The 288,358-nt window shown below is 33.4% G+C and overlaps 3 protein-coding genes across 3 annotated transcripts; 1 reads left to right on the plus strand and 2 right to left on the minus strand.

Moving 5' to 3' along the window:
• Positions 1–417: 417 nt before the first annotated feature.
• On the plus strand, positions 418–186,040 carry LOC147078289 (serine/threonine-protein kinase NIM1). The gene is made up of 10 exons (XM_085958254.1): positions 418–583; positions 100,513–100,629; positions 178,769–178,927; positions 179,942–180,021; positions 181,169–181,268; positions 182,178–182,289; positions 182,579–182,735; positions 183,536–183,644; positions 184,003–184,245; positions 184,636–186,040. Exons 3-10 carry the CDS (start codon positions 178,903–178,905, stop codon positions 185,451–185,453), a joined length of 1,644 nt encoding a protein of 547 aa, XP_085814380.1. The 5' UTR covers positions 418–583; positions 100,513–100,629; positions 178,769–178,902; the 3' UTR covers positions 185,454–186,040.
• Positions 186,041–194,697: 8,657 nt separating this feature from the next.
• Mlc-c (Myosin light chain cytoplasmic) lies at positions 194,698–204,894 on the minus strand. Its single transcript, XM_085960522.1, has 5 exons — positions 204,806–204,894; positions 204,682–204,709; positions 200,313–200,494; positions 198,001–198,147; positions 194,698–195,386 (listed from the first exon to the last, which is right to left on the minus strand). The coding sequence occupies exons 1-5, from the start codon at positions 204,806–204,808 to the stop codon at positions 195,303–195,305; spliced, it is 444 nt and encodes a 147-aa protein (XP_085816648.1). The 5' UTR covers positions 204,809–204,894; the 3' UTR covers positions 194,698–195,302.
• A 6,245-nt stretch (positions 204,895–211,139) lies between these two features.
• On the minus strand, positions 211,140–220,909 carry Stlk (Ste20-like kinase). Its single transcript, XM_085958182.1, has 7 exons — positions 220,624–220,909; positions 218,469–218,701; positions 216,073–216,253; positions 214,979–215,174; positions 213,232–213,346; positions 212,422–212,543; positions 211,140–211,372 (listed from the first exon to the last, which is right to left on the minus strand). Exons 1-7 carry the CDS (start codon positions 220,786–220,788, stop codon positions 211,296–211,298), a joined length of 1,089 nt encoding a protein of 362 aa, XP_085814308.1. The 5' UTR covers positions 220,789–220,909; the 3' UTR covers positions 211,140–211,295.
• Positions 220,910–288,358: the final 67,449 nt, after the last annotated feature.

Below are 288,358 nucleotides of genomic sequence, written 5' to 3' on the forward strand. Positions count from 1 at the left end.
CGCACTCTCGCGAATCTCGTTCGCCTCGAACGACATATTCCGTTCGCCGGGCAGCGTATCCTTCGCACCCACGTTTCTTCCTATACTGCGCGCGCACTCTCGCGAATCTCGTTCGCCTCGAACGATATATTCCGTTCGCCGGGCAGCGTATCCTTCGCACCCACGTTTCTTACTATACTGCGCGCGCACTCTCGCGAATCTCGTTCGCCTCGAACGATATATTCCGTTCGCCGGGCAGCGTATCCTTCGCACCCACGTTTCTTCCTATACTGCGCGCGCACTCTCGCGAATCTCGTTCGCCTCGAACGACATAAGCGCCACGTGACTCGGGACCGATTTGTTCGCTGGCTAAAGATTAGTTTTAAAAGATACGTTCGTTCGAGAACGACGCATGTCTAGTTTGCCGAAAATTTTGACAGTTCTCTTGATATTGCGGGGTAGAGTGCGCGTCTCCTGTTAGTGTACTCTTTCGGTTGATCTTTGATACTCACTTTTCATTGTGTATTTTATGTGACAGATTGAGATAAATCTCGAAAATACTTAAGACTTTTTCAAAGATTTCGAGAAGCCGTCTAATAAAAAGGTATGTTTCATACATCAATTCATATTTCTTTAAATAAACACACAAAGAAATTCATGTTTGGCTTTCATATTTTATTGTTATGTTGTGTCCGACGAAACATTTTCGCAAACATTAAGTTGTTGTTTAGTGTGATAATGATATGTAAATTTAAACTGCTTGTTATGTCATTCGCCTGTAGGGACATTATTATATTTTGTCAAATATTTTTTAAATAAAAATTAAGTATGTACCCACCTTCCGCGTTGGTACTTACTACTGGGAGAAAAATCTGTAGTAGGTGTACTCTACGTAAATACGTACCCTTTTTAGCAATTTTCTCCATCAATTAATAATTATTGCAGTTTTGATAATAATATAGGTACCATGACAGTTAATTGTATGTATAAGTTAGTGATAATATAAATCTTTATACGAGGTAGGTAATATGTCGACTAATAAATTAGGTGAGTATCTGATTAGAAGATTAGATAATTTTTGTTTATAATTAAGTAAGCATGTGATTAAGTAAACTATTATATTATACAACATTACTTTGGTATAAATCTATTTGAATATAACTGAATGTATTCTGAGTTGATAGCTATTTCGGTTTACCCCAGTGTCGTCTCTGGATAAACTTCAACCCTTTTCATTTGTAGCCTAAAATTGTTTGTAAATTTAATAACTAGGTACCTAGTAGGGATTCTAATCCCGGGATCCCGAACTATTTTCGGTACTGTTCGGTTATACGGAATACAGCGGAACCTAACCAAACTTAACCTAACCTAACCTAACTTAACCGAACCTAACCTAACCTAAACTAACCCAAACTAACAAATAATCCAGTTTATCGGCTATTTTCAAAATGCGTTTTCCGCTGTATTCCGTATAACCGAACAGTACCCTATTTTCGATACCCATGAATCCCGGGATTGGTAAATATGATCCCGAAAATTTTGGGATTGATTTTTTCATCAATTTTTATGGAAGATAAACCATAAACGAAAATATAACAGAAAAAATACTTTGTATAACATATAACTACATTAGAAATAAACTGAGTTTGACTGAAGTTTAATTTATTACCAATTGTTATGTGTTTGCCAATTCATTTTATTTTTCACATATATTGAATTAAATTAAATAGTCTAAATTTAATTATATTATACTAGATTTATTTTTGACCGATTTTATCAATGCTTTTTGTATACATAAAATTTTTATATTAACTATCGAAAAAATGCCAATCCCGGGATCAAAAATTTGGCTCGGGATTCGATTCCCTAGTACCTAGGTACTGTACTCTTAAAAATATTATATTTCATTTCTTAACTAGTACCCTTGGTGGACTCGTTTGTAATGCAGCCGTATCTGGTTGGGTATAAGACATGTTGATTTTTTGATGCAATAATATATAATACTTATATAAAGACATAGACAGGTCAAAGACATAGCTTATAATCAGTATCTTTAGAATTATCTTCAAATGTGGTAATCTTGCCCATTTTTTGAATAATAAAATGCCTAATTCTTGTCAAATTTGGTATCACAGAGATTATAAATATAATTTTTTATCGTCAATATTTCACTATAATAATGTCAACATAAATTTTACTAATGGTTTTATAAATGCGTTTAAAAATTAATAAATCTATAAAATTACCACTGCATATGGATATACTGAAATATGACCATATTCTAAATTATTAGATCGAGAGGTTTAAAAGAATACTATTTTATGTAATAAAAATACTTGATAATAAGGCTTCAAAATTATATAAATAGATTATCTACAACCAAGGAACTCAGAAATAATTGGAACTGAAATACATAACGGGTAAGGCGATAGCAGGTAATCGACTCGAGTAAGGAAGCATCCGGGCTATCTTTCACACGTGTCAATAATACGTTTTACGTCGAATACTGAAAGCTGCTCTCGGTTTATGCATTTACGCTCATTTAATGATGGTGTATTACACACACCATTGCACGTGCATAATGCGTGCTTCATTTTCGTAGGACACTCACACATTCAAAATCCTGCTTCACCATGCGGCATATTGAATATGGCCTATCGGTATTCTATTTATTATCTGTTCTGTGTCTACAACGTTTAAGGAATGTTCAGGCTAATGCTTTGAAAATACCATAAAAGCTCCATTTTGACCTTCGTTGGACATGTGGGCCCTTAATGTAACTAAAATTATAAATGAGCCCTTTGCTCGGTACTTTGCGTCATCGTATTGGGCTAAGGCTTCCCGATAAAGCCCTTCCCGTACAATGTTGTCGCTTCTCTGGCTAATACTCTATGGGTTCCTAGCGTCTACAGTTAATTTTAATCTTCTGACTGCATTCAAATACCCCCCGTGTCAAATTTCTCCAAAGACATTTGAATACGACTGGTAGGATCGTGACGTATCAAATCATCCTTTTCGCGTTGCCCCCCGTTATCGTAGTTGATTTTTGGGTTTCCACCGTGTGTCCTTCTTCATACCGTAATAATATACCGTAACTAGCACGAAGGTTTTAATCTGCTAGTGTCAAGAGCTGTCTGTTCAAAATTTTCTATGAAAAAATTCGCAACCACGGGAGACAAAGGAGACCCCATAGCGACACCTTCGGTTTGTTCAACCTGAAAGCTAAAGTAGCTTGACGTCAGACAATGCTTGAAAAGTCCAGTCATTTCTGCGGAGAAAACTTCACCTATTAATTTTAGGGTATCATCTAGGGTACACCTGATCTTCAAATGTGTTAATCTTGCCCATTTTTTGAATAATAAAATGCCTAATTCTTGTAAAATTTGGGTTTCACAGAGATTATAAATATAATTTTTTATCGTAAATATTTCACTATAATAATGTCGATATAAATTATACTGATGGTTTTATAAATGCGTTTAAAAATTAATACATGTAAAAAATCTTATCACCACTGCACAGTTATGTACTGAAATATGACTATATTCTAAAACATTAGAGCGAGAGATTTAAAAGAATACTATTTTATCTAATAAAAATACTTTATGCAGTCATCAAATGTTTAAAATAAATATAAAGGGTAAAAAGGCTTCAAAATTATATAAATAGATTATCTACAACATTTAAGGTATGTCCAGGATCATGCTTTGAAAATAGAAAAAAGCTCCATTTTGACCCACGCTGAGCATGTCCGCCCTTAAGTCGAATTCGCGTAAGTCGGGGTATAACTTTGCATTTTCTTTCTTATCATGTCCGATCCTAGTAAGATCATATTTGTATTAGCAGATTTCTGTTTTTTACGAGAAATAGATGTTAGCCACTTGTTGAACCTATTAGGTCCATACTCTCACTCAACACACAAATTGAAAAACAATATTTGCACGACCCAGCATTCGAACCTAGGACCCACGATGTTATGGGCCGACGCTAAAGCCGCGCAGCCATCTTGGGCGACAACTTTGCATATAAATACATATAAATTTTGTTTAATTGGGACCAAGGACTAACAAATACACTAGTTTATATTATGAAAAATGTTGCAAATTGGTTAAAAATTGCACTTATTTGTATATAATACGCAAAATATTAAAAAAATAAATGAGTTACATAAAAAAAATATTTAGATGTCGATGGCTTCATGAAATCTAACAAAAATGATAACACAATGCCTTCTTTTTTTCATGCAGAATTTCTTTATTCTGATATCAAAATCCTTGATAATGTTAAGTTTACATTCCAAAGATATCGTTTTTCTTTTCTTACTAGGTCCAGGAGAATCAGATTCACTTCGTTTGGACGACATAGTTTTTTAAGGGTCCAATTTGTATTAAAACAAGAGAAACACTGAAGATAGCAGACGGCAGTGTTGCCAAACGATAAAATCAAGAACCGCGTAACTCCGAGTTCGCGTAAGTCGGGGTATTACTGTATAATAATTGTATAAGATAATCGGTTACTAATGCTGCGGTCAGGATTTCAATGGATCGCCGTATTTTAGTCAAACGTATACATAACCTAGTAATTAATAAGTCATGACTACATGAATACACTTATCTACTTAAATTCAATTGTATTTTGATATAAAAATACCGATTATTTAATTGTCTGAATAACGCGATTGACCGCAATATAATTGTTAGTTGGTGTCAAAAACTACAATTTTAGATATTATAATATTGTTCATAATGTATTATGATAATATGAAGTATATTTATTTATCTTATATCTACCTTCTTATCTCGTAAGTGCATAATGAGAACGTTTATCAGACATATAAATAACGGGTCGTCACTCGTTCATATATGACATCAAACATTAAAGAGGGGCTGATAACATAATGTGTTAATTTTGACGAAGGGTTTATTATAAAAAATGTGATCTCACATAACCATCAAAATATAAACTCAATTTTAACGAATTGGGGAATAAAATAAATGCGTGGGTAATTTTTGTGTTGAAGTGTGACGATTTTTGCACAAACCCATGTACTTAACAAAATATTAGGTACTTATACCTTACCTATCTTTTTTCCACACCATCCCTACAAGCAAAAGTCACCCACATATTGCAAAATATTAGTATAATACTCGTATTATGCATATCATTGTATCCGGATTCCACTGTTACAATCGCGTAACTATAGTATAGAATATAGATAGATAGATATAAAAAAATTGTCACACAGATGGTTTTTTTTATCTTCACTTGATCTCTGTTGACACTGGAGTAGCACGATAGTATGGAACCGTCTATTTTTAGCTCAATACAAATCTTTATGTAGTAGCCCACTTTATTTCGCGCATTACTGTTTGTCAGTTGAGGTCAACCGGTCGATCGCGTACATTTAAATTAAAAATTATTAAAATATATTATGAACATGCTATTTTATAGATCATCACTATCAACAACCGGGATTGATCTGCTGCTGTATAAACACATCCGTACAGCTACATTCAATTCCCTCGGAGTTTAGAATTTAACTACCTAAGTATTTCTGCTGAAATTATTATACATACTATGGATTATAAACAAATCATTAATATTCTGTTTTTGCTATATTATGGTAATTATGATAAAACTATTATACTACTGCAATGAGTATAAAAGTATAAAAGCAACTCTCACCTGTAAAGGTAACGTGTAAACGTTGGTTAATAATTATTTTACCTTAAATTGTATCAACATTTCATTATGAAGTTTCTTCAAGGTGGAAGAACATGAAACTTAAAAGAAATACTAACAAATTTATGTTTTATTATTATATTCAAATGAATAATACAAATTGTGTAAGACTGCAGCATTCTTTATCGAATATAGCTATTTACATGATTTTTTTATATTTGTACCGAGCAGGACTTGAATCTGCATCTTACGCAATCCGAACAGCGGATTTTAGCAGTCAACCGACCGGCAATCATACTAATCATGACAAAATTTCATTAAAATATACCATTGAGGTACCTAGATATTGGTTTAAATTCCGTCCGTATTACTTATACAATTTTGCAATTGTATAATCAACCTTTGGTTTCTTCTTTTGTCATATTTTGACTTGTTACATTGTTTATTAATTTATAGGTACCTATAGGTATTGCCCTTTTAACGCCTACGGTGACCGCGCGTCTTAAGCGTTGGACTATCACGCCGTGGGTCCCAGGTTCGAACCCTGGGTCTGGCAAGTACACATATTGTTTTTCAATTTGTGTGTGAGTCAGGGTATGGACCTAATAGGTTGAGCAAGTGGCTGACATCCATTTCACGTAAAAAACAAAATCTGTTAATACAAACCTCTACTCTGTGGAGGCCCATATGATCCTGTTAGGATCGGTCATGGTCGGAATAGGTATACATTTTAACTTTCAAGAATTGGCTCGTATTAATTGAACTCAAATTGTGTACTTACGGTTTTTGACAACTGTGGGTGACATCGATTTGAAATGTTTTAGTACTCGGCCGTAGTGGTTTGGCGAGCGCGGCGGCATCTTGCAAAACTCAAACGTATAACCGTGTGTATTATGCCACAAAAAGACACTGTCCACGAACATTTCACACACGGTTATACGTTTGAGTTTCGCAAGACGCCGCCGCGCCTAGCCCGCCAAATCACTACGGCCTAGCACTTACAAATGCATCGGTAATGCGAAATACAGTTTATGTAAAATACAGTTTATTGAATCATAGGTCTTCAGATTCAAATTCGGCTTCGTCTATATAGGAAAGGTTTTCTTTGACATGCATAGTCATTTTTTATATTATTTTCCAAGCAACTTCACAGCAGTAAGACTTTTTCGTAGTACATGAAATAAGTAAAACACAAGTCCGATAAGGTTGGACACCCATGCCGCATCGGATTAAGTGCAAGGACGTCTCATAGGTATGACATTTTTCTCTTGAGTTTATTTTGGAATTTGTCAAGGTATGCGGGCGCCATGATTGCATTTAGCTTTTTTTTACATTTGGCGATGATTACCTTTTTGTACTTAATTAAATCGATTTAACCTTAGAATTTTTACTAGAAATTAGCGCGTTCGTAATAAACTAGGTAGGTACTTGGTTTGATGGGTACATGATACATAAATGTAAATATGATACGCACCTTATTTACCGATGTATTGTCAGTCCCACGACAGGTGTAGGTACTTGTCAAAGCTGCCAATAATTATTGTGCATTCGTAAATATGTACTTAGTTTGAGAAGTTCATACACAAGTGAATAATTACTGTTTCTACGACTGGTATATTTGGAAAATATTAAGTCCTTTGACATGCACAGATAACCAATCCGAGGGGAAATATATTTGTCAAGTAGGTACCTCAGTACACAGTATTTACTATTTATTTAGTAATTTATGTATGTACTTAGATATATTTAATAATTATAATTCGACACTATCCCTCCATCTTGTTTGAGGTCTACCTTAGATTATAGAAAAAAAGGTCTACCTAGTTTTTGTTTGCCTTCCGGCTTCCCGAATATCAGTTTCTTTGTCTAGCGTGTCTCGTCCATCCCGTGTACCTACATGGGTCAGCATTAGCCGGCTCTCACATCAAAACTCGTCTCGTGTGCCGAACAAACCTTCCGAGAACTGAGATCCAGCGTTGCTTGTGAATACCGCGCACATCTACCTAGCGACAGTCGCCCGTAGTCTTCGAAACGTATAGAAAAGTATAGATATTTGAATGCGGTAATCTGTGAGCCGGTATAGGAATGACCAATTCGTTGGTGTTTGCATGTGACTTCGACCCTTCGACTCGGAGCCCGAGAAGGATGCAACTTGACGATTGCAACAGCCAGATGTTTTTTTCAAACGAAACAGTCACATTCGACCAATCTGCGGTGCACCATTTGGCAACGTGTGTTTTGTTATTTGTGTTGAATAACGATGACGTCACATCGACATATTCGACACGTTTTAAGGCGAGACGAGTTTTGATGTGAGAGCCGGCTAAGGGGGCTGTACAATGTGCGGGCACCCCGTACAAAGCAAACAGTTTGTAGTTGTATGTATAGGTCTGTTACCGAAAGTTGAAGCGATCGTAGATACGAAAGATTGTGTAGTGATGAATTTCTGAAGAATACAGAATTCTTTTACAGGCTGTTCCTTTTTTGATTAAGTACTTCGATTTTTTTTCGCAAATCTAAATAAAGAATCTCCTTTTTTAAAAGTCATTTTAAACATTTGAAACATCGTCTTTGTAAACAATGCGTCTGTGTGAGTATTCTGGCCGCCTCAACTCTTGTTTTGCTACCTTTACGTCTCCACCCGAACTGTGTGTCGTTCTGTCATTGATGGATCCGAAGATACAACGAAGTACGCTCCGCTCAACTGAGCCCAACACTCTTTCCAGGTGAACGTTGATAATGATGTTAATGTCATCATTCATTATGAATGTACCGGCAATCGTACAGTTGCGTTAGAGAATAATCTTTCAGCGAGTAATAAACAATTTTAAGTAACGGTAAAATTGTTTATTAATTTTTAGTTCTTAACCCGAAGTAGTACCTAATCGACTCATAAAAAATGTTTAAATCTACAATAATTATCATCGATGATTAATGATGACACATTTAGTTTGGATTATTTCTTGGTATTTGAATATTCGATTCAACTTCGCCCTTTGAACGTCGTTTTTTTGTGTAATGTGAAACTTAAAACTATGTCAATGGTTGTCGGTCAATCACGATTTTGTAATTAGGTATATAGTCAACATTTAGTATACACTTTACTGCAGCGATTTCCAAACTGGGAGGCGCGGAGTGTTACAAAGGGAGGCACGAAAAGTGTAACACAAATGTAGCCACGGGTTTGCAGTTTGCAAATGCATAGTTTACAAAACGGCCGCTAGTTATAAAAAGTCATATAAAAGGTTGTTTGCAAACCTGTCTGAAGATATGAAGACTAATTTTATAATACCTCACTTCTATCCTATTGTGAAGCGCGCTGGCTATCTCGTGAACAAAATGAAATAAAAGGGTCAAATCATAAAATTGAAATTTGAGGCAAATTTGATTAGGAACGATAACTTTGTTGTTAAACTTGTCTATTTGGTTGAAATTTGCAAATAAATTGAGTGAATAAATCAATGCAAGGACCACTAATGAATGCATTCACTGATTTAAAAAGACAAAGTGAAGGCATTCATAAAAAATGGAGCTTTGGAAATCAAGATTACAAAAAAAATAAGTTCGTCAGATGTATCTATAGTCTATGGTTCGTCATGTTTCCACTTTTACATGATTTATGGGCCAGATATATTGAAGCAAACAAAAATCTATTTACTGAATACTGAACTTAAGATAGTTTGCTAATGCACTTTTCACATTATTTATTTAAATAAAAGATCTCGATTTTACAAAGTTCGTGTGGATATAGAATCGTGTTTATTTTTATATTTTTTTTTTTCATTTTTATATTAGTACATTTTTGACTATTTAAAAAGGGGAAGAGGCGCCAGGATTAGATTTTTTTAAAGGGAGGCGTAGCAATATAAAGTTTGGAAACCACTGCTTTACTGTGTGTTTAATTCAAAAAATATAATCATTGATTGTAGAGTATTGGAAAATCTAGCTATCAAAATAATACGAGATCAGATAAAGCATTTCTTACCTACTTATAACGTACACAACTGATATAACTTCCATTTTAATATCTTAATGTCAAGGAGTTTAGGTATGTTGGTACGTAATTTTTCATTTAATAGATTAAAGGCCTTAATAAAAACGAATCATACGTGCGATTGAGTAAGCATTCGGCACGCTTATATCTCCGCACTATGCGTTAGAGTAAGATAGAATTTCTACGGCTGAATTAAATATTTTTTGTAGAGGTAGCCGGCAAATATGGATTTGACTGATTACATTCATTTTAAAACTGCGAGCTCTTGTTGCTGAAATTTATTGTCTTTGTGTTAAATATAAAGTTAGTGGTAATTATTTTTAGTTATTTTAGTAGAACATATGGTTAACTAAGTTGTGTTTAAATTTGGTAGCCGTAATCAGAAGCAACACGATGGTATAACGTTTCATAGTTAAGTTGATAATAATAAAACCGAGGTTCTACTGTGCATTATACATAAGAAACACGGCTTCATTTTGCCTCTCTATATAATCATTACTCTGAGCTCAGCTGTATTTATTGTCATTCAATGAAATGTAACTTTTTATTCGGCGTGCATTACACGTATGTAGGTATAAATACATAGATAATAGTATATTCAAATATATGTGGTTTTTATTAATATATGGTTGGGCCAATTATGGCGGCCCTAATACAACATAAAAGTCCTACCCATCTGACACAATTATCTTTGCCAGGCCTACTATTAACAGGTAGTCATTCTGCAACCACCCGTAAACACCTATAACCTATGAAACATTAAGACGTCGTTTACGTGCACTGGTTATGACCGCACATGGTGACTCAATAATCAGTCGCGAGTGAGTGACAACCAAACAATGGAGCCGGCCTCATTATTATTAAATGTCAGTGCCTGGCGTCTTTGATATAAGCCCCCCTCCCAGCATCCGAATCATTCAGTCATATTACAGTCCACCGAAAAGAAAATATATTATAATTTGGCTAACGTAGTAGTGCATCAGTAATGGATATAAATTAATTACAATGGTCGGGAATAAATTTTACATAATATACCTGTTTTGTATTAGAGAAATTTCACAAAAAAATCAGTAGGTATGTACGCACAGTGGAAAAGCATCATCTATATACGTAAAAGTTTTCTTTAACATCTTGGTATTAAGCGTTTTATCTGTATACAACTCTATCAATCAAATGAAACTCTCATTTTATCCCCTATAAGTTGGGTAAAATATTGGATTAACCAATACATAATATTATAATATATATGGCGCAGTAAAAACTCAACACTGTACAAAAAGTATCGATCCACTCTGCATACATTTGCATTAAATCAACTGCTCAAAACATGGGTTGTTTGTTACTTCACTGTAACGAATTCCCACTTATTGTGTGCCGAGACATTTCCCTAATTGAATTCAGCAAGGATTTGTAACAATAATTTTCCCTGTCAGCTGCCTAAGCTAACTTGTGAGATAAGTCATGTTTAAATCCCATTCCCCAACGATTCATCTTACTTTACAAACGTTCTAAGTTAGTAATATTGTTTATGATATATTTAATTTATCACATGTAGATTTGATTTTATATTTGTCTTTTACAGCCTAAAGGAACGGAAGAGCTCACATGAAATTGATATCGATTTCTAGTACCGTCCCTTATCGGGAATCAGCCACCATCAGAGAGATGTTGACTGTATCGTCTATTACTATTAATATTTTGGTGTCAGAAAGCTTTTACAGAAATTAAACAACCAGTGCATAGTAGGTGGCGACGACTATTACTGAACTGTAAATTCTGTAGTTTTTATTCCTTCTTCTATTGTTGCTACAAAATTTCCTCTATTAAATAAAATTCTCACTAAGTTGGTACTTCTTTTACGCGATATCTATAACCAAGCTAATTTTTCAAAGTACTGTTTTACTCAGTTATCAAAAAGTTTATTCGAATTTGAACCCTGGCACCGCTTGCGGAGACCCAGAGTTCAGCGGAACTCCGGTTGGGAATCACTTAGCAGTCTAAACTTACTGCTATAAAATATCCGTATCCTGCGTTATTGTTTGTTGCAGTTTTAAGGTAGAGTAATGTATATAGATGGGGTTGCACGTTAATGGTCAAAATAAATTATTAAATATACATAATTTTGAAAACACTTATGAGAAAATATATCATAACTAATAGAAAAAATCTTTTTGAAAAAAGTAAGACATCCCACAGGAATCGAACCTGGATCTCTCGGGTTTCTCGCCCACGCACATATACCACTATGCTAAAGGTAACATACTTACTTAATTACTTTTTTTCTATAGATTATAATATATTTTCTCAGAAGTGTTTTCAAAATTATGTATGTTCGATAATTAGAATGTTACATTCTTAAATCTTGTGAATTATTAGTTGAATAAAAAAATAATTAATTATAAATTATTAAGTTTTACATGGGTGCAATATTCATGTGCATATTTCAATATGTAATTAGTATATGAAGCATTGTCCGCGACGTCAATATTTTGGGTACACATTCGAAATTTGAATAAACTTATCAATCATTATTCGAGATAAGTCAGATGTTATAATATATTATAAATTATAACCTTTTCAACTTAAGTGTATACTTCCACTTCATTCACTATACGGAATCTGTTTGTCTTTTCACAAGTTTGTTGAGAATTTCGGTTCAAAGTTGGCGGAGCTATTTATAAATGTCAACTGTGACAGATTCTTCGTGACTCCGCGCCGCTATTAGATTATATTTTGTTTGGAGACTGTAAGCATACATAATGACATTATATTTATAGTCTATTTTGTATATACGTTGTGTATTACAAGTATAGTGTGTATTTTAATCAAATCATAACACTGTGTTTGTATTTTTGTACACAGCTGAAAATGACGTGAATAATACAATCATATTATATCGTCTTATTAATATAAGAGCAATACAAACGTATATAATATTATATTTTTTCGTGTTTGTATCAGTTTTCAATTCATATATATATATATATATATATATACCTATGTATTGTAGATAGGGAACATTGTACGTGTGTAAATAAACAAAACATAATACTTTGATAACGAATGAATATCCAGTGGAAATAGAAATTCTCACGAAGCCGAACGTTGTAAAATTACTATGCTACTTGTATTATATTTCGCCCGATTTTCATAGTTTTGTTTAAGAGCGTACTTCAGTGAAACGGCAAATAATTTTCAACAGTATGTGCGACGAAATTTCGCACTCGTCGCCAGTCGGAGACCGACAGTCGAAGTGTGCGCACGTCGATTTGTTTTATCATGGCGTCGGATGAATGTATTCTTAAATCGTGTGAAGATGACTAAAAAAAATTATGTATATACTTGAAAAAGAAATCATGTCAATGAATATACTATTATTTTAATAATATAACAATAAACATAACATTAAATGGACGCATGTTGAATTATTATGACAAATTGCTTTTTCGTTCGGCACGCGTCATTTGCACAATCCGCGCATCGCCTAGCCACGATCTTTTTAGACCATGCCTCAACTGAAGTATAGCCTTAATCATAATAGGTATATAATATACACTAAACAATCTATGTATACACATGAATTTATTTGTATTTTTGAACAGTGTCCCAAATAAAATTAGTTACACGAACTGATTGATTTTCGAAATCAAACAAAAAAAAACTTATTAGTCTCACAGTAAAGTTCTGTTCAAACTGTGATATTAGAGAGAAGTAGGGATTCCAATCCCGGGATCCCGAATCCCGGGATCCCGAGCTATTTTCGATACCTATGAATCCCGGGATTGATAAACCTAATCCCGGGATTTCGGGATTGATTTTTTTATCAATTTTTATGGAAAATAAAATAAAAGCGAAAATATAACAGGAAAAATACTTTTAATAAAAAATAACTACATTAGAAATAAACTGAGTTTGAATGAAGTTTGATTTATACCCATGTGTAGGTTGCCGATTCATATTATTTTTTTCACATAAATTATTAATAATGAGAAAGATTGGAAAAAACAATGCTTCGCACTTTTAACAAAGTAATTCCACCATGATATCATACGTTTTACGGCAGTTTCATATTTGGCTGACTAATTAGATTTATGAAGCGGAAAGGCCATAAGTACGCCATGATTATTTGCTTTACTATTTTAAATCTCGCTAATCCATTCATTATGTCTTTACTACCAGAAACAGCAATCTCATATTAAATTCACATTATTATTTATATTACAATATTATTTACTCCATTAAACTTATGTACGTCCAAGATTGAACGTATAAAATATTAACAATAAATGTCTTAAATAGTATAAATTATACTAGATTTATTTTTGACCGATTTTATCAATGTTATTTGTAAATATAAAAATTTTATATTAACAATGGAAAAAAATGTCAATCCCGGGACCAGTCCCGGGATCCCGGGATTGTCAAATTGTAATCCCGAAATCCCGGGATCAGAATTTTGGCTCGGGATTGGATTCCCTAGAGAGAAGCGTTGTACACAGTGTGAAAAAAAATATAGCCAATCAATCTTAATTCAATACACTGATGCATGGTCATGACTCATGAGCCATGACACACATGTCTACGATGATAGATGCATATAACTAGGTGTGTATTTTCTTCATAATACAAAGTCCGAGTGGAGAAGAAACTTAACGAGTTTGTTGAATTTTTACAACTATTTTATTAGCTCGTATTCTTGTTTGTCCGGTGGTTGTTTATCCAGTACAAATCTTGCAATCGATTTTTAACTAACTTCCCGACTAGCTAGACATTTGAAACTATTAGAATATATCAGAACACGATGCCAATGCATTCTTTTAATGCGTTTAGCCATCTTTAAGCAGAATTGAATTCATTTTCAGTTAATTCTGTTTTGCGTGGAAGTTATTTTAGAAAAATCCGTAAAAAGTAAAAGACTATTATTGGTTGCTAAAGGGGTGGTCCTAGTAACTACATTATTAATATATACGTGCGTTACTACGGAAATCAAAATGAAATGACAAAATGACATTTCAGTATTCCAAATTTGTTTGTTTGTTTTTTTATTTATTTATTTCATATCAAGTACAAGTTTGAGCATATTGAGCATAATAATTCAACAGAAAATTTAGAAACGTTGTATTTAAAAAGTTCTTTTTATCTTGTAATTAGGTACTTATAGTAAGTTCGTGGTGGTGGGCATGATTTTTTTTTATAAAATATATATTATAGTGTATGCTGTCTCTCTTAAGTGAGTCTTTCATAAAATTAATATTCTCCTACATATTTGGACCGTTAGTGTCCGTTTGTGTTGTCCGCGCCTTGCTGTGTCGTGTTGCCAAACACGCCGCTTTAATGTTTCTTTATTATCTCCGAGGATCCACCTTGTCTGCGTGCCTGTTGACTGCGATTCAATGCAAAACGGAGGAATACGAAATTATTTGTTTTTAAATGTTCGTAACGAGGACACGGCAATAATATTGATGTCACGACATTATCCTTTTATCAATTCGGTATTAATTTTACTACAATGAAACTTATAGTAGAGTGGACGTCTAAATTAAAAACGAGTTTAATTATATGTGGATATCTCACTCACTGTTTTGAATCATTGATTGAAATTTACAATAAATTGGGTACATTACTTTGATTAAGTATCAATATTATTATTGTTTTGTAATTAATATTATCATTATAGACTACTATTTTATACGTAAAACAAATCGATAGTGAGTCTTGTTAAAATGTGATTTTGGTATAGATAATTAAAATACGTGTATGTATTCATGTATATATCAGTGGCGAAGGGTGGAGGTAAGCGATTAAGGTACGACATTGATTGTGCATACTGAACTTTGTCAGTCAAACGTATTTGTTTTCATTGAATTAAGACTACAATGTAAAGAAAGTGTTTGTTAGTTTTTAAAATTCAATTACATTTTACGTAATTCATGCCATGGAAGATAATGGTCAAAAATTATTCGTTTATCTATAAAATATCTAAAATTTTGCCATTAAACCATATGTAATTTTAGATATTGATAGAGAAAAGAATTTTTTTTATCGATTATGGATTGGTTAGGCAGGGCTTAATGAATTTAAAAAAAAAACTAACTTAACACCATCTGTAATATGTGTTCTTAATTCAACGAAAACCAATAAGTATGACTGAAAAGGTGTGCACCATTTTTGTTCAATCTTCCATATCATACCTAAACTATTATTGTTTGGCGAGGCAGGGTTTAATTTAATTTTAAAAACTAACCAGCACTATCAGCTGAAAATTGTATTCTTAGTAGTTAGTGAAAACAAATAGATATGACTGAACAAGTTTAGTATGCACTATTTATCCTGAATCTTAACAGCCTACCCTTCGCCACTGATATATATATATGTATATATATATATATATATATAAACACACATACACACATATATATAATATATGTAGATCGTTTATGGCGTTTACGCGATAGAACTCTTTTTTATGATAATTCTGATTACAGAACAGATTAATAAGTGGAATTAAGATAAGCTGTACACCAATACACTACATTTTGAAACAGGTGTTTGAATGTGTGAATATCCTACAAAAATGAAGCACATATTATAGACATGCAATAGTGTGTGCTGCAACCTTCAAATACACCAATATTGAATGAGCGTCAGTGCATAATCCGAGAGCAGTTGTCAGAAGAAGGACAACCCTATAATAACGTATTCTTGACACGTGTTTAACTTTATCCCAATTTTCCACACTCGGGATCGGTTGCCTGTTACTCCACACCCGTATGGCATTTCACTTCCCATTAATTCTGTGTTCCCTGATTCTGATGGTATATTACATTTTAAGATAATAAGAAAACAATTATTTTATTTGAAGGTCCCGGTTTAAAAAAATATCAGTTTTCAAAAACTAACATTTGTCGAAGACCAAGAAAGCAAGCAGAAAGTTCAAAGTTTTTAAGACAAGATGGATTTTTATTCAATAATTATTGAATAGATATGTCGATCGATGCAATTAGTTTTTTTAGAATAAATTAAATCAAAATTAAGATAATATTTAAATATAACCTCATATGTCGGATTTTTTAGTAGGTGGGTATATATCACGGAAAATATTGAGGCTTTCGAGATGTGGTTGTATAGACGCATCCTCAAAATTCCTTTGACTGACCAGGTGACAATAACGTTGACGTTCTCAATCGATTGAAGTTCTGCGAAGTAACTTCGGCCACATTACGAGAGGACAAAAGTACAGCATTCTCCAACTTGTCATCCAAGGAAAGGTCGATGGTAAACGTATCACTGAACTATTCCGGTAGCAGATGAAAGCTAAGATCGCCATGATAGTGGCCAACTTCCACGAGGGGATGGCACGGCACGGCAAGAAGAAAATATATAAAATAGTTTACATTATAAATCAATGATAAACCTCCTGTAAATACGCCATCAAAGTATATGAAAATGTATTTCTCATCATTGCATACTAAATATGTCACATAATTATATTAAATTTCTAATTTTTTATAGATTTCTTATTTTAGCACAGTTGATTTTCACTGAATTACTTGATTTTTACAAGATATCTACGTAGTTCGTTCATATTGTAGACTTTATCGGGTACCTACAAATACTAACTATCTGTGTTTGAGTGGGATAATGAAAGTGAAGACGTCATACGTTGTGAATAATATTAATTTAAAAAATATCAAGAATTACCTACTACTAAATGAATGTTGAATTCATTTCAATTTAAGTTAGCTGTCAAACGTATTTGTATCATCACTTATCAGAATGGCGGTATTGCAAAATGTTCTACTGTCAAATGCACTGATAACAGATTATTAACTTCGAATGAACGTTTACTATTTAACGTTGTGAATTTGTCAACAAGAGATGTCGTTACTGGGTGCCGGACGAAATCCCGAAGGCCGAAATCCCGAAGGCCGAAATCCCGAATGCCGAAATCCCGAATGGACGAAATCCCGAACGGCCGAAATCCCGAATGGCCGAAATCCCGAATGGCCGGAATCCCGAAGGCCGAAATCCCGAAAAATAAAAAAATATAAACAATAATAATTTTCAACCAGCGGTACGCAAATAGGCGGCGCTTTTTCGAGAGTGTGTAATTTTACAAGATAATAAAAATAGTTTTATAAAAACTATTATTAATTATGGATTGAAGCATAAAAATAATTTTCAACCAGCGGTACCCAAATAGGCGGCTCTTTTTCTTGCGTGTGTAATTTACCATGATAATAAAAATAGTTTTATAAAAACTATTATTAATTATGGATTGAAGCATAAAAATAATTTTAAACCAGCGGTACCCAAATAGGCGGCTCTTTTTCTTGCGTGTGTAATTTACCGAGATAACAAAAGCAGTTTTATAAAAACTATTATTAATTATGGAATGAAGCACAAAAAAAATTTTCAACCAGCGGTACCCAAATAGGCGGCGCTTTTTCTTGCGTGTGTAATTTACCAAGATAATAAAAATAGTTTTATATATAAACTATTATTAATTATGGAATGAAGGAAATTTTCAACCAGCGGTATCCAAATAGGTGGCACTTTTTCTTGAGTGTGTAATTTACCAAGATAATAAAAAAAGTTTTATAAAAACTATTATTTATTATGGATTGAAGCATAAAAATAATTTTCAACCAGCAGTACCCAAAAAAGCGGCGCTTTTTCTTGCGTGTGTAATTTACCAAGATAATAAAAATAGTTTTATAAAAACTATTATTAATTATGGATTGAAGCATAAAAATAATTTTAAACCAGCGGTACCCAAACAGGCGGCTCTTTTTCTTGCGTGTGTAATTTACCAAAATAATAAAAATAGTTTTATAAAAACTATTATTAATTATGGATTGAAGCATAAAAATAATTTTCAACCAGCGGTACCCAAATAGGCGGCTCTTTTTCTTGCATGTGTAATTTACCAAGATAATAAAAATAGTTTTATAAAAACTATTATTAATTATGGTATGAAGCATAAAAATAATTTTCAACCAGTGGTACCCAAATAGGCGGCGCTTTTTCTTGAGTGTGTAATTTACCATGATAATAAAAATAGTTTTATAAAAACTATTATTATTTATGGATTGAAGCATAACAATAATTTTCAACCAGCGGTACCCAAATAGGCGGCTCTTTTTCTTGCATGTGTAACTTACCACGATAGTAAAAATAGTTTTATAAAAACTATTATTAATTATGGTATGAAGCATAAAAATAATTTTCAACCAGCGGTACCCAAATAGGCGGCGCTTTTTCTTGAGTGTGTAATTTACCATGATAATAAAAATAGTTTTATAAAAACTATTATTAATTATGGATTGAAGCATAAAAATAATTTTAAGCCAGCGGTACCCAAATAGGCGGCTCTTTTTCTTGCGTGTGTAATTTACCGAGATAATAAAAACAGTTTTATAAAAACTAATATTATTTATGGAATGAAGCACAAAAATAATTTTCAACCAGCGGGGTATCCAAATAGGCGGCGCTTTTTCTTGAGTGTGTAATTTACCAAGATAATAAAAACAGTTTTATAAAAACTATTATTAATTATGGAATGAAGCACAAAAATAATTTTCAACCAGCGGTATCCAAATAGGCGGCGCTTTTTCTTGAGTGTGTAATTTACCAAGATAATAAAAATAGTTTTATAAAAACTATTATTAATTATGGTATGAAGCATAAAAATAATTTTCAACCAGCGGTACCCAAATAGGCGGCGCTTTTTCTTGAGTGTGCAATTTTACAAGATAATAAAAATAGTTTTATAAAAACTATTATTAATTATGGATTAAAGCATAGAAATAATTTTCAACCAGCGGTACCCAAATAGGCGGCGCTTTTTCTTGAGTGTTAAATTTACCAAGATAATAAAAATAGTTTTATAAAAACTATTATTAATTATGGAATGAAGCACAAAAATAATTTTAAACCAGCGGTACCCAAATATGCGGCTCTTTTTCTTGCGTGTGTAATTTACCGAGATAACAAAAGCAGTTTTATAAAAACTATTATTAATTATGGAATGAAGCACAAAAATAATTTTCAACCAGCGGTACCCAAATAGGCGGCGCTTTTTCTTGCGTGTGTAATTTACCATGATAATAAAAATAGTTTTATAAAAACTATTATTAATTATGGATTGAAGCATAAAAATAATTTTAAACCAGCGGTACCCAAACAGGCGGCTCTTTTTCTTGCGCGTGTAATTTACCAAAATAATAAGAATAGTTTTATAAAAACTATTATTAATTATGGATTGAAGCATAAAAATAATTTTCAACCAGCGGTACCCAAATAGGCGGCTCTTTTTCTTGCATGTGTAATTTACCAAGATAATAAAAATAGTTTTATAAAAACTATTATTAATTATGGAATGAAGCACAAAAATAATTTTCAACCAGCGGTATCCAAATAGGCGGCGATTTTTCTTGAGTGTGTTATTTACCAAGATAATAAAAACAGTTTTATAAAAACTATTATTAATTATGGAATGAAGCACAAAAATAATTTTCAACCAGCGGTATCCAAATAGGCGGCGCTTTTTCTTGAGTGTGTAATTTACCAAGATAATAAAAATAGTTTTATAAAAACTATTATTAATTATGGAATGAAGCATAAAAATAATTTTCAACCAGCGGTATCCAAATAGGCGGCGCTTTTTCTTGAGTGTGTAATTTACCAAGATAATAAAAATAGTTTTATAAAAACTATTATTTATTATGGTATGAAGCATAAAAATAATTTTCAACCAGCGGTACCCAAATAGGCGGCGCTTTTTCTTGAGTGTGCAATTTTACAAGATAATAAAAATAGTTTTATAAAAACTATTATAAATTATGGATTGAAGCATAAAAATAATTTTAAACCAGCGGTACCCAAATAGGCGGCTCTTTTTCTTGCGTGTGTCATTTACCAAAATAATAAAAATAGTTTTATAAAAACTATTATTATTTATGGATTGAAGCATAAAAATAATTTTCAACCAGCGGTACCCAAATAGGCGGCTCTTTTTCTTGCATGTGTAATTTACCAAGATAATAAAAATAGTTTTATAAAAACTATTATTAATTATGGTATGAAGCATGAAAATAATTTTCAAAAAGCGGTACCCAAATAGGCGGCGCTTTTTCTTGAGTGTGTAATTTACCATGATAATAAAAATAGTTTTATAAAAACTATTATTAATTATGGATTGAAGCATAAAAATAATTTTAAGCCAGCGGTACCCAAATAGGCGGCTCTTTTTCTTGCGTGTGTAATTTACCGAGATAATAAAAACAGTTTTATAAAAACTATTATTAATTATGGAATGAAGCACAAAAATAATTTTCAACCAGCGGTATCCAAATAGGCGGCGCTTTTTCTTGAGTGTTAAATTTACCAAGATAATAAAAATAGTTTTATAAAAACTATTATTAATTATGGAATGAAGGAAATTTTCAACCAGCTGTATCCAAATAGGCGGCGCTATTTCTTGAGTGTGTAATTTACTAAGATAATAAAAAAAGTTTTATAAAAACTATTATTTATTATGGATTGAAGCATAAAAATAATTTTCAACCAGCGGTACCCAAAAAAGCGGCGCTTTTTCTTGCGTGTGTAATTTACCATGATAATAAAAATAGTTTTATAAAAACTATTATTAATTATGGATTGAAGCATAAAAATAATTTTAAGCCAGCGGTACCCAAATAGGCGGCTCTTTTTCTTGCGTGTGTAATTTACCGAGATAATAAAAACAGTTTTATAAAAACTATTATTATTTATGGAATGAAGCACAAAAATAATTTTCAACCAGCGGGGTATCCAAATAGGCGGCGCTTTTTCTTGAGTGTGTAATTTACCAAGATAATAAAAACAGTTTTATAAAAACTATTATTAATTATGGAATGAAGCACAAAAATAATTTTCAACCAGCGGTATCCAAATAGGCGGCGCTTTTTCTTGAGTGTGTAATTTACCAAGATAATAAAAATAGTTTTATAAAAACTATTATTAATTATGGTATAAAGCATAAAAATAATTTTCAACCAGCGGTACCCAAATAGGCGGCGCTTTTTCTTGAGTGTGCAATTTTACAAGATAATAAAAATAGTTTTATAAAAACTATTATTAATTATGGATTAAAGCATAGAAATAATTTTCAACCAGCGGTACCCAAATAGGCGGCGCTTTTTCTTGAGTGTGTAATTTTACAAGATAATAAAAATAGTTTTATAAAAACTATTATTAATTATGGATTGAAGCATAAAAACAATTTTAAACCAGCGGTACCCAAATAGGCGGCTCTTTTTCTTGCGTGTGTAATTTACCAAAATAATAAAAATAGTTTTATAAAAACTATTATTATTTATGGATTGAAGCATAAAAATAATTTTCAACCAGCGGTACCCAAATAGGCGGCTCTTTTTCTTGCATGTGTAATTTACCAAGATAATAAAAATAGTTTTATAAAAACTATTATTAATTATGGTATGAAGCATGAAAATAATTTTCAACCAGCGGTACCCAAATAGGCGGCGCTTTTTCTTGAGTGTGTAATTTACCATGATAATAAAAATGGTTTTATAAAAACTATTATTAATTATGGATTGAAGCATAAAAATAATTTTAAACCAGCGGTACCCAAATAGGCGGCTCTTTTTCTTGCGTGTGTAATTTACCGAGATATTAAAAACAGTTTTATAAAAACTATTATTAATTATGGAATGAAGCACAAAAATAATTTTAAACCAGCGGTACCCAAATATGCGGCTCTTTTTCTTGCGTGTGTAATTTACCGAGATAACAAAAGCAGTTTTATAAAAACTATTATTAATTATGGAATGAAGCACAAAAATAATTTTCAACCAGCGGTACCCAAATAGGCGGCGCTTTTTCTTGCGTGTGTAATTTACCATGATAATAAAAATAGTTTTATAAAAACTATTATTAATTATGGATTGAAGCATAAAAATAATTTTAAACCAGCGGTACCCAAACAGGCGGCTCTTTTTCTTGCGTGTGTAATTTACCAAAATAATAAGAATAGTTTTATAAAAACTATTATTAATTATGGATTGAAGCATAAAAATAATTTTCAACCAGCGGTACCCAAATAGGCGGCTCTTTTTCTTGCATGTGTAATTTACCAAGATAATAAAAATAGTTTTATAAAAACTATTATTAATTATGGATTGAAGCATAAAAATAATTTTCAACCAGCGGTACCCAAATAGGCGGCTCTTTTTCTTGCCTGTGTAATTTACTAAGAAAATAAAAACAGTTTTATAAAAACTATTATTAATTATGGAATGAAGCACAAAAATAATTTTCAATCAGCGGTATCCAAATAGGCGGCGCTTTTTCTTGAGTGTTAAATTTACCAAGATAATAAAAATAGTTTTATATAAACTATTATTAATTATGGAATGAAGGAAATTTTCAACCAGCGGTATCCAAATAGGTGGCACATTTTCTTGAGTGTGTAATTTACCAAGATAATATAAAAAGTTTTATAAAAACTATTATTTATTATGGATTGAAGCATAAAAATAATTTTCAACCAGCGGTACCCAAAAAAGCGGCGCTTTTTCTTGCGTGTGTAATTTACCAAGATAATAAAAATAGTTTTATAAAAACTATCATTAATTATGGATTGAAGCATAAAAATAATTTTAAACCAGCAGTACCCAAATAGGCGGCTCTTTTTCTTGCGTGTGTAATTTACCAAGATAATAAAAATAGTTTTATAAAAACTATTATTAATTATGGATTGAAGCACAAAAATAATTTTAAACCAGCGGTACCCAAATAGGCGGCTCTTTTTCTTGCGTGTGTAATTTACCGAGATAATAAAAACAGTTTTATAAAAACTATTATTAATTATGGAATGAAGCACAAAAATAATTTTCAACCAGCGGTATCCAAATAGGCGGCGCTTTTTTTTGAGTGTTAAATTTACCAAGATAATAAAAATAGTTTTATAAAAACTATTATTAATTATGGAATGAAGGAAATTTTCAACCAGCGGTATCCAAATAGGCGGCGCTTTTTTTTGAGTGTGTAATTTACCAAGATAATAAAAAAAGTTTTATAAAAACTATTATTTATTATGGATTGAAGCATAAAAATAATTTTCAACCAGCGGTACCCAAATAGGCGGCTCTTTTTCTTGCGTGTGTAATTTACCATGATAATAAAAATAGTTTTATAAAAACTATTATTAATTATGGATTGAAGCACAAAAATAATTTTAAACCAGCGGTACCCAAATAAGCGGCGCTTTTTCTTGAGTGTGTAATTTACCAAGATAATAAAAATAGTTTGATAAAAACTATTAATATTTATGGATTGAAGCATAAAAATAATTTTCAATCAGCGGTACCCAAATAGGCGGCTCTTTTTCTTGCGTGTGTAATTTACCAAGAAAATAAAAACAGTTTTATAAAAACTATTATTAATTATGGAATAAAGTAAGAAAATAATTTCCTATCTCAATACACATAATTTTTTTAAATGTCCCGGAAAAAAACATTCCCAGAAGAGCTAAAAAGGCTCTCAACTTTCATTCATCTGAATAAAAGTTGGCAACCCTTCATACAATTTATCATACTAAATATCGAATAAACAAAATAATTAATGGATACATATAATTAAATCCTTATGAAGCACATTTTTAGATTATGTTTATAACCAAAAACTTTGGTAGGGCCATGGAATAGTGATTCCAAACGGGTATCGGAAACGATTAAGAAATGTACTGCAGAATTTCATTCTATTTTCTTTATAAATCATAGAAATTCTGACAAAAAGTAAAAATAAACTTTTCCCACATTTTTTTTATACTACTGGTATGGTAAAGTAAAGATGTTGCTTGTGGCGCAATTTTATTTGGTATTAAAAAAACTGTAGTGTGAAAAATATGTACGCCATAGCATATTATATTTTCGATGAATGTTTATCATTTTTTAGCATTTTCTCCCTGGTGAATTATCTTTTATGTTGAAAGTTCACTGTTTTTTGTGGAATATAGCAGCACTGGCTTTGCATATTATGAGGCTGTTAATTTCAAAGTTGGTAACCTGCATATTCCACCATTTTGAGACACTCGCAAACAACAGCTGTCAAGCACATTTAGGACTACAAACATATTAATGATCAATTAAGAAAAGCGAGTAGTAAAATAAAATATCCTTAACGTCATAAGAATTAATAAAAAATCATGTATAGAGTTGATATATATAAAAAATGGAGCCTGATGAATGTATTCAACTTTGCACTCGATTTCCTGTTTTATTATATTTAACTAACAATCGGAGCTGGATTTGATATTTTATGAAAATACATATGTACGATGGAATTGTACTCACAGAAATTGAGTCAAGAACAATATAAATAAAAGTATTTATGAAGGTTACCGACTTTAAAACTAATAACCTAATATTATTTATGTTGATTGAATTATTTCAAAAAAATGCAATTAACAGTGTGACATAATAAGTCACTAAAGGTAATGATTATAAGAAAGAGTTTATATTTGCTATCATTCAGAATAATTTTTATGGCTACCAATTCAATAAAATCAATGTGAAATCGCTATTATATGATACATATAAAAATGTCCCTCTAGTAATCTAGTTGGTCAAAACTCTGATGTGGTTAAATTAATTATTAAATTAAAAAATGGATAAAAAACGATAATTTGAAAGTCCGAATGAAGTTATATGTCAACCAACATGTTAAGTATTTTTCAATGTACTGCGAAAATATTATAATTTGAAAAGTGTGCCGTGACATGAAAAAGGTTTGGAATCACTGCGATAAAATTAAATTTTCTTCAACGTTTTTGTACATAATTATATTTATTTCATATCATTACTAGTCCAAGTCGACCCTGGGTCTCGAAAAGGTCGCCAGTGTTAAGCTAGATTTGATATAAATAAAAGAGATTTCACGATTTTCAAAAATGAAATATAGAAAGTATGATTTATTCAAAATAATTTTTATTAAATTCAACAAATTTATCACACTACATTTTAGTGATAAAAATACCGATAAAATCTGATACCTATAATAATCAAAGACGGGTGTTGAACGAGCCCACATTTTACGACGGTTTTTTTAAATTGTGAGTTTTAAGAAACGTACATATTGATTAGTTAAAATACAAAAAAATGTTATTTAATTGGATGCTAGGTTTTAGAGTGGTGAAGGGTGGAAATGAGCTGTTAGGATCTGACATAAATGATGCATATTAACTTTGTCAGTTACACGTATTTGTTTTTATTGAACTAAGACTATTCCCACAATGACCGCGTGGCTTAAGCGTCGGCCTATAGCTTTGTGGGTCCCAGGTTTGAATCCTGGGTCTGTGCAAGTACACATATTGCCTTTTCAATTTGTGTATGAGTCAGAGTATGGACCTAATGAGTTGAGGAAATGGCTGACATCCATTTCTCGTAAAAAAAATAAACCTGGATCGGACATGGTTGAAAAAAGAAAGAAAACTTACAGATTGAGTTTGGAACATGACTAAGTATTAACAAAGCTAATGAAAATGTTATGTATACCTGATAATTATTAATAAAAGACAGCTTTATCACTTTCGTTCTCAGATAAGACCACATTGAACTGTCCATCATCAGAAATCAAATTCCGATAAAACCTACAATCAATATACAAGTCTTGTATTACAAGCGCATTTGATAATTATGATTAGGTTATTACCCATCTAAAATGATATTTAAAATGAAAATTATTTTTGGGCTTCATTCCATAATTAATAATAGTTTTATAAAACTGTTTTTATTATCTCGGTAAATTACACACGCAAGAAAAAGAGCCGCCTATTTGGGTACCGCTGGTTGAAAAATAATTTTATGCTTCAATCCATAATAAATAATAGTTTTTATAAAACTATTTTTATTATCATGGTAAATTACACACGCAAGAAAAAGAGCCGCCTATTTGGGTACCGCTGGTTGAAAATTATTTTTATGCTTCAATCCATAATTAATAATAGTTTTTATAAAACTATTTTTATTATTTTGGTAAATTACACACTCAAGAAAAAGCGCCGCCTATTTGGGTACCGCTGGTTGAAAATTATTTTTATGCTTCAATCCATAATTAATAATAGTTTTTATAAAACTATTTTTACCATCATGGTAAATTACACACGCAAGAAAAAGAGCCGCCTATTTGGGTACCGCTGGTTGAAAATTATTTTTATGCTTCAATCCATTATTAATAATAGTTTTTTTAAAACTATTTTTATTATTTTGGTAAATTACACACTCAAGAAAAAGCGCCGCCTATTTGGGTACCGCTGGTTGAAAATTATTTTTATGGTTGATTCCATAATTAATAATAGTTTTTTTAAAACTATTTTTATTATCATGGTAAATTACACACGCAAGAAAAAGAGCCGCCTATTTGGGTACCGCTGGTTGAAAATTATTTTTGGGCTTCATTCCATAATTAATAATAGTTTTATAAAACTGTTTTTATTATCTCGGTAAATTACACACGCAAGAAAAAGAGCCGCCTATTTGGGTACCGCTGGTTGAAAAATAATTTTATGCTTCAATCCATAATTAATAATAGTTTTTATAAAACTATTTTTATTATCATGGTAAATTACACACGCAAGAAAAAGAGCCGCCTATTTGGGTACCGCTGGTTGAAAATTATTTTTATGCTTCAATCCATTATTAATAATAGTTTTTATAAAACAATTTTTAATATTTTGGTAAATTACACACTCAAGAAAAAGCGCCGCCTATTTGGGTACCGCTGGTTGAAAATTATTTTTATGGTTGATTCCATAATTAATAATAGTTTTTATAAAACTATTTTTATTATCATGGTAAATTACACAAGCAAGAAAAAGAGCCGCCTATTTGGGTACCGCTGGTTGAAAAATAATTTTATGCTTCAACCCATAAATAATAATTGTTTTTATAAAACTATTTTTATTATTTTGGTAAATTACACACTCAAGAAAAAGCGCCGCCTATTTGGGTACCACTGGTTGAAAATTATTTTTATGGTTGATTCCATAATTAATAATAGATTTTATAAAACTATTTTTACTATCATGGTAAATTACACACGCAAGAAAAAGAGCCGCCTATTTGGGTACCGCTGGTTGAAAATTATTTTTATGCTTCAATTCATAATTAATAATAGTTTTTATAAAACTATTTTTATTATTTTGGTAAATTACACACTCAAGAAAAAGCGCCGCCTATTTGGGTACCGCTGGTTGAAAATTATTTTTATGGTTGATTCCATAATTAATAATAGTTTTTATAAAACTTTTTTTACTATCTCGGTAAATTACACACGTAAGTTAAAGAGCCGCCTATTTGGGTATCGCTGGTTGAAAATTATTATTGTTTACATTTTTTTATTTTTCGGGATTTCGGCCTTCGGGATTCCGGCCATTCGGGATTTCGGCCATTCGGGATTTCGGCCGTTCGGGATTTCGGCCATTCGGGATTTCGGCATTCGGGATTTCGGCCTTCGGGATTTTGGCCTTCGGTATTTCGACCCAAACCCGTCGTTACTGTCTTTTTACAAACACTTGTAGAACGCATTCAGTGACACATCTACTCCTATACATATGCGTATTACGGCGCATTTATTTTGTTGGAAAAATTCAAACATATTCATACGAAACTTTCTGTCTAGCCACACGAGACAATAACACGCTATTATAATATATATACTTACATGTATTTAACCTTACGTTGCTTTCAGATAACAGTTAGTTACCATCCTATCTGTACATAAGAGCCAGATTATTTTAAGTTCAATGAGAACACTTTCAGGAAAACGCGTTTTAAGATTCTTCATACCCTTAGGCCTTCCGCTCACGAGAATACTCATAAAAGACGCGATTGGAACTAAAATTCCAGCCAATATCTAGCTAATGTATTTCAATGGCGGCTCGCTGACGGCAACACTGGAATGTTTCAGTTTCAAAACGTACGCGACCGAAACCGAAGAGACGCGACATGCTAGTCTCCCGGTCTCAGTTTCAACTTACCCATAAAACAGCGGTACCAATATCAGTAGATTCGATGAAAAATCATATTTTATTACCAAAATTGGTAACACTGAACTGAACTGAAAAAGCAATAACAAGTCAAGGCGTCAAAAGATAAAGATGGGCGAACAGATTTTTAATTTAAAATACCTGTGTGGCAGATGTTGTGAAATACTCTTGCCTGTATAATTACAGGCTGCCAGAATATTCCCGTGAATATATTACAGAAAAGCTTAGAATGTAATAGGAAAGATAATGGGTTTGACAGTTTGAGGTTATGAGATTATTATTGTAAGTGAGTTTCAGTAGCGCCGTGTACGAACCATCAGTCATTGGCATTGGCTAGTTTATGAGTTCCATCAGCAACCAGTTTGTCGGATTTTAGTTTCTCCGTGAGCGAAGGGCCTTATTCTGTTTTTTAGAATACTGGGTTTCATCAACATTTTCAGCAGAATCTAAATTGAGACACACTAACTCTGAGGTACCTACAGAACTCGTATTATTGCCATAGTTTCAGCAAATTTTCAAATTGCAAAATTGCAAATTCAGCCTGCAATTCAAATTAAATAAGTCAGTCACAGTGGTATGTTTAGCTGTTATATTTTATTATTATTGTCTTTTTTCATGCATGATTGATGAGATATTCTTGCTAGATTGCCAGATAACATTATCAAAATGCAGTAAGCATCTAGGTCGTAGACTCTCGGTTTTTTAATGCCTACTTGTGATTGGACATAACGAAAATTGAATAAGATATCAATAAAGCATAGATTTTCATCCTTTTATTGTGCCACATTGAGTGAAAAACAACTCTCTTGAACCGCACGTTTTTTAAGGTCTTTCCACAATCAAAGGTCCAGTTTTTTCTTTCTCTTCAAAAAAATAAACTTATAGGTACTTATATTCTTCAGTACGATCAGCTTTTCTGCCTAAAATTTTAAATTTCGTCAAGAATTTAAAAGTCGATGGCGAATTTAAAATTAATGAGAGACATTAAAAATTAGAAGCCGCGTCACTTAACAACGTTTTTATTAGATCGAATTCTTATTTGTCCCGGTGGTTGTTTGTCCGGTACAAATCTTACAATCGAATTTTAACTAACTTCCCGACTAGCTAGATATTTGAAACTTTTAGAATCTATCAGAACACGATGCCAATGTATTTTTTAAATACTTTTAGCCATGTTTAGGTAGAATTAAATTCATTTTCAGTTAATTATTTTTTGTATGAACAGTTTTTTCGGAAGAAATCAGTAATCCAATCCACTATTATTGGTTGCTAGGGTCCTAACAACTAAATTATTAATATATGCGTGCGTTACTATGGAAATCAATATGAGTGTCAAAATGACATTTCAGTATTATGTATATCAAATACATTTTTTTTGATCGTTTAAGCTAGTCAAGTCAAGTTTATATGATTCAACAGAAAATTTAAAAACGTTGTATATTAAAAGTTCTTTTTATCTTGTAATTATTCGTTGTTAATTTAATCGCCGAAATTCGGGCGTCCTTGTGCAATGCACATTCTGTACGTATGAACGTGGTGGGTCTGCTGCTAAAGAGAACAACTAATACCCCGTTTACACGTGCATGGATTTACCGCTGACAGTATCTACGTGTTATCGCGGCCATAAAAAGGAAATGCACGTGTAAACACGTATTATTGTGCAAGTTGCAAGATTGCATGCATGAATCAAATAAAATCAGCTGGATTTTCACAAGACAGTTGGAATTTGTGAAATATCTGCGCATGCGTAGTATAACGATAGTGGCGAACTTGCCGGAAAAAATACGAATTACACCGTGCAAAGCATTTTGACATTTTTACGACCATTCATGATGTATAAAATGATGATGAGGTTAGCGAGACAGTCAGCACTTGTACGTGTAAACAGTTATTATTGCGATAGTTGAATTTACACACTATTGGTGCCAGTAAATCCGTACACATTACAGGCGCTATTAATCTTTAAACTGCGCAGATTGCAATGTCTTCTACGGTGCATAGATTACATAGGGTAAATTTAATTATTGCTACCGTTGTTATTTTCGACTTCTGTTACACGACGCCTATTGTTTCATTTTCTCTCGCTCGGCGTCGCTCTAACTACGTCATATTTTCTGTAAAAACTATCGAACTTCACGCTTACGTGGTACGTTTATGTTAGTCTAAATATATGGATTATCTACCTTCATTTTGTTTACGTGTTCATTTCGATCGTTTACCTGCAATTAATTAAGTGCGTACATGTCTTGTTTTGTCTCCAATTGGAAGTTCATACTACTTCTCAGTAATTAATGATTAATTGGTTAAAAGTAGGTAAGTAGGCATCGAATCGTAAACAATTTAACATGTAAATACTTTGGAAATCTTTTGTTTTGTTACGGTTACACTATAGACTATACGAACGGATCTTATAGTTTTACGGTCGGTAGTACGTGTTTCTGACAATTTATTCATGCGTAAATTAATTGTTCTTAATTGTATCTAACATGTGTATTCAACTATTTATTATGTAATTGTTTAGGATGCGTTTTTTCATTAATTAACTTTGTTGCAAAATAAGAATGTTTATTTATACATCTTTAAATCATGGATTTCCTTTATTTATTCAGAAAAAAATATAGCATATTGACGGAGGTTCTTTTTGTCCTTCATATTAGAGGGCAGTCATTTATTGGGGCTTAATATCCTTTCGATTTATTTTATTTGTAAACCCATGTTTGTTCTTTATTTTGAAAACTGTACATACTTAATTTTAGCCGATCCATAAAAAAACTCCATTAACTTTCAGTTGGCGAGAAGACCCAAAGAAACTGAAGTCAAATCTGGATCATAGAAAGTAAAGAGTAAAAATTACATGATGATAATACATTGTATTGCCTACCGCGATCTTAATAGGATTTGCCATTTGATCATCGGATATTGGATTTTGGTGAAGAAGCTAAAAACCATGATTTAAAAAAAAAACGTTTCCATTCCCTCCTATTATTATAGCAATGTTCGTCATTAGCTAAACCAAATCCTTTCCGACAAACAGTAAGTACAATCAATTTACAGCATTATCTCTTGAGAATTGTTTCGATAACGAGCTCAAAACTTTGCGGAAAGAAGGAAGAAGAAAGCACGATGACAGCCCAAAATCAACCGTGATATTTGAAAGTTCTGTTTTTTTTTTTTTAAATTGCCGCGTGATGTTTGTATCCATTTCTCGTAAAAACAAAAATCTGTTAATACAAACCTCTACTCTGTGGAGGCCCATATTATCATATTAGGATCGGACATGATCAAAGAAAAATAAAGAAGATCTACTGTATCAACTATATACCACTGAAATTCACTGTACAACGTGTTACCGTTATTTTCGTTTATCAATTGTTCATCTCCAGGCTCCAAAAAAGTAGCAGTATTATGTATGCAAAAATCCTTATTCTATGTGAAGTTTTCTATGTTTTCGCGACATGTAGTCCATACGCGTAAATCTGATATTTCACATACGAAGGCGGACTTAAATTAGTTTATTATAGTGAATTAATAATGTTATCACGTCAGGAAATATTGGCAATATTCCAAATTGATGTGATAATAGCAAATTGCACACAATGGGCATAGATTAATTATCTTCTTTGGGAACCTATCTATTTACTGGCGAACATACAAAGAATCACTACAAATTAGGGAAAGTCACAACAATAGAAAGATATATTTTCTTTACTATGAAAATGATCTCAACATTCACAAAGAATGCGTTGAATGAAAAAAGGCCTTGCTACAAATGAATCTGCAATGTAACATGATTTATATTGTATAATGTATAGCTAAGTTAGGGCCGCTATGCTTAGTCATAGGTATTTAAGTTAGCAGGTTCTGGGTATGTAGCCAATTTTCGATTCAATAACATTATAATATATTGCATATAATCACGTATAGAGTTGGGTTTCGGGAATTCTCGAGATATTTTCGAGATTTTCCATCCCGAATCTCGAGAATTGAAATTTTTAACATTTCGAGAATTCCCGGATCTCGAGAATCTTTTTCTCAGAATTCGAGATTTCTTTATTATCAAATATTAATTAAAAAAAACGATTTTCTATATGAAAAAGTGGACAGAAAACACAAAACGTTCAAAGACTAATCGGGGTATTTAACATAATTAAGCCAACATCGACTCAAAATGAGCGCAATTTTTGCAACATCAGGGAATTTTGTATCTCAAAAAGCGTACGCGATTGTTAGATGCAGCGATTGACAGTCTGTGTTTTTTGAAACTCCATTTTAATAAGTAATGTTTTGAATTATTTTTGTTTTCCTACTTGTATTTTGTTTGTCTTCTTACGTAAATAAAGAAAATCATATTTTTTTCGAATTTATTTGTTTTTACACTGATTTTAGGAATTTTACAAGTTTTTTTTTCAATTCCTCGATATTTCGAGAATTTTTGAGAATTCTTTTCTGGAAATCCCGAATCTCGAGATTGAGATTTTCTCGGGAAATACCCAACTCTAATCACGTGATATAATACGAGGATGTCAAATAAATACGTAATGTAAACATAAATTGAAGATCTTGGCATAAAAACATCAAATGTCCACTTTTTTCCATTTTCATTTTATTGCATTTCTATATTCCCTGTGTATGATTACATACAAATGTGCAAAGATATATTTTTTAAAAAAATCATAAGTCCCTCAAATCTGCTCTCCAAAATATGCCACTTTTCTAAAAACAGCAATAGTCCAGGCATTTTTGTGTAAAAACAGCAAAGGTCCAGTAGTTCTACACTTTTATCACCAGGCGGCGTTAATAATGTTAGTATACATTCCATACAATTTAGTGTCTGAGCTGTCAAATTATCCTTGATTCTTTTAATTATTGCTTTTAAAAACGTTTTCTTATGATTTTTTTAATATTTTATCATGGATATTACTAGCATAGACATCTGAAACGTCTCGAAAGAGAAAAATTAACAACACCAAGCAACGTTTTTGCCAAAACGGTGACTTTCATTATTGTTTAGTTGATAGTTCAGATCAGTTGAATAGGGTGGTATTGGATGCAATAAGGAAAATTCTAGGCCCTTCATTATAAAATCTAAAAATACCGGAAAAGAGATTTTTTTAATATCAAATATAGGTTAAAACTTTGGCATTTTTCGGTAAAAATTTGTAGGCTAGTTATAATGTACAGAATAGATCAGGATAGTAAGGGAGAAGTGCTTTGCGAACATTTCAGTTTCTCTCTGGGCTGTGGGATAGATTTAATGTAGTGAAGAAAAATCAAATGCAAGTCACGATTGCATTTAAAACAACACAATGGTGGATTAATTCCATTGAAAGGAGCTAAAAAAAACATATTATTAGTATTATGAGCTAAATATTTACAAAACCCAATAAATGCATCGTTTAATTTGCTGATAGTGAAGGTGTCAGACGAAGCTAATTGGTTTTCTTTTATCGTGTTAACATCAATTCATGGTGGAAATCCATTGTGTTAATGATTTAATTTAATAAAACACATTTTTTTAGTACTTATTCCACTTTTAATAAATAAATCTGGATAGGTTTCGTCCGCCTTAGAGGGACATTTTCAAGTGTTGAAAACAGTTGGCAGAAAAACAGAGGCGGACGAAACCGGTCCACATTTATTTATTTAAAGTGGAATAAGTAGATAATAAAAAATGTATTTTATTAAAATAAATCAATAATAATAATATGAAGCTAATCATTATTAACCCGCACATAATTAAAACATTTTTTTAAATATTTAATTCTTGAGTTTTTACATACATTGAAATCGTTTGTTAATAGGTAAATAATATGTTCAAACCTTATTAAAAGTTGTATTATGATTAAAAAATAACAGAAATATATATTCTTTATTTTATTTAATAAAATTATAGTTTTAGTCATACTATTTACATTTCGATCTTTTCAATTTTGCAATAAAAACAACAAATGTCCATAAATTGTGTAAAAACAGCAAATGTCACACTCATTCTTTTTTAAATATCTATTTAACCAAAATAAATTTAATATATTTTTTACATTCATATAGTGCATATAAGGTTTCTCTATTATTCCTCATTGTTCAATTAATAAAATTTCTATTGACAACCAAGATATTATGTTTTTACCCTCTCCTGAAAAAAAAGTGTTTTGTGACATTTGCTGTTTTTATGCCAAGATCTTCAATTATATGCCGTTTACTCGTTTTAGACAAATCCGATTATATACGCAAATATGAAAATCAAACAGTATGAAAAGTCTTATTATAGGATTCAAACTTACAATCATTCAAGTAGTAGGTACATATAGTTTAAAATTTAAATGCTAGGGATACTGTATCCGCGATGCGTGTATTTATGGAAAAAAAAACATTCATATTTATATAATTATTCAAATTTATATTGTGCAGTTTTCATGATTTTATAAAAATGTGTAGGTCAATTAAAAAATATCCTAATAATTTATGAAAAATCATAATTTAAAAAAAATGGGTGCAATTTCGGTTACCGAAAGCGGAATTGCCATATCATTTATTGTTTTGGTAAACTGCCAACTATGCATACGGTTAATAATTTACTAAGTAGGTACTTACCTGGTTAGTTTTACATAACTTCGATATCTGCATATTGGTAACATGTAAATAATTTATATTACATTTCGACGTATCACAGTTCACCGCGAGCTGTTGTACCGAAAAGCGATGGTCGTATAGCATTGATATAAAAAATGACGCCTTTGTGACGTGTAGTATTTATTGCAAACAGTAGGTAATATTTCATTTTTTAGATTCAAATAAACATTAATTTGATATTGATTGGTATCAAATATATTATAACAATGCTGTCAATATTATCAAATATTTCATAGGTGAGCACATACTTGTGAATCAATCAGTTTTTTTTATAAATACATATAGGTATTATACGATATGATGTAATTCTAATTTACTTATCAATTTACCTACACATTTTTTTCTGTTACACACGAATTTGATCTCAATGCTATACGGTCATTGGTTTCCAATAAAATAGCTCACAGTAATCTGTGATACGGTCAACCGCGTACGTACAATTTTCCAGATAAACTATTATGTCAACGCTGGGGAATGTGTCGTGCGATGCTTGCATTTATGAAAATAATTCTATGCTAAAACAATCACTAATATATATATATATATATATATATATATATATATATATATATATATATATATTATACTACAATTTATATTAACTATTCAATTTATATAATGTAGTTGTCGTGCTTTTATCATTGTATGTAAATTTAAAAAATATTCTAAAAATTTATGAAAAATCGGTATTTTGAAAATGCTTGCACTCTCGATGTCCGAAAGTGTCGTTACCATGTTCTGTTATATATTATTGTTTTGATAAACTCTCAACTTAGGTCTTGTCCACATGGCGCGTGTCTCGCCGCGAGTGCATGCGGACACCTCAATGATGTCACCTGTACATCTACCGCGCGCGACAGTTGTCACGGCGCGAGTGTGTGTGTGGACGGCTCAATGACGTCACATGTACCTGGAATGCGCCATGTGGACAATGCCTTATGCATTAATTATGCATCATTTCATAATAAAATCACTTAGTTTTTGCTGGTGACCAAATTGTAGTCGTATCATAACTTTCGTGATAGGTATATAAAAATACGAACTGCATATGATAAGGTTTTCATTAACATCGCGTACCTGTTATATTTTTATTATCAGTTCGCAAAAAGACAAGTGCATTTCATTTATCGACAGTTGTCGAGTAGCTATCTGGCACACGGTCATCGCAACGTCGCTGATTAACTGTTGAAGATGGCCGGAAGTCGAGACAAGTGGTAAACAGCTGACTTCCGGCGTCAAAGACTGCGCTTGTTAAAGTCTAAACCTTTGTTGTTTCGTTATTTGTTGCTGATCGTCAAAAGGTATAGATTGATAAGATAATCAAATAAGGTCTTTCGATACATTGGTCCGTGTTTCGCCGGGTATCCATTAGAGATTGCAGTACCAGACTGAAATAGATGAAAACATTGGTGAAATTTTGCAAACAAATTCTGTATGGCATTTGATATACTATTTACATATTTTTTCTGATGAAAAAAACAATAAAAATATTTAAAATTTGCTAATGTGTTGTCATAATGATTTACCACATTAAGTTATTTAGTTATATCAAAGTTCTAATAATTGACAATCGGTTTTAGCACCCCGGTGGCACCTGTCGACATCTTTTGGTTCTATGTATATCTACATTCTACATAAATATGAGAGTTTATTACTGTTCACTAAATTAATATAAACATTATTATAAAAATAATACTATCGACCAAGGAAAGTTACTTGTTTTTTTTTACTTGAAATATTAAACAATTGTTTTTATACCCGATCCTTTACTCAGGTAATAATTAATAGTTATATGTTTCAAAATATTTAATCGAAAAATAATACATACATTATACCTAAAACATTATTTAGAAGTTTTCCTATTTTTAATACAATTTGTAAACGATAGTAATCTATTTATAATGTGTTAAGTTCACTATAATGTAAAATAGATAAATTTAAATACTTATCGGTATATTTTTTTTTTAAATAGGTAAGTATATGTTTGCAGGTAAAAAAATAATTATCTCTTATTATTGTTAAATTACCTGTAAAATAACGAAAAATATAATGCGAAAAAATAATGAAAGGCAATCCAATTAAAATTAAGTAAATGTATAATAACTTCATTATTATAATGCAAAGTGTGTAGACGTAATTCTATAAGCTTTTTTATGATATTTTCCAGCAAAACGTAAAAGTTTTATAAAATTATGATTCTACGAATTACGAAAGAAAAGAAATGAAAAATATTTCCAGTAAAAAACATTTCTCTAATATTTATAACATATTACTGGAGCTTTCGAGTGTGCCTCTTTGAAATTACCCAATAATAAAAATAAGTACCCAATATTTTCGAGCTTTCTCTCACAAAGGCTCTCCACATAATAATAACAGCTAAGTAAAGTTATGCCTCCTACGTAACTTGTTATGAAATCGAGCCTTAAAATCTGACCTTGCGGATGTCTTTACTGCACGAGGAAAGTGTGGGTTTTCACTGAAAAATAAGTCACAAACGAAGGCATTTAAAAAGAAAATCTTTTACTTGAAAACTTCTTCTCGTACCTAGCTACCTACTACTTTTTTTTAATATTTTTAATTCTGCCATAATAGGTCTTTGAAAATGTTGCAAGATTCCAAATTATTCCTTTTACGAATTTCATAGTTCTTGCCTATTCTTAGTCTATCTCCGCAGACATTTTGAGTTTTGACCACACATACCATGGCAATATTTAGTAGAAAGGGTAGATTCAATACGTATTCTACACAACTAAAACGTAATGGGGTAACACTAAAAATATACGTATTTATTGATTTATATGGCTTATTATCTGTAAATGTTTTTACCACTATGAATGTCGTGTTAAATTTCAGGAATCCTACGACTAATTTTGTATATATGCATTATTATATCATCATCATCAGCAGCCGGGGTCAATCTACTGCTGGGTGAAGACCTCCACTAGCTCTCTCCACTCTTCTCGGTCCCTAGTTCTTTGCTGCTACGTTCATACACCGAACTTTATGAGCTTGTCTATCCAGCGGGTTTTAGGGCGGGCTTAGTGCCCTTTGGGTACCACTGTATAACGGCATTTGTCCAGCTGCTGTCTACTAACTCGCCTAGCGACATTGCCATTTCACCTGCTTTGCGACCTCTAACATATCGCGTAGTCTGCTGCCTTATCATTATCGCTGAACAGATAATAAATAGAATTCCGATAAGCTATATTCAATACGCTACATTTTGATGCAAGGTTTTGAATGTGTGAGTGTCCTACGAAAATGAAACACGCATTATGCACGTGCAATAGTGTGTTGTAATACACCAATATTAAAGGAGCGTCAATGCATAAACTGAGAGCAGTTGTCAGTATTCGACGTATGACATATTCTTGACACGTGTTTAAGTTTATCCCGGATTCTTCCTTACTCGAGATCGGTTACTATCTACTCCTTACCCGTTAGGTATTTCAGTTCCCACTATTTTTGAGTTCCCTGTGCTTCTTTTGTGATTTTTCCATGCAATTTTTGGATTTTTCTTACATTAAGAAACCACGTTTCACATGCATCCGTGAGCGTTGGTAGTACATACATAATGGTTGTACAATTTACATACCTAATGGTTGTACAATTTACGCTTAAGACACAATGGGAGGTCACTTTTGAAGAAACTATTCAGGCGTCCAAATGCACTCACACACATACCAGTTTGGTTCTCCGTCCCATGCGTACCATGTCCTTGCTTTTTCATAATAGATGGTTGTTAGTAATTTTGAACAATCACAAACACCACGGCTTTGAGAAAAACACATGAATATTGTGTCCTGACCGGGAATCGAACCCAGAACTCTCGGGTGGAAGGCAAGCGCCTTACCCACTGCACCACGAGTGTCGCCCACATATCATATTATAATTAGAGATTCCAATCCCGGGATCCCGTGATCCGGAGCTATTTTCGATACCTATGAATCCCGGAATTGATAAACATAATCCGGAAACTTTCGGGATCGATTTTTATCAATTTTTATGGAAAATAAAATAAAAACGAATATATAACAAAAATACTTTTAATAACAAATGACTACATTAGAAATAAACTGAGTTTGAATGAAGTTTGATTTATACCCATGTGTAAGTTGCCGATTAATTTAATTTTTTCACAATTTTTTTTTTCGCACTTTTTTTTTTTTTGCTTCGCACTATTAACAAAGTGATTCCACCATACTCTCATACGTTTTACGGCAGTTTCATATTTGGCTGACTAAGCGAAATGGTCATAAGTACACCATGATCTGTTTTATTATTTTAAATCTCGCTAACCCAATTCATTAAGTCTTTACTATCAGAAACATCAATCTCATAATAAATTCACATTATTATTTATAATACAATATTATTTACTCCATTAAACTTATGTATTTCCAAGATTGAACGTATATAATATTAACAATAAATGTCTTAAATAGTATTTATTATAAATTATACTAGATTTATTTTTGACCGATTTTATCAATGTTATTTGTAAATATAAAAATTTAATATTAACAATGGAAAAAAATGCCAGTCCCGGGATTGTCAAATTGTAATCCCGAAATTCCGGGATCAGAATTTTGGCTCGGGATTGGATTCCCTAATTATAATTACAAAGAAAAGATAAAGTTTTTGCAAACATGATAAATTCAAAGACAGTCATCTAAAATTTAAGACTGTCTTCTATATTAAAGGACTTCTGACCACTGTACCGCACCCATTTATTTAAAAAAAGAAAAAAAAACTTATAACTTATGTACAACTATATTATGCATATTTTTGCTGCGTCGTATCGTTTCTCTGCATATTATATATTATATTGCCTCACAGTTTCATATTATATTGAGTATTGGTTTTCCGACTGTCTTTTGTAGGTTCGCTATTGCTTTTGATCTGCGATAGTAAATTGTTTTCCACTCTGTAAGCACACCAAAAGCTGCGGCGAAAGGGAATTTTGATAGGGCTATTAATAAATTTGTCCTAGAGGAAAGCCTAAATTGATTTTATATAATAAATAAATAGATACTTACATCATATATATATCTTCTTGCTATATATAATATTGATAAGCTTTTATATTTTACGATCAAGTGACACGAATAGCTAAAAATAGCATATTACGAAGAGATATGAGGAAACGGGCAATTTTTAATGTCATATAATAGGGGTAGGTACCCAAATCAGTATATAGCCATCGTAATCAATTATTTAAAAAAATAAGGTACAGTTCGGTTATGATGAATACAGCGGAAAACACATTTTGAAAATATGCGATATACTGGATTATTTGTTAGGTTAACCTAACAAAACCTAACCCAACCTAAACTAACCTAAACTAACCCAAACTAACAAATAATCCAGTATATCGGGTATTTTCAAAATGTGTTTTCCGCTGTATTCCTCATAACCGAACTGTTCCAAAAATAAACAAAGTATAAAGATACCTAACTTGGCGGCTTATAACGTTATAAAGAAGTAGTCATGGTAACAATTGAGGACTTGTTGACTTTAGCTGTCGGCACACGATGACCACGCATCTCAGCAGCTTTCTCCCCTCAGTACATCGCACAACGCAGACTCCACCGTCTGACTCGGCGGAAGGGTCGACAGGCGTGCTGGGGGGGATGTCAAATGCAACGATTCTGAGGAAAAGCTCAGCTTTGACCAGCGTGTGCGAACGCCACATACAAACAGTATGAAAAAAGCAGTCCGCAGTATGTAGTTACCACCGGTGATGGTAGTTGGCGGCTATGTTTTTTGCGTAAAATTCGGCGTGATCCAGCAGTAGATCGACCCCGGCTAATGATTATGATGATGATATAATTAAGTCATAAAATATTTGGCATGGAAATTCACAAGAAACTTTATTTAAAAAAAAATGTACACTTATTCTGTTGTGTGAAGTGAAGAGGAATTCTATTAATAATAAAAATATGTACCTATCTTCTGTAATAATGAAAAAAAACTTGAATATACGCTATCTCTAAATACTCTTTTATTTACAAATTCGCCGGATTTTTTTCAATGAAAGCCTTTTTCCGTAGTACGTGTAGCTACGTAGGCAGAGAGAAGTACTTTTTCTACTTTTACAAGAGAGCTTTCTTCTTTTTTATATTTTCCTCCTCTTTCTTAAAATAGAAATAGCACGTAGCTACCCACCTTTCCGATCGATGCAGGATTACCTCTCTTGGGACACTCTGGGAAAATATTATTTTTTATTCTCCCACGAAAACATGCGTACGAAAATAACGTAACATGAATCATATTATCAACTTTCTAAAACTATCGCAGTTTGCGACTTTTCCGTTGTAAGCTTTGTTTTTTACTGCCTGGGGAATTTTAATACTGAACAAAATTTCCTATTTTTGTGGAAATATCTAATACGATAAAAAAGTTGTGCACTATTTAGTAGTTATATAGTTATAGCTATAGTTATATTTAGGTATAAGTTCTGTTTTTTTATCACCTTCAGTCCAGTGATTTCCAACCACTGTACCGCAGCACACCAGTATGCCTCAGGATTTCAATCCAGTGACGTCCCGTGGGGGTAGGCAGATTGAGCGTCGCTTGGGGGCGGCAGTTAGTCGAAGGGCGGCAAATCGAAGAGAATCATTTGGGATATAAAATTATTTTGTTTACACCTTGTACTTAAAATACTCGTAATAGCATAGTAAAAATAGTGTTGTAATAATAAATCTGTGTATTGCTAAATGGTACAAACCAAATGTGTCAGAATATCAACCATATATAACCTCAGACTCTGATAATTTGGATATATTTATTCGCTTTTTATAACTAAATTTAATTTTGTATATTTTAGTGGTATAATATTTTGATAGTAATGTATCCATACACATTTATTAGATATTGGAGTCGTGAAAGGATGATAAAAAATACTGTATAAAAATAGGGTGGCATTTTGGCGCTGCCTAGGAGCGGCATTTTGTCTAGGGACGTCACTGTTTCAATCCTATTCAAATTCAATTCAAATTTATTTAATTTTACATACCGTGAACATTCCAAATTATAAATTTAAGACGTTCACAATATGACATTTAAAAACAAAGAAACAGTGAAAATAAGAAATAAATATATGCAGTATCACGAAAACAGTATGAAAAGTAATGTAAAAATTATAAAGCATGGAAGCACACCGAATGTAGTCATCCTCACGTAGGTGGAATATATCAACATCCAAAGCGATTTGGTTGCCCTCCCAATCAAGAATGGCTGAGTTTTCATTTACACCACGTTTAAGTAGAAAAAATACGTGGCCAAATATTGACACATGACATGGTGAAGTAGTAGTGGTTATTAATAATTATTATTAATTTATTATATTTATTATAAAAATATAGTACCTATAACTTTAAATAATCATGACTTTTAAGCCTCACCGAAAAAGCTCCATTGTATTCCGCAACCTCGACTGTGCACGGCAAAAATATTAATTACATCCTACGCTTTATTATTCTGTTATAACAAAAAGCTTTCAGTGGACTACCTAATCCCGGAAGCTCGTTAGGCTTCATAAAAGAGAAACTGTAATGACAGAGAAGACCAGAGCTTTCGGATTTTACGTACCTACCCACACATATATTAATTACCAACTACTAGGGTTTCTGCAAATGCGTACCACTGCTTGGTTTGCGATTATTATCAATATTTTGATATTTGATTTATTGTTAATATACCTACCAAAAATAGAGAAACTGCGATTAGGACTCATATTTTGATTTTTTGAATACGTCCTTTTAGCGGCCGCCGTAATGGAAATACTGGTTTCTCATAGCAGAGGTTCCTCGTTTGATTCCCAGTGAGGTCACAATACATCTATGCGATTTTCTCAAGTCTGATTGTTTCTGTTATACCTATGTTCCGTTACTATAATTAGTGTAATTGGTTTCTTGTGACAAATAATGTTAAAAAAGCAATCTTATTGTAAGTAAAATTTAAGTACACGGAGTGATTTTTTAAATACATTTGGATACTTATGTTATGTAGGAGGTTGGGTGAGTATTTTACAGTGGCGAAGGGTGGAGGTACGCTGTTAAAATCCGCCATAAATAATGCACACTAAACTTTGTCAGTCATACGTACCTATTTGTTTTCATAGAAATACGACTACACTTTACACATGGTGATGGTTAGTTTTTAAAATTCAATTAAACCCTGCGAAACCAAGCCATAATAGATAATAATCAAAAAATACTTAAATAATTTTTGCAATTAAATCATACATAACTTTAGTTATTTTATAGATACAATAATATTTTTATCTATTATAGTTTGGTTAGGAAGGGCTTAATGATTGATTGAATTGAACCAACAATGATTGTAATATATATTTTTACTCCAAGGAAAACAAATAAGTATGAATGAAAAAGTGTGCACAATTTTATATCGCACAAGGTACACCAAAACTATTGTGGATTGGTTCAGGCAGGGTTTTATTGATTTTTAAAAACTAACCAACACCATCTGCAAAGTGTAGTCTTAGTTCAATAAAAACGAATACGTATGACTAATAAAGTTTAATATGCACTATTTATTGCGGATCTTAACAGCCTGCCTCCACCCTTCGCCACTGGTATTTTATAAACCCAAATGAAATTGACGGATACTTTGGCACGGATAGTTCCCAATTACCGTACCTATAGTTTTTTTTCCGACCATGTCCGATCCTAATAGGATCATATTATGGACCTCCACATAGTAGAGGTTTGTATTAACAGATTTTGTTTTTTACGAGAAATGGATGTCAGCCACTTGCTCAACCTATTAGGTCCATACCCTGACTCACACACAAATTGAAAAACAATATGTGTACTTGCCAGACCCAGGATGACCCTCGGCGATGACCTGAGACCCACGGCGTGATAGTCCAACGCTTAAGCCGCGCGGCCACCGTGGGTAGTACTAGATACCTATGGTGGAAGTATGGGTATGAAAAAAGCGATTCTCAGTTGTATTGATAATTATTGCTACTAGCATTGTAATTGGCATTGTAAAAAATAGTAGGTACTAACGTACATGCGAATCCCCGATGGCGCATCTATCTAATGATTTATCTATAGGTAGGTACCTACCTCATATGGCGATAGTAAAAAAATTAAATATTTAATTTAAAAAGATAAATAAACCAATTGACTACACGATGTGGTCCGTGGTCTGAAGTTCACCACACTCGCAAAATGGTGACTTTCAAGCCTCACTTATGTATTATATAAGCAAATCTTTTGAAATACACCAGACATGCATTATATTTGCGTGGATGTCTAAAATTTGAATCTGGCACAATCTGATAAAAATCGACACAATCACAGATAAAATCATTTTTAAATCGCGTTTTATATCCGTCACCATACATTTTCGCGTCTTGCTGTTCATCTACTGCAAATTAAGTCAGGAAGCACATTCACCTGACCTACAATTAGACGTGAGTTTCCCATGCCCGATGATAGACAGTGTCGCCAATCATCCTCCTGCTTGCTCTTAGTCTGAAACAGTTCTTCTTCTGCAATCCAGAAAGGATTCATCGAGAAAAGACTCTTTTCTGTACGGATAGTACCCAATCACGACATTCATTGTAGAATTGTATTATTTGGTCATTAAACAAACATTTCTTTCTCGTTTTCTGGTTAAGTCAGGGAAAAGATATTGTACATATCTGTGATTTTTAGCACATTAACATAATATTATGCATTATAATATAATATTACCTTTTTAAATGGTTACTAGTGTGTTCCGGTGGTGAAAGGTTTTGACAATGGTTGTGTTGCCGTTACCATGGGACGCTTGCTTGCAATAAATGTGTTTGTGTTAGAGTGGCAAACTTCGTAGAGGCTCCTTTCATGTGTCTTTGTTACCTACCTAAGTAATTAGTAACTTCACAAATCTTTATATCAAACTTTGTAAAGTTGTAAGGCGTGTGTTTGGCTAGTCATTTCATGAAACATTGTCATATTTTTCGTTATAATAATACATGCCCTGATATCACATACCAAAGGGTACCTATTACTAGTCTAAGAAAAAAATTTCAATAGGATTTCAAAAATAAATACAATACATACATATAATTTTATTGTTCATCAAAGTGCGCATTTATATTATAAACATAGCAGAAATAATTGCTTTAAAGATGAAAGTCAAAATATATTTCAGAGAAGCATTCATACAGAAAGTATATCCTGCGGGGTGTCGTACTTTTTTCAAAAATATTTTCAAAATTATGTACTTATGTATTACTTATATTCTTTTTTAACACTACACCAGGCCATGAGACCCAATGACACTAGTGTAGTGAAACAGCAGTGTAATAAGTAATAGGTATAAGTGAAACAATCACAAATACTTTGTGACCTCACCGAATCGAATCCGGAGCCCCCAGACGAAAGGCCAGCGCCTCGCGCACTGGGCTACAAGGGCTGTTATGATCCCGAAACCGCTTTATGTTTTGTATTATAAGTTTACACATTTCAAATTAAATAATACCGGTATTCTTTTGAGGTACTAGGTACAAAAGGGGTGTGCCGCATCTGTATTGGTTAAACTCTGGAAATATCTTAAGATATTTTACAACGTTTTTATTAGGTTGTTTATCCGGTACAAATCTTGCGATCGATTTTTAACTAACTTCTCGACTAGCTAGACATTTGAAACTTTTAGAATATATCAGAACACAATGCCCATGCATTTTTTTAGATACTTTTAGCCATCTTTAAGTAGAATTGAATTCATTTTCAGTTAATTCTGTTTTGTATGAAAAGTTATTTCGGAAGAAATCCGTAATCCAATCCACTATTATTAGTTGCTAGGAGGGGTCTGGGGCCTAGCAACTAAATTATTAATATATACATGCGTTACTATGGAAATCAATATGAATGTCAAAATGACATTTCAGTATTATTTCTATCAAGTACAATTTTTTTTGATCGTTTAAGCTAGTCAAGTCAAGTTTATATGATTCAAAAGAAAATTTAAAAACGTTGCATATAAAAAGTTCTTTTTATCTTGTAATTATTTATAGTCAAAATATAAATACAATCTTACGAAACGCGCGCAACCTTGCACATAACTATTACAATATTGTATTATCGCCCTGAAAATTCGCGCCAACCCCGAGCCCCTTCCCCCCCCCGCCTCCCGCGCAAGTTGTCAGATAATTTGCATAATTACGCCGTCAAAGAAGGCGGAGATTGCCGCGAGATTAAAAATATTTTTCGGCCGTCTCGCTCGCGAAAGCCTGCCGAGAGGAAAATTGCGACTGAGGCGTCGCTCGTAATGTTATTGTGGACGCCGCTTTTCCGGAAAATCGACCGCGGCGTCTTGTATCGGAGAATCTCCGTCCGAAATACCGCTTTTCGTGTAGGTATCAGTTGTTGCGAGCAATATTTAAGTTTTAAAATGTTTTTTTTTTGTATACATTATACGATTGTACTTATATTATTATACTAATTATAACAATATTGGTAGCGCTTATCGCAAGTGGACTGTAATTTTAAAAATGATGTGGATTCCGGATATGGGTAGGGGCGATTTAATAGAATGCCAGACACTGATCTTTATGATGATTTATGATGGCTCCGTGGTTTGGTTACACTATCACTTGACGGTACACTTTTGACGGATGATATAATATGGGGTGGATGAATGATGATGAGTTGTATGATTGATGAGGAGGTATGTCTGTAGGATTGCATTAATCAATAAACTCTGGCTTAGCGATAACAGGCCAACACACACCAGTGTCTTGAACTAACTTTTGAATCACTCGGTAGTTAACGACGGCTAGGCTTTTAACAGGCCCGCAACACGACCATTTTCTTGATGTCTCTCGAGCTGACCACGTGCGACGGCTGTCTTAAAATGACTCTTGAGTCACGCAGTAGGTAGACAAGCGACGGTAAAGTATAACAACTTGCCCACGTCCGCTTGCTGCATATCACTTGAGCTAACTGAATGTTATTTGCATCACGGTCTATCATGACCCGTGACTGCCGGTCACTTGGTCTAGTGACAATAATACTGGGATTTGAGGGAGGTGGGAAGAAAGGATGACGGCCACCACAAATTGGCGCAACCAAATATATAACATGGCATTGTTGATATTGTACATCAACTATTTTTTTTATTCTACGAATAATTGACAAAATTTAAGAATATAACATACACAATTTGAAAACACCCCAGAGAAATATATAACCACTAGAAAAAAAACTTTTTGAAAACGTACGACTTTACAAGATTTAATAATTTAACATTCTTTTATTGAAAACTAAATAATTTGAAACCGGTTAGTAATCGAGATAATATTATTCTCTTCTTGGTTGTCCTCGTGGCTGAGGATCGTGGTCACCTTTGAATTTTGCTATCCTTTGAGCGACCAAGACTTTTGCTCGATCTTCCGCTTCTCTCCGGGCAGAATGAATAATTGTACCCTCAGTCAGCTTAATCTTCACTTGGTCGCTCCAGCGCGTCGACGCTCTTCCTCTGCTTCACCTTCCCTGGAGACTACCCAAAACCACAGGTCTCTCCAGGTTGTCCGGTCCGCGCCGGACAAAAAAAGCAATTTACAAAGCACTTCAGCGCATCTATTCTATACACAAGACTGCTATTGGCCGCTATCGGCGGTTATCGAGGGTAGGTTATCATACGTTTGTATTGAGATATTATAATTGTTACAATAAGTTAGCCGTATAAACAGTCAAAACTGTCTATCTCGCTCTAAAAGTTAGCGCAGCTAAGAGAGGTGCTGTTAAAACATGGCACTTATTGTATCAATTACAACTAACATATTGCAAAAATTATAATAATTGAATACAAAAATATGAGAATATATCCGTGATAGCTGCCGATAGAGTCTTGTGTATAGAATAGATGCGCTGCGAATATTTAAAAAAAAATACTAGTTAATCTTGTTGCAATTAGACGTACATATATTAGTTGGCAGAGCACATTGGTGCGGATTTGAATACAGGGCAACGGATTTGAAACTGTCGGAGTGAAAAGATTTTTTCTAGATGTTATAGGTACATATATAGTTTTTCTGAGGTGTTTTAAAATTATGTATGTTAAATAATAACAATGTCGCGTGTCGAATTGTTCCATTCTTGCATAGGAAATTATATCCGAGGTAGTGAGGTAAATGGACATAAAACCTTAGTTATTAATAGTTATTAATAGTAACATAGTTATTAATTTTAACTCAAACTAAGATAATTTGGAAAATATAATAGGGGTAGAAAAAAACAAGTGGTGGAAATAATACAATAGGTAGGAAAATCGAAAAATAGATGATCGCTGAATTAATCACATAATCCTGTTGTACCCAAGATTTATATTAAAATACATAAAAGGGCGAGCAAGAGTCCTGTGGATTATGGATTCCAATCCCGAGCCAAAATTGATACTGGGAATTCGGGATTACAATTTGACGATCCCGGGATCCCGAAATTTGCGTTTTTTTCTGATAGCTAATATTTTTTTTATTTATTATATACATAATATATAATAGCATTAATAAAATCGGTGAAAAATGTATAGTATACTCTTGACATTTAATGTTAATATTGTGTACGTTCAATCTTGAAATATATGGAATTAATGGAGTAAATAGTATTGTAATATAGATAATAATGTGAAATTAAAATTTTTTTAAATTTATTTAAGAAAAGATAACATTCATAAAATTCGGAACATAAATTCGAAACAAGTGCCTGCCTCCACGTACGTGGCGCTGGCGGTTAGACGCCGTTCGCGTGCCAGAACGTCAGTGGCGGTCTAACTGGTTAAATGAACGAATTTACTATTTTTCTGATGTTATTACGATTGCGTATGACAACAAAATTGATTATTTATTATCCGTGAGCATCCGGCGATTCTCCCTGTGACATACACTTCACTTATATCATTTTGTACACATACTAATGTGATTGATAAATCTCGATCTCGAAGGTTTCGGTTATGTTTAATAATCCCGGGATTGGATTCTCTACTGTGGATCGCTGTGATTATCAAATTTGGCAGAAGTTCGTGGATACAAAATACAGAGACTTCGAAGAAAGGTCAAAGACCCAGCAGTGGATCGAGGTCATGTATGTACGACTGATTCGAGACATGTAAGTCCTAGGCTGCCTGTGAAATAGTCGTATACCAGCTTTTATGCGCATGCGACTGATTCAGGTGTCATAGTTTAAAAAATACGTTTCCAATCAACCAACGCTCTGGAGATAGCGGCGAGCCATAGGGTACTTCGTGAACGCAGAAGTTAGGTTGCTCTCCGTAAATTTGTTTGATGAATAAAAAAAATATTCGTGACTCCAATGATCTAATCAGTAAGAACGAGACATGAAATGTAAATGACCCGAAGACTTATGTTCAAATATAAGTGACTCTTTCCCATAATCAATATACACGAAGGGTTGAATATAATATACTCGTACGATACTTGGAAAAGCTTGAGCTTAAAAATCTGGAGCAATCCCTCACGTTATCTATTAACGAATTTTAGTAATAACCTTGAATTAAATTACATTTGACTACACTCACTTACGTGTGTATTATGAATTATCCGCGAGAAGGATGTAACTTTTTAAGTAAAATATAATGTCATCACCGAAACTAAGTAAATAGTTAGGTACAAATGAAAGATTTTTTTCCTTATTTATTCCAAAATAATATATAGAAACGTTATATATTATTTCTTAGTTAATATTTATGTGTGAAAATAAATTCTTCCATATTATTAAAAAGGTTTATAACCCATTTTAGGTTCGTATCCGGAAACTTGTACGTATGCAGTTCGCCGTATTACACTTCGCCGTGAAATTTTCTATCGGAAATATATGGCCGTCTATTAAAGACCATCTCTTTGGGTCGTATAGTACTGACATAAAATTCATGTCTAAATAAAACTCGGTTCTTGTCCGTTTACAGGTTTACACTTTACAGGAAGCCAACAGAAAACGATTTTTTTAAAATAGCCGATATACTGAATTATTTGCTGAGTTAGGTTAGGTTAGGTTTTCATTCTTGAATTCATGAATTTTGCCAAAATCAGCTATGAAAAATGAATTAATGTTCATATTATTGATATTAATCTAATAAAATTGGAGACCGTATAGTCTTTCCGATATAAAACTCATGGCGAACTGTGCCACAGTGAAATGTTTTACGTACAATTTACATGTAACCTTGTAGGTTTGCCTAACAATCCTAGGTTATTTAAGTTTTTCCATTATGCTTATTGTACAAACTAGTTAATTGCCATGCCTATAGAAAAGGCGGTAGCCCACAAAGTTTTGGTGTTATTATTGTTATCACCTTTTCGCCGAACACAGTCAATATCCGTTCGAACTTTATCACATAAAATATATACTATCTCAATATCTATAAAGATATAGCGTTTTCTTATCGCTCCGTTATTAGTATAATGCTAAGCGGATATAGCATCTATTGAATGTTGCCCGAGAGGGTAATTTGGCGTGTTGTGATGGCCTCCGAAAAGCGAGCTGGCCTTCCGCTATACCGCAGACGTGTAGTTGTTGCTAATGGATTCTCCGTGTTATCATCCCTTTGCATTAGAGAGGTCGTTATTCGATGTTTTCACACTTTATACTAACGAAATGTTCTCAAAGTGTAGAAGCCGCGTAGGATTGCTGGTTTGCGGGTAAAGCGTTCTCAAAGTTTGGCATAATTTAATTGAAGATTGTTTGTTTGGGGGGTAGCTTAGTAACAATACGGCCTTAATTTAAATGAGTACTCTAAGATCACTTTCATAATGAATACGAATCCTTCATCGTTTCTGTGTTTGCGGGGTAAAAGTGCCTAATTCACGTTTTGACGAAATTGAGATTTTAATGCAAATGTGTGTATAGAATTGTGCCCTTCTTTGTATCACATGTTAGCAAAAACAGATATTTTAACTTACTTATAGATAATTACAAGATAAAAAGAACTTTTCATATACAACGTTTTTAAATTTTCTGTTGAATCATATAAACTTGACTTGACTAGCTTAAACGATCAAAAAAATTTGTACGTGATAGAAATAATACTGAAATGTCATTTTGACATTCATATTGATTTCCATAGTAACGCACGTATATATTAATAATTTAGTTGCTAGGACCCCAGACCCTTAGCAACCAATAATAGTGGATTGGATTACGGATTTCTTCCGAAATAACTTTTCCTACAAAACAGAATTAATTGAAAATGAATTCAATTCTAAAATTCTTAAAAGTATTAAAAGAATGCATTGGCATCGTGTTCTGATATATTCTAAAAGTTTCAAATGTCTAGCTAGTCGGGAAGTTAGTTAAAAATCGATTGCAAGATTTGTACCGGATAAACAACCACTGGACAAATAAGAATACGACCTAATAAAAACGTTGTAAAATAGCTTAAATTGAGAACATCGTTTTTTAACTCCGAGTATAGTTATTACTTAACTTTGAATATTTAACAATATCAAAAATTTAATCATGTTTAACCCAAAAGCTAGAGTTTTTTTTAAACTACTATTTAATTTAAATGCGTTTATCTCAGTTGCCATCAAACTGGCGTAAGAACTGTTACCCTGAAATCACATGTTTATGTATATTATATTTCTTGGAACTTTTGAATAGTTAGTTAATAATATGTCTGAAGGTATTTATTTCACTTTAATTCTATTCACTGATAATTTCTTCGATGGAAAGATTTTGTATTACTTGGAAATAGAATACATAATACCTATAATATATCAACTGACGTCTTGCTTAGCAGATGAAACCGTGGAATTATGTAAAATAAGCATTTTTGTATATTGTATCTTATTTTAATCAATTATAAAGCGATAATAAAGTTTGGGAACCGCTACGTCATAGGTTATGTATTTATGGGGTAATCTTTGCAGGAAAATTAATATTTTATGGTGGAATAGCGTTTTAAACAATCTTTCACTGAGCGCACATTAATGTTGCAGTGTTTTTTTTAATGGAACATTCTAATATGAATTTATTGACATTGGCGTAAGCTTTATAGATGCGTCAATATTTATCAAAATAACAACAACACTTCATGAAATATAGCCTCTTTTTCTTTTAATGTCGCCCTCTTCTGTTAATTGTATAACATATCCATTATTCACATCACACTATAGAAAATAGATCTACCAGTAAAAGTTGTCCGCTGAGCGAGGGTGCCATAATAATAATGCTAGTAAGCCAGTAGCAGTTGACATAACATTTAATACTTGTTATACCGTGATGAGTGGATGACCATTGTTCTAAATTCGAACACCTGACCATTTATGATAATATGATGGTATATCTTTAGAAGGGCGTAGGCCGTAGAGACTATTATAGTATGCAACCTTTTTACAGCGCACCTATTAAAGTTTTATAATGTTACAATCGGTAATTATAGAATTAATATCATGATTCTCAATTGTCATTAGAGCTGATACACACAATGTTGGGCATATAATGTACCTACACAACATGAAGGGTATATGAATGAATACGAAATTGAATCACAATATGTATTAGTCAATGTGAGATAAAAGGTGTAATAGAGTTCGCTAAAGACCTAAAATAGAAATGGGCTGGCACATAGCTCGAAGAAGGGACAATCGTTGGACAAATCTAGTCATCCAGTGTACCCAAGAGGTACAAAACGTCCGCAAGGTAGAGCTAGAGGCCGCTGGATCGATGAAACGGTAAAGTTCTGCGGAAGTACGTGGTAACGTAATGCACATGACAGTAGTCATCCAGTGTACCCAAGAGGTACAAAACGTCCGCAAGGTAGAGCTAGAGGCCGCTGGATCGATGAAACGGTAAAGTTCTGCGGAAGTACGTGGTAACGTAATGCACATGACAGAGAGAAGTGGAATCAGCTTGGAGAGGCCTTCATCCAGCGGTGGATAGATTCAGGCAAATGATGATGAAATACCTACTTAAATGCAGTTTTATTCAGAACGATTTAATTATTAATTAGATACACGCGTCTACTGGAATGCAATATTTTGTTATTTTTAATATAATAAGATCAATGAATAGTATTTTTTTTTTAATATGAATACCTGGTCAACTTTTAAATGATTAAAAAAATATGTGTTTATCGCGCTTTGAATTTGCAACACAGGTTTTAGAAAAATGTTTAATTACCGATAATTTGGTTTAAGGAAGACAGCCATAAAAGTCTCATTGAGCAAACAGTCATTTATATTGATGTATATTAGAGGTGAGTTGAATATACTGTCACCAGTTTGTGTATTCGAGTTTCGGATAAAATTACCCATACTCGGTATGTGTGGCCCAATAAACTTATTCTAAAAAACTTGTTATGATACCATCGCGAGTCGCTGTTCTGTGCACTTGCCAGTTGGTAGACTTTCATTACTATTGACAGTAAATGCGTGCGAACGAGATAGCGCTTGAATATATGTATATTTTAATTTATTAGTCTATTGCGTTCGAATGTATGAATAATAGGTCATAGATTTTGTGTTGCAGCACAGTGGTGAGATGACGCGCAGGCTTAAGCTTGTTATATGACCGCTCAAAACATATTTAATATTTTAAAAAAATCACTGTTATTCTTTTTTGTTAACAAGAATATTATAACCTAACAGAAAAACAACTCATAAGTTTAAAATGTGTTTAAAATTTTATATAATAAATGGGACTTTTCGACAAGCCGAACTCAGCGTATTTTTAGCGATTCTATTGAAGCCGATAGACAGTCTGAGTTCCCTGAGCCGATACGTATTTCAAATACTAATATGGAGTTGGTTTTAGTATCAGTTGAGTATGAAACTTTTGTCGCATACGCACGCCAAACGCTCTATATAGTATTCCAAATACTAGTAAGTATTTTGGAACAAGTTTCTATACTAAGTATTTTTTTATACTGGTAGTAAGTATACTTAGTCTTCAAAATCGACCAGTTTTCCCATCTCTAATGTATATACTATACATAGTTATTTTTAAAGATTAAAATAGTTTATAAATATTACTAAGTATTTTTTACACTCTCTATCTGAAGGCAGTCAGATCGTTCCAAAGCTAAGCAAATATAGTGGAGGATATTGTAAAAGTTTTTTTTAGAAAGACTATTTTCTAACCTATCGGTTAATCTACTGGGTTTTTCTACAAGATTTAATCAAAAAATTAAAAAATCCAGGCACACGTGAACTTGAACCTTATGCCGGGTCCACACCGAAAACAAGTCGCGCGACAACTCGTTAAATTTTACGATAAGCATGATAATTATCGTAAAATTTCTTAAGCAATTATGATAATTATCGTAAAATTTAACGAGTTGTCGCGCGACTTGTTGCCGGTGTGGACCAGGCATTAGGTTCGCACAATTAGGTATACTACGGCTTTGGAGACGTACGTTTTGCCTGTTATATTATTGTATTAAACTCATTAAATTTTAAATATTTTTCTTATTTCCTAATGGAAAATAGCAGAGAGGATCGATTTCCTACACACGCATCGCTTAACCCTTTCATGAAGCCCTATCTTTAAAAAAACTTTCTTTCGTAACTATCCGAGCTTAAGGTCAATGTTTTCCATTTTCCCGCTGCAGTACAAGTCACGCGATCCAAATTACCTCTCCGTTGTGTTGTGTTGTTATCATCGCGAAGGGGTTACATAAATATAAAAAAATATTATAATATAAACGAAGTATTTGTGAGGAAGCCGTAAGCATTTTCATTCTGAATAAGCTCTTCCGTGTTCAACGAAGCTTGCGTTCAGGGACTGCAATCCCGGATAAAATGTCTAATTCCATTTAAAATAACAAAGTAATCTTTCAATTCCATGTTATCAGAATTACTGAAGAAAATGCCATATGAAGGAAGTTTTCTTATATTTTATGTCATGGTAAAACAATTTTTTGTTGAGAAAATCACTAGGTACCTAGCATATTTTCTTTTGTCATGTTTTTGTGAACTACCGATACGAATATACCGAACTATGATATAAATAAAAAGGATTTCAAGTTATACACATTTATATTTTTTATAAAAATCGATGTTTTTTAAAATAGACATAAAAAATATTAAAACTATGAATTAGTCAAAAATCGTTTAGGCGATGCTTAGAAAACTTAATAAACTAAATTTTAATAATAAATATGACCATAAAATATATGTAATAATAGGGTGCGGTCCGATTCAACAAATTCACATTTTATTACATTTTTTACAATTGTAAGTTTATTTTTGACTTAAAAAATATTTTTCTTCTTAATGTTTTCAGATACATATTTATTAATTAATACAGTTGAAATTGTAAATTATCAAAAAAAATCTCAAATTGCAAACTTCATATTTTTCCGCTAGATGCCACTTTAAAAAAGGCTCAGTAAAGACTTCACCTTAACTATCAATTCGTGGTAAAAAGACATTGTATTATTTGAAGTAAAACACAACTTATTCGACATAGTTGAATAGTCATCAGGACAATATTGACAATGTCTTATTGAAGCGGACAAAACCGATCCAAATGATTACTAAAATATTTCGATTAAATACTACATAAATTGTGTTTTATTTTAATTTACAATTAAGCATAAAAGTCAGTATTTAAATAACATGTTGCATTATAGAAGAGAGCGGTTTCCCTTTCAAATTAGTAGACATGGTGTTTACTTCATTTTCATAAGTTAAGGCCCCTTATCTATAGAATATCGTTTTTTCATCATCTTTGGGTATGCATAAGATTTTGCCGATCTTCTAATTCCGATGAAAGTGATTACGTCGTATTTCGGATGCAAGATTTTCTATCAAAAAGTGTATTTAGTACCTATATCAAAACAATATTACAACACTAGTGTTCACGTTATTAATATTATGTAAACTAGTAATATCTGCAATGTTTTACTTATATATAGATAATATTAATTTGAATAAACATCTCGGTAATTATTAAAAAATAATTACAAGATAAAAAGAACTTTTTATATACAACGTTTTTAAATTTCGGGGGGACATGCTCGTCGAAGGTCAAAATTGAGTTTTTATTGTATTTTCAAACCATGATTCTGGACACTCCTTAAACGTTGTAGATAATATATTTATATAATTTTGAAGCCTTATTATCCTTTATAGTTATTTTAAACATTTGATGACTGCATAAAGTATTTTTGTTACATAAAATAGTATTCTTTTAAACCTCTCGCTCTAATGTTTTAGAATATAGTCATATTTCGGTACATAACTGTGCAGTGGTGTTAAGATTTTTTACACTTATTAATTTGTAAACGCATTTATAAAACCATTAGTATAATTTATTACGAGATATTTTTTGTAAAATATTCACGATAAAAAATTATATTGATAATCTCTGTGATCCCAAATTTGACAAGAATTAGGCATTTTATTATTCAAAAAATCGGCAAGATTAACACATTTGAAGATGATTCTAAAGATACTTATTATAAGCTATGTCTTTGACCATTCAAGTGTGATAAACATCTTATGAATAATGATTGCTTTATAATAATTATTGACCTAAGAATAAGGTAGTGTTTTTTTGAAATACGCCATTTTTTTTGTCATTCCCTCGTGGTTAGGCTACAACATACGGCCGTAGCCATAAATTGACAAACTATAATTAAAGTAGGGAGTATAATTATGTTATCGCGCGTGTTTGAACATGTACCTAACCGAATTTTTTTTTATTTTTTTTAAACGGTACATGTTCAAACACGCGCGTCAATATCATTTTACTCCCTACTTCAATTATAGTTTGTCAATTTATGGCTACGGCCGTATGTTGTAGCTTACCCACTGGGGAATGACAAAAGAAATGGCGTATTTCAAAAAAACACTACCTTATTCTTAGGTCAATAATTATTATAAAGCAATCATTATTCATAAGATGTTTATTACACTTGAATGGTCAAAGACATAGCTTATAATAAATATCTTTAGAATCATCTTCAAATGTGTTAATCTTGCCGATTTTTTGAATAATAAAATGCCTAATTCTTGTCAAATTTGGGATCACAGAGATTATCAATATAATTTTTTATCGTGAATATTTTACAAAAATTATCCCATAATAAATTATGCTAATGGTTTTATAAATGCGTTTAAAAATTAATAAACGTGAAAAATCTTAACACCACTGCACAGTTATGTACCGAAATATGACTATATTCTAAAACATTAGAGCGAGAGGTTTAAAAGAATACTATTTTATGTAACAAAAATACTTTCTGCAGTCATCAAATGTTTAAAATAACTATAAAGGATAATAAGGCTTCAAAATTATATAAATAGATTATCTACAACATTTAAGGAGTGTCCAGGATCATGGTTTGAAAATACAATAAAAACTCAATTTTGACCTTCGACGAGCATGTCCCCCCTTATGTATTTGATAGAAATAATGCTGAAATGTCATTTTGACATTCACATTGTTTAATTGTTCTAGCAACCAATAATAGTGGATTGGATTACGGATTTCTTCCGAAATAACTTTTCATACAAAACAGAATTAACTGAAAATGAATTCAATTCTATTTAAAGATGGCTAAAAGTATTTAAAAAATGCATTGGCATCGTGTTCTGATATATTCGAAAAGTTTCAAATGTCTAGATAGTCGGGAAGTTAGTTAAAAATCGTTTGAAAAATTTGTACTGGATAAACAACCACCGGATAAATAAGAATACGAGCTAATAAAAACGTTGTAAAATAAGAAAATTGGTGTATTAATTTATGACATATTCCCTAATTAATTTTTTTTTGTTTTTTATGTTATTCCTACTTATTTTTTGCTTTAAAAAATACGTTCTCTGGGTGAAACGTCGCGTTAAATCTAATCCCGTGATCTTCGCACTTTCGATCCCGGATTTATCTGTATCAAGAAATTTAACGGTATCACGGCATTGAAAACCCTAGCCGGTGTAATTTTACGTGGCGTAGTTAAATTATTGCGCGAACGTTAATGGTCTTTGGTCTTGCCATTCTCATCAATGTAATAATTGAGTTATGAACTGAAGCCGTTTTAAAATGGTTGACACGTTTATTCATCATATGATAGGGAATAGTGCGACTTCTATATAGTGACCGATTCGTTGTCATCATGGCCTTTTTTTAACCTCAAAATTCCACCCCCAACTTCGTTGTATATTTTTCTGATTTTTTACACTGACTACAGCGATCTGACGCATTGAACGCTGTATCGACATCGTCCTCTACGTCTAACTTAATTTGAAGATTTTAGATTTCTGTAGATTTTTTAAAGAATTCGGAATATAGCTATCAGTTACGGAATACAAAATTAATGGGAACTGGCTTACCCTACTGCGTATGGTAGGTATAACAGGATACGGATCTCGAGTGTCGAAAATTAATAAATTCTCACATTTGAATTATTTTGCAGAAGAGTTTTTTGAAATAGCCTACTTCAGTTATTTATTATTTATATAGACAAGTGTATGCACCATTATTTTCATCAATACCTGATCCTTCTAAAATATGATTTTTTTTATCCATAAAAATAATAAATAATTTTATTAAGTTGTTTCAAAGAACTATCTCGTAAAAATTTTCAAATATAAGTTAGAATAGTTCTGCATTAAAGCAAACTTAAACACGTGTTAAAGAATATATTTTATTTTCAATAGTTACGCCTGTCTCATAATATGCATGAAAATTTATCACGTGAACGAAACGCGCATTCACAATTTGTAGCCAGTCGATGCGCTTTGTTTCCCTTGGTTTTACGACCTAAAGTAATAAAGCGAACCCTGTTTTAAACCCTTGGTTCATGGCGACGTCTTCTGACTTATTCTGTTGTGTCAATTTTGGTAAACATGAAACTGCAATATGGAATAAAGTAGGTAACATATTTTTCCGCTTATTTTCACATATAAAAGCTTTTTTATGTAATGCATAAGAGTATAATCTTTTGAAGGGATTCAACATTAACAGCAATGTTTTTTTAAAACCCTAATAATTGCTACCCAATCCTTACAATTTCCCGTTAAAAATGATCACTCCCTCTACTTCATTGTAACTTGGAAATTTTATCAGCTGTGTCTTTCACACTTATATGATTGGTTCCCTATCTACTCCGACAACACAGTATCAATTATAGTAAATTAAAATATTTCATTAAATCAAATGTAAATTTTGGTACCTACTCACACTTTACAAAATGATAATATGCATAATATAAAATAAGATAAATTCCATATTTTTTAAAAATAGTTTATAGATATTTCAGTTGTCACACCATTAGCACGGCGAATGAGTATTAATAATATTGTGGCGACTGACTAATAGCAATCGACAAATAGGTATATCAATCTGTTGAATTTAGCGTAAATTATATAAGTAAACATTATCATTTTATAGAACGGAATTCTATCAAGTAAAATGATCATATAACAATAGCTCTCATACTCGATAAAGCTCACCATTTGAGTGAAACATGTTGTATAATATTTTTTTATAATGTAGTGAATATCAAGTGACCAAGTGACAGGAGAGAGGCAGAGGCTAGAAGCTTTTGAATTATGTTGGAGGTGGACGTTTATAATCTCGTCGATAGCAAAACGTACCAACAAAGATTATATTATAATAATACATAATTTTGAAAACACTTCTGAGAAAATGTGTTAAACCATTAAAAAAAATCTTTTTGTAAAAAGTAAGACACCCCGCAGGATCGCACCTGCATCTATTGAGTTTTGCGCCCGTGCACATTGACCATAATGCTAAAGGCGCCGTACTTAATTGCATATTCAGTGATTCGAGAGAGACTCTCCTTGGTTCACCTTCATCGAATTCTTCATTTTTTGGTTATATAGCCCGCAGAAAAGATGACAATCTGCAAAAATTTGTAATGTTGGGCCGGGTAAAAGGTTGGTGGGGGTTGGACAGACCAAATCAAGAGTGCCACAGGTTTCGAATCGGCGTGGGCCCAGAAGGATGGAGCAATAGCCGTCGAGAAGACTGTCAGATGGCCACGATCACTCATGGGTCACGATTCTCAGTCATGAGGTCCTGATGAATAATAAATAATAACCAAGCGATTGATACTTTTTATAAAGAAGAAGAGTTTTCTTCGTTCTTCCCAGTCCTTATGATTAAATCCTTATCCACATGCATAATATATACAGTGATATTTTACTCGTATGAAGCTATTAAATTAAATTGATTCACTTATGAATTACCTAATATTTTGTTACATATATTATTTTCCTAACATAATTTTATATACACCCTTATTATTTCACGTCAATTCTTTGCCATCCCATTAAGTTGATTGAGTGAGACATTAAGCTCCATTCAAATAACTTTTGAATGGGCTTAGTTGTACGTTATAATATCATTTGAGGCAAGTCTTGCGTAAATAATGAGAAACAGTAGTAGAACTGTCAAAAGAGTAAATGCTAAACATTTTAGTGCCACTACACTGCGCTCAACACTGCGTACAACAACAAAACCCTCGACGGTAAACCTATGGCACGCGAGATGATTTTGCATGGCACGCGAATGCTTTATGTTGAGAGAAAAAAATAGATATAATATTTTAAAAACAATTTTTTCTTACAAAAAAGTTTTAAAAAGAAATATATCATATTTTATATTATAATATTAAAAATAATCACGACATATCCATGCGCATTTTCTTCGGTTTGTAATAATATTTTTACCAATAATATTTACGAATCGATGCCCAAGCGGGAACGACGAAATTCATGCATGAATGACAGATCGCATTGTATAAAAAATAACAGGCAAATACTCTTCAAGAATAAGCATTATGTATAATTAAGCATAAATTTCATAAGTCGGTCCTTAGGTTTTATGCGTCACACATAATATTATCGCACTGACCTCATAAGGCGGCGGGGAGAGCCGCGCCACGAACCTATGATAATACCACTGTAGCGAGAGAATGCCTCATCTGATTGGATACTTCTGGCGTCAACTTGTGCGCAATGAACCAAACTAAGTAATACTCAAGAACTCGATTATAATTTTTGAACTTTTTTAATAAAATACTTACAACTATTTTTTCATTTTTTCCTACTCGGCACGTCAGACAGTCAAAAATATTATTTGGGAAATTTTGGCATGCGTACGTAAATAGGTTTGTCAACGCTGAACTAGACTAATTCGTGCATGTTGATCTACGTAACACACCTTGAACGATTTAAATTTACAGTCCCACTAGTTTCCGTTAGAATTTATCCATACAAACATGACACGATGCGGCCAACTACTATGACAGTTTATTATGCATATGAATAACACTTGGTATAACTGAACAAAGTTGTGGATATGAGACATATTATTATATCTCATATTTACGGGCGAAAAGATCACATGCCAAATGAAAATGGAGACTGCGCTGGATCGGCCACATTCATATAATGCCGGAGGAGTTACCAGCAAACACGGATATATACACATTTCCTGAGTTCAAGAAAAGATCAGGATGGCCAAAACTGAGATGGCTGACCTTCACCACTGTAAATTTAAGAATGTTTGGCCAAAGCAATTGGAAAGCGTCGGTGCTGTACGTCTCTTACGCGCCGATATCTAACTCTGCTTCCGTGATTTTATCTCAAATTCCGTTAACATTCGCTGCCATTTTTGTGATATTTAATAAAGTATTTACAGTAGTTGCTTACCATGGTTCCTAGATGGCGTTAGGACTCAGGATCTCTCTACATGAAGCGCCTAGTTTCAAAAGCCCCTAAAACGGCTTCTGAAAATTTTTGAGTTAGATATGTATTTAGATGGATATTTTTTTTACCTATATGATGGCCAAAGATTGGACTCTAAAAAACGCCTAAAACCGTAATACGTATGATCAAAAATTAGTGTAAATTTCAAAACCCGCTAAAATGGTTGGGTGTGCTTTCCAAATACCTCTAAAATTAATAAGCCAAAATATTCTTTAGAATGTACGAATTAAACAATAAATACATAAAGTTCACAGATTTAATAGATATGAGTTTTCTCATTTTTCTCAAAACTACCTAAAATCGTTTTGCTCATTTTTCTCAGAACTACCTACAATCGTTTTAGAGGGTTTTGAAACTAGGCGCTTCATGTACGTCAAAATAAAATACCTGTGTTTTATTTTACAGATGGCCTAAATTATTGCTAAAAAAGTTGGTCCGATGTATGCAAGATCGAGTGCCGTTCGATAAAATATTTTTTCTTATACCTAAGTAGTGTTTAATAGGATTCGAAATTTTAAATGCAGTGCGCTTTATTTTTTTTTCAATTAAGTAGGTATTCAGAAAAATCACCCTTTTCTTACTCTATAGTCTATACTCTTTAGTATGTTTCATATCGTGACATAGCCTACAATACACTCCCATAGTTGCACGTGTGGACTCCGCGTGAATGGATGTCATCAAGAGTGTGGCAATTATATTTCCATCAAAAGATAATTTCCGGCTTTTCCTTCGCAGCGATAACTCGTGACGAATTGTTTCCGTTTTTTGACATCTTGTAAAATGAGCTCAAGTAACAGTTCCATTTTCCATTGCGATGTAAGTAATGACTCTAATGAGTACACCCCTACTTTTCAGTATTTTCTACATAATATATATATATTATTTATTAGAGATATATTTGTCGGATCACAATGTGATAAAAACGCCTTGCATTAATGTTGGAGTAGGTATATTTGTATATTTATATATCGGTAGCAAGTGTATAATAAAATATTATACGAGTACAATAAAAACATTGCTTTTTAATTTTTTTATAAAATGATAAGTATTTTAAATGTATCATTTCAACTGATCGGGGTAGAGGGGAGTTGACCAAATTTATACTACTTATACAAAAGAACGACTGGCCTGCAAGCATCAAAGCTGGTCGCCATTTTCTCTGTAATTTACAGTACTGCCAACGGAGAGTATATTTTTTTCTGCAGTTACTAGTTTAACCATAATGCAATAAAATATTGTAATACCTACAAAAAGTATATTTTCGTTATAGTCTACGCTCTGCATATTAAATTTATATGTATTGTTTAACCTGTTAAATCAATGTTATAGCCCCATTGTTTTGCGCCTGTTTTTTTATTAATCTGTCCACTACTCTTATACCAAGTATTAGGCAAACGCACACCGAACTACCTAATGCATTTGATAATGTTTGCTTAATCACCCCATTATTTCACGGTTTATTCCTTATTTTATTAGGTATATTTATATATCTGCTTTTCTTGTCAACCTAACGTCTGAGAATGCTATGCTTAATTTTATTAATTAAGGTTTATTTTATATACCTAATCATCGTAGCCTCTTGAAGCATCGACTGCATTCAACCACTCTAATCAATTAGATTATTAACGAGTTATTGTTCAACACCTAATCCATTATACATTATTACCAAGTTATCATATATTACATTCTAATAAACCCAGTTAAAATATAAATACGTGTTTATAGTCCAGGATCCCATAGACTTTTCGTATACATAATATGCGGAACGTATTCTGACAATAAATTGGAATATGTTCTAGGGGTCACAAAGATATATCGTCGGTCCCTATTAAAAAAGTCGGATCTTCAAAATGCTATTTTTCAGTACGAGCAATCAAAGCTGTTTCATCAAATATTCTTTGTGGCCTATTGCTTGCCATAATGAATAAAAATACGGGTTATAGAAACTTTTCTAAACGTTTGTAAAAATATCCGTCTGTCCGGTGAACATAGCAGCAACTTTACTGTCGGATCCGACGCATCTTGCTCACCCACGCCCAGCCAACAATGTCGGTTGGTAAGAACCGACATTGTCTTTCGGACACTCTCGGTAGATCCGTCATTTTTAACTTGAATATCTCGAAATTTTTCAAACAAACAAAAAAAACTGTGATTGTGGTATAAATGTATAAAGTGTTTAAATAACTTTTACGTAATAATCCGAAAATGACAAAATTTCAGATCCGACCTTTTTTAATAGGGACCGACGATATAATGTCAATGTTGCCAGGCGATATTAGTGGAAAATTTTTTTAATTGAGGTTTTAATTTTTTTTCTTATAACCCACCAAAAAAATTTCTGAGGTCTTTAATAAAACCAAAACCGAATCAGGGATTGCTTGAAAATGCAATAATTGTACCATCCTATCGACATGGTCGTTGAACGATTCGTCCCATCTGAAAAAAATAAAAATAGCGGGTAGTGCAATTGGTTCAAAATTATCGATTCTTCTGGCAACATCGACATTATATATCTTTGCGACCCCTAGAACCTATCCCAATTGTCAGAATGCGTTCCGCATAATATTATGTATACGAAAAGTCTATGGGATCCTGTATTATTACATGAAGTTGATCCCGCCGTTACATAAGACCAAAAAACGATTCAAATGTAAACGTAGGTACAATAAATTAGAATTAAAATTAAAATTCCATAAGTATGTACCCGATAGCATTAATTTATTACATACTTATTTTATTCTTTGCGATCTCATCTACAATTTTAAAGTTTGGTGAATTTAATATTTCACTCGTGTTTGAAATAAATATGTCATAAACGGCCTACTGCAATTTAATTCGGTAATGTCATGCGAAACTTCTGCGCGGTTATTTTTAATTTAGCAATGCGAGGGGGATACCTATAATTTATTTGAAATCATAAAAAAATCGCATATTTTTTTACACAACTCCGAGTTTTTAATATATTGGAAGCTTTCTATACATTTTTTACATAATATTATATTAAAAATATTGTGCTCTGTGATCCCTAACTTCAATATTAATTATTTTATAATAAAGACTAGGGGTAGTTAACCTTTTTATACCTACCGCCCACTTTTGTATATTATCTGTTAGAAGTAAAATTTTCTAACCGCCCACGGGTTCCACAGTAATGGTGATTTATAAAGTAGGGAAGTTACTTTACTTTATAAATTAAAGCATATAATAATAATTACTTACCAAATACTTTATGTCAGACTTTCTCTAAGTTTGGCGGAATAAATCTTTATAAAATAACTAACTGTAGTTAAATCTATCTTTTTATTTATACTTTGCATACATAGAAGCATGAAGTCTGATGAAATTACATTTAATTAATTATATTATGAAAATGTTTTTAAAACCCCTACCGCCCACCATGAAAGCTGTAACGCCCACTAGTAGGCGGTAGGGACCAGGTTGACTACCCCTGATAGACTAACAAATTGAATTTTATTATTTACAGTGTCATAAAGAAATATAAAATGTATTATTTATGATACAATTATTTTATTAGTCTTTTATTAATAATTATATCATGTATTAATAAAATCACTTTCTTTTTTTCAGGTAAGCAATATGTGCCCGTACCTACATAACTGATCAACTGTGCAAATCTTGGGTTTGTATTATTTCCAATACTATGAGTTAAAAGAGCGTACATAAGTGAAACGGCAAATAATTTTCAACACTATGTGGAACGAAATTATGGCCCCGTTGCCATTCGGAGAGGATAGTCGACCTGTTCGCACGTCAATTTCTTTTGTGATGGAGTCGGATGAATATATTCTTAAATCGTGTAAACATGACTTAAAAACGTTCCGCATGTAGGTACTTGAAAAAGAAAACATGTCGATGAATATACTATTATTATTACGAATATAATAATAAACATAACATAAAAAGGACGCATGTTGAATTTTTATGACAAATTATATTTCGTTCGGTTCGCGTCATTTGCACCCGCAATCCGCGCATCGCCTAGTCACCATCTTTTTAGACCATGCCTCAGCTGAGGTATAGCCATAGAGCCGCATGCAGAATCTAAGAAATCGTTCCTAAGGATAAGTCGCCGAAAAGGATGACTTAACTATTATAGACAATCCTGAGTATAGAGTTAAGGAATCCTTAACCATAGACTACTTTTGTTATGAACACGCCCCCTTCCGTATTACGCATGAGTGCAGGACCGTAACAAAAATATCGATATTTTGAAGTATCAATACTTTATGAAAGATACATCGATATTTTGCTATTGATAATTTCTTTCGATAACGATGGATATATAATAAAATTATAAATAATCCTTCGCAAACAACCATAATTTGACAACGATATTTACAAACATGTCCCCTGCAAGGCGGGGGGCTAACAGGGCTCTAGCCTGGGGGTCAATCAGATAAGTGAGATAAACACACATCACAAATTTGCTCTAATACTAAAAAAAGTCGCCTGCGCACTATTTATTTCAACGATTTTAACAATAGTAGTACGATGCATTTTTTTATTATCGTGTGTCGCGATACTTGACAACTCCGCAATTCAAATAGATATAAATTCTAATGGTTTTAAGTTTTGTACTATTCCATTTGAATCGTTTTTTCGACACGGGTATCGCCTTTCGGCATCTTCGGGCACTATGCACACTCACCATTGGTAAATACAATTGACACACCGACCCGGGTCGTATAAAAATGACCCATTCACTGCGTCCAACGCAACTGGTGCATTGCCCGTCAGGTGGACATTAGATATAATTAGCATGCCATTTAAATGTGATAATTACATATTAATTAAATGGTCCGCAGTGAATGGGGACTGCGGACCTTTTAATATAGAGATATATTAAAAAATACACAAAATCACTAAAAATACAGTGAATATCCTTCATTTTACCTCGAACACCATTTGAATGCTGTGTTTCGAAAACGTTGCTTGACACATTTTAAAAAACAGTGACATAAGTTGCAAAAATCTTCATATTACCTAAATACACAAATGTTAGTAGTTTTTTAGACAACGGTTAACATTTGCTATAAAATAATATATTTTACATCTACCTACCTATTTATTTTTATACCTATAGGATTGTTTTCACTATTTTGACTAAAATACAAAAGTGACTTGTTACGTTTTCAAAATACAGCATTCATTTTGAAAACGCCAATATTGAGCGTCACATTGCTTTTAACCCTAAGTAAACTTAAAAATCCTGGCCTGGGGAGTGGGGGCCCGGTTCAGGTTGTGTGGGCCATCATTTCCTTAAAGGACGACACTTTCTTTCGATACGATACCCATTCCATGTATCGATACTTTTTCAATGGATAGACAGGCCTATTCTCCCCCTCTCTACTTATGTTCGCCTGATACCGCGCAAAAAACAAGAGTGTTACCATGTTAAAAAAATATCTTGCGGTGCCTGTAGATAACAGGGGAGGGCAAACCGGGTATTTTTTGCGGCCCACCATCAATAATTTTACTTCTGATTACGAATAACTTTTTATAGTTTTTAAAAAAATATTGACAAAGACAAAAGATTAAGAATTTGTTGTTTCGTAAATGTATTAATCAGTACGCCTTCCTAATGTCTCGTCTCACACTATGTAACCACTATTTTCTACGTTGAACATCGATTTCAATAGATATTGACAACTTGAGATTATTGATCTGCAATGTGACACTGATTTAAGAGAATTGCATCGTCGTGAAAAAATCTCCAAATTTTACAATACCCTTAATTCAGACAAATTCGACCAACTTAAAGATTATGCAAGAAAAATGTTCGTTATTTTTGGATCAACTTATATATGTGAACAAACATTTTCGACCATGAACCTCAATAAAAATTCTTTACGATCAAATATCTCCGATGGCCATTTACAAGCAGTTTTGAGAATATCAACTACAAAATTAACACCTGAATTTAAAAAAATGTACAACAGTTTCATTCTTCTCATTATTTTTTTGTAATGTTTATTTTTCGTGATAATAAATAGTGTATATCTAAAAATGGTATTTTACTTGCGGCCCGGCTCATTTTGAATTTTTGACCTGCTCGGATATTTGAACTGCTCAATAATACTTCATATAAACATAGGCTCAAAGAGCGGGGCTATAACATTATTAAATTCACTTACCTTACCTACGAATATTAAAAATAATAACAGGTGGCTAAGGTATGTTCACATCATTCTGTTTAATTATTGTGTTTTTTCTTTCTTATGATAATGATAATAAAATGAATTTTCCTACTAGTTTTCTTCTGGGTATGCTATCAATGCAATCATTGTCCACCCGAAGAGTGATTGCTCTTTTAAAGCATTTCTTTTTACTTCTTCGTGGGTTCATATACAATCCGGACATACTGGCAAATATTAATTTTTATGTTCCCACCAATATCACTCGTAACTCTACGGTCTTCATGATACCCGTCGCAGGACGAATGTGATGTTTCATGATGCTGTGTATCGTGCGATTAACTTATTTGATGGCACCATAAAGGTTGATTTATTTTTTATTAACCATGTATATCATGTTTGTGGACGTGTTAAATAGGTTAAATTTATAATTTTATTTATCATTTTACTTTAATATCTACATAAGCACATACTTTATTGTTATATTGGTTGTTATTTGTAATTAAGTCATTTTTATAATTTGTATTTATTATGTATTATGGCGCATTGGCCAATAACTGTAATGCCATAATACTCTTTTCTAAATAAATAAATATGATTATTTTTGATTTATCTAAGTATTTCACGCTAACATTATTATTATTAGTAACGAATCCAGATAGATATGTCGTAGTTTAAAAAAATCTAAAATAATAAATATCATTCATAAAAAAGTATTAAACATTTCATTGATCATTACTTAAGTCTCAAAAACATCAGTCTGTCATCTCCCTAATACATTCAGAGTAGTGACCAACTTGTGTTATTTTTCTGTATGTAGATCGTAGCTATACGGGAAAGACTATTACGACATGTAGATCGATGAATGAACAGAATATACAATACACACTCTTAGAAAAAAATAATTGACTCTCCCGATTGACTCCTTTGTCTGACCCAATCTATTTGTGTTCAGCACACTTTGTTTTCTTTTGACGCTCGCTATCTCCCCACAGTCTTGCGCAAGATATGTTTTTTTTATCGTGGCTATCAAATTAGATACTCTTGTAGAATGTTCATACGAGATATTGCGTTAACTTAAATTATGTACGGTTATGCGTCAGTTGCGTGTTGGACATTGGCAAGTAGGTACTGAGGTAATATATCCCGAGAAGGGTATGTGTTCATATAATATTCATCACATACTGAATTACAGGCCCACCCTGTACATCATATGTGCATATTATGTATTACAAGAGGGCGGACAAATATTTTCCCATTTGCCATTTTCAAAAACCACTGTAAAAACTTTAAAAGCACGAAAATCACTCCATGTAACATGTGTTTTAGCCTAACTATTTGGTAGTAAAAAATATATAATATTGCTTCTTCTTACTCGGCACTATATAAAATCCCAGGGTGAGATTCGGCCTCCTTTACAAGTGTCGTCCACTGGCTCTTATCTTTCTCCAATACTTTCCATATTCCTGGATTTCACAACCTGCTTTAATTCTCATCCGTACTGTCAACTCACCGTATTCTTGATTTATTTCTTGTAACCGCGGAAGCGACCACTCATTCATCTTGTCAGGATCTTTCGTGCTCGGTTGCATAATACATAAGTTCACATCTCTCGGGAAGTATGCGATCCTTCTTATTTTTATTTCTCTGAATATTTATTTGGTCTTTTTGATCTTCGCAATCACCTCTACATTTGTAACTGTGTTTTTCCTGCTATGTCTATGCCTAAAGACATAGCATCAAACCATTCTCATTCTGGGTCCCAGGTGTAGTCATGACTACATGTTATATTCGTATAAAGTCGTATAAAAGCACACTTTCTCGGCGCGACATTTCAGTTCAATGGTACTTTCCTAGTAAGTTGTCATCCAGATTCCAGAGTGCAACCCAAGTATACAATGGAATGTGCTCTCTGCAAAGGAACTCCAACGTCATCTATCAGGTACTTACTTATACTCAAATTTCTGTATGCTAATTCTTTATTAGTTTGACAATATTGTAGGGCAGTGGTAAATTTAGCTTTAACAATAAATAGACTATCCCTAAGTCATTTGTACACGATTCTTGTCTAGTTGTTCTTAGGTTATCGAGTCCAACGAAGATCCAATCACATTCTTAATTGCAGGTGTTCTTCCTGTTTTACCGTCTACGCTGCCAATCGTGGTCAGTATCTCCGAGCAAATAAATGAAGAATTTCTTGTGACACAGTTGGTTAAAATGATTTATGAGAACACATGTAACTAAGGATTGACAATACTCAAAACCCTCTAATTTTACTCCGGCCCGTCTTCTATAGAAGTCCTCAACTGCATTCGCAACCAAAATAATTACATTATTACAACATGCATCAGTTACTACAATTTACGTAGGTACAAATCGTGTTGCTAGTTTTTTTTAACAATTTTTAAATTAAAATGTAAGGAATTTCAAAACATTGTATGAATTATTCATGTAATATTTACCATTGCGCGTCAATCTTTTTAGAATTCATAATATTGCTTTTTAAACTCTAGGTAACAGTTTACTGGCGTTAATTTCACTTAGTGTTTGTTAGTTGTAATTTATATAAGATTTTATATTTGGGTCAATTCGTGGCAGATTATGCTGATATACTGATTTCGCATACTAATATTAGGTTTAGGTAATAAATACATGGTTAACTAATATGTAGCCTGACGTAACTGCGTACTTTTCTCGTAGATTATTTAGTAATCTATTATAAATTTAACTATCACGTTGTAAACAAGGTTCGATGGTTTCGGTAAGTAAAGAGCGTAGAGGCGAGCGAGACAACCTGATACGGCAAGAGCCATGGCCCATGACAATACTCTCTTCGATGGCCATAATAATATACAATACAGATTAACCCAGCCCGATTTTTGCGCATGGAAAAATTTGTATATTATGCGCATTGGCGTGCTCTTTTAAATCCTAATGAGTATGTAATGTAAATTTTTCAAAACGAATGATTTTAGTGTTGCTATCATTGGTTCCTCATTAAACTATAAGTATGTACATTTACATTGGTGTCTTAAACTAATGGAAAACTGTTTGCTAAGCATGAAAGAGATACTGTCACACCATACCATATTTACTCCCATAGGGAGAAGTACCGTGCCAAGTAGTATGTCATTAAATTTAATCATTGGTTTTACTATCATATCATCATCAGCCGGGGTCAATCCACTGCTGGATGAAGGCCTCCCCAAGCTTCTTCCTACTCTCTCTGTCCTATGTCATTCGCTGCCACGTATTTCCGCCGAACTTTACCAGTTCGTCAATCCAGCGACTTTTAGGGCGACCTTGTGGCCGTTTCGTGCCCCTTGGGTACCACTGGATGACAGCATTTGTCTAGCGGCCGTCCTTTCGGCGAGCAATGTGCCCCGCCCATCTCCATTTCAGCTGTTTGGAAACGTCTATTACATCGCGTACTCCTGTCTGCTTCCTAACCCATTCATTTCTCTTACGGTCCTTTCGCGTGATGCCCAACATACACCTCTCCATGCCTCGCTGTTCGACTCTTCATATGAATGGCTTGAAATAGTAATGGCGTGCGCTGCATCCATAGCATGTATCGTACGACACTGATGCGCACTTTACATTTTCTATCGCAACCTGCGGCTAGAATTTAATCAATAAGGGATGCTGATGTTATGTTTTAACTTTTTGTGATGTGTGTCATGATTCGACACCGTAAAAATATGGAGAAAACCAATGATTGCACAAGCATCATTTTCGGGGCGATTGCAATTCCCGGATCCTTCCATATAGTGGTAGGCCGTGTCTGTGCAGGTTTCGTATAACTCTACAACTGTCATGTTATCTGTGGTTATTGATAGACCACAGACAACAACGCAACGGAAATCAAGCAGTTGTTTTACGACCTAGCTACAATGTAGTCGATACGCCCCGCTCATCCGCGTCTCCTTTTAAATTCAAAATTCAATATACTTTAATCAACCCCAATATAAATGTGATAATCATTCCATAATGCCGTGTATAATCAAACAATATAAACCATAAAATATCAACACCGTATATTATTCAACTCTGCGCGAACATATCATGTCACTCACACTCCAGCAACCTACGACGATCAAACATAACAACGGAGGTGATAACAACACTCCTTTCATCCCCCCGATATTTCATCGCATTTTTCGCAATCTGTGTGCCTTTTTTATTTCTGCATCACATCCGCTTTTTCCACTAATGTTCGCAAATAAATGGAATCAGTCTATTTCTTTATTCGGTTTACCTGCCTACTGATTACTACTGTATTTCACGTGGACGAAGTCGTACCGTTCTAGCCAACATTTTGATCCCGGGATTTCGGGATTACAATTTAACGATCCCGGGACTGGTCCCTGGATTGGCGTTTTTTGTTATAGTTAATATTATTTTTTTTATTTATGCAGATAGCATTGTTAAATTGGTCAAAAATGTCTAGTATAATTTATACTATTTAAGACATTTAATGTTAATATTATTGTGTACGTTCAATCTTGGAAATACATGGGTTTAATGGAGTTATGAATATTTTAATATAGATAATAATGTGAGAGTAAATCAGTTTTTTTATTTATTTAAGAAAAGATAACGTTCATAAAATGCGGCGTGGAAATAGGTGCCTGCCTGCACGTCCATGGCACTGGCGGCTAGACGCCGTTCGCGTGCCAGAACGTCAGTGGCGTCTAGTGGTTAAATGAACGATTTAATTATTTTTATGATATTCTTATGATTGCGTATGACAACAAAAAATGGTTCCGTGAGCCACCGACGATTCCCCTTGTGACATGTGCAGGTACATACACTTCACTAATGTACTTTGATAATATTGATTGTGATTGATAAAAAAAATCAATCCCGATGGTTTCGGGATTATGTTTACTAATTCCGGGATTCATAGGTATCGAAAATTGTTCGGGATCCAAGGATTGGATTCCCTAATCGCTACAATAAAATAATATTCTTTCAGGTCGTGGTTCATCCACGCCGTGAACTCTTTCGTTTGTTTAATTTGCACCGTAACCTTTGTCTTGCTTTTAGTATGCAAATAGTACAAAGGATTCGTGGCAAATAATTTGTAGATGGCGCCCGTGCGGAATTTCGTTGGAATAATAAATCTGATTTGCACTTTTCACACACCGCACGCGACTCGAGCGAATTTTGTACACTTTATTCATGTGCAAACTATGTAGTTGTACTTATTTGCTGACAGTGTTTCCCAACTTTTTTTGTTTAGCGAAATATTTTGTAAAATGTTGGAGAACTCTTGCCTCGGGAAACGATCCGTAATATGTTTCTATCGTATTCTTTGGTTCTATGGAGGATAGGTAATGCAGATGAAAGACGGTAGTATTTGTTCGTGACAATGGAGGAAACAAACTAAACGTCAATTTGTATAGATATTACGATATAAGTAGTAAGTACCTGAGTATAAAAGAAAATGTGATCTTTTATTAAAAAATTTGATACACTCTTTGTATATTTCGTTTGACACAATATAATGTAGTTAAAAAAAATACTGAACGTTTGGTACAAAACGAAAATTTAAATAAATGTTTTGTTTCTATTCATTAAACGTTTTGCTGAGCGTGAAGCACACTGCCGTATTCATAGACCAGTATTCGTCGCCATTTTGGTTGTTGTTTTCTGTACTCACATCTTTCGGTGGTGGTACCACAAGCAATCGGCTAGCTTAATTTTCAAAATACTTTAAACCATATACCTAAGGGCGTTGTATAGAAGAAACAAATATCAATACTTTTTTGACGTCCCTGCTCGTGACTCGCCGTACCCAAAGATTGCGCGAAACTCTGGTTGGGAACCACTATGCTAGGCACTAAGTGCTTTGGGAGGGTAATTTACGGGCCACGAAACTCGATACAATCTGATCGTAATTTCACCCGTAAAATAATAAATATTGCTTGTCTTTCGCTATAAATTTATCGACAGTCATAAGCCGGTCATGTCCACTAATGACGTCGGTTTCTTAGTACGATGTAAGTAAAAGGTCAAGAAATATTACACATATTTTGAATTTTACATACGTCAGATCTTCAGATTTTTGATGATTTTTCTACCTATGTAAATCAACCTTTTATATATGTGGGGTTCGATGTGGGTCATCAATGTGTGGTCGATTTGAGTTACCACTGTGGGATTCGTCGACGTGTCGTAGGTCATGGTGTTGAGGATGAGGATGAAGAAGTCGAAGATGGATGCAGGAGCGAGTTTTATTTGCGGCGTAACGTTCGGTACAGTAGTATGTTACAGTAGTTATGTTACAATACTTATGATACGGTTCCGAGGTCCAAATCTCGGTAGGATAAGATGTTTTGCGGAGCGATATAGAGAGTGAGATTCTAACAGGCCGGGAACTTATATTCGTGTGACATTTCCGATGAATTATTATTCGCTATTTATACAATCAAAATAATATTCTTTTTATTGAAATAATCGAGACAGCTATTATCCGGCGTTTGCGTCAATGGATGACTGACTGGAAAATGGATACACAGAATTTATTATTGCGGTCAGTTCCTTACCGAGTTTGCTATAATTTGACATTATGAAAAATAGATATTTAATTTGTTATTCTATATCTATATATATCTACGACTTGGATAGTGAATGAAAGAGAAACGCTTTTTTGTCATAGTATATTATAATTTATAATATATCAGAGAAGTCAAACGATCTCGTAGGCGGGTCAAATGTAGCAGAATAAATAGATAAATACACAATAAAGTGACGGAAAAATAAACTCTAGCCGCATTGTAAAAAGGGGTCAATTTCCAAATTGCGTTAATTTGTATACGTCAATTTATTGTTGGTGATTCTTACAGATTTTGTCAGAAGTACATATTATACAACCTTTTCTGGAAAAGTTACGCATTTTTCTGTTCAGAAATTGTATGGAATAGTGTATCCCAGTGGCGAAGGGTGGTGGTAGGCTGTTAAGATCCGCCATAAATAGTGCACACTAAACTTTGTCAGTCATACGTATTTGTTTTCATTGTAATAAGACTACAATGTATATATAGTGTTTGTTGGTTTTTAAAATTCAATTGAGCCCTCCAAAAATCAAGACATAATAGATAATAGTCAAAAAATACTCGTCTATCCATAAATCATCTAATATTATGCAATTAAATCATACATAACTAGTTTGGTTTATGCAGGGCTTAATGATTTTAAAGAAATGAACCAACAACATGCGTAGGTACCTAATATGTATTCTTAATCCAACGAAAACAAATAAATATGAATAAAAAAGTGTGCACAATTTTGTCGTATCGCCAAAAATAAGTACCTATACCAAAATTATTATGGTTTGGTTTAATTGATTTTTAAAAACTAACCAATACCATCTGTAAATTGTAGTCTTAGTTCAATAAAACCAAATACGTATGATTAACAAAGTTTAATGTGCAATATTTATGGCGAATCTTAACAGTCTACCTCCACCCTTCGCCACCGGTGTATCCTGTAGAATTGTAGGTATATCAATGGTTTGGATGTCCATATATCCTTATCATTCGTAAAGGGTAAACATTCATATAAATAATGTGTTCTTAGTATGGATTAGGCCTAGGGCCTAGGCGTTACAAAATAATATGGCCTTATTAAATCTGCCTTAAAAAACTTCTGCTTTAGTTATATCTCTCCAACGATCCCTGAATTTTGCCGTTTAAATAGCTGCAGGAAGCGAAATTAAAAATCCAGCCAACGAAGAATAAACTACCCTTTGAACGCTTTCTTCTTGATATATTGTCGCTTATGGGTAATTTTCATGGTTACATGTAAATTGTTCGTATTAGATTTCATCGTAGCACAGGTAAATGAAATAATTACGCGTTATTCGTGGAACATTGCAAACAATAATATTCCAATTTTATTAGATCCTAACCTAACCTTACTTAACAAATAATCCAGTATATCGGCTATTATTAAAATTTGTTTGCCGCTGGCTTCCTGTAAACAGTGTAAACCGACAAGAACCGTATTTGGACATGAATTTTATCTCAGTATTATACGACCCAAAGAGGTTGTGAAGGTCTTTAATATAATATACGACCATATATTTATTTCCGATACAAATTTCATGGCGAACTGCATACGGATACGAATTTTCATTTTAAATTAATAACTGGCTACCGTAATTTCACAATTAAGACTAATTAATCATTATGATTGGCTTTATTACAAGTCTATCTTGAATAATACACATGTACCTACCTCGTTAATAGCTTCCACTCAGTGGGTCAGGGTATTTAAAATATTATTTTTTCAATCTAAATCGAAAGTTGTTCGTTTTTATTGCGGAGCTGCGTTGCGTGCGAGAGGTCGCGTGCGAATTTTTAAATAGCTACATAATATTTGATAAACGTTAATATGTCTAAACCGATCGTTTCTTTTTGGTACCTATAGGTTCATTTTATTTTTATGTAGGTATGCTTGGGACAGCCCTGCCCCAGGTTTAAAATATTGTTAATACGTATATTATAATATTATGTACGTCAAAACCAGTGTGCCCCATGTCTAATTTACCGAAAATGAGTTAACAACGGATTTTGTTTTTAATTACAATATCATTTAGAGCCAATTATTCACCTTTTGAGTATATTCTCAACAAAAACCCAAAATGCGTAACATTAAGGCCCTCCTCCCACGGAGCAACTGAAATCCGACGGAACTGAAACTAAAATTCCAACCAGTATCTAGCTAATGTATTTCAATGGCGGCTCGCTGACGGCGAGACTGGAATCTCTCAGTTTCAAAATGGTCGCGAAGAGACGCGACATGCTAGTCGCGCGGTCTCTCAAGTTTCCAGTAACCGTAAAACAGTGGTACCAATTTCAATAGATTCGGTGAAAAATCATATTTTCTTACCGAAATTGGTAGCGCTGCATAACAAGTGTTATGCTATAAAAACTATTAACAACCCAAGACGTCAAAAGTACAAGATAAGCAAAATTGAAATAACCTAATTGTATTCGAGTAAACGCAGCAGCGTGCGTGTTGTCGGTTTTTGTACAAAACAGCTGATGGTCCAGTTTGACAGTTTGAGGTTATGTCATTATTATTTCAAGTGGTTTCAGTAGCGCCGTGTGCAAAGTATCACATTGGTCAGTATATGAGTTCCATCACCAACCAGTTCCGTCAAATTTCAGTTGCGCTGTGGGAGGAGGGCCTAAATGTACTAAAAATTTCTTGTTATGTTTTCCTGGAAATATTTTATTTGAAGATACACTGAGTTTCATATACGGTTATGTGTTATTATAATTCCATTTCTTACAAACATTAATCATTAATTTTATGCGGTAGGTATTACTTACATTTTAAAACATGATTCATAAAAAAAGAGAATACATAGATACAAGTTAATAACATTAAGCGATTTACATAAAGTATACAATTTAAATACCTATATAATTTATATATATTATTATATGCATCATATCTTCCTAACTGAACTAACCTGCCATTGAGAATGCCAATTGGGGGGGCAATAAGTCTGTTGAACCAAACACTTCGGATATTGACATATTCCACCTGCGCGATGATGAGTATAAGATGGTCATTGTTTTATAAATTCTTAAAATAGGGTCTACTTAGCTCATTCGGTGTACTTACTTTCTTGTATATAATTTATAAATATATATATTTTTTGTTGTATTTACACTTTTCTTTTGTTTAATAACTTCATATAATACTGTTTTAATAATATTTCTTTGTTTCTAAATGTCATATTGTGAACGTCTTAAATTGTTGAAAAAGTTCACTATATGTAAAAAAAAAAATCTCCTTTTTCTCAGGATACCTCAAGTGTATACCTATCAAAAACGTGACCGCATTACCTCTTTGGATTCATATGCCTATCCGCTATCTTGTGTACTTAACTGAGCTGCACTCACCTGCTCTGTTATCCAACTCACAACCAATCTCTGCTACCGTCCTCATTCTACCGTTTTCCGGTTCCAAACTTTTCGAAACCCAGAGGAAAGAATATATTAAATGTTGAGAGAATATTATATACCATAACATTACCATGCATTTAAAGCATCATGACACCACTGTTATCTTTGTAAATCATAAAGTATAGTGTCCCTACTAGCTTTGTACTCATACGCTAAATCCATCAAGCTGTAAACACCAAGGAGACCATTCCGAAAATTAAATTTGTCACTATTACTATATACTAGTTTCCAATACTGTTGAATGAAAGCCATTGGTAGATTTTATAAGTTAAAAGACTGCGGTGGGTGGGTTATATCAAAAGAACTCCAGATGATAGCACATGAAAGGTCCTGGCCTGGTGTATACCCCAGCGGAAGTTATTTAGAAGTCGACAAAGAAAGACTTGTATTGACATGGACGCAAGGATTGGATCGGTGTGGGAAAGCCTGGAAATTGGAGAAGGCTGGCTAGGGTTAGTAATCAAAACAAACCACTTGCAGAAAAAGATAAATTCCGTCTTGTGATGTAGATAGCGTATAGGAAAGTACAATTACTGTCTTCTCTTTGATGGCCTTTTGTCTGAAAAATTCAACGTAACCTGATCTCGCGTCAATGTATGAATGTAATATATATAATATTATGAAATCCGGTACCTTGGTAGTTGATAGCTTTTCTAGTTGGTTATAAATCAATAAATGTAAGAAAAATCACAAGTTATACAGTTCGCTACCAACTGATATTGTAATTGTCCGTTTTCTTACTTTCCCTATGTTTGTATTATTCACGGGATTACATTTATTTTACCGGAGTGTTTCATTTCTTTTATCCCTACCTACACAATTTATTCAAATTAAATTACGAATACCCTTAAAGACTGTTTATTATTAGACTTCAAGATTAATAAAGTTTTTGAAACAGGAATCTATTTATCACAAAAAGTGTGTTTAAACAAAGCTCAACTAAATTCCCGAACGTTCTAAAAGCATACCGATCTTGTTGGAGTAAAGTTGTACTACGTACATAAAAGGAATAAATAAAATTTCCTTGGAGATAGATTGTTTAGAAAGATTTATGTGTGTAGGTATATGTCGTACGTGGATTTGTTATACCGGATTGCATTTAGGTCTCCAGGGAAGTGGTAGACGAGTAAACTAGATTGTTGTTTTCTCATTCTTATATTTTCTTTTGGATTTCTTGATTGAATTCACGTTTAAAGCTTTTATCTACCAGCTATGCAGTAAGGTATTTAGTTTTATAATATTCACTTAGTCAAACATCTATGCTTTAGGTATAATCCATCGTGGTGTTTTCGGTAGAGCTGATTTTCAGCAGATCCATGCATTTAAGAGCGAATCCCGTTAGCTTTTAGACATATTTATATTATGCCCTTTTCTATCACATGTATATATATGAATCTAAAGAAGGGTTCAGTTAATAATATAAAATCGATTCGCATTAAAGCGGTGGGTGTTCATATAGTTTTAATCAGACTATACTGCCTCCCAGAGAGTGTAGGTTATGAGACTTTTTTAATAAATTATTTAGCTATTTCCTTGACCCATTATGTATTTTCTCTAGATGAAACACACAGTTAAAAGCAACATCTGAATTTACTAGACGCTGTTTTCGAACACGTGATCCACTTATATAGAGGCGAATACTTTACCATTTCTCTACTGTAGTGAAAATGGTTTAAACAACTCTATTACTTATGTCAATATATCTACTTTAATTTTTCGTCATTATAGGTTACGGCTGGGGGTCAATACATACATCGTATAGTTTACAATATTTTTCTATAAATTATCAATGCTAATTTCCGAAAATTGTAATTAAGTAACTCGCCCTGATAAGGGATGACGTTTGACTGCCCTTGTTTACTATTCCCGGTGCAAACCGTTGCCTAAGACTCGATTTATTGGAATATGGAGTCAGTTAAAATGTTTATTACACACATTATAACTGATTTATAACACCATTAACATTAATATTAGTCTGCATTGCAAACAACTCCTTGTTATAAGACAGTCAGAAGTTAGTTTCGTCCTAATCCTCGAAGAGGGGTTAATTTAGTGTATGTCGCCAATAAATAATATACATATAATATAATATTGTTAATCTTATCATAATATTAACTGTATTCTGCATTCACGTAATCATTGTTCACTGATTAGTAAACGTACGAATAAATGAGTCAACATTAAAAACAACCATATCCTATATCCGAATATATAGTAATTATATCGATTGAAAGAAAACCTTCATACTCAAACGAATTTTTTACAGTACTGGGTTATGTTATCGATTTTTTAAATGTCTAATGATGTTATTTAAAGACATGTTTTTTCTACTTCATTTATTTTCGTAACTATACCGTTAGGTGTATAGTATTATATTCATTTACCAAGAACATTTTGTATGCCATGAAGAAAAAAAAATGCATTGTGCTATTCCGGCTACACGGCAATCCAACGTCAAAACATTTAAAGAAAAGAAATATACAATAGTATATGACTTTTAAGTAAAAAAAATGAATCGATGTTAAAGCAGTAGGCAATGCTGATGAAAAGTTATGGAAATAGAAATAGTTATTTACTTAGTTTGTGTAAATAGCAGATCAATACAAGTCAAATAAAATACTGGTCAATGTTGTTAAGAATCAACGACATACGGTTACAATTGGTCTACGGAGGTCTACGAAGGTCTACGATGTTTATTCGTTACAGTAATCAAAAAATAAGCTGCGTAAAGCTTTATATTATAATGTGCTATTGTCAAAACAGTACTGCTACAATGGGTCTACGCTATGTCTACGGCGAAATTTCACAATACAAATTTACAAGCATTGATAAATTACGGTGATAATCTACAAACTCATTCTTATTTTTACTAACATTACATCAGTTTCATTTGGGCTGAATATGTATATGTATAATAAGTTCCTTAATTATAATGTCAACCGGTTTTTCGTATGCCCAGAGTATTAATTCGTGATGCGATGAGTATTGTATAAATTAAAGTAATAATTATTTCGAATATTGTACTTTAAAATTCAATATGTAAATTTTCCGTGCCCGTGATTCGAACCCGAAATTCATGACTTTATTAGCGGATACTTATTTCTCTTAATATTTTTATTTAAGTATTTTAAATTATATGTAATAAAGTTATGATTATTTTTGATCAGATCGTTTACAAATTATAAGACATACATTTTATGAACAAACATGCAACGACTGTGACCTGGTATACATAGGAAAAACTTTGCGGTCCTCTCATATTAAAGTTTGATGCTTTGGATGCTGGGTTCACTGTATTTATTGTATATATTATTTATTAGTTATGTCGTACCTACTCTTAACTTATTTTTGCTTCAAATATCATTCTCAAAATAACTTTTAGATATTTTTATTTTATTTTATTTAGTTTTATCTACCGTTTTTCGATTTTTAAAACTTTATGATAAGGTACCTAATATTCTGAATTTTATTATAATAATAATATAATATTACTACTTATTAATACACACGATATTTGCAAACAAAATAAATCTTATTATTATAATATTATGAATTATAAAAATATGCTGCTATGAAGAATATATAATATATCTATTACTTATATATTTAGTCTTTTGGGACGTAGCTCAATAAAATGCTGTGAGTTATTTAGAGTCAACAAAGTATGGCCATGCTGCTTGGGCTACGATGAATTTGCTCCGCGATATTGCGCCCGGATGGGTCGTTCACGGAGTAAATGGTCCACTATTGAAGTGAAAATATAGCCAATATAAAAAGTTATTTGCTTTTCCGGATTTTGGTACTGAAACTCTACCGCTCTATGGAAATTTTCTCTAGCTGTGATAATACTGATAACGTTCGTAAGAAGTTCTGATGAAAATCATGTGTGCAGTTAGGTATTCACTTACAAAACATAAGTAACGGGTCAAAATAATAATTACATGGTGTAAATATATTTTTTTAAATTTATGTAAACGTTAAACAACCGTGCAGTAACGACTCTTCGCCACTGTGGTATATACACTATCTACTCGTAATGTGATTTATTATATTAAAATATTCATTGTTAGTTTTGTTTATTCGTATCTGTATTTTTTTATTAAAATTGACGACGTTTACTAGAGCAGTTTGAATGATTTATCTAGTTTTTTGGCATAAAAAATGTTTTAAATTTTACGTGAGAACTCTATTTGAAATCCATAAAATCAGGGGCGCAATAGCAGACATATTTTTCGTACAAAATAATTCACTTTAATTATTATTACAATATTATTGTATTATGTTAAAATTAAAGATGTTTCGATTTAACCTTCTTCTAATGTCTACATAATATATAATAATTGCAACATAAAAATAACTTTTTATATACAACGTTTTTCAATTTTCTGATGAATCATATAAACTTGACAATTCTATGTATTAATTATTTAGGACAGATAAGGCAATTGTCAAAAAATCATTTTTTTGGTATTTTGCAACAAACAAATATAGAATACTGAAATGTCATTTAGATTTCCATAGTAACGCACGTGTATATTAATAATTTAGTTGCTAGGACCACCCCCTTAGCAACCAATAATAGTGGATTGGATTACGGATTTCTTCCGAAATAACTTTTCATACAAAACGGAATTAACTGAAAATTAATTCAATTCTACTTAAAGATGGCTAAAAGTATTAAAAGAATACATTGGCATTGTGTTCTGATATATTCTAAAAGTTTCAAATGTCTAGCTAGTCGGGAAGTTAGTTAAAAATCGATTGCAAGATTTGTTATGGATAAACAACCACCGGACAAACAAGAATACGAGCTAAGAAAAACGTGGTAAAAATGGAGCCTAAAAACGTATATAAATAAAGTAAAACATAATAATTTGTCTATTGACAACTGTATTTATCACAGATTGATACTTAATATAGATTGGAGTGTCTGATTTATAATAATTGTACATAGTTCTAGTACACAGCCAATTAATTGATTAAATGCATTTTTTTTGTCATCTATATCGTCACCGTTCAGGCAAAAGTCACCAACCCTGAAAATGGCAGTTTTGAGTTGAGTATGTCACACGAAGCGTAAAATTATGTTCTTTAAGATGCAAAAGTCACCACAGTACATTAGTTAGTAAAATATTGCTTAAATCCGAATTATTTGTTTTCCACTAAATGACTTTCGATAAAATCTTAACAAGCAAAAGTCATTATAGGTGAATAGACATTATTGACTCTAAAAAAATAAATCCTTCGTTATAAATATACAAGCAAAAGTCACTATACTATGGATGGTGAGTTTTACTGATTTGTCATTTGAAAACTTCTAACACTTGTCTGACATACGCAAAAATAACCAAACAGGAATAGTTTACCTTATGTTGTTATAATAAGATCGCTTTGGTCAGATTATTAACAAGCAAAAGTCACCAAACCATAATTGAGCTACCTTACCTCCTTCAAAACCTTCTAGATGTTTTAATTAGCATCAAAAAGTAAAAGTACCTTAAAGAAATTATTAAAAACACATGAGAAAATAATGTAATGTAGATAAAACTTTAAAAACATTTAAATCTGATTTTTCCTGCATTTTCAAACTTTCAAATTGCGATATCTCAAAACTATGTTTTTAGTGTTGGTGACTTTTGCCTGAACGGTGACGATATGTGAATAATGACGTAAAAGAAATAAATAGTAAAATTCCTGAACTAAAATAATATGTTGATCTGACTCTTTGAAGAGTTCCATGACGCGGTACCATCAATAAATACCGTCATAACGCAACCACCGGAGTACAGCGTTGAGTCTTAGCCGCGTTGCACATCTAACCTCGTCTCGACTGCAACAAGTCAAATATGTCGATCTGATTTTATTGGATGAATACCAATGTAACCTAATATACCTCCGCACACTGGCCGAATGCAACATTTTAGTTTAAAAAAAAAACAATGGCGTCGAAAGCAACAAATTTCACTCGACATCGGGCGCAGGTATAATTCCAAAATGTCGCACTACAATGTCGCATGTTTCGGCCTACCACGTGACGTCACTGACCCGGCATGGAGTCATGCGCACGGAAGACAATTGCAACATCGCGCCCAATTTTGATTCATGACTATATTCCAGACGAGACAATTTTCAAGGTGCGACAGAGGCGGCTCTCGTGGTGCAGTGGATAAGGCACTGGCATTCCGCCCGAGAGTTCTGGGTTCGATTCAATATTCGACACAATATTTATGTGTTTTTCTCAAAGCTTGGGTGTTTGTGATTGTCAAAAATTACTAACAACCACCTTGTAAGAAGAAAAAGCAAGGACATGATTATTAACAATTCTAAAAAGAAATGTTCGACAGGGCTTAGATATTTTGGATTGAGTTGAATGGTGATCCAGCCATTCCCATTTGAATAGAAACTAATTTATCAATAGATCTAATATTAATACTACGACCGAAGGTGGATACTTGATGGAATTTGAATTAAAATTCTAATGTATTTAAGTTTTGTACTATTCCATTTGAGTCATTTTTTTGCGAAGTCAGTGTGTATTTGCTTTTTGGTGAGTGTACATCAGTAGCGAAGGGTGGAAGTAGGCTGTTCAGGAAGATCAGCCATAAATAGTGCACACTAAACTTTGTCAGTCTTACGTATTTGGTTTCATTGAAAGAAGACTGTAATTAATTTTAGGTTAGTTTTAAAAATCAATTAAACCCTACCGAAACCAAACTTTTGGTATATTTTGGGTGATACAACAAAATTGTGCACACTTTTTCATTCATATTTATTTGTTTTCGTTGGATTAAGAATACATATTATATTACACATATTGTTGGTTCATTTTTTCAAATTCATTAAGCCCTGTTGAAACCAAACTAAAATAGATAAAAATATTAGATATAAAATATTCAATTTCATGTATGGTTTAATTCTTTAATTGCATAATTTTAGATAACTATTTTATAAGTAGACGAGTATTTTTTACTATTATCTACTATGGGTTGGTTTTCGCAGGGTTTAATTGAATTTTAAAAACTAACCAACACCATCTATAAACTGTAGTCTTATTTCAATGAAACCAAATACGTATGACTGACAAAATTTAGTGTGCATCATTTAATGCGGATCTTAACAGCCAACCTTCACCCTTCGCCACTGGTTCATACAGTGCCTGAAGATGCAGAAAGTCGAAACCCGGGTCGCAAAAAAACGACTCAAATGGAATAGTATAAAGCTTAAATCCATTAGAAATTATAGATGTTGTTGCATTTATTTTTCTCTGCCACATATTTCAGATGACCGAGTACTGCTCTGTATTTTTTTTCTATATCGGACAGAATTCGATATTGTTTTGTTTCCGTCCCGTGCTTCCTTGTTCGTCGGTTTCGGCTGACTAACTCAAATAAAAATTGATTTATTTTGTATCTTTTTACTTCCTGCATCTATTTATATATCTACGCTACTGTTGTGCTGTCCTAAAAGGATTTTCTACAACTCGGAATAATATTATAATATGCGAATTCATATAAAAATGATTTAGCATAAAAATGAGAAATAAAAAGCTCAGTAGCTTACAATTTATATTGGATTCGTCTTTTTTGTTTTTGGTAGCGTAGGAGTGAGATTGGTATTACGATATACAACCGTCGATATACAAGTATATAACAAGTACCTATATTCGAATATATTTTTAGAATAGTGGTGGCGAACCTATGGCATGCGTGCCACAAGTGACACGCGAGATAGTTTTGCATGGCATGCGAATGTATTATTTTGAAAAGAAAAAAAACCTATAATAATAGTAAACGATAGATCGCATTGTATAAAAAATAGCAGGCAAATACTCTCCAAGAATAAGCATTACTTTTAATATAATATTATCGCACTAACCTTATTAGGCGGTGGAGGAAACCGCGCCTCGAAGCTTTAATTTTGATCAATTTACAATGCTTGAGACCACTGACACATCAATTTACGCGCAAATAACCAAACTAATATGCCATCCATGGACTGAAATCGTTTGCGGCTTCGAACCGTGTGCTATACTAAGCTTATCTTTTCTGGTCATGGAAATATATTTCCACAAAGTATATTATAAGCATCTGATCGTATCCGTTTATACCATACACTTACACTTACAAATTTAGTGAAAATATATTTTCATGAACAAAAATCATAAGTTTAGTATGGCACACGGATCTAAACCGCATACGGTTTCAGTCCATGGATGGCCTCTAAGTAAGTAATACAGTAACAAACAATTTCATTTCTACTTACAAAAATGGCTGTACCAAATATGAAACAAAAGCTTGATGGAGCTTGTAGTAGTAATTCTGGCAGACAGTTTTAAAATGGACCGAAATGTATGGCGTAATTGAAAAAAGTGATAAAGCCATAGGTATAGTATATGCTATATTCTATGAATGACATCTAAAATATCATATTTTTTAATGGGATTCTTAAAAACTATTTTTACATCTCCATGCAAATTGCTGGGCACGTCAGACAGTCGGAAAATAATATTTGGGAAATTTTGGCACGCCTACATAAAAAGGTTCGCCTACCCTGTTTTAGAAGATTATCGTCTATAAGGGTTAAGAGAAACTTTTAGACTTTTATTTACCGTATAATCACTTTTTATTTACATATTTGCGGAAATATTTAATTTACAATTTTGCATAACACCCGTGACATTAGATTTGGTTTTAATATGCGATTAGATTATAATATGCGTATATAACATTTTAGAAACTAGTGTTTGCGGTAGGTAATATTAATATATTATGTTTTTTGAAAGACATCTATATACGATAGCTCGGATGGACAAGAGGAGAAAACCTACACCTAAACTATAGAACAGATTAATAAATAGAATTATGATGGGCTATCTTCCAATACAGTACATTTTGACGCAGCGTTTTGAATGTGTGAGTGACATACGAAAATGAATCACGCATTATAGACGTGCAATAGTGTGTGTTGCATCATTCAACACACCAATATTAAATGAACGTCATTGCATAAACCGCGAGCAGTCGTCACGTGTATTCTTGACACGTGTTTAAGTTTATTCCGTATTCTTCCGCACTCGATATTGGTTGCCTGCTTCTACACACCCGTCTGGTTCAGTTCCCATTATTTCTGAGTTCTCTGGGAGGAATCTACGGTATGTCAGTGGTAAACAGGTATTATAGAATTTATCGACAGGTAGTGACATCTGTTTTTACCGGCGACTACAGATGCTTCTAAACAAGCAAATTGTCATCCAAGTTCTAGCTTGTATTAAGTGAGATTTATTAATTTTAATCGAATTGAGTTTGAATGTTAACTTAAAATATGTGTGATGTAAAATTATGCGATAAGACAGAGTAGAATTCCGATAGGCAGTGCATATTGTAGAAATTCCTAAACACATACAAAACTATGACAGCTGATGACGACTTGAAAACATAATTTAATAATTGATTTCGTGTTCTTACCTACCCGAGAGAAAATCTGATGTAATTGAAAAAAAATCAACTACTCTTGGGTAGCCCAATAAATAATTTTTAGCAAATTATGATGTTATAAGTACTGTAGGATTGACCTCAGCTGCTAACCGATATAATTATAATGATGATGATGAGTACTGCTAATTTATTTGTATACCGCAGTAAATTGCTTACCAATATTTTTCGTAAATAATTGAATGGTATTGTAAATGTGATACATACTACACCAGTGCTTTCCAATCTTTTTTGCGGCACATTTGTCAATTTACAAAACTTCACAATGCAGAATACTTATATACCTATATATCTATTATTTTTTTCAGACTCTGGAATTAACATATTTTGGACATTTCTTTTTTTACTTTTTTTAAGATAATTTATGATGTGTGTTTCTCTCACATATCCGGTCAACCCGCCACGCCGGGTCCCCAGGCTATAGCCCTGTCAGCCCCACACTCCCTTGCCGGAGGCATGGTCACAGGACAGCTAGTGTTGCCGTATACGATATATTTTGTAATAAAATATTTTTTTTTATTTTACGAATCACAAGATTTGAGAATGTAACATTGTTTATTTAACATACATAATCCAGAGGGTTCAAGTCCTGCTGGGCGTCATATTAAAAAATGTTTCTAGTGGTTATATATTTTTTCCAAGTTATTTTCAAATTATGTATGTTTATTTTATAGTATAATATTCCACAACAATTGTGCATTTCCAACATTAAAGATCACACAAAAAGTGCTAAATTTCTAATAAAAAATAATCTACAATTAAAATATATTATATAAAATATTATTAAATATAACTATATATTAACAACCACATTAAATATAATTATATATTAATACATAACATGCTTATGTAAGAATTCTGCGGCACACCGGTTGGGAAGCTTTACTTTACACTAACCAACACCACACATACATATTTTTTATTCATTAATATTTAGTATAAGTTTGTAATTTTTGATACACAAATAAATGACTAAACAATCCGCCAACTACGCATTTAAAATTGTATAAGTTAATAGGTTTATTATCTAACCTTTGCTATTAGTATTTGTACGGAATTGAAACATTCATTTCTATAATTGAATTTACTTGACATTGAAATTGTTATAAGTTGAGTTTGATCGACATTATTATCATTATCGGTATGAATAATTCAAGTTTTTGAGTAGATACTTGTTGCTTATTTTACTTCTGCTTAATATAATGTTATTCTATTTTTTTCCTGTATAGACAGCTTATTTCCACCATTTTTAACACTATAAGTAGAGCTTATGATTTCCCGATTTTTTAATTTTTCGAGATTCGAGAATTCTCGAAATCAAGTAAGTATATTTATTTTATCGAGAATTCAAAAATGGTTTTTTTTATTCTTATCATTATTAGATACTAAATAACTTCTTCCCAATTTATTTTTCATTTTTATTAAAAAAAATACTGGGAAATTTCGTTCAGATTAAAAGTCGAGACCTTATTATTTTTTTTTAATTCCGTTTGCAATCAACAGCTTAGCCTAGCGTCAATTTCTGGATTTATCAAGAATCTCATTGGTGATTTTTCGAGAAATGAGAATTCTCGAAATTTTCGAAAACGAATCTCGAGATTTCTGAATCACAACCTCTTACTACATCGGAATATATATCATACAGCGGAAATACATCGTCTAATTCCTCTTAGTTTAATAATAATCAGGACCGGTTTCGTCTGCTTCAAATGGATATTATCAATTAATTCACCACAAAATAGGTCCGGATTGAAATTAGTAATACACATTGTGCTTTATTTTAATTAATAAATTATAAATTACCACCCCCTACTCTTTAAGGTGTGACGTCATAATATATGAACGGCGCCTTTGAAAAACTTATTTATTTTAATATTAATATTATCGAGTTTATATGCATAGTTTAAAAAAATTGTTATAATAAAGTAGGTACCATGTAAGAGTATTAATTATTAAAGACTAATATCCCATTAGTTAACTCCATTAATTATTTTCCAATATATGACCATTTTTCTTAGAATTGACGATTTACACCTCTTGAGTGTAGTATTTTTATTGTTTATAAAGATCTATTATTAGGCTTTGGCGATTTATTATAATATGCTATCGAGTGTATTGTTATTAATAAGATAGGGTTTATACTAATTAGGTTTTTTACTGACACTTCAACTATTCATATTTTGTTTGTTGTATTTTTTGTGACCTTTGACTTGATAGGTAGGTAATGGAGTTTTTACCTACTTTATTGTATTGATTTATTATATATTATTATTTTATTATTATTATTCGACTATGTCCGATCCTAATAGTATCATAAGGGCCTCCACAGAGTAGAGGTTTGTATTAACAGCTTTTGTTTTTTTACGAGAAATGGATGTCAGCCACTTTCTCAAATTTTGATTTATTATGTAAGCTAGAGTTAAGAGTGTTCGTTGTCAGTGTGTGTTTACATTTAGAGAGCGTACACGGCGCCTGAAGATGCCGGAAGGCTAAACCAGGGTCGCAAAAAACGACTTAAATGGAATAGTATAAAACTTAAATCCATTAGAATTAATTTATTTTACTATATTATATTAAAAATGTGACACATTTCTTTTGTGATTATTTATTTTCAAGTCGACTGTGTTTAGGAAAAAGGCCGTAACCCTCGATTTTTCGAAAAGTGCTTTTATTAGAATATATTAACAATGTATAGTACAACTAAATACACGTTCTGTAAAAAGGAAGTAAGCCGCAAATTCCGATTTATTATTCAAATTCAGGTTTTAATTGGGCTTTAATTATGTTTTAAATTAAGGAAAAAAGCATTTACCTTCAATTTTAATGATTTTCTGTAATAACTTCTTTAATTATTAGTAGATCGAAAAGATATTACACCAAATCATCAATCATCATGCACCCAATGTGTGCCTATTTTTTTATTAATATTAAACCAAAATCATTCAAAAAACGTTTTTGCCTCTCCTGTAAAATTTGTTCTGTGTGGGTTACGCCCTTTTTCCTAAACACAGTCGAAGTGCATTTTACTTTATATTCGTGTTTTTTATATCGTGTTGTCAGTGTTAATAAAAAAGGGGGTTTAACGATCCCGTTTCCCTTTCTCTAGTCGAGGAATTAATAACACTCATTAGAAATTCTAAGACAGCATCGGTGCATGCGATATTTTCATTGGCAGTTTGTTGTAGGTACACTAAGCGTTTTATTTGTACAATCGTCCAAGTTAATTACTCTGCCTCTAACCCTCTCGTGCTTAAAACGCTATATTAACATGATTAATTACTGGTGATATTTTATTAAAGTAAGAGAAACCTTCTTGTAACATAAACAAGGTGATAAATCATATCACTTACACTTCAGTATTTATCGCGTTTAAACTAAAATTATCTATTCGTGTTGCAGGGTATGTGGGCCGAAACCACATTGTGTCTACCGAAATGTAATAAGTAATAACTGTAAGTATACGATATTTATTTTATATTATTATTTTTATTTCAACCCCTTAATATATTTCTTTTTCTTCATGTGCCATCCGTGATTACATTATGATCACGTCACGTACTGTCACAAGCTGGTACGGCGACAAATTTAGTCTATGGTTTCATCATTCCGCAGAATATATTGAATTGTCACTATCTCTATAAATTCAAAGATGGAGACTGCCAACTCTAATCTATTAGTATTTTGAATTATTATTCATTATTCATGCTAATTTCAATTAATTTTAACAGTTACGTGTGCGAATGTTAAAATTACTTGCAATATTGCATCCACAGATAATATACGTAAGCACCATACATAGATAATAATTTAATATAAAATGCACAGAGAAAACCACTAAAAACAAAGAACACGCGATTCTGACATGAATCGAAAATGCGCAGGCATGCAAAACATAATAAAAAAAAAGTTCATTGAGTGATGCGGGTGTCGATGTCGCGCGGTACGCGTGAGGTGACCTCATTGTTGTTCTGGCGATTTCGGCAGATTTTGCTAACTAACTTCGCTTACAGGTTCAAAATGTGCTACGGGATGGGAGCATCAGTCTGATGACATTTTAAATACCAAGAAAAACGACATTACAGTGGAGGGGATGGACAAATTTCATTGGAGAATCATGAAGGGTTGGGAGAAATTATGATTTAAAATGTTAATTTATTATTTTTAAACTTGTGATTATTTCTACATTGAAAAAACTTCGTGTTACTTCAAATTCAAGATATTATATATTATGTAAGTCCGCAGAAATAAATCTTTTGGGCGTGATAAATAATAGTAAAACAAATAAATAGTTACATAACTACCCCATTGTTGTGTGAATGGGGCGAAGCAGATCGGTTTAACAGAAGTTTCACAACGACCAAGAAATAATATTAAGAAATATGTAATATATAATATTTTGTACCATATCTATTAGGAAAAACAAATATTTACACAGATTTTCTTTGAAAATTTTATACGCGTTTCATAATATAAATTGTCTACATATTTCGTACAATATGCCCACGTACGTAAATGGAAGGTTAGGGGTTGTTATCGCAATTTTTATTACCGACGTTGAAACACTGCATCGGAATCTAACGACAGGGTATTTGTTTGCATTACGCTTATGTATGTGTTGTGGGTACATATTTGTGGAAATTTCTCGGAAAGCTTCGATAAACCGCCCCCATCATTTGTTTTGCGTGGAATATTTTCCTCCTAATTCCTTTTATCCTTGCCATTCTTTGATACGAATTCATTGTTTGGTGACATTCATTGGCAACTTATGTGACATTCATACTAATTAAATTGGCAATACTTTTTTGTAATAGTAACGATTTTAATTACCTACATAATTTGTTACAGCTTCAGAAACATGGTACTTGTTCGAAAAAATCCTTGAAAATAACTTAATTTAATATTTACCTTGGTTTAGGCAGGTTTAATTGAATTTTGAAAACTAACAACCACTATTTACACAACCCTGCCACTTCTACGTCCACAATAAGACGTTGCAATTGTTTTTAAAGCATTATATTTGGCCTATGTGGCGATCAGGTTGGACGGCCCGATGAGCTCAACAGCTGGGACGTGCATCTCTTCCCTTCGGACCACATTTCTAAAGGATGTGGTTTGCAATTCAACCATATGAATTTAATGTAGAACAATACCCCAATATGATCGACCGACCACACGAGGGTGACGACGAGGAAAAAGAATTAGTGATTTTAGCATGCTGGATTAATCTTATATTGTTTTCAGATAATTTAAAAATCTAAGTACACACTTATTACAATAACATATACGCCAGGGATGGCGAACCTTTTTGCATACGCGTGCCAATATTTCCCAAAAAATATTTTTCGACTGACGTGCCAAAGAGTCGGCTCGTTTTTTTAGGAAAATATTTTCGCCGCGGGCCGCAGATAGGTCAATTTTTCGCAGTCGGCTCGTTTTTTTTAGGAAAATATTTTCGCCACGGGGGCCGCACGTTGGTCAATTTTTCCCAGTCGGCTCGTTTTTTTTAGGTAGGTATATATTTTCGCCGCGGGCCGCATGTTGCACAATTTTCTCAAGTGTCAGTCATTATTTTTTTATATGTAAGTAAGTAGGTATAATATTCATTTGTATACCTTTTCTGAATTTATTTTTATTGGTCGATGTTCGCGTGCCACTAGTGGCACTCGTGCCATAGGTTCGCCATCCCTGATATACGCGCAATTGTTCAATTAGTATGATTGTATAAATGCCTATTATCATTATTGATGTCCATTGTCGCATTTGTCACTTTCTTAAAAAGCTTTTTGCAATAGGTACCTATAACTTTTTAATAAATTAATAGAAAGCTCTTTTTATATTGCTTTCCTACATAATTTCATACGAATACTGTGAAAATAATCAAACAACGATTGTTATTACTCATTTTCATATAAAAAAAAAAACTGTATTTAACTAAACATCGCACTCTATGACCGACGATAATTTTACTACGCAAATTTCAGGTTACGGAAGTAAAGCAAATGAAAAGCTGTTTTATTCATTTATCAAGCGTTATTTCCTTCACAGCGATATAATTTTAGACATTATATTTACAATGCTAAATTATGTGACTTTGGTTTATTAATGTTTATATGACGCATAAATTAGCGGAAGGTGGCTTTCTGTCAAGGACTGATCGTTTCCAATTTTAATTGGATTACGGGTATGCAGTAGGCACTATTGGACTATAACTAGAGTCATATGAAATTTTCGTATTAAATCACTTGATGGCGATTCCACAAAAAGATGGTTTTGTCGAATAGGTGGCTAAGATTTATATTTATATTCTTTACGTATTCGCATTGAAATATGGTCTTCTGTTTTGACGTTGTATTACAATGATCGAATGGCAAATTGTTTGTAATTCTTCTTCTTCTTTGACCATGCTCAACCTATTAGGTCCATACTCTGACCACACACAAATTGAAAAACAATATGTGCACTTGCCATACCCAGGATTCGAACCTGGGACCCTCGACACTATTGGCTGGAGCTTAAGCCACACGGCCATTGAGAGTCAGTCGGTCGAAGGGTGTTTGTAATTGTTCATCTAATTACCCTAAATAATGTTGATTATATTAAACAAAAACTTTTTATACGTTTGTAATACGAATACAAGACGTTTTTGCATTATTTATTTATTTATATAGTAAAGTTTTATGATGTTACGCTATTTTTCATCTAAATAACTGAATTTAAAATGAAATCAAATTTCGAGAGTTATCTTCGTAAAAGTGCACAATAACAAATGAACGACTTGCATGTAATATAATCATTAGATAGTTTTATTAACCTGTTTTAGGTTGACTACGATATATGGAGGTATCGTTTTATACTTTTATAGAGAAGGCATAAGTACATATTATGCTAAATTGAGGGTGAAACACAACGAATACAGAATTTGCTTTGCTTGTTAATTTATTGTTCTGTGAGGAAATAGGATAAAATATTTTTAATTGGCTACCGGAGTTGATAAATGGTTTTCTCAAGCTGGAGTTGAGTGAGATATCCTTTACGTTGCCAATCTCTTGTGCAATCCGATTTAATAAATCGAACATTTAACAATCTTTGGAATTGATTAATTGAGTGAATCTGAATTTGTGCTGAAATATTTGCGGTTTTTGACAGATGCCGGAGATGGCGGTGTGGCCAACCATTTACTATCTATTGTAGGGTCAATTTATTGTATTTCAAATTATTAACGAACGGAACACGAAACAAGTACCTATCACTGATAATGGTATACCTACCTACCCATTATCTCCCAAGTATAGACATGTTATAATTTTTAATTAAATGTGCGTATAGCATAACAATGATAAGTATACTTTACCGCAACGAGTGGCGTCCCTAGATAAAATGCCGCCCCTAGGCAGCGCCAAAATGCCGCCTCATTTTTATATACTTACAGTATTTTTATCATCCTTTCATGAGTCCAATATCTAAGAAAATGTGTTTTATGGAAACATTACCAACAAAATATCAGACTAATTATTCGCAAATCTGCGCGTGTCGTTTCTGATCACCGAGGACGTCGAAGGGCAACGGAAGTAAACTAGATATCGCAAAACCCGACAAAACCAGTGAGCTGAATTTTTTAATGGAAAGATATTTTCGTTATTACTAAGTTTAGGTAACTATTTCTATATTTAAAAAAATCTATATGAATCAAATGATTTTCCTCAATTTGCCGCCATTTGAGTAACTGCCACCCCAAGCGACGCTCAATCTGGCTATCCCCACGGGACGTCACTGACCGCAACTAACAATGCAGGGAAAGGTAGAGATTCTTTTGGGTATTTGTTGGGTAATATAATAATAAATGACACGACGGATTGTATACGACTGGTGTACCTACAGTTTGTTTCAAATGAATTTGCAACGTGAAATATCTTGCAGCTAATTCAATCATCATTATTAAAAAAATATATCCAGTAGTTACTGGATATACACAAGATTTAAGAATGTTAGAAACATACACATAAAAAATACTAGAAAAGTCTTGAACCAAGTGGGATTCAAACTCACATTTTACACTGTCCGGATAAACGCTCTGCGGATTTATTCTATACACCAGGCTGCTATCGAGGGTAGTTTATCATATATATTGAGGTATTATAATTGTTACAATAAGTAAGCCGTCTAAACTAAACTGTTAAAACTGTCTATCTCGCACTAAAAGTTAACACAACCAAGAGAGGTGCTGTTGAAACATAGCACGTATTGTAACAATTACAACTAATTTATTGTAACAATTATAATACCTCAATACATAAATATGATAAACTACCCTCGATAGCCGCCGATAGCAGCCTTATGTATAGAATAGATGCGCTGATCCTTTAAGCCAGTACTACTCAAGTTTTCAACAAGTATTTCCCAAACTTAAATGAATACCAAAAGTGCAATTGCATAAGAACACCATTTGCTAAATCCTTAAAATATGATCATATTATGTGGGCAGCTCGAGAAGAATTGGTTGTTCAGATGAAGTCGAATTTAATGAAAGAAGTCTTGCAGAATTTTAAATAAGGTACACAGACAGCAAGAATCGTCAATCGCAAAAGCAGCATTTTTATTCATAATTCATTTTGCGACAATATTCCTACATATGTGAAACAGAATTTTCATCATTACTGGTAATAAAAAATAAATTCAGGTCGTGTCTATCAACGGAGACTTTGGAGTAAACCCTGCGAATTAGCATTTCAAACATTTTTCCGGATATTGATTTATTACGTAAAAATATGCAATCAATCCCCTCTCATTAAAATATTTTTGTTGGGTAGCAGCATTGGGTAGCAGTAATAAAGTTTTTTTTTTAATTTTTGCTTTACATGCAAGTAAATGAAATTTAATGTTCTATTATTTTTAATAAAAATGTACTTAATGATAAATAAAGTACTATTAGTTACTAAAGACCAAAAATTTTTGGGGAGGGGAGCCTTGGATTTATTTTTTTCTGATTTTGCTCAAACATTAGAAACACTGCTGTAACACCATTACAATAGAGGTCATATTGCTACAAATTCCCGATGCGTGATATCGCATACTGGAAATTGCGTGACGCCTACCTATACATGCGAATTTACTTGCTAGCTACTGTATTGAGTGCGTCATCCATTAATAATGTCATTGGGTAGCAGTAATAAAGTTTTTTTTTAAATTTTTGCTTTACAAGCAAGTAAATGAAATGTTCTATTATTTTTAATAAAAATGTACCTCATGATAAATAAAGTACTATTGGTTACTAAAGACCAAAATTTTTTGGGGAGGGGAGCCTTGGATTTATTTTTTTCTTATTTCGGAGGCCGTAGTATGAGAAACTTTGAGAAGTACTACTTTAAGCTACCGATCGGCATACCTCCTGCATGCATTTAATATTCATAAAATAATAATTTTGTGCAAGTGTCATCACCGGACGCTATCTATATTCATTAATCATATTAGTAATTCCATTACCTTGATTAATTAAAAAGCTCGTTGCCTTGGCGGAATGGAAGATGTGCTTTCAAATGCTGGTCGGTGCTTGTTTATATTATATCTTCCAATAACTATACTATATTATATTACATGTGAAGTTTAGCATAATTATGTATTTTAATCATTACTCATTAGCCTTTCTTAGTAGGTATCCTTAGATGTTCAATTTCTTTATATAGTTGCTTTATATACAATCGCTTTTACAATAGTTATTATTGAGACGTCCACATGAATTTGTCCGTTATCTATTATGTATGAGTGTGTATTAAAATCTAATGAAATCCATCATTTTAAAGCCTTCTGTAAATTGAAATTCACAGGTTTATCGATTATTGCAATCTCTTTGTGAAATCTTAACGTGCATATTATTTGCATATAAACCTACCACACGAGTACAATGCAATCTTGCTGAATAATTCAAGCCGTTTATCGATTTTAAGCAAAGCTTTTAGGTTTTGCAATGTTTTTGAAGTCTACTAAATCAAGCAATTTATAATTATGTGTTTAATTGCTTCGCCTTAGTTACTTTAAACTACCCCAGTGATCGATTTCAATATAATGTTCTCACGAAATTAGTTTTATGACGTCACTTTTTCTACAACACCCCTATCCCCTTTTTAATCATATTACATGCCTTGTGATATAACTTTAGATATATGGACGACCCCAATATTACCTTTAAATAATATGATGTAGGTAGACGTTAATTGGTTATCAGGCATTCGGATATTATAACAACCGGCTCGCATCTGGATGACTACGTTGCAATTATGTTTTACGTATAATTTCTTATTTTGAATTACTATCTCGCCATCTTCCTGTTATTATGATTATAAATAGGTATAAAAAAAATAATCAGTGTGTGTATCTACTTATGTACGCGCGTTAGAAGTTATACTTCTTTGGCGTAACAAAACAAAAACAAAACTTGTGATAACCTAGATTCTTTGACTAGCTCTTAATTATCTTGTTAAATTACACACTCGAGAAAAAGGACCGCTTCTTTTAACGCCGTTGGTTTATTTCTATACACTTTAACTTATATTACTAAATTATATAATTATTTATCGTTGTTTTTATTTTTAAAGTAACAACTGCCACTATCACGTTTAATAGTTTGTTTACGTAAGGAATTGAAAATGGCCGACAGTAATAAATTCGCTGCCTAGGCAATGGAACAATTCTAAACTATAATATCTATTATACTGTATAATCGTCACGATTGGAGTATCATACTGTGGCGTAATGTAGTGCCTTCGGCTGATAACCGATCAATCGATGGCTCGAATCCAATCGAGTGCGTTTATTTTTGTGTGAAAAAATAAATTATGTGTTAAGTACATGTCACACGCCAAAAATACACTCTCATCTGATTTTCCAAACGCGCATAAAGAAGTATAACTTCAAAAGGGAAATATTGCAGACTTCTGTTTCAGTCCTTTGTTACTAGTTAGTTAGTTAGTTAGTTACTAGTTATCGTATAATTTAATATTTTCAGTAGGAACCTATTTTTTTCCGCCTGTATTATGTATATTATGTAAAAGTTTCGTGAATATTCTTTATGTAGTTTTATTATAACAATATGTAGGTACTTTTATTATGAAATAACTTTCATGTTTGTTTTTTAATAATATCGTCGTTTATTAAATTTGGTTTGTTTAGTTTTTTTAAAACTCTATGCGGTAAAAAAGAAAATTCATACTGGCAAACTTCATCGTTTTTTCCCCCAAATAAATACATGACCAACAACAAGCCTTGTCAAAAGATCACTTTGTAAACAAATAGGGAAACAAAATATACAAGTACCTACAGTTTATTTGTTGAAATTTAGTTATGGCTAGAGTTGGGTATTTCCCGAGAAAATCTCAATCTCGAGATTCAGGATTTCGCGAAATGATGAAATTTTCAATTCTCGAGATTTGGGATTTCCAGAAAAGAATGCTCGAGATATCGGGAAATTTAAAAAAAAACCTGTAAAAATCCTAAAATCAGTAGGAAGTAGGAAAACAAAAATAATTCAAAAAATTCCTTATTAAAATAGAATTTCAAAAAACAAAGACTGTCGATCGCTGCATCTGACAGTCTCAAAACGCTTTGAGACACAGAATTCCGTGATGTTGCAAAAATTGCGCTCATTTTGAGTCGACGTTGGCTTAATTGTGTTAAATGCCCCGATCAGTCTTTGAACGTTTTGTGTCAATTTTTTTTCATATAGAAAATCGTTTGCCTATTAATATTTGATAATAAAGAAATCCCGAGAAAAGATTCTCGAGATCTGGGATTGTTAAAAATTTCAATTCTCGAGATTCGAAATGTCGAAAATTTCTCAAAAATTCCCGTCGAGAAATTCCCGAAACCCAACTCTGGTTGTGGCCACATAGATACGAATGGTGGGTTTACTCGCACTACCAAACTGCCATGGAGCGCATTTGGGCCCCTGATTAGTTCCTACCTATCTTAAAAAGTGACCTCCAAGCGTGCCTAAAGTGTTCAAGCAACGTGCTCATGTTATGCATGTGAAACATGGACCCTCAATGTATGAGAACTTCAAAAACTATGAGTAGCGTAATGTGGCATAGAAAAGTAGAGGCAAGGTACATGTTGGGTGTAACGAGAATAATACCATAAAAGAAAACTGCGTATAGAGAGGCAGATAATGGCTTGTGATGTTGTGGTTTGTGATCAATAGTTTGGCAGATGCACGTTGCAGCAAAGGGCTGGGGACTAGATGTTGTGATCGAGAAATTGCGGGAAATAATCGGGAAAAGTCAATCTTGAATATAACGAGAAATTAATTTTTCTGAATTTCAAGAATTTTAATTTCTCGAAATGAAATTCTCGAGGAAAAAGTTGAAACAGAAAAAGAACACTGCCGATCGCAATTAGAATATAAAGAAATCTTCGGTTAAAGAAATGAGGCATAAAAAAAGTTTTAAAAAAGCTTTTGATTGTGATTGTGATTTGAATTTCTTAAATTAATTTTGATAATTTTAGAGATTCTCTCGAAATCTAAAAACTAATCTAGTAAACCGAGAAAACAATTTTTATTGAACTAAAAAACTTCTAGAAATGAAAAAGTTACCGAGAAGAGTGGAAGGAGTTAGTTGAAGTTAATCTTACAGAGGATATACTCAGTCTGACGATGATAATTAAAAAAAAAACGAGGAAGACTTAAACATAAATTAGTGACACTTATTTTCATACATGGATGTCACATCATCATTTATTTCGTTATCTGGTTATTGCAATATTTACCTACATCAGCATACATCATTTATTGTAGAAGATATTTTACCTAATTACCTATATTTTTTGACTCTACAGGTGACTGTCACTTATGGTTATGCGCACAAGATTTTTCTTCGATGTCGCTGCCGTGAGAAATACGTTCCAGTTTGAATTATCAACCTCCACACATCTTGTACACATGGTTCATATTATGTAAGTACCCATTGAACACTTTATTAATATTATACACAGTTCATTGTTAGAAGTATGGATAATTTGAACGTGTGTGGTGATTATAAATCTATAGGTAATCTATGAAAGGTCTTCAATCATTTTTCAATATATCTTTGAACGTCATCAAATTTCAGTTACTCTTAACTTGGTATTATTTTATAAATTTTGTGAATATGCAAATAGATTATAAATACATACATGTATACAAATGGATTAAATGGTCGAGCTGTGTGATAAAATTTAATTAGTCAATTTTTTCTAGTTTTCCTTACAATCGGACCTTGTAGATTTTTTCCCGGAGCTATTAGTAGTATGAATTTCAAATTACTTTAAAATAGTCTACATACCTATTTCTATTTTTTAAATGCTATTTGTTGTAGACAGATAATGCTTACCAACGATTTGAAGAAAATCTAAGACTAAATTCAAAATGTTAAAAAAGTGATGATAAATCCAGAAGTTAATTATTATTTGTACATAGAAATGATTTACATAGCTTAATTAAAAAATACGATATTGCAAATTTAGAATCGAAGTTTTATTAGGTAGGTACCTATCAGTAGGGAAGGGTGGAGGTAGTTTGTAAAGATCCGCCATAAATAGTGCACATTAAACTTTGTTAGTCATACGTATTTATTTTTATTGAGCTAAGACTACAATTTACAGATGATATTGGTTAGTTTTTAAAAATCACTTAAACCCTGACCAAACCAAACGATAATAATTTTGGTATACTTACCTATTTTGGGCGATACGACAAAATTGTGCAAACTTTTTCATTCATACTTATTTGTTTTCGTTGGATTAAGAATACACATTACACATTTTGTTGGTTCATTTCTTTAAATTTATAAAGTCCTGCCTAAACCAAACTATAAGTAATGGATAAAAAATATTATTGTATCTAAAAAATATGCAAAGTAATGATTGATTTAATTGCATAATTTTAGATATTTTATAGATAGACGAGTATTTTTTGGCTATTATTTGTTATGGCTTGGTTTCACGAGGTTAAAATGAATCATAAAAACTAAAGAACATCGTCTGTAAATTGTAGTCTTATTTCAATGAAAACAAATACGTATGACTGACATAGTTTAGTGTGCACTATTTATGGCTGATCTTAACAGCCTATCTCCACCCTTCGCCACTGGTACATATACTTGAATCGAATCGAATCAAAGAATAGGACATACATCCCTATTATTTTGTAAAAGTAATGCTTGGTTTTTCTTGACACCTAAAATATTATAATAAAGTATCTACATAATTGAAGAAGAAGAATAAAAGTGATTACCATTTGCTATAATATAACATATTGTGTTTAAACATCATTATGATGGGGTATTCATCATCACTACATCTAACGGCCGAAGAATAGTAATTTACTATCCGACATTGACATTGCAACAATGGCATTTCCTCTCCGGCCTAATTTCGACCTTGCAAGTCGTCCGCTTCTTACCCCAGACCTCAAAAACACATGCGGCAAGGCCTCGAGGTCCTCGTTACTTCCGGTAACGCCCCGCCTCCCCATCAGCGGCACCCGCCTACTTCCGGGACGCAGGCTCTCGTGAAAGGGGATCGTTAGGGCGCTTCCCGCAACGCTAATATCGCTCTCTCGTGACAGCGGAGACGCTTTCAATTGTATGCGCGGGCGGGGTAGGGTACGTGAACCGGTTTTTATTTATTTATTCAAATGCCACTAATTAATTTTATTCAATCCATGTAAATATTTACACGTGTTAATATAATTAATTACAAGTTTAAACGTTCACAACGTGTAATAAAACATAAACAGAAAACGAAGTAAAAAAATTAAAATAATAAAACATTTAAAAAAATATATTTATAAGTATAAAAACATATATAGTTATAAATTAACACGTATTGTATACAGTTGCGGCTCGTCCATATGCACTGCGGAACTGCAGCACCTTGGGGGTGAAAAACTGTAATATTATAATATACACAATTTATGTATATGATATGAAAATATCAAATATTATTTAAGCGTGTATTAAGCTCGCCCGCGCACCGATACATCCAATAATTATCATACACAGCGGTACTAATATCAGAAAGTGACCCGATATGCTCGAGTGGAGAAGAAGGGCGCGGGGAGCGGGGCTCGCAGCTAAAAGCGTGATCGGTACTGCTGGTCCGACAGTATTTCGCCTTTTCTGCGTTAGCACGTGAGCATGCGGGCGACAGGGAGGAAAGAAATATAGCTTTATTGATTTATTAACATTGTTAAAATTTATTTCTGCAAGCAATTTATGCAAAGTTCTTTATTTTAATTAATAATATAATTAATAATTTATATTTAATTTTGATGTTAATAGTAAAATATAATCCAAGTAAACATTTATTTTTTTATTTTTAATCAACCGCAGCACCCCCAGATGTCTTATCCACGAGCCGCCACCGGTTATAAATAAACATATTATATTATATTATTTTACGTGACCATTTATTTTTTTCCTCAAAACGGTACATTACTAATTTTTAGGTAATAGGTTGTATGTGTATTCAAGAAAGCAACAAATGAAAACAACAGGAATGAACACGCGAAAATAAATAATTTATGCGGGTTTTATATTTTTCTGAAGAACAAAGTATATTTGCTTTTGATTTCAAATAAGAATGAAATTTTTGACAGGACTTCTTAAAATTCACTTTGATGATTAACAACACCTATTCTATATATTCTACCGGTGCTTTTCTATGAATTTTGCCTTTTGATTTTTAGAGCCTTTTTTTGAAATTGTTTCCGTAGGTTACTCTTTTTCTGAAAACGGGACATTTCGGCGTCCCGGAATTGTGGCTGGGGGCAACGGGATAAGCTAACTAAAAACAGGACGGTCTCGTTCGAAACGGAACGTATGGTCACGTTAATTATACATAAAATAAGCTATACATACGATATTTGAAGAATTTATTAAATAACCTCTACCTAAACTCAGCTCACGCAAGTGGAATCTACCTATCGATATTTGAAGAGATGTGGTTGAACGAAATTGGTGACCTCCCAATTGGAACCATCGATGGCAGGTTTATTATGCAACTACATAATTAAATATCTTCTGTTATATACCGTTCGATTTGTTGGATTTACATTTTTAAAGTTGACTCCAAGAGAGTTGTTATTGCATTAAAGTTTTGTAGGATCATAGTTTAGCAGGTTTAGCTCTTCCTTTTCACGTGTGTGTTTCAAATTTTCGTATTTCTCACCCCGCCTTGCCATTCTCCTCGAAATCTCCGTGGATGATATGAGAAGCTTTTATTAGATTTTAGGCATGATTGCGTCGGTATATGTACGTAGAGGTCCTTTCATCGCACATTTGGGGTGGCTATTTAACCATGCATTACTTGTACAAAATACTCAAAATATCTACGTTTAATGGCATGTAACATTTTTAGTTACTGTTTTATTGATTGTACACAGTACTGTTTCATTTCCTAAAAAGTTTTTTTAGAAATCTTGAAGTTTGTTATTTAGAATTAAAATGTTGATATATTTTCTCTGACGAGAAAGATTCAATTCCTTTACTAATCCGCCAAATATGAAGCAAAACACATCCATTTTTCATCACTACAGCGGGAAGAAAGATCTGATTTATTGTCATGAAGAAAGAGTCGTAATTCATTACTAAGTTCTACAATGCTCGATAAAAGGATTGTGATCGTGTGAAAATTCGACCTCGAGATTTTGACTGATTTGTATCAGGTATCGTCCAGTGATCATGTTATGATTTTTGTTTTTTTTTTTAAATACTGAAATATATTTAGCAGCTCCCTGGCAGGAGCTCCACAGCCCCCAGTTTGAGAAACACTGATATAGAATACGTAACGACGTACTGTACGCGTACAAGAATCTAAATTATAGTATTACCGCTTTCCTGTTAAAATATACCGAATAATTATTATTGATACTGATATTGTTATTTACGTCCGGCGTCGCAACCCTAACAACGACGTCGCTTTAAGTACCACGAGGCGTCGTTTTACGACGAGACTTAAAGTTCTTATGTGGTTTATCATAGTAACAGAGTATTTTGACATCTTAACGACTTCCTCGCTATTGCTCGCCACTAAACGATTTATCTCTTACGTGACCACCACTCGTGTTTTGTCCAAGTCGGTGACTTTTGAATAAATTTAGATATTTTTCATACAATACTGTATGTACAATATGTTTAATATTAGTGTATATTTTTAATAAAAAAACTCACGATTTCCTAACAGTTTCATTATGTTTTATGGACTTCGTTGATGAGTACTAACATTGCACTGTCCAAATTTTTTTTTTTTTTTTTAACATATTGTAGACATTACAAATTATAAGTTTAAATCGTTCACAACATGACATGAACCATTATTATAAAGAAGAAAGAAAAAAAAAGTGATTAAAGGGATTAAAATGTTAATATAAAAAAAGAAAGTGCAGTGAAAATACAATTATACATACATCATAGAAGTTCAAAGTACAGTTTGTTAAGGAGGCTCTATTTTAAGAATTTATAAAATAGCCTCCACCTAAACTCATCCTCACGCAGGTGGAATATATGAACACCCGAAGCAATTTGGTGGAACATAGTTATCGCCCTCCCAATTGGCATTACCAGTGACAGGTTGGTCCTGTACCTTGGGAGAATAAACAACTGATGCTCTCTATTTCTAAGATAGTTATCAGGGACACACCGGTCAACACTGCCCAGAATGGCAGAGTTCTTATTTATACCTCGTATAAGTCGAAAAAATACGTAGCCAAATAAAGATCTCTTCTAAATTGCAGACTGCAGTATGTAAGCAAACATACCTAAGAGAAAGTCAGTTGGATAAAGCCACGGATGGTATCCATACAACCTCAAGTAATACGTGTTATTACCTTTATGGCTTATATTATATGTATAATTTCTGGAGACTAGAAATTTGGTATCTAGATGATAATGCAGTGGCAATACATTCTATTACAATTTAAGAGAATCTGGTGTTTCAAACACTTGGGTTTTGCACAATTTTGATGAATTTTTAGTTAAATAAAAATCACTAATTATTAGAAAAACTCTTCATCTATGACGATGATAATATGATGGGTTTAAATTTAAAATTTATCTTAATTCAACATTATAATCGTATCTTCAATGAGCAATGGGGATTCGTAATTTAAGGTTTCCCTACCCTCTGTTATTTTACCACGTTTTTATTAGCTCGTATTCTTGTTTGTGCTGTACAGATTTTTTCTTGTGTGTCCATTACACATTTTTTCTTGTTTGTCCAAGATTTGCATTGGACGATTGAAGATTTTTAACTAACTTCCCGACTAGCTAGATATTTGAAACTTTTAGAATATATCAGAACACGACGACAATGCATTCTTTTAATACTTTTGGCCATCTTGCAGAATTGAATTCATTTTCAGTTAATTCTGTTTTGTATGTTTCGGAAAAAAATCGTTAAAAGTAAAACATTATTATTTGTTGCTAAGGGGGTCCTAGCAACTGAATTATTAATATATACATGCGTTACTATGGAAATCAATTTGAAATGTCAAAATGACATTTCAGTATTCTATATTTATTCAGTATTTCTATCAAGTACAAAAAAGTATTTATTAATACATATAATTGTCAAGTTTATATGATTCAACAGACAATTTAAAAACGTTGTATATAAAAAGTTCTTTTTATCTTGTAATTATTTATTATTGGCTTTAATAAAATAAAATCAGCACGAAATTAAATTGTTTTTTTAGGAAGCCTAGGAAAATATTAAATATATATTTTGTACCGAATAACCATTCTTACTATGTAGTAGGTATAATACAGTGACGACGGGTGGAGGGAAGATGTAAAGATTCCACATAAATTATCAGTCATACTTATGTGTTCTCACTGAACTAAGATTTCAATTTGCAGATGGTAATGGTTAGTTTTTAAAATTAAATTAAACCCTGCTCCCGGGTGGGGTGGGGGTGGGGGCGGTACCCATCCTTCGCCATTGGTATAGTATAAAACTGTGTAGTTGATTATTCAATTTTATTTATGTAAATGAGCTTATTCATTGGTAATTTCAAAATACGATTCGTTTACTATCATCGACATCAGCTTTTCACAGTGACGCCCCGTGAGGGTATGCAGATTGAGCGTCGCTTGGGGGCGGCAGTTACTCGAAGGGCGGCAAATCTAGGAGAATCATTTCGTATACATATATAGAAATAGCTACCTAAACTTAGTAAAAACGAAAATATCTTTCCGTTAAAAAAATCAGCTCACTGTGTTTTAAGGCTTATACATCAGTTGTGGCACGGTCTATTGCGTGTCGCGGGTGAAAATGACGCATGCCAAACGAAATATAATTTGTCATATAAATTCAACATGCGTCCATTTAATGTTCTGTTTATTGTTCTATTAGTAACAATAATAATATATTATTCATTGACTTGTTTTCTTTTTAAAGTAAATAGGTAACGTTTTTAGTCATCTTTACACGATTTAAGAATTAATACTCCCGTCGCCATCACGAAACAAATTGACGTGTTCCCAGCTCGACGTTCCCTCTCCGAATGGCAGCGAGCCCAAAATTTCGTCGCGCCTATAGTTGAAAATTATTTGCCGTTTCACTGATGTATCGCCTTAAGTAACATTAAATATTAAACAGGACTGTAATTTTTTTGTCGAGTTCGCGATGTCTAGTTTACTTCCGTTGCCCTTCGACGTCCATAGTGACCAGTGACGACACGTGCACAGGTGATAAAAAATACTGTATAAAAATGGGGCGGCATTTTGGCGCTGCCCAGAGGCGTCATTTTGTCTTGGGGCGTCACTGGCTTTTGATGTCTTGTTTTCCGTTCCCATAACCTCAAAGTATCCATGACGCAATAAGACTCTTGATGTGTTTCAGATTTCAGGATTTTCCTCGGCTATTTGCTGCCGAAACGTTTCCGAGAATCGACAAAATCTAAAGCGGCTCGAATTTGTGATGCCTTTTCAAATTTCAAAGCACTTTTCTCGGATTCTTATCGGTTCTTGAGTATCGCCTGGCGTGTTATGGCATTTAACCCGCTGTGGGCGATTTAATGTGACGTGTCTACACTAAGTATGCCATAAGTACTATAAAAACCTTAAAGTAACATCATTCATATTAACACGCTTAATGATTTTTAAGAACGCACGAATTTTACGTGAAAACTTCACTTTTATTGATTCTTTTATTAAGGCTATACTTCAACTGAGGCACGGTCTAAAAAGATCGTGACTAGGCGATGCGCGGATTGTGAAAATGACGCGAGCCGAATGAAATATAATTTGTCATAAAAATTCCACATGCGTCCTTTTAATGTTATGTTTATTATTACATTCGTAATACTAATAGTATATTCATTGGCATGTTTTCTTTCTCAAGTACATGCGGAACGTTTTTTAGTCATCTTTACACAATTTAAGAATATATTCCTCCGACGCCATCACAAAACAAATTGACGTGCTCACACCTCTACTGTCAGTTTCCGATTGGCGACGACTGCGAAATTTCGTTAAAAATTATTTGCCGTTTCACTTACTATGCTCTTAATTAAATTAATTTCAGTTCATACCGATGTTTCAAAAGCTCTTAATTGTTAAGTTGATATTTTTAACGAGATTTACAAAAGCAAAGATATTGCATGCTGAAAATCGTTTTTTACCCCGTACATTTTCCGGATCTCTGTCAACAATCATTTTGTAGCCGTTGACATTTCTCAATATTGCAAATTTTTCAGCTATTCCACTGAAATGTTTAAATCTCTATACATCACAGTAGCCATTGATATACTACTAGATGAGCAATTCCCATACAAGTGTCATTTTAAAAATATACCACAAAAGATATTACGAATATCGTCTTATAATATTTCCTTGTAGGTATAATGCGTTAAGACCGTTAACATGGATTCCCGAATTTCACCCGTATTGCCCTGGCTGTAAAACTAAATTTACGTTCTTGGAATAGTGAACCTAAGGGTGCTGCAATGCAAAACAGACAGAGCAAGTCGTCATGCGCTGACTATTAGTTAGAGTAAGATGCAAGCTAGATCGGGCTTACTCAGTTAGTTTTAACAAAGGCCGAGTCGCTGAAAATCGGGCGTCATTTTAAGAAGCATATGATTCATCCAGTAGTATATCAATGACAGTAGCACATAAAAAGAATTTCACCACCAATAACTACGCACTAATCGTATTATGTACCTAACTTAATAATACTGAACTACTACGTGTCATAGCATAACTATTATATAGGTACCTTCTAATATATAGAGTGGCATAATATTGTTTCACTTCAATACGAGTCAGTTGATAGTAGATTATTAGCACCATTGGCATTTATGTATTGGCAAATAATTATGGTTTGCTATCATTAAAAGTGCATACAATATATGATAAAAATAGCATGAGTAAAAATAGTTTTCACATCCGGAAAATATATCGCGCACATATTAAAATTATTGCAAATAGATTATATTATTAGTTTATCATATATTTAATGTGATTAACCGAACTTGCAAACAATGCAATCACATGAATATTTTTATTTTTACTGAAATAATGATAGAATTTTAATTGAAATATTTTTTTACCCTTTTTTACCTGTCTATATGTGTTAAGTCATTCGATCGTGGTATGATTTTATAAATAACAGGTATTAAAACCTATAGGTAGGCCGCTATAATTTTTCGAAAACTATAAAAATGGATATGGAAATTGTCTACAAATTAACTCTACTGAGGTTTCTTTTATTTAATTAATTCAGAAAAAAAATATCTCGCCTCCCATTACCACTTGGCACAGAAAGTGTTTTAATATTCACATGTGAGGGCATTTTGAATTTTATTTAAAAATGTGATTCACAGACCAAACCATGCTATTTTTTATTATTACCATTGAGGTCAACCCCCATAAACGATCAAGTTCAAGGGATTTGATTTGCGCAATTTACTTGTAATTTGTACATATTTCTCCATAATAAATAGGTACCGAGTAGGTACTAAAAATAATTATTTATTACTTTTACGAGGAGAATAAACGTAGTGAAAACCTATTTATTTAATATGATTTAACATACATTTCACCGTACGTAACGATCACATTAAAAATGTTATAAATATTATTTTATATTCGATGTTGAATCTTCTTCCAAATGAAACTTTTTATGATTTCTCTATAAACATAGCTGAGGCAAATTGTGTTCAAAAACGTCCCGTACCAAACTTACCTATTTTAGAGTTTGTATATATTAGATAATGGGTCGAAGCGGTTTTTTATGCTCCATATCTATAGAAGAAGGCTTTATTTAATAATTCTTTCGAATACTTCAATTTTAGAGAGATTCTTTCGTTTTCAGAATTGTTCTAAATAATTTGACAGTGATATGCGTCGTTACGTTTGATTTTGCATTCGATTATTATCACAAATACAGTTCTGTATATTTTGAGTTCGCGCCCTTGTAATAATAATAATAATAATAATGGTGTGAATTTAGTATGGGTTCAACTCTCTGTGGTAATATAGTCGCTATCATCATTTATTAAACACTTCGTGCAACCCAGACATAATATAACGTAGGCATTCTACATGACAATATGCAAGAGAATGAAGAAATCGGGAAAATAAATAAATATACCCTTCACTTAAACAGCTTTAAATTCTTATTTCGTTAATATGTCGAAATTGTTGTCCTTGGCAGTTTTCGTGGAAATTAATAGAACCCTTCAAGGAAATTTCCTCTGATATTTAAGAAGGGTAAAGTTGTTTTAATTAAAACGTGGAGGTGAATTTTTATTTTATTTTTAGTGGCAGGAAACTTAAAATTTAAACATCGAACAGAGTAAGGTATCATTTAGAACCAGTCTGTTTTTGAAAATTACTTTTTGTCAGGTCTCGTTAACCCAGAGATCTTGAAATATAGTAGAGGGGATGTTAAGTATGATTTGTAGCCAACGAAAATATTTTGTAAATTGGTGTATTGAAACGTGACGCTAATTTATCTTTGTCAGTGAACGTTTAGGTAATATAATATTAATGACATATACGATTTTTGTGGCTATTGCATCAAAACAATCATCGTTTGATGTATTTGACTATCTTCGCACATTGATGATATCTGTGACTCCACAGGGTATTATTATAATAAGTGTATTATAATTTATGTTTTAGTTGCGGTACAAGTCAAACTGCTCCGCTTCAAGATGTGTCGAAATTGTAATTGTTGAAACAATATCATTCATTCGTAACAATTGTAAATTTCAGGGTTTATTTTGGCATAATAAATGTTGATGGAATGTCATATTGTAAGCATCTAAAATTGTGTTGGATTACCATTTTTGACAGATGCAAGCAATACAACAATAGTGGGAAGTTTGCTATGGCTAATCCGACATAATGAATGTCATTCGTCATTTGTTTCAGACTCACTATTATTTTATGATATTATGTAGGCTCCGTTTATTACAAAAGGTTTTCTTCAACATCTTTGCCTTTACCCCTATTTTCCTAGTCGAACTTATATTATAAAGGTGATTTTTATTTTATGTTTCTGCTAAGTAGCATTTTTTATTTAAACAATATGGACGTGTAATTGTAGAAAAACTGTCAAAGCATGTACTTTATTGCGGTCATTATGGCAGACACGAAATACTGTTGATTTTTCACGCAATTATCGAAGCTGTCAAACTCAAAACTTTCATGTAACCAGAGGCGGATTGGCCAGGTGTGATACTGGGTGAAATCTCGGTAGATTGATGGGTCCTCAGACATTTTTATTACAAATCATCATTGCATGTGTATAGGTACAATCAGTGGCGAAGAGTGGAGGTGGGCTGTTAATATCCGCCATGAAAAGTGCCTATTAAACTTTGTTAGTTATTACGTATTTGTTTTTATTGAACTAAGACTACAATAATTTACAGATGGTATTGGTTAGTTTTTAAAAATCAATTAAACCCTGCCTAAACCGAACCATAATACTTTAGGTATATTTTGGGCGATGCGACAAAATTGTGCACACTTGTTCATTTATATTTATTTGTTTTCGTTGGATTAAGAATATATATTACACATATTGTTGGTTAATTTCTTTAAATTCATTAAGCCCTGCCTAAACCAAACTAGGTATGTATGATTTAATTGCATAATTTTAGATATTTTATAGATAGACGAGTATTTTTTGACTACTATCTATTATGGCTTGGTTTCGCAGGGTTTAATTGAATTTTAAAAACTAACCTACATCATCTGTAAATTGTAGTCTTATTGAAATTAAAACAAATACGTATGGCTGCCAAAGTTTAGTGTGGACTATTTATGACCGATCTTTACAGCCTACTTTCACCCTTCGTCACTGAGGTACATAACTAATATCTCTATATATATAAAAATCTCGTGTCACGATGTTTGTGGTCGAACTCCTCCGAAATGGCTCGACCGATTTTTATGAATTTTCTCATGTATATTTGTTAGGTATGCGAATAGGTCAACAAGTATATTTCATACCGCTAGGTGATTAGGGTATCTCTATCCAGAAAAATTTTCTTTTATTTTTTTGACAATTTTTTTTTGTATTTTTTTTATTATTTGGCATAAAAAAACACCTATAACCTCAAATTTTCACTTTCCACCCCATCCTCCCATTTTTTAATCGCGATTTTATTATTTTTGTATGCACAAATTTAACCGTCGTTCGTATTTCAAACAGAACGAAATTATTTATGTGGTTGAATGACAGATGGCACTACGTCCGAGAAGAATTCAAGAGAAGCGTCGCGTAATTTTGACATTTCATTCGGCAAATCACAACGCAGTGCGTGCAAAATTTTGTACGATTTATTTTAATTTATCTATTTTTATGTGCGTGTATTACAGTGCACAATGCCAGCAAGACGCAAGAGGGGCCATTTGGGCCGTCGAACGAATAAAGCAACAAACATGCGAAATGGTAGAGTAGAAAGAACAGACGAACAAATCCAACAAGATAACAAAAACGTGCGTGTAAGCATGTCGCAATTGCGTGCATCTCAATCACAAGAGGCACGAGCTGAACGAAATCAACAACGACAATTGGAACGGAGCCAAGCGCGCCGGTTCGTAGTTAATACACGCAGAGCAAATGACCGACAACGCCAACAAGTACATCGAACATTTACATCCGCTTCGTTCCTTCGTCTCGCATTCGAGTACGAGCCAGATATTGAATATTCCGCTCATCCGAAAGTGCTGATTGGTGCTATGGACAAAGAATGTCCCCATTGTCATGCGCTCAAATTCAAACATGAGTCAGCCGAGATGTGTTGCGCATCAGGAAAAGTGCAACTACCAGAAATTGAGATACCACCAGAACCATTGAACGGCTTGCTCATTGGCACGGTTCCAGATTCAAACCTGTTCCTGAAGTCCATTCGCACATTCAATTCATGCTTCCAAATGACTTCGTCCGGAGCAACAGAAATAGTTCACAATACTGCGGCAAATGGTCAACAATTCCATTCTACGTTCAAAATCAAGGGTCAAGTATACCACAAAGTAGGCTCATTGCTGCTAATGCCAAACGAACCACATAAATTTTTACAAATCTACTTCATGGGCGCGGCGCGGCGGTGAGGACATCAATCATGTGGATGCACGCTGCGGCTATAATAGCCTCAATTCGCCTAATGCCAGGCGCATCGTCGGCAAACTGGACGCCCTGTTGAATGAGCACAATGAATTATTGAAATTCTTCAAAGCACACATGCACGAATTGCAAAGTGACAATCACGCTATTGTCATCAATCCTGATAAAAACACCAGCTGGAGAGCACGTACGTCGATTCAATGCGACTGTTATTGACGACATTGCTGGAATCATGGTTGGCGACCGCACATCGACGCGAGAAATCGTGATTCGAAGAAGAAACAATAATCTGGAGTTCATCGCTGACACACACCGTTCATACGACGCTCTCCAATATCCGCTAATTTTCTGGAAGGGACAAGACGGATATTGCATAAACATTAAACAACGAGATCCTGTCCATAGGTAATTCATTCATTATGAACATCATTACTCATTTTGAATTGAGAAAATGAATGGTTGATGTTTTTTTGTTTTTATCGGCGGTCATCGTCTACAGTGCTCTATTCCTCTTTCTGTCATAGATCCCATCCCCACACTCTTACGATACATTCGTTACTTTTTATTTAACAACCAAAATATTCACTAGAAATAATTTATATGGCAGAACAACGTTTGCCTGGTCAGCTAGTATACTTATAAAATACGAATATGATTCCACAACTTTTTTTAACCGTTGAATGAGATCTCATATCAAACAAATAATTCTTCGCGCCTTGTATTGTGCTTATTTCATTATTGTTAACTTCCAAGCAGTTCATTATTCGATTACAGGATTCATTCGGTTTCAAGCGAACGCTTTGTTCATTCAATTTTCATTATTTAATTATGAGCTCATTGACTACTTATACCTAGGGGCGGCAGGTTATATGAAAGTATGGTGAAGCAGGTTAGTGGTGAAAAAGTATGGCGAGGAGGGCTGGTAATCAAGTTGCGGCAAAATTTCCACGTTATGGGTACGTTATAAAGACCAAAGTAAATCCTCCGTGATGCCCTGATTTTTTTTCATAGCGTCGCTATTTCTCGTCAGTTGTCGGCTATTGTTGGCCGGCTTCATTCAGTTGTATTAAAAAGCCGATTTCTTGCCCCTCTTTTTATTTAATACCTCTATGACTTATACCTATAAATAATTACAAGATAACAAACAAACAAATATAGAATACTGAAATGTCATTTTGATTTCCATAGTTACGCACGTATATATTAATAATTTTGTTGCTAGGACCACCCACTTAGCAACCAATAATAGTGGATTGAATTACGGATTTCTTCCGAAATAACTTTTCATACAATCAGAATTAACTGAAAATGAATTCAATTCTACTTAAAGATGGCTAAAAGTATTAAAAGAATGCATTGGCATCGTGTTCTGATATATTCTAAAAGTTTCAAATGTCTAGCTAGTCGGGTATTAAGTTAAAAATCGATCGCAAGATTTGTACTGGATAAACAACCACCGGACAAACAAGATTACGAGCTAAGAAAAACGTGGTAAAATCAGTCTGTCTCAACTCCCAGTTCACCCCTGGAAGTACTTACGTACATGTCAATATTTCTTTTTGCTAACATAAATACGTAGGTACTCAACGTGACAAATGGTTTTCTCATAAAAACTAAAAATATTTTTTTTAATAATTTAGGTACCGAGGTACTTTTACAATCTGATCATCCACTGTTATTACGTGAGTCTTTTTGACGTTAATCATTATATAAAATAGTGCTAGGTCACAGTTTCAAATATTATAATTACACCCCCTTACGTCCCCTACTTTTTGAAAGCACGTCGTGTTTTAATATTTCGACGGATACCTACAGAAAATTTCGTAACTGGAATAATATCAACGATTATCGATAGACGAACAAATCCAAGCGATGATGCTAAAGGACAATGCATTTTCCATAATCACTTAGGAATTGACTAATTATTTTCCTCACATTTTTATGCCCAGTTTTTTGGTTCTCGTTTTCAAACGAAAATATAACGGCGACATAATTTTGTTTATTGACATTACATAATATTGATGAAAACCATCGCGCGCTCCGGTTCCTCTACACCAGTGTTCCCAACCTTTTTACACCTGCGGACCGGTAAAAAAGGAAAAAAATTCGCGGACCACTAATACTGAAATAAAAATGGTTTTTTACGTAATATTTTTTAAATCTTATATTGTGACAGATGGACATAACTTTAAATAACTAATATACATATAACATTGTGATACGATTAAAATTTAACAAAAACAATGGGTTTTTTTCAACAAACTAATGCGAAACCTGCCGTTGCATCTTCGCTAATATATTGGATATTCTTGGCTGCAGTGCTGTCTCTGACAGACGAAGTGCTGCATTCACGTCCAGTCTATTCCTTTGTTTCGATTGTATTGACGACGGCCCGGTACCATTTGATCCACGGACCGGAGGTTGGGGACCACTGCTCTACACTACTACCACTCTACTGCTGATATCTGGCCACTTTATCTACTCGTATCATGATTTACGATGAATTGTTGCAAGTGCGTTATTTTCCAGAATTTTCATCTTGTTAGTTTTGTAATGAAAATAGATACCAAATTAGTACCAACAATACAGCCCATGCGCTGTGCAAGTATCATCAATATTGGTCCAGCAGTTTTTGAATTACATATAATGTATTATAATGCAAATAGCCACAACATTGAAATTAAAACTATATTTTCCGAATATATGATTTTGTGCTCTACCATTAAAGGGAGAATATTTCGAAATCAATTGAATTTTATTATTAGTATTGCTTGTGCTTTTTCACTGCCAGTCCAGTGTTGCCATCTTTTTCTATGTTGATTATAGTATAAAATGGTAAACATTATAGTATCTCAGAAAAAAATATAGTACATGAACATTTTTCGTCTCGAATCCTTCAAAATTATAGTATTTTTGTGATATTTGCGTAAAATTATAGTATTTTACATTTTTGCTGATTCAAAATTATAGTATTGTACTATAATTATTGTACGGTTGGCAACACTGTGCCAGTCAGTAGGTGAACACTTGCAAGCCAGCTATTTTTGGAATAAAATAAATCCCTTATACATAATATGAAATAGGAACAGAATGATAAATGTTTGTGAAAACTTACCAAGTCAACAAGTTTCTCGATGAATATTTTCACACTGAAATGATAAATATTGTTTAGAAAATATACACAAACAGGTTTGTTCAGAATCTATGACGTGTACAAGAACGCACTAGTTAACTCGTCCAGGGCGCAGCCCGATTTCCTAACTATCGTCTCGTGTGGCACCGACGACATGACGTAATTGTGACGTCAGCCAATACTCGCTCGAGCGGGTGGCATGTATTGGCTGACGTCACAATTACGTCATGTCGTCTGGTGCCACATGAGACGATAGTTAGGAAATCGGCCCCCTGTGGTGCGACATACATGCTTTGACGAGATAACTCTTGTCGTAACTATAGATCTACCATCATAAATTGGCATTTCAGCGAGGGCGCTAGTATGACATTGAGAATATTACCATAACTAAAAAAAATGGTAATTTATAATTTTTTATTGGTAGTAGATTTCTGTACAAATATTATGCAATCCATAATTCGAGAAACATGTTGTAAAATGAAATGGCATTTGTAACAAATTTATCCTCGATAGACAATTTTAGTTTCAAATTCGACCGGCTGCCAACTTACGATGGTAGATCTTTAGCAATTATTGTATAAACGAGCTTTTTTAGATTTGAAATATAAAATATTGTGTACCTATGAATTAGCAGAATGCCAATGCCAAGACTGTTTATTCATATTGTATGGACGATTATCTTTGTTATCGCACACACGCGTAAAAAGCTCACTGCCCTTGAAAGCTCTCACCGAATGACGTCACGTAAATATAGCAAAAATTTTAACTATCAAAAACCTCTCAAGTGTTTATTTTAATTATTAACATGAAGGTGTAATTCCATACGCGAAAGTTTCTCCACCACTCCGCCTTGTGAATTATTATTATTGTTGCGTGGGGGATGGCGGGTGGATGTGTCAAAATTAATGTGGGGGTGTTTCTCATTATTTACTCGAGTGGGTAAGGGGTAGTTAAATTACGGCCCGCTTCACATATTTTGGTAATTCAATTTATTCAATTCAATTAATATATTTTACATATTGTGGACATTACAAATTATAAGTTTAAGACGTTCACAACATGACATGAAACAATATTATAAAGAAAAAAGAAAAGTAATGAAAGGGATAAAAATGAAAATATAATAATTACAAGATAAAAGGAACTTTTTATATACAACATATACTATTATATATGTTGTATATAAAATAATTTTGTTGCTAGGACCCCAGACCCCTAGCAACCAATAATAGTGGATTAGATTACGGATTTCTTCCGAAATAACTTTTCATACAAAAAAGAATTAACTGAAAATGAATTCAATTCTACTTAAAGATGGCTAAAATTAAAAGAATGCATTGGCATCGTGTTCTGATATATTCTAAAAGTTTCGAATGTCTAGCTAGTCGGAAAGTTAGTTAAAAATTGCAAGATTTGTACTGGATAAACAACCACGAATACGACATAATAAAAACCTTGTAATAAAAAGAGAACATAATATAATCATACTCATACACATAAATATACATATAAACATAAACGTAACCACTGTAATAATATTATAGTTATATATTTATAAAGCTGTGAGTACCTAGCAGAGCTTTTTATACATGTCTCTTTGTACATTACCTAATATTATTTTTTGTGGGCGCTCATTAGTAAATTATCTGATTGCATTAAGCGGACAATACGTCGGTTTATGAAGTTTAGTTCAATTTCCCAGTTACATGATTAACCTCATGCCCATGCCCATACAATATTATTTTATTAGCGGATTGTTTTTATCGTAATAGATTCTTGGGCTTCCACCGCGTGTACTTCTTCCTTCTTTCATCGACGCTTTGGGCTCGTTCCAGAAGCCATTATCAAGAGATATGAATAAGAATAAGAAGGAAGAAGTACACGCGGTGAAAGCCCAGGAATCTATTATGATAAAAAAAACAACCGTGAAAGTCTCAAATAGTATATACTTACCGGATTTTAGTTAGAAAAATGTACATTAAAAACCTATTATTAATTGTTATTTATTTATTTAAAAAAGAGTATTATGGCATTACAGCGATTTGCCAATGCGCCATAATACATAATAAATACAGATAATAAAAATGACATAATTACAAATAACAACCAATATAACAAGAAAGTATGTGCTTATGTAGATATTAAAGTAAAATGATAAATACAATTATAAATTTAACATATTTCACACGTCCACAACCATGATAGGTATAGTTAATAAAAAATAAATCGACCGTTATGTTGCCATCAAATAAGTTAATCGCACGATACACAGCATCATGAAACATCACATCTGTCTTGCGACGGGGTATCATGAAGACCGTTACGAGTGATATTAGTGAGAACACGACAAATAATATTTGCCAGTATATACGGATTATAAATTAACCCACGAACAAGTAAAAATAAATGCTATAAAAGAGCAATCACTCTTCGGGTGGACAATGATTGCATTGATACTTGATAGCATACCCAGAAGAAAGCTAGTCGGAAAAATCATTTTATTATCATTATCATAAAGAAAGAATCCGTATGTCCTTAGTAGATAAATCTAAGAAATCTGTAATAAGGAAGTAATAATAACAAACATGACACCCAGGATGACCTAGAGGTAACTTGTCCCGGCTTTGAATCCAGGATCTGGAAAATTTACATGTTCATTTCCAATGTGTGTTTGGAGTCAGAGTACCTATGGACGTAATTGATTGAACAAGTGGTTAACATCCGTATTTTGTAAAAACAAAATCTATTAATACAACCTTCCATCTATAAAGGTTCATATGATCATATTAAGTAGGGAATCCAATCCCGAGCCAAAATTCTGATCCCGGGATTTCGGGATTACAATTTGACAATCCCGGGATTGGAATTTTTTTCCATTGTTAATATAAAATTTTTATATTTACAAATAACATTGATAAAATCGGTCAAAAATAAATCTAGTATAATTTATACTATTTAAGACATTTATTGTTAATATTGTATACGTTCAATCTTGGAAATACACAAGTTTAAGGGAGTAAATAATATTGTAATTTAAATAATAATGTGAATTTAATAGGAGATTGCTGTTTCTGATAGTAAAGACTTAATGAATGGATTAGCGAGATTTAAAATATTAAAGCAAATAATCATGGCGTACTTATGTCCTTTCCGCTTCATAAATCTAATTAGTCAGACAAATATGAAACTGCCGTAAAACGTATGATACCATGGTGGAATTACTTTGTTAAAAGTGCGAATCATTGTTTTTTTCCAATCTTTCCATTTTTAATAATTTACGTGAAAAAATAAAATGAATCGGCAACCTACACATGGGTATAAATCAAATTTCATTCAAACTCAGTTTATTTCTAATGTAAGTAATTATTTTTTATTAAAAGTATTTTTTCTGTTATATTTTCCCTTTTATTTTAATTTCCATAAAAAATGATAAAAAAATCAATCCCGAAATCCCGGGATTATGTTTATCAATCCCGGGATTCATAGGTATCGAAAATAGCTCGGGCCCGGGATTCGGGATCCCGGGATTGGAATCCCTAATATTAAGGTAGGGTACGGTAAAGTAGTAGTAGTAGATATTCATTAATGAAAAATAAAACACATAGTTATCTTTCTTTTCAACACTTATTTTATGAATAAACTCAGTGATCATACAATTAAAATATATTGAATTGGGTAACTATTACTCATTGAATTAATACATACTATTATGATCACGTAGTAGATATATTGAATAAAGATTAAAGTTGGTTTTAAATGAAAATCCATTGTAAATGCATGATCTTCATAACAGAGAGTTGTTTGCCCATTTTATGTTTAGAATTGTCAACAATTCTAAATTGAATAAAAATGGCACAATATCATATTTCTAATTAAAATAAAATAATATGTATGTAGTATTTATTCCAACCTGTTGACTACACCTGCAGCAGTTAGACTACCCCAAGTGACCGTCGGCTAAAGTGAACAATCGATTATTAATTCGACCACCTTACCTTTATTCATGAACTCCGGCTCCGGCAAGTGGCTCGGCCTCGCCTATCTACTGGAATATTGGTGACCTTACTACTGCGTGCCGTGGGTCAAAAAACACGATAAGGTGTTCTGATTATCCTTCATTTGCATATTGTGAACTTGATGCGTTTTCATTAACGCCAAAGGAACCTGTTTTATGCAATATGACGATTTTATCAGTTTTATAACTGTCACATTAATTGGTATTTTGTAATAATACTCAAGAGAAAAATATTGCTTGTAGTAGGAAGGTAAATGATTCGTCGCCGAAAAGAACAGCAAGTACGCACTTGGACAGTAATAATTTAATAATTTTATTTTTTCGTGAACCGAAATCTTTTGAAGTATTATAATTGACACTCCACGGTATGATGCGATGTGTACCAGTGGCGACGGGTGGAGGTAGACTAGATCTGACATAAATAGTGCATACTAAACTTTGTCAGTCAAAAGTATTTGTTTTCATTGAATTAAGACTACAATGTGTAGATAGCATTTGTTAGTTTAAAAAAAATCAGTTAAACAATGCATAATCCAAGCCATAGTAGATAATAGTAAAAAAATATCGTTTATCTATAAAATATCTAAATTTATACAGTTAAACTATACGGAATGTTAGATATTTTATTGATTAAAGAATATCGTTTATTGATTATGGTTTTGTAGCTGCAGAATAATAAGTGATCAAATATCTATTTTTTAAGATATCAAATTACTCTGCAGTAATATATTCCCAGCGAATCCATTTCCAGTAAACAACTTAGCTAGACCAGCAAGTCGATTGGCGAAATTAGAGACGGTGTATTACATCATATCACAGCACATTATACCATTACGGTGTATTAGCCGAATAATCAGTTTTCATAGTATTATATTTTATTACGACTGTAATAACAAATAATATTTCATTTCGCTACTCAATTTAAAACGCTGATTCTATAATTATAATTAGTCTAATATGATTATGTACCAGAATTTTATGTTAATGTGCTACTTTTTATTGTATAAATAACGAAGAATAATTTATCTAGATGTCACTCGAATCCAAGTACCTTGCTCGTAACTATCATGTATAATATACTATTGTACCGATACGCTGCTAATAAATCTCACCCTGCTACATCGTAGACTTCATTATCATCATCCTCAATCTACACATCGAACACCACACTAGTGACCCAAAATCATCTGTAATATGACGTATTCTTAATTTAACGAAAATAAATAAGTATGACTGAAAACGTGTGCACTATTGTGTCAGATCGCTCATAGCATATATATGGTTTGTTTAGACAGGGTTTAATTGAATTTTAAAAACTAACCAGTACCATCTGCAAATTGTATTCTTAGTTCAATGAAAACAAGTAAGTATGACTGACAAAGTTTAGTGTGCACTATTTTGTCAGATCGCTCATAGCATATATATGGTTTGTTTAGGCAGGGTTTAATTGAATTTTAAAAACTAACCAGTACCATCTGCAAATTGTATTCTTAGTTCAATGAAAACAAGTAAGTATGACTGACAAAGTTTAGTGTGCACTATTTATGTCGAATATGAACAGCCTACCTGCACCCTTCGCCATTGGTAAGTACAGACACTCGTATAAAAAATATCCTTGTAAAGTCGACTTCAAAGTATCGGAATAAAAAACAACATACTTAAAGATTTGGCAATTTTTTATATAAAAGTCGCACCCTCGCTTTTAGGGAAATGACAGAAGAGAAACAGGTACTATATTTTTTAAACTTGTAAGTACAGAAACGCTTGCATGAAAAATTAAAATATTCTCTGCTTTACTTGTAGTTTGTTTTTGGTACTTTTGTTGTTTTTATTATATTAAAATTAATTTTTCATGAAATGTTGATTTTTACATAAAATGTTTTGATGTAACGAACTCCCCTAAACGAGGACGCTATGCGTGGCACTAGTTTTTAGTAAGTGCTATTGCCGCCATCTTGGAATACAGCGATCGATTTTAAATATTCTACCATTTACAATATTTACAATAAAAAATCTCTGAACACAATCACCACTTCTAAATATAAATTCACACTTCAAATTCAAAATCTGATTTTTACCTTTTTTTCCATACTACAGGTCGGTAACCATCGCGGATACGATAAAAATACACTTGTATACTGATTTCGATGTTTGCATTCGTTAATGTGACAAAGCTAAAAAACTAAAAATTGTCCACCATTATCCAAGATGGCGGACGTAGCATAGCATCTATGAGTATTGATTTTTTGTATGTTTATTATTGGACACTAGCACTGTGCATACGAAACATTTCCTCTGTAGGGAATTTATTACCAGGTAAACTCCAAATAATTATGACTAGACGTCTACCGTTTTAAAAGATTTAAGTATAATTAAATATTTAATTAATATTAAGAAAAACTTTTATATCTCATTTCATTGTCTGTTATTTTTTATTGCGACAATCAAAGTTACTCTAATATAGGTATAGCACGAGGCCCAATTGGCCCCAATCGATCCAATCGCCTTGAGGCTATACCTCAGCTGAGGCATGGTCTAAAAAGATCGTGACTAGGCGATGCGCGGAATGCGGGTCGCGGGTGCAAATGACGGAAGCCGAATGAAATATGATGTGTCATTAAAGTTCAACATGCGTCATTTTTATGTTATGTTTATTATTATATTCGTAATAATAATAGTATATTCATTGACATCTTTTCTTTTTTAAGTACATACGTAAAGTTTTTTAGTCATCTTTACACGATTTAAGAATATTTTCATCCGACGCCATGACAAAAGGAATCGACGTGCAGACGCCTCGACTATCGCTCTCCGAATGGCAACGCGGCCGTAATTTCGTTCTACATACAGTTGAAAATTATTTGCCGTTTCACTTATGTACGCTCTTAAGTCTGGGCCTGCCTACACCATAATATAACTGACATTTCTCATATGTTAGGAGAGACTTTCATACACCGATGAAGATAAGAGGTGACTGCTGATGACGTCACAATATTCATGCACGTGCGTGAAAATAGTTACCACGAATTTGATTATACTTATTAATGTGGAACAGTTAAAAACGAAAAATACAATTGGAACATTCAATCTACATATAAAAGACATTTTAATATTTAATATATTTCATAAAATGCGAATGATGTCACAGCTTTTACATTTTTTTTACATAAAACATTTTAAAATTCTTTCGATTGTTCTACATTTACATTTTTCGAATTTAATGCGATTTTGATTATTCGTGAATGTTGAATTTTTCACTAGGTACTTTAATTTCCTCCCTTCTCGTAATCACTTTATTATGAAATGGCGATTAATAAAAGCATTTCAGGTGGAACACGTTAGAATTAGTAATGTTTTCATTATAACCTTTCACGCCAGGGATACATAGTAGGTAACAAATAAAACTGTAAATTTATTTCTTTAAAAATACATCAATTCATTGCTTACTATAGTTTACTCTGTCTGGGTAGTTCATTCTCCCCCATTAATAAAAATTGCAAACACTTCCTCAATTAATGTAATTGTCCATTCACTTGCTTAACAGCACTAGAAATATATAATTAAACACCAAATGAAAAAGGTAAAACTAGCAGTCAAACATTTTAAAGTCGTAATAAAGATGACAATAGGTATTAATTGAAGGTGATCTTTTGTAAAGAAAGAATATGATTCCGAACATGATAAGAAAATATGCAATTAAAATTAAACACAATATAAAATAATACTTATTCCACATAATGACGATCAGAACCGGTTTTAACCGCTTCAATGGATTTTACTCAACTGGTGTTATATAGAACTGGGCGAATCCGACCCTGTTCAATATTAAATTATGTGCACTAAGTAGTGTATTATATTGTATTTTATTATACTTAATACTATGTCTTTTCACTGAGAATATACAGTTAACGACTACAATGATGCTCTAAATCCCGCTTGATAGACGAACTCAGCGAATACTTAGGAATTGAGAAGAGCTATGGGAAGCCTTCATACATGGATATAATGTGATATATATAGTGACATCCCACCTGTTATTTCGACACTCATCTGGACGTATTTCAAACCACGCCTTTGGTCATAAATCGGTCGGAAAGACAATAAATAAACTAAATATCTAGCTTATTTTCAGCATATTTAAAGCTGTAAAAAACGCTAACAAAAATGCCATACGCTAGATGCATTTTTTGCAAGCTAGATAGATGCCTATCGAAAAATGCAAGAAAAAGGCTAAGTTGGCAACGTTGGTAGGCATAGTAGGTATATGTCTCGAAAAGCTGGACCAAAAATAGTAAGCTAAATAGATTTATTTCGAATGTAAGGATGGAGACGAATGTTAAAAGTATCATGAACGGCGTGTCGGAAAAATGTGTCGATTATTACTCAAACTTATTAATTGTAGTGAAGTGTTTTCAATTATATTATTTTCACTCATTAGTTACTTACTTAGTTGTAATATTTAGTTTCTCAACAATAATTGTGAAATGTCATGTTTGTTATTATTAGCAAAGTTACATTCCTTCTCCTAACTGATTTCAGTTAATTAAAATTTTCTCATGTGTAGAGTTTTCAACTTGACTCGTTAAAACTGCACATAAGTATTACGACGAAATCCAGTCAGGCTTACGCGATAAGCCGAGCGGAAGTATTGCCTTTCCACGTGATAAATCTTTATACGGGAAATATTCAAATACGTTCAAATGTCAATGTCGCGAGCGGGTTCGGGTTCGCTAGGCCAGTGTTCCGCAACCTTTTCCCACCCACGGCACACCAAAGACTTCCCAGAATTCCACGGCACACAATTAAAAAAAAAATATACACCAAAATTACATTATTTATGTTTTTTTTATTTGATAAATAATTAAATATACATAAAATACGAGGAATAACTAAATTTGCATATTTCCATGTTTGTGAATTATCAATAGAATATATGCATTTACTTATTTAATCAATATAATAACTAATTAATGTGTTACCGAAGTTTGTTTTAATGAACATAAAAAAATATATATTTGGCTTGATATTTGAAAGAACAACCCGAAGTTGATGTCAAGATCCTTCGAGCATGACTGCTTATCATTTTTAATTAGAACTTGAGTTCAAAAACTTTGCTTACATAGATATGTCGTAGAAAATTGGAGCTCGACTGCAATGGCCTTGTCGGAAATCCGAGGATATTATTTATCAATCGAAATCCAGAAAAAATCCAATGGAACATCGGCGAAGCTCAATTTTAGTGTCCCGTCGTTCCTCAATTCCACAAATTCCTGTTGAATTTGTAGAGAAAGCGCTTGCTTCTATAGAATTTTCGGTGTCCGTTGCAAAAAGATGTCGAATCCAATCGTATTACTCCGTATTGATTGTATGAAAGTAATGATCAAATTTCTTTTGCAGCAGAGTTAAATGTTTTTGAGCTAGATCCAAAATGAATTATTGCTTGTTTTTAATAGTGGTCTGGTAGGTCCTTTGGTACATTTGTAGAGATCTTTGTAGCACCTTCCTGACAACGTTCGAGTTTATTTTTGAATCCTTCTGATTTATCGGAGTACAAAAAAACATACAGACTTCATACAAAATTAATTGCGTATTTTTTTGAAGCAATGCACCGCGGCACACTTGGAATTGTCTCTCGGCGCACCGGTTGCGGAGCACTACCGCTAGGCGATTCTGCGAATAAAACTGCACTAAAATAGGCGAGTGCAGTGAATATTTATTATCTTGATACTTCATGCATGTTTTGTTGAAACCTGTATTTTCAATGGATAAATTTCTTAACCAAATTTTAATGTTCATATTATTATAATGTTATCATAAAATATGCAAAGTTTAAGCACTTCTAAATAGAGGTCGCGGGTTTATTAGAGAGGATTGCTTTGTTGAAGTTTAAATGGCCGGGATACATAGCTACTGATTAGTTTGGAATGCAATCAAAAATCAATTAATATATTAGAATGTATTTTAATATGAAACAATCATCATGTTCTAACAGTTTACCATATTGCACTCGAGGTATGATAAATAACTAACACTACGATTTAAATTTACAGTTTCATGCCACAGCGCGACTTTAACAGTGTGCCTTGGCTGAAGTGGTGACTACGGAAACTAAGCCCAGTCGCACATTGAAAGTAGTCTCGTCCGGGATAATAGTCATAAATCAAAACTGAGCGCAACATGTAACTTTCTTATATGCGTATAGCAAGGCCTTGCGAGGACAATGACGTCACTCGCCAAGCCAAAATGAATAACGAAGTGCGACATTTTTGTATTATACCTGCGCTGCATGTCGGGTGAAAACAGTTGCATGTGCCTCCAGACGTTTTTTTTTCAAACTAAAAAGTCGCATTCGACCAATCTGCGGAGCTCTATTTGGCAACGTGTGTTTTATGAATAACGATGACGTCACATCGACGTTTTGGTTGTTGCGGGCGAGACTAGTTTTGATGTGAGAGCCGGCTTAAAAGTTAGCATATTGTACCGCAAGTCGCTACAAAAAAGCAGTGCATTGCGGCAGCCTGTAGTAACTTGCGGTACCCTGCGGTGAAATTCAGCTGGTCTGCAGAGTGATATTCTCGGCCGTCGTATTGCTCGAACCTCAATTCTTTCCTCAATCCACATTTTAAACACCTTATCACTACAATTGTTTTAAAATCTATTTACATACTAACTAAATGATAAAATAATACAAACATAAAGATGACTTTTTATTTACTTCTGTTATTATATTCTTCTTCATATTGGAACTTCAATGGATACAGGGTACCTATCACTCCAGAAGTTAGCAATAATTTTGCTTAGCTTGTAGGATCTCGCTGAGCCTGGCATGAAAATAAATTTTACATTTCGTATTGATCATCAGAGATCCTCATTTCTACCACATTGTCTCGGGTGTGCCCTATCATGGTTTACAATGTATTGAAGGCTCTCCGCGTTCGGTAGTTGTGACTGGCTCGACTAAGTTTCCATGTGGACAGTCGGTCCTTTTCAAGTGAAACTGTCAAATGTTATCTTTTATTTATTTTACCATAAAAGAGCACCGGTGTTGGACGAGTATTAAAATATTAGCTTCGCGTCGCGGCTATAAATCTAGTGTCAGATAAATTTAGATATTGTTCTTTTTCATTGTATTTGGAACCAGAGTATGGTAGATTTATCTTTTCTAAAATGTATATTTAGTATATTTTTTTTATATTTAGTGGTAAACATAATTTTCTTTAACGTTTGCTATTGCCGATAGTCATTTTTTCCAATCAATTTCATTGAGCATTACGATTTTTACGTCTTTTTTTTTGATACTGGTATTGTAAGATTTTTCCAATTCCAAATGTCTTCAAAGATCGCAGAAGAGACTTAACTTGAGGCAATTTATATGCCTACTGTAAATCCCGACCTTTCTCTGAAGGAATTACGTAAAGCTCATTGAGTGTCTATATATAGTTTTGTTTCAATTGTATATTATATAAGTTCACGAAACTGTAATATCGAGTGCTTAAAGTCAGACAACATTATCTACAAAAAGTGTTTTTTTTTTTTTTGAGATAACGTTATTTTACATTTATGGCTACATGATAGTCGAACAACGTTATGTCAATCTTTTCTAATTTCTTATTAAATCGTCAGTAAAGTTTAACGCTAACTACATAAGTTACCCTTGTTTTCATATTTTTTTAAAACTATCCCTATAAATTTTAACATCATCATAAGCAAGATAAATGTACTATACACAATAAATTATAAAATATTAACATTAGGTTTTAAATAAACATTTCCCTTGTTGAGTTTCAAGAATCTAAAATAACGATTTTTGGCTCTCCTGTAAAGTTGCACTTTTGTAGATAGTGTTGTTTGACACTAAGCCCTCGATATGTAATGTAGATATTCGTTTGTCCGCTGCAAAATTATTGAGTGTATGGACTAGAATAGAGTACAATGTACTACGGAGCTTTATTAATGTTTACAATACCGTGCCAAACTAAAGTCATCAACTTAAACTGCCGGTCACTTGTCAAATCGTCTGACCGATTTTCGGCTTACCGGTCAATTACAGGAGACCTTCCTCAATAAGCTTACCCAATTGTGGTTCTCATGTCATCCATATTATGTGCCTCATTGTACTATATTAACTTGGACGCAACATCCGTTAAATGCAATTACGTAATAAGAAAAGGGTGGATGTGCATATTAGATTTATTTTATTAGTTATGTTTGTTTAAATCGCGCCAGTTGAACCGTTATCTGCTCGGATAACTAATTAACCTCATCAGTATAAATTTGCTTAAATGTAAACTTGAATGTATCCAAAATAGGACTTGTTGTATATAATGTCTCTAATGAATGTAATTTTTTTATAAATTTCGAATCATGAATAAATAGTAAACACATATTTTTTCGAATTTTCATATTACGAGTATTATCCGATTAACAATCTTACATATTATATAAATGTTCTGTTAAGGGGGTACGTGCGCCGCGTAGGTCAAAATGGAGCTTTTATGCTATTTTCAAAGCATGATACTGGACATTCCTTAAACGTTGTAGATAATCGATTTATATAATTTTAAAACCTTTAAAATAAATATAAAGGATAATAAGGCTTCAAAATTATATAAATCGATTATCTAAAACGTTTAAGGAATGTCCAGGGTTATGTTCTGAATATACCATAAAAGCTCCATTTTGACCTACGCTGAGCATGTGGGCCATTAATTGAATACTTTAAAAGCATATACCTATTGTCAAAAATATATATCATTTAATTGTATTGTAATATCTGTACTTATATATTTATTCCTTTATCATGGCGTAGCACGGCTGCTACGACAAGCGTAGAATATATTAACGTAGACATACAAAAGTGTGCTTTGTTTGCGGTTGTTATATATCTTTCTAAAACCTAGTACAGACCTAGATAAATTTGCCAGCAAACAAAGTATACAGTGGTTTGGAAATATTTGTCCCTACAAGCATAATTTTATCAGGGGTATCGGTTCTACGGCGATTCGGCGCCGGGACAACTGGGCGCTACGCAATCGAATGAAATTTGAAAATAAATAGACTTCGTGAATTATAGGTATTTTTTAAATATATATTTAATACTTATATATTATTTAACACTTGGTGACAGTTTAAATATGCACACTTAAATAATGATTTAATTGTGCATATTTTTATATTCAAACGGGAAGAGAGTTATTTTATTTATATATGATGCGTCAAGCATAATAATTCTCATTCCGCAATAAAAAACATTATGTTAAGAGCAAAATCAATTAAAACTACTATATAGTAGATAGAAATTTATTAAACTTTCTCATCTACTTTTTGTATCAAATCGTAAGGCACGTCTATTTATTTCATTATTGAACGTTATTTCATTCGACAGTGGTGCGGCGCCCATTTGTCCCGGCGCCCAGTTATCCCAGTGACAGAGTATCTATCGACAGAACATGCAAGATGCAACTGAATATTTTTTTCTAATTTAAATTTAAATTTTTTTAATTAATCAATTCGTAGATATTTAAAAATATTCAATAGAAAAACTAATATTTTTTTGATATAGGTACAGATAATTTTATAATTTAAAAAAATCGTTATAAAATGTGCGTTCGTTGGAAGGTCACCTCGTATTAGTAATAAGCAGTAGGTATATAGTTATTTTTATTAATACAATGTTGTTTAATAATCATTCTTGTTTTAATATTTTTTTATATTTATTTAAAAAAATTATCGATAGGTATATATTTAAAAAAATGTTTTGTCTGTTGAAAAATAGTTTTAAGTTATGTACATTACCTGCAATAGATTTATTTTCTATAAACATCGATATTTACAATAGGTCAATGAATCGTAAGTTATGTTATATTATAACATGAGTATAGACATTGGCGGACAAACTTATTACAATCATTGAAAATTTGATCATTACAGTAATTGGCTTGGTACTCTAATATAATCACGGCCATACTTAAGAGTATGTAATTAACTGGAATTACATAGGTACAGAGATTTTTTTACTCAGATACTAACGAAAATTCCGGAAAATTTATTATGCCATTGCAAATTATATAATTTTTTCTGATTCGACCAAACGACTACTATTGTAAAGTAGGGAAGATACTTATCTATATTATTATGCATGACATTGAAGTGTTTGTGATTTTGAAATATTTGCTTTTTGATCAAGCTGGGAATATACGATACCTTATCACAGTGGCGAAGGGTGGAGGTAGGCTGTTAAGATTCGCTATAAATAGTGCACACTAAACTTTTTTAGTCATATGTATTTGTTTTTATTGAACTAAGACTACAATTTACAGATGTAGTTAGTTAGTTTTTAAAAATCAATTAAACCATGCCTAAACGAAACCATAACAGTTTAAGTCTAATTTGGGCAATACGACAAAATTGTGCACACTTTTTCATTTATAGTTATTTGTTTTCGTTGGATTAAAAATACATATTACACATATTGTTGGTTAATTTTTTTAATTCATTAAGCCCTGACTAAACCAAACTATAATAAATAAAAAATATTATTCTATTTATAAAATATTAAAAGTTATGTATGATTTAATTGCATAATTTTAGATATTTTATAGATATACATGTATTTTATGACTATTATCTATTATGGCTTGGTTTCTCAAGGTTAAATTGAATTTTAAAAACTAACCAATACTATTTGTAAATTGTAGTCTTATTTCAATGAAAACAAATATGTATGTCTGAAAAAGTTTTATGTGCACTGTTTATGGCGGATCTTAACAGCCTACCTCCACCCTTCGCCACTGCCGGCTTATCACATAATATAATACTTTTTATTTTTGTTTTCTTTGTTCGTTTCGTTATAACTATAAATGTAACCAACCATTATTGATGAAAATTCCACAGTTTTTCCATATATACACATTCTTTTTAACACTACAACAGTACATGAGGTCCAATGACAGTAGTGTAATGAGTCAGTCATGGCCCCCACAAGGGGGGCCTGACAGGGCTCTAGCCTGGGTCCCGGGCTCAGGAGGGGCCCGGCAACGCAATTCGACCAGATAAGTGAGATAAACACACATAACAAATTTCCTTTAATAGTAACTGCTTTAATTTTTATTTTCCGTCAATAATGTTATTATTTAAAAATATGTGGTTGTACTATACAATTTTAATTTGTATATCGATACTCGACAACTTCATAATTCAAATGGATGTATTTAAATATATATAAAAAAACAAAATATACACATTAATTTTATCGCGTACACCATTTGGAAAACGCTACTGTAGAGTGTCACACTGCCTTTATCCTTAGCGATAGGTAGATGGGGCTCGCCAAAGATCCTAGCGTAGGGGCCCGCTTCAGGATGTGTGGGGGCCATGGAGTCAGTAGTATTTACTAAATACTATCTAGTAATATAAGAGAAACAGTCACGAATACGCAGGCTTTGAGAAAATCACATAAATATATTGTGACCTCACCGAGTCGAACTCGAGGCACCCGGATGAAAAACCAGCGTCTTACGTACTGGATTACGAAGATTGGTACGATTTTACTAAGTTCCAACGTTAAGGTAAATTTCTCTCGAAAATAACGCGCTTCAAACAATTCGTTGTGAATTGGTAAAGTGGTAAACTAGCGGCGGTTTTGGGTATAGCTGCCTTCTCCCAAATGTCTATGAACATTAACTATTGCTTTAGCCATTTCCTTTATACAGTTTTCCATTAATTTTCTTTAAAAAAAAAGCTGTATTGGTATTTACGTTCTATCATGTTGTTCTAATCGCAAAGAAAATCAAAGAATGGAACAAAAAACATTCCAGCAATCGCTTTAAATAAACCAGTGTGTTTTCAACTTACGACCATCGATTGACCAATAATTATTTTGAGTGCGCAAACCGCACAGGCAGGTAATTGTTAAAAATAAACGTTCGCTAATAGCGGTAATCCTTTTTTGGCGTGAAAGCTGATTGGTCGATCGCGTTTCTTTATAATTTTATTCATTGTCGCATTTACTTTGAAGGAGGGTCGCGCCAAAAAAATATTGAGATCCGGTGTTTTTTTTTTAATATACTTAAAGAATGTGTGTAAGTGTGCTCTGAGTTTGTACTTAATCGTAATAATAGAGCGCGACGCTTTTTTTTATTATCGATATTTCTATTTTGATTTTCGAATGTTTACGAATATTTATGTTATGTAACTTCGTTAGTGAAATATTATACGACGTAAACACTTAGGTAATATTGGATAGTTTCCATATTTTTTCAAAGATATCTTCAATAGACACAAATATAACTAATTAACTTATATTTATGACTACTATAATATTCTCGACTCACCTTTCGGATATTACTTGAATTTATCATTATGAATAGACACAGTTTCTTGTTGTTGACCCCATTCTTCGCTATTGAGGGTTGTGACTCTCTAAAAATTCTTTTCTTGTTATATGTATCTTGTTGACTGTTGAATGTTACATTGTATTGTAAGACGATGGTGTTTTTCACTTGGTCAGACATTCAATTTGTTACCTCCTTCTATGCCTAAGCGTTGATTGGCATATTGAACGATGCTATTTAATGCTGAATCTAATTGTGCAATGCTATAATATTTGAGCCGATAACGATTTCGGATTTAAACTCATTCAAAAAATTGACTTTCAGTGTTTGTCGAACAAAAAGATAAGTCATAAAATATTCCTCTATATTATTTTTTCTATTAAGTACCTAATTAATTTTATAATAATGTTACGTGTCAAGTATATTTTTAAAGTATTGAATTTTACCAATAAATGATAACATGATACTATGATATGCGGCATTAAAATGATTACTCAATTGTTACGCCCCACTATTGGGGCATAGGGTAAGTACAAGGTGTGTCACTTATTACTTATTATTAGGATTACTTATCTTATTAGATACCATACGCTAATTTGTTAATTTAACATTTGTAATACATCAAAAATTATCACGACCATAGGCGACTGATCCGAGCATAGTTAGGTCTAAGAATTATTGCTTATCTAAAAACATTGCATGTGGAGTGGGCAAGCCAAACACGCTTCTTTAAAAAAATTCGAATGCACTACAGCGGTATATACAATTATATCAAAGTGATTGGACCCCCTGCAGGCATGTGATGGTGTTATTGGTTCAGCAGAACAACTTGGATGCCCTCAGAATTTTTAAAATGTACATTTTTATTCAGTTTTTTGGCCAGTATAGATCTAAGAATTTCCATGTAACAAAAATGCATGTGGAGTGGGCAACCTCAACAGTGTTAACTTATTTACAAATATTTTTTAACAGATACATGTAGATAATATATTAATCCAATTTTATTTTTCATTAGAAACTAGCAAATCCAACACCACACCACATTTGCTCCCGTAGGCAGTTTTTCCGGGCAGCTAGCGTAATATTGTAATTTTATCTTGTTTCTTCTCGAAATCTACCTAGTAGTCTTAAGAGAGCCTAAGTGAAAAAAATATCATTTAAAAAATAAAAAAATAAAAGTTTTCTTACACTCCTACACCGCAACGTATGTTTATTTTGTGAGCGTTACGATATGCTAGAATTAAGAAGCGAGCTATGCTTAAAATATACTCTTTGGTATCACAATAGATAATAATTAATAACATCGCCTGGTTGGACCCAATTTTGACTTCGCTCATTATCATCATAGATAGACAGACAATAGACAATTTTAAACGAGAGATTTAAAGATGAGGCAAGTATTATAATTATTCATTTTAATGTCACCTAAGAAGTTAATTTTAGCCTTAAATACATCTAGTTATCAGTAAATGGCCTAAAGTTCATAATTATTGTTTTAAGAAACTTACTTTTAAAATACATTGACTTAAGATTTATCGATACGTATATTATATTATTAAGGTATATATATGCATTAATTTAAATTGAATATTAAACAGGATAAATTCAATCAATATCAGCATTCTTAAAGACGTCAATGTGCTTATTATAATCAAATCACCTTGGTCAGCAGTGAGTGGTTTATTGAACTTTCGTATAATATAATTCAAATCGACCACATATGTATTATTAACATAGATAATTTTATTTAGATGCACATTGTAACTACGTGTTTAAAGTATTTTTTAAATTAGCATTTACATAAATGTAATAAAATAAATGGTATTGATTTTTACTGCACACGATATGACTGTGCCGGATGTCCGAAAATTAAATCAACTGCTTATATCATTATTCACAAGGTGATACGTTAGTGACTGGAAACCTTTCTAAGAATTGTTTTTTTTTTTTTTTACATATTTACTTCCTAGTGTGTCATCATAAGTCATAAATCATATTAGTCGCTCACCTGTATTATAAAAATTATAGTGTTCGATTAGGACCTTTACATACTACATATTATTGTTACTAATATAAAAATGCGTGTATAGCGACGGATTAGTTTAAAAAATAAGCCCCATTCATTATTATAAAATTTAAATTGACCGCCATTTGCGAACAGTACACAATAATGATACCTTAGTTCTATAGAGAAACAACTCAAAATTTCAAGGTTTTGAGTTAATAATGGCATTCGACGTAGAACAGTATTTTCTTTATAATTCATTAAGGAGTAATAGGATTAATCATAAATTTAATTACATACAGGAATGTCTGGGTTGATTGCTTGTTAAACAGTACAATGTCATTGTGCATTGTTAAGTTTATTTGAAGTAAATAAAAAATAAAAAAAATTTCTTCAAAAATCACGGTTTTAACATTGAAATGAGATTTTTTGCAAAATTTTCAAACGCCATTCTCTTAGAACAAGGTATTTTGAGTAGTTTCCCTATAGGTATTATACAGGGTTCCCAATGAGGCTGACAGGGCTCTGAGGGGGGCGGCGTGGCGGGTCGACCTGATAAGTGAAATAAAAACACATTACAAATTTTCCCTAATGGGGAAAAAAGTCGCCTGCGGCGCTACTTTATTTATAGAGTCATAACATTTTAAAATATCTAGTTGTGTGATGCATTTTTTTATTACTGTGTCGATTTTCGACAACTCCATAATTCAAATGGATTTATTAAACAATACAAAAAATCGCTAAAAATGCACCGAATACTCTTAATTTTACCTGAAACAATATTTAGAAAATAATTCTGTAAAATATCCCACTGCCTAAGATCCTGGTCTGGGGGCCTGCTTCAAGATGTGGGGCCATGGTATTATATATTGAGAGATAGCGTTCGGCCAGGGGGAAGAAGTGTCCAGGGCCCTCGGATAGCATGCGGCATGGAGAAATGCATAATTACGCCAGAAAAAATATTGAATGGATAAGGAACTAAACGAGGAAGGACACATAGCTCGTAGACATGACTGCCTCTAGATGAATGCGATAATCAATAATATTCGAGGGATATAATACGACCAAAATGCCACCCCGAGGTACGCTGGATTGACAAAATATTAAGATTCAACGAAATTACCTGTCAGTGAAGAATAATGAACCGAGAACAGTGGATATACTTGAGGAGGCCTTCCATCCAGCACTGGATTGAATTAGGCTGATAGTAACATCATGGCCCCCACAAGGGGGGAGCTGACAGGCCTCTAGCCTGAGGGTCTGGGCTTGGGGGGAGAGGGGGCGGTGTGGCGGATCGACCAGTTAAATGAGAAAAACACACACCACAAATATGCTCCAATAGTAAAAAAAGTGATTGATATAATTAAATTATAATTGACGTGTAGAATTTTATTTTATAATCATTTTTAATGTGTTTATTGACTTATAAAATGGCTATTTATCCAATATGACTTCAGTGCTTCATAATGTGCCGACAACTCAATAAACCAACTGGATTTATTTAAAAATCGCTATAATTACACGGAATACCCTTAACCATTTGGGAAACATTACTGTGGTGTGGTGATGATACATATTTTATGAAGAATGTTGTGTTATTATTTTGGTAAACCTGTCTTGGATTAAACAAAATACGTGCATGTTAAATATAAATTTTATACAGGTAGAATTTTTTGCAATTTTAAACTATTGATGTCGATATTTTATCTTCTGTTTTATAGATCAAAAACAGTAGAAATCTTTCTATGAAGTTTCTAAAATTCTCATTTTGTTTATTTTGTCGAAGATTCTGGTATACCTACGGCCTAGTGTCTGATTTGTTTATGTCATGTTATCTTATTTTTGTATTGCCGAATTAATGTTTGTGAATCATATTGGACGGTGTCCAGGTGCCACATATCTTGGCATAATCTCGCCACTTACTAGACGCGGGCCCGCGATGGACCCGTCTGGATCGCTTATTATGGCGTCACAAACATTTTTCAAAACAAACAATGATATTATATTGTGTAGGTGCAATGTCGTGATTAATAATATTTATTACAACTATACATTATTTCTCAAACTTCTAAATGACCACGAAACATAACATAGATTAAGACACAGATTCCCAACCCATGGATCGCATCCCAATCCCATTGTGTTTTCTAAGTGGTCGCCAAATAAATATTAAACACATTCAAATATTGATAATTTCATATCATGATTCATTTTATTAAGATATTTGAATAACACTATCTATTATGTTACTATATTTATATTTTTTTATATTGTATAACTTATTGTTTGTGTGTATTTATATGACAGTCGGCTGAATTTGCTGAAAGCGGAAATAAACAGTTTGAGTATAAAATTAAAGCTGTCTGGTGGAAAAAATTAAAATCGGACGCGTGCCTGTAGACATGTAAACGTGTTGGTTGATAATTTACAGGAGGAAAAACTGTTTCTAACGTGAAGGAAAATTAGATAACTGCGAATTTTGTAGATACCTATAGATAAAGTTGATTGAATTTTTATGCACCCGTCAATTACATGCGTGGTCGCTATGACCTATTTTAGGTTGTAGCTGTTTCCTCATGTCAGGATCACCAGGCACCAATAGCGAGGGCTTTGCGGCTGGTCAATGCACGCCCTAGAGTTGTAGACATTTTTAGCGATATATTATGTATTTTCGTTTTAAAATTCTATTTTATTGTTCAAATTGTATTTTTGCATTATTGTTGTTTTTTTATTTTATTTCTTTTTTATAAAATTATTTTTTGCTTTGTTTTTTTCTCTCTAAGTTGATTTATCTGTACTTTTTATTCTACGTCTTGAATTAATAATTTGTTATGTACTCAATGTGTATTTTTAAATGAATAAATAAATAATCTGATGATTTCTTTTCCTACATTTATTATATAAAAAAAATGTCACTACTTAAAAAACGTTGGGAACCTGTTTTATGTTCTTATCAATATACACACATATTATATAAATAATAATTGCCAAAATATTTTTAAAGCGCTTTTAGCTTAGCTACCTCGATATTATACTTGTATAACTACTATTAATTTTAAAAATGTCAATGTCATAATGTAAACATTGATGCCCTATACTAGAAAAAGAGCTACGGACTCTTAGGACTCTATGGTAGACAGCATAACTATGAAATTGACCTCCAAAACCTTACGAAATACTAAAACAACACAAAATATTTTTTTTTTTTTTAATTTAATGGCCAAAAAGAAAATTAAAGATATAAATGGAGGAACATATTTAACTACACATCAATGCAACTAACCCTCCCAACCACCTTGTACGAATAAGCAAGGGCATTGTTATTTATATATTAAAAACAATGAATTGAATGGTTAGCAACCAATGACTTGCTACTTACCTCTTTATATTCTCAACCGTGTTTTATTGTCTTGAGTGGTCGTTATGTGTTGCTATTATTGCGACAGTGTGTAATAAAAATATTAAGTTGGGAAGATCAATCTATCAAATTTAATCACGTTTCAAATGTGTACCGGAACATTATGTTTGCGAAAGCACACAATGCACTGGTATACTTAATAATATTACCATCAGGCATAAAGCCCACCAAAAAAACGTTCGGTGCGCTCACTACTGAGTAGGCCCCCTCCCACCCGCGCATTACCCTTCACCTATGTAATAAGGGGCTCAAGGAGCACAAAATAATTATTATTATCAGCGTCTCTCATGACAAAGCAATAAAAATATTATTAAATTTCTCGGGGCTTGTAATTAATGTCGGACACGCAATAATTAAACAAAGAGTTCACTGTTCTTAAATAATGGCTTCTCGCCCGTCTTATCGACGACGCTTCGAGGAGCGTGATTTTGCTTGCCGTGTTCAATGAATGCTATGAATGGCGATGGATGAAACGCGCAATGAATGGACTACGTTGTATTTTCGTTAATTCGTATCGCCGAGAAGCCAAAAACGGTGACTCATGGGGCAGGCGGGCACAGTGCGTCGTCAAATCCAGTGTGCGCGCGTATTTGATTACGTTGTATTTTCGATGATTCACATAGAAAATGCGCGAGCGCCCCGTAAGCCTGCTTTAGTAGAGTTTATGCCTCAGACGTAAATCTCTATATATATAAAAATCTCGTGTCACGATGTTTGTGGTCGAACTCCTCCGAAATGGCTCGACCGATTTTTATGAATTTTTTTATGTATATTTGTTAGGTATGAGAATAGGTCAACAAGTATATTTCATACCGCTAGGTGATTAGGGTATCTCTATCCAGAAAAATTTTCTTTTATTTTTTTTTTGTATTTTTTTTATTATTTGGCATAAAAAATACCTATAACCCCAAATTTTAACCCTCCTACCACCACCCTCCCATTTTTTAATCGCGATTTTATTATTTTTGTATGAACAAATTTAACCGTCGTTCGTATTTCAAACAGAACGAAATTATTTATGTTGTTGAATGACATAATTTAGTTATAATTGTTACAATAAGTGCTATGTTTGAATAGCTCCTCTCTTCCCTATGATAAATTTTAGACCAAGATAGATAGTTTTGACAGTTCAGACGGCTAACTTATTGTAATTGTTACAATAAGTGTTAATAATTCGATACTTTCCTACCCTATTTAGCTGCCGTAGCGGACCGAAAGCAAGCTTGTAATATATAAAATCCTATTTCTAGTGAGTATCTCCTGTGTAGGTTTTTATCGCGTTTTTTTTTTTTGTAAAATAGATATTCTTTAAATAAAATAAAATATAAATTAAAACTATCGTGGGTTACTGTCAAATGTTGGTAGAGTATACGTTTTATAACTTTGTACTTGTTTGCACTTTTTACTACACTGATACGCCTCTTTCACTGATTACCTCGCATAATATTAGATCAAATGATATTAATAAATGTTGTAAATAAATAGATAATAAATGTAAAAAATATATTCTTAGAATATATTACATCGTTTTTATCCTAGAGCTGGAGTGCAAAGTTATGAAGCATATCATACTCTCCAAATCATCTTATGGAGTAGTTGCAATTTACAGTTTGACATGCCCTGTGGTTTATGTGCATGTTCTATATATCGGATGATCTTCAATTTTTTTTTTAGCACACATATTTATTTTATATATATAGACGAATAATCCGTTGTTAACTGTAACTACCTAAATTATCGCCTTACCAACTTTTGGCAGCATCCACACGATATATTCTTTAACCTGTATATCAATGATAAAAATAATCATAAACAAATCTGTAATAATAAGCTGATCGAGTTCAATGAAAGCAGGAAAGGATGCAAATGAAGTACTTGCACAATTGTTCACAGCCTGCATATGCAAAGAGGATGTCCCAGAGGTATGGAAAAATGCCAGCATTGTCATTCTTCACAAAAAAGGTGACAGAGAAGACCTAGCAAATTATCGTCCAATAAGTCTACTCCCTATTCTCTACAAGACGTTCACAAAAATTCTCTCAAACCGTCTGCAAAATGTACTAGACGAGAACCAACCGAGAGAACAAGCCGGATTTAGAGGAGGATACAGCACTATGGACCATATCCAAGTCGTCAGAGAAATCATAGAGCGGTACCAGGAATACAAACTGCCACTATGCATGGGTTTTATAGACTATGAGAAGGCGTTTGATTCGATAAAGAAATGTTCAATACTCGACGCACTCAGAAAACAAGGAATCCCTGGACGCTATATAAATATTTTCAATAATATATACAGTAGCGCAACAGCATCTGTAAATCTCCATAAACCATCGCGCAGATTTCCTATCAGCAAAGGAGTCCGACAAGGTGATACAATCTCACCTAAACTATTTACAGCTACCCTTGAAGACTTATTCAGACAACTTGACTGGAATGACAAAGGGACCCCATAAATGGAGAATACCTGAGTCATCTGCGCTTTGCCGATGACATAGTAATTTTCTCGCAAGACTCAGAAGACCTCCAAAGCAGAATGCAGGAACTCGCTGAAGTAAGCAACAAAGTAGGTTTGAAAATAAATGTAACAAAGACGAAAGTCATGTTCAACTGCTTTGCAGGCCAAAAAGAGATCCTCATCAATGGCACTCAGCTCGAACAGGTGAAAAGCTACATCTATCTGGGACAACAAGTATCTATAGATGGATGTATATTTGATGAAATTGTTCGCAGAGTAAAGCTAGGCTGGAGTGCTTTTGGCCGCCTGAATAATGTCTTCAAAAGTGACCTTCCACTGTGCCTAAAGCGCAAAGTGTTCAACCAGTGTGTGCTTCCCGTGATGACATATGCGTGTGAAACATGGACCCTAAGTAAAAGAGAGATCCAGAAACTTAGAGTAGCACAACGTGGTATGGAGAGGTGCATGCTGGGCATAACGCGAAAGGACAAAAAGAGGAATGAGTGGATAAGGAAGCAGACAAGGGTTTGCGATGTAATAGAGTTTATTAAAAGCCTTAAATGGAGATGGGCTGGACACATAGCTCGAAGAAGAGACAATCGTTGGACAAATCTAGTCATCCAGTGGTATCCAAGAAGTACAAAACGTCCACAAGGTAGACCTAGAGGCCGCTGGATCGATGAAATGATAAAGTTCTGTGGAAGTACGTGGCAACGCAATGCACAGGACCGAGAGAAGTGGAAGCAACTTGAAGAGGCCTTCATCCAGCAGTAGATAGATTCAGGCTGATGATGATGAATCCGTTGTTAACTGTAACTACCTAAATTATCGACTTACCAACTTTTGGCAGCATCCACACGATATATTCTTTAACCTGTATATCAATGATAAAAATAATCATAAACAAATCTGTAATAATAAGCTGATCGAGTTCAATGAACGCTCATTTTATTACAGTTTTTTTTAAATAATTATGTTTATATGTTAATTTAAATAAAATATTTAATATTTTTTTAAATTAAATATACATTTACATACAGTAATATTACATGTTTTGTAATTCCGTCACCATAATAATGGTACCACATTACTTCATTTTAACTCTTATTTTACTGTGTTAATAAAATGCCGTTCCATCATGTGACGTCACACAACGTTACATAGATACTTAACTAGTTTCACGATAAGACAGTAAGTATTTTAAAATAATAATTCTAGATTTGCATTAATACTGCAACATGCAGATTTAAAAATATTTCTTTATCATTATTTGCTGTATATTTATGTATGATGATTGTATGAATAATTAAAATATTAAGTTTATTATCTCGAATCTAAAATAATTAAGAACCTCTGTAACATGACTCGCCATGTCAGAAGGGAAAGGTTAATAACTTTGTGAATATGTATACAATTTTGCACATTTTACAACGTTTTTATTAGCTCGTATTCTTATATGTCCGGTGGTTGTTTATCCAGTACAAATCTTGCAATCGATTTTTAACTAACTTCCCGACTACCTAGACATTTGAAACTTTTAGAATTTATCAGAACACGATGCCAATGCATTCTTTGAATACTTTTAGCCATCTTTAGAATGTAGAATTGAATTCATTTTCAGTTAATTCTGTTTTGTATGAAAAGTTATTTCGGAAGAAATCCGTAATCCTATCCACTATTATTGGTTGCTAAGTGGGTGGTCCTAGCAACTAAATTATTAATATATGCGTGCGTTACTATGGAAATCAAAATGACATTTCAGTATTCTATATTTGTTTGTTTTTTATTTACTTCATATCAAGTACAAGTTTGAGCATATTGAGCATAATAATTGAACAGAAAATTTAAAAACGTATATAAAAAGTTCTTTTTATCTTGTACTTACTTAATCATTTGTCTTATAGTCAAATTAAAACACTCGTGCCTATACTACGTAGGTATCAATTTGCTAAACCAAAAAGACTATAAGAGAGCATTTTAAATAACGAATTTTGGTACAATTCTGTTTACTGAAAACCAAGCGGGAACAGCGGCAATTTTCATTTGCGATTTCGGAAAAATTCATTAATCCAGAATGATAATCTAACTTAACCTAACAAATAATCCAGTATATCGGCTATTTTCAAAATTTGTTTGCTGCTGGCTTCCATTAAACAAACAAGAAGCTGAATTTTATTACTGATAGATTTTTCGGACGGTATTTTAAACAATCTTACGCCAGAAATAACTATTTTCACCAAAATGTCCGTTACGATTAGTAACCTAGGTATATAAATATATATAGTATGCAGTAACGAAGAGTGGATGTAGGCTGTTAAGATCCGACATAAAAAGTGCACATTAAACTATGTTAGTCATACGTATTTGTTTTTATTGAACTAAGAACAAAATTTACAGATTGTGTTGGTTAGTTTTTAAATATCAATTAAACCCAGCCTAAACCAAACCATAATAATTTGGGATATTTTGGGTGATACGACAAAAATGTGCACACCTTTTCATTCATACTTATTTGTTTTTGTTGTATTAAGAATACATATTACACATGTTGTTCGTTCATTTTTTTAAATTCATTAAGCCCCGCCTAACCAAACTGTAATGGATAACACATATTATTCTATATATAAAATAGCCAAAGTTATGTATGATGTAATTGCATAATTTTCGATATTTTATAAATAGACGAGGATTTTTTGACTATTATCTATTATGGCCTGGTTTTCGCAGGGTTTAATTGAATTATAAAAACTAACCAACTCCATCTGTAAATTATTTCAATTAAAAAATAAAACGTATGACTGATAAAGTTTTATGTGCTCTATTTATGGTGGATCGCCACTAAATATATAATATAGTATGGTATTATACAATTGAAAACATGTAAAATTTGGGTTTATTCATCTTGTGGTATATGTATTCTGTTACATGTTTTTTTTATAATCAACATTAATCAACGACTCCGTCCCTAATGATACAAAAAATATAAATAACTCGTTTTCAAGTTCAACTGTAAATTTGTTGCGAGTCAAGTTTGTGGCTTTATTACCATTAATAAAATGTATTTATTTACATATTGTATGACAGTAAACATAAAGCCGTTAGTCCCGACCTCATGTAATTTTATCTTGAATCAAGTTTCTCTCTCGGGATTATGTTGCGTTTAGTTAGTTTACTTACTTATTTATGCTTAGTTAACTCGCGTGCAACTCATACTTTACATATTGTTATATAATTACGTATATTGTGGATATAGTGCAGTATTTTCCAAACTGTGTTTCCAAACATTATTTTATTGCACAGTACGTCAATGCATCTAGTGTCTATTAAATTCGTATTAACTTACAAACAATACCGATATTGTTTTTCAAATAAAACTATGGAGATAAGCAACTCAATCTGGGTCAGCATATTGATCGGCGAAATTAAATAGCTAAATGCAACCCACGGTGGCCGCGCGGCTTAAGCGTTGGACTATCACGCCGTGGGTCTCAGGTTCGAATCCTGGGTCTGGTAAGTACACATATTGTTTTTCAATTTGTGTGTAAGTCAGGGTATGTAGCTAATAGGTTGGGCAAGTGGCTGACATCCATTTCTCGTAAAAAAAAAATCTGTTAATACAAACTCTACCCTGTGGAGGCCCATATGATCCTATTAGGATCAGAAATTGTCGAAAAAATGCAATGATATCTTCCTAATATCCATTTCCCGTAGTGTCCACTTATTGAAAACTCAGTAAATAGCTTACTGCAGTTATAATTTCCGCGTAATCCGTTCTTCCACACAATCAGTCATATTCAATGAACCAAACTCCATATAGTGACTGAATTATAATAATTATTTCCTAATTATTCTTTTCAAGATATTATTTTGATTGTACGTCATTAAATAGGGAGCATAATTTATTGGACATGTCACTTGAATATAAATTCCCGGTCTGTTAGTATCTCAGTCTCTGTATCGCTCTGCACAACATTACATTCCACCGAGATTCGGACCTCGGAACAGTACCAAACCATAAATACAAACCATGATCCTGGACACTCCTTAAATGTTGTAGATAATCTATTTATATAATTTTGAAGCCTTATTATCCTTTATAGTTATTTTAAACATTTGATGACTGCATAAAGTATTTTTGTTACATAAAATAGTATTCTTTTAAACCTCTCGCTCTAATGTTTTAGAATATAGTCATATTTCGGTACATAACTGTGCAGTGGTGTTAAGATTTTTTACATTTATTAATTTTTAAACGCATTTATAAAACCATTAGTATCATTTATTACGAGATAATTTTTGTAAAATATTCACGATAAAAAATTATATTGATAATCTCTGTGATCCCAAATTTGACAAGAATTAGGCATTTTATTATTCAAAAAATCGGCAAGATTAACACATTTGAAGATGATTCTAAAGATACTTATTATAAGCTATGTCTTTGACCATTCAAGTGTGATAAACATCTTGTGAATAATGATTGCTTTATAATAATTATTAACCTAAGAATAAGGTAGTGTTTTTTTGAAATACGCCATTTCTTTTGTCATTCCCCAGTGGTTAAGCTACAACATACGGCTGTAGCCTATAATTGACAAACTATAATTAAAGTAGGGAGTAAAATGATATTGACGCGCTTGTTTGAACATGTACCGTTTAAAAAAAATTAAAAAAAAATTCGGTTAGGTACATGTTCAAACACGCGCGTTAACATAATTTTACTCCCTACATTAATTATAGTTTGCCAATGTATGGCTACGGCCGTATGTTGTAGCTTAACCACTGGGGAATGACAAAAGAAATGGCATATTTCAAAAAAACACTACCTTATTCTTAGGTCAATAATTATTATAAAACAATCAATATTCATAAGATGTTTATCACACTTGAATGGTCAAAGACATAGCTTATAATAAGTATCTTTAGAATCATCTTCAAATGTGTAAATCTTGCCGATTTTTTGAATAATAAAATGCCTAATTCTTGTCAAATTTGGGATCACAGAGATTATCAATATAATTTTTTATCGTGAATATTTTACAAAAATTATCTCGTAATAAATTATACTAATGGTTTCATAAATGCGTTTAAAAATTAATAAACGTAAAAAATCTTAACTACACTGCACAGTTATGTACCGAAATATGACTATATTCTAAAACATTACAGCGAGAGGTTTAAAAGAATACTATTTTATGTAACAAAAATACTTTATGCAGTCATCAAATGTTTAAAATAACTATAAAGGATAATAAGGCTTCAAAATTATATAAATAGATTATCTACAACGTTTAAGGAGTGTCCAGGATCATGGTTTGAAAATACAATAAAAACTCAATTTTGACCTTCGACGAGCATGTCCCCCCTTAAGCAGGTAAATGCTAAAGATTGATTTATACTATACAGTGGGAAGTAGGTGTACGCATTTGAATATTTAATTTAACTGACTGGGTCCTATGTAGCTGAAATAAACATATTATACACAACCGCAATACGAGAATTTTAGATGATAGGTATGTAATTACGACTATATTGGGATCTAAAATTCCCTCTCCACTTTTTAATGTAGGTACCTGCAGCTCTTTACCATCGAGTCCTGCTTATTACAAATACCTCATCCAGCCATTTTGGCTACAATATAAAAGACACACTATAACTCTATTCATTGCTTGAAATTTGTTTTAACAAAATATTAGAACAAATTCTTTGTTTCATTCATATTTTTTTCTATTAAATACTAACAGTTTTTTTTGCAAATGGTCTATCTATGTTTGTTGATGGCTATTTCGGTATGTCTATCCATCATCACTACATTCAAAATAATACTCGGAAGAAAACATTCGTCAACGTAGTATTGAATGGGAAGAGAGAGGCGTGGGTGAAAGCAAAACAAAATATTATCAACTAGATTGTAGCATTGCTTAATTTAATACTTACTGTCGTATACATTAATGTGATACGTCTTTAAATTTAATTGTGAATAATACGGAATTATCTTTATTATTTTGATGTATATGTTACACCGAATGTGTGAAATTGCGTATTACACGAAATCATGATGACAGTAGAAAAAGTAAATTTAAGACGGATGGTTTTGTTATTTATAATTGGACATAATATAATATTATTATTATTAGGTTAGGTTATGTTAGGTTAGGTTTTTTAATTCTGAATTCAACTGAATATTAATTTTGCGGTTAGCTAACAAGTGTCAACAAACTATCAAATCATACTACGAGTATCACAAACAAACAATCTACCATTTCCTGAGACCCAAGCACGAATCAAATCGCGAAAATACCTTTTAATAAAATTCTTCCGTTATCATAATATTATAGTTCTAGATTTTTTTTGGGCATAGTAAATGGATATGAAAGTCATTGTAGTTATTGATTGGTATATTTTTATGTAATCAATGACATTTGACACGTTTGGTTAGTTTGATTAGTTGCAAAAAACACAACCGGAGCGCGACCATCTATTTTGACCAATGCACGAGCATTTGACACATTTGGTTTAGTTGCAAAAAAACACCACCGTAGCGCTACTATCTAATTTGCCCAATGCATGAACTAGGCAGAAAAATTACTGCCGGATTCACGCACTCGGCAGATATTTTGCCTAATTCATGAATGAGGCAACGGGCTTGCATTTTTCATGAAATAAGAAAAATTTTGCCGATTTTATGTAATACGCAATTTCACACATTCGGCGTAACATATACGTTGTTATCTAGTCATAGTTGGTAAAGCATCAATCGACATAACCATTTCTAGAGCAGAGTAATGACTGCCTCCAGTAAGCTTTTGCATCGCTTTCCTTGTAGAGTATAGGCTTTCAAAACCACCAGTTTTTCCAGAAAGGACGAGTAATATGTTCCGGAAAAATATAGAATGCCCCTTTCTTTTATTTGGAGTCACTAAAGTCTGAATGATTTAGTAATATCTTCCGTGTTCTGTCCAAGGAATTTTAACAATTTGGCACCACATTTCAAAGTCGTCAATTGTCTTGCGTTATTCGCCCTATGTATCTTTACATACTATCGAGAAGGAAGATGGTACACTTATGGAATTAGTATGGAATTCGTGATAATTTATATAAATGTTTTATTACTTGTGATTCACCAACACACAACAGATTAATAAATATAATTCCGATAGGCCATATCCCAATACACTACATTTTGACGCAGGTTTTTGCATGTGTGAGTGTCCTACGAAAATGAACCACATATTATTATTGGCGTGCAATATTGTGTTTTGCAACCTTCAAATACACCAATATTGAATGAGCGTCAGTGCATAAAACGAGAGGATTAATCAGAACGAAATACAAGCGTATTCTTGATACGTGTTTAAGTTTATCCCATATTATTCCACACTCGAGATCGGTTGACTGTTTCTACACACCCGTTAAGTATTTCAGTGCCCATTATTGCTGAGTTCCCTGTTCACCACCTATAAAAATTGATTTACGACAATATGCTTCGCTTGCATGGTGAGGTTTATCAAGTACCTATGCGTAGGTACCGCTCATTGAGTACCTATATAATTGATCAGTGATCACTGATCACAAATGAATACCAAGACGTGATAAATTCATTTAACAAAAAATATGTATTTTTGGAATTATTGAGACGGTACTTCACTGAAACGGCAAATAATTTTCAATTATAGGTGCGACGAAATTTCGGACTGGCTGGCAATCGAAGAGCGAAAGTCGAGCTGTGAACACGTCAATTTGTTTTGTGATGGCGACGGGAGAATTAATTCTTAAATCGTGTAAAGATGACTAAAAAACGTTACCCATTTACTTGAAAAAGAAAACATGTCAATGATTATTATTATTAGTAATAGAACAATAAACATAACATTAAATGGACGCATGTTGACGTTTTATGACAAATTATGTTTTGTTTTGCACGCGTCATTTGCACAATCTTCGCGTCGCGTAGTCACGATCGTTTTAGACCGTGCCACAGCTGAAGTATAAGCCTTAAGGAACCAGAACCAGAACTTTTATTAGATGAGGTGAAAGCGACTATTGGAAGGTTTAAAACCCACAAGTCATCAGATAATATGTATTATCACAACATTCAAATTTAATAATACATGTAGAAAATATTTTTGTGGTCGTAATAGTGAATGGGCAGAAGCGTGGGTGGAAACAAAACAAAATATTATTATTAACTTGATCGTGACATTGGTCCTCATTGCGTCATTGCGATCTCGCGGATTTCTCTTTTTAATATTGGCGACATAGATATTAAAATTTTACATACATACATAAAATAAAACATACATTTGTAAAAGTAATGAAATTTTTGAAGCGACACATTTTTTATATGCGATATCAGTTTTGCCAGTAGAGTAAATCCGGGTGTAGAATAAGGAAAAACCGTTAAGTCGATTCTAAAATTGAGAAAAAATCCTACAGTTGACCTCACACCACAACATTTCAGCGTGCAGCGGAACGCATTGCCGATTGCAACATTTTTTTAAAAAAAATAACACTAACAAAAAAAAATCCGGTTGACACTAACTAATGTATTAGGTATAACATGCGTTTGAATAATCATAAGACAAACCAAAATAATACATAATATTACCTAAATACTTTGGTTATTTTCTATTTTACGTATTCTTGTTATAATATGAAGATTATATAACTGATGAGTAACTTAGTGATGCGACCACAAGGATTGGTGAACTCATAAGTTCGATGGATGTACGTGGCAGTGAATAACTAGGGATCGAGGATAGTGTACTGAGCTTAGGTAGGCCTTCATCCAGTAGTATATCGACCCCGGCTAATGATAATAATGGTCATTCTAGAATGTTTTAGCATGGTGGTACTATTCATAAATTAACATAATATTATTTATTTAAGAAAACAAAACATTGTGGACATAACAAATCTAAATTCAAGACGTGCACAACATGAAATTTACATTATAACAAATATGGGCCTCATAAGAGAGGAGAAGAGAATAATATTCTATATATAAAATAGTAATAATAAATTAAAAAAAAAATCTAAGGTACAATTTCATACAGAAAAATAAAATTTCGAATACAAAATACATAGCAGCACGTCACCGAAAATGTCTACGTCTTTGGGGAGCACATTGACTAGTTTGCACCCCTCGCGTGCCTGATGGGCTTGACACGAGGAAACGGTTCCGATCCAGAATAAATCATGTCTGCGACCACGTAGATAATTGACATGCACATGTAAATTCAAATTCATTAGGACACCAGGATTGGACACCATACCTCGCGATAACAGGCAAAAGTGTTTAAAGAGACCTACGATTTTCGAGAGAGTGAAAAGGCTTGTAGAAAGGCAGTCGGAAAATAATGATTTGACGAATTATTGAAAGGAAAATAGTTATATGTCTTAAAATGAAGACATCGAAGACATTTCTTCTGGACGCGTTCTAAAATAAGCTTATAGGAAACCACATACGGACTCCAGATAATCGACCCATATTCAAGAATGCTACGCACTAATGAGACATTATATACTAAATTGCTACCTGGTGTTGACGTCTTCCTTGTTTTGATTAAAAACTTATGCAAAGCTATTCGTAATTTCACGTTATTATCGATTTAAATAATGACGGATTTGTTGCTAATGCCATGGTTTTGATCCGTGTGACTGTACAATAAATATCAAAGCACACGTAGGAAAGTAGGTACCTAATTAATCTTGCTACAAGTAAATCTTCCAAGCGAAACCAACATGCAGTTAATTTATTCATTAATATTCTGTGTAACACCATTTTAAGTTTTACGTCTTCTATGTCAAACATATGTTATAATAAATATTATCATATCAGCCACTCTCCATCCACCGGTGGATAAAGCATTGAAGATATTTGGGCATAACACACCTCGAAGCCCAGAGGGGACGGTGTTTAGATTTTCTGTCAGGATTTCCTTACCTTAGCCATGTCATTGACTATTTATGGCATCAGAATCTCGCATTTCAACTTTCTCTATTAGCTACAATTAGGGATTCCAATCCCGGGATCCCGAGCTATTTTCGATACTTATGAATTACGGGATTGATAAACATAATCTCGAAACTTTCGGGATTGATTTTTTCATCAATTTTTATGGAAAATAAAATAAAAACGAAAATATAACAGAAAAAATACTTTTGATAACAAATAACTACCTACATTAGAAATAAAGTGAGTTTGAATGAAGTTTGATTTATACCCATGTGTAAGTTGCCGATTCATTTTATTTTTTCACATAAATTATTAAAAATGAGAAAGATTGGAAAAAAACAATGCTTAGCACTATTAACAAAGTAATTCCGCCATGATCTCATACGTTTTACGGCAGTTTCATATTTGGCTGACTAATTAGATTTATGAAGCGGAAAGGCCATACGTACACCATGATTTGCTTTACTATTTTAAATCTCACTAACCCATTCATTATGTCTTTATTATCAGAAACAGCAATCTCATATTAAATCCACATTATTATTTATATTACAATATTAACAATAAATGTCTTAAATAGTATAAATTATACTAGATTTATTTTTGACCAATTTTATCAATGTTATTTGTAAATATAAAAATTTAATATTAACAATGGAAAAAAAATGCCAATCCCGGGACCAGTCCCGGGATCCCGGGATTGTCAAATTGTAATCCCGAAATCCCGGGATCAGAATTTTGGCTCGGGATTGGATTCCCTATCTACAATATACTGCATTACCCGGGGGTGGATGCCGCGCGGTGGGTAGGGATGGGATTTGTAGAGATAAACGTATTGGCATTATTGTTTGTGGCGTCAATGATAAAATAAAAAATGCTTTTTATTGTCTATAGTAGGTATAGTAAAATATCACAAATGAAGTTAATATAGTGCAGGTGAGTGGCGAAGACTCCATGCTAGGCGATAATTTAAAAAAATGCATATTGACATATTTACATAATCACTTGATTATTTTATATTCTATAAAAATAATTTAATTTGCCAACGACAGGTGTCGCATATGTAGGAATGTATTATACAAATTACCAAACAATCTGCAAAGGATAAAAAAATATACCACAGCGCGCCATCTGTCTTGACGTAAATAAAATATGTCGGATGATTTGTCAAGGAATTGTGATGTTGTTTCGTATGGACTTTACGTCACGTAACCTCAGTCAGTATATCGAATTGTGTGAAATATGGTAGGCTCCTATCACAGAGCTTAATAAAACCTTCGCGCATAATATTGTTGTCATAACTACACTTTCTCCAAAATAATTAATAATTTATAAAAATAATTTCTATGACGTTTAATGGCATGTTAATAAATATAGTTTTTAAAAATAAAAATAAATATTACCTTATGATGTTTGTCCAAAATAATTAGTAATTAAATAAATTAAAAATATATTTCTATGGCGTTTAATCGCATATATTTTAAAAATAAAAAAAATGTCTATTATATTTATATATTTTGAAAAATACATAATTTAAACTCATCGCTCAATTTTATGTCGTCAGTGAATTTTTAAAGTTTCATTGAATTAGTGTGTACCTATTCATTAGTAGTAATATCGTATTATCTTGTTATTTCTCTTAAGTATACCTGACAAGTGTGCTCTTTTTCTGAGATCTCCACAGCCTACCTCTTTTCAAAAGCCACTCTTCGCCACCGGTGTAGGTACAATTTGCGGTTGTCACATAGTAGATATTAAATGACCATTATTAATATGATCGACGCTCGTATCTGATTAAAGTGCCTACCTATCTGATTTCAATACATTATTAAAATTGATATGTCGGCTTTGGTGTTTCGTATGCACCGATGCACATCATAAATAATTCACCCGATCCGACAGGATATTGGTTTCATTTTCTACTCGATAGGTATAATAATTAATTGCGTGTTATTTATAATAATGTAAACTCGGTGTTTGGCACTTATGCGGTTTTGTTAGGTTACCGTTTTGCGTCCACCGTGTTGTATCCAAAAGGCACGCTCTCGAAAATTTATTGAGTATTTCAAAAACCGCAACTTTTTCAGTGCAACAGTATTTCATTTATTGTTTCTTTATGTAAGCGAAGATATATTATGTGAGTGGTTAACAATCGCACCCCGTAAAACGTCTGTTAGATTGGCTGTGTACAAGTTGGAATGGAGGTGTAATTTTACGTGTCCGGAAACTTGTGCGTATGCAGATCGCCGAAACACACTTCACCATGAAATGTTCTATCGGAAATATATGGCCGTATATTAACTCATTCGCTGCTGAGTAGATAATGATTTTTAATTAGCACCTTTAAAATGCACGTTAATTACATTGATACACCGCCTGGTCATTACGCCCCGGGTGCGTCTTCCGCGTCCAAAGTATTAAAGACCGTCCAACCTCGTTGGGTCGTATAGTACTGACATAAAATTCATGTCTAAATAAAACACGGTTCTTATCGGTTTACAGGAAGCCAGCGTCAAACAGGTTTTGAAAATAGCCGATATATTGGATTATTTGTTAGGTTAGGTTTGGTTTTCATTCTTGAATAATTCATGAATTTTGCCAAATTCAGCTAGAAGAAAACTTACGGCGAACTGTGCTACGGAGAAATCTTTTACGTACAATTTAAGTGTAACCGTAAATTTATTGTGTTAGCTACCTTCTTATATTGTATCTACATATAAAAGAGCATTTTCGAATAACGAAATTTATGATTGTACTTATATGCTTTATGGTTTTAAGAATTCTGAGTTTTTGTTATACACGCAAATGTTTGTTAACAATGTTCATTTGGTATAATGACTACGTGGATGCCATGAAGTAGAACTGTCAGAATGCAAGCGTCGAACAGGCGGCATTCGAGTCCAGTATAAGCCCCAGACATTAAATTGATTATTGCTCTCGTTATTCCCATAGTGAGCTATCTTTACGAAGTGTCATTTGCCCTGTTGACTCTGTTGATGTACGTACTATCCGTTGCAGATTAGAGGGAAATCTCGATTGGAACTGATGCGAATAACGTCGATTTTCTTCGCGTTCATTTTCAGGTCAGCGCGATACGAATTTTTAGTACAGCCTGTCGATTGTCTGAAATTCCTCAGACAGAGTTGACAAATAAGACGGATCGCACAGCTGAATTGTGGGGGTGCCAACCAGTGGCGGCCGGTGGTCTTCAGAATAGCATTTTCTCGTCGTGCGCAATGGTTTACCTTCTATACCCAGCATTGGAGCATAGGGCAAGCACAAGTTTGCGCCACTTCCCTCGGTCCAACGCAAACTCTTGCGCCTCCCGCCATGTCAGACCTGCAGCACGTAGGTTGCTTTTGTAGCACCGCTGCAGGGTGAGGGAGGGCCGGCCATGGCAACGGAACCCTTGAGGGCTGTGAGAGGCTGCATTTTCAAATGTCCCTCTGAGACGGACTAAACCGGTCCTAATCTATTGATTAAAAGTCGAATAAGTACTAAAAAAAAAATTGCGTTTTGTTAAATTAAAACAACAATTAAACTCATGTAGTGTTGCTGTGTTTTTTTTATTATATTGAATGTATTTGAGTGGTTTAGAAATAAATGCGGCAGTTTGTATTTTCGTAAAAGTTTGGCGATTCATTAAATCTTAAATGTGAAATTATTAAAAATTAACTCGCCAACATTGTTATAAAACAGAAACTGGCGTTTTTGTTTCTAGAGTCCTAATTTCGTGCGCCGATCATAAAGTGTATAAAAATGCTACACAAAACGCTACCACAGGAACATTGGACTACCGTTTAAGAAGTATACAATGGCCTCATTGTAATCCTGTGCAAACTGAAAATCCATTTGGATCGCAATCGCTTTGCGCTCATGAACGGAGTATTGTTCAAAATACTGCTACATGTTCTACGTCGCGAAGTGAGTGATACACATATGAATAACAATGAAAAGTTGAGTGATGTCTTCAAAAATGCAGGCAGTGCGTAGCACTTGGATGGTATTAGAGGAGCCGCCGCTGGTGCCAACTATGTAGTATTGACTTCCGTAACCTATTCCTTGTATATTATACTGTTAGCTGCTACCTACGTAGTCACATTGTATTTTTATTTTTTTTGTACACCCACGTTTTAACTGTATATTAATCTTATTGATTCAATGAGCAGGTAACAATGTTTTTTGCGACGGTAATTTTATTCATACTCTTTGCTTTAGGTTAGTATTTGAAAACGTTTCATAATAATATTACAATTCTACAATAAACTGTCGTAGGTATATTGTGAAATATTTATTTTTACTGTAATTTTGAAATTTCTTCTCGAACATTAGTACCGTGAGAGAGTGTGTAAAAGTTATTTTGTCTTTTCGCGGAGAATAATTTAATATACATCGTTAATTAGTAATTAGTTTTGTTAGTTGGCTTCCGGTAAATGCACGTAATAATAACGCACGCGTTGTGAATAATTATCAATTAGTTACCTAATTGGACGGAATTAATTTTGCAACGTTTAAATTGCTCGTATAAAACGGAGAAGTAAATATTTTACTTTCGATAAAATACGGTTAACAAACGCATAACCAACATAAAATAACTTTCTCAAAATGATAAGCAATTAGTTTAATACAGGTAACAATGTGATACTATTCAGGAATGTGTAAAAGCAAATAATAATTTAAAACTGCATACTATCGACATTGCTTAGCCAGAAGATAATATGTGACAATTTGCAATGTTACAGGAGAGCAATTTGAAAAAAAATATTCTAAATATTCCACCCCCATAAATAAATCATCTTCATCGTAACTAATGTTGATTAACTTAGCACCATCGAATTGTATATTAAGAAAGTTAACTGATGACATCTAGTGACAAAATTGCAAAACATAAAATCAAATTTAAGACAGTACTTCAGTGAAACGGCAAATAATTTTCAACTATAGGTGCGACGAAATTTTGGACTGGCTGGCAATTGGAGAGCGAACGTCGAGGTGTGAATACGTCAATTTGTTTCGTGATGGCGACGGGGGTATTAATTCTTAAATCGTGTAAAGATTACTAAACACGTTACCCATTTATTTGAAAAAGAAAACATGTCAATGAATATATTATTATTAGTAATAGACGCATGTTAACTTTTTATGACAAATTATGTTTTGTTCTGCACGCGTCATTTGCACAATCTTCGCGTCGCGTAGTCACGATCGTTTTAGACCGTGCCCCAGGTAAAGTATTATAGCCTAACTAAGGCGTTTTTCTTCGGCAAAGGCCTCGCTTGCCGGAAATCTTCCTTTGAATGATAAAACGTAGAAGTTGATACCTTTCAGAAGGCCGAGAATATGATGTGGTCAAAGTCTTATTTAGTTATGGTCCCAATATTTAAGCTCAATTTGATATAAATAAAAAGGATTTTAAGTTATACCTACACGGTCAAAATCGATGATTTTTAAAATAAACATAAAAAATATTTAAACTATTAATTAGTCAAAAATCTGTACGAGAAAAATTGAAAACTTAATAAACTAAATTTTAATAATAAATATGACCATGTGGTCCTGTGACAAATTCACATTTTATAACATTTCTTTACAATTGTAAGTTTATCTTTGACTTAAAACAAAAACATTTTTCTTTTTAATGTTTTCAGATACATATTTATTAATTAATACAGTTGAAATTATCAAAAAAAAATCTATAATTGCAAGCTTCGTATTTTTCCGCTAGGTGCCTCTGCTGGTATAAGCATCCCCCTTAAGCCGCGCCAATGGTTGTAATGTCGAAATTAATGATGATGTTAGTTTTACATATTATTATGTAGGTCCATAGATGTAACAATAATATTCAAGATGTAATCTTGTTTAATTATTAATGTTGTAATCAACCGGATTACGATCTGGCATTTTTTGTGCACACCATATATTCGAAAGTTTGTGTTCTCTTTGTAAATTAAATATTTTGTTTGCCACAATATTTGACAAGGTTTAAGCTGTATTGAAAAATTGGTCTTATCTTGATACTAAAGTACCTGAGTAATAAATAATCAAGAAAAACTCTCGTCGCTACTTCAAATTTCAATCGCATGCTTGCGCTAGTCGTCGTGTTTTTTGTTTTACTTTTCCGAACACGCCATTGCAATATTTTAATTTTTTTCAATCAATTCTTAAAATAATTCGCACCTCTTTGAATTACAAAAAAAAGTCAATTTGTAGGTATGGCGACCAATGTCAATCGTGCTGTAAATCAAAATTTTTGAAAAGATTTTGCTTTACTTGAGTTATAGTAAGTATTTCATGATACTTTCATGTCAAAATTTGTATACAAAGATGTTTAAATTTCAATCTGCCTAGTTACATATGCCGTCTGCTCTGGTTACCAAATCAACCACACTAAAAACTTTTCAGACATACCATCACGTGTTTTCATACATTTCATAAGGTTCCTCTTATAGACAAACCCTTTCCTAGAGCTTGACATTTTTTGATTTTCGAATTAAAACATATAATTCGAGATTAAGTCTTGCTAACAATCTAAAAAAATCCAACAACAATCAATCAAAGGTTAAACCTTTTTACTCTTGGAAAAAAAATTACCCTTCAAAACCAAGTCGTGAGAGCTTTTTCCGAACTTCCGAATCTCATTCATGATTTCTCAAAACTCTACCACAACCTCTACTCTTATTTTCTCATATTATTTTGTAAGTATTAACGATGTAATGTCAATCTGATATTCCCTACATTTTGTAGATTAGTATCTTAATTCACAGTGTTACCCAAATATCGCACACCCGTAACAAAAATGTCATAAGTTCAAATTTACGTGTCTCGTATATGTGGCGTTTTGGATGTGATATATTTCAATATTAATTACTTTACCAAACTGGTAAGTACCTCGTCATTGTATGGTATTATTGTTAATAACGCTACAGATATCCAGGTGCCTCAAACATCGCTCTAATAATCTCCTTTCGTTTGCTCTGGAACGCCAATTGTACACACAGTCTGTCGGTAATTTTCTACCCTGTAATCCTTCTGGTTTTGTCAACGTCAAGCGTTTATGTACTAATGCATTTTATTTTATCCTTTCTATATGTCCCGTCCAGTAGACTATGGATCATTATATATCTACAGGTCGTAATTAAACCGCCATACTTAATTTTCACATATTGACCCAAGAATCTTTTTGAATAACCTGAAATCAAACACCATTACCAACAACTAATGGAGCAAAAAGTTCTACTAATCTGTTGTAAAATATTATATTTCCAAATAATCAATTTATTTGCAATGTTGCAATATAAAGAAGGTATATTGCAAAATCAATTCCTATTTCAAAATGAATAAAAATACTTGTGGTTTATAGAAACTTAACAAAGTTAATTGTCAATTATTAATTAATTGATTTTATCTGTGTTACAAATTTTCATTGTCAGTTTAGTTGTAAGGGTGCGTTATATTATTGTAGGTACTTGGGAAAGTTAATAATTTACTTGAATATGCTGCAAGGGTCAACCTTAGACCCTCATCGCAACATTAAATTAGGATCCCCGCGAGACAACCACGTTATGTCATTTTCAATTATGTAAATATTTGGCGAAAGGATAATAGACTTAGTTACCTTTCAAAATAAGGGGATATTAAATAAATTGAATTATACGAGGGTTACTGATAAATTGATTTTAATTTTGATATACACCACAGTACAGTTAAGCATTTAGCCTGACTGACATTTATAACAAAGTTTAATAATGTATACAAATTCGTTTTTGAATCGATAACTATCTATTTTGGATTTTCCGATTCAATATAGGTACTTAATTTATATATTGTTAAAACCGAAACAAAATTAAATAATTTGTAGCTACCTGAGTAACATTAACTGAAAAAAGAAGGGGACAATAATTGAGTTTTCAATATCAATAATTTCCATATAAAATATACATATATTGCGTTTATATTATGGTATCGTGAATGAAATTGAAATATTAAGTTAGTTTTTTTACACTAGGTATGTTCTTACTTATTGTATGCATATATCATGCCAAACTTTGAGAAAATAACACAAATATATGTAACATATTATACACATATTAAATTTTATTGAATTAATAATATTGTTTTAATGAAATAATTTAAGAAAGGCCAGCAGGGGTCGTCAACGGGTCACACGCGATTCGAGAACTTTGCACGAAATATTTGCTAACCCCCACCACAATCATTTCAAAAGAAAAGGTAAATGAAAACTGGCCAATCCGCCAGGTTAGGTTTACAATGTTTAAAAAAATGTTTTTATTTGCAGGATTAGTTTTGACATTTTCCTATCATATTAATTAAATGTATTATAATACACTATGAATTGTATTATATTACACCTTAATGGATTCTTTAAGATAATTTGTATGTACCTATCTTCATAATAATTTTGGTTTATATTTTAAGCAGGGGCAAGCCATTGAGCAATTCATGAATATTATCAATATTGAATGTACATTACGTTAATGTTTATTTTAATGCATACGTAAATATTTGAAAATTGCATATTGTTGAACATGCTTTAAGTTTATCCTATATTTATCCAAACTCGAGAATCGTACATCCTTACAACCACAACCAGAACGCAACGCACTTCGTATTACTCTCGTATTACCTGCTCATATCCATAATTTAGAAGGGATCTTTATTGAGCTACATATTTTTTCAGACTTATACGTGGCGTAAATGTGAACTCTGCCATTCTTCGTGGTGTTGACTTGTGTGTCTCTGATAATTACCTTAGGAATCGAGGGCATCCGTTGTTTGTTCTCCCATGGTGCAGAACTAACCTGCCATTAGTAATGCCAATTGGGAGGGCAATAACCATGTTCATTGAAATCGCTTCGGATATTGATATATTCCACTTACGTGAGAGTGAATTTAGGTGGACGTTGTTATATAAGTTTTTAAGATAGGGTCTATCAAAGTTCACTCTGTGTGCTTCCATCTACTTTTACTTTGTTATTTTTGTAATTTTATTTTATTTCTTTTCTTATTTCTTATTTTATTACCTATTGTATTATTAACTCACACTTCTCGGTATTTTTTTTTAAAATTATTAACACTTATTTTATGCCATGTCGTGAACGCTTTGAATTTATAATTTGTTATGTTCATTATATGTAAAATAAATAAATTTGATTTGATTTGATAAAACACAATATGTGCAAATTGGTACTGAATCAATATAACCATCCTTATATTTTATCGGTAAGGCTTGTAACCTGATATATTGTTATGATTGGCACAATAAGTTATACACAATATGCCCTGTTAATTTCTGTAAATTTCGAATTTTGCGCCGTTTTACTCATATACACGATAAAAAACAGGCGACGCCTTTACTTTGGCAGAATTTAAAACACCCGGATAACATGCTTGTCAGAATTAAATATACTTATAGACGGATGGATAGCATAAAGGATCAGAGCAGTAATCTGGATAGGGAAAGGTATGAGTTAAAATCCCACTCAGCCTAACCTTTTTATTTTATTTTTTCTAGTAGGTATGTTTCCGTTGTTTTAAAAAATATGTCGTGTCTTTATTGTGTTGGTTGATTGACTATCAAAAAATGACGTAACGCAAACATAATACTTTTATTAATTCCCTGAAGTGCCCGTATCGGTACCATCTCGTTGTAACGTAATAAAAAAAAATATCTTTCTCACTATAAACAATATTGCCTGATCTGGTTCGGGTGATGTAACCGGAAAATCTTCTCTATCTTTGTTTCGTTTCCATTTCATTTTCTCACGAAAGTGATATAATTTTACGAATGAATCTCACCTACAAAAAATGAACAATACACAAAACTGTCTCTTTTATGTCGCCTTGTGTGAGAACATGTATTACTCGTAACTGCTCGTTACACATAATAAAAGGTGTATCATAAAAATATAAATGAACATTTGAAATAAATAAAGACCCAAGTGCCTACTATAATATTTTGAAGGAATATTTTTCCGACATTACTTTAAAATGTACATTATATATATTTTAAATAAATTTAACAGACAAATATTTTTTTTATTCAAGAAATAATTCACAAGATTTAAGAATGTATTGAACATACATAATTTTGAAAACACTTCTGAGAAAATATATTATTATAACCAATAGAAAAAATCTTTTCGAAAAAAGTAAAAATCGAACCTGCATCTCTTGGTTATCACGCCCACGCACTATGTTTTAACACGACAAATTTTAACTAATGGCTCTTAATACTCACTGAAGCGCTTTCCAAATTGAGCTACTATTGGCGATCGGCATTTGTGTTTTAAATCAAAGTAGGTATTACTTTAATTACTAACCGATGTCACGAATCACTCCAAGACTTTTTGTTGTAACTTACTTGAACTTGCTAATAATTTTTAATTAACTTTTTTTTTGTTATAATTTGTCACAATTAAGTATGACTCTGTTAGCATAGTGGTATATGTGCGTGGGCGCGATACCCTAGAGATGCAGGTTCGATTCCTGCGGGGTGTCTTACTTTTTTCTAAAAGATTTTTTCTATGGGTTATAATAATATATTTTCTCAGAAGTGCTTTCAAAGAGTGTGTTTGGCGAGTATACGTGACAGAAGTAAAACTTTTAGTTTCCCTCCATTCTTGGAGATCTAAGTATATACTAGTCATAGTAAATTGCATATATTTGTTCAAGTGTTTTAATATAATCGATATTTTTATTCGAAATAAAATATTCGCTTACTTAAATCTTTTTCTTTTTTTTTCAGGATCTGAATCCAGTATAATTTTCTTTATTAAATTAATTTTGCCATCTGTTAACACTAACACAAACTAATACGTGTTTGATTTTGTACGGAACCAATGCCAAGTGTGCACCTACATTGTTTTGCATTTACTCAAGTGAAATGATTGATAATATATTATCATTTATCTATAATCTCGCCGAAGAATCTGTTAAGTATCATAAGTGTTGATAGAAGGTATTATCCGGCGTAGTTTTATTATAAAGTTGTTAAAAAAACAAAATTTTCTTTTAACTCACTGCCCACTTTGTTTGCTAAGTGCTTTGAAGAAAATTCAATTTTCCTACGTTTTTGTGATTTTATTTTGTCGAATCACAATAAAGTCCTTTGATGGTTTCATAACAAAAGCTCTGTTATAAAAGTTACGCCAAAGCAGTATCGAATTATGATGCTTTCATATAAGAAAATTTATCTGCTACTTACTCTCTCTCTTTTGTGTGCCAATATTTTACAAAGATATAATATTTCACTGCAATACGAAATATTACTAAGTAACTACATATGTCAGTATGGTAGGTAGCAAAGCTGACTATATTCAGGCAGGGGCACGAAACTTTGATCGTAGTCCTACCTGACGCTTATTCTTCGAATACAAAATGGTAAACTGTTCGTAGACAATGGTGATTGTTATAAAGTAGTAATACCAGTGGCGAAGACTCCATAGTTGGCGATTATTTAAAGCCTACATTCTTAAGAAAAATATTTTATAATTGGATATTGACATATTTATATAATCACTTGATTATTTCATATTCAATAAAAGTAATTTAATTTGCCAACGACAGATGTTATATAATATTATGTAGGAATGTATTATACAAACAAAATAATCTGCAAAGGTTTAAAAAAATATATACCACAGCGTGCCATCTGTCTTGACGTAAATAAAGGTCAGATTATGTGTGAAGGAATTGTGATATTTTTTTCGTATGGACTTTACGTCACGTAAACTCAGTCAGTCTATCGAATTGTATGAAATATGGTAGGCTTCTATCTCAGAGCCTAAAACCTTCGCGCATTATATTGTTATCATGACTGCACTTTGTCCAAAATAATTAATAATTATATAAAATAAATACGTAATTTGAACTCATCGCTCAATTTTATGTCGTCAGTGAGTTTTTGAAGTTTCATTGAATAAGTATGTCGTTGTCATTAGTGTGTACATATTCATTGCAGTAATATCGTATTATCTTCTTATTTCTCGAAAGTATACCTGACAAGTGTGCTCTTTTTCTCAGATCTCCTCAGCCCACCTCCTTCTAAAAGTCACCCTTCGCCACTGGGGAATACGTTAATTATTTTGAACGAAATATTCAATCGAAAATCTTCACTTACTGATAATGATTACAAGATAAAAAGAAATTTTTAATATACAACGTTTTAAAATTTTCTGTTTAATCACATAAACTTGACTTGACTTGACTAGCTTAAACGATCAAAAAAATGTGTACTTGATAGAAATACTGAATAATGAAATGTCATTTCATATTGATTTCCATAGTAACGCACGTATATATTATTTAATAATTTAGTTGCTAGGACCCCCTAGCAACCAATAATGGTATCGAAATAACTTTTCATACAAAACAGAATTAACTAAAAATGAATTCAATTCTACTTAAATGTGGCTAAAAGTATTAAAAAAATGCATTGGCATCGTGTTCTGATATATTCTAAAAATTTCAAATGTCTAGCTAGTCGGGAAGTTATTTAAAAATCGATTGCAAGATTTGTACCGGACGAACAACCACCGGACGAATAAGAATACGACCTAAGAAAAACGTTGTATTAAATAACTAGCACTACTATAGTAACTTGTTACGTATTCAGTGCCCCGGCCTGACTATAATCGGCCTTGGGTAGATAGGTACATCCTGATATGTTAAGGCAGAACATAATTAACGCAACATCGGCTTGGAACTAGAGCTGTTGAGCCCCCAACCTTTTAAAGGTTTGGTTCTAGTGGAAAACAATACATGTGATTGAGTTCTAGGCTTCGGTTTCATCAAACCAAAAGTCGTAACTCCGTTTTCAGAGTCCGTTCCGGTTAACTAAGTTTAAAAAATCAATATAATATATTACTCTACCTAGTGGCGTTCGGTCACAAAATTTTGGGGATGCTGTTGAAAAATACATTTTTCATGGTACCTATGTATATGATAAATATTCTAAATATATGTACGGTACATTCATAAAACACAACAATAACGAAAGTGGGTAAAATTCTTGATGAGCCTGTAAAAACGTATGATTGTCGAGTGTGGAAAAATTTGGAATAATCTTAAACACGTGTTAAAGAATATGACGTGATTTTCAATAGTTACATATGTATCATAATATTCGTTAAAGTTTGTCACGTAAACGAAACGCGCATTAAATATTGGTAATATTTGAGGATTCTCGGCGGGCTTTGTATTTCTTGCGTTTTATGACCTAACTATCATTAAGTAATTAACTAAAGCTGGCTTCAAAGTATGCGTCGACTGGTTTTCTCATTTCTATATATTTACCCTCTAATTGCACAATAATATATATTTAATCGATTACTTTTGGGGATGAATTTTATGAAGTCATTAATATATCACACAATCACTGATATTTTTAGGTTTATAAATATGGGTGTTGACGACATGGCTCCCACAAGGAGGGCTGACAGGGCTCTAGCCTGGGGGCTCGGGATCAGGAAGGGCCCGGCGTGGCGAGTCGATCAGATAAGTGAGATACACACAGATCACAAATTTGCTCTAATGTTAAAAAAAGTCGCCTTCACGTTATTTTACTTCAATGATATTAATGATTAAAAATATTTGGCTGTACGATGTAATTTTTAACTGTGTGCCGATACTCGATAACTCCATAATTCAAATGGAAAAATCGCTGAAAATACACCTTAATTTTACCGCGTACACCATTATTTGGAAAACGCTACTGCAGCGCGTCACACTACCTTTATCCTTAGCGATAGGTAGGGGGCTGCCAAACATCCTAGCCTGGGAGCCCGCTTCAAATGTGGGGGCCATGGTTTTCGATGTAGCTTCCGAGGTAGTTGCTATAACAACACATCACACCGGGTATCATCATGTAGTATTTTATGTACCTAAGTCTATTTGAACTGGCTCCCGTGGTGAAGATGTGTCAAATTTTCCGTTGCACTCGCTGGTGCAGGAACGGATTACTCCAGCGCATAGTCGACTACAGAGGTAAAGTAGTAAAAATAACTTAGCAAAATGATCTCGATCTATTCTGAACTTTCAAAATTAACTATTGACTTATGTTTATTTTTAAGCTTGACTTAACACACAATACCTTTTAAGTGCCATTATGTCGCTCGGTTGGGTACACTTTGTCCGACTTTACACTGTTTGGATTAGGTATATACTTATTAAACGCGTTAATCGGATTATGTGGTCGAAATGCTTCGTAGAATGCAGTCATGCCTGCCTGGCTGTTGAGCGCCTTCCCAGAGAAGGTATTTATTTATTTTTGTAAATTAAATATCACCTACTTCTGCGTACCAACTTATTGTTTGTGAAACGTCGAAATTTTATCTGCCTGTTAGCTTTGCCCGAAGCAGCTTTTGTTCAGTTGTAATTGAAAATGCTTATCCCAGGTTTTAATTTAAAAATAATTATTTTGGATTCCCATCGAGATTTTTTTACGCCTCCATTCAAATGGTAGTAATTCTAGACCTCGTCGAATTTATTTACAGTTGTGATATTAAATATCTGAGACGCATTTGGCAGTTTTTGGACATAGGTATTATTCTAGAGAGAGAGAGTACTGATTTTGGGTAGCCTCCAGAAAAGGAGAAGCAAAGGAAGAGCGTTGGCAGTCTGGCCTGCGACTTCCTAACTATCGACTCGTGTGTCACCCGACGACATGACGTAATTGTGACGTAAGCCAATACACGCTCGAGGCAAGCCGGCTAATGCACACGGCTCACCATAGATATTATTATGCTGAAACACCTATTTGTGTATGGGGACAATGGATAACGCCAGTATTTGAGTAGCGTTAATTTCTAGAATGCTTTTATCACTCCGGTAGTACGTCACAATGATGTCATATAACGTCATGTCGACCGGGCGACTTCAACTCGCAAGTTATAACATAAGGCCCCTGGAGCGATATAGTAAAGGAGCTTACAGGGAGTAGCCTTCGCCCTACTTTGATAGTGTTATAGCATATCGTTGTAATAATAAACAGCATAATGAATGTCTTGAACGCATTTGATAAAGATTTCCTTTATCGCAATCTAAACGTCTGGAATGCAATCCATCTTTATCGCTCATTGTATCAAACTTATTTGGTATCATTGGTTTTATTGGTATCCACTTTCTTATCAGTCTTATCACACTAAATGTCTGAGAATGCCATGCGTAATATTAAGAATGTTCGTTTTATATAGAATCAAAATAGCTTCTCAATTCAGTTTTAACTCAACCTTAAAGAAGGACGCATCGACTGCATTCAATCACTGTATCAAATCAGACTCTTAACAAGTTATTGTCTAGACTCTAGGACAGGGTTGGCGAATCTTTTTACGTATTTGCGTACATATAAAATTCATGTCTAAATAAAACACGGTTTTTGTCGGTTTACACTTTACAAGAAGCCAGCAGCAAACAAATTTTGAAAATAGCCGATATACTTGATTATTTGTTAGGTTAGGTTATCTTAGGTTTACATTCTTGAATTCGTGAATTTTGCCAAAATCAGCTATGAAAATTAAATTATAAAGAATCTAATAAAATTGGAGACCGTATAGTACAGGCTCACCAGGCACCAATAGCGAGGGCTGAGCGGCTGGTCAATTCATTCCCTAGAGATGTAGACATTATGTATTCTGTTTTTAAAATTTTATTTTATTGTACAATTTGTATTTTTTTTAATTATTGTTGTTTTTTAACCTATTTCTTTTCTATAAAATTATTTTTGCTTTGTTTTTTCTCTAGTTGATTTACTTGTACGTTTTATTCTAAATGTCATGTTGTGAACGTCTTGAATTAATAATTTGTTATCTGCTCAATGTGTCTTTTTAAATAAATAAATATCTCTTTCCGATAGAAAACTCACGGCGAACTGTGCCACGGTGAAATGTTTCACGTACAAATTACATGTCACCATAATAATTCACTGCATAAAAAATATGCGTCGGAAGAAAATTAAAAATATTAATACTGAAACCATGTATGAAAGTTTCCATTCATTAAACACGCCCCAATTTTATTAAATTACTATCTGAGATTTTTGGGGCCTGATTGTTTCACATCGATTGCGGTGTGACGGTGCTTGATGGACCGCGCAATTTGAATAATCTGTTGTTTGGATTGAAATTACGTGCTGCTACCTAACCGATTTATTTCTTAGAAAAAACCGTTTGAACAATCAAGCGCTACCAGTTTTCACAATTATCTGTGTGCTTTGTTATTCGGTTCGTTACAAAGGCATTCTTGTCAAGCGATTAATATGACAAATTATCAGGAACATAATTCAGCGCGCCCACGTCTGTTTTACTGAAGGAATATTTACATATTAATAATGTTTACCGGATTTTAAAATCTTTGCGTAATTCTGTGAAATTAAAATGATGATTAATCACGAAAAAACTGTGATTCGTGTCATTGTTACATAATATTATATAACTACATAAAATACCAAGTGGCAGTGCCATCTATCAATATTATTAGGGATTTAAATCCCGGGATCCCGAGCTATTTTCGATACCTATGAATCCCGGGATTGATAAGCATAATTCCGAAAGTTTCGGAATTGATTTTTTTAACAATTTTTATGGAAAATAAAATAAAATAGAAAATATAACAGAAAAAATACTTTTAATAACAAATAACTACATTAGAAATAAACTGAGTTTGAATGCAGTTTGATTTATACCCGTGTGTAAGTTGCCGATTCATTTTATTTTTTTACATAAATTAATAAAAATGAGAAAGATTGAAAAAAAACAATGCTTAGCACTATTAACAAAGTAATTCCGCCATGATCTCACACGTTTTACGGCAGTTTCATATTTGCTGACTAATTTATGAAGCGGAAAGGCCATAAGTACACCATGATTTGCTTTACTATTTTAAATCTCACTAACCCATTCATTAAGTCTTTACTATCAGAAACAGCAATCTCATATTAAATTCACATTATTATTTATATTACAATATTATTTATTCCATTAAACTTATGAATTTCGAAGGTTGAATGTATACAATATTTACAATAAATGTCTTAAATAGTATAAATTATACTTGATTTATTTTTGACCGATTTTATCAATTTTATTTGTAAATATAAATATTTTTATATTAACAATGTAAAAAATGCCAATTCCGGGACCAGTCCCGGGATCCCGGATTGTCAAATTGTATTTCCGAAATCCCGGGATCCGAATTTTGGCTCGGGATTGGATTCCCTAAATATTATTTATTGGTCGTGGCTTAATTCTGAAACATAAATTATTTTATTTAAGCTGGTAGTTGTTCCTCATACATAATAATTCTATATTTTGATTGATCGTGTATTGTATAACACACTAATTTCTTATCTAAACGCCAATTTGTTGATTTTTTAACACGTTCACTTCGATTTATCTACTTCTGAAATCTCTTTAAATTGAATCGAGAAATTGACATTCTCAGAAACATATGGATTATATGGACACAATGATTATGGATCAAGTCCAATTTTCATAAAATTCGATTTTTTGTTTCAGTGACTTGACAAAACAGATTTCTATATTGTGTGTTAATATCACAATCGTTGCTCTACAATTTTCCGCATAAATGACAAAACTAGTATTTATAAGACATCAAATTAAATGTGAATCACGTACATTTTGACAGGTTCCTTCAGCAGTATGAAGAGGTATTTTTGTTAACATTAATTTGCTAATATTAATAAAGCCTGAATATACTTTATGTTTCGACCATGGCCACTCAGGTCTGGATCTATGGCGGGCCCCCTACCTACCGCAAAGGTTAATGACAATGTGATTTTCTACAGTAGTATTCCCCAAGTGGTTTACACGGAACCCCAGGGTTAAGGGTATTCCGTGTATCTTTATCGATTTTTAAATAAATCCAGTTGATTTATTGAGTTGTCAACTCTTAACATATTATTATGAAGCACTGATCGCAACTTCCTTTATTGAAATACAGTTAAAATATTTATAAAATAAAATTATACACGTAAATTATCCTTTAATTATGCCAATCATCACATCAAATTACATCGGATCGGATGACGGATGGTCACATATTTTTAAATGTTAATTATCATAAAGTAAAATAGTGCCGCAGGCGACTTTTCACAAAAAGAATAAATTTATGGTTTTTCTCACTTAACTGGTTGACCCGCCACGCCAGGCTCCCTCTACGCCCAAGCCCCCAATCTAGAGCCCTGCCAGTCCCTCCTTGTGGGGGCCATGGTTTCGACTATTTATTTAACCTACTATCAAAAATCGTAAGTATTATACATTGAAAACATTCCTGAATTTTACAAAATTAGTTTTAACTTTAGGTCCAAATATCTCAGGATCTATTTTGATGGACTTGATCCATAAGTAATTATTGTGAACCACCCATATCATTATCAAAATCGTATTTCCTATCCGACTCCTACCTACTTCTTTATACCTTTCCGTCAATCTGTCACAAATTAATAATGTTAAATATTTACAGGCGTACACGGTTAATTAAAACCTTTTTCGCCGCGGTAACGTAAAATGGCCGAAATAAAATTAATATGAAACCAAACTTCTTTACAAAATATCAAAACGTATTAGGGCAATCACCGTTCGATTGTAAGATAAGCGAATATGTAAAAGACATTCGAAAGAAGTGCGATTGATTTTCGTTCATAATTTTGTGAGAAGACGATTTCCAAGTCGAAGGTCTAGTGATAGGTCACTGAAAGGCTGATAGGTGATAGGTGATAAGCTGTCTGTCAGCGGTATATCCGGGCAAATTTTACCATCGGCAAGTGGTATATCAGGCAACGGTATATCGGGACATATTTTACCTTCCATGTCTATTTTACTCGACGGACATATGAAGCGCCTAGTTTCAAAAGCCCCTAAAACGGTTTTTGAAAATTTTTGAGTTAGATATGTATTTAGATGGATATTTTTTTTACCTATATGATGGCCAAAGATTGAGCTTGAAAAAACGCCAAAAACCGTCAATACGTATGATAAAAAATTAGGTTATATTTCAAAACCCGGTAAAATGGTTGGGTGTGCTTTTCAAATACCCCTAAAGTGGAAACCCAAAATACTCTTTAAAATGTAACGACTTACAAAATAAATACATAAAGTTCACAAATTTAATAGAAATGATCTTTTCTCATTTTTCTCAAAACTACCTAAAACCGTTTTTCTAATTTTTCTCAGGACTACCTAAAGTCGTTTTAGGGGCTTTTGAAACTAGGCGCTTCATATATCATTTCCGTTGTCGCGGATCACAGGATTACTGACCGGCCGTTTCGATGCAGAATCCACTTTGTCTATGTCATTATTCGAAGTTAACTGCGGAATATTTTTTATATTCCACACCTGGCCAGCGGGGAAGGTACATCGATCGCAGTGTCATTCTTAACGGTCATTTCGGTTGCATTATTTGTATACTTGGGTATATTATTAACTAAAGGAATGCCTTTATTGAGATCTAATTTCATGGAATTTTTATCGGGCGGGACGGACATATTTCAGCGGCGAAGACCTCTTCTCGCGGTAACTGAACCTGCCAACGGAGCCATCGCTGAGCCTGTTGTGTCTTCGTAGAAACGGCGTCATGCATTTGCCAAGAGTCGATGGCTTTGGGGGCATTTTTATCTCCTCCGGAATAGACAATTTATTAAGTTCCGCTGACCACTTGCTGACTTTGTTAGGGCTATATTGAGTCAGTAACGTAAAATGGTCGAAATAAAATTAATATGAAACCAAACTTCTTTACAAAATATCAAAACGTATTAGGGCAATCACCGTTCGATTGTAAGATAAGCGAATATGTAAAAGACATTCGAAAGAAGTGCGATTGATTTTCGTTCATAATTTTGTGAGAAGACGATTTCCAAGTCGAAGGTCTAGTGACTTATGTCACGTATCAACCTACCTTATATTATCAAAAATGTAAGTGTTTTAATGGTATGTAACTATTCCGGTTTTCAATCCAATATCACTAATACTAAATACTATTAGCCCATAAGTCACAGGCATCTTTTTTACTAAACGATCCCAGAGGGCTTTAATATTGTGTGGGTTTTGTCAAGGTCTGGCCTTTATTTATTCGATATTCCGGATTTGATAAAGTTAGTAAATACTTAGGGAATTTGCGGTCGGCTGGTTTCCACCGAGCATTTTGATTAAGGTTAAATTTGTTTCCAACAAGTAAAGTCAAACGCCTGACTATATTTTTAGAATAATGCTATATCCCAGAGGTAAACCGAGTTATTCGCGAAACGAAAATTAAATTATTTTATTGGAAACGTACGATTTTAATTGAAATGCTCACCGTGTTATACAATAACAAGTCACGTAGCTACCATCACTAAACTGTTTTGCTGAAAATGTGGCGTTTTAAGAATAACCCACTTTACCTCTCGAATAGAAGAAATAGTCGTTGGATATCTTTTGATGCCAGTACATTATTTCAAACGCCGCATAAAACAATTGGTATGATATGTAAATACGTATATTCATATCTACAATCATCATTACCAGTCGGCATCAATCCACTGCTGGATGAAGGCATCATCTTAGCTTCTTCCACTTTTTTCTACTCCTAGTTCTTCACGGTCACTGATTTATTTGTCGAGCCAACGTGTTTTAGCCTTAAGGGTGGCCCCGTCGACATTTCGTGACACTGTATATCTCATTTTTCAGAGAATTGTCAAGTCTTGAAGCGACCTATGACCGGCTCATCAACAATCCATCAGCTTGACAATCTCATATTCCTTAGCCTAGCCGCACATTGAAAAGCGTCTCGACTGGGATATAGTCATAAATCTTTGGTAATACTTGCGACCTATGTCGGATGAAATTTGTTGTTTGCGACATTAGATGTTTTTCCAAACTAAATTGCGGTGGTTCATTAAATAACACAACAAAATCACATCGGCATATTCGACATATTGCAGTATAGATGAGTTTAAATGTGCGACCCGTCTTACTCTTGTCTGCCTCCTTATTTGCATTGGCATCCGGTTTTCCGCATTGTGTCCAACATGCACTTTTCCATGCCACATTTCGCTACTCTTCATTATTATTGGATCTCTCTTACATTAAGGGTCAATGTTGCACATGCATTCGTTGACACTGGTCTACATGTCCACTTGCGGAGGTGAGTTTAGGTGGACACTATTTTATAAATTCTTAAAATAGGGTCCACTTAACTCATTCGGTGTGCTTCGATGCTTTATAATTTATATTTTTATTATATATATTTTTTTTAACTTTGTACCTTTTACTTTACCTATTTTACTTTTTGATATATTTGTTTCTTCTTTACACTGTTTCTTTGTTTTTAAATGTCATGTTGTGAACGTCTTAGGCATAAAGCCCACCAAAGCGGCGCTCGGTGCGCTCTCTACGAAGTAGGCCCCCTCCCACCCACTCATTACCCTTCACCTATGTAATAAGGGGCTCAAGGAGCACAAAATAATTATTATTATCAGCGTCTCTCATAACAAAGCAATAAAAATATTATTAAATTTCTCGGGGCTTGTAATTAATATTCACGATGACATCATTCTACCAGCGAAATATCGGACACGCAATAACTAAACAAAGAGTTCACTGTTATTAAATAATGCCTTCTCGCCTGTCTATCGACGACGCTGCCAGAAGCGTGATTTTGTTTGCCGTGTTCAATGAATGGACTACGTTGTATTATCATTAAGTCGGCCGCTGAGAAGCCACACAACGGTGACTCATGGGGCGGGCGGGCACAATGCGTCGTCAAATCCAGTGTGCGCTGGCGTATTTGATTACGTTGTATTTTCGATGATTCACATATAATATGCGCGAGCGCCCCGCAAGCCCGCTTTAGTGGACTTTTTGCCTTAAACTTATAATTTGTAATGTCCACAATACGTAAAAAAAATAAAAAATTGAAAAAAAAATTAATTGAAAATGTTAGTTTGATTCTGTAAGCGTCATACATACTCATATATTTACGTTATAATTATGATGTCTTCATACATAATTATATTATGCCATTTCTGTACCTATGTGGAGTACCATTAAATTGGAGTAATTTTACCAATTTTTGTGAACCAGTTTGCACCACATTTACAAAAGTTATTTAGCTACCAGTGAACGAATAATAATTAGTCTCACATTACGTGACATAAAAAATTTAAAATCAGTAATCATCAATTTTCTCTGATCTTAATAATAACTACTGATTATATTTGGATTGAAAACAATCTTTAAAAAAGTAGTCTTCTAGTCCAAATATAGTCATCCATAGATTAATAATTGTCGATCTATTATATATTCAAATTTTTATTTACTTACATACCTATATTTTTTAATTGAAACAAAACACTAAAACCACCGTTAAGAATAAATTATTCGTAATGTTTGTGTAATTTTTACGACTGGCAATAATAGTAATAATAAAATTAGATATACACCCATTTTTAGATGGTTTTATTTTATCGTTCTAATTTCAAAATGACCTTTGTTAGTGCATTGCTTCATACCTATTTACTTTTTAGTAGGTAACAATGCGTTTTCGAATTTCGAATTTAATTAATCCAAATGTCAAAATAGATGCCCATTTAATCTATCTTAAAATCGGAGAAAATGTGAAATTATGTTGTAGTTATACGTTATATTATAATTTATAATATTACGTGCGATTTATTCGATTAAATTGTCTACATCAGGGATTGGCAACGCGAATGATCACTTACTTTGCTTGACTACATTCGGTAGGTACCTATCTTTAGCAGTGGAATGCATTTTCATCAGATTTATCCCTCAATCTAGTAAATGACAAAAAGGCATATAAGAAAACCGTATCATAAATATATTAAAATCAAGTTGAAAAGGGTTAAAAGTTAATTGGTTAGTTAGCTGTACTTACGTCATTTCATATTGCTGACTGATTTATATATAGTAAACTTCACATTGTAATATTCTTTTTAAAACTGTAAGTATTTTAACACAATTGTAGATTTACTCAGTCAGTAAATTTCAAAAATTAATAAATTTACAGATATTGCAATAATAAACCATGAAACTTTTGAATTCTCGAAAATGTCCCTCTGAGGCGGACGAAACCGGTCCTAATTTATTGGTTAGAGTGGAATAAGTACTACAACAAAATTCCGTTTTATTGAATAAAACCGTTTAATAAGTACTAGATTTATAATCCGGGTTGCACTAAAATAAACGTAAAACAAGTTTTTAATCGGAATATTTAGATAAACAATCACAATGCATCGCAAACAACAGAATGTCGTACTTAAATTATGTATAATAAAATGTCAAAACAGACCGGCACCGGCTCTGCTGTCATTCACCAATGTACCTACAGAATATTATTTTTTCTATGGCTACCAATTCAACCACACTACTGAAAAAACATTATTTACATTCGTTACGAAGCGTAGATATTAATAAAAAAAGTTCACACGGGTTACCGTAATTCTAATTATTATCTCTTTCTCTTAACTAACTCTTTGGTTAAAAATAACACCACTATATTCATGGTGTTTTTTTAATATTGAATTCATTTATTTCATCATAATTAATAAAATACGTTTATAACCTAATATACATTAGTTTAAAAAAATCATATGAGTTTGTACTTACATACATTGTATATGTATATCTATACATTAAATTATTTACAAGTGCAAGTACCTACATCAGAAGTAAAATTTATGAAATTCTGATGCAATCTATTGGTCAAACTTAGTTATAGGTTTGACATCATAATTTTAAATTAAAAAATAGGTTTCCATTATTGACAGAATTAAGAATACTGCATATGTGTATTCGTTGAATTGCGGTTGATGTGGGTTCAAGACCCAATCGGTCCTAAGTAATTTGTTTGCTAGGATTTCTCTAAATATAAACACCTCACAAGCGACGCTCAATCTGCCTACCCCCACGGGACGTCTCTGCTGGAATATATATTATATGTATATATATATATATTGACATGCGACTGCTTCGACGAAAAGGTTGACGACCCGTGTACTACACTCCATTCAATTGTAAATATTAACATTACTGTGTAGTGTTGTACAGTGTACCTAGATATTAAATCGGATTAGATGAAAGTGTTTCAACATAATTGATTACCTAATAGTTGGCCGTCACGCGAGAAGATACTTTGAATGATGTGCCTTCGTAGGTAGGTATACGACATTTTAATTGCTTAGCGCTTGGGAAAATGAAAATATGAATGAAGGATTGAGGTATTGGACACGAATATATGGGAATTTAAAGTGTGGATCTATAGTCTAAGGACTCTAAGGTTTGAAGGTAACACAATATAAATCGGATTCGAGTCGTAGCATTCGTAGGCAGGTGTACTATTACGTACTGTTTCCTCCTTGCGATGTTTTGATGATATTATACTAGGTACCTATTGTCCGACAACAAGAAATCGGCGATAACAGGAAGTCGGCATATTTTGGCACGCTGATCAAATCCTATTTGCCATTTCTAGCCTATCTGAATTATATTTATTAATCTGTTCTTTGGGTAACCCTCTTATATAATTAATTTCCGATATTCTGTTGTGTATTTTTGAATAATTACAAGATAAAAAGAACTTTTTATATACCACGTTTTTAAATTTTCTGTTGAATCATATAAACTTGAGAATTCTATGTATTAATAAATACTTTTTTTAATCTTTTTTTTTGATGAATTATCCCATAAACTTGAAAGAAAATGATCAAATGCGCAATAAATAGAGCAATTATAAGAAATTTTCAAACATTTATTAATTGAGTAACATGTATGAGATTTTACAAACATTAATACTAAAGCCTACTTGGTTTCCGATTTTTTTGGAGTGCCGGTCAACCGCGTGGAGGTGAATCTTGGCATATTGAGCATAATAGGCTAAGTGTAGTGTAACTACAAAAACTACAAAATGTCATTTTGACATTTCATATTGATTTCCATAGTAACGCACGTATATATTAATAATTTAGTTGCTAGGACCACCTTAACAACCAATAATAGTGTTTTACTTTTAACGAATTTTTTCCGAAATAACTTTCCATACAAAACAGAATTAACTGAAAATGAATTCAATTCTGCTTAAAGATGGCTAAAAGTATTAAAAGAATGCATTGTCATCGTGTTCTGATATATTATTTAGTTAAAAATCGATTGCAAGATTTGTATTGGACAAACAAGAAAAGATTTGTACTGGACAAACAAGAATACGAGCTAATAAAACGTAGTAAAAAATGAATTTTGTTATGTAAATCTATTTTTCATATAAATATTCCATTAACTTTATAATATGTTGTAGGTGTGTGTTTATAGTACCTATTAATATTATTTTTATTGTAAAGTACATTATGTCGTCTTTGCAAGCTGCACCTAATGCGTTTTGCGTGTTAAGCCTGTAAACAAATACTGAATTATCTAACATAAAAGTATATAAGTAATATACAAAATAATAGTATTAGTATGTTGCTATTATCAATGTAACACGTTTACAGATAGGCTAAAAGCATTTCATTATTTTTCATACTTTGACGTGTTTATTGGTGTTGTTTTTTTTTCTTCTATCAAATCTCTCGCGCATATGGCATGGCTACTGTCGTATAAATAACCTACAACATTATTTTATTACTATCATAAACTGGCACTGGATAAATTTTATTGGCAAGTATCCATAAAAATTAAGCACCTGAAAATGTACTCAATGTATTGAATATTTACAATTTAGATTGATAGCGACGTAAAAAACAACTGTGTTCGATTGGCTCAGTTAGAAATACACCGACCGCCAAATGAGGGCGGCTCGACCAGAAAATTTTGGCAACTTTGGGGCATTTGAAAAATTTGCTGTGTCATATGGAGGACGGTATAATTCCAATCCCTCCTTAAGATTCGTCACTTTCAACTCCTGATTCCTCTGTTTCGGCAGAGTTCATTGATGGCCCCCACATCCTCAATCGGGCCCCCTACCTATCGCTAAGGTTAAAGACAGTTTGATACTCTAAAGCAGCGTTTTCCAAATGGTGTTCGAGGTAAAATTAGTGGTATTCTTTGGATGTTAGGCGATTTTGTAATACATCCACTTGAATTATGGTTAGTTACCAGTTCAGGAATAATTATTAATTGTCGAGTATTGACACATAATAATCAAAAATTGCATCCCACAATCAGATATGTATTTTAAAATCTCAATACCCACTCTCGAAGTAAAATAGCCCGCAGGGAACTTTTTTTCTTTTAGAAAAAATTTGTAATGTGGTGTTTATCTCACTTATCTGGTTGACCTGCCACGCCGGGCTCCCCCCTGAGCCTGGGCCCTCAGACTAGAGCCGTGTTAGCCACCCCCTTGAGGGGGCAATGGTTTCAGTGCACGGGTATAGAGGACACTTCATGTCATTAAAGATAAATAAACCAATAGCACCATGGAAGGCGGGCGTGCATAAATCGCGGCCGCATATACATGGCTGGTGGAGATGGGGTAACTCATATCATTGTCTTCAGACTGTCATTTTTGTACAGTTCTTTTCTTACGAACATACACAGTCGTGCTTTTCGCTGCGGAGGCTCGGAAGGCCAGAAAAGCTTTAAAATTTGATTCCGAGAGGAAAATATGTAATAGATAATAATGTGATAGGTTTTGATAATTCGAAAAAATGTGTGAAATTGATTTAAATTTTTCCTCTCAATTATGGTAGCTTTTTTGATCTTGCTAAATTTTAATCGAATCAGATTGGAATCAGGTAAAATCGGTGTTGAAGTGTCACAGTTTGCACAGTGCGTTTGTAGTATCGTGTGTCTCGGGTTTTAACGAAAGAAAAATGCCGATATTTTGTCGCGAAAGCACTTATATACATTTAAGTAGTAGAAACTGTGAGCTTTTAGTATTTTCTTCTGCGCATATGTTATCTCTCTCTCGTTTTGTACGATTTGGATTGCCAATGTATTTTAACGGTCTTAGCATACGCAGCCCGAGGCAATCGTGCTCGCACATTATTGACATCATTAGTTTGCGAACCGGAATGATCGAAAATTCCGGTTCGAGAAATTCTCGATTTCGTTATCTGGATACGTGCATGTATTATGATGATTGCGACATTGGAAATTCGTTTAATACTAAAAGATTACTGCTACGCATTTAGAAATTTTCCGAATATAATTTGAAAGCTCAGGCATCTACTCGATTCTGCCTCATAAAGTTTTAATTCGTGTTTAAAATGAATATTTATTCAACTCAAAAGAAGACGAACTTTTACCTTCAAAATAATATTACGGAATCCGGACTTCTGAATCTCACGAATTATATTCCTATATTTCTGGTGACAATTTCTCGAAATCTCTGAAACTCTAAGCTCTGACAAAAGTCCCAGAGCACAATATCGTTAATCTTGCTGCAAATGAATATCTAAGCAATGTTTATTGACTTACAGTTAATTAAATTATTAGTCTTTGTAACTTTTTCTCAGCTTCAATTTCATATAATAGAAAACCAAAGCTTCTTTTCGGAATATAAAAATATCTAACCACTGTTTTTGAAGATTGTTGCTATACATGTCGGATACCTACAGCAGTGGCGAGGGTTGGAGGTAGGCTGTTAAGATTCAATATAAATAGTGCACACTAAACCTTATCAGTCATACTTATTGTTTGTTTTAATACAATTTGCAGATGGTAAAACCATAATAAACCAAACCATAATAGTTTATTTTTTATGCTATGGGCGATCCGACAAAAATAGTGTATACGTTTCAGTACTTGCAGATGGTGGTGGTTAGTTATTTAAAATTCATTAAACCATGCCTAACCAAACCGTAATCGATAAAAAAAATCTTCTATCTACAAAATATATAAAATTATATATGGTTTATTGGAATAATTTTAGATATTTTATAGATAAACGAATATTTGTTGACTATTGTCTACTTATATAGTTTGGATTAGACCGGGCTTAATCGAATATTAAAATTTAACACACTATCTACATATTGTAGTCTTTGTTCAATGAAAACAAATACGTTTGACTGACAAAGTTTAGTGTGCACTAATTATGTCGGATCTTAATAGCTTACCTACACCCTTCGCCACTGCCAGAAAATTTCCAGTGAAATAACATTGACTTGAGTTTTTCTTTTGTTGTAGATCTGGTTGATGCTGAAGAGAGCTTCTAGAGTGTAGTGGTTCCAGTAGGTCAAGTTGTGACTATTTTTGAAGTGGTCGGAAATCAGTGGGGGTTGGAAATGCAAGAGGGGGTGAGGTGAATACAAATCTACAAGATGTTGGTTCAAAAGGGAACTGTTGGTAAGTTATTAAACATAAGCAAATATTGTTATTATATGTTCGTACTGTTATCTTATATTATCTATCTCTAATATAATACAGTAGTTTCCAACATTTTTCTTTAATTGGAGGAGCGCTTAAATTATGTTGTAAATCGGGTAATCCCTACCTGTCTGACAATAATATTATAACAAACACTACCATTTTACGCCTTATGGGCTAAAAATAATTATTTTTTTGTAATGACTAATGACTTTGTTTTTTTTTTATAAAGTTTTCTATTATAATATGCGAATAATATCTAACCAAGTGTTTCTCAACCGATAGTCCGCAGAAATTTTCTGGTGGTATGCGAATTTTTGGCGTCCAAATGCTTATGCAAAAAAAGATTTTCTTCAAAACCCGTGCACCTGCAAATGTTTGTGCTTTGTGTTTTTGTTCTTAAAGTCGATTAATGATCTTATGTGACGAAATCAACCGCTATCAGACGTTATTATACATTTCTATATAAAATGTATTTTTTATTTTTGTGTTAGCGGTCCGCAAAACGTTTCTCATATTTTCAATGGTCCTGATGGATTGAGAAACACGTATCGTGTGTGTGATTGAAGTAACCAACCTAAAAAATATCAAAATAATTTATTGTGATATGAAAACTTTTATAGTTATAAAAAAATGTCGCAGGTTGAAAATTTTCGCGGAACTTGGTTGGGAATCACTGCAATATCAAGATATATTTTTTATATTACTAGTGCTTTCCATCAAGTCAAAACAGATTAGTAATCAGGTGTATTGTATTTTGAAATAGGCTATTGTTGTCAAGTAGGTACAAAAATATATCCATATTTTAGAATGTGTTCAGTACAAAAAAAAAATTGAACGCATTATTCGAAAAAAAAATGGCAACCTGCTGTTGTAGTTTTGTTAAGTACTGTTATTTGTAATTTTTCACCCAAATAATGATGCTTCATTGGTTTGCGAGACTAATGCAATGTGTTCTTACCTGTAGATAATTTGTATTGTATTTATTTCTAGCGCCTGCAGGGCCAGTGCCAAAAACTCAATATGACCAACTACTACATAGTCTTCAATATGATTCAAGATGGCTGCACGAGGTAATTGTTCTTCTTTTGTATGTAAAATTATACTTCTGCTTTTGCTTCAGAGCCCCACGTTAGGCGCCACTTCGAAGTTTATCCTAATTATTTTTGAAAACCTTTCATAATAGATTCATATTATTATTCTTTGTCGTATTTCTCATAGTTGAGGGTCGTAATTCAGACCTTCATAAAATCTCACCAACGATCTCTGTATACCGCCTATGCCGCCATACAGTGGCGAAGGGTGTTAAGATCCGCCATAAATACTGTACACTAAACTTTGTCAGTTATACGTATTTGTTTTCATTGAAAGAAGACTACAATTTACAGATGGTGTTGGTTCATTTTTAAAATTCAATTAAACCCTGCGAAACCAAGCCTTAATAAATAGTCAAAAAATACTCGTCTATCTATAAAATATCTAAAATTATGCAATTAAATCATATATAACTTTGTATATTTTATAGATAGAATAATATTTATTATCTATAATAATTTGATTTAGGCAGGGCTTAATGAATTTTAAAAAATGAACCAGCAATATGTGTAATATGATGTATTCTTAATCCAACGAAAACAAATAAGTATGAATGAATAAGTGTGCACAGTTTTGATGTATCGACCAAAGTATACCAAAACTATAAGGGTTTGGTTTAGGCATGGTTTGATTGATTTTAAAAAACTAACCAACAGCATCTGTAAATTGTAGTCTTAGTTCAATAAAAACAAATATGTATGACTAACAAAGTTTAATGTGCACTGTTTATGGCAGATCTTAACAGCCTACCTCCACCCTTAGCTACTGGGACCATATGGTTAAAGGTATCAAAAGGCCATTAACATCTTTCACTTGGCCAAGTTATTCAGTAGGGGACCTTCTTCTTCTGCATTGTTCCTCGATGTTGCCACTTACTAGATATATCTCTAAATTATCACCATCTTCTCTGGGCATGATATATCCAAAGAACTGCAGAACTCTGAAATTTTGTTTTGAGTAACCGGTCAATCCTTTTAATTTTCTCATTTTAGTATGGATACTTTACCTATCTACTTTTCACTGTCCACAATATTATTAGTACCTTCTGCCCACAGTCCACAGAATCCTCTCATGGTCTTATATTGTACTAGTATAGAATGATGAGAGGTGTGTTTTTGGTTTCAGCTATCACTTGGAAAGCGGGTTGGATATTACCGATTTTCAAGTGACATTGGAAGCGGAAACTTCTCTCAAGTAAAATTAGCAGTCCATCAGCTAACAAGGGGTAAGATTTTTATTTATTGTTAATGAATAATACTATAATAATTCATGTTAAACCGTTCTGTAATTTGAATTCGAAAAAAAATGGAGATATGTCTAAAATCACAAAATTTCAGGATTGCCAAAGTATTTTAAATATAAATTCTCATTTAGATATGAAATTTACTAATTTAGCATTATTTGTTAATTCGACATGTCTCTTTTCTCCTTTATGGATATTTGTAATAATATACAGTCAAACTTGGTTATTACGATCACGGAAATAGCGAGATCTCGGATGTAATGAGGAAACATTCGTTGACATTTTAGTTTGTGATTTTTTCCATACATTTATTCACTTTTATAACGAACTACTTCTCGGGTATACGGAGCAAAACTGTTCATGTGTCGATCGTATAAAAACAACATTTTCGACCCTAAGCAATAAAATATGACCGGGCAGTTAACTAGACCGATGCCGCCGGGATCGGATTACGTTTATGACACTATTTAAGTGTTTACCTAATTGGTGTTTTCGCCGACAACATTGAAAAAGTATCCACGCATATGGATGAAATTGCATGTAAAAAATCCAAGCTTTGTGAAGTCAGTAAGTACCTACAAGCGCCGGTGGCTCAGCACTTCATTATAACAATAAACAACTTCTTTTGTAGTTTATGAATGCCATGCTCGTTTTGGGGATTTTTACGATGATTTTTAGATTTTTTATGTTCTATGCTTAAATAGAACGTGGCGCGAAAAATGTTATATAATGATATAAAGAGTAATGCTATTAACAAACAAATTCAGTTGGTCCCATCTTCCTCGTTAATAACCAAGTTCGACTGTAGTTATTTTCAACATATTTTTCAAACTTATCTCCCTTTTTCTTTCGCATTTAGGTTTAAATGTATATATTTTTTTTTATTTTCAGACAAAGTAGCCATTAAAATTATTGATAAGAGCAAACTGGATAGTAAAACTCGAAAGATGTTAACCAGGGAAATAGCGACGATGGAGGCAGTTCATCATCCCAATATTATAAGGTTCGATAAACATTTTAAGAATATATTACTTTAATATAAAAAGCTAAAAGTTGTCGGTAGTGATTGATTATCCAAGGAAGATTTGAGGATTGTCTGAATATATGGTAGGAGAATGACTTCTTGGCTGTACAACCTCTTAATATAAACACCATTCATAGCAGCTGCATCATGGGACGAATTGCCAATGATTGTGTTCAACCTCCGATTGCTAATGTTTAATGATTTTGTTTATATCAGTTTGCTATATATTTTGTGAAAAGTATAACACAGTGACATCTTTCTTTTACAGACTTTTTGAAGTAGTGGAAACGTACAGTAAAATACATTTAGTAACCGAATATGCCCCTGGTGGTGAATTATTTAATAAAATATCCATGGACGGACGATTAGAAGAAAATACAGCGAAAAAACTTTTTCTACAAGTCGTCCATGCCGTTAAGCACATGGTAAGTAATCGGTCTATCCATGTTGTTTATGTCAATATTCACACATAATATTCCAATTTTGAAATAAGAACATTATTTCTACCGAACACGCGATGGCAGAAGATTTTCAAAACAAGTGAATGTAGCATTTTGTAAACATTGCTTGTGTGTGGAGTGGGCAGGCTATTTTACAATGTTTTTATTAGGTCGTATTCTTATTTGTCCGGTGGTTGTTTATCCGGTACAAATCTTGCAATCGATTTTTAACCAACTTCCCAACTAGCTAGACATTTGAAACTTTTAGAATATATCAGAACACGATGCCAATGCATTTTTTTAATACTTTTAGCCATCTTTAAGTAGAATTGAATTCATTTTCAGTTAATTCTGTTTTGTATGAAAAGTTATTTCGGAAGAAATCCTTAAAAAGTAAAATACTATTATTGGTTGCTAGGGGTCTAGGGTCCTAACAACTAAATTATTAATATATACGTGTGTTACTATGGAAATCAATATGAATGTCAAAATGACATTTCAGTATTATTTCTATCAAGTACAATTTTTTTTGATCGTTTAAGCTAGTTAAGTCAAGTTTATATGATTCAACAGAAAATTTAAAAACGTTGTAAGTATATAATAAGTTCTTTTTATCTTGTAATTATTTTAATCTTATTTTAGATATTAGTAGTGATATAATAGAATAGACCCATTTGCTCACTGGGACAGTACTGAGCAGTTAGTGTTAATTTATATTATTCCAGTGCGAAATGTAGATATATATATATTTATTTTTCTTAATTTATACTACTTTTTCTTTTCAGCATACCAAAGGTTTTATACATAGAGATATAAAGGCTGAAAACGTATTCTATTCTTCCCCAGCCGTTGTGAAGCTAGGGGATTTTGGGTTCAGTACCCAATTAATGAACGGTATGTTTTTTATGATGTTTGTTCAATTATTATTTCTAATCACCAAGATATACATACAATAAAAGACAAACTGTGTTTCTAAAAACAACATTTAACCAATAATTGCTAAAATCTAACTTTTAAGCTGAAAAAAATCAATCAACGATGACGATGGGTTAGCTTCGAATAGATACTTAAGTTAAGAGCATGTGAAATTTCTCTTTGGGTTTGACATAAAGAATGAAGAGCAGAAGAAGTAAAAAGGGTTAAAGAGTTATCCTTAATAACATAGGGTGAAGAAGCCTAAAGTAGCTGTCAAACATCAAATGTCTGTAATGGTACATAGAGAAGTCATTAAAAATCTTTTTCACCTTTTCAGGAATGTGGCAGCCATTAAACACATTCTGTGGATCTCCGCCATATGCAGCTCCAGAATTGTTCAGGGACGAAAGCTACTTTGGGCAGCTGGTTGATGTGTGGGCGCTCGGAATCCTTCTCTACTTCATGGTGACGGGAAGCATGCCGTTCCGGGCTCACACTGTCACTGCACTCAAGAATTTCATACTCGAGGGAAAGTATCAGATTCCAGGATATGTCAGTGACCAGTGCTGCTATATTATAGGTATGTATGTTGAAAACAAGCTGATTGCGTACATATCTCTAATGTCTACAATTGTTAACAATCTTTTTTTAGAGTAATGATTGTTAGCCATGATGTTTGAGACTTTCACAGTTGTTTGAATTTATAGATTTTTGGGTTTTTGGGCTTCTTCCTCCTTTTCTGGACAAAAGTCTATAAATATGATCGTTAGCCATTTGCTCAACACATATTGAAAACACTATATCGACATGTAATTTATTTATTTTCGAAAGAGGTTCATTTTATTTGAAATAGAATTTATAATTTTTTTATTATGTACCTATCTGCCGTAAGTAACTTTAGTATTGAGTGGTTTTTTTTTGAATTAATGTTCCATTCTATATAATGCTTAATTATTAATATATTTTACAGAACACACATTGATCCAACCGCCAAGGCAACGAATGACCATTGATGATATGATAGAAAACGAATGGTTCAATGTCCCCCCACCGCCCGCAGCAGACTTCAACAGAAGACGAAAGAATTCTTTGATGGTCTTGGCGACTAAATTGCGAAGAGGTTCCACTCCGTTATCGCCCAATAATAAAATTACCGACATGAACGATCCGGCTAACAAGAATAACTTCAGAAAGTGTTCAACCACTATGACCGATGGTGCATTGAAGAATTTTAACAATAGAAACAAAGTCAGCGCAACTAAATATAATCCTAGTCAAGTTACTCCGGATACCATTTCAAGTATCGTCGAGGGGAAGGAATCCAATGGAAAGATACATGTGATAGAACCTAACGTTAGAAAGAAATTAGCCAACACAACTAGAGGTCAATCATTCGATGTCCAAATGCTCCCATCCACTAAGCCAGCTGTTAATTTGAAATGTGCAGATGGTACCCCTGTTGAACAAGGTCGATTTATTATGTTGCCAACGTGTACGCACGATTTGACGTTTTTGAATACTCTCGAGGTGAAGACTAGGGAAAAATTAAATAATTACGGCATATCGTCGAAGATGCTGTGCGACAGTATAGGTCTAAATTCGAAAAGTGCTATCATAGGTATCTATAGAGTCGTAATGCACCGTGTTTTAACGGAAGAGTACATCTGGGATAGCTTGAGTGACCCGGATAATCTGATTAGCAAGAGACACGTCGAAATTAAAAAGCCAATACAATTAGAGAAAAGGACACTTAAACAACGAATTTCAAGAACGTGCGTCTTGCTTTGAAGGATTGTGGCCATTGATTGGTTTTTAAAATGTTTTATTGTGACGCTATCGCGCACATCTAAGTCGCATATTGTCACAGAACAGAGAACATTTCCTTTCGTTGACTTTAACTTAAAATCTACGCATTTTATTGTTATTGCCAGAAAGGAAACATTGTTGTCTATGGTCTCGAATATTGACACGACCGTTTGAATGAAGTCCGGAACTCAAAACTCAATCGTCAACGAGTATAGTAATAGTTGTTAGCTATCTATTGTTTTTGTTGTTGATTTGTAAAATGTTTATAATTTAAAATGTTTTCACTGACTGATATGATCGCATTCCCAAAGTATATTTTTAATCGACCAATATTCAACTCGTGGTTGTTTGCTGAATTTTCAATGTCTTCTGATCTCTTTTAAAAGACAGTTTATGTAGATATTTTATAATATCGAAAAATATTTATTGTTCTATTCGTAATGTAAATAATGATTGTTATGTAGTTAATGTATGAATCTTTTGTAGTTGTTAAATGTTAATACGGTATCTATAGAATTTTTATTTATTTCGTAAAATTACGTGTGTTCAAATATGTACAGCAAATTATGAACAAAAAATTAGAAAAAACCTCTCAAACTAATAGTTATTATTTCTCAATCTTATATAGGAATTCTGTATGATAAAATATTTCTATATTCGAATAGATACGTTATAATTCTTAACATCTCAATGTTTTTATCATGATAAAAAATGATTATATTATTCAATAATTATAAAATTAATATTGTTGGAATAACATTTTTGTCAAATGTATTTGTAAGTTAGGTGTTAATCAAAGTGTCCAAATGCTCAATGTTTAAATCAACTTAAAAAATAACAATAATGTATCTATTGATAATGATTACCAATCTCGATTATTTTAATTTCATTTAATTACTTCAATCGATTGTTAACTGTCAATAATTAATGATGGAAAGACAATGTATTTATTTTATTAAAATCAAAACACAATATCAATTGATTTACATGTAAAACCGGTAATAAAAGAAACCCCCTCATTGTTAATAATTAAAACAAATTAAAAGTCATTTCAATAAGACGTGGACAAAACTTGTTAAATTGTGTATTAATATTCTCTTTTATTTTGTATTAAATCCATCAAAACTATGCGTGTTCTCTATGAATATATTATTTTACAGTAAGCTTTATCAAATGATTCATATCATTTATAATTTGTATAATGTTTTTGCTTTTTATACATTTCAGAAATCTATTCATTGCCATGATTTGGTGGGGGTCGCCGACTGTTATTTATTGATTTCTGTATTCTTTGTTGATTTTCAAATCAATTTTTAGAAACTACTTTTGAATTATAATCGAGATGAGATATATTTTTTACTACATATTTATTTACACAGCAGTGTGTAAAATATAATTTTTGCTGTGCAGTTAGGCAAGATTATAATTAGTATGTAATTATATTAAGAAAAATAATTTTAATGAGAATCGATGCTCCTAGTGTTATTATGGCCCAAAGAATATTAGTAATTATTTTTGCGCAAACGTATTGAATGGACAGCTGTTCCTTGCATGTAAAATACTTTTTTATACTGAAATAGATTTCAATAATTTATTGTGATCATTGTATCTTCCTATAAAATTTAAATTGTGCACAAACGTGTCTATTACTTACGAACATACGGATCAAATGTCTACAGAGATTAATTGAACTATATTTCGTTGATTGTCATGACGTATAATTTATTTTTATGATCAATGTAATGTTTAAAAAAAACTCAGTGTATTGTCACTGATAAAACCAAAAACATAAAATATAGTCTATGATTAGAAATGTCATGTAATTGAAATACATTATACTCACTGGATTTTCAAAACAAATCAATGTAGTGTTGCTGTATTTCATTCCTAATTAAATTATGTGTGCATATAATTCATGGAGCGAGTTCCACAATATACTATATTTGCTCCCGTACGGAGTAATATCGGGCAGCTAATATTTCTATTAAATGTAATTTATAGACTATGATATTGTCACAAAAAAGAGAACTTGTCAGTTTCATTGAAAATTTTCATGCCTTTATGTAGTTTGTTTGAAATCGGAATTGTCTAATAGTTACTACCTACCATCATTGAGAGGTTTCTTTTGTTATGGTATTTTTTTATGAGGAATGACTATTAGGTCCATGCTCCAGATCCAAAAACACATTAAAATGATAACATGTGAATTTGCCTGACATGGTATTCAAACCCACGACTTCAGAAGCGCTATAATTCTGCCACTCAGATTTATAAAAAAATAAGTATCTAATTTTTGTATTTTGAAACACCATAATATTATGTACCTACCTACCTACTATATCTGCAAATCTGTTATGACAGGAATAATTTTATGTAGATAATGTTCTTTACATCTGTTTGGAAATTTTATTGTAAACGACACTAGTAATTTTATTTCTTGATAAGCTTAATAGGCTATCCATGGAATTAGCAAAACCGAATGGTTTATGACGGTCTCACCTTACGCCGGAACCGTTTATTGCCGCAATAAAACTTGTCGAGTGTTCACTGACTTGTCTTCGGCTTTGTATACTCGGTTGCCGCGGTGTTCTATTATGCTGCATTCAAATAACGGTGTTTGTATATGCACGTCTATGTAAAACAAGTATTCCTTATATTAAAACAGAAACATATTTTTTCTCTATGGTCAGTTTTTGATGTCTATGTGCACTTAACTGTCAAACAAACGATATTTTTTCACATTTTGCCGCTAGGTAGCCCTAGTAGTCCACATATTTTGAACTCGCTATTCAATGACATTAATGTCATTGTTGCTATTACATAATTTTATATTATTTCTTTTATTTTTCGATTAATACTATGTACATTATGGCCGGATAATCCGAATGCCGAATAAACGTTATTAAAAATAAATATAATCATTACAATATAAACAAATGAAAGGAAATGGTTACCTATCTTGATAGTATGCCTACCTACCCTATAATTATTATGCATAAATCGATTCCAGCATGATATGAATTGTGTTGTTAAAAATATTGTATTATATTTATTTGATTTTCATGAATCTGCACTAGATTAGCTTCATCTACGAAAGCAAAGTTTAGTACCTATAAATAAAGCATTCATGATTGAATAAAATGAAGCACCAATTATAGGATCAATTGTAAAATAGATAATACCATTAGACAATAATCAAAATAATTCACTGAATCATAATGAAATACGAAAGAAAACAAGTACCTAGGTATGACAATTATCAACAAACGCGGGCTGTCAGTTGATCTGTCAAACATCGACTCTGACAAATTTAGCAATCGGTTCGCTCAACTTATGGTAGAGGGGCATTCGGTGTACGGATTCGGCGAGATGCTTATATACAAAATTTGGATGAACGCAATTATACGGGCGTATTATATACCTGGCGTAAAATCGCATTCGAAAATTTTGGATGAACACCCTATTAGTTTTGGTTATTGTATCATAAACTCAAAATCATCAAATATGCAGTTAGTGTTGTTTACATAAGATGTGTCAATTTGTCTGGAAATATTATGTTTTGCAGATAAATAACTAATAGCTTAGAATTCAACACAGCATATCTGATTTTGTTTGTTTTACCTAATTAAAAATGATTGTATTTTTCATCATAATCCAGTAATGAAATTCTAAGTCAATAAACGTTAAGTGGATGATAGTAATTAGGATTGATGAATCAAGAGTCTTCAGGACTGTGCTAATGTAAACTTCTTGCATCTGAATTTATTAATTAAACTATGTTGTATTCAAACGAATACACAAAATTTTAGAATGCAAAATTCTTTATTGAATATATTTTTAATTTTGTAACCCATCTGAAACATTCTAATTTGAAAAACACGGGATTTGTGTTTGTGGTGTGTTGTGCTTTGAGTGTTGAGCTACCGATGCACTTACAGTGCAAATATTTAGTCTATATGTGCATGTTTGTGTTCCGAAAATTATGAACAATATATTACATCTAAATATTTTGTCTGAAATTATTTATCCAATGGGGTTTGTTAAGGAAATGTCATTCCATTTTATAATTAGATATCAAGAATGCATATTGTAGCCATTCTTCAATTTCTTTCTGCCATTTACCTCATAATATTATGTATGTTCAAATATATTATAATACCATTATTTTCACTGGATTAAATTTAGTGGCAGAAATGATGGCCGATGAATCATGCCGATTGTATTGAGAAATTGTCAACATTAAATTACAATTAAACACAACGATTTAGGTACCAATTCAATTGTCTCGATTGTTTCATATCAGAAATTGTGTTGCTAGTGTTAAAAATTATAAGCAAACCAAAAAATATCCATCAGTCGGCTTGGTGGCTATACTACCTCCATATTCTCTTATTTAAAATGTTGTTGCAAACTGTCTATCCGCAGCGATAATCCCGCTTTATCTTTCTTCATACCCAGACAGTGCATTTGTCGTGTCGAGTTGCACTGGCTGGTTGTTGTAATGGGCCCCATGTTTAAGTCATGAAGGAGCATGTATGTTACATTATATCCATTCATATTTTTAAATGACATGGCAGCACCTTATTGATTCATACCAATTCTTATCTATTTGATATCACTGTTGCTATATGTCACAGATAAAACGAGATAAACAATGAACACAATTGAAACACGATAAAAAACCTCAATAATTTAGACAGTAATACATACATAGAAATATTTGTTATCTGTTAATTGTTTAGTGAAACAAAAATATGTAATCTGGCAAACTGGTTTATTTATTGGCTTTATTTATGGCTTCAAATTTCAAATTTTAGACTACTATGACATGGAAAGATGCGTATTTTTGTTAAGATGTGTTTAATTCAGTGCATGGACCCAATGGGTTGGGCGAATGGGTAACAACCATTCCTTGTAAAAAAGTCTGTTAATATAACTTCTGTGGTGGCCCATATACCATTGAAATATTTTCTAAAATCTTATAGAACCCACCTGAGCAACACATATTATTAACTTCTTCTTCGGCCATATCCGGCCCTTAGTTGGAGCATATGGACACCATAAGGCGCCTCCGAGAATCCCTGTCGATCGATCGCCAGTCTTGCACCGTTCCAGGTCATATCAGCATCCCATATACTCAATAGATAGTATTTAACGGCCTTCCAGGATGCCGGAATCCAGTTGACTTGAAGAACAGGCAAGCCAGGTTGAGGTTCTCTTCTGCCATCCGTAGAATGTGGCCGAGCCAGGTTCAACGTTGCCGAGCCAGGTTCAACGTTGCCTCTTCACTCTCAGCGTGATGAGGCTGTTCAGTGCATTCGTTTATCTCCTCGTTACTCCTAAAGTCATACCACCGCACACCCAGTATCTGTTGCAAACATCTGTTTTCGAAGCTCAGTATATGGTTGCTCTGAGCCTTCATAAGGTGCCATAATTCGCTACTGTAAAGCAGCACCGTCAGAATGCAAGCATCGAATAGGCGGCAATTGGTTTTGGCCGAGTACAATCGTGGGTCCCAGACACTCCGCATTGAGTTGAATGTTGCTCCAGCCATTCCCATTCAGATAGCGAGTTCTCTCTGCAAAATGCCATCTCCTGTGATGTGTATCCCCAGGTATTTGAAGCTGTCGACGCTCTCGATGTTTTGCCTGTCGCTAATCAGAGGGATATCTGGTTCAGGACAGGTGCTATTGCTATTAAACACGAAACGAGTTGTCATGCAACCTGTCGATTGTCTCTTGAATGCCCTCGATTAAGTTGTCGAACTGGACAGTGTCATCGGCGTAAAAAAAAGGCAAAACTTGTGTACACATTTTACACAACTACACATAATTTGCTTTTTTAAAGATTATCATGTCAAGCTGAACATACAATTGACATAACAATTACAGTCGAGCTCGGTTATTATGATCACGGATATAGCGAGATCTCGGATGTAACAAGGAAACATTCGTTTAAAAACATTTCGACCCGAAGCAAAAAAATCCTACCGGATTGGATGCCGCCGGAATCGGATTACGTTTATAACACTAGTTAAGTGTCAAAGTACCTACCTAATTGGTGTTTTCGCCGACAATATTGAAAAAGTAAACACGCATATGATTGAAATTGCATGTAAAAAATCCAAGGTTTGTGAAGTCACTAGGTACCTACCAGCGTACATTACAATAAACAACTTATTTTGTAGTCTATGAATGCCATGCTTGTTTCGGGGAAAAATTCTGATTGTGTATTTTTGTTTAAATTGCTCATTTAAAAATACATATTCTCTGATATAACGAGAGAATTCAGTCGGTCCCATCTTCCTTGTAATAACCAAGTTCGACTGTATTGTTTTATTAAGTCATGTAAAAACTTATTCTCATCAAACACAATGGCCCTTGTGAAAAACTGTCCCCGAGTGTTCAAAATACAGAAATAGTTTTTTCGAATCTGCTTGTGACAAATACGCATCTTTTCTTCTTGGTATTTTCTTACAAAGCGACCACCTCTTCTGCTTCATGAAAAACTGTCACTGACGAAACCCCACACGAAGTTGCAGAACCTGGTTGGGAATCACTATCACAGATAGGAATGGTTTGTGTCTAATCTTAGTGTAGAAATTGTTTATTTACATACCAATGATTCCCTATGCACTTAAGTTGTTACAAAGAAAATGATTTTAAAAATATATATTTTTTACTGTTATTATCATTTACAAAATATATATTTTAATTTGTTTATTATAATTATTAAAAGCCACATGTTATTTTCGTATGACTGTTTATAGATTTATTTATTTTTAATACAATTATTACTGCCCTTCAAAGGTATAACGTTTTCGAACATATTGTGTCAAGACATATTTTACCTTACTTACCATTATATTTATAACATCTGTAAAATCAGTTTTACTAATAGGAATATATAATTATTATAGTCAGTCTCATTAGATAATTTATATAATGTAAATAGATTTTAGAAGTATGTATTTTTAATTGGCTTTACATAATATTATGTAATGGATTCTGAATTACATGGGAATATTACCATGAATAAAAAATGGTAAATGTATGCTTTGTTTCATTCTGTTATTATCACTGCAAATCAGAGGTTTTCACAGGGTGCACCGTGAAAAATTTCCAGTCGCCGCAGGATATAAAATTTAATATTTCCTGCGCATCTTCGAGGGTAGTTTTTCATATGTTTGTATCGAAGTATTATAATTGTTACAATAAGTTAACCGTCTAAACCAGCGATACTCAACCTGCGGCCATTTCAAAACACATTAATTATCAGGAAATTCGTATATATTGAGATTCGTTTCGACTTTGACGCACAGATAGTGACACCCGAAGAGGATTGTCATTATGGTCCACAGCAGATCTGGTATAAGAGTGTTGCTACTGCACACGATTAATTTAAAAACACGCATAATTTTTAAAATCTCAAAAATGTTTTGTAAAAAAGGGGGGGTTTCATGATTTTTTTCGTCACACCAGTAGTGATGCGGCCCGCGTTACTTTACAAATATATGTATTTGGCCCGAAGAAAAAAAAGGTTGAGTATCATTGGTCTAAACAGTCAAAACTGTCTATCTCCCTCTAAAATTTAGCACATCCAAGAGAGGTGCTGTTAAAACATAGCACTTATTGTAACAATTACAACTAACTTATTGTAATTGTGACAATAAGTGCTAATGCTTCAATACAAAACTACTTTTGATAGCAGTCTTGTGTATAGAATAGATGCGCAGATACTTTTTATCCAATATAATACCGATACATAGAATTTTCTTATGACAGCCCTAAATAAATTTACACTAACAATGGTTTAGCAGTAATGTGTCAACTATTAATGTCATGGATGCCGGGTCTGGCAAATTTGTATATTGTTTTTCAATGTGTGTTTGAACCTAATAGGTTAAGCAAGTGGGTAACATCCATTTCTCATAAAAACAAAGTCTGTTAACACCACCTACACTCTGTGGAGGCCCATATGATCATGGTGAAGTAGTACAGTAAAATCTCGTTAATACGAATTCCAAGGGACCGAAAATCGAAAAAAAAATTCGAATTACAAATTGTATGGGGGAAGAATATTAAAATTAAAAAAAAAAATATTTTGATTTTCATTAATATCGTTTACGATCATAGATGTGCCTACCAAATTTCCGGTTCCATGTGTGTTAATGAGTCGTAAAATGTCAGGATTTTTTTTATTACCTTCTTAAAATAAGTAACTTATGATGTTTTAAGAAAAGTCTGTCACAATTTTCAATGACTGGCTCATGAAATAGTGTATTTTTTTACGATTTATTGAATATTGTATGAGTCAGAGTATGGACCTAATAGGTTGAGCAAGTGGCTGACATCCATTTCTCGTAAAAACAAAAATCTGTCAATACAAACCTCGACTCTGTGGAGGCCCATATGATCCTATTAGGATCGGACATGGTCGAAAGAAAGAAAGAATATTTTTATATGCCAGGACTCTGAAATAATTTTGAATTACGAAATTCGAATTAAAGGCAGTTTTATATGAAAATAATGTTCAAGGGACTTTTTTTTTTGCAAAAATTTCATCCATGTTCTTATTAACGAGGTTTTACTGTAGTAGTAAATACGACCCACTCTCGTCTTAATCGAGTATATCAAGAATAGTGACAAGAGGCATTTTCAGTTTTTTAGACTTCAAAATGTCTTAAGAGCCACTCCCAGTCTATGCACTAAAAAGGCTCATGGGAAAAGCAAAGAAAAACAGTTCAACTGACTAGGAAATCTTTTGGTATATACATATTCTACTAACAAAATATCATGGCTGTGATTTTATAATGCTGTAAACGCCAGAAGCAGGGTCGGGGAGTAGGTATGTATGTAAAAGAGGGGATCTTTAGTTCCGCAGATTGCCGCTGAGACATCCGCAGCCATGATAAAAAGGTATATATATCTACACATCAGCATCTTCCCAAAGGATACGGTCAGTCATCAGAGTTAAAATCGGATACAACAATTCCTTACCTGTCTGCCGCATGGCCAATCACCGATCAATACCTTCAGCCATGCAAATGGGTCATCAAAACAACAATATTTTTAAAAAGAATTATTACCGTTTAATATCACTGCAATTTTAACGTGGAGTGGGAAATGAGTTTTGTTTGAATTCTAGATTTGAAAATCACTGCTGTAGATCATGGAATATTTAGGAAGGCTCGAGGAAGGTAAGTTTAATATTAAAACGCATTTGTCATAATAGAAAATGGTTTTATACAAATATATTATTATAAATATAACATTATTTATTATAGTTTCTAGTACTACTGAAAAGTGATGAATCAATTAAACAATGACGATAATAATTGAAAATCATAGATACATACATAGATCAGTATCATCATAATAAAAATCTTGACACCTAAATTTTTAAAATAAATTTTCACAATAAAAAAATTTGGAATGAATAACTCGAGAAACATGATTGATGGTAAAAATAATACTTTAAATTACACGATAATAGGCTTATTACACTGATAAATCTAACCCAAAAAGATTTAAATGATTGAATTATGAACTAATGAACAGAATCTCTCAGACATATTATCTCAATAGAATCACAATATTTTTATTTATTTAGCAATTGTTCAAGTATCTGAAGATTCAGTGGATCGTAATGAATCTTTCTTGCAAGACGAGAATCATTGAAGATCAGATTAACCGGTGTAATATGCCCATAAGATTATAGTACTCGGCACGCATGTGATTTTTCTTAGAGGAGGAATTATATTTATAACTAAATTGGGTTTCTCAAAGCCTTTTGTAAATGCCGCATTTGAAACAAACCGAAAGAAATTAATTATCCTTGCATGATAAGGCGAACAAAGTCTTCATAGTTGATATTTCCTTGAGAATCTTCCTGTCCTTGGAGTAATTGCTCGACCTGGAAGAATAAAATCAAGGTATAAAATAACATTAAATAATTATAAAGTTGCAGACAGACATATATCGTCGGTGTTTTGTAAAAAGGGCGAATCAACCATTTTGGCGAAATCGAGATTTTAATGAAAATACAATATGTACCCCACTAGCTTTGTTGTGTAAAAACGGCGAATTTTTATCTCCACAGGAAAGTACTTAAAAACGATAATCGACTAAAATTAAATTAATTAAAATTACGAAATACAAAGCAAATGTGACATATTGGGCCATAATAATACCTATTATAATGACAGTATTCTTTCTAAGCTTTATTATAAACTTGTTAGATATTTATAATCATCTACAGGTAAAAAACAAATAAATGTTAAAAGTTAAAAATCCTCCTCCTGTAAAGTAGCATTTTGGTTAATTCGCCCTTTTTACAAAACACCGACGATATGTAGTCGAACAACACAGTAATCTCAGTATTTGATTCTGTTTGGTGCTAAATTGGTTAGCAATTATTCTTCGTAAAGTCACAGTATGTTTGCTATTTCTTTCAATTTTTGTCTGGAGTGTAAAATGTGTTTATTTAGAAACACAAATGTTATCAGTTGCGAGCAGAGACCGTTGCATGAAATATCACAAACCCTTATAAGCTTATTTAGCCTAAAAATACGAATGGTGAAGAAAATGTAAAGAAACCCGCTGACGTCACCGGCGTGTAAAAAGATGGGTGTGTGAATACAAAATGGTGAATTGCTCTCACCCATCAGTAACTACACTGCTGCCAAAAATCGCGACACCATGGGTTCATTACAAGCATTCACCGCAGAATTAAGGACCTTGTTACATAATTTTGTAGACAAGTTCATTTACGATGTCAAGAAAGAGTGGAAACAAATAGAGGATTTGTATGTTTACGAAAAAAGTATGTCAAGAGATAGACTCAAAATACAATGAATCAGAATATCGATTGAAATGTAGGTTTACAAAAGATTTCATAAAAAATGCAATATTTCCTATAGTTAGGACAGATTTGCGGAGGATTACGCAATATGGCCTGCAATATTGTCCCAGAGTTTTTCTTCTAGATATTATGCCACTGGAAACATTCATGTATGCAATATTGGAAAATATTACCTACAAAATCTAATAATCATGATGATAGTGTAAACTGGGGGCAACTCACTCATGAGCCGATAAAATTATACGTAAAAGACTGATTGGTATAAATAATATCTAATAGATAAAACAATCAATCTTTTTTGCAGTACTATTGCCAAATTCAGGTGAGGGTTTTAGCAGGAAGGACTTAGACTGGAATTGCAATATGAAGTGTACTCGATAGTCAAGCAGACTATAAAAAAAACCACTTGATATAGAGATTCCTAGAACATGATCAAATAGGGTGACATGGTAGTGTGTTGCCATCCGTACTATAATTATAGCATTTGAACTATAATTTCGGTTCGCATACATACTATGTACGCTATTAAAAAAGGTATAGTATGCCCAAAATACTATAATTTTAAATATCAGAAAGTGTTTTTCAACATTACAAAATATGACAAAAGTACTAAAATTTTGATATTTCCGTACAATATAAATTGGTGCAAAGTACTATATAATTTCGTAATAGAAAATTTGGAAGGCTGAGAAAACTTTGACCTTGATTTAAAATGGAATTTCTTGAATTCACTACTGTACGACAAGAATCTTGGCTACATGTTAAAACTGTGAACTAAGAAGCTCCTCCCATTTTTAACCGCACTTCGATTATAGCGACTTCCGGTTAGCGACGAGTTGTGAACTAACAAGTTCCTCCTATTTAGTCGACGACAGCGACTTCCGGCTATTGCCTAAATCTTCTTGTTGGGCAGTAGTAAGCATTTTTGGTCAGAAGTGGTACCAAAATGAAAAAGGGCTGCAGAATTTCTCCATTATTTTATTGTGAGAAGCATAAAATCTATACGTTTTCAAAATATGACAATGCGTACTAAAATTTTTGGTGAAATACTATAATTTTTGGGACGGTTACAAAAAGATGGCAACACTGCATGGTACATACATTGCAAGTCCAATTTTATATAGAACGTATTTTGTAATATTTACACGTCATGTTTTTCCTTACTAAAACCAATATTATTTTTATAATGTCTAGTAAAACTTATTGAAAATTATATTCCATAACTGTATCAGAGTACTTAAATGATAACATTTTAATCTAAATCATAAAAGTGATATGAAAACATGGTGTGTAGCCATTACATAGTATGTTTGTTGGCAATATTTTAGTATTATTTCTCCACTAAAAACGTCTGTTACTATTCTTATAATAATTTTCCAAACATATTGATAGATATAATGTAATATTTGAAGAAATACATAAAGATATTTCAATCAAAATTAGAAGAGGGTCGCCAGATATTCTTTGTCAACATGGTCATCATCATAGCTCTACAACCTGTGGTGGACCTTGGCTACCTCAAACAAATTCTTTCAGTCCACTCTCATTTGAATTGCTGATGCCAAAGATCCTTCTCCACTCTATCGATGTAATAATCACTCATGAGACATACACATGAGAGAGTGGTTAATATTTCAATTCAAAAACAATCATAAGGTTTATTCACCTCATCATCACTCAATTTCTCTCCCAGCGTGGACAAAAGGTGCCGGAGCTCTGCAGAGGATATGAAGCCGTTTCCGTCTTTATCAAAGTGTCTCAGACCCTCGATGAAGTCATCAGCGGTGTCACCAGAGCGTGCTTTTGATATCGCCTGAAGAAAGTACAAATTGATGATGAAATATTTTTACCAACAGTTAATATTAAGAAAATAAATGTTAATTGCTGATGTGTGCATTACTACAATAAATAAAATTGAGTAATTGGCACACCTATTAGTATAACTATTGGGCAGTATCCAATTTATGCAATGGTTATATTTTATTAATACAATAGGTAATCAATAAATTCTGTAATATTAAATGAGTCACTAGATTTCAAAACTCGTTATAACACTTTTTCATTATTTTGAGAACATCATTAAAAACTTTTTGAACTAAAAAGGTTTTTGTTTCATAAATGACAGTCAATCATAGCAGATTTTGAAATAGGCGATAAAATTTTCATGTAGAGATTTTAAACACGTAACCATTGATATATATATATATCTTAATTATTTCTAAAAAGTGTTATAGCGGGTTTTGAAATTTAGCAGCACAAATGATGTGTGCGGTACTGCTTGAACTAAAGATGTCAATTAAAACTGTGTTTATGAAAGTTGAACCAAAATAATGTGAAAGTGGAGAAAAAACATTATACCGCCTGTACACGTGCATGGACTTACTTGCACCAATAGTGTGTGTTTTAAACTGTCGCGATAATAACTGTTTACACGTTTAAAAGTGCTGACTATCTCGCCAATCTCATTCTTCAAGCGTAAGCGAGACGCGATGTTGTCATTTTATGGTAAGTGGGTACTATTTGACAGTTCGTGAAAATCGGTTAACTCCAAAATGCGCGATGTAGTTTGTTTTTTTTATCGACAGGGTCGCCACTATTGTTCTACTGCGCAGGCGCAGATATTGCACAGTCCAATTGTCACGTGAACATTCAGAAACTTCTGAACTCTTTTAATTCATGCATGCAATCTTGCAATTTGCATTTTTTGTTATGGCCACGATAATACGTATTGTCAGCAGTAAATCCATGCACGTGTACACGGGGTATTACTACGCGTAGTCTATTACAAATAATTGAAGTATAAACAGATCAGATCAGCGAGAATTTTGATAGTTTTGACAAAAAAAAACGATGCAATATGATGGATGTAAGTGCAGTCGAGCAATAGCAACATTAACAATGATCACATTTGCCCTGACTAATTGTTGAGCACTAGAAAAATTACATCTGTGCATGTTCATGAATAAACTGTTCCACTTTACAGTGAAATCTTGAATTGCGAGGATAATTCATTCCGGATACGTGTTTGTAATCCAAAGTATTCGAATATCAAAGTGAAAACCCTCGCAGCCCAAGTTACCTACTCGTAATCCAAGATTTTACTGTACATGTCTGTGGATAAGGTGCATGGAGATAACTTGTTCGAATGACGCGACCGGTGGTCCTTGTAAGATACTAAGGAAACTGGTAAGATAATATCTCCACACTAGGGAATCCAATCCCAAGCCAAAATTCTGATCCCGGGATTGGCATTTTTTTCCATTGTTAATATAAAAATTTTATATTTACAAATAACATTGATAAAATCGGTCAAAAATAAATCTAGTATAATTTATACTATTGAAGACATTTATTGTTAATATTGTATACGTTCAATCTTGGAAATACACAAGTTTAATGGAGTAAATAATATTGTAATATAAATAATAATGTGAATTTAATATGAGATTGCTGTTTCTGATAATAAAGACATAATGAATGGATTAGCAAGATTTAAAATAGTAAAGCAAATAATCATGGCGTACGTATGGCCTTTCCGCATCATAAATCTAATTAGTCAGCCAAATACGAAACTGCCGTAAAACGTATGATATCATGGTAGAATTACTTTGTTAAAAGTGTGAAGCATTGTTTTTTTCCAATCTTTCTCATTTTTAATAATTCATGTGAAAAAATAAAATGAATCGGCAACCTACACATGGGTATAAATCAAACTTCATTCAAACTCAGTTTATTTCTAATGTAGTTATTTTTTATTAAAAGTATTCTTTCCGTTTTATTTTCGCTTTTATTTTATTTTCCATAAAAATTGATAAAAAAATCAATCCCGAAATTATGTTTATCATCCCGGGATTCATAGGTATCGAAAATAGCTCGGGATCCCTACTCCACACTATATTATGTTTCTTTTACAAGCAAAAATGATAATATGCCACCATATTATGATTGAATGAGGAACTAGTATATTTTGATAGTAACCTGGTAGATAGGGAGGAAGACTTCAAATGATATTCTCTCATCAGGTTTGAGCTGGTGGGTGCATTTCTTCACATCGGACTCAGTGGGATTTTGACCTAGCGCCCTAAGGGCGTCACCGACTTGAGCTACGTGGATCTTTCCATCGCCGCGGGAATCAAACAGCTGGAATGCTTCCTGGAACTCTGAAAATAAAATTAATCGACCATCAATACATGTTTAAATGAAATAAACTGAAGAATGTATCTGTTTTGCATTTGTTACTAATATATCTAGCTAGAACATCTAGCATATTTTTGTTAAAGAGAGTTGGCAGAACTGAGCGCTATTATGCCAATTGGATACATAGATATTTTAGAAAAGACAAAGCATTGAAGCCGATTAGATTTCTGCTTTGCAAAAAACATTACATTATCTACAACTAATTAACCACGGTCCAAAGGTAACTGACTAGTTTAGAATATTTTTTAAAAGATGCATGGTATACAACTGAAAAAATCAAGATAAAGAATCTCAGTCTAGAGAAGAGTGGTTTCTGGTAGCCTCGAAGTGAGGAGGTTATGAGAACATGTGTCTTCCAGATAGAGCGACATTATCAAGAAAGCGACTGAAGCAACAAAATCTGTGGGGGATCGCTCTAAATGGAAAGAGATTGTTGGCAACACTTGTAATTTCAGTGATCATTATCCTCAGGCAAATATCAGGTTATGGAGATGAAAGAGATTAAATATGAGTGCCTGTGATATCATACACAACAATGGTTGAGCAAATGGCAAACTAATCCTCATGAAAATAAATGTTTATGTATCGTTAAAGATACCTTCACAATTCAGCGACTATTACGTTCCATGGGAAAACAGACATAAACAGCTATTCTCTTCCTTTAGGCATAATTTAATCAAATACAGTATCATCCTTCAAAACACGATGATTCCAAATAATCAAGAAGTCACTATAATAATTTTTACGGTAATTTTAAATACCTAAGTTAGTCAGTCACGCATAAGGGAATATTAATATGACATGGCAACACAAAAATAGTTGGTTGCCGATTGGCTTGCCAGTGAGTTTATTTTTAATCACAGCATCAGAAAACATTCCGAGTAATTCCATGCAAATGTTTTCACATTGTTTACATGTGAGGCATGCCACTATTTTTTATGAGAAACTCATAAAATCCAACACATATTTCCCAACATAAAAAATACCTATATAACATCTCATTCTAAAAAGGTTTCTCTTACACAGGAGTGAATAATATACCTAGGTTGCCAGGCTATTTCTACCCAATTTTTTGCATTCACTTTGCAACAGAATAACACATAATAGTGGTAAGACTGTCAAGCTACGTTGAATCGAAGTAACATCAAAATAAGACTGACAGCTGCGAAAATCTAATCTAGTTTAGTGACATTCTATGCATCTCAGCCCAAAATGTGATTATATTGTGGTTAAGTCACCCAAAGATGGTTGTTTAACTAATGGGTCGATGACATTGAGCTACTTTACAAGCTGCTTGTTGGAAAATTTACAATCTGCTTGTAAACTCGCCCAGTATTATCATCGAACAAGCCAACAAGCAGATTGTAGACAATCTACCGAGAAAAGTTAAAAGCCGGTTTACTTTACACGCTGGCGTGTGGTACCGATATGCGTCTGCACAGTAGAGCGATAGGGCCGACATCCCGGTAAAAAAACAAACTACTCAATACGTCCTGTCAAAATTGTACCAAAAATGACGGTTTCAACTCGCTAGCTTGTTGGCTTCTGAGCGAGTGGAAAGTTTTGTGTGTCATCATCACAATCGTACTAGCTGACTGTAATCGCTTTTAAATTCGCAAACAAGCAGCTTGTAAAGTAGCTCAATGTAATTGACGCTTTAGACATAGTCAATCACACGGTTCGGTATGGGATTGACTGTGGAGCAGTTTAATAGATATCCAACGCATCGCTTCAAAATCGAGTTAAGACTTACAGTAAAATTTGATTTCAATTATCATTCAGTTATTAAATAGTTAAAGAGATGCACAGTGTACAGTACAACACCAGATGCATTTGGCAAACACTGAGAAACTTAAAGTCAAATATTACATTTTTTTATATTACGATGAGATGTCACCTGATAACTATTACACCTAAACGATTGATAACAACCAATTTTATTTGAAATAGATTTATTGTTTGGTGTAACTATGGTTATTATAGTCACATATTGTAGGCTTGCCTTGAAGTTACTCCAAGACACTGGCTCGGATTTTAACTTTGTTTTGAAAGATACTTTTACTTGATACGACTTGTTAGCCTTTTATATAATTAGAAACAATAGGCATGCTATTGTTGACATTTCATGTAATAACAAACAAGAAAATTCATTGCACCATTGCTATACTGTGCTGCTTGCTACTCAAAAAAAGGAAAGGCTGCAAGGCAAAACCAAACAAGTGACTATAGCGAAGTTTTCAGTAAAGCAAAATCAATGAATTACCAATACAGTCTGAATTCAAAATCATATTATGATCCATTGATGAAGACATGAAAAAATAATAGTAAGATGTAAGTACATAATATATCGCAAAAGACTTAGGCATAAAATCCACTCGCGCACAAGCTCGCGCATATTCTATGTGAATCATCGAAAATACAACGTAATCAAATACGCCAGCGCACACTGGATTTGACGACGCATTGTGCCCGCCTGCCCCATGATTCATCGTTTTTTGGCTTCTCAGCGATACGAATTAACGAAAATACAACGTAGTCCATTCATTGAACACGGCAAGCAAAATCACGCTCCTGGAAGCGTCGTCGATAAACGGGCGAGAAGCCATTATTTAATAACAGTGAACTCTTTGTTTAGTTATTGCGTGTCCGATATTTCGCTGGTATAATGATGTCATCGTGAATATTAATTACAAGCCCCGAGAAATTTAATAATATCTTTATTGCTTTGTTATGAGAGACGCTGATAATAATAATTATTTTGTGCTCCTTGAGCCCCTTATTACATCGGTGAAGGGTAATGCGCGGGTGGGAGGGGGCCTACTTCGTAGAGAGCGCACCGAGCGCCGCGTTGGTGGGCTTTATGCCTTACACCGTTTAGCCTTTGAGTCTATGTAGGTAGGTAGTTGCAGGTTATTTTTAATATGGGAGATTAAAAAAATGGTCAATTACCATAATCATACGCTCACTGAGTGGAGGTTATTTTACATTGCCTTTTATTAGCCGTTCGTCCAACCCATTGGGTCCTACCTTTAGATCAAATACATATTGAAAAACAACAGTGCAAGGTGGCGGGATTCCAATCAGTGACCCAATGGCTTTACCTCCAACCATCCTACCGAAAGTGAACCGACTGTTTGCATGAGAAGCGAATCTAGTCGCGTGAAATTCTCGAAGAATTGGTAAGGAAGATGAAAGCTCTCGACAGACAGAACTATCGTAGAGTGCACTCAAGATAATATGGTGGAATCTGGGCTCTTTGTTAACCAAGTCTGCGATTGCAGAGAAATGCTATGCATGGAACACTTATTTTCATGTAAGGCACGAGCACTTAGAGGTAATTTAAGCAAGATTCTACAAGCTGCAGAAAATGGTGTGTTGCCTTTGCTAACTTATGGAGTGACACCGTGTTGCCATTGAAAGTCTGACATGATGAAGAAAACAGGGCAGACCGAGCGGATCTGAGATGTGTTGAAACTTTAGAATGTCACATGCCATCAAATCGTGGCTCCGACCCTAGACACTGATATGTAGACAATCTCATAAGCATTCACGACATGATTAACATATGTATTACCTTCCACAGAAGTTAACTGAAGTTTACTCGGTGGTTCGTACATGTACATTTCTTGCAAATACACAATATTTAGAAAATAGCACGTCTTGTTCGACGAATTGCACTTTGGTAACTGTTGCAAAATTTGTCACTGCCGTAAGCAAGAGTGCAAGTCCCGGCAGTCGGTCGATCAATTGAGCTGACATGGAAAAAATACCACCAGTTGATGTACATGGTCATTCAAGTTCGCGATGTGTACATATTGCTTTCAAAATACGTCCATATAAGGAATGTAGGGTATTTGTATCAGCGAGCAGCGTAAACCGACCGTCTGACTCATTGGAAGATAACGTTACACATGCGTCACCGAAATACACGAAACACTATAAAGAAAAATAATTTGAAAGAAGACGAAACACCAAAAACACAATTTGAATTAAACACCATATTGCGCGATCGAATAATATCGATTTTTGTGACACTTGTAAAATAAATTTGATAAAAGTAAACAATGATTTTATACGTCCGTTGAAAATTGTACCGATGTTAGGTGGCGCAAGGGAATCTGTACAAAAAACATGATTTCGCAATACTCACCGGCCAACTGGTCTTCTGAATAGCTCGCCTGCAAGAAGGAAAATTCATTTTGGATTATTGATCGTTTGTTAATGTTTTAATGATGATAAATTATAAACATTTTCGATAAAAGCGTGATAATTACCATTTTCACATGTAAACTTGGGCGCTGTCAGAATTTTGACGTCACTAATATTCGAATATTTTTGACAATTTTGTGCTGCTGGCAGCCTCTGGCGGAAGAACTGCGAACTACTTTCAAAAATCTTTGGGTAAAACAGAAAATATTTATTTGAAAAAAAATGTACAAAAAATAGGATCTAATAATATTGTAATGATTATAATATGTATTATGTTTTTAATACAGTTATGTAATAATATGTAGGTACCTACCGGATGATGAAATATATACCTATGTATTTTCGTGTCACACTTGAAATTATGAGAAATCCACTAAAGATAATATTTCGGTGTTGACCACCTGTGTTGTTTCGGCTTGACCTGGGTCCCAAGATGAGTGCAAAAATAAAATTTAATACCACAAAAAATACCAAAATAGATATGGACCATTGTCCCACAGCCACTAATTTAAAATAATATAGGTATTGTTATTGGATTATTCAATTTGTATTTTTCAAATGGCACACTGAGTGCATTTTTTCGAATTCATACTAGGCTTCTTTTGTTTCTCTGTCAGGTTCTAGGTTTCACACCCATATAGAACTATCAGTTTGAAGTTCTTGTTGTAAATATTGTAGTCTGCGGCAAGTTTAACGTGAAGCGTGGCCGTTTCAAGAACTACAATACTGGCATAGATCGCAGCACCACGACGGCGACCATGACACTTCAACATATAATTTTCGCACTGTACGTATTATTATTATCATCTGTGTTTAAATAGTCAACGATAATCATTTCTTTAATTGGATATATTTTAACAGTCAAAAAGCATCATTAAAAGCTCATTGAATCAATAAGTACGATTATGATCTCAGAGTAAGTGATATGTATTAAGATACATTTTGAATGTAAAACAATGATAAACAAATCATGAATATGACGTCATCATCATAATTATCTACCTAGTTCGTTTAAGTTGTGTCATAATATACCTTTCGTTTGACCATGTCCAATGTAGGTTTGTAATAACAGATTTTTGATTGTTAGTAAGTGATAATACGTCGATACAAACCTACCCTAGATAGCTGCCGTAGCGGCCAAAAGCAGTCCTGTGTATAAAATAGATGCGCTGCTCACCTATTAGGTCCATTCTCCAGCTCCAAACACAAATTGAAAAGTAAATATGTACAGTGAAATCTTCATTACCCGGATCTCAATTAGGTATCCAGACAGTTTCTCAAATGAGTATTTTCTGACTAACTTTCTTCAAGGCATGCTCGCCTTTCATTCTCTTGAAGCTCGTAGGTCACTTCTGGTCTTAAAGCATTTTTCTCTGCTCTCATATTGTATAGTTTACAATCCTGATATTCTTTTTTTTTTTTTTTTTTTTTTTTTATAATAACCATACCCTTGCTTTTTCGTACAAGGTGGTTGGGTGGGTTAGTTGCATTGATGTGGGGCTAATTAGGTGCCTCCATTTATATCTTTAATTTTCTTTATGGCCAGGATTAAATATTTTGTGTAGTGTTCTTGTGTTGTTCTATTGCTTAGTGCTTCGTGAGGCTTTTGGAGGTCAATTTCGTGATTATGTTGTCTACATCGAGTCCTGAGAGTCCATCGCTCCCTTTCTAGTATAGGGCAGTCGTTGATGACATGCCACACAGTTTGAGATGTGTTGCCGTCACATGGACAACAGTCGTCATCCCTCAATTTAAATCTTTTTAGATAAGCTCGCACCGATCCGTGGCCTGTTAGTATCTGTGTGAGTTCGTGTGATATTTTTAAGTTCCTGGCAAGAGTGATGGCACAGTTTATGTTTGGAATAAATTTCTGCGTTATTGATCCTGTGGCGGATGTTGTGTATCTGTGGTTCCATAGCTCTATGGTATCTTCGTTTAGTTTTTGTTTTGCGTAACTCAGAGGGAAGTGTGTATAGGTTAAAGGTCTTTTGTCTGTTGTGGCTTGTTTAGCGTATTTATCAGCTTCCTCGTTTTCGGCTATCCCTGTGTGACTTCTTATCCAGAAGAATCTGGGGTTTGTTCCTATCATTCGAAGCTGTGTTGACAGTGTTAAAATGTCTCTTACAAGTGGGTGTGTCGATGATGGGTTTTGGAGAGCTACCAGACTGGATTGGCTATCTGAGAATATGTTTACATAGTCGTGTCTGTGGAACTTTAATCTTTTGAGTGTCCACTCGAGAGATTCTCTGATAGCAAATATTTCTGCTTGGAAAACAGTGCAGTAGCTTTCGAGCTTAAATTTTCGGGGTGTTATTAATGTTCCATTTTCGTAGGCTACAAAAGCTGCCCCTACTTTGTTATCGATTAGACTGCCATCTGTGTAGATCTCCAATCCTGTGATGTGGTATTTTGTTTTAGTGTCTTCGTCAACTGTTCCTATGTGTTCTATATTTTCTAGATGTCTGTTACCAGGATGTGGAAGTTGTGTGTAGTGTATTTTGTTTTCGTATGTTCTGTCTGTAGGTAAGTGTCGGGGAAGTATGTGGCTTGTTTTAACTTGGTATATTCCTGTAAGTTCTTGTATTTTTATATCTATTGGCGCTATTCCTGCCAGGGCTTGTGCTGACATTAGCGATATTGTGCGATATCCCTTGCAAATTGATATTGCGAAAGGTCTTTGCGCGGAATTCAGTCTTTTTTGGATCGACTTTCTGTGAGTTGCTTTATTCCAGACCGATGCCGCGTAAGTTAAGGTTGGCTCCACAGCTCCATGATATATAATTTTTAAAACTTCAGGAGACGCCCCCCAAGTGGCTCTTGCTGTTTTTAAAAAGAATTTTCCCATTTGAGCTGCTTTCTTACATATGTAGTCGACGTGTTTCGCCCAATTGATGTGCCTGTCTAGTATTATGCCAAGAATTTTAAAGGAATCGACCAACTCTTTCGGTTTTCCTTTCCACTGGATTTCTGGTGTTCGTATTTTCCTTTTGTTGATAAACATTATATTTGTCTTAATATCTGAGAAGGTTAGTTTTACGTCTTCACCCCATGAGTTTACTTTTTGAAGCACGCTATTGGTTTTTAATTCCAGTTCGTCGGTGTCTTTTGCTGCTATCAATATTAACACATCGTCAGCAAAGGCTTGTATGTATGTATTGTGGGGTAAGAGTATTGTTAATAGACTGTCTAAGGCGATATTCCATAGTGTTGGGCCACAAGTTGAGCCTTGGATGCAACCTTGGGTTTGGTCTTGTTTTATTTCTTCGTCTGCATACTTTAGTTTTACTTCCCTATCTTGTAGATAACTGCAAAACAGTTTGTACAAGTTAGGCGGTGTTGACTTGATTGCAAGGGCGTTTTTTATGTGTGGCCACCATGCGTTATCAAATGCACCTTGAATGTCTAGGGAAATTGCTATGAGTGATTCTTTCAATTCGAGATGCGTTGAGATTATGTGTACGGCTTTGTTTAGTGCGTGTTCTGTTGATGTTTGAGGGGTAAAGCCAAACTGTTTAGTGCTCAATTTGTTGTTTTTTGTAAGATGCCAGTGCACTCTCTGAATTGCTAGTTTTTCTAGCACTTTTCCGAAAACGGGAAGGAGGCCGATAGGCCTGTACGATTTTGTGTCCATAGCATCTTTCCCAGGCTTAGGAACGGCCTTAATGATCGCTATTTTCCAGGATTTCGGGAAGTGAACGAGTGTCAGACATTTATTGTATAGTAGTAGAATTTCTTCAGGGAAGTTTTTTGCGAAATTTTGGCAGATATCTAATGTGAGGTTGTCGTGTCCAGGTGCCTTTTTTGGAGTCATATTCTGTAAGGCGGATAGGATCTCAGTAAGTGTGAATTGGATATCATCCTCTCCGCCCGGAATATGGTTGTCTGATGTGTGTCTGATGTAGTGTTGAATCGGTGTATCTGTTGTTGGATCATCGTATGGAAAGAATTTTTCCATTAGGGCTTTTGCAGAGTCTTTTGCGGATGAGTGCTTTACTCCCTCTGTAGTAAGTGTCGATTGAATATTGCTGGCATTAGTTTTTTTTGTTATTTTGTATAGCGAAGACCATGCTGTCATTGGCGTCTGAGATTCATAAAATAATTTAGCGCTTTTAATTTTTGCTTCCTCAATGGCTGTTTTGTATGCTTCTCTTTTGTCGATATAGTCAGTGAGCTTTTGTGGTCGCATGATGTCACTTGAGTTCTGTAATTTCCGTTTTGATCTGAGAGTTATTCTTTTCATTTTTGTTAATTCAGCGTTCCACCAGATTGGATTTTTCCTAATATCATGTTGCGTTTTTTGTGGGAGTATTTTATGGCATGCGATAGAGATTGCCGAGGTGACCGTTTCCACTGCAGTGTCGAGTTCAGGAGTTGTATGTATGTTTTCAAGGAACTGTTTATCTATGTTAAGCTCGGCCATGTTTTCCCTTGTCAATTCATTTATTTTTCTCCAGTCGGTTTTTTCATTTGTTATAAAAATGCGTGTTGAGTCGGTCATGGGTGAGAGTACGCTAATTGTATTGTTCCAAGTAAAGGTGATTGGGTTGTGGTCTGAGATGGGGTTGTGTTGGTCTTCTACTGTCCAGTTAGCAATTTTGTGTGTTGTGTTTGGTGAAGAGATAGTGATATCGATATGAGATTTTAAATGTTTCCCGTTCCGCCAGGTGCTGTAAGTTGGAACTGATCCTTCATTACATACGTGCCACCCAATGCTGGCTAGGCAACTGATGATCTCATCGCCTCTTTTGTCATTTTTCGGGCTCCCCCACCAGCTGCTTTTTGCATTGAAATCTCCTCCTATTATATATTCGCCTTTATCTTTTCCTAATTTTTCAATTTTTTGGAGTGTTACCAATGTTGAGGATGGTGGTGGTATATAAATTGATCCAATCGTTAGCTGCAAAATTTGAATTTCTATGCACTCGTCAATTACATGCATGGTCACAGCCATGACCTATTTAGGCTCACCAGGCACCAACAGCGAGGGCTGTGCGGCTGGTAAATGCACTCCCTAGAGATGTACACATATTTAGCGGTGCATTATGTATATTGTTTTTAAAATTCTATTTCATTGTTTAATTTGTATTTTTTTTTTTGAATTATTTTTTGCTTTGTTTTTTTCTTTACTAAGTTGATTTACCTGTACTTTTTATTCTAAATGTCATGTTGTGAACGTCTTGAATTAATATTTTGTTATGTACTCTATGTCTTTTTTAAATAATCATTCAATAGAGCACACTAGTGAGTGTACTATAATTTAAAAGACAAAGTGGATACAATCAATGCTTTGATAAGAAGTGACTCGGGATGTTTTATGTCTAATAAAAATATGGTGTAGCCACCTCAACGATCTCGGAGATGAAAAACAAAGTGAAATAATGTCCGAGGATAGAAGCTTAGTGTTTAAGGTTATGAAAAAATCACGAAATGAAATTGATAAGTGTATTTTTATGTGGTTCATTTAAAAGCGATCATCTGAACAGCCAATAAGATCTGGTTCATAGATTGAAACTTCTGAGCATGTTTGCGTTGGGTCGAAAAATTTAAAGGGCGACATGGTATTAGAGAACTAGAAGTTCACGGGGGAAAGGTTTCAGTTGACACACCTTCAGCAAACAGGAACATTTTGGAGAAAGAAGAATACGATGAAGACTTTATATAAATACGGTATAATGCTGATGAGATAGCTTTAAACTTCCCAACAAATCTTTAGCATTGAGACGTGAAAATGCTGCATCTGGGTACAAAACCAGCAAAGAACGTGGCACCATAATGGTGTGTGCCAATGCAGGCAGACACAGAATCCCACTGTTTCTAATTGGAAAATTGAAGAATCCCAGATTTAAAAATATTACAAATAACAAAATATCAATAAAAATTGTTCATACTAAATGAACTTTTCTTTCCCTGACAATTATTTTTCAATTATCCGGATTACCTTCATTTCCAATTAGTCCGGATAATCGAGGTTCTACTGTATGTGTATTTGCCAGACCCAGGATTCGAACCTGGGACCCACGACATTAATATAATTTGGTTTTTAATGTGTACCTACATATTGTAATAAAGGACGGAACAAATTAGAAAAACTGTTTTTTGGGTGCAATTCAGTAGAACATGGAGGAGCGATTACCGAGCCAAATTGGAATCTAGGGGGTGACACATTTAGAATGAACAATGGCAGTGGCGCTAATGTTATTTTATTTGTACATATTGTGTGTATTTCAGTACTTGAAATCATCATACTTCTAATGATGTTGCACTCCAGTAACTTAGCTGTGATGAGCACAAGTGGGTCGAGAATATTTAATTATACAATCCAATTACATTTATGGATCTTTTATCAATACGGATATAGGAATGTGTTTGGATTTGGTGATAGAAATAACAATAAAAAAATTGTGAGTTTCTTTCTCATATATATTTTGTTTTACAATATGTTTTAATAATATTAAATGATATTAATAGATCATTCATACGATATTTCTCAAACACCATGATAATGTAATGTATGTGCAAACTAACTAAATATCACATGTTATTTTTTTTCTATCTTCAGAAATCCCACTCGCACGAATTTTCAATATCCATCTCTGATAGTTTTTCTTCCAATAATACTGCTGGCAAATTATCTGCAAAAAGTAAAAACATTTTTGAAGAACAATGCAAGTATATGAGGAATATCACAAGAGATCGAAAAGAACATTTTTAATAAGAATATAATAAAAAGATATCATATAATTATTATGTAGCTACCAGCGAAGTGTGGAGGTAGGCTGTTAAAATCCGCCATAAATAGTGCAGATTAAACATTGTTAGTCATACGTATTTATTTTTATTGAACTAAGACCAAAATTTTATTTAAAGATGGTGTTGGGTAATTTTTAAAAATCAATTAAAACCTGCGTAAACCGATAGTTTTGGTATATTTTGGGGGAAATGACAAAATTGTGCACACTTTTTCATTCATACTTATTTGTTTTCGTTGGATTAAGAATACATATTACACGTCATATTGTTGGTTCATTTTTTTTAAATTCATTAAGCCCTGCCTAAACCAAACTACAATCAGATAAAAAATTTTATCTATAAAATATCAAGTTATGTATGATTTAATTGCGTTATTTTAGATATTTTATAGATAGACGAGTATTTTTTGAATATTATATTATGAGTTGGTTTTCGCAGGGTTTAATTGAATAATTTTAAAAACTAACCAACACCATTTGTAAATTATAGTCTTATGTATTTCAATGAAAACAAATACATATGACTGACAAAGTTTAGTGTGCACTATTTATGGCGGATCTTGAAAGCCTACCTCCTTTTTTTAGACAAACTGGAATTGCTTCGGTGATTTTAATAGTGAAACTGCAGTAGGCTCCATCTGGTAGAGATAGAGGAAGGGTTTATTCAACATCTTTTTACAATGAATTATTTCTTCTAAATATCTTCATCTAAATTCTAAGTAATTGTACCTAAATCATTCTGCCAAATTACATACATAATTGATAAAAATATAATGTAAAGTTAGTTGTTCAAACCCAGCGACAGAGACAGACGACACATCTGTTTGAACACGACACTACATCTTCATGGAGTAGTGTCATATGTTGCTGTCGTCTGACTTGGTCACACGATTCGAACGGTTAGTTCAAGATGTGGAAGCCATTTTTATAACCTGTCCTCTCCTCGATAGGCTGCGCTGAGTGTAAGAGCTCTGCCAGTGAATCGCTCTTGTGAATTTGTTTAAAAAAAGCGTGTAATAGTAACTGTGCAGATGTAGGTCTCGACGTAGGCTCCCTGAAAATCAGAAAAACAGTTTTACAATGAGGGCAAATTATGAATATAAAAAATTATAAATTCGAGGTCTGAATAAAATCGGCATATTAGTGCGATAGAGAAAGTTTTCGGAAGCACTTAGTGACAAAAGTATCACGTACATACAAAGTTAGAGTGAGATGGAATAAACCGGAAAGTAAGAGCAGAATTCATTGCTGTGAAACCTCTTTATCGATGCTTGACTTGTGATCAGCCAAATATTGCAGTGTGGTTTTTCTTAAACATTTGGCTCTGTATTCAAGGCGTTGGTGATCCGATAATTGGTCGCGAATAGGAAGATCTACTTCAATTTAGTCGCCAACAGAAGGTTATCTGTGCTGTATTGAAGTTTATAAACCGAACTGAGAAAAACAAAGACGAATACAGTAGATACTTGAATGTCCAGTCTTTGGTTATCTGGTTTGCATTGTGACAATCAGTTTCAAATGGTTTACAGTTATTTTCATTCGATTTTAGCTGATCAACAATAATCGAATTGTGACAATCCACCTAACTTCACAAGTATGGATACGTTTTTCCGGTTTGCAAGAGTTTATTGTCAAAAACCACTTTGTTGAGATGTGGCTTGAGAATACCTACTTAAATGTATTTGGTGAGGGTATCAATAAATAATATTGTAATATGAATAGTTAACGGAAATATGAAATACCTTTGAAGACAGAGCTCTGTAAATTCGTGGAATGATTCAGTCAATGTTCTTGTTGCGTATACATGTCGCATTTGCAATGCACTACTGCTGGCAACACTGTCTCCCACACCAGAATCTAGAAATGAAACGCAGAAATTGAATTAACCTTCCCTTTACGATGTTAATAAATTCCGGCCGTTCCGTGATGTCAGCATGCGTTACCGTACGAGATTGACAATATTATAGTAGGTAAAATGTAAACATAAATAAGTTTAATAAGGTTTCATCATCATTATTTGTTATTTGTTTTATTAATAAAATGATCAAAAAGGCATAAAAACTAAATAATAACTAAGGTAATTATAAGGATAATGAAATTTTACACATACCAATCAATTATAATAATATGTATTTACTAGATGATGCTAATGATATTGAAAATAATAACATTTTAATTCAATGTTATATTGATGATTCTAGTAATAGCCGAAATATGAAGATGACGAAGTGCATATTAACTGAAATATTTGCAGTTTAATGGGCTGGGTAACATGGGTGACATTACAGTAACGGGAGTGTAAACATGTTCAATACTTTATGCAAATGATAATAACGTGATCCTGTAAGTATTGTACGTTTATAGATATACTTCTGTTCAGGGACAGCTCTTGTATAGGAACAAGGTGCACTGATCTCCCAAAGTATTTAATAAGTACGTATTCAAATACCTACCTACATATTGTATGAATTAATTTTTGTAAAATATTTTTGGAAGTTGGCAACAAATAAATGCTGTCAGTGAATGTAGGCGTCGTTTCATACCTCAATCCTCCAAGATGTATTCTATGTTTAAGCATAAGCGAGCCTGTTTGTACGTCTTTATTTGCACTGCCTAATTTTATTATCACTGGCCGCCACTGCTTCTGGTGTACAAGTTAACAACAGACTACAAGCATGCTTGGGAACCTAATTGCCAGTGCAGCATCAGGTGTGACGAATGAGAAGTTAAATTTGCCACACTATGAAGAAATCGAGAAACAGTTAAATTTTGAAATTTACAAAATGTCAAAAGCAAGTTTCTTGTGAAGCAGGAAAAAAACAAAATCATCAACACACAATTTAAAAGATGTGTGTTGTCAGGCACAATGTGTTCACGGTTGTGTCTAGACTCAAACCGAAGGCACGGATAAAACAAACCGTTGGCAAAAGTGGTCTATTGGATGTGTCCCTTCAATGACTCATTCAGAAATGCTTCTAATGATATACGGGAAATATCCCAAATTTCTTTTATTTTGTTAACTGTCAATTTATGGTGGAACTGCATTGTATTGTTGTTTTTATTTAATAAAACGCAATTTTTTTGTAGTACTTATTCCAATTTTATATAATAGATTAGGACCGGTTTCGTCCGCCTCAGAGGGACATTTTCAACTAAAATGAAACTAAGTTGAAAATGTCCCTCTGAAGCGGACGAAACCGGTCCTAATCTATTATATAAAAGAAGTGGAATAAGTACTACAAAAAAATTGCGTTTTATTAAATAAAAACAACAAATATCCCAAAGCCAGCCACACTGTCAGGAAACAGTACTAAGAGAGCTAGAAAACTAAAATTCGTCTGGGTGATTTTGCCATATCGCGATTGGTGACAGAGTCGAACACCCCAAACTAGGGTTATACATAGATGTTTCTCATTCTAGGGGCAGGTACATTATACACACAATGTCGTAGTTATTTTCAAGTTAATAAGATTACTGATGATTACTCACCGTGAATTTCTAATTCCTGGAAATTGGATTGGGGGAAGGTTGTGCAGTCCAATAGTTGTGGCGTGTTTCCTCTAACTTTTTCAGTCAACATGAGAGTCGTTGGTATATCTGAAAATGGTATCGCTCCATTCGCCAGTTCACATGCAACCATACCAACGGAATAAACATCAGATTTCTCATCATAGCCTCTTAGATTCTGAAACAAAATATCACGTTAAATAATTAAAATTACTGATCTCTTCAGAGGTTTAATTTAATGTTCATGAAGTATTCTGAGTGAAAATCATGTTTAATAATATTGTAATAGATTTAAAAAGATGGCTGTGACGAATATTAGAATGGTAGTACCCGGCAGGCCACGAATTTCTATGAAAAAATAACAATAAAGACTTGTATATCGGTTAAGAATGTCACCATAATTACTAGAGATGGCAGTATATTGTGTACAATATATTAATTTATTTAAAATTAAAACAACCGAACGGGGCTAGTATAGTAAGTGTAAAGCATGGACGGGGAAAAAAACTATTTTTTTATATGATATTTATAAAATCCAATATTTTATACTGGTTGGTAAGAATCCCTGTTCTCTAATGCATTCACCCTATACATAGCAAACTTGTTGCTAAACACATTTAATACCAGAGATTTTCAATAGATGCCCTAATACGGTGTAAAAAAACATTACCAAGGAATACAAGAATTTCTCGTGCTTGATCTAAATTTATTATTAAATTAATATTGTGCAGTTTTCATATTTTTACCATTGCAAGTGAATTAAAAATTATTTTATAATACATGTATTGTCAATAAAAAATGGCAATAATTTTTATTGCAGAAAGCGATGTTGCCGTGTTATTGACAGTTAGGGTAAAATGTTATCAAAGCATGGGTATTAATTGTAATTAACAAATTTTACAAAAAGTCAACAATCTATTCATCAGGCCTTTAAGTATGTATTCTTTTTCCGCATCGCTTTTATATATTTAGGCTCCGTCTCTTGGAGAAAGTTTTCTTCAATACATTTGGGTAGCATGTATCAATTTTATATGATTTTGTACTATAGTTTGAAATGAGATAATGATGGTCTTTACTTGTTCCAACAGTTCCGGGCTGAGCCAGATGAGCGAAGTACTACTTTGCTGGGATGACGGCGGAAGACAGTGCAGCGATTTCTTTCTTTTACCCTGCAACAACAATGACTCCGCACTACTCAGGCCGCTCAGGCAAACATTGCCAGATGAACAAACCAGTATATGACTCGCACGTATGCCCCTGAAATCGTACAAACATATTAACATTCAGAAGGTCTTTCATCATTTTTGGGAATCCACCAATGGTATTCATCATATAGGACGAGACGCACAGTTCCCTTCTCCCTGGAGAGTGTAATTCTTCATTCTCATACAATGGCCAAGTCTCATATAGTGCTCACCATTGTGAAGGGCAACATTTGCGCTGGCTAGCAAATGTTTGCTGTTTACCGAAACAGTATCGGTATTCAACAAGCATCAAAAAGAGCCGACATTTGCTTGACTTGGATCATTGTGAAGAGGGGTGTAACATTCAATTGAAGTGTATTTGACTTTGACCCAAGAAAAATTTCTATGTTCAAGGGTTTTCATTATACTTATTATACGAGATATGTAAGGCGTAAAACCCACTTAACGCAGCGAGTGAGGCGCTCGCGCAAAATTTCACAAGTGGCACGTGAATCATCGAAAATACAACATAATCAAATACGCCAGAGTACACTGGTTTTGACAAAGCGTTATGCCCGCCTGCCCCATATTTCAAAGCACATAGGGAGGCGCACGCGTTATTTGGTTTCTCAGCGGGACGAATTAACAAAAACACTACATGTTCAAACATGTCAAAGCGGCGACAAGGGGCGCACGCTTTTTTATTTATCCGCTTCTGGAAGCGTTGTCGATAGACGGGCGCCTTGGCATTCTTTTAATAACAATAATGTCATTGTTTAGTTGCGCGGTGTGCGATATATTGCTAATAGAATTATGTCATCGTGAATATGAATTACAAGCCGCCGAGAAATAAAATAATAATTTTATTGCTTTGTTATGAGAGGGGCTGAAAATAATAATTATTTTGTGCTTCTCGTGCCTCTTATTACAATGGTGAAGGGTAATGCGCGGGTGGGAGGAGTGTCATTTCGGTTGTATTTACGCTTCACGGGCCTACTTCGCAGTGATCGCACCGATCCGACGCCTTTGATGGGCTTTATGCCTAAGGGTTCCGTGACTAAATTAAATTGGGAAACACTGATCTATGCCAAAGACTGTGTACTTATACTGAGTAGGTATTGAGAAACTTAGAGTTAACCCAGGGGGTCCTATGAACAAGTTACCTTGCCATAGTTTGTATGTATGTCGAGCCACAAGCGAGATAACTTCATTGTCAACATCACATCACATATATTTTCTGTCTATTCATGTATATTTCTAAGGCAATATTTATCAATGTTAATATAAATGCTGACTCAATTGACAATATTTATAATATTATCATTTCAGTCTGAAAATGTTCACTGAAAAAGTTGAGAAATAGGTATGCGTTTTTCAAATTTATTTTATTACAAAAATAGCTAACCTACAGATATCCACCAGGCACTACCAACGTAACTCGCAAGTCAGTGCCCTGAACTGTCTATAGTACAAAATATTTATTCCACATAATTTAATAACGGGTTTAGTCTGCTTCAATAAGATATTCTTGACTGATCAGTCCTGATTTTTATTAAATTATATGGAGTAAGTATTATATATCGTTTTATTCTAATAAACAAGTCTTGCAGAATGAAATTTTTTTGTTCTTATATTGTCAGATCATAAGTTATGTAAGTGATTTAAAATGGCAATACTTAATTAATGACAACAATGCAAATTATGGTTAACTAAAATATTGGAAAACTCATCACTTAGAGCTAGTGCAGATGACGCGTGTCTCGCCGCGAGTGCATGTGGACGGCTCAACGAAGTCGCCTGTACCTGGAATGCGCGCAAGTTTTTACGTGCAAGTCAAATCATGCCATCTGGACAAGGCCTTAGGATTAATCTTTATTTAGCTTAATATGTAATGTAAGTAGTATTATTATTACAGAATATGGTTCCCCCTAGGGAGCTTCCACATACCACTTTGTTGAATAATACTGATCGGAAGAATTTAAAAAAAAATGTTGCTACTCAAATAATGGAACTGTAGATTGTTAAATCAATAAATAATTAATAAAATGGCAATGTGACCAAATAACAGACATGTGCCGCATGTATTTAAAAAAAAAATATAAAACTTAACACAACACTAGTAAATATTCTGTGTGATTTCATAAAATATGTAATGATTGCCTATTTTCAAAACTCACCACAAACATAGGATAAAATGGCAAGAATCAGAATGACTTACAGAAACCAATTATTTAAAATAATTCAAATATGTAATTATTTTATTAATTTATGTAGTGAGTAATCTTTACCTGTGAATATATCCCTTTTTGTGTATGTAATCTAAACCTTGTAACGTATCTCTAAGTATAATACAGCTGGCTAGTTCTGGAAGTCCTTCATTGAAATATTTGTTGATTAAGTCCCGACAGGAGCCGTAAGTCATCAGCGGGGAAACAATATAAAGATCTAGGCCATTCACAAACGTGCTGAAGTACGGTAGTATATTTGGGTGCTGCAGTTGGCGGGTAGTCAAAATTTCTTGCTGCAAAATTAATTATCAGATTGCATATAAATAAAACATGTGTGACCCGAATGCATGACTCATGAGATACAAAGAAACATCAATGTATGAATTTGATGATAGGAAAACAATATGTCATTTGATTTTAATTAATATTAAAATGATTTGTTTAATTAATTGGAATATCTTTTTGGTTTGGAATGGTTGGTTTGGTTGGAACAAATTGTTCATTTAAAAGTGAATTCAACATTGTTATTAATGAATTTAGGTAACTTCGAAAAGAATAATAATACCGCATATATTACATTAACACATTCGCGGACACATGTTCGATACTACATGTTAGTGATATGACGCGTATCAAAATTTTTATTTTTAAATTTTCGATTTAGTAGATATATAGAAATGAGTTAAGTCTTAAGATACGACACTATCTGATGGAAATATGTTCACACCGTAACAAAAGTAAATAGGGAACATAGTGTTTTAATCCAAAATACGACTCATATACGCGTTGTGTCATATTATGTTGTACAGTACTGGACGTCTATAGACGTTCTGTAATATCACACTTAAAAAAAACGACGTCTATAGACGTCGTGGTAAAATAAAAAAAACTTCTTTGAATCTTTATTGTCAGGTACTCACAGGGAGCTGAAATACCTAACGAGTAAGGAGAAGCAGGCAACCGATCTCGAGTAAGGAAGAATACGTGATAAGTATAAACACGTGTCAAGAATACGTCATACGTCGAATACTGACAAATGCTTTCGGTTTATGCATTAACACTCATTTAATATTGGTGTATTACACACACTATTGCACGTCTGTAATATGTGGTTCATTTTCGTAGGAAACTCACACATTCAAAACCCTGTGTCAAAATTTACTGTAACGTATTTTAATGTTTTAAATTTACTGTTACGTAAGAATACGTGATAAGTATAAACACGTGTCAAGAATACGTCATACGTCGAATACTGACAAATGCTCTCGGTTTATGCATTAACACTCATTTAATATTGGTGTATTACACACACTATTGCACGTCTGTAATATGTGGTTCATTTTCGTAGGACACTCACACATTCAAAACCCTGTGTCAAAATTTACTGTATTGGTATATAGCCTATCAAAATTCTATTTATTATCTATTCTGTTCTGTGGGTACTCAGTTTAATGGCACTTTCTGTTTTATCAGTCAAGAGACGAAAGATCTCAATCACCGTCTAATAAGTTTGACGGAGACATCATTTTTGACATTTTGTAAGGCATCACGGTATGCCTGTGGGTTTTAGGCGGAAAAGATCAACAGTAAACGTGCAGAATACGATGCCGGATTTCGTAACTGAAGTATCTCCATTATTGGCAAGAGTGTAATTCTGTCTGTGCTAAGTGTTGGACACGACTGTCTAGTTAGTATCTCAAAACAATCAATAATTTTACATAATATAAGAGAAAAGGTAGTTAAAACTGGGGTTCTCATTTCACTAAAACCGAAAACATTGTCTTTTTACTTAGCAGAGTTCACGTAAGTAGTACACAATAAAGCAAAGAACACCGTGATTGTGGCAGAACTCTGATACGGGATGGTAGAAGAAGAAAGGTATAATTGCTGGATAAGCATGTGTCAAAAATAGATACAGTTGCAAACAGTATCTCTCAGAAAATATAAAAAATACGTTTTCTGTCAGGGGAGGTGCTCGAGTGATGTTACGTCAAATTGCTAATAGATCTGCTAATTAGTGAATGATATATCATTATTTTATAAATACATTTTTACGACGTTGTTTACAATGGTAACAAGGTAATCATTTTGACCATATAAAAGTCACAAGAAAATAATATTGCTCATTCTATTCTTACAAATACCCAGGCATAAATATAATTAGTTTACCTTTTTTTGAAAGAATATTATGTGAAAATATATCTGAAAGTCTAACCTGGATATGATTAGCATTTTCTCGGGCCCTGTCCAAATAAAACCTCTTTATTGCAACTGTCTGGTTGGAGGGTTTGTGAGATGCTGTGTAGACAACTGCGACCCCGCCACAACATTGTACGATCGCAGAATTAAGTTGATATTCGGCAATGTCTGACCCGAACATCGCGATTTTTAATAAATATTAGTGTTTCATGTACCGTTTAAGTAAAGTTATTGATAATAAGAGATCTTTGTGAGACAGACATTTTCAGGTTAGTGAAGTTTCGTTTGACAATTGACAGCACACCGAGGAAGTGTTGTCAGTATAAACAAAACATATAATATTATTATTTCGTTATTAAGAGGATTTTTTTCAAAATTCCCTTTTTGAGTTAGAAATAAGAAATTAAGTCACTATAATTATTAGGTGTAACCATGTCACCTGATCTCCTGGTCAACAATGAGTGTACGTACGTCCAAAATTCCTCGATTAACTGTCAAAATATTCAACTTAGCACGTAAGAATTATATCTAATTATAATAATAGTATGTCAGAGAAGAATGTGATTTGCTGAATAAAAGAGACGAAAGCCAAAGGGGTTGGTATGACTTCAGTGGGGTATGCCTTCAGTGGGGTATGCCTTGATGCCAGATCAGGTGTGCTTTCATTTGAAATGCTGAGTATGTCGACTATCCATGAGAGCACAACAACTCCTACCTCTAACCTCTCCGTGGGGGTCCCTAGGCAATGCAGTATGCTGTAGCAGATAGAGGAGGGTGCAAGGCGAATCACCAGCGCCTAAAAACTGGTACATTCTGGCTACGGGAAGATAAACCCCTACAGAAAACCAGGGCATGTTCACGGGCCCTAAGGTGGCAGCCCCACCAGTGAACTCGGGTGCTGTGGGATGACACCTGCACACCCTAAAACAACAGATTAATCCAAGCACAGGGAAACCTCGGACCCCCGTTTCAATCTTGACGACCTCGCCTGAATTCGGTAAACGATTTTGTTTTGGAAACTACAATATCCGTATTCTAAATGTCCCTGGAAAGGCCGAGCATCTAACAGAAATACTTTCTCAATGCAAGTTAGATGTTCTCGGGATCAGTGAGTGTCGACTCACAGGCATTGGCGAGAAGTTTATTCGTGGGTTTCGTCTATTGTACTCCGGACACGCCACATTGCGACGTAGTGGAGTCGGATTGCTGATGTCCAAGGAAGCTTGCAAGTGCCTCACCAGCTGGGAACCTATCTGCGAACGTCTACTCCGTGCTACTTTCAAGACCAAGTCGGGCTCCATCACTTTTCTGCAGTGATATGCTCCCACAGAGGCTGCTAGCGATGCAGATAAGGATACATTCTACGAAAGTTTGGCGGAAGCCGCTGGAAATATCTCCAGCTGTGATCATGCAGTTATCCTTGGTGATCTAAATGCCAAAGTAAGATCTGACCCCTCGCGTGTACCCTTTGTGCTGGGAAAACATGGCCTTGGCCAAATAAACGATAATGGTTCCCGTCTGGTAGATTTTGCCCCAATGAATGGTCTTGTGATTGGTGTTAGTCTTTTCCCTCATAAGACCATCCACAAATATACATGGACATCGCCAGACGGTAATACAAGAAACCAGATCGACCACATTTTGGTCAAAGTGAAATACCGGCATGAACTGCTAGACGTGCGGACATATAGACAGGGCACGAAATGGAACGGAACGCACCGGAGCGCCGTTCCGGCTCGTGAAATTTGTAAAATTATCGCTCCGTCTCGTGGAAAAATATATGTTGACCGTCTGGGCTAGATATGCCATAGAATAAAAAATCTGACATACTTATTTTTATAAAATACACATACGATTTCATAACAATGTAAATGTCTTCAGAAAATTTGTCGAGCGCTCCGGTTCGTAAACTTTTCCATTTCGAGCGCTGCATATAGAGATGCAGACATCCACAATGACCACAAACTCTTCGTCGGGAAATCCCGTATAGACCTCAAACGATTCCCAAAACCCAAAAGGACGGTCAGACTCGATGTGGAAAAACTGAAAAGTACCCGTGTGGGTGCAATCTATGAGCTGGAGCTGCGGAAGCGCTTATATGATGCTCGAACTCTCACGTCTTCCATCGACTCGGATCCCTTGGAAGGAAAATGGATATTATTCCGGGATGCTATAATGAGCTCCGTAACTACTGCCGTAGGAGAGCGGCATACGCACAGGCCGGACTGGATGTCACCTCACACATGGGAGATGTTTGAGAAGAGGAAGCTCCTGAAAGAATTGCAAGACAATGGTACATACGACCCACAGCGCAGCGCGGAATACCAGACAATGGACTGCGTGGTAAAGCGTTCTGCCCGCCGCGATAAGCGCCGACGCCTGGATGACCTCATTCGGGATGCGGAATCTGCTGCCTGCAAGAATAATCCAAGTGCTCTCTTCCGCATCACCAGAGCAATTTGCGGTAGGAAACGTCCAGTGGTCACTGCATTACGCAACTCTGACGGAATGACAGTCACTGAACCTGCAAAGGTCCAGGAGCTATGGTGCCAACATTTCAGTGATGTCCTGAATCACCCACCTCAATTGCATCCCTTCGATATTCCGTCGGAGATCACCGCCCTCGGAATCACTACAGCATCGGGATTCTGCGAAGATCCTCCGACAACTGCTTAAGTTAAAGAGGCTGTCAAAAGACTGAAGCGCAGGAAAGCTCCTGGAGATGATGGCATCCATGCAGAATTTCTGCTCTGCGGACTGAGCGCTGTATTGCCGTCCTTGTGTGACCTTCTGCACGAGGTGTGGGAAAGGGAGCAAAGCCTGGAGGGATGGTACCGTTGTTACTCTGCACAAAAACAGTACCCCACAAGACTGTAATAATTACAGAGGAATCACTCTCCTCAGCGTTACCGGGAAGGTGTTGGCGCAGATTCTCCTGTACAGGATTAGAAGTCCCATGCTGGATGTTTTGCGTGCGCAGCAGAGTGGATTTGTCCCGGGGAAGTCCTGCTCAGAGCATATTTCAACTCTCCGATGCCTCCTGCAACAGTACCAAGAGATGAATATACCTGTCGCCTGCTGCTTCGTGGACTATGAAAAGCCATTTGACAGTCTTCATCGTGAATCTTTGTGGCAAATTCTGCTAGGCTATGGTGTCCCACGGACACTGGTCGCCGTGATAAGTGCTCTCTACACCAATACAGAGTGTCGCGTGAGAGCAGCCGGAACATCCTCTGACCTCTTTGAAATCACGTCAGGAGTCAAGCAAGGATGTGTACTTGCCTTTCTTTTTATCATCATGATGGATTTCATAATGCGTAAGACGGTTTGCCCCGACAGTGGGATACGCCTACATCATGATGACACAACCGATCTATGCGAAGAAAGACTGTGCGACTTGGAGTATGCAGACGACGCAGTCGTGTTTGACTCGACGATCGAAAGGTTGGAGGTAACCGTGAACAGGCTAGCCGCGAACTCAATGCGTGTGGGTCTTCATCTGAATGCCGCTAAGACCAAATCCATGTGCAGTGCTGCATGCATCGACGCCGACACTCCTCTGCGGGTTTCTGGTCTGCCTGTCGAGCTGGTGTCCAGATTCAAATACTTGGGTGCCACGGTTGCCGATGATGGTGGTATTTCTAGTCCTAGTTTCTAGGTGGAATCCGCATGGGTGTGGCGGGCTCTGCGTTCAACCAACTTGGAGTCGCATGGAGGTCAAGGCTGTATTCTGTGAGGCCCAAATGTTGTTTGTTTAACGCGTGCGTGCTACCTGTGCTCCTGTATGGCTGTGAGACAATATGGCATCTTACTAAGCTTCAAGAGTCTCGGCTTTTGAGCTTTGAGAATCAATGTCACCGCCGAATCTTAGGGGTACATTGGTACGACAGCGTTACAAATACCCGAGTTCGTGAGCAGACACAACAGCCTTCGGTGATTGAAGTTATCACGAAGAGACGATTTACGTGGCTGGGACATGTATTCCGGATGCCGCCAAAGAGTGCGGCACTTCGTACCCTTGTGGCACAGCCTCAAGGGTTCCATCGCCGTGACCGGCCCTCCCTCACCCTGCAGCGATGCTACAAAAGCTGTGCTAAAAAAGTGCTGCAGGTCTGACATAGCGGGGGGCGCAGGAGTTGGCGATAGACCGAGGGAAGTGGCGCCAACTTGTGCTTGCCCTATGCCCCAATGTTGGGACGTGACAGGGTGAAAGAAGAATAAGAAGATGTAAGGGAAGGATGGCAACACTGTTCGATATAAAAAAAGTCGGTAGACGGTCGCCATTGAAAGGGGTAACATCGGCCCCACAACTCGGAGAGTAAAAAGAAACGACATAACCACGCATGGATTAGTTAGAGAAACGGATATAGAGAATTAAGTTTAAAGTTAAAGCGAATTAGAGATTAAGCAGTAATATTAAGTGACGGAAATGTGTAAGAATAATATTGTGAATTGATGGTGTGTCGATATAACCAAAATATAAAAACCACGTTCTCTGAACGAAACAATCAAGACTTTTTCATTTTACTGCTACCTATTTATATTTATTATTTAATTTTTGTGAATCCCGGATCTTACCAACACCCCGAGCTAGCCACAGGACCCTGGATATCTCAGTAGGTAGTGTAGATAGCATCGATTTTGTGAATGATGAACATTTTTCCCCTCCTCAATGACTACGATGAAAATATCCCCAGAAAGTTTAACAGGTGAATATATATCTTATGACAAAAACCCCCCGTTACCCCAACAAACATCAAGATCAACCGCTAATGGTCCACTTCTAATTTCAGATCCAAGCAACCTCTAATAAACAGATAAACCAATAACGCAACCTTCTCTTTCAGATTAAAACTATAACTGAGGAGTTTTTGGCCGAGAGTAGGTATTGCACAACCCACTTTTGGAGTTTTTCACCTCTTTGTGATTCGACTTTTGATGAATGTTTTTGTTGGCATTCAATTGGAGCTGGTGTTTCTGGCGCTGAATTTGAACCTGCAGCGGAACACCCGTGAAGATTTGCCAAAAAAAAGTTGAGTCTTTTCGACATACGCACAGTAGGTACACTTCAACGTTCACTAACATTAAATTTATGTTTTGTAAAAGAATTCCACATTTTATTATTATGTAATATGCAGGGATCGAAATGGTCCGGAGCGCCGTTCCGGTTCATTATATCCCATAAACTGTCGTTCCGTCTCGTGGAAAAAAATATTTTGACCGTTTTTGCTAGATATGCCATATTATAACAAAAAAATCAAACACACATATTTTTATAAAATATACAAACTAATTAGACAACTACTCACTATGTTAATAACTTTCGGAAAACTATCATGCGCTCCGCTATGTAAAATTTTCCATTTCGAGCTCTGGTAATATGAACCTACATTCTTTTTTATTTTAATTTTGTATATCTAAATGTTAAGTACATATTATTTTACTGTTGTTATATTTAATTCATTTCCGTAAACAGATAGGTACCTAGTCGTAAAGACTCGTTTTATGTATCATTTCGGATTTTATGATTGGTGTAATCAACAATATTAGGTACTTACTTACTATTATAATTATTGTAAGATTTTTTCTGAATAATTACGTAAATGCTCAAAATTGTAAAATTATACGCATATGTATTATGTTTCAGACTTTTCGAAAGTTTGAATGAAGGAGATGCCTCGTGAGCTTCAGGAAAAAATGGCACTGGGGCATGAGCAATCCTAATCACAGACACATTATTTATTTTAAAATAATGTTTCCTGCAGTTGATGGATTTTCATTGTATGACAATGATATTATTATGAATACCTAGTATTTTTGTCAGCGTTTGACAAACTTTTTAGTTTATGTCTATAATAAATATATACCTAACACTAAGTATATAAGTATATTTATTGATTAATTAATTTAGGTGTTATACCTACCTAATAGAAAGAAAGGTCCATATAACATCAACTTGAGAGGTAGCGTTATTTAAATGTGTTATAAGCAATTTTTAGTAGTGAAACATGTAATGTATGTGGAAAGCGTATAATATAGGCATGTTGTTCTTTCTCTCTTCATCATTATAACCCTCATGACGTGATCACTCTGGAATAATTACTTCTGTGATATCACTGCAAGCCTAATTAAATGGTGAATGCTATCGGGTTTCTTGTAAAATCATTCACTTGATCATGGCACCTCATAGTTGTTTGGCCTCTTCCACTTTTACCATGCACATTCACATTGCCTAGCTAAAACAATAAATATATTAAGGCAATGGCAAACAGTATTTAATATGATCAAACATGATTGAAAAACATAAAGCAGGTACACAACACAAACATAGAGCCTCCAAGCCAACTCACTACGCACCATACTCGGGGATCTACGTTTGTTGTGAAGCATCGGCTTACGCCAGCTGGTGTAGTCTTGTATAAATAATTTACCGTACTAATCAATGTTAGTATTAGATACCTAGCAAGCGTAACTGTGCTAAACTTGTATAATATATTCGAGAGAAATGTTAAAGTAGTTTATTCCAGCTAACTACCGCCCTAAGTCGGGTTGAGTTGAGTTGCACGACGTATACTGCGAAAAAAATTCAAAACGATTCAAATTTTTGAAAAGCACTGGGGCCTCTACTAATTAGGGGATCCTGGGCTATAGCTTTTTTAGTAGCATGGTAAATCCAGCCATGAGGAGTCGCAGTCCTGTATATCGCGTATAACAACATTGTCCGCCGAATACAGTTTACGAAACGCTGCGCTATTCCATAGTGAAACAATACATTTCACGTGACATGTACCTACCCAACTCTTGGAAAGTATAGTAGACGAAGTATCATCGATCATTCGAATACAAAACAAAACCTTTGCAATATTATTTGTATTGCGATCATCTCGATTGGAAAAACAATGAAAAAATAATTACAAGATAAAAAGAACTTTTTATATAGGTACTTACCTCGTTTTTAAATTTTCTGATGAATCATATAAACTTGACAATAATTATTATATGTATTAATAAATACTTTTTTGTGTACTTGATAGAAATACTGAATAAATATAGAATACAGAAATGTCATTTTGACATTTCATATTGACTTCCATAGTAACGCACGTATATATTAATAATTTAGTTGCTAAGACCCCCTTAGCAACCAATAATAGTGTTTTACTTTTTACGAATTTTTTCCGAAATAACTTTCCATAGAAAACAGAATTAGGTAACTGAAAATGAATTCAATTCTGCTTAAAGATGGCTAAAAGTATTAAAATAATGCATTGTCGTCGTGTTCTGATATATTCTAAAAGTTTCAAATGTCTAGCTAGTCGGGGAGTTAGTTAAAAATCGATTGCAAGATTTGTGCTGGATAAACAACCACCGGACAAATAAGAATACGACCTAATAAAAACGTTGTAAAATAACAACATAACTAGACACGGCAGTTCGATTATCGACTATTTGGGATAATTTTCGATTAGTTAAATAATAGTAATCAACGATTAATATGAACCGTCATATTGCCATTTCGTTAGTTAATAATAAAATTAAAGTAAGTATGTTGGTTCATATTTATTTTCAATTTCTATTCAAAACGGTTATAAGCGATTTTAGTATAATATGTGTAAATAAAATCATTGCTGCATACATAATCTACCTAGGTATACACTGGTGAATCTTTCAGATTCATTCAGGCTCCTGACCGTCTTATTTTTAAGCTTTTCTTGACTATTAAAATGTTTTCTTCAGTTCAAAGTATCGTAGGTACTGTTATATCCCGGAACCTGTGGCTAGCTCGGGATGTTGGTGGGACACGGGATTCACAAAAATTAAAAACTAAATTGGTATATTTCTCGAATTTTATTTGTGTCACTCCGAGTCGTGAGAGCCGGATGTCACCCCTTTGGCTCGCGGCCATAGACTGACCAGCAGTGTTGCCATCCTCCCCTCACATACTCCTTATTATTAATTAAATACAATAATTCTTACGTGCTACGTACAAGTTGAATATTTTGTCAGTTAATCAAGGAATAATGGACGTACGTACGCCCATTATTGACTAGAAGGTCAGGTGACATGGTTATACCTAATAATTAATTTTATCTATCGGGAGAGGCCCAATGATCATGGGTATGACTGTACCTAGTAAAAATCCGAGATATGGACCTGTTCTCTTTTACAATGCCATTTGTATTAATACCAAACTAAAAACTAAAAATTTATGCTTGAATTCCCTACCGAAAACCTCATATAAACCTCTAGTAACAAATATACAAAATAATATTATGATACACGGCAGGTTTCGAATCCTGAATCCGTAGTGCATGACCACCTGACTGGTTCTAGCACTTTTAGTGAAACAAATCGCTACAGCCATTAGATGCTTCACAAAGTAGGTACAGAGTCAGATAGCGCTATTTTAAAGTCGGCGACACGATGAGAAAATAAATTCTCTGTTTAATGAAGGCGTCTCCGGAAAAGGGTTCTGTAGGTGTGCAAAAATAAAATTTTCAGGAGAAGAAAAAAACGTTTTATTCGATCATGCGGATTTTTGGAGTATATCTGTGATAATAATTATGTTCATGAAAACACTCTTTATTATTGACAAATTTTTATTTTATTTTGGATAATAAAATAATCATATAGATAGACCCATAGAGGTATTAAATAAAAAGAGGGGCAAACAATCGGCTTTCTCATACAACTGAATGAAGCAGGTCAACAATTAATAGCCGACAACTTACGAGAAATAGCGACGGCCGACGCGATTAAAAAAATGCAGGGCATCACGGAGTATTCACATTGGTCATTATAACGTACCCATAAAATATAATGTTAACATGGAAATTTGGCTGCAACTTGATTACCAGCCCGCCTCACCATAATTACTTTTTCACCATACCAGCCTGCTTCACCATACTTTCTTATATAACCTGCCGCCACAAGGATAGACCCCTTTCCTACGGTAAGCATTTTAGTCAGGGCTCGAAATGGACCGGAGCGCCGTTCCTGTTCGTGAAATCGGTAAAATTATCGCTCCGTCTCGTGGAAAAAGTAATTTGACCGTCTGAGCTAGATACGCCATGTATAAGAAAATCTAATACACTTATTTTTATAAAGTACGCATAAAATTTGATAATTATGTAAATATCTTAAGAAAACTGTCGAGCGCTCCGGTTCGAAAACTTTTCCATTTCGAGCGCTGATTTTAGTGTTGCTACTATCTCAAAAAGTGTGGCAGTTAAAATAATAAAACTTTCCAATATCGTGAGCAATGCTATAATATATAGATAGACCCGTTTTTGTCAATATAATCACTTTTTGAAATAATATATTATAATAATATAGACCCCTTTTCGGGGACGCCTTCAAATATTGTTTAAACACGTGTGTAATTATTAATTAAAATAAAATAGGTACTTAAAGTGAACATACATATTATGAAAAACAATTTAAACGTAAACAATAATTTTATGTAGCAAGTAATATACATTTGGTTCAAGTAATACACAAGTCTCAGTAGACAGACGGATTTTCCGAGAAACGAAACGTTTGGTTTGTTTTGTTAAACAGTGTTGTACTACTTAATAATTCCACCACCCATGCCGAGATTGAGTACCTATCTCGCTTATAGGTAGGTAATCGTCTTAATACTAAATAACATTGTTAATATTAAATTAATTCCTAAGTACAACGGATATATCTTGATATTTGAATAAACGATAGTGAAGCGGAAATTGGTTCGCAGATATCGATTGATAGGTACGCCAGTGGCGTAGAACAGTTAGTGAAAGAAGGTAAACGATTAGTACCTACTTAAATAGTACCGCAACGAATATGTATAAATGTTAATTTTAATTGAAAAGTATCAGTGAATTCTTAACATGTAGGAATTTCTACTATTAGAAGAAAAATCTTTTTTTTTAAATAAATAATTTCAGTAAGTACCTACCTATAAAATTTACATTTTAATTATAAAACAATATGAAAATAAAGCTTTTATGACAGAAAGTACTTACTCTAAAATAACAACGTTGGATCAAAATATATAATAATATATTGTAACATATTCAAGTCACAGTTGAAAAGTGGACTGTAGACGTCAGATATTTTTGTTTTATAATGGCCCATCAGTTTTTCAAACTTTTTCGGACAACCAACCCCTGTTAGATTGTAACTCACATAGATTCATAACTCACGTACAAAAAAACAATTCATTGAAAATTAAATTTTAATAAAAAAATTGTGTTTGTACAAGCAGAACTAATATCACCCCTTTTTTCAAACTTATTGTTTAAAAAAATCATCGCTAGATGTGCACTCTGTTGCAGAGATATTTTCGAACCGCACACGTAATGAACCTAGTCATAGAATCGTAAGAACTAAAGAAACTCCACATTGTGGCATCTCTGTAGAGCAGTGCTCTGCAACCTTTTCTCACCCGCGGCACACCAAAGGTATTCCCATAATTCCGCGGCACACCACAGGTAAAACCATTTATACATCAAAATATGGACCCCACATGCTGAAGCGGGCCCCCTACTATCGCTAAGGTTAAAGACATTGTGATACTCTAAATTAGGTAGTGTTTTTCAAATGGTGTTCGAAGTAAAATGAATGGTATTCATTGTATGTTTAGCTATTTTTGTATTTATTAATACAAACACTCCCCAATCGGACATTTAATAATATTAGTATCAGGGTAGTAATATAGCACCGCAGGCGACCTTTTTTAACCATTAGAGAAAATTTGTAATTTGTGTTTATCTCACTTATCTGGATGATCTGCTACGCCCCGCCCCCCCTGAGCCTGGCCCCCCAGACTAGAGCTCTGACGAAAGAGAAACCCGAAGTTTTTATCACCAGTCAAGTATAACTGCTTATCACTTTTAATTATAGCTTGAGTTGAAAAAAGTTGCTCACATAGGTATATGTCGTATAAAATGGGAGCTGAACTGCGATAGCTTTGTCGGAAATCCGAGGATATTCTTTATTAACCGAAATCTAGAAAATACCCGATGGAACATTGGCGAATTTCATTTTTAGCGTCACGTCGGTAGTGAAGCATATCAATATATTTTCATTCTGACCTTGCATTTTTTTTATTAATTTTATTTAGGTGCTCAAATATATTACCAGCCATGCACGCAAATTTGGCCATTAAGTAAGTATTGTATAATATACAAAATTATTTGCATTTTTGACACAATGCGCCGCGGCACACCTAGCATCGTCTCGCGGCACACCAGTGTGCCACGGCACACCGGTTGCGGAGCACTGCTGTAGAGGATAACGTAGTCACAAAGCGGTTCCCCAGAGCGAGGCTCTACAATTCAGTGTTGCCATCTTTTAAAAGTGGAATTATAGTACAGAGCCTCCAAAATTATAGTATTTGGGGAAAAAATATAGTACACGCTGTCATCAGAGAGAAAATGTATAGGTTTTTTGTTTCTCAGAAAAAAAATAACGGAGAATTTGAGAAACTCCGAGACCCCTTTTTATTTAGGTACCTACCTCTTCCAACCAAAAATGCTGACCGAAGAATTCAAGAAATTTCATTTTTCGAGCATTTTTTTTTCCAATTTCTCCAAATCTTCTTATATTGCGAAATTATAGTACTTTGCATCAATTTATTGAAAGGAAATATCGAAATTTTAGTACTTTTTCCGATATTCAAAATTATAGTATTTTGAGCGTACTATATCTGTTTTATATCGGACATAGTACGCGGACCAAATTTATAGTACAAATACTATAATTATAGTACTGTTGGCAACACTGCTTCCATTGCACTTTGGATGGGCTGACCTTTGCTAATTTCAGTCGTTGCTTTTCAGGTGTCGGAAAGTCATATATCCGCATTTTTGGCAGAGTTGTAAAGAGTCTTGGATGCGTGGAATAAGGGAAAAGGTACTGAGCCTGCAATGAAGCTTGCAATTTGAGACATTTTTTGATAATTTACAATTTAAACTGTATTAATTAATAAATATGTATCTGAAAACATTAATTTTTATTTTAAGTCAAAGATAAAATCTTATAAAATGTGAATTACCTATTAATACTAATTATTCATAGTTTTAATATTTTTTATATTAATTTAAAAAGAACATCGATTTTTATAAAAATATATAATATGTGTACGTATAACTTGAAATTCTTTTTTATTTATATCAAATCGATCTTCAATATTGTGACCATACCTAAATTTATGATACAAAATTATATTTTATAATCTCTGTGATCCCAAATTTGACAAGAATCAGGCATTTTATTATTCAAAAAATGGGCACTATCAACACATTTGAAGATAATTCTAAAGATACTGATTATAAGCTATGTATTTTTCCATTCAAATGTGATAAACATTCTACGGATAATCATTGTTTTATAATAATTATTGAGCTAAGAATAAGGTAGTATTTTTTGGAAATACGCCATTTCTATTGGCATATCCCAGTGGTTAAGCTGCAACATACGGCCATAGTCATAAATTGACAAACGATAAATGAAGTAGGGAGTAAGATCATGTTAACTGTTTGAACATCGCGAGGCGCAATAATCTGAGGGGCCCAGGTTAAATTTCACACATTTAATTTCCGTTGATATAGAAGAAGATTTTTTCAAATATCTTTGGAATAGCTCCAGTGTCAATTTTACTTGCTTACTCTCACGGGACATCACTAGCAGCCGCGTATCATCTCTGTGCTTATGGTTCACCTTCGTGTGCTTCAAAATATCGTTTTTAAACTTGATTAACTTTTGCGAGTGATTCCCAATGGAATATCCGCTGAATGATTTGAATATTCTCTTCCCAAACATAAAGCTCATTTCTTAGAAATCAATTTTTATCACGGAAATGGAATCTAGTGAACCTGACGACGGCAACGTCAAAAGCTGACGTAAAAGTAAAATACTAAGCCATTATTTGACACCCTTGCTTTGATGTTAAAGTATCATTATTTAACATAAAAATGTCAAAATTTCGTAAGGTATAACTAATTATTGTATTATAATAAGCCAACTGGGAACACCTGCTTATTTACATTTAATTGATTTTATTCTAACTAATTGGCTATTAGTAGATTTCTACAAATGGTGCGAAAAATTATTATTTTCATATTATTCTTTTTTCGTTGATTTGGAGCTGTAGTTTGGTACATTATATCTTGCTACAGTACAATATGATTAAAATTGATATATAAATATTCTCCAACCAAAAACGATACACTTCTAGAATAATTCAGCTTCTTTTCAGGGTCCAGATTTATTCAAAAGGTTTAAATAGTAAGTCATTAGTCATATTCAGTCACAATTATTTATTTTACACTATACCATAGGGCAGGTAGAAGATCGGGCCCACTTCCTTCGGAGTTCGGACCATCGTCGTAGATGGTTTTTGTAGAACCGCTGCAGGGTGAACGAGGGTTGACCATGGCGAAAGAATACTCATGGCTAGTATGATCTTGTTCAGCGCCATATTTAGATTAATAAAGCCAGAGCATATCTTTTTGCACAAGCAACGAGTGGTCCACTGTTCAGCTATAAAAATCAGATCCCAGATTGCTTGACATATTGATTCGCCCTTTCTCGTTTCAAATTGAATTACTTATAAAAAAATCTCAAATCAAATATATTATTAAATTATAAATAATATACATTCCTGTTATTCATCAGCTGTCAAAGTCAGACTAGTCCTTCACACAAAAACCGGTGGTAATATCGATTTCCAAAAAATATTTAGCTTTGATCTATGCATTCCATTTGCAGAAGGTGTGTTAATGCTAGTGTATTATTTATCATGTAACTTATCTATTCAAATCAAACCATCCCCTGTGTGAACACGATAGACGCGTCAGTATGAGCACTCTATCGAAAAATGACAGGCAATGACAGGTCACCCTTAGACAACAATGGGAGGGGCGGAAAAGTAGGACCAGTCGTTGTAAATGTATCGGCTTTGGAGTCGGCAATGCCTTGTTTCAAATACTAATTGAGCTGACACGCTAGCCCTTTGTGATTGGTGTACTTACCAAAAAGCGCTTCACGGGGATTGAACATAATATTTTATTAAATTTAGGTTGCCGCCTCGAGAGCGTAATCCTCAAAGGTGCCACAGCAGAAAGAATTTTGGTCACAGTTAGATGACGAAATAAATAAAAATGTAACATGTGCTCGACAAATCTATAATTCTATAACATAAGTAGGGTAGTTTGCGTGCCAAAGTCCTTAAGAAACCTCGATAGTAAATGCGAGGTATCCATAAAGGCATCTAGGAAAAAAAAAAAAACATGTTTTTTTTGGTTATATAGGTACTGTTACCAAATATCATAATGCCTAAATCCCCCATCAACAATCCTCCAATCGACAGAGTTGAGAATATAATGATAATATCGTTGTAACTGTAAATGAGTCAAGGCTAAACGATGATGCACAGCGAAACAAACAAAAAGTACGTTACCGTTATCTGTTTCTAGGCAAACGAAGGATCGAGGGTAGGTACGGTCAGTCGGCTACCTACCCTTGGGCCCTTACGTCGCCTCTAAATGCGATTCGCTACCTTTTTCGCGTCAAAGCCTACGACTACAAATGTTATTAATAATTAATTGTTTCCTGTAAAGCGAAATATACTTACGTAATGTCCCTGAATCAGTGTTTTCAATAAGTGTAAAAGTATAAATCAACACCCTCCGTATACCCATACCTATCAGTACATATAAGAAATATCACTAAGATTTTATAGATTGTACCTTATATAATACATAATATTATAAAAATATACTTTCAATCGTTATATTAGTCAACGGTACATACGGGTAGACTCTACATAATTATTATCTGCTCGTATATAACAATATAATGCTACAGCGAACATAATGAAAACGTCACAGTAAAATTCATAACATATTAATAACAAGATAAAAAGAACTTTTTTTATATAAAACGTTTTTAAAATTTCTGTTGAATTATTATGCTCAATATGCTCAAACTTGTACTTGGTATGAAGTAAATAGAAAACAAACAAATATAGAATACTGCAATGTCATTTTGATTTCCATAGTAACGCACGTATATATTAATAATTTAGTTGCTAGGACCACCCACTTAGCAACCAATAATAGTGGATTGGATTGCGGATTTCTTCCGAAATAACTTTTCATACAAAACAGAATTAACTGAAAATGAATTCAATTCTCGTTAAAGATGGCTAAAAGTATTAAAAGAATGCATTGGCATCGTGTTCTGATATATTCTAAAAGTTTCAAATGTCTAGCTAGTCGGGAAGTCAGTGAAAAATCGATTGCAAGATTTGTGCTGGATAAACAACCACCGGACAAACAAGAATACGAACTAAGAAAAACGTGGTTATAAAAACGTGGTAATAATAAAATATGCTATAGTAAGTAAATACACTTTATAATGGAATTTGTTTGAATTTGTATTCGTAAATTGTGGGTTTCATAAAATATTATTATGCTCTGTTTGGTAAGGACATCTGAAAACATATTATTTCAACGTTATAATAATAATTTAATAAAAAGTAGGTAGATATAGATAATTTTTGAAAGGATATTAAAATATCTGTAATATTACGTCATATCTAAGAAAGGCCAACAAACATTTTTTCTTCGAAGTTCATGACCATTTGAATTTAAAGTTTATACCAAACTTTATTATACTTCATACCCTTATTCGATTTTCCGATTTGGTATTTACGCGTTATGCCCAGCAATCAGCATATACCTCTACCTACCACGCTGCTCTACAATAATATGTTTCTGGAACTATTGTTACTGAGGGTATTTACCAGGGAACTCAGAAATAATGGGGACTGATAAACTATGGGATAAACTTGAAAATGTGCTTGTCCTTCGTTCTGACAACTGTTCTCAGTTTATGCATTGACGCTCATTCAATATTGGTGTATTTGAAGGTTGCAACACACATTATTGCAAAACGTGTGGTTTATTTCGTAGAACACTCACACATACAAAACCCTGCGTCAAAATGTCGTGTATTGGAGATACCTATACCTAGCCTATCGGAATTATTATATTTACTTATCTGTTCTGTAGTATTTACGTACTAGGAACAATGCGAGTTAAATTTTTAAAACAATATAATATGCCTCGTGGTACATTCAACTACCCACCAAATCCTACCTTCAAATGTATATTTGGAAAATGTTTTTTCTTTCTTTCATATTTTAAGGCGCAGAGCGCAGTGAACATTTTTTTTATTCTCGAATAAGCTCTTGTTTATTACGAGTGGTATTGTTACTCTGGAACATTTAATAAAAGTATTCCTGTTTTTATTCATTTAGGAAACAACGCAGACAAAAGTGTTAAGAGCATAAAGCAGAGTGACTATAAATATATATTATAGTTGCGACGATTTTCCACGGACATTTTCATCCGTATGATGGAAGTACATGTAGTGGCTCGTTTAGCGATGTAGAAACCTGACGCAATGAGAGTATATACGATAAAAAAATAACAATCTGATTTTAATTTTCCAAGTAAATCTATGTATTCAAATTATTTATCATTTAAATTTTGTATACATTATACAAACATCGTTTAATTGAAACCGTTTCCATTCTAACCAGCGCTCGAAATGGAAAATTTTACGAACCGGAGCGCTCGATAATTTTACGAAAATATCAACTATATTATACTATGCTACATTAATTGTAAATATGATTTATGAAAATAAGTGTTATTTTTTTTTATTAACACAATCGCTGCGTAACTTTTAATTACTTTTTAATTACCGTATTTAAATAACATGTTAATTGGATCGATCGGCCGCTTAACGGGGACACGGCAGCCGTGTCATCCGCGTCGAATGAGTTAAGTAGGTACCTATATGAAATATCTAGCTCAGTCGGTCAAATTAATATTTCCACGAGATGGAGCGATACTTTTGTGGATCTTATGAACCGGAACGGCGCTCCGGTGCGTTCCGGTCCATTTCGAGCCCTGATTCTAACAAATCACAAATCACAATACTTACATAACTATAAGTAGGTAGATACAGCAGTATATCTACCAATTTAGTATCTGGAAAATAGCTTTCATTATTTTTTATTAAAACACGAATAGACCGAAAGTATGTAACCTACGATAATAAAGGTAGATACTGTTACATTCCCAAATGGTCCCCATTTGGGGATGTTTCTGTGAATATGGGGAAGCCCAAATCGGTACCAAACCGACAAATAGTAAGGGTTGATCACGAAAATAAATAATAATAAAGCCGGCAATGCTGTAAATTGTGGCCGTTTAAAAATATCTGCAACGTCGCCATTGTCGCCGTTTTTCGACAGCGCTTTCCGTTGAAAGCGAAACATAAAATGACGGCCAGACAGTAAACATTGTTAACTCGCGCTACGCATAAAATAAATTGAAACAAAATTAACCATTCGTAGATATTAACCTAAATAGACCTCACCGTTTCCACCACAATTCCGGTGTATTATTTGTCCACCTCCAGACGAAAAACCATACAAAAATAAAAGTGACAGCATCTCACCACTTTCGAAAATGGAGGGAGATGACAATACATTTGATCAAAACTAATATGTATTTAATATAAGCTTCCTTTAGTGTTATACTATCTGACATTAATGCCGCAGTAGAAAAAAATATCACAACCACGGAATCTACCATCAAATATATGATGTGCAAAATACTTTTTTTCTAAAGTTAAATATAATTTAATAACTTTTTGAATGGTTTGAACACTTTGGAGGCCCCTTTAAATTTTATGACGAAGCGATTGTGTCATTTGCGTCGAAGAAACGCGCCGTTGAGTAAGTAAAAAGTATTGAATGATATGACAAAGTCAGCTTGTGGCGCTCAGCGGACAACTAATACTGGTGGATCTATCTATAGTTGCACTCAAAAACATGGTTAAAAATCCGATTCGCAATAAATAACACTATGATTATGTAGTCGAAATTGAAAAATTGAAGCTCTTAAGACGGTACTTCAGTGAAACGGCAAATAATTTTCAACTATATGAGCGACGAAATTTTGGACTCGCTGGCAATCGGAGAGCGAACGTCGAGTTGTGAACACGTCAATTTGTTTGGTGATGGCGACGGGGGTATTAATTCTTAAATCGTGTAAAGATTACTTAAAAACGTTACCCATTTACTTGAAAAAGAAAACATGTCAATGAATATATTATTAGTATTAGTAATAGAACAATAAACGTAACATTAAATGGACGCATGTTGAATTTTTATGACAAATTATGTTTCGTTCTGCACGCGTCATTTGCACAATCTTCCCGTCGCTTCATTGTTTTAGACCGTGCCCCAGCTGAAGCCTTAATTGATTCCAAATGTATTCTACTTGAATCTCAAATTGGATTCTTTTTTATCCAACTAAGGATTCAATTTAGAATCAAGTAAGACATATTGTGTCGACGCGCTGCAACTGCAGTGCTGTGTGTATGAGCCATACATCGTAAGGCTCGGGTCAAATGTTTTGCCTACCGCCTTTCTAATATGACTTTGCTGTCAACATTAATAACTCTAAATTATAGAACTAACAATAACTTTGTTTGAAAACCAGTTTATTTATCAATAAAAATGAAATTTTATATGTTAGGTACATCATTACACACTACGTTTCAAATATGACACAGATTTTCATGTTCAGGATAAACCCTTTTGGTGGTCAAAGTGAACAAATTAAACTAATGGTCGGGTATTATCCGCCTGGGAGCATTATCAAGGAGCAACTATTAATAATTGTGCCATGTTATTATTCACAGAAGCGTAGTAAGGTAGGTATTTTAGCGACCGGTGCAGTAACAAATAACGCGCCTCTTATGCAATACAAAACTTAGGTACCTATGCATACTTCTTACAAACCAAAAAACACTAAGTTCGATGGTGACCATTTACCATTAAAAGATTTAAATAAGCACCTAATAGATGTTTAGTATTTAAAAAAATTTACGGCCTCCGATTCTTTTAGTAAGTATACAAATCAAACAACTCTTCATATAAGTACCTAATTAGGAAGAAACATATTGGGTTTTCAATATTACATAATTTAATAACGAAAGATTCATTAGTTCATTTTTTCACTTTTAGCCGGCTCTCACATGTAAACTCGTCTCGTCTGCAACGTGTCGAATACGTCGATGTGACGTCATCGTTATTCACAAAACACATGTTGTCTTAGACCAGTTTAACACGGGACACCTGTGTGGCGCCACCGACGTGGTGAGATTTCACATTTATATATAAATGACGCGACCCTCGTGTTCCCCCCGTCTGAACGTGCCCATTCAGTTAGTGTAAATGCCGAATCTCGCCGTGCCGGTGGCGCCACATAGGTATTCCGTGTGAAACGAGTCTTATGGACCTTCTCACACTGCTGGAATAAAACATTTTATTAAAAAAAAAACATCTTGAGGCACATGCAATAATTAATTTCACCCGACATGCAGCGCAGGGTATAATCCCGAAATATCACACTTCAACATTCATTTTGGCTTGCCGAGTGACGTCACTGTCCTCGCACGGCCTTGCGTATACGCAGATAAGAAAGTTGCACGCTGTGCTCAGTGTTGATTTATAACTTCCCATGATTATCCCAGTCGAGAAGATTTTCAATGTGCGACTGGGCTAACAGAGCTGCAGTACCTACATACTAAAAGTATTAAAATAGTAGGTAACTTGTTATTGTCTTAATATTATTGTATGTACGAGTACCTTTATTGAACGATATCGTAGGTTGTTCTAACGTAGTAGGCATTTAGCGGATGTCGTATTAATTAATAATTAAATTACTTCAATTCACCGATCAGTATTAACAAACGGTATTTATTAATTTTCATTCTCTAATAAATTTGATTGGGTAATTTAATTTTATCTAGATAACGATATAATAACTTAAGCCCAGAGGTAAATTGTCGGAATTTTGTAGTTATTGTAAAGGTTGTATAATATAATTATTCGTACCACTCTGAAATTCTATAATATTCGTTTATCGCTTGATGAATATTTATAATAATATGTAGAAAATAGTCAGACTTATACAATATATTTTCAACCGCATGAATATCATAAGCAACATGCATATGTTGTAATACATTTTATAGAAACCATTAATAGAAATGGACAAGAAATATAGCTAGGAAACAAAACAATTGCTGGACAAATCTAGTCATCCAGGGGTACTCAAGACATATGATACAATAACTGAATGAGGTTTAAAAGAAGCTGGTTCAACGACAGTGGCGCACCCAGGGGTGGGGGGGGAGGCAAGGGGTCCTGGCACCCCCCAAATATGAAAAATATCAGAATGATTTTAAACATTGAAATTGAAAGCCAATAAACTACACCTTGGGCTTGGACAAATAAAAACACGGCAAAAAAATGATTTGTAATTCTCCAGCACCCTTTTTAGAAAATAATTCGCCAATCCAATAATTCACTATATAAGTACCCTTAATATGAACTAAAACACAATTTGAAAAACGTTAATGTAGTGTTTCACACTGCTTTTAATCTTAGTGGTAGGTAGGGGGGCCGTCAAATATCCTAGCCTGAGGGCCCGTTTCAGGATGTGCAATAGACAAAAGACCTATAAACGAGAAATTAGGCTGTGTTGTGTTGAGTAGGTTTGTGTATAAGTTAAATGCAATAATACTTTTTTTTGTCAATTTTCAATGAATATTTTGGAACCTCAATATTAAAAAACCAAAAATCGACTATGAAAATTCGGCGAAAAGAATGACTACACCCACTACATTCGGTGGTGGTGTAAATCAAAAGAACATTTTTTTCAGTGGACTCGGTATACATATTGTAGCTCTCTAGACCAAGCGGGTAGCACAGCCGATATTATTAATTTGAGTAATGTTTTAGCATACTAGGCGCACATGTCCAGCATGGTCGCTGTTAGTCACTTCCAATCCGCCAGTCGCTGATGACACGCACAAAGGTTACCGCCACTATGCCTCCAATTTAATAAAAATAGGAGAAACTGTACAAATATACCGCCGTGTATTGTGAAAATATGTAAAAATAATTATAAGAAGAAGAAAAAGTGCCTATGGGACTAATTAATATTCTCCCCCCAATATTAAATCCTGAGTGCGCCACTGATCGACGATATAGTTAAATTCTGCGGAAGTACGTGGTATCGCTATCCACAGAACATAAATATATCGAATCTGCTTCGAGAACCCTTTATCAAGCAATAGACTGAGTACAGCTGATTCTGAATAATCATCAATATCTATAAGAGATGATTATTGTTTTGTCTAAATTTATACTGTCTAATCAACAAGCTTCGTCCCACTCCATTATTAAACCATTTTCTTAAATTTTTTATTCAAACCGTAATATTCCGGATGCCGCCAAAGAGTGCGGCACTTCGTACCCTTGTGGCACAGCCTCAAGGGTTCCGTCGCCGTGGCCGGCCCTCCCTCACCCTGCAGCGATGCTACAAAAGCGACCTACGTGCTGCAGGTCTGACATGGCGGGAGGCACAGGAGTTGGCGATGGACCGAGGGAAGTGGCGCCAACTTGTGCTTGCCCTATGCCCCAATGTTGGGACGTGACAGGGTGAAAGAAGAAGAAGAAGAAGATTATTGTTTACTAATCAACTGTGTAAATTTATTTACATCATCCAGCTACATACTATCAGCCGTATAAACCTTAATACTAATCATAACAATACACCCTTCAAAAATCCAATAAACCAATATTATTATTTTTGACCTACGACATTTAGTAGTTATTGAATATTCCACAAATATTTATGGTAATATAATATACTTACAAAATATCCAAATTTTATATTATTTATTATGAATTCAGAAGATATTGGGTGAATATTGTGGAATTTTATGTATGTAAATAAAAATACAATAATGTATATATAAATTAAACCGATGATTGGTCAAAGCTGTATGAAATAATATTAGTTTATTTCATATTTGCAAGTATATAATATTGTATTTTGAGTTAGGTATTTTCGAAATTGATTATTCAATGGAAGATTTTTAGGTGGTAGTTGTTATATTTGGTATTTGGAGAATATCAGTGTTGCCAGAAGAATTTTCAGAATAGTATTAAGAGTGGGTATAACAGGGGCCAGTGTGATTCATATTTCAGTCGAAGAGAGTCCACAGAGCGAGTACCACGTCATTTTAAATCAAATTTACAACAAAATCCCTGGTCATCGAAGATTTTATTTTAAAAACATAATCATAATTATTGTAGGTAGAGCAATACATTGCAATGATTTATTAGGTTCCGTCACTGCTGTTCGCCGGCCGGCCAAATGTAAAACAATGTGAAAAATAATAAAAGTATATGGGGTGCCTCCACGATAATATTTATTTTTAGGCGTTATAAATTATTTCGTGGATTGGCTTTACTCAACCAACAAAATACAATACCTACCTATTGTTTCACTAGTACATATTATAAAAGTAAATTTGCGTTACTAGTTTGTAAAAGTGTCAGACTAAACTTAAACCAATCGGGTACGTCACTAGATAATATTCTACGTTTTTTAAAAATATGCATTAGAATTTATTAAACAATACTTACCTATTTTTTAAATATTTATGTAGGTCTTACACATTAAAAATAAATACTATCCATTAATAATGTTTTTTGGATAGCACATGAAATAAAAATGTATTTAGATAATATGTGTTTCAACATCCTTCGTATGTTTAGTTCTCGTAAAATTTCATGTTAAAAAGTTATTAATCTATTTCTAAGTTTCTAAACTACTAAACTAAAATCTAAACTCTAAGTTTAAAAACGTCACAATATCCACCATATTGGTTGCAATACTTCCCACCAAACAGCTGATTAACATATTGAATTTAATAACATGTAAGTATATTAGAAGATACTATTTTTTGGTCACCCCATATTCGCTTAGTTAGAGTGAGTTTGTTTGTTTTAAATTTAATTTAGTGACCATTACTTTTGAGGCACGCATCGGCGGCGAATTTTTATTATTACTAGTAGACCAACTATTTCGGACCACATATAAAAATATCATATTTTCAATTCTCAAGGGCATTTCTGTAGAGCGTCCCCTTAAGGATATTAATAATATCTTACTAGCAGAGCCAGCTGTCTCGCTAGGTCTTGCAGACAGCTTTACGTCCTAGCGACGTGGTTGTGAATTTTATTATAATTGTAAAGTAAATCTACAAAAATTATATGCGTTGATGGCGCTACAGTTTTCCCTTCGCTTTCTAGATACTTGTATATGGTATGCTTAAAAGATGCACCAACACTATATTTCATTATATCTAAAAATGTTCAGTTAGCATTAGTCTAATAGTCATTTTGTTTTGAAATAGTTGTATTTACAAACGATTTTTGATTTAATACAATTAACGGAGTTTGTCGATTATAGTGTTGCTGTTTGTTTCCACATGGAACATAAAAATAATCAAGACATATTTACTATATTTTCAATGAAAAGAAGTCATACTTTGATTCATACTAAAAAGTAGTGATTTTATGTTGGCAGAACTATTAAAGCATTTTGTAAAATCCAAGAGAATCATTGCCTGTGTAAATCAGTACGCAGTGACATATCTAAGCAAAGTGTTAAGTTTAAGGTTGCACTGACCATAGCTTTATAATAAACCATTTCTTGTATTCAAATGAATAATTCACAAGATTTTGAGAATGTGACATTCCAAACATTGAACATACATAACTTGAAAATACCTCAGATATATTATATACCCACTACAAAAAATGATCAAATTATTTGAAAAAAAAATACGAAACTCGACGGGTTTGACCCCGTGTAACCATTGATATCGCGCCAATCCGTGCATTAACCAATTATCCTATGAACCTCCTATCTAATGACGACAATTTATACTAGTAGGCTATACATGAAATTCTTATCAAATTGCGTCATTATTGACTATCGATTTTTGTGTATTAAATCAAGGAATATTAATTACCTTAATTACTAACCGAAGCCCGACTCTCGTTATAACGTCTACTTGTAGTTGCTAACAATTTTTAATAAACCATTTCTTATATTCAAATGAATAATTCACAAGATTTTGAGAATGTAACATTCCATATATTGAACATACATAACTTGAAAACACCTCAGATAATAATATAGGTAGGTATACACACTAGAAAAAAATATATATGAAAAAAAATACGAAACTCGACGGTATTATATTTGGTTGATAATATTAAAGTTTAAATTCATCGGATAAGTCTAAATTTCTTTGGGATTCTGAATAGAATAAAATATATCTTATTACATTGTCATTCTAGTTAGAAACGTTAATACGAAATCTAAGGAAAGAAGTAGAAAAATAAGGGTCTAGGACGATTTGGCACCGGACAACTGGACGCGACGGAATTCGAAAATAAATAGACGTTAGGTACTTATAGGTACTTTAAAAAAAATATTTAATATTATTATTTATATTTAAATGATTGTATTATGATTTAAAAGTTGGTGAGAATGTAAATATGCAGACGTAAATAATGATTTAATCGTGCATATGTTTAAGTTCCAATGAAAAAAGAGTTTTTTATTTTATATAAAGCCTTAGGCATGGTAATTCTCAATCCGCAATAAAGAATACATTATGTTGAATTAAAACTACTAAGTAGTAGATAGAAACTGATTGAAATACCTCGTCTACGTTCTGTATACGTGTCTACGACAGTGCGGCGTCCAATTGTCCGGAATCCAGTTGTCCCATTCCCAAAAATAAGGTAGTGGTTATTTAATCGGGTATCAAAAGAATACCTTTATACGCCATAGAAACGACCACGGCCTCCGTTTAATGTTTTATTATTATTATTATTATCATAAGATATTCAAAATAAACACTGTCTACAAAATAAATAATATAAAACGTGAGTCAGATCTTTTGAATTGCTGAAATTTTTATGCGTCTGTCACGATAAAGAGAAAATTGGAAAAGTTCTGAGACATTTCCCTCACGTTTTCTTTGAATGTCAACAAGAAAATATATTTTGTCGTTGCATATTATCTTCCATGCTGCGCTTCCCGCTAGCTCTTGAGCTTTCAGATCGTTTTGCTATCTCTTATTGTTATTCCGTGCGTGAATAAACTTTAGCATCAAGTGGGTACTAGTCGGAATTGTATGTCGAAAGCTTTTGCTTCTAGGGAAGAAGATATAAACAGCTTTCTAATTTAAAGTGATATAAATGCACTTTTTACAGCTATTACGAGAAGTCAAAGTGATGTTGTTTATATTGATCAAAATGTGAGATTATTGTAAATAATGTTTAGCGGTACATCTAGAACACTTAGATAAAAAATAGAGTAAATAATTGATTTCATTCGTTTACAGCAGGGGTAGTCAACCTGGTCCCTACTAGAGGTGGGAAAACTGGTCTATTTTGAAGACTAAGTATACTTACTACCAGTATAACAAATACTTAGTATCAAAACTTACTAGTATTTGGAATACCAAATAGAGCGGTTGGCATGCGTATGCGACATAAGTCTCATACTAAACTGGAACTAAAACTTAACTCCATATTAGTATTTGAAATATCGGCTTCAATAGAATCGCTAAAAATACACTGAGCTTGTCTTTTCGAAATGCCCCATTTATTATAAAATTTTAAATACATTTTAAATTTATGAGTTGTTTTTATGTTATGTTATAATATTCTTGTTAACATAAAATGAATGACAATGATTTTTTCGAGGGAATAATATGCTACTACAGAAAATTTATGACCTATTTGTTCATATATAAGATGATGCCATTCGCATGCATAGACTAATAAATTAAAATATAATTCTATTCACCTCGCTCGCGCGCATTTAATATCAATAGTATTGAAAGTCTACCAACTAGCCAGCGACTCGCGATGGTATCATCACAAGTTTTTTGGAACAAGTTTATTGAGCCACACGTACTGAGTATGGGTAGTTTCATCCGATACTTGAGTACACAAACTGGTGACAGTATTTCCAACTCATCTTTAGTCCCTACTGCTCATTAGTGGGCGTTCCAGCTTTCATGGTGGGCGGTAGGGGTTTTAAAAACATTTTCAGTAAAAGTCTCCATTCATCATTAGTTGTAATAACTCGAGCCGTAAACAAGATCGAACCAATTCAAAAAAATGATATAATGTTTTGACAGCTTTGCTGGGACAATAATGAAGGTTTTATTAGGTTACTTTTGCACACAGAAGTTCGGTGGCTGTCAAATGGTAAATCTTTTGCTCGTTTTGTAGCTTTTGATTAAATGATAGTGTCATACAATTTTTGGAAAGTAATAATGAATCTGTGTAAACATTAAAAACCAATAGAGAATGTTGCCTTTTATTTAGCAGATATTTTCAATTATAAAGTAAAGGTACTTCCCTACTTTATAAATCACCATTACTGTAGAACCGCTGGGCGGTTAGAAAATTTTACTACTAACAGAGATACAAAAGTGGGCGGTAGGTGTAAAAGGGTTGATTACCCCTGGCTTACAGGATATTCAATTAATGATTATAATCTAATGATATCTTTAATCAACTTTTTACTATTCCATGTACACAATTTTTCTTCTTCTAACGCAGATCGTGACTCAACCAAAAATGTTTTCCCCGTTACACATTCTAGCGATTTCTGCATTTCGCTGAAAGCAACGAGATGCCCGGAGTATCCATCACATAAATCGGATGAGTACCAGGGGCCTTATGTTAGAACTTACGAGTTGTAATCTTCCAGTCGACATGACGTCATATGACATTATTGTGACGTACTACCGGATTGATAATAGCATTCGAGAAAATAACGCTAGTCAAATGCTGGCGTTATTCATTGTACCCATACACAAATAGGTGTTTCAGCGTAATAATATCTATGGTGAGCAGTGTGTGTTGGGCGGCTTGCCTCGAGCGTGTATTGGCTGACGTCACAATTACGTCATGTCGTCGGATGACTTGATAACACTAGTTAGAACATAGGGCTGCAGGGTCGTCTTCCTTATCATCATCTAACAATAATCTTTTTGCTTGTAAAACCCTATGTGGGTTTAGTAAATATATTTTGAATGTGGACAATTTTTTATATTATGTTTTCAGGGAATTACTTTGCAAAGTTTTTAAATATGTTTGAAATATTATTTTAAGTTTAAAACTTACAGAACTTTGAAGTATGTTTTGAAATTATGAACGCTTTCTAATTTATTCAAAACTTTAACAAACTTAAAGAAAACCCAAAGTAATTAATTGAATTTATTCTTCATTTTAATACTATCCTTGAATAAATTATTAATCCTATAAAGTTTTTAAGCTAATAATTCAGATAATTTTAAAATTGAAATAAAGCAGAGACAAAATTCGGAGGTCAGGGACCAGGATTCAATTTAGGTTATAATGCAATTGAAGAGAGAGACTATTTTTATACTTTGGCATATAGACGACCTGTTATTATGATTTTTGATTAATGATTAATGATTATTCATTTATGATTAATGGAAGGTTCATTAGATTAATTCTAACAACAACATAGCAATATATGTTTTTATGATGACAGACTACTTTGGTGTTTCAAAATGGTTACAAGTAAATTGTACGTAAAACATTTCAGCATTCAAGAATGAAAACCTGACCTAACCTAACAAATGATCCAGTATATCGCCTATTTTCAAAATTTGTTTGCTGCTGGCTTCCTGTAAAGGGTAAATCGACAAGAACCGTGTTTTATTTATACATGAATTTTATGTCAGTACTATACGACCCGAGTAGGTTGGACGGACTTTAATCTACGGCCATATATATCCGATACAACATTTCACGGTGAAGTGTGATACGGCGAACTGCAAACGTACAAGTTTCCGGATACGTTTCAAAATAACCCTTATTGATAGCATTCAAATTTAGTGAGTAATCAAATACGTCTATCTCATATAAAAACAATGTCTATTAACGTACTCACATAAATAAACTGGCAACGAGTGCATTTGGAGCTAGAATAGTACCTTCACAAGCAGATCATTGGAGAGAAGCTCATAACAGGAGCACGGAGCAGTGGAGCAATGTTGTTTTACCCGGAGCACCAAAACTTTGTAGTGCTCCACTGCTCTGGATGTTTTTTTTTTTATTAAATTTTCATCCTAAAATCCAACGAAAATAATATATTTGTCAATTTGCAACACTGGAATTATTTGATATACGGCAACAATGCCGAGTGATTTTGAGTGAGTTTTGATTGTGAGTCTTTTTTGACAAAAGAGGTAGATAATGAAAGGAACGAATAATTAACCTTTAAAATATTGTAACATTTGTATACATAACCCACATATTAAAACTTTTTACCCGGAGCGGAGCTGGAGCAAGTATTAGGTACTGGAGCGGAGCAACTCAAAAAAGGGTCTGCTCCAAAGTGACCTACATAAGTGACCTAACATTACGTCTATAATGTAAATTGTTCATCTAATATGTGCTACTAATGCTCACATAATATGCATATGCAAGAATGTCCTTTAATGTATGAGAAATTAAAATAAATAAGAGTATCGTAACTTATCATGGAAAATTGCATGTTGGGGATAAGGCGAAAGACCTCTAAGTAAATCACTGGATAAGAAGGCAGACAATAGTTCCTACTACTATCTACTAAATTGAATCTCATTCGGGGATTATGCTGATTCTGGCTTCTGAAAGTGTTACAACAAGGAATTGGAGGCAAAAAATTATATACTATATTTTATTTAAATAGTATTTATTATAAATGTCCGAAATTAGCAATAAGGTGTGTTTACCAAACATTTTACCTGATGACATATTGTAAGAAATCAAGGATTAGACAGCACCGTGTACCGGGAAAAGTAAATGAGGGTAATTGGACCTCGTTCATTAGCTTGATTTTAATTATCAAAAATAAACATTAATATTTTTTTATAAATAAAACTATTGTAAACTGTGCGCTGTTTGTCTTGATCTATAAAAGATAAACCGTTTTCCGCTCAAGTTTACCCAAGCCAACAGTCTCTACGCGATATGATAGAGGTCGCAAAACTGATGAAATTGTAATGTAGCAGACATGTCGTTCAGGGAGAGGACAAATGCAGTCAGATAGTGATACCCAAGGAGCACTAAACATTCATGGTGTCATCTTGAAACTGGCTGGATCTGCAAATTCATCAAGTTCCTTATGTGAAAATGTTGCCTTGGGATAAACCGTTATTGAATGTTTAAAATGTAGCAATAGGTATATTGCAATGATTTTAAACATGGAACATGTTTTACTCATGATCTATGATGCAAAAGCGTTACAAAAAATAGACGTAGAGTATTTACAGACGCGCAGCCCGCCCGCGGCCTGCGTCCCGCCCCGATTACTTACGCGCGCCGATTATTTTCATTTTACGTTAAGTAGCCTACATTCTGTGCAACACATTGTTGGCCTTTTATTATTTCTTCTTTAATTGTATTATTGTAATTAAATAATTTTCAGAAAAGTAAAATTGTTTGAATCCTTTGGATTCGGTTACTTTGACAAATAAATTTTCATTCGAATTTGGAACAACTAGCATTTAGAGAATCAGTAGGCAAAGCATGTTCCATGTTTAATAATTTTAGCCGCCATGGTTTAAGTAACCATCATCTGAGTGGCCCAGGGGGGCGTTGTTGGTATTTTTTGATGAAACGATTGCCATTACTGATATCTGAATTCATAAAAAAATGCAACAGGTCACATGCAATCGGGAAGGTAATATCTACTGCAATCCTTTGGGTAGGTTTTTTTTAGTCTTATTCATGGTGCTGGGTGTGGGCTCAATCAGCGTCACAACCACTGCATAAAGCCCAATAAAAATACGTTGAAAGATAAAATCTTTTTTTAGTAAGCATCGTTTGCGCTAACATTAAGTTATATGACGATATCCAATTCTAGAAAATTTATGCCTACGATGCAAAATATTATTTGAACTTTCCTTTTGACTTGTAAGAAATTAATAAATGTAACCAAGCGCGAAGACTGTAATTCAAACTTTTCCAGTAAGTATGAAATAATATCCGTTGGAAAACTCATCTCGAGATATGAAAAGTTGACAATTGAAATCTTTTTGTGATCGTTAGGCTGTCGTCATCACACTGTGCGCATCATTTCCTGAATTCATAGTGGTACTTATGTGTACTATATAACTTCATTTCTTCATACTTAAAAAAAATGTTGTTCTATATATTATAATTTTCATCGGTAGGTATGTTTAACTTATGAATTCAAAAAATGTTAATGTTCACTTGCGTGGTTTTTATTCTAATTTAATATTATATTCAAGTTCATTAAAGCGCCAATCTGAGGCAACCTTGGCATAATTTTTGACTCTTCGTTATATTTTCATTCGTATATAACCGCTACAGCTCTATGTGCAAGTAGCCTTCTAGGATTCATTCAATGTTATACGGACACTCTACTAGAGGTGAGTTGGGAATACTGTCACCAGTTTGTGTACTCAAGTTTCGGATGAAACTACCCATACTAAGTATTTGTGGCCCAATAAACTTATTCCAAAAATTTTTTGATGATATCATCGCGAGTCGCTGTTCTGTGCATTCGCCAGTTGGTAGAATTTCAACACTATTGTTAACAGAAAAACAACTCATAAATTAAAAATTTTATAATAAATGGGACTTTTCGACAAGCGGAGCTCAGCGTATTTTTAGCGATTATATTGAAGCCGATACACAGTTTGAGTTACCTGAGCCAAATACGCATTTCAAAATACTAATAATATGGAGTTGGTTTTAGTTTCAGTTGAGTATGAAACTTTTGTCACATACGCACGCCAAACGATCTATACAGTATTCCAAATATTAGTAAGTATTTTGGAACAAGTTTATATACTAAGTATTTTTTTATACTGGTAGTAAGTATACTTAGTCTTCAAAATCGACCAGTTTTCCCATCTCTACACTCTACGTCTCATGAGTGTGTAGTATTTTTGAATATGGATCTATTACCTGGTATCCTTATGAAGTTTCCTACAAGCTTATTTTAGAGCTCGTCCAGATGAAATATCTTCCATGTCTTTATTTTAAGACATATACCTACACAACTATTTTCATTTCCATAATTTATCAAACGACTATTTTCCGACTGCGTTTCTACAAGGCATGCTCGCTTTTCACTCTCTTGACTCTCATAAGACACTTCGGCTTTCTGAATGTTATGTTTACAATGTTTATAGTGTTTACAATCTTCGTCTCGTTGTAAGACTCAGGAATTTGTACAATTTTCTCTCAATGAAATCATATCGCAAGTAGTCGAATACAATATGATAATCATAAAGATGACTTATAAAAATACAAAATAATTGATTAAGTATTTATTTTTTATTTTTACATGTTTTCCATCCTACGTTTCATTCAAAATTTTTAACAATCCATAGTTCCTAACAAATTTATTATCATATTTATAAGGTATCCAATTCTAGGAAAACCTCAAAACAAGACGTATAGGTACTTAGAATAATATAATAATCGCTGAAATAAGAGATAGGCGACTTCATCGTATTTCTCCCAAGAGAGATTTTCCGTTGGAGTAACATACATTTTGAAATTGTTTACTCGAAAAATATTCACATACCTTGTGAAAATATAATGCTTAAGAGAGAGAGAGAGAGAGATAGATAGAGATATTGCTGTAGTAAATTATTAATATGTTTTTTTTTTAAATCGATTTTATTTATAATGAACTAGCGTTTACACGGTAGAATTGTAGCTTTACCGAGTGGCCGACTGACAATTTTCTCTTGGCGTGTATTTTTGAAGGAAGTATTAATAGACAATTTTGAAAAGTTTTAAAATCCCAAGTGTCAGAATTTTTAATCATTGGTAAGTATTTATTTCGAAGTGTCAGAATAAGGACGCCAGTTTTAGTGTGGAGGGTAAAATAATGTTTGAGGAAGTAATAATATTAAAAAATCGGTTGTAAAACTAAATAATCATTATTTAAATTACGCGTGTCAGTAGATAAAACATATATCCATTATTATTATGATAATTTGACAAGTAAACAATTTTATATGGGACGCATAGCAATTTAGGGTTACCATCTCGCACGTAAGGGATATTTGTCTATGCTCTCTCGCCAAATTCATGAATATTCGGTACAAATAACCATTATTTTGATTATTAAAAGAACACCAACTAAGAAGTAATCGAAGGTGCACCCAAAAGAGCGATAATTATATGAGCACATCATCAGAAGATAACCTCAATTCCGATAACTTTAAACCCAAATTATAATAATTTAGTGGTATTTGACGGTTTATAAATATTAAAGAAATTAAAAATATACCTATTAAACTATTATTATCTAATTGAAATAACATGTTTCATAAATTAATTCTATTGAAACGATTATGAATAATTTGTCTTCAATTGAAATTACGTGCAAAATAACTAATTAGCTTAAAGTTAAGTGATAGTTAATGGACTATTTCAACCTATATCAAATATACTTACTTAAATATTTTTAAAGAGAGTAATAATGAAAAATAATACCTCATTTTAAGGTTAAATTTGATTAAAAATGTTATATTGTGAAATATTATTCATTCAACCAAATTTTTCATACATTTTGAATGAGATTAAAATACCTAATATGATTGATCGAACTAATAAATCGATAATCGAATGAGTTTATGTGATATTAGTATTAATTCAAATAAAATAGCTACCTACTTTCTGGTTTGCATATCGATTATAGAACAATATTTATATTAGTATAAATCTTTTAGATAACGAACCTTTTAATGTCGAGACAATTGAAACATACCTATTACTTATTCCATATATCAAAATTACGGATATCGATAAATTATACTAAATAATTTTATTTACAAAATAAAAGGAATGTTCATTGATCGACAATGGCTACGCATTTTTTGCTGTGGGGAAAATATTGATATATTTTTATTAAATTTACAATAACCTGGTCACACCGTTCACCGTTGACTGTTGACATGACAAGCCAAGCGACCCTTCAAGTTGCCATGTATTTTTTTTGTAAAGAAAGTCAGCCTTATTCTTAATTTTTATGTCAAAAATAAACCTATAATAGACACATCTGGTGTACCTACCTAACCTGTCTCTTAAATGTTAAAAATATATGATAATACACACTAGGCATACTTCTATAATGGAGCATGTATTTTCAATGGTCATTAGCCCAGTGTAGATACCTACTGAAAACAGTTTCTAATAAACATTAATAATTGATTACAAACTAATTCTGTTGCACCCAGAGCATAGAACCAACAGTTACAGCTGATGGCTAGAACGAATTTCTTAAAAAACCTGCTCAGAAGAACCACATTGAATTGTGGAGCCATTTTTTTTAGATACATTCATTATAATAGAAAGAAAAAATACTATTCTAGATTTCTAGTGCTGAGGAAGTCAACTGTCATCTGTCAAGGTACAGCATAACCATAGACGATTATGGTATTAGTCTATGATACAACTAACTCGAATATTAGTCTATGTTATAACCCTGGTTGGAATGACAGAGAATGATACTATCCTTGAAAATTTAAAAAAGCGGCCAATTAAATTATTTCTGCCCAAATTTTAATCTATTCTGACACACAAATATTTATACTTGACATTAAACATTTTAATAATTCCCTGTGCTTATTTAAATACTTTCTCATATATTATTTGAATACTTACCATTGAGCATTTTTTACTTCCTGCTGATTTTGAATTATTCCCAAAGTTTAATAAAATACTTTTATTAAGGTACTTCCTAAATTTGAATATTTATACTTACCGAAAAATTAGAAGCCTTTTCTCTTTACAATCATTGTTCCAAATGTCGCTATTTTCTATTTGTCAACCAAACACTTTATTTAAATTTCACTTTTCTAGTTGTATTTTATTTTGTAAAAAAATACAAAAAGATGGTATAAGATCAATGTCCAGCCGAGGGTGTACCAGTCGGTATACTAGGTTCATTCGGTATATTTTCATGTAGGTACTTTTAATGGTTTTTCTAATAATTAGTTTTTGAATATCGTTACCTAATTATTATTACCTATTTTACCCTTTATAATGCTTTATAATATTTTATAAAGTTCACACAGTATGAAAATAAAGTTGAATTTCATGCTCAAATGTTATCGCACGCCACTGAATACATTGGCAATACATAAATTGTATAAAATTTATCGTTCCGCGATCATTGCTAATCTATGAAAACAACTTGGGTACTATCGTCGCGTTGCCATGAATTAAGAAAGCTGTACGAAAATAATATTTAAAACATGTTAAACGTTTTTCATCTTTAAGTAATGCTTGGATGAAATATAAATTGTCGCGCGCTATTGTGTTAGTAATTATTTTTTTAATTCACCTCGGCCCAACGGGTACTCACTGATTTATGTACGTAGTCCATCATTATGTGTAATACATATCAGTACATTTGCTGTATTCATGTCAGATATAACGACTATCTAAATCATGGGTGGCCAACCTTTTCAGCAGCCGGGCCAGGTTTTAAAAATGAGATTTCCTACCGGGCCGCACAACCGATTTTTTATTATTATACAACACAAAAAAGAAATATATATTATATATTAGGTATAATAAAATAAAACAAAAATGAGAATCAAACATATTTATTAGATTAGACTTTTTTCAAATAATAAAAAATAAACAAAATAATAATTTTTAGTGAGAAGTTTGATTTTGTGTGGCAGAACTAAGTGCACCAATATCGATATCGAATGAGGTTGTTCCTACACGCAAACAGTTTTCGAAATGCATATCAGTGATTCGTGTTCTCACTCGGGACTTGATATGCTTCATCCGACTAAAAAGCTGTTCACACGTGTAAGTGTTTCCAAATAGCGAAGTCATCATTAGACCATGTTTGTAAAATGCAGGATATTTCTCCTTGTCCAAATATGTTTTGTAAAACTCTTCCAAACCAACCTGATGGAATTTCTCCTTTAACTGTCCATCGCAACATATTTCACAATGTACCATTTGTCAATTTCCCGGTAATAAATTCACGTCTACGGAGAATGGCGTTGCAAATTCAGTAAAAAGTACACGGTGCAATTTCAATTTGCAAAATTAGCACATCTAGCGGCAGCATTTGATATTATTTTTATTTTCTCACTGCTCCACGGGCCACAAGTTGACACCTAGCGGGCCGTATGCGGCCCGCGGGCCTCGTGTTGGCCACCCATGATCTAAATTGAATCATTTTTAATTCAAGTAATCTCTCACTATATTATCAATCTTAATGTCAGACTACATTCATTAATACTAATAATATTACAATCAATCGCTATATTTGTCTTTGTAACTAAGATAGGTATTTAGAATTTAAATAGACGTTAGACGAAAAAAATTAAGCTTTAGTATTAGACGAGCAGACAAAGGTAAAGGTAACCACAATTCAAATCGAGAGTTATGAACAATCTGAGAATCATATGATCTTCATTTTATTATTATTATCTCAGACAAGTAAACTAAAATGATATCTAAGAATCTCTCATATTATTGCGCTAATCAATTTCAAGACAAGTACGCATATCATACGTCAAGGTCAAGACCACTTTCGTTGGTTGTTTGATACTTTTTACTTCGATGTATTCGTATCTCTGAGAGCATTAGACTTTAGACATTAGAGTCTAATTTTTTTGTGTTGAAAGTTACGTTCTACTTATTTTTTCATGATGATCTACTTCTAATAAAGAATTTTACAAGTAGGTAGTGTAACCGATTAACTTCAGCGCATCTATTCTAAACACAAGACTACTATCGTCGGTTAACGAGGGTAGTTTATCATATTGATACCGCCACGTTTATACGTGTATGGAGGACCCCTTAAGGGCAAAGTACGAGCAAAGCTATGGATGCCACATTCATGGTTCTTATAGTCCGCCAAGCCAAAGTCCTTCTATCGCCGCTATATGAATACGATGATTTGTATTAATTAACTATAAATGTTGTTTCTTTTGGGCTCAATTCTTTGAAATCGTTGTAACTTTCAACTACCTGGCAAAAAGGTGACTTGGACGACCCTTAAGACTCAGCTGAACAGGAACAAGGTCATTCATAGTTTAGTCAGAAATAAACCTCAGCGTTGAAAGGACGTCATTTTAATTCAGTCTAACCTCAAAAACCTCTAACCATCGGGGATTTATTTTAAGAAACGCAATAATTATTAATTACAATTCTCGGTCGAATGAATATCATTATTATTATTTTTATTATTCCCTTCAAAGATAACATGTATGCGACGTAACCTGAAGCCGGCCGAACGAATACAGGGCTGTCAAAATAATATCAATCTAATTTTCCGTTTTAAAGAGTTACAAATTTAAAGTTAAAAATAGCTTACTGTACAGATGGAATAATTACATACTTCCAAGCGTCAAACGGCATACAACATTTATCTAAAATAATTATGAAATGACTGGCTGATTATGTTATGTTATTTTTGTATTGTTCTTATTTTTTTGCTTATCAAAATATTTCACATATTATCTGATGATGTGTATTTTGGATATATCGTAATATGTATCTGGTCTCATTAAAATTGCTATTAAGTTGATATAACATAGGAAAATCTGTAAATCATTAAAATCTTAATTTCGTTATAGTTTTTAATTAAACCGGTGCAATTACATATTGGATTTAAACACTGTTGTACTGTGTGACTTTTATAATATCAGATAGCCTTACGCGAGATGGGCAAGATAAAAAATAAAACTGCACACAATTAAAAACAATTTATCATAAAAACAAGTAAGACGTCTTTGACAGCCCTGGGTGATTCGAGTCTGTCGGCAGTTTTTTTTGTCTTGTTCTCGGCGATCCGTTAGCTTTGAATAAAAAAAGTAATCTGTGGGTGACCACGTTGATAATCATTTTTTATAAGTATAAATTATTTCTTGCATTGGCTTTACTTACCAACAAAATACAATAATTATTGTACCTACCAACTAAAAGTAAAGTTGCGTTACTTGTTTTTAAAAGTGTCAGACTAAATTTAAACCAATCTGGTAAGTAATAAAAAGTCACTTTCTTTTTATAATAAACTATATTCCACGTTTTTTTTAAATATGCATTAGAATTAAACAATATGTACCTATTTTTTTTTAATAATTATGTAATATGTCTTACACATTCAAAATAAATACTATTCATTAATAATGTTTTCTTGGATAGCACATGAAATAAAAATGTAGGTAGATGTGTATTTCAACATCCTTCGTATGTTTAGTTAAAGGTTTTCAGGTTAAAACGTTATTAATATATTATTATGTTTATATCGTGGCTATCCATCATATTGGTTGCAATTACTTGCCACCAAATAGCTGATTAACAAATTGAATTTAGTAACATTTACGTATATTAGAAGATATCATTTTTTGGTCACCCCATTCTTTATTCACTTCGACAGTGTTTATGATTTAATTTTAATTAAGATAACATTATTTACTTTAGACCAAAGCATTGTCGGCGACCTTTGAATATTACCAGTAGAGCAACAATTCCGGACCACATGTAAAAAAATCATATTTTCAATTCTCAAGGGCAATTCTGTAGAGCGTCCCCTTAAGGTAAGACACAAGCAAAGGCCAAGCATTTTGCTGCAGGCAAGAATGATAGAGAGGGGTGGACGTTCAGGGGTAGATTGAAAGGGACAGCGATAAAGCCAAAAAAGGAGACCTGGCCGCGGCACGCGGTAGGTGTCCAGGCTGGCGAGGCAGTAAGCCCGAGCCTCCGACTCGCGACGGACTTTGTGTCCCGCTGAATATCAACTTCGCGAAGAATATAATTTGTTGATTGTGTACCTACCTTTTAAAAACGATTTCTGTATCGACAGGAATCGATCAAGTTAGCCGACGCCTCCGATACGCAACGGACTTCGTGTCACGTTAATTCTTAAATTTTAATTGTCACAGCCTACGGAGCCCATCATTAATAAATTTAGGGCTGTTGAAAAATTATAAACCGTGTAAAATTTAATATTGTGTATCTGTGTGTTGTGTATGTACCTTTTTTTTGTGAACTATAAGTTAAAAATAAAACTTTGTGCTACGAACAACGTGTGTTTCATTGTGAAGATCCACCATAATCAACTGTCAAGGCCTAACCTTACACTGAACGTGCTCTACCCAAACACAAAAACCCAGCTTCAATTGACCGCCCTAAACAATTTCAATCACTGAGCTAGTCGAAGGGTGGAAGCTGGTCGTATGCCTCCCACGTACCGACCGACGGCACGCTACCAGGGCGTCATCGACGCCCGGTCGACCGGAGAGTCGAGCGCGGAGATCGGATCGGGCTGTGCGGCCCCGACTCCCTTCCCTACCCGGACTTCCGGGGTGTCAGTATTATAATTGTTACAATAAGTTAGCCATCTAAGCAGTCAAAACTGTCTATCTCACTCTAAAATTTAGCACAGCCAAGAGAGGTGCTGTTAAAACATAGCACTTATTGTAACACTTACAACTAACGTATTGTAATTTTTACAATAAGTGCTAATACTTCGATACAAACATACGAAAACTACCCTCGATAGCTGCCGATAGCAGTATTGTGTCTAGAATAGATGCGCAGGTAACCCTATAAAAATGCCAGACAATTGAGCGAGATTTTTTAGAGTGGGCTTGGGGTAGGTATTCAACAACTTAATTTACCATGTGGCACGTGGTCATATTTTTTAATTATTATTATTTAATACTTTGGACGCTGAAGACGCACATGCGCGTAATGACCAGGCGGCCGATCGATGTAATTAACGTGCATTTTAAAGGTGCTAATTAAAAAATCATTATATAGTCAGCAGCGAATGAGTTAAAACAAAGTTTTTTGACATTGCGTATTAATTAATCACTATGAATACAACCTGAGACAAGGTTACATCAAACAATATTATAAAATAGGCGGCGGGAACACGACAAAGGGGGGTGGGGGTTTCGCTACCCTCTACCAAAAATTATTTCATCTTATGGTTGGGCCAATTGTGGTCGCATTCATCCTTTCATCCCCACCTACCCTCTAATCCTTATGTATAATTGTCGCAAGACCAGGGCGACTAGCAATTACGGGTATTCAATCAACCGTGATTGAATAACATTTAGTTAGCTTAAGACGACGGGTGCGTGTAGGCCTGTTACCGCTAAACCACCGTTTATTGATTAATTCAATTATACAAACTGATTCAGGAGTTCGCTCGAGTGACACCAAGAAAGCGGTCGAGTACGAGTTTGTTATAGCTTAGCCGTCGTTCACTACCGAGTCACTCGAAACGCATAAGTTCGACATTCGTTGCCTTAAATCTGATACGGTTTGAGCGAACGTCGCATCTATCATCCATCGTGAACTTGTCATCATAATTCATCCCAAAACCAAAAGTGAAACCGTGAGAGTGATATTCCGAACCGTCCGTTTGTGCGTGAGTGCGTGAATACCTAACCGGCTTCAGTGTGCGCCAATGCTCTCAACATAAAAAGGTCAGTGTCTGGCATCCTAGTTAAGCCACCCTCCCCCCTATATCCATAATCCACCAACTAGCATCACCTTCAAATTACAATCAACTGCAAAAAGTGCCACCATCTCATTTTTTTAAAATACACATTTACGTTATGGGAAAATTACATAATGTGGCTTGTGTGTTCACACATTCTTCCATCTCGACTGTCTCAAAATAGATTCGCCTTCAGGTAGGCAGTCTTGCGACCGGTCCCAACAGCCGGGCGACTAGTAACACGTCATATTATATTGGTATTTTCACGACTTTGGTTCCGAAAGCACGGGAATGTTGAAATAAATAAAATTTCTTGGTCTGTTTAAGTCACAAAAATATTTCAACCGTAGCTTTGCACCGGAATATCACAGTTGTAACATAAGGTATGTATTTACATTTTTATATTTTTCATTACCAAAAATATTCTTTTTATAAAACTAAATACCTACTTACATGGATATCTTTAAATATCTGCAAAACAATATTACTTTAATATTTACGTTACCTATCTGATGTAGATTGGACGCAATTTGAGATTTTTCATACCATTCATTTTAAATACGGCTTTATTGTATGAAAATATGAAGTTAAAAATTTACATTTTTATGGAAAAAAAATGTAAATACCCACTTCACCCAATATTACCTACTGATAAGAATCGAATAACAAATTAATAATCTCAATCAATATAATAAAATAACAAAAAAAAAACGCAAATAATCAATCACAATATTCAAAATAGTGGGTTTACAAGTACAAATAATTGAATAAGAAATGCAATGCAAACTATATACAACTTAAAAAAACAAAAACGACACAATTAACTATTCCTAAATACTATTATTTAAGTGTTGTTTTTTTTGTCCGAAAAAATGTTACAATATTTTTTTCAATATTGTGCTTTGGCATTAAAATTTTCCGCATATCTGTCAGTATTTTGTTTATATGCGATAAACGACCTGTCAACGTCCATAGAGGTGATTGCGCAAAATTTAAATAAAGGTGCCCGAGTTCACTTCACTTTTTCTGATAAATCCACAGCAAGTGCATCTAAACTGTCTAGATACCTATTTTAGTAATATTTCGATAAAATAATTTAAAAAACTAAAATTATGAATGCAAAAGCCTTAAAATATGCATTTATTTATGAAATATGTACTAATGTCTCAAATATGCATTTATTTGCACAATAAAATTTTATTTTTGGATTCTGCGTCTTTCAAAACGGATTTTTGTGCAATTCTCATAGCTCTGCATACACCCTAACAAAACATGCACTAGCACTAGCATAATATAAATCCGGGCCCTAATTTGAATATTCTTATTTAAAGAGGTAAGTATTCATTTTTCTAAGTCGGTTAATCATCATTGTACAAGAGAATAAGGACATGATTATTATAATGTGTTTGGTGTTTCATTTAACAAATCTATTTGTAAATTAAACATTAACTTAATATTAGTAATTTCATCAATTTTATATTTATTGGAGTGTACAAATCGTCATTAATAACTATGTAGTAAATCGTCTTTGGTATAGTATTACTAGTCAAAGATCAAAAGCGACCCTCAACCCTACTGTTATTCAACAAATAAAACTACACATATATTATATCGTTTATTTAAATGTAGAATACGTAAAAAACTGTAAAGCGGTGATGTCACACTTTTGTCCGAATCTAATGAAAAGTACATGTCAAGAAACATCGGTTCGGTGAACAATTGAATATATTGTTGAAAGTAGCATCAAAAATGTGTGCACACGCAGTGGCGCACCCAGGGGGGGGGGGGGGGGGGGGGCAGGGGGCCTTGCCCCCCCCAAAATATGAAAATCATCAGAATGATTTTACACATTGAAATCGAAAGCCAATAAACTATACCTTGGGCTTAGACAAACAACACGGCAAAAAATGATTTGTAATTCTCGAGCACCCTTTTTAGTAAAATTTCTTAGATTTTAATTTCTAACACAAAAATTTCGAAACACTAATGTCAGGTTTTTTTAGAAACCTGTTTCCTAATGAAATTCTCGGTGTCCACCGAATTCCGGAGTGGTATAGGTCATGGCTAGGGAGGGTTGACAGGGCTCTAACCTGGGGGCCCGGGCTGTGGGGGGCCTGGCGTGTCGGGTTGACCAGATAAGTGAGATAAACACACATCATAAATTAGCTTTAATAGTAAAAAATGTCGCCTGCGGCGCTATTATAATTCATGACTATGAACATTTTAATTTATATAATTGTCCAATATATTTTCTGATTATTATGTGTAAATACTCGACAGCTCCATTATTAAAGTAGATGTATTGAAAATCGCCAATAATTCACTGTATAAGTACCCTCAATTTGAACTAAAACACAATTTGAAAAACGTTAATGTAGTATTTCACACTGCCTTTAATCTAAGCAGTGTATAGGGGGCCCGTCAAATACCCTAGCCCAGTGGTCGGCAAACTCATTAGTCAATAGAGCCAAATATCAACAGTACAACGATTGAGATTTCTTTTGAGAGCCAAATTTCTTAAACTTAAATTATATACGTAGGTAGTAAGTATGTACACTGCTAATTTACTTAATAAACTTTAGTTAAAAATTTAAGTCCTAATTAAATTATAGGTAGGTACACTGAATAAAACTGAATATCATACGTAATAATGATCTTATTTATTAATAAAAATTAAATTGTAAGTCAGGTATCCATAAAATTGAATCATGAAAATGACTGACAAACTCAATGTGAATAATGGCCTTGCATCTCCTTGTAAAGTTTGTGTAAGTCAGGTTCGTATGTTGTTGATTTAATTTTAAGCAAGATTCCAGGTTCTCATCAATAAATCGATTTCTTAATTTACTCTTGATTTCCTCTCTTAGAAATCTTTTTACTAACCACAAAACTTGCAATATTAACATTGTTGACAGATTTTATTCAGTACCTAATTAAATACAGAACTTTATTTTTATTGACTCTTCTCCTTAACTGCTTTCTTCCTTGCATCATCGACAGAATATTTAGCGCAAAATTACGAGTTTTTAGTTGTATCTTTCTAAATTTCAATGCGCCAATTTTTCCCGACACATAAATACAGGTCGGTAAGCCATTTAAGTTTTGAATAAACGCGAAGTCTCGGTCTATTCAACATTACATTTACGGTTATCCTCTTCCATTTTCTTTGCTTCTTCTTTGTAGCCATGTCAAATATGGCAGAGAGCATCTGTGGCAGAGCCGCACTCAAGGGGTCAAAGAGCCGCAGTTTGCCGACCACTACTTTTAGCCATCTGGCCCTAGCCTGAGGGCCCGTTTCAGGATATGGGGGCCATTGTGTAGGTACACCGAGTGCAATAGACAAAAGACCGATAAACGAGATATTAGGCTGTGTTGTATTGAGTAGGTTGTGTATAATTTAAATGCAATAATACTTTTTGGTCCATTTTCGATTAGGTAATATGTTGGAACCTCAATATTGAAAAACCAAAAATCTACGATAAACATTCGGCGAAAAGAACGACTACAACCCCTACGGTGGTGGTGTAAATCAAAAGAACATTTTTTTTCGTGGAATTCGGCATAAATATTGTAGCTCTCTAGACCAGTGTTCCCCAAACTTTCGACATCTGTGTACCCCTTCTATAATTTTCGTAACACTGAGTACTCCTCGTCAAAGAAAAATGCATATAAGTACTTTAATAACAATCAAAATATATTTATATATTCCTTTTGTAGTAAATAAACAAAATAATAATAAACGAAAAATAAAATTCATTCATAATAAAATATAAATAAAAGTTATATTATAAAAAATAACATTCATTGGTTATTAATTTTAATCTGAGGTGCGGTTCCACACCCAAAAGGCTGTTCCTTTTTTTTACGTAAGGTCTACAAATGCTGAAAAAGCAACTTCACATAGATATGAAGTTGGAAAAGGCAAGATGTATTTCAGGAATGTCTCTGTTAAAACTGGATACACATGTTGCATTTGCAACCTAAATGATGTTTAAGTACACTCCTTATATTTATTTTGCAAGAATCCGTCTGAAACTAATAATTCCAACAATTGCTCTTCTTCCGCATGCGATAAAACTTCTAGCATGGATATTGTGTTAATGCTTGTTGCACCAGGCGTAGCCATAACCCGGTGCAGCGCATACCCCCACCAAACTCTTCCCGTACCCCAGGGGGTACGGGTACCACACTTTGGGAAACACTGCTCTAGACCAAGCGGGTAGCACAGCCGATATTATTTAAGTAATCTTTTAGCATACTAGGTACACATGTCCAGCATGGTCGCTGTTCACTTCCAAACCGCCAGTCGCTGATGACACGCTCAACGGTTACCGCCACTATGCCTCCAATTTAATAAAAACTAGGAGAAACTGTACAAATATATCGCCGTGTATTGTGAAAATATGTAAAAATATTTATATGAAGCAGAAAAAGAGCCTATGGGACTAATTTACATTCTCCTCCTTGCCCCCCCCCCCAATAATAAATGCTGGGTGCGCCACTGTGCACACGTAATGTATTTAATATTTTGATACGAGTGTCCATTTTTTTTTGTTTTCCGCCGCGGATAGAAAACAAGGTTCAATTACAATTAATATATGAGGCCATGAGGCCTAGACTAGACTTAATGTGCGCGACTAATTAATTGTTCACCTGATTACTGTGTTACACTGTTCTGATTACTGCAGGTCCGTCAGTGCGTCAGTCGCTCTTGTAACGTTGTCTAGATAGAATCGACATGCTGTTCGCTCGATATATTGAGAAGATTGAATCGAAAAATGATGTAAATTATTACTTAAGCTAATCTATATGTTTTTAAGAGAGAACAATGCAATTAATTACCATTGAATTTTGATTATGGTACCTAGTATTCGCGCATTGTTTCAACATTGCAATGCAGTTTGGATTGGAAAACGGTGCAGCGTTATACAAATATGCACAAGGTGTTCGATAAGCTACTTCGGCTTTATATCATAAAATAAAAGTGTTGATACACACTCTTGCTAAGCTCTTGATGAGCGCTATTTCCACGTTATATCTTTATTCTTACCATGAACCATTTTTTTAAGCACTGATGTCTACAGCAGTGGCGGCCGGTGATTTTTTGGATTGTAATTTTTGAGGGTGCGCTGGAAACTTACCTTATTAAAAAATAAAAATTCGGTGTTGTTTTTGATTTGACAAAACGTTATTGACATTTGGGAAATTACCTGTATATTTTATATTTTTAATAAAACATATTGCGAGTTACTTAAATATTTATTGGATTAGTTTTAAGAAACGATTGTATCTCTTATAGTAGATAAATACCTCTTACTTTTAACGTAAGCCATCTTATTCTATATAAGTAAATTATCTTTAGCAACTTGTACACTGTATGAATAATGATTATTATGAAACTGCACTCTGTGAAATAGTATTAAGATTTATTAGCTTATCACTCGAATTCATGAATCAATAATTTTCTATACCTATTATAAATAACCGACATCATTTCGCGTTTAGTCAACAAACAGGATAATGAAATATTAATTTTCCAGAAATGCGGTAGGTAGCAAAATTATTTTTATATTGCAGTACCTACATATAAATCAAAATATCTTACGACATTGTATTATATTTCTTACCCATTTTAAATTTAGAAAATAATGAATTCTATTATTTTTAGTTTAATAGGCATTTTACATACGAGATTGCTAAACACGATACTAAACATAATTTGAGCGTGAACAGTAAGCTGCCAGCGTCTATAACAACAAATCATAATTCAAATCTGTAATTATTGCTCTCTACTCAGACCTATATGATGTCATTTTACCCGGTCAGCGCACGATATTCTGGAACGTACGCATGGCGAAAACGATTAACACGGTTTAAGTTGTTTCATAATGACTTTAGTTAATACTAAGCTTTGGGTTAATTTTAAGTAAACTAAATATATTGGCGGAGCGCAAACGATTTCAGTGAAGATGACGTATACGGTGCATAGTGCCTGTATTATTGCCGATTGGCAATATGGGCACATCGGTTTATGGTTTGCATTACAATAAGTGAGCGATAATATTAAAAACCTATGAAGAAAAAATATGATTTATGATGTTGAACGATGTTTCATAGCAATGCAAGCAGTGCAGTGCACTTGTATGCTGTTAGACCAGCCGCCACTGGTCTACAGTATAAAACCCTATTCCTTCTCAAAAAAAAACATCCGCCCGTAATCTAGGCCAAGACATTATTTTTTTTGTTTTTTTAATTTAGACTCGATTTGACAATCTCTTGCTGATCATTTCTTGGGATCGGCAAAAATAAAGTACGCTTTTCAAAATAAACATCAAAAGTGGGCTAGTCAAATTAAGATAAATCTCAAGGATACCACGACCAAATAAATGACTGTCTTTTAAAATAAAGAACGTCTGGTCATTGTAACACATAATATTATAATGCATATGTTACGCCGATTGTGCGAAATTGAATATTACATGAAATGGGCAAAATTTTGCCTAAATTATGAAAAATGCAAACCCGTTACCTTATTCATGAATTAGACAAAATATCTGGAGAGTGCGTGAATTCGGCAGTAATTTTTCTGTCTAGTTCATGTCTTGGACAAATTAGATAGTAGCGCTACGGTGGTATTTTTTGCAACTAAACTAAATGTATCAAAATGCTCGTGCATTGGTCAAAATGTACATATATTATCTATGGTCAAAATAGATGATCGCGCTCCGGTGGTATTTTTTGCAACTAATCAAACTAAACAAATGTCATTGATTATAATATAAAAATATACCAATCAATATGTAACTGCAATGACTTTCATATCGATTTACTATGCGCAAAGAAATCTAGAACTATAATATGATAACGGAAGAATTTTATTGAAAAGTATTTTCGTGATTTGATTCGTGCTTGGTCGATTGAATGTTTGTGATAGTTTGTTGACACTTGATAGCTAACCTCAAAATGGACATTCAGTTGAATACTTTAATTCAGAATTACAAAACCAAACCTAACCTAACCTAGCCTAACCTAACCTAAGCTAACCTAATAATAATAATATTATATTATGTCCAATTATAACTAATAAAACCATCCGTATTAAATTTAGTTTTTCTTCTGTCATGTTGACAGTTCAAGAATTCCATACCCTGGCGAATTCATGTACCCAGCAGAAAATTTACCTAATTCATGAATAAGGCAACAGGCTTGACTGTTACATGAATGAGCCAAAATTTTGGCCATTTCATGTAATAGTCAATTTCGCACATTCGGTGTAACACATACAAATATACGAGACCACTTGGTACTAACTGTAGATATCATATTGAGATATTAGATTGGGGCAGGCGTAACAGACTGGACTTCAATATTGATAAATGCAATGTTTTATCATTTATTATAGCCTCACTAGTATTGTTTTTCCAGTACTCGATCCATGGCAGAGTTCTCTTGCAAATATCACCTGTCAGGGATCTTGGCATTATGTTTGACAGTTGACAGACAACTGACGTTTAGTGGTCATATGGATACCATTTGTAAAAAGGCGCTAAAATTGTTGGGCTTTGTTATGCGTACTTCCCGGGTCTTTTCGGATGTTACGGTCTATAACTCATTAGTTAGAAGCAGACTTGAGAATGGGTCTTATATTTGGGTCTGCATAAATTGAAATACGGCCTTATGGTGGTGAGGGTCCAGAAGAATTTTTGGAGACCCCTTTACTTTCCGCTATATGGATATTATCCGTGGCTCTACCCGAATGTCTTTCTTTTAGGACTGCTTACATACTGTACCTTAAAATGTAGAAGAGATCTTTATTTAGCTACATATTTTTTCCGACTTATACGAGGCGTAAATGGAAACTGCCATTCTTGGCGGTGTTGGCTTGTGTGTCTCTGATAATTATCTTAGGAATCGGGGGCATCCGCTGTTTGTTCTCCCAAGGTGCAGAACTAAAATTGCCATTAGTAATGCCAATTGGGAGGGCAATATCTATGTATGTTTAATCAAATCGCTTCGGATATTGATATATTCCATTTACGTGAGAGTGAATTTAGGTGGACGTTGTTTTATGAGTTTTTAAGATAGGGTCTATCAAGCTAGTTCACTCTGTGTGCTTCCATATACTTTTATTTTTCTTATTTTCTTATTGTATTATTTACTCATATTATTCTGTATTTTTATTTGAAAAATTGTTAACACTTATTTTATGTCATGTGAACGCTTTGAATTTATAATTTGTTATGTTCATTATATGTAAAATAAATAAATGTAAATTACTGCAGCAATCAACGACAAAGACAAAATCATGGTATTATTGTTTAATTTAATAAAACGCAATTTTTTTGTAGTACTTATTCCACTTTTAATAAAAGATTTTAAATAAAAGATTTTAAAGGCTTTTATTAAAAGTGGAATAAGTACTACAAAAAAAATTGCGTTTTATTAAATTAAACCACAATACAATGCAGTTCCATCATGAATTGACAGTTAACAAAATAAAAGAAATAAAATCATGGCTTAAACTTTTATGTCAGAGTCAAGTTGATAATACTATGTTCCCAATTTTTCCCCAACAACAGTTTTACACAAATAATAATAATAATATGATTTATGTAACGATTAATAATCCATTATTAATGTCACGATACGTATCACTTAATCTTACGTTTAATGAAGGATTACTTAATGCTTTCTGAATTATTGTAGAAGCTGAAAATGCTCAACCGAGAATATTAATACGACCTTGACTATAAAGATATTTAATACTATCTGGAGCAGCTCTCGAAATGGAAGCGTTTACGAACCGGAGCGCTCGACAGTTTTCTGGAGAACAATACATACCTATTTCACGAACAGGAACGGTGCTCCGGTGCGCTCTGGTCCATTCGAGCCCTGATCTGGAGACGTTATTAAAAAATCTCGATTAGACAAACGTCGCGACTAGGGCATGGGATATCGGAATCCCAAATCCCGGGACGCTGCTCGATTTGTTGATCCCGGTATTAAAAATGCTGTAATTCCGAGACTAGGATTAGCTTTCATGTGAAATAGCGTGTTTTTAAGGAGTTTAAGAAACATTAATAATATAAGCAAAGATTGTAAATGAACTTAATTATATATTTCGTCACCTTACTATTAAGACCTCGTAAGTCCGATATTATGGAAAAATTAAGTTTTTTCGACAAGATTTAAACAAAAAAACATTTTAAATCTCGGTTCTCTAGACTAGTATGCCTTCCATCCATCGAGAAATTTTAAAAACTTGTAAGTCTCGTGATTTCAAACATAGAATTAAAACCTCGTATTTCACAATCAGTTTATTGATTAGAGGGGTGTTTAAAATATTGTTTTTAATACGTTTTTTCATTTCCCTCAACATTCTTCTAGAACAGACTTACGAGGTTTTAATAGTAAGGTGACGATGTGTACCTTAGAGCCAGCTGGTTTTACGCCCAATTTTGCCGAAAATTAATACAGATGTTGTACCTAAATATTGAGGTTGTTTGTTTTAAAGTCGGTCCCAGGTTTGAGTCATGTTTTTGGAGTCAGAGTATTGACCTGTGGAGGCTTTAGTTAGAACACCGAAAAAAGTATTTCACTTGGCAACACCGAAAGCGGAGCGCCGCACTCACAGCGGGCGCCATATCATTATTACGATACCTACCTCATCTCTAGCGCACTTGACGTGTTTTCCATTTATCCAGCTTTTATTTGTTTCCAGTCTCGCGAGAGAAAGTAGACTCTGTAAAGTGACTATAATTTGTTTAATTAATAAATATGGACACAATCCAATCTTCTGATACCGTTCTAACTCACACACATAGTCAACCCATACAACCAAAGGTCTAATAAGTTGAGTAAATCTCATAAAAACAAACATCTGTTAATACAAGCCTCCACTCTGTGGATACCCATATGATATACCTAATTAGGATCGGAAATGGTCAAAAGTGTAAAGGATTTACCCAACTCTACAAATGACATGTCTATGCTTATTTTTAGAGCATAGACAATAACGAGACGGAAACGTCGGTTGTAAAAAAGCTTCAATATATAGAAATTGAAAGCAACGCGTCCGTTCCTAAAATGTTAAGTTAAGAGTATCATTATAAACTTATACCTACGTGTATGTATATTATGGTCTTATATACTTTTGTGTATCACCAGAAGTATAATAATTGTGCTTTATACGAAATACAAAACGATATAAATTCTCATGCGCGTTTCCTTTTGTAAATACCCATAATTACCACATCGAAACATCTAAACGCAACCTGTCTGAACATAATTATTATTATATTAGCGGGAAAAGTTTATACCATACTATAACTACAACCTTCAATAAAAGAAAAGATTTTGAGACAATCCCAAAATCCGTCACGCACATTTTTTAGTACTGCATTAGTAAACTTGTTACACTTTTTGCAGTGAACTGTAATTAAAAAATGCTGGTGGATTACGGATCTAGGGATGCCAGACGCTGACCTTTTATGTTGAGGGGGCTGGTGCGCGTTGGACCTGGTTCGGTGTTCACGCACTCACGCACTCACGCACTGGTAAGCGGAAGGTTCGGAATGTCACTCTCACGGCTTCACTTGGGTTTTGGGATAATGATGATGACAAGTTCAGGATGAATAATAGATTTTAAGTTCGCTCAAAACACAAAAGATGTAGTGCAACGAACGGATGAAGCTGGTCGCCTGGTCTTGCAACAATAATAAATAAGGATTTGAGGTAGGTATAAAAATAAAGAATGACGGCCACCATAATTGGCCCAACCAGTAAATAAATATAAAAGTGAATAACGTAATAAAATCTTCTTATTGTCATAAATATATATATATATATTAATATAAATTTAAAATTAGTCGTAGAAGTTCAATGAGGAAAAAGTCATTTCGAATACCTACTTTTTATTTTCCACCCTTTGTTGCCTATTAATTTATGAAGTATGTTTTGTGAAATCCTGTATTAATCTATTATATTTCTTATCAATATGATCGTAGTAACTCGAGATAGTAGATACCTACATAATAAAATATTAAATACTGTTTTCCTGTCTGTCTAATGTTCTATTGAGGTGAGAGGCCTACATTGGGTATGTATCTACCCATTAATTATTAATTAGTTAGTGATTTTCTCTAACATTGCTTATTCGTTCAATAGTAGTTCTACTGCCACATTGTTATCAACTCTGTAATAAGACTAATACGATAAGCTAAATACTCTCTTCACAAAAGACTATAACGATAGAAAGTTTTATAGAGTACTCTTCTTCTCTTCTTGGTCGTGCACTCATGGCTGAGGATCGTGACTACATTTAAATTTCGCCATCTTTTGAGTGACCAAGACTTTCCATCCTTCTCGATCTTCCGCTTCTCTCAGGGCAGAATAGATGGTGCCCCCCAGTCAGCTCTTTCACTTGATCGCTCCATCGCGCAGACGCTCTTCCTCTGCTTCGCCTTCCCTGGAGGCTACCCAAAACTACCAGTCTCTCCAGGTTGTCCAAAAAACTGCAGAATTCTTCTCAGACATATCGTCGAGAGCCGTTCCTTTATCTTCAGTCTCTGGATGATTGACTGGTTCGTCCTGTGCTCCGTCTAAGAAATGCGAAGCATTCGGTGCCAACACCACATCTCAAATGCATCAATTGCCTTCAGGGTCCACGACTCGACTCCGTATAGAAATATCGAGAACACTAATGTTTGCACAAGCATCATTTTTGTGGCAATCGAAATTCCCCGATCCTTCCATATAGTGGTAAGGCGTGTCATCGCATTTTTTGCAATCTGTGTGCGCCTTCTTATTTCCGCTTCGCTTCCGCCCTTTCTACTGATGGTCGATCCAAGATATACTTCTGATGTTCAAAATTTGTTCTCGAGTTCCCTTGTCCATAATAAAACCTGCTTGTTCCTTGGGTATTTGTCGGTTGATGAAATGCTTCAGACGTCTGCTGATTATATGTACATTTACGTGAGGAACCTTTTTTGTGCAGGGGAATCAGAATTGACTCTGTCCAGTCCTTGAGCCATACATCACTTTTACAGATCATGTTGCGTAATTGATGTATGATTCTTTTCCCTTCATCATTGACCTTTTTAAGGCTTCTGCGGATATGCCATCGCCACCTGGTGACTTGTGGGTTTTTAGTCTCTTTATCGCCTCTACAGAGGTACTTCTACAGAGATACTTCACTAAAAAGTATTTCAGGTTCTTGATCATCGATACCTATGTCAACCACCTCATCATCCTCTTCTGTATCTCTGTAGAGTATAGTATAGTATAGAGTACATACAGCAATAATTGTGTTTTCTTGGAAATGTATGGAAAAGAAGTAAGGGAATAATGTAAGAGAAAATTGCGGGAAAAAGAAGACAAACATAGACCCATCCAAGCCAACCCACGCTATACCAAACTAGGTCTTAATCGAGCAAATCATGAGTCCTTACATTGGGATGTGAGGCATCCGCAATTGGTTACGCCTGATAAAGTCTCAGGAGCAGATGGCCAAAACTGAGGTAGCCACGCAGTTAATTAGCATGATTTGACTGAGTTTATGGAGACTAAGAAGTATTAAAAAGATATAAATGAAAAACCCAGTCACCATAGACCACAATTTTGAAGTCAAATTTGGTTAATGACTTGATGGCGGTCAGGCCATAAAACATAAGACATACAAATTCCGCTCAACAGTCTCAAAAATTGAAGGCGCGTTTCGGTTAGGTACGTGATATATTTTAATGCATAAAGACTAAATAGTTAAAAAGAAATCTTCAAGGTTAGGTTTAGAATGAAGCATTTTTTTTATGAATTATGTAATTTGGAAAAGCTTTTTGAGGCTTTTAACAGGTACATACCATTTTTGAGTTTTTTCAAGTTATGTATTCTCAATGAAGAAAGTTATATTTTTAAATCTTGTGTATGTTCAATATTCTACAAAAAATAATAAATTTATGACATTTAATTAGTGGACATAATAAATATTATGCCCTTTTTTTAAATTGGATGTCGTAATATTTTTTTTCATACTCTAACAATTTTATGATACTAAAAATATTCTACATTTAACGATATTAAAAGATCACTTACAAATAAAACAAATTTATATATGTTTTAGTTTATTACCACATTTTTATTAGCTCGTATTCTTGTTGGTCCGGTACAGATTTTTTCTTGCATGTCCAGTATATTTTTTTTCTTATTTGTCAAAAAATTTTATTGGACGATTGAAGATTTTTAACTAACTTCCCGACTAGCTAGACATTTGAAACTTTTAGAATATATCAGAACACGACGACAATGCATTCTTTTAATACTTTTAACCATTTTAAGCAGATATTTATACATTTTCAGTTAACTTTCTGTTTTGTCTGGAAAGTTATTATTATTGGTTGCTGCGGGGGGTCCTAGCAACTAAATTAATATTATATACAAGCGTTACTATTAGGGAATCCAATCCCGAGCCAAAATTCTGATCCCGGGATTTCGGGATTACAATTTGACAATCCCGGGATCCCGGGACTGGTCCAGGGATTGGAATTTTTTCCATTGTTAATATGAAATTTTTATATTTACAAATAACATTGATAAAATCGATCAAAAATAAATCTAGTATAATTTATACTATTTAAAACATTTATTGTTAATATTGTATACGTTCAATCTTAGAAATACACAAGTTTAACGGAGTAAATAATATTGTAATTTAAATAATAATGTGAATTTAATAAGAGATTGCTGTTTCGGATAGTGAAGACTTAATGAATGGATTAGCGAGATTTAAAATAGTTAAGCAAATAATCATGGCGTAAATATGGCCTTTCCGCTTCATAAATGTAATTAGTCAGACAAATATGAAACTGCCGTAAAACGTATGATATCATGGTGGTATTACTTTGTTAAAAGTGCGAAGCATTGTTTTTTTCCAATTTTCTATTTTTAATAATTTATGTGAAAAAATAAAATGAATCGGCAACCTACACATGGGTACAAATCAAACTTCATTCAAACTTTTTAACAAATTATTTCTAATGTAGTTATTTTTTATTAAAAGTTTTTTTTATATTTTCGCTTTTATTTTATTTTCCATAAAAATTTATAAAAAAATCAATCCCGAAATCCCAGGATTATGTTTATCAATCCCGGGATTCATAGGTATCGCAAATAGCTCGGGATTGGAGTCCCTAGTTACTATGGAAATCAATATGAAATGTCAAAATGACATTTCTGTATTCTATATTTATTCAGTATTTCTATCAAGTACAATAAAAAGTTTTTATTTTAAGCTTATTTTAAGTTTATATGATTCAACAGAAAATTTAAAAACGTGGCATTTTTATCTTGTAATTATTTTTAGATAGTTCGAAATAATAAAATAAGTAATAATTTCACGGTTTTCGTGAATATGCGCGTATATATTTTTTTCTCATCGGTATTTTATTTAGGATGAAAATGTTTTGGAAATGGACCATTTTTACTTTTATTGAGTGGTTTCTACAGTTTTTAAGGATAATTTATAATTTCGTACATTATTTGAAAACACTTCTGAGAAAAAAATTTAAAAAAAATACGACAATCAGCAGGATTCGTGATAATTGCGACCAAATTTTCACTAATGTTTTTAAAATATTCTCTGAAGCCCTTTCTAAATTGCGTTAATTATTAGCACTCGGCTTTGTATTTTAAATCAAAGTATTAAATTACCTCAATTACTAACTGGTGTCAGTAGGTATCACTATTTTTTTTATTTTATTATAACTTGATAATAATTTAATAAAATATTTTTAAAACGACTTATTTACAAGATTTAACAATGTTTGATTTAATGTTTTGAATAAGTACAAGATAAAAATAACTTTTGTATATACCCACAACGTTTTAAAATTTTCTGTTGAATCATATAAACTTGACTTGACTAGCTTAAACGATCAAAAAAATTAGTACTTCATAGAAATAATACTGAAATGCAGGGCTTTTTTTAAAAAAAAAAGGTGCCGGAACTCACTTCATGTCAAGCTTTTTACTAAATAAAATTATATTCAAATGTCACTTAAATGAAATTTAAAGGAGCTATGCCACGAAGCGAACAAAAAAAGGTTGATTTTTACGATAATTTTTTATTTTAGTCAAAAAAAAGCTACAGAAACAATAAAATACATACATTATATTTGAAATATATTGTACAAATAAGACTAAATAAGACTAACTTTAAAATATAATTGTAAATACATATGTAATGTATTTATTTATGAACTTGAATAAAAGTTTAGAGTGATTTCCAAAGTTTTTTCCAATTCTCGTCTGATACATCATCTCGATTCCTTTTCTTAGTGTTAGAGTCTAAGGCCGAATGTCTTCCTTTAAGTAACCACCTATCAACATATTTTGAAGGATCGAAAAGTGTCAAGGGTGGTCCCACGAGTTTGATGAACAAGAGTGCCGAAACTGTTTTAGTGTTTAACGAAGCTCTTGTTGGGGTAATAATAAGATTCATTTGCGAAAACCCCCGTTCACATTCACTTGAAGAAATGGGAATAGAATTCAGAGCATATACCAAACGCAAGAGTTTTTCAGAATATGTCTTTTCGAGAATGTATTCGCGAAATCCACGAATCATTTCTCGTTCATCTAGTTGTAGCCTGATCGAAATGTTTCTAATTTCCATCTCTCCAAATGTCAACCGATTATCAATGTCTTCAGGCCAATATTTTTGGTCAAGTACGCGAGCCCAAAGTGCAAACTCAACATCTTTATTATCTAGCAGCCTTTTTTCAATTGACGTTTTCAACGTGGAATAAAATATTTTCGGATCAATAGGAGGATCATTTTTAGAAACTTTTTCGTGAAGTAAAACTCCACGAAAATGCAGATTGCTTATAGCAGCTGCAGCACATTTATAATAGGGTCCAAAATTCTGTTTTCTTTCTTCAAAAACTTGAACGAGTTCATTTATTTTTCGATTTGCAATGTAAAGGTTCACATTGCGATTTTGTAGGTCCAAACTAAGTTCCGACAATTCTTGGAGAGCGTCGCACATCAATGCTAGATCCAATAAAAATGCTGTTGATGTTATTTTGTTCTTTAAGCCACTGTAAGTACACTTGTCATTTTTATCTCTTGTAGGGTCATTCATCGCTTCTTCAAAATGACGCACAAGGGATTCATAATTATTCCACACAGCCGAAACTGAACGAAAACTAGATGCCACCCATCGGGTACTTAAAACTCTTCCGATTTTCAGTACCTCAACGCCTAGTGATTCTGCACATAAATGCAACTCTCTATTATTTTTCGGCGACGCGTGGTATAAAACATAAAGTTTATCAATAAATGATTTGAATCTATTGATCCCTGAAATTTTTTTTACAACATCACTTACTGATAATTCTAATCTGTGATTAGTACAATGCCAAACTATAATTGAAGGAAATTTTTCTGTCAGCAATTTTTTCATTCCATTTTTAGAACCTAACATCACAGCAGCGCCGTCGCATGCAACCGAAACTAAATATTTTTTTAAATATTCTTCTGTCATCCCATATAAATCAAGAGATTGGAGTAATGATTCAAATATTCCTTTTGCCGTTACGTCTTTAAGTTCAATCAAATCCAAAAACAAATTAATTGGTGAATTCATTCCAACACTTTCGACACAGCATCGAACATACACAATGAGGGTGGTTTTTTGGCTTATGGTGGTAGACTCATCAATTATCAAAGAAATTATATTTTTCGATTGAACAATTTCTTTGAAAACATTTTTTCTCATTTCATCACATATATGATTTACAATGTTAACACATGCGTTAGTGGAATGGAGAATATGACCCATTTCGATCCCATTTAGTTCTTGGAGATTAATTTCACTTTCAAACATATTGAATGATTGATTTTCCTTAGCTACTTTATATGCAGTTCGAAAAATGTTTGCTGTTATTACTTTTTCGCGAGATAACGATTTTAAAAAAGTATTTTCAATCTGCTTTTTTTTGGCTTCAGAAATGATTTTTAACGCTGCTTTGTGTGCAATAGATCCTCTGTGATCGAAAATTTTTTTTCGAAGTGACCCCAATTGTAGCTTCCTCTCTTTCCCAGAATACGTGATTTCATTATTGGCACATTCTTTGGATATTTTCATTCCCATTGTCGTTTCAGTTCCAAGAGTTCCAACGTTTCTGCAAATTGTGCAGCCAAGTTTCATTTTGTGTACGTTCAACCATTCGTTTTTTGAGCAAAAATCGTTTTTTTGATCTAATGACCAGCAGTCTGGCCAATCGTTTTGAGTTCGACCTTGATCCCCGAGATCAGCTAGAGATGATTCAGGAACATCTACATGTACCGATATTTCCATATCTTCTGTCATCGTTTCTGTTTTGAGCTTTTTATTTGCGGAATCGGCGCCGCTGCCGGTGGTTGAGAAGTAACAGGAAATTTTTTTCATATTTAAACTTGGGGTTGCACTAAATAATATATAAAATAGTTGCACAACACGTAATCGTAACACAAACTGACTAAACAAACGTAAATAACAATATACCCAGATGCTGCCATGCGATAAACGTCAAACTGTCAAAATCATAATACGCAGCATACGTATGAAGCTAGTTACATACGCATGTTTGCTATTTAAACTATACGGTTACTTCACTAACACTAACACGCCAACATTCAAAATGGCTTCCACCTGTACCTTATTTTATCATTTTAACGAATTATTATTGTAATTACTTAAGCGCAAATATTTTTTCGTTTAATTGATTTTGAAATAAAACCGTGAAAAAAGGTGCCGGAACGCCGTTCCACCGCGTTAAATGGAAAAAAAGCCCTGCTGAAATGTCATATTGATTTCCATAGTAACGCACGTATATATTAATAATTTAATTGCTAGGACCCTAGACCCTTAGCAACCAATAATAGTGGATTGGATTACGGATTTCTACCGAAATAACTTTTCATACAAAATAGAATTAACTGAAAATGAATTCAATTATACTTGAAGATGGCTAAAAGTATTAAAAAAATGCATTGGCATCATGTTCTGATATATTATAAAAGTTTCAAATATCTAGCTAGTCGGGAAGTTAGTTAAAAATCGATTGCAAGATTTGTACCGGATAAACAACCACCAGGCAAATAAGAATACGACCTAATAAAAACGTTGTAAAATACGACACCCAGCAGATTTGAACCTGCGCATGTTGGAAATCGCGCTGATCTGACCACATATTTTTATCTTTTAAGAATATCGATATATTTTTTTAATAACTTAAAAAAACTATGAATACTGAATTTTAAATATCTTAATCTTGTAAAAAATCACAATAACTGAATTCATTTTTATAGAATAGGTGCCTAAAACTAAACAAAACTTTGGTGATGGATATGAAAAATAATAAATCAACTGAAAGTTGTGACAGATTAGACCCGTCTCACCAAAACTGTCATCCCAGTCTGTTTTCACAGAATCTTTCAATGATAAATTTATTTATCTTCGTCTCCAACAAAATTGGATTTTATTTTGAGATACATCAGTTCGTTTAAATTCACTGATTGATCAATACTGTTCGTCAAATACCAAAAACTTTAGTAATTTTGCGTTAACTTTACTTGGGCACAATGGATATTGTTAATGTATCTGGTTGGGTCATTTATATTCCCATTCCCATTCTTAGTTTCCCACCCACCTTATTAATCCAGTAGTGTTATTGCAAGAGCAATTACAGGTAAAAGACTACCGTAATTGCAAAGAAACAAGCAGTTACAAGTGTTACGACCAACCAGCCGACGCGAGCGGGCTTCTGACAGCTTAGCGTGGCTAGTAATTAATTGAAAACTCAGGAGTAACTCAAAACATATAAAAAAGACATTAGTTCAATCATACATACAAATCATTATCGTTCAGCAATATCATAATCATCCATCTGTGAAACAAGTGCGCGAACAGGGTGATCCAAAACAACCAGTGCGTGTATGTATGACCCGTGACAGTGCCAGTATGCGCCAGCCCTCAAGTCATCATAAAGGTCAGTGCCTCGTATTCTGGTTGATCACCCCCTTCCCCTATATCCGGAATTCCCAGCATCACCTTCCAATTAAATACAGTCCACTGCGAAAAGCTCAACCAGTATCTACAATCTATTTTCGAGAATAATATCGAATCAGATGCATCATTTTTTTTCTTTTCCCTTCTTCATATTGCAAAAATATATATCTCATAATAAAATTCAATGGTAACCGTTTGTATAAATGGCTTTGAAAAGTAGATTGATTATAATTGATGATTTATAACCCAAACTCTCTAAATTCTACAATTAGGTATCTTCAGTTACTTACTGACGACAAAATCAATATTTTAAGATGGGAAAGTGATTTCTGTAGCCCCATGTCCACCCGCCATGTATATGCAGCCGCGGTTTGTGCACGGCCGCCTTCCATGACGCAATAAACGTGTCAGAGTGAAAAGATTTAGTGCCACACTTCCTTGTTCCGAAGCGATGCTGCACGGGACTGATGTAGCAACCATGCACATTAGTGCTTAAAGAAAGCGTTTTAGAAAATAAAAAGAGTCATGACTTGGGATGAAAAATTATTGCTCACCTTTTGATAGTTACAGTATTCTGGGGAGCTGCAGGTGTTCTAAAAAATAATTATTTTCATATCAGTGCGCTCATGAACGATCACAATGATAGATTAGTTATAGCGCCTATACACGTTCATGGATTTAATGGCAGCAATAGTGAGTATTTTAATCATTTAAACTATCGTGACTATCGTAAGTTAATCAAGGTAAATATTGTATTAATAGTTAAATCTTTCATTATTTAATTGCAATAATTACAAAATATATCTTCATTCAATGTAATTATTTTTATATTCTTAATCATGTTTTTTATTAAAACAAACAACGATTTATTATTAAAAGTATAAGTAGGTATGTGCAAAATTAAAGTCTTTTTGTAGAAAATTAAAAAGCCTTCCTTGAGAATATTATAACAATGGTTTTGTATGATTTAACAAAAAAATATTTACCGTAATAAGTAAAGATAACCTCATGATTAAAATTCATTCTTTCCATTGTTAGTAAATTTTCTCGTTTAAGAAAGACGGTTGGAAAATTCTTTACAATGACTTTAAAATACTACATCTAAGAAAATAAAATAATGTTAAGGGGGGACATGCTCAGCGTAGGTCAAAATGGAGCTTTTTTTCTATTTTCAAAGCATGATCCTGGACATACCTTAAACGTTGTAGATAATCTATTTGTATAATTATGAAGCCTTATTATCCTTTTAATTAAAGTAGGGATTAAAATGATGTTAACGCGCGTGTTTGAACATGTACCGTTTAAAAAAAAAAGATTTTTTTCGGTTAGGTACATGTTCAAACACGCGCGTTAACATGGTCTTTCTCCCTACTTCAATTATAGTTTGTCAATTTATGGCTACGGCCGTATGTTGTAGCTTAACCACTGGGGGATGACAAAAGAAATGGCGTATTTCAAAAAAACACTACCTTATTCTTAGGTCAATAATTATTATAAAGCAATCATTATTCATAAGATATTTATCATAATTAAATGGTCAAAGACATAGCTTATAATTAGTATCTTTAGAATTATCTTCAAATGTGTTAATTTTGCCGATTTTTTGTATAATAAAATGCCTAATTCTTGTCAAATTTGGGATCACAGAGATTATCAATATAATTTCTTATCGTAAATATTTTACTAAAATTATCTCGTCATAAATTATACTAATGATTTTATAAATGCGCTTAAAAATTAATAAATGTAAAAAATCTTAACACCACTGCACAGTTATGTACCGAAATATGACTATATTCTAAAACATTAGAGCGAGAGGTTTAAAAGAATACTATTTTATGTAATAAAAATACTTTATGCAGTCATCAAATGTTTAAAATAAATATATAGGATAATAAGGCTTCAAAATTATATAAATAGATTATCTACAACGTTTAAGGTATGTCCAGGATCATGCTTTGAAAATAGAACAAAAGCTCCATTTTGACCTACGCTGAGCATGTCCCCCCTTAAGAGTTGGATGAAACGTTATAAAATATACTTTCTGCATTTTTATTTTTTATCAAGATAATCGGATACAATTCTTACAGTTGACTGAATAGGTAGTATTTTAAAAAATAATTCTCATTATGTCCAAAGAGAAAATAGTTACATCTAGATGTACCATTTGTATTTAAAAATTTAATATAGGTACTAGAAACGTAAAAAAGTTAAGAGTCGCGGAACATTGTAGGTACCTATTGGAGGTTTATGAAAATGACACCCACGACTGATGAGAAAATTGTCTATGAATGTCTAAAATGTTAATAAATTTGACAATTTTAAACATAATAAATTATTGTTAGTGTTTGCGTCATAAAATGTCAAATCAGTGTAGCTTAACCATTGAAACTGAGTGCCTACTCAAGCGTGTTATGTGGTTTTTTCAAAGTCTGGATATTTCAGATTGTTTCTATTCCATTAATAATTAATTAGACTACTACCATTGGGCCTTATGAACTGTTATTGTGTTAACAAGAATATATTTTTAATTGAGAATAAACATAAAAGAAATAAAGAGTATCAACAATAATTCTATAAGTGTGTTAATGGCAGCCAACGCAATAGGTAAGCACATTTTACAAGCAGTTTACACGATAGTTATCACTAGAGGGATTTAAAATTATGTCATTTGTCATTTTTTGCAAGCGCACAGTGAATTACGGGTGTTATCGTCAATATACAATATCAACGTTAGTATCCAGAGCTCGCACTTCACCGTTTCAACATAACCCTGTCCATACAGTCTACTAAATTTACAACCATTAATAAAGTTAAAAATTCAACCGAAGTGCTTGATATCTCAGAAGCATTCTATTACCATTACCTACATAATATTATTTAATTTAAAATTGGATTATTTTTTAAAAGACTCTGCTTATGACATTCAAAAAAATATAAATAATAATGGTGGGTAGATTGATCAAACAATTATTGACATTTCGACTACTTTATCTGCAAACCGGCTAACTCCATTTTGCTAATTGTTCAAGAAGGAGAAAAACCTTAATAATTTAACTATCGAGCGGAATTAAAAAATTCCAAAAATACACCAAATAAGCTACACTATGAATTTTATTAACACACTATTTTAGTTTCCCTTTTACACATAAAGAAAACTTATATAAAAAGCGGAGTTGCTTCATTTATGATATGGAAAATTTAGCACCTGCAATTGACTGTATTGTGTGAATAACGATAACGCATTTACTTATAGGTTTTAAAATTTGAAAATTTGTGTGAGCATAGAAAATATGCTTTATAATAAAATGCCATGATAATCTCATTTTCGGTCAAAAGTGCATTTAGCTGATTTGCAGATTATGCAGTCGATTTCCAATGATATTGGGATCATTGCTTTTTCCTCAGAAATCCTTAAACAGGTATTTATTTCCTTAAAGTAAGCTGCTGCAAACATGAGACTCCAGATATACGATGATAAAACAAACACGAAGATAAACAATAGCAGCCATATTATTGGCAGCGATGTTTTTGAAACAGTGGATTCATATGTTTATCTACTACCTAGGGTCCCTTGCAGTGGCGAAGGGTAACTTTTGGAAAGAGGTAGGCTGTGGAGAAAGCACACTTGTTAGATATATTTACGGGAAATAAGAAGATAAACCGACATTACTACTGATGAATAGGTACACAAAAATCGATGGAATTTCAAAAGCTCACTGATGGTATAAAATTAAGCAAATAATTTGAATTATATTTTTTTCTAAACATTTATAAATGCAAGATACGCTCAAAATATATTGTCATCTTTGAAAAAATCCGTTGTTGTGTATCTGTTAATCTGTAACAATAATTTATAATTTAACCCGTAAAACTAGACATTTTAAAATACTTCTATATTTAAAACACAGAATTATCTACAATATTAGATTTCAACTGACATAACTGACTGAATAAATTGTCTTAGTCTATGAATGAACTAACTGATAAATAAAAATCATCATTAAAAATCTATCAATATTTATTTGTGATTGAAAACCATAGAAATTATTTATTTAAATTGTCTTATTAATTATTTTGAATAAATGTGTACTTACGTAAAATGTAAGCGCTCCTTAAATAGCTTACCGATTTGTATGGGCCGCCCTAGACGTCTTGAAATTATGAGAAACAAACTTCATATAAAAAAACTTTCGATTCACGCGAACATAATCCATACAATATGTGAAGCAAAACGAGATGTCACTTATTTTTTTTTAACTTTCGAGATATGGGTAGGTTTATTGAAATATGGGATAAGATCGTAAAATTATTATGACAATTATACAATAGATGTTGTTGGGCATATTGAATACATTATTATGTGATTATATATTATTTAATATATCAATATAAAATTAAAAAAATATTTTTCTTAAGAAGGTAGGCTAGTATGGAGTCTTTGCCACTGGTCCCTTGCCAAGTACTACGGTACATTTAGTCAAGCCGATACTGAAGGTGAATCATATGAAATACTTTAGGTGTCATCTATAAGAAGACTGGTGCCCAGACCATAGGATTGTGATAGAAATTGAGATGGAAAAAGCACATTTGAACAATAAATATCATGAAACAATTAGTCTCCGCACTCAAGAATTGGCACGAATATACAAAGTCAAATCCAGCCGTTATTCGACCCACGAGGGGATGAGTTTAGAAGGACGCTATTTTATAAATTATTAAAATAATAGGATCTACTTTACTCATTCGGAGTAGTTCCATGTACTTACTTTATGTTTTTTTTATTTAATCTTTACACTGCTTTTACTTCTTAATACTCCTTTTATTTTATTTGTTTTTTAATAAAAATTTAGTACTAATTATTAGTTTTTTTAAGTCTGATAGAAGACTGGAGGCTTTAGAGATGCGGCTGTATTGGTATACGACGAGGATTTTTCGGGCTAATCAGAAGAAAGACAGGCTAATAAGCCAAACAACTTAAAACTATTATCAAGCGAAGAAAGGCTTATACAGTCTTCGGTAATATTAAAAAAAAAGAATCAAAACGGCCTTGTGATATCCTCATAGCTATTGGGTACACAGATTTATTTTTTATTTATTAAAAAAAGACAACATTGAACACCTAACAAATTATTAATTCAAGACGTTCACAACATGATATTTAGAGTAAAAAGTACAGGTAAATCAACTAGAGAAAAAAAGCAAGCCAAAAAATAATTTTATAGAAAGAAATAGAATTAAAAAAACAACAATAATTAAAAAAATATATAAATTAAACAATAAAATAGATTTTTAAAAACAAAATGCACAATGCATAGCTAAAAATATCTACATCTCTGAATTTGCATTGAACTGCATTGACCAGCCGCACAGCCCTCGCTATTGGTGCCTGGTGAGACTGACACGGGGAAACAGTTTTCACGCAAAATTGGCCACGGTCAGACCCGAGATAAAACCAATGGAAGTAGATGAAGCTAGGTAGGCCTCGATACTCTTGATACAACATATGTATATTATATATCATAATATAATATACTGGTATATTTTTTCCAGGGCCCGTGCGCACACGTGTCCAATTGGCCATGTCGATTTGATATTATCCAAGGCCGACAGTGAGGAATTTGAAAAGTTTACTGCTTCATGTGTAGGACGGAATATTTCCGGTCCCTCTTCAACTCCTGACTCCTCTGTTTCGGTAGAGTTACAGTACACAAGTACAGAGGACACTTAATGCCATTAAAGATAAATGACGTCAGAGCAAGTCAAGATTCTTTTTTATTTTCTAAACTCATTCTTAAAGCACCAAGGTGCGTAGTTGTTATATGAATCATGTATGGCACTAAAATAATTTCATTCTGACACGTTTATAGCATCATGAAAGGTGGCCGTGTATAAATCGCGGCTGCATATAGGTACATTACGGGCGGAGATAGGGTAACTCAAATCATTGGTACCTATATTCCTTCTGGTGGCGTAAATTCAGAGGATTTTAAAAAAAATATCAATCTCGTTTTTCTATATATTATGAATATAATATATACAAAAACTTAACTATATTTTCTTTATCGAAACACGCGACGTGCTCAAATAAAAACATACGTCGCGATAATATAGGGAAAAGCAATAAAAATTCATATAATATCATGAATTATTATACCCACATCCAGTGAGAATACATTTGAATTTTATTTATATTCATTTTAGTGCCGATATTCAAAACAGTTTGATTGCGTCATTTTTAATTTATTCAGTATATCGTTTTTCAACAAAATATATTTCATAATAATATAATACATTATTAATTATATCTCCTCAATACCAGTAAATTATATTTTTCTTAAGCAACAACGGATTAAAATAAATTTTAATATAATATTAATTCATATTATTTTATAAAAATATAATCATACATAAAATATTCTCAGAAAATCTTTATAAACATAAGAAATTCATTGAAAAACTAAATTTACACATGAATAAAATTATCTGACGTAGGTAATTAATGTAGAGTTAATGTATGTATAGTGTATTCTTTCTTATACTTAGGTAGGTACTATATAATAGCAGATTGGTACATATTCTATCAATAAAAGTTTGGATTTATCAATAATGTGACGAGACACCGCCATCTTTGTCGGCAATAGCCAAGAACAAGTACAGGTAACCACCATAATATCACCACAGCGCTCCTATAATTAGTTTTGGATCCTTGGTTAAGGCTATACCTCAGTTGAGGCACGGTCTAAAAAGATCGTGGCTAGGCGATGCGCGGATTGCGGGTCGCGGTTGCAAATGACGCATGCCAAACGAAATATAATTTGTCATATAAATCCAACATGCGTCCATTTAATGTTTTGTTTATTGCATCAGTCCCGTGCGGCTCCGTCTCGGGACGGAATGAGCACTTAAAATCACTTCTTTCAGACACGTTTAAAGCGTCATAGAAAGCGGCTGTGCATATCCACGGTTGTGCATATATGACGGATGGTGGTGGGCACTTTAACGTATGTTCTATTAGTAACAATAATAATATATTCATTGACATGTTTTCTTTTTAAAGTAAATGGGTAACGTTTTTAGTAATCTTTACACGATTTAAGAATTAATACCCCCGTCGCCATCACGAAACAAATTTACGTGTTCCCAGCTCGACGTTCTCTCTCTGAATGGCAGCGAGTCCAAAATTTCGTCTCGCCTATAGTTGAAAATTATTTGCCGTATCACTGATGTATCGCCTTAAGCGGAGCGCAATGGAAAAATCATTGTATGACCTTTATTTGATTTAACCTTTATTTAATTATATTATTATTAAGTGAATTATTACATATTTATGTGTTTGAAGATTTTCTCACCATTTATTTTTGTAAGACACATACTTTGACTAGCAATGATAAATTATTATGGATTCCATGTAAGTTGTACGTATTACATTTCACCGTACCACAGTTCGCCGTGAGCTTATAGCACCGAGATGAAAAAAATACGCGATGTCCGTGGAGTATTGCAGACAATATTGTTCCAATTTTATTAGATTCAATACGAACATTAATTTGATCATTTGAACATAACATTGATCTGATAATATTGCTATCAGGTATTAAATTTGATATGTTGTTCGCATTGTTAGTGGAACATTGCAAACAATAATGTTCATTCAAGAAAGAAAACCTAACCTTACCTAACCTAACTTAATCAAACCTAACAAATTATCCACTATATCGACTATTTTCAAAATTTGTTTACCGCTGGTTTCCTGTAAACCGACGAGAACCGTGTTTTATTTAGACATGAATTTTATCTCAGTACTATAAGAGGTTGGATGGTGTATAATATACGACCATATATTTCCGAAACAACATTTCACGGTAAAGTGTGATACGGTGAACTGCATACGTACACATTTCCGGACACGACAATTATGTAAGTATCTATTTTAATACGTTTAAACTGTGTTATATTGTGCCAAAGAAAATCAAGTAGATGCTCATTAAGCTTTCGTATCTACTTGATGACGTATCAAATCATAGCGTACGTTCATTATTATGTGCATTTCGTTAATCTGTGCGGCGTTCAGTTATCCCGACGTCCAGTAACCCGGCGTCTTGCCTGCGACGCCCGGCCGGCGTAGAGTCAACCCCCACCACTACATATTTATTTATTTAAAATAACATATTATTAATTTAAGATGTTCGCAACGTGGTATTTCAATTAAATAAGAACTGTTTATAATTACGCGTGCGTGCTACCTGTTCTCCTGTATTTCCTGAAGACATTGCATCTTACTAAACTTCAAAGGTCTCGGCTTTTGAGATTTGAGAATCGATGTCTCCGCCGAATCTTAGAGGTACATTGGTATGACCGCGTTACAAACGCCCGAGTTCGTGAGCAGACACGGCAGCCTTTGGTGATTGAGGTAATCACGGAGAGACGTTTTACGTGGCTGGGACATGTGTTCCGGATGCCGCCAAAGAGTGGCCGGCCCTCCTTCACCCTGCAGCAGTGCTACAAAAGCTAATCTAAGCACTGCAGGTCTGGAATTGCGTGAGGCACAAGAGTTGGCGATGGATCGAGGGAAGTGGTGAGAACTTGTGCTTGCCCTATGCCCCAATGCTGGGTCGTGACAGGGTGAAAGAAGAAGAGTTTATAATTATGCGTCTTCTTCTTATCGTGCCATCCCCTAACGGAGTCGGCCGCCATTAAGGCGATTTTTGATTTATCATTTGATATCTGGAATAGTTTGGTTGATCTGCAGTCGTACAAATAAGGTCGGGTCTTAAGTCACAGAATTCAAGATCGTCCACTGCTTTGCTTAACGTTGATATTTCATTGGATGACAAATTGGGGAAAGCTGTACTTTTGTTCTCTCATAATGTGGCTGAGGTTGATATGCAGAATTTCTCATTTCTCACTTCGCTTCAACTCTCCGTAACATTTCCTGATTTAATGTCCAAACCTCCATACCATAGAAAATGATTGAGAAAACATACGATGCACCATACTAATATATAATTAAGCAAGTTATAATAAAAACACAAAGCAAAGATTAAACGCAGAAGAGTGATATATATTATTACCAAATACTCAGTCTCGAATACCGCACCAGGCATTTAACATTAATATCAAAACACCTCCCCAACTAAAAGGTTGCACAGCCCTACCTCACAAACATTATCTTTCAAAACGACGATGCGAATCTC

This window comes from Rhyacophila brunnea, unplaced genomic scaffold, assembly GCF_057557595.1.
Source record: "Rhyacophila brunnea isolate RB1 unplaced genomic scaffold, BYU_Rbru_1.0 scaffold_11, whole genome shotgun sequence".
NCBI lineage: Eukaryota > Metazoa > Arthropoda > Insecta > Trichoptera > Rhyacophilidae > Rhyacophila > Rhyacophila brunnea.

Coding starts and splice junctions, on each gene's coding strand:
- LOC147078289 (XM_085958254.1), top strand. CDS start 178,903: ATGTTGGTTCAAAAGGGAACTGTTG. Junction 178,928..179,941: donor GGTTCAAAAGGGAACTGTTG/GTAAGTTATTAA, acceptor ATTTATTTCTAG/CGCCTGCAGGGCCAGTGCCA. Junction 182,736..183,535: donor TCCATGCCGTTAAGCACATG/GTAAGTAATCGG, acceptor TTTTCTTTTCAG/CATACCAAAGGTTTTATACA.
- Mlc-c (XM_085960522.1), bottom strand. Junction 200,495..204,681: donor TTCAGAAGACCAGTTGGCCG/GTGAGTATTGCG, acceptor TTTTATTTTCAG/AGTTCCAGGAAGCATTCCAG. Junction 195,387..198,000: donor AGAAATTGAGTGATGATGAG/GTGAATAAACCT, acceptor TTATTCTTCCAG/GTCGAGCAATTACTCCAAGG.
- Stlk (XM_085958182.1), bottom strand. CDS start 220,788: ATGTTCGGGTCAGACATTGCCGAATATCAACTTAATTCTGCGATCGTA. Junction 212,544..213,231: donor ACAGAGCTCTGTCTTCAAAG/GTATTTCATATT, acceptor TCTGATTTTCAG/GGAGCCTACGTCGAGACCTA. Junction 211,373..212,421: donor GCCTATCGAGGAGAGGACAG/GTTATAAAAATG, acceptor TACTTTTTGCAG/ATAATTTGCCAGCAGTATTA.